Raw genomic sequence first — 284,570 nt, forward strand, 5'->3', positions numbered from 1 at the left:
CCTTTCGGGCAAGGGGAAGAAATCTTGCAATTTCAGTGAAGATTAATTGGGCAAGCTTCGTGCCCCCTCCCTGCACTTCTGCTCACCCCATTCGCTTTTGGTATTTTTGCATGCTTGTGAATTTTTTTCCTTTTCCATTTCAAGCTTGCATGTCTTACCATTCTTTTCCTCTCCTTTCTTCACTGACATTTCTGGCCTGATTGTAGCATTCAATTGCACTACTTTGGGCAAGTCTTGCTCCTTTTCACTGCCCCTCATTTCATCTCACTCCATTTGCTTGCTTCGCTTCCAATTTTTCTTGTTTTTTTTTCAATTGCACTGTTTTTCCTCATATCTCCTCTCCAGAGCCTCTGTTAGACTTTGTTCTCTGATTCCAAGATTTTGTTCCCTTACACGAAGGGAAGATTTTCACAGTGGAAGTCCTGCCTCTGTTCCCTTGGAGAGCAGGCAGATTTGATTGGCACATCCATTTTGACCCAAATACTCTAGGAAAAGGAAAGTTTTCCCAGCCCAGGATGAATTGAGGTGGTTTCCTACAGTTGAGAAGAAGGTGTACGTTGTTCCAGCTGTCCCCATAGCAGGGTTTAGTAGGGCTGGGACTCTCCAGCAAGGCTCCTTCTCCCCCACTCCTGCATTTCCCATTGGAAATTGAAGTCCTGGAGCTGCAGTGTGGCTGCAGTGACCTTATTGCATAGCAAAGACATGGCACTACACAGATTGAGGAACCCTGAGGATGGTGGGGACTGTGGGGCTGTGGGAAGGGATACTGCTGCAGAATGAGAGCACAACTTGCCTGGGAATTCAGGGTCATGTGTGCACTTTGCAAAGTCCATAGCATGGGAAGTTTTTGTGACCTCCAGAAGTGATATGTTTTTATTTTATTTGTATTTATATATGTGTGTGTGTGTGTATAATTACAATTTTATTCTATAGATATTTTACATCAAATTCTACATATAATCCTTAAAATTATTCTATATTTAAATCAATATATTTATACATATAAAGTATATGAGTGCATATATACATTAGGAGTGTATTTACATACATGTATCCATATATATACACTTTTTTCCCAAGTATTTTCAGTTCAAACAAACAAAACCATGACTCAGCTGCAGTGACAACAGAGAGCAAAGTCAGATAAAAATCCACCTTTTTCCACCCACCTCTGACTTGTCACTGTCTACTCTCTACCCACCCTTGGTACAGGTTACCTGAGAGGACAGGTTCTCTGGAAGAGGGATGCCTTAGTGCTTGTTTTTACGAAGTGGAGTTTGGTGAAGTATTCCAAAAAGGGCGTTTCCACCTAAAAATGTGGTCCAGGGAGGTGCAGGACAGAAGAGCCATCCCTTGCTTAGCCACACACAGAACACCAACTGCATCACCTTCAGCCAGGATCCAGGCAGCAGAAAAAGTTGGCCTAAATTTATTCCTCATCTGAAAAGGTTTTAGAGGAAAAAGTTGTCATTGCTCTGCCCTGATTGTGCTGAAAGCCTGGCCCAGTTAGAGCCAATTGCATCAGAAGAAGGCTTGATGATCCCATTCTTCATGGATGGGGAAGTTTTTTTGTTGTTTAGAAGTGGAGGCAGAAGGGTTTCCTTGGGCTCAGCATCATGGAAGAGTCGTGGAGAATCTCCCTGCCTTTCCCAGCCATCCTGTCAGAACTACGCAGGAATTCAATTGACGTTTTAATGGAGAGGGCAGCAGAAATTAAAGGATCAAAGCTCTCAGGTTTGTCCCTAAGCTCAGGCAGAGAAGGAAGGTGTCAGGGTGTGACTGAGATGGAATGAGGTGGAGGAGCTGGATGGATGCCACCAGCACAGGGACCAACAGGCGGGACATGGGGTGGTCACCTCAGACATCCTCAAAACAGGAGGCTGGATCTATCCTTACCCTAAAATGTCCAGTTCAGGCTCTGGCTCTGCTGGCAGAGAAAATCAGGTGTCCATGGACCATCTCAGGGGCACATCAACAAATCCACTGCCAAGCCAAGGACCCTGCCTAGACAGTGATCCTTCAGCAGGACAACACTGAGAGCAGAAATCCATGATGAAGCAGAGATTCCAAGGTGAGATGGATTCTCCTGCCCACTGTAAAAAGAAGTGCAAGTTGATGATGAAGTAGGAGGACACCCCAAAACAAGATCCTTGCTCAGGCACTTTTTTCTGACTGCAAATTGCACCAAGACCCGGTGCAGCCCCAGCTCTGCAGAGAGGATAAAATACCCCCTGTGCCATCGTGTGTGACAGCTGGAAAGGCCAACCACCATCCTTCCCATCAGGACTGGGGTGTCCACCCCCAGCAAGGAAGCACAAAGAGGGGGACACAGCCAGCACACATCCCACCACATGTGAGGGAGGTTCAAATATGCTCAGGTTAGCAAGGAAGGGGATGCAATGGTCCAGATGAGACAAGGTGGCAGGAAAGGACTGGATGGGAGTCTAGAGAAGAGGAGAGACTCATTGGGATCTGCAGCTACTCCAGAGGGACAGTGCGGGGGCAGCTCCAATCTCTGCTCCCTGTGACTGTGACAGGACCCAAGGGAGTGGCTGGACCTGTCCCAGGGAAGGTTTATGTTGGATATCAGGAAAAGGTTCTTCCCCCAGAGGGTGCTGGGCGCTGCCCAGGCTCCCCAGGGAATGGGCACGACCCCGAGGCTGCCAGAGGTCTAGGAGGATTTGGACAGCGCTGCCAGCGACAGGGTGGGATTGTTGTGTTGTCTGTGTAGGGCTGGGAATTGGACTGGATGGTTCCCTTCCAGCTCAGAATATTCCATGACTCCTGGCTCTTGCAGGAATCTTTTTGTTCCTACCACACGAGAGCACAGTGGTCGTCATCACCAAGATTCAACCCACTCACCCAGGGGACAGGAGTGTGACCAGGAACAAACAGAGATTGCTGCCAATATTTATGAGCAGAAGCACATCCAGGTGTTACTAAGGTGGTCTAAACATCCTCAGGTCAGGAAGGAAGCATCCACTTGGATTTTGAAGCAGGGAGAAAGCATCCATTGGGACTTTGAAGCAAGTTACCTGTACGCAGGGACATTCAGGGTTTGCAGATGTGTAGCAAATGAAGCGAGGGGAGAGCCAGGAAGGAGGTTTGGTTTGCTGTCCGTGCCGGAGTTTCCTGAGAATTAGAGCCCTCAGCTGGTGACTTGGAGCACAGCTCCGCGGTATTTCTGTGTTCGCATCTCAGCATGGGTGAGTGCCCTCTCTCCTGGCTAAGCCATCATCTGCACCCATCCAGGTCACCCACAGAAAATCCTCCCCTGAGCATTGCAAATCCCCTCCCAGTTCCTGGTATCTATCACCTGAGCCTTCATGCCCTGCCCAGCCAAACATGACATATTTAGCTCAACTGGTTTTTTGGGTTTTTAAAATTTCTCTCCTTATAAATCAACTTTTCCAGCCCCTGAATCCCTGCCTCTGCTGTTGTCTTTTCTCTTGGCAATGCTCAGTTGCCAAACACCTGACAAATGGCCCTCAGGCAGCCACCCTGGCCAGGACCACACTGCCCATGAGAAAAGAGATGCTGTTCCTCCTTCTCCAGGCATAATTCTCCATTTTTTATTTTGTTTTGGTTTTGTTGGTGTTGTTGGTTTGGGGGGTTTTGTTTGTTTGTTTGGGGGTTTGGGGGGGGTGTATAATTTTTACTGTTCTCCCACTCACATCACTCATCTTTCAGTTACGCACAGCAAACCACCTGCTGTGAACCCATCAGGTTTACTGTGGTTGGGAAATCTCTCCCTGTGCCTTACAAAGAGATTTTGGAGGGGGTTTTCATTCGATCAGGTTATAGCTGGTATCAGAGTCCTTTGTTTGGAGAAATTTCACACCAGTTTCTCTCTTACCCCTTGTGGTTTGTCCAGTGGAAGGTGTCCCTGCACATGTCAGGGGGTAGAAGATGAGCCTTAAGGTCCCTCCCAACCCAAAACATTCCATGATTCTACATCCCTGGAACTCACAGAAGTCCTCTATATCCACCACATCATGGCTGGATCTTCACACCAGACCTGATTAATAAGTTATTTCTCTAAATGAACACCCACATTCCCTGGGGGATGGGAGGCTCCTGAGCGACATTCCCGACACCAAACTCTGGGCACAGGGTGTCCCAGTGATGCCTTGAGAAGGCTGACCTGGAAGAGAGACTGGACAGAGCTAGAGAATAAAGTAGATATTTATTAAAAGGCCTTTAAGGACACACCTTGGGCAGCACAAGAGCCTGACCAGAGGTACACCCAAAATGGTCACAAAATGGATGCTCGGTCGTGAGGTCTCACACTTTTATAAGTTTTGGTCCATTCGCATATTGGGCTTTAATTGTCCAGTTACAGCTTCGGATTGTCAAGTCTCATCCTTCTGGTTTTCTCTCTTCAGCCCACCACCGTTTGTGCTTTTGGGCCTGAAAACTTGTACTCACTGTCCTTGGTCTTCAGCAGGAAAAGAATTTGTTTTGTACCTACTCTGTGACAAGTACTTACCAGCACCTAAAATGAGGCTCAGAACTGCACTCCTAGGCAGCACAGAATCTAAAAAACATGAAAGCCACAACTTAAGGCATCAAGGGAGCCTGCAGGGTGGCCAAAACATCACACACGTGGGCTCGGAGAGCCGGGAGATCATCTAGCTTCTTCCATCCACCTTCCACAGCTCCTGCCAACCCTCCAGGGATACCTCAGGCACCCCAGGGCACTCCAGCAGTGGAAACGGAACCCACTGATAAAGGATCAAATCTGTACTCTCCCCTCTGGGCTCCCACTGCTCTTCCTTCACTCACTCGTGTGGCAGTTTGCAGGTATTCCCTGAAAGCGTCAAATTCTTAGTTTCTAGAGAATATTTTAGTGCCACGAGATGGCAGCACAAAATCACGTTCCCGGGATGTGCTCAGCTTGCAGAAAGTGCCCCGGAGCCTGTGCCATGGAGAAGTCAGTGGTCTCACCTCAGGGGCGGCTCCGGGAGGAGAAAATATCCAACCTTTCCAAGTGCAGAGCCAGAACCCACGTTTTCCAAACCTTTAATCACCTGCAGTTTCAGCACTCACTCATTGTTTCACCGAGTTTGTCTCACAATCTCCTAGTAGGTCCTAGTCTCCTTTTCTGCTTCGGGTCTGTGTTTTCAAATAAATCAGCACCAGGGAATTCCCTGGGCCCTATGTCCCATCCTTTTCTGTGTTTTATAATCCCCTGGGACAGCCTGGCTGGTGCCCACTTGCACCAGAGCCCAGTATGGATCCTGGGACACTCCTGTCATGGGGAAAGGAGTAAACTCTGCAAATATCCTCAGCCCTGTGCCAGAAAATCCTGCTGGAGGTCTTAATGTGCTGGTGTGGGGTCCGGATGGTCTCCTCCGTGAGTGGACAACTACGGGTCACTTCATGACACCAACCAAGCTGGATGAGAGCATAGAGCTCTTTTCCAACCTTAATTCCGTGGTGCTGGGATTGGCCACACGGTGACACTAGCAGGGTTCTTTCTCTGCTCACCACGGGTTTGGGCAAGGAGGAGTACGAAGGCAGAAGTCAGGACCTGCCCCGTAATTCCATCACTCTCCTGGTGCAAGAGGGGCTCTGGGCACCCACTTCAGCTCCAAAAAAAAAACCACAAACAAAACAAAACAAAACAAAACAAAAACCAACCAAACAAACAAAACCACAAAACAAACAAACAAAACCCCACAATCAAACAAACAACAACAAAAAACCAAACCCAACCACAAGTCTTTTTAAAAGCATTTCTTGCTACCAAATACCATTCCCCCAGCACTGCCAACGCCACAACTGACCATGTCCTCAAGTGCCACATCCACACAGCTTTTAAATCCCTCCCAGATGTGGGCAGCTTGTGCCAGGGCTGGACAACCCTTTCCATGATGAAATTTTTCCTAATAATTGTCTTAATAAAATTTTGTGAATGATTTTTCCTGGATCACCCAGGAAAGGAGCAGCCAGGGACAGCCATGCCCATTCCTCCATGGCACCTTCACCCAGGGGGCTCCTCAGAGCCCCACCTCTGCCAGCACTCTCCTGTTCCCACCTGCTGCCCTCCCCACACAGCCAGCAAGGAGGAGGAGCAATTCCTAATTAATTCTGAGTAATTAGACACCTCTTACCTTCCCAGCACCCCTATCTGCTTTTCCACCAAGCTTCATCACTGAGCGCTTGGTGGGCACAGCTGGAATGACAATGCCACAGGTCTTGGAGAAGGCAGAGCAGTGTGGAGGGTCACAGAGCCACGTGGTGGCACCACCTCTCCTTGTCACATGCTCAGGGTGGCCTTTGCTGCTACTTTTAAATACCTCTTAGTAAACAGCTGCTAAATTTAGTGTCCCTGGAACATGAGCATCATTTTAAAGGCTGGACTGCTGGTAAGTGATGGCAGCAGAGGAGTGAGGGGGATTGGCCTGACACAGATCCCTGCTCAGCAAAGCCAGACAACATCATCATTCTGTCTGCACAGAGCAGAAAAAGGAGCTCTGAAACTCTGACCACCAGCACAGCAGCTTTCCTTGGATGTCCTGTGATAAAGAAGCCACAGGAATCACAGAATAATTTAGATTGGAAAAGACATCTGAGGTCATGAAGTCCAGCCTTTGACTGATCCCCACATTGTCACCCAAACCAGAGCACTAAGTACCGCATCCATTTGTTCCCTGGACACCTCCAGGGATGGGGACTCCACCACCTCCTGGGCATCCCCTTCCAGTGTCTGACCACCTTTTCAGTGAGAATTTCTTCCTAAATTTCTTCACTGAAAAAGCAACTCCTTGGGTTTTTTTTCCTGTGTCGTAGCCTCATATGCCCAAAGGATTTGGTTTTCTCCTCAGATTCCATTTTGCAACACATATGGCTGCTGGGACATTCAGCTCTGGCTCCTTGAGGCTGAACTCTGAGTGACTGAAGCTGGACAGTTTTTTTCTCTTCTATCAAGTGTGCTGCACTCTTCTCCTGCAGTCCAACTCCCTCTCAACTCAGTAACAGCATGAAAAGAGATAAAATGGGAGAAAAACAGCAATAAATTGAACATAGCACCATCCCTCCCAGCTCTCCAGCAGCCAGGAGGGCATCCCACCTCCACACTACAGCATGCCATCAGCACAGCTCAGCTGAGCTTGGAGAGAACCAGACAAACTTGGTGCCTCCTCTGCAGACATTTATCTTGGGACGCACTGACTCACCCTCTGGAGGGGGATTTTGCCCTCTCTCTCTCCATTTTCCTCCCTCTGTAACTCATTTATCAACACAACTCCCACCCCACACACACAAAGAGAGAAGGGAGGCTTCACATGGGTCAGCAGATGCCAAGGCAGACACATCCCTCACTCCTCACATGAAGCTCTGGCCAGCAGCCAGCCAAATGGAGAAATGGAATGCAGGCAGATAAAGCAGTGGCTAAGTGCCCATGGTCTTCACCCTGAAAACTTTTATTTTTGGAAACTGTTTAGATATCTTTAAACTATGCTGATGTGCTCACATTGTGCTCACTCGACTTTAAAGAACATGATTTATCTCTCCAAGGAAGTAAAAAAAAAAAAAAAAAAAAAATTCTCAGTCCTGATGGCAATTTCCACATGACACAGACAAAACCTAGAGAGTCACTAGCATCAGGACTTAGTGACACACATTTGCACAGTCCAGAGGCTGCTTGGATGGGGACAAGTGCTCCTGTCACACTTGAAGACACACAACTAAAAAATAAGGCAACAAAACAATGTCCTGAGTTGTGAAGAACCCACAAGAATCCTCAAATCCCACTCCTTGTCCTGCACAGGGCATCCCAAGAACCCCACCCTTTGCTGAGAGCACTGTCCAAACACTCCATGAGCTCTGGGAGCCTTGGGGCAGTGACCACACTGACCACAGTACTGTCAGCTCTACCCTAACCAGACCTTTTTGGTCAGGACTGTATGGCTGGCAAAGCAAATCTCCAGTTCTGAGAGATTCTTCCATACAAACACCATTTGTGTAATGTGTTTCTGACCTGTTTTCAACTTGTTTTCCTCCTACTCCAAATTTTATAGGAAGATAGACAATTCAAAATTACAAAAAAATATTTTTGTAATGTTGAATAAAAGTTACCAAGTCACCAAGTGAAGTGTCCAGTAAGTACCACAGCACCCAGTCTTTTTATTACAACATTTATTTTAGTATAGAAGGCACTTACAATACAGAAAGAAAAAAGAAATAAAACAGACATGATAGGCACTGAAAGTGAAATTAGAATTAAAATGACAGAGAAACAGTTTACCAGACCAAAAGGAGCACCCTTCCCTGTTAACAATACAACACATGGAAATGAAGCTATTGATGACTAACATTTTTAACAATTGCGGCTTTTTATTATTTTTTTAATAGAAAAGATAAAAGGCTGTTCTACTGTGAACTGAAATAAAACAGAACCCCTCCAAACACCTGCAGGAGGATTTGGGAGGTGGTGGTGGTCAGGCAGGGCTCCTTCAGGTCGGGCACTGCAGCAGGTCCTGGTACATCTCAATGAGCCGAGCAGCCTCCCTCTGCCCAGAGAGCACAGCACCGTGGGTCGTGGAGTAATACTTCCTGTGAGTGGCCTCTCCTGAAAACATCACCTGCATGGGCTGCAGGGCACAGCAGAAATGGCACAGATCAGCACAACTTACTGGAAAGCAGTGAGGAGGCTAAAAGGAGACAAAATTTCTGTTCCCTCCCACACAAGATGGTTTGGGTTGAAAGGGACCTGAAAGATCATCCAGTTCCACCCTCTGCCACGGGCAGGAAACCTTCCTCTATCCCAGGCTGCTCCAAGCCCCATCCAATCTGGCCTTGGACACTTCCAGGGATCCAGGGACATCCATCTGGTTTGGAGTGCTGGTTCTCAAAACCCACATGAGATACACCACAATGTACCAGTTCCAAAAAATTTAAACAAATCTGTGCAAGGCACAGAGCACCTGCTTCTGTACCATTTCCTCCCTTTGCTCCCCTAAATTACACTTCAGCCTTTTAGGCATTAAGGGAATTTGTCTTCTCGACAGCAACTTCAGAATAGAATAACAGTCATGTCTCAAAACCCAGGTGAGACACATCATTGTATCTCTTATACCAATAGTGAGGTGCTTGCTAGAACTGCAACTTGGATTTGAGGTAGGAATTTCTGGGAGGATTTCTCTGGGAACTATATAGAAAGATTCCTAAAGCCCTTGCTGGGTTTTCTTAAGTAGATTTCTGCACCGAATAAAATTATTTCTGCTGGGGCCAGGTTCTGGTGGAGGAAATGGACTGGGCTGCTGCTTGCTGATTTTCATCAGCCTTTGGATCTGGACACATAATCCTGAGTGATGGGGCGAGTTTGGTTTAATGTGTTCCTGAGCTGTGTAACCACCTCCATGTGTGCTCCAGCTCTCCTTGCTAAATTCAGAAAGTAAAGGCAAGTGTCTGGGGAAGGAATTCATCATCCCCTGCCAAGGACTGGGCCTCCCTCAGCCTGCACTGCCAGCACAGAAAGATTTCCTAATATGCACCCCTGACACATTCAGACTTAGACATTAGCAGGGTCATAATAACAGTAATCTTTAAAACAGATTAGCACATGCTTTCCTGAGGAATTCTGAACTAGACAATAGGGCTGACGGTCATTAAATGCAGATATCACAATTCCAAAAGTCACACACACATGCAGCTCTCAGCTCTTGGGAGATTCATGGAGAGATGAGGGAGTCCCTGAGATGTTGGTATTCCAAATGTTAAAGAGATGAAATCCTACACACATCATTTGTCCATAGAGGCATTATTTGCCAAAAAAAAAAAAAAAAAAAAAAAAAAAAAAAAAAAAAAAAAAAAAAAAGAAAACACAATACTGGAGGCTAAAGCAGGGATTTTCTCTTTCAATCTCCCTCCCCAAAAACCTGCTGCCCAGTGTCCCGTCAATTTTATTACCACAGACCCCATCTGGGCCATACTTACAGGAGTTTTGGAGCTCTCAGCATAAGGCAGTGGTTTCGCCAGTTTCTCCACATCGGCCCCGCTAGACCCAACCTGGGTGTAGGAGTAGGATCCACGGAAGTGGGGATTGCTGCCCCAGGAGGACCGCAGGATCCGGCGAGGTTTCGGAATGTTTGGATTCCCTAGGTAGAAAGCGGAAGGCAAAAAGTCAGACTGTGTCCAAGAGGGAAGAGGACAGTGCCTGAGCAAAGTGTGGGTGACAGGGATTCTGTCTGATTTATGCAACATAAATCTGTCTGATTTATTTCATTGTAACAGAGCCCCCAAACCAGATCGCTATTCCATTATTGAGTTTTACCTATTTATATGACAGATATTGCCTCCCTTTTCATCTCAGCTCTCCATTGTCCAGGAATCTGTCGGAGTCCCCACGCCTAGAGCTGTCCAAGGAACAGCTGGACAAGGCACTGAGTGCCCTGGCCTGCTTGACAAGGTGGGGAATTGGTCACAGGTTGGACTACATGACTTTGGAGGACTTTTCCTACTTAAATGATTCTGTGATTTATCTTGGAAAGGATCATTAAAATGTTTAGGTTCCTAAAAGACTGGGGAGCTTCACATTCTGGCTGGAAATATAAAGCATCTTCTGGTCCCATTTGAAGTGAGAAGCCTGGTGGTAACCAAGGATATGACTGATCTCACCAAAATTTAGGTATTTAATTGAGTGCCCAGTCTAACTTGGATGTTTAGAAGCCTTGTGAGAGATGTGCCTCCAAAGAGGAAAGTAGGCAAATCTTCCTCATGTGGGGGAATTGAAAAATCTATCAGAAAGTTCTCAAAACCTGTATTAACTCATTCCAACAGCTTCCCATACAGCTGCTCCCCAAATCAAGCTACAATCCAGGAGACTCTATTTAATGCATAAGGCATGGAAAGCAGGCTTTTGAGATTGGAAGCAGGATTTCTAGATTGGTGTAGGATTTCCACTAAGAGGATGTAGAACCTGGAGGTGAAGAAGACACCCATAACAGGGTCATCATCACCCATCCCAAAGACCCTGGAGAACATGAGGTCCGGGACTGCAGCCCATCAGCTGGTGGCACAAGAGCCTCAGGTACAAATAGGGAGAGTCACACTTTGGAGACCCTCTTGCTAGGCTGGTTTTGGGCCATCTCAGTGTCACTGCTTTTGTTAGAGTCCTGTGACTATAATCTGGAATGGCAGGAGATGAATAGGGGTCATGGAGAGTTCCAGTGAAGAGAAATTCCCTCTGCAGGAGCCAAGATCCACCCTTGAGGCAACATCACATATCCAGGCAAGGTTCAGCTACTTGGGTTGAGTCAAAATCTTCCATAGCAAGGAGACTGGAACTGGATAATCTCAAAGGTCCCTTCCAACCCAAACCATTCTGTGATTCTTCATGGAAAGGGTTGTCCAGCCCTGGCAAAGCTGCCCAGGGCAGTGATGGAATCACCATCCTTTGAGAGATTTAAAAGCTGTGTCGATGTGGCACCTGTGGACATGGGTCAATGGTGGCAGTGCTGGAGTCCCCATTCTTGGAGGGATTTAAAAGCCATGTGGATGTGGCACTTGGGGACCTGGGTCCAGTGGTGGCCTTGGCAATGCTGGGGAAATGGTTGGGATTGATGATCTTAAAGGGCTTTTCCAACTTAAGTAATTCTGTGATTCCAAAAGATGATCAGCACAAAAAGTAGGAGTTTTGAGATGTTCATATCCTATGCCTGCTTCAGATCCTGACTCCATGACAACTCAAGAAGTTCATCCTGCTATGAGACAACACAAATTCTCCCACCTTCTTCATCCCAGTTTAGAGGGAGACACCCAAAAGTGAACACCAGTTAGGCACTGCATTATTTAGTCCTCATAAACTATTATTTAGCTGTGCCTCCAATGCCTTAAAATCAAGAGCAGGTCCTGGCTCAGCTTCTGTTTTCAGGAGTATCCTGTCAGCCAGAGCTACAGAATAAGGGGCTGGAACAAGGCAGAGGATGGCCTGCCCAGAGTACCCTGTGAACACTGTAAAACCAGGCCACAGATCAAATATGGCATAGACTAGCAAATAAATAAATCCCACAAACGAAATACATCCTACAAAGCAATGTTGTTTCAGGAGCAACAGCTTTGCATAACAAAGGCCTCTAAACTATGCTCCTGCAAGCCTCTTCAAAGCAGAAATGCCTGGAAGCGGAAAGCCCAAAGGAGTCTGAGAGCTGGGAGCTCTCAGATGTGTCAAGGAAGTAAGTTATCATGTTTTATTTTTGAGGCCTGTGGGAAAGCCCAGGAGAATACATCATGGAAGCTGTCAGAGAACACTCCCCAAGCAGGGCCAAGGCAGCCACCCATCCCACTGTACTGCACAAAAAGAGCACACGAGGTGTTTTCAAATAAAAGGAGTCTCTGCAGTCGCCTGGCAGTGCCTGTTCCATAGCTGGTGCATGTTTGCATATCCACATCCATTCCCATGAGCACCTTCCAGGGTCTCCAGCACATCAGGCCATGTTAGCAAGACACAAGTGTCCACTGTGCAGCAACTGTGCCCCTGTACTCCGCATTTCTGCACCTTTTAATGCAAGCAACTGCTTCTAAGAGGAAAATCAGGCGACCCAGAGGGGGGTTTTGGTTGAAGGTCAGACAGGAGCAGGTAGCACAAGCTCTGATTCTGTGCTGTTGTTTGAAGACAGAAACTACAAAGACTGAGAGCCATAGTCCTTCGAGGAACATACTTCACTGGACTTTCTCATTCTGGTTTTAAACAGGGTAAACATGCCTTTTTCTACAGGTGAAAGTAACACAGATGTGGAAACTTCTCCTTTTCCACCATCCAAAGAGAGATTAAATGGCTAAAAAAAGGATGTTTGCCTTCACTAGAACAGGAGGGCACATATCTTCATGCCACAGATTTCCACTTGTGACGCTATGGAAGACAACTCCCTGTGCCTCACACAATCCCATTCTTCTTCACCTCCTGGGAAGTTTACTGGTTATGGGGCTGATTGAATTGTCATAAAATCAATTCACCAGTCCAAATTAAGGACCCAAATTTGTTTGCCTACCTGAGAGCAGGGATCTAAGATTCCACCAAGGGAGATCTGTGGTACTGCCCCCACTCCAGCAACTACAACCACCAGAGTGGCTAACCGAGGCACAAACATGGGACTGGGAGATGTGATGCAGAATCTAAAACAGATCTGTTCCCCTCCGGAGAAATAGCTGGAGGTCAGGGAGGAAAACTCAGGGCGTCTCCAGCTGCAGTCTGACAGGCTCCAGTGATCCCTTCAGCAGGGAGTCTCTGGCTTCTAACTCTGGGAGCTTATCCAACAAAGAAGGCAGACCAAGGCACCTAATTGCTCTGAGGTATTCCATTTAACCCGATTTGGAGGACACTGCTTTTCACCATCCAGTTGTGAAAAGCAGTAATTGCTGATGGTACTTAGGTTAGAGCAATCCTCCGAGCTTTCCACAGCAAAGCCAGATAATCCCCAACACTGATCTGAGAGAAAAATTCAAGGTCAGTTCTCAGAGAAATTCTCAGTGTGAGCCTAAAAGAATGGATTTAACTTAAAACTGGTATAACATACTCTGAAACCAAAGGAAAGGCCACCACGAGCAACAGACTGGGAAAAAACAGTGAAAGATGGGAACCTACCTGGAAATGCATTAATTCTTTCTCAGAAGAATAAGAGCATGGGGCATTTCATACCCAGAAGATGAACGCCTCAGAAGGCAAAGCGAACATTAAAAGGCTCAAAGTATCTGCTTCATTACTGAATATAAGGCTTCCTCTATACTCAGTAGAGAAAAGCTGCTTCAGAAGATGTCACAGAGCACCAAGTGAGGTGTGGAAGTTCTGAGCTGCCTTATGGAAGATCCAGGCTTTCTATGGAGCTCAGGATCCTGGCAGGACTAGTTTTCTAACTTGGTTAACTGACTGTGTGAACCTGAGTGGTGGGAGAGGCTTTCAAGGCTGGGTTGGGCGGTGCTAACTGGACCAGAGGAGTGCAGCTGTGCTCAGAAGTGGCTGTAGGTGTATCACAGGTTGCTGGTCTAATACCCTCTCACACTCCCCCTGGAATAGAGCAGCAGAGAAGGGAAGTGTACGGAGAGCTGAGCACACTTCTGTTATTTCAGCCAGTCTGGCACCTGGCCCAGATCAGCCCTGAGGTACTGCTCCTTCTGGGAACCTCTAGGGAAAACAGGAGCAAGGGAAACAGGATAAACTCAGGTCCCTTGGCCAGCGAATCCTGCAAGAGCTGTGAAAAGGTTTTCTACCAATAAGGAGTTTGGGGGCAGAAAGTGGAACAAGTCATGTTGGATAATGGGTACTCCAAGTACAGGTTTTCCTCTCACAGTTCTGAGCAGCTGGAAGGCCACTTCTCAGCTGATGCACAAAATGCTCATTGCAGGGCAAGGCCCTGGTAAATCCAGTCTGGAATTCTCCAGGGAGAGACAACCTAGGATTAGCTCTGTGGAAGAGCCTGATGGACAGTGACCAGGTGCAGCATCAGCTGGAACAGCAACTGCAGCACAGACCCACGGCCCAGAGCCAACTTATTTCCATTCTGGGAAGAGAGAAACATGCACCACGTCCAAACAGTAACTGTCAAGAAGCCCAAGAAGGAAGAGGGAAAGCAAACTCCCACGTGCCAACTACAAGAGACCCAAAGAGCCAAATTCTCACTGATGAACTGAAGTGGAATTGTTTTGGTTTTGGTTTGTTTTTAACTAGGCCTTAAGCAAGAAAAGCTGCAACAAACAAGGCTGTTTGTACATTCAGCACTGCAACAACTTGGCCTGTGAGAGAAGTCTCCTGCTAAGCCTGTGCAGAGCAGCAGTTCCCTGCTGAGGTCAGGGGAAAGACGGCACATAGGGACTGATGTGACACGGGCAGAACACCAACAGCTCAGGAGGCACAGCTGAAACAGGATGCAGGCTTGGGCACCGAATCAGAGCTTTTGAATCCAGAGTCTCTACCCTACAGCTCCTGTAGGGAGTGGCAAAACCTTTATTGGCTGTAGTCACTTACGCAGGAAGTCCTCAGGTTCCAGGACTCTTTGAGAAAAAGGGTTCTTCACCCAGAGGCACAGGAACAGGCTCCCCAAGGAATGGTCACAGCACCAAGCCTGGCTGAGCTCAAGAAGCATTTGGACAATGCTCTGAGGCACAAAGGGATTGTTGGAGTGTCCTGTGCAGGGCCAGCCGCTGGACATGGTGATCCTGATGGGTCCTTTCCAACTCAGGATATTCTGTGATTCTGTGACTCTCTGGATCTCCATGTTGTTGGTAGCAAATGGTCAGTAAGGGCAGGAGAAAGCTGAAGTTGTGAAGGCAAATTTCTCCAGTTATCTGGAGCTCCATGGGCAAGAGGCAAGGTTGGAAACCTACTGAGTGCTGAGACTGGGCTAACACCAGCTATCAGGAAGATATAAATCCTTTAATCACAGGAGCCATCTCAAAAATAGCATAAATGACATCTAATCTTGGAGGATGCCACTCTTATAACTGCTTGTAATTCTGTATAAATTCAAGACCCTTATTTCAAAACTGCTATTAAGTCCACCACTATTTCTTTCAGTGTTACTACCTTACACCTGCACTTGCACAGTGTCTCCCATCAGAAGATGTCAAAGACTCTCAGCTACAAAAGGCCATTTTCTTGGGAAAGTGTGTGACCTCTAGAGAAGTGACTGTGGGCAAACTAAAGCCCAGCATCCAAGTATTATTGCTTTAAATTATTTTATTTGGATTTTCTCAGTGTAATACACCTAAGATTTGTCTCGGTCCAACTGCTGCCCTTACACTGATGTGTGAACACAGAACGTGAAATCCGTGAAGTCCAGGAAGGTTTCAGTGATGCACCCAGAAAACGAGAACTCTCAGGATCAATTAATTTTTTTAAATTTAGGCCATTGAGATTGATACTCTATTTCCATAGAGTTTATACTGAATGGAAGTCAGGGGTATGATTCAACCACACCTCAGCTGATCTACACAGTTCAACTTCTGAAGGGGCTGTACTGCTCTCCACGGCTGAGATCAGTCCTTAGAGCCCGACAGCTTCAGCTGCTGAAGTGTTATCTGTGATTAAATAAAGCAGAGGATATGGAATCCTCCAGCACTTCTGCCCACCACTTCCTGAGCTGGTTTATCAGCCCCTCTGTAAAAATAGCTCTCAGGCACACCCAAGCAGGAGGTATGCTGGAAGCACATGCACATTCAAAGGGACACAAAATGCCAAAGAACTAAAAATTACTTTAAAGCATTTCCTTCCTCGTGGTTATTCAATCCCCCAGCCCCACGCTCCCTCTCCCACCAGAGCACAGCTGACCTGTAAATTTACGTAGCATTTCGGTGCAAGTTTCTGCCACAGTTTCATCATCACACTTCTCCATAATCAAAGCCTCTTCTCCGCAGATCCAGCCACTGAGGACATGGCCGTACCTCTCAGGTGGGTACAGCACATCAAAGCTGCAGATCTTCTTGTACCACAGCTCCTCAGGATAAGTCAAGCTCTCACTCTCCGCCTCGTCTTCCCAGACAAACTGGATGCTGTTGCATTCAGAGCTCCAGAAAGGCTCTTCAAACTCCAGGAAGATCTTGTCAGTGGTATTGATTCCCAGTTTCTCAATGGCCATCACCTTCTCCTCAGGCAGGCGGGGATGGAACAGGCTCTCGTGGCGCTTCTTCAAGACTCCCAGAGACACAGTCACAATGACGTGGTCAGCTGGGATGAACTCACAGTCCTCGCACTCTACGAAGACATTGGAGCCCTTGTTCTCCTCGGGGAGGTCACTGTTGTGGTCAGCCACCCTCTCAATCTCCTTGCTGACCGACTGGTTCCAGTGGATGCACTTGACCGGCTTGCGGAGCTGAATGACAGACTTGGGAATGGAGCGGGCCAGAATCTCCACAATTTTAATGAAACCACAAGGAATGACGTGATGAGCCCCAGGGATTTCGGTCCACTCGCCAAATTCACTCAGTGAGACTTCATCCATGCTGTGGGAGCTGCTCTCACAACTCTCTACCTAAGGAAAAGCAACACAAAAGCAACATTGCCACAAAGCAACTCCTTTAGCCACAGCACAGCTCTGCAAGGGCACAGAGGAGCTGCATGAGATGAGAGTGCCAAATTCCACTCTGAAACCAGATTAGTTTTGCTAGGAAAGAAGTGTTTTGCCATAGGATCTGACAAAAATCAATACTTCGCCTTTCTTGCAACCAGAGAAATCATTTTGCCATGGTAAAGAGTTTTAGTTGTATCATCCATACTTCACAGACCAGAGGGCTGGAGCCCCTCTGCTCTGGAAACAAGCTGAGAGCTGAAGCCGTTCAGCCTGGAGAAGAGAAAGCTCTGGGAAGACCTCCTGACATCTTTCAGTACCAAAAGGTGCTACAAAAGAGTTGGAGAGGGGCTTTGGACAAAGCCACGGAGTGACAGGAGAAAGAATTACGGCTTTAAATTGAGGGTCAAATTAAATTAGATATGAGGAATAAATTCTTCCTTGTGAGGGTGGTGAGTCCCTGGAAGTGTTTTCAAGGCCAGGCTGGACAGGGTTTGGAGCAACCTTGGACAGTGGAAGGTGTCCCTGCCCACGGCAGGGGATGGAACTGGGTGGTCTTTAAGGTCCTTTCCAACCCTAACCATTCTTTGAATCTGTAATTCCATGATGTCTTTGCTTCTGCATAATTCTGGGTTAAAGTTCTGTTTTCTATCCTTTAAAACCCTCTGCAGTGGCCAGGGACCTGCTGCCTGGTGCTCCTACAGCAGAACGTGGAGTTGCGTTAATCAGATGCTCATTCCAGGGCTAATACATGTTGCCACGAGGAGCCACAAAAAACTTCTGGCAGCTATTTCTGCTGTCTGCAGCTTTCAGCATGCTGTCAAACAGTCAGCAATCAGCCAGCTAGCAATCTGCCAGAGGTGAGAGGACCCCGCACAAGAGGAACTAAAGGAGACGGGAAAGGGAAATGCCAAGATGCGAGCCACGTGTGTTTGATGTGATTACCAAAGCTTTAGATCCATTAACCTGTTGGTTAATGTTTGTAGGAGTATTAAGTATAGCTGTAGCTTCCAACAATCCCTGGAACAAAGGCAGGATGTTTGGCCTGTCTTGTGATAAGCTTCTAATGATAATCCTGATGCACGGGACACAGTGATCTTAAAATCTTCACATCACCAGAGTCACAATCGCTCGCACACTGTAATTCCCTAAGCATTTTAAGGAATATTACAATTCCTTGCCTCACCCTTTGACCTATTTTCCAGGCCTTTCCACACTTTAATGACTGTGCTTGGAAGCCTGAAAGCCTAGACCATCTCCCTGTGGAGCACTCTGGTGCAGGTCAGGAATCTCTGTGCTGGGACAAAGCGAGCAAGTCAGGGTTGTACCAGCAGTTCCCAGGCTGCACCTGTGACCTGGGATAAACAGGTGCCTTCCCTGTCCTAGTCACTGCCTGATGACTCCAGTAGGGACTGAGTGAAGACCCATCTTTGGACTGTCCTGTGGTTCCACCCCACTCAAGTACATCCCAACCCCCCCTCAGGGTCACACAACACAAAACCTGTGGCACACTTGCAGGATCCTCATCCTGCCTGGATGTTCCAGCAGGACACTCATCATTATGAAGTTAAACACTGGTGGCTGTCTGATTCTTTCAACCATGAAGGCAAAATCCCAGGGGAAGAACAAGCAACTACAAAGACTCTAACCCAAGACAGGTTAATCCCCACTGTTGTCATCTGATAGTCTTAAGTATGAGAAGCTTTGTTGTTCTCAGGTATTTGCATGAGAAGGGATTTGCAAGACTTGTAGGAACCACTCTGCCTGTGGCAGCCCGCAGCAAGCACAGGAGAAACCACCAGGAAACTCAGAGCTGTATCCAATGACTTAACCTTGTCTGCATGGGTGCTTTATATGGGTAACACAATCAATAACTGAGCTTTATGTGGCAACTGCGGAGACATCCTGTGATAAAAGGTTTTGTGTGAGGATGCTGAGATATCAGGGTCAGGACACCACATTTCAAAGCTCAGCTTTATCTCAAATCTCCCATGAGATTCTTCAGGTCTTTATTCCTCTGGTTTAGCTTCCCACCTGAAAACAGTGAACACATGACAAAGTGCTGCTTGTCTCCTCTGCCTCGCTTCAGAAGCTTTTAAGTCATTCTAATTGAAATAAAAATGACTGATACACTTTACTGGTGGAGTACTTGATGCAGCCTTAAGTCCTCATCCCACAGAGAATTCATTTAGCCAAGGCACCAAGGAGATAAAAAGAACTATAGAAGCCATGCGGAAAGCTGGTTTTATACAATCTATCTTGGATTTTACTGTTTTACCTTCAAAATGGTTTCTGGGGATTTCTTCAGCACATTACTAGTTTCAAAGTAACATTTCTTCTGGTCTCTGAGAGGTAAAAAACACTCAGGCAGGATCAGAGAGTGTGGGTGTAAGTCACAAGATGATAAGACATTACTAAAAGAACCTAACAACAGAGTAGCTTCAGGTGGTGAAAAAAACTAAATCACATCAAAAAATTTAACAAGGTCTAGGAAAGCCTCTTCTATTAAGAAAACTGAGGGTTGAAGGTAAAAAGAAAAAAAAAATAGTAGAAGTATTATTCTTTGCAGCCCACTGTCTTTGGATCTGCATCAGGAGGGAAAATTGTCAACAGAAACACAAACTGCAAGAAAGCACAGAAAGCAATTTCCGGACCTGGGCAAGGATCAGCTGGGTGCCTGAGGTTCAGGAGTTGTTTGCTCCTAGTTTAAACAAAAAAGCAAACACCCCAATGACGTGCACACATACCTTCAGGTACTGCTGGATCATGGCCAGTTTCAACCTCTTCACGGCCTCCGTGTCATCCGGGTCGGCCTTGACGCGTTTGCGCACGACGTCCCGTGTGAAAACACCCACACTGTTCTGGCTCTCAGCATTGACTGGTTTACCTCGTTGGAAGAACTCCTGAGTCAGGTTATAGACCTGCCAGAGACAGGACATGAGGATGGGCCACGGGATTCCTAGCAGGATGCTCCCCCCCGTCCCAACCCAGCACATTCAGATCACTTCCTCCTCCGAGCAGTACCCATGTCTTTGCTCATTTCTGATAAAAAACATCAGCTCTTCTCCCATCTCCGTGTCCCAGGTGAAATCCCAGGCTGCTCTAATCTGAAACCAGCCTTTCCACCTTCTCCATTATTTAGAAGGAATCCACCAGAATGAGTAAATTCAGTTTCACAGTTGTTTTTCTGCTGTCCCATGAAATCAGGAAGTGACAAACAGAACAGGAATTTTTTTATGCCCACACATTTTACTTGAGCACAGGACAGGTAGAAATCCATGGAAAACACTGACATCTCTAGAGCTCCTCACCGGCATTCACAAGAAAAAATCCCTTGTAACAAATAATTCTTCTTTGAAGGTATTTCTGGTGTTCTTTAACCCCAGTTTTCCATACAAGCCACTTAAAGGAAGGCAACACCATCCACCTCAGCCTTCTGCTTGCAGCTGCCTGGAATAACTTGTATTTCTATCTACAATATTGCCAGAAGAGCCTGCAATAGCATCATGGCTTTTCCTTTCTATGGAAAAAAAAAAACAAACAACCCAGCTCAAGAGGAATCTTTTAACACAGGAAAGATTTCAAAACATGCCTCTCAGAAATCCAGCACATCCCATTAATGACTTGTTTGTCCAGAATGTGCTCGCTTCTCATTCACATCATGTCACAGGGTGCACAATACTCTTAAAGCACAGGGGATATCCCTGCCTGGGGAGTTTTTCCTGTCAGAGATGGTATGATTACAGCTTATGATCATTTTTTGGAGACAGATGATTTGGATACGTCAAGAAATTGAAGTCTACAGTAAATATCTGGTACAGCGCTGGTAAAACTGTGGCAGCCTTGCCTTCAAAAGCTCCTGGAGATTCCAATGCCCTGCTGATAGGTCTAATCCACTATGGTTTATGTTCTTCCCACTCCAATATTCCCTGAGAGTTTGATTTTATCTTGGGTTTTAGGAATAAATTCGAGGAGGCAAAATAGAAGGAAGAAGAGAAAAGGGAGGGGACTAAACACATTTCAGTGGTAGGAGTGAGAGAGAGGAGGTCGATGAGCAAATGGAGGAAGGTGAGTTGACAAGTAAGGGATGAGGAGGAAATTGAAAAAAAGTGAAAGAATGGGGGGAAAAAAGGGTGAAATAAACTATAAAAACAAGAGAAGAAACAATCACAAGGGCAATGAGTGGGACTGGTGAAGACAGAAGAGAATTGCAGACACTTCCTGGGACACAGCCATTCCAAGGAAATTCCCAGATAAGAAAGGTAGGGCCCAGTGCCCTGTATGAAAAAACGGCTTCCAGCAAAGGAAACTTTGGCAGTTCCAGCATCCCCTTGTTCTCAGGTCCATGGATTTCTGAGGCCACAAGCACTTGAAGCAGGTCCGGTCTGCACAGACCTTGCGTCAGCACAACCAGCTCGGCTTTCATAAGCTGATTGAGCTCTGCAAGCAGATAACATACTCACAGGACAAGCAAAGCCCTGCTAAAACACAGCCACCACTTGGCCCGCAGGAGAACTGAGCCTGACTATGTTTTTGTTAACCATTATATTCTTCACTGCACCACAAGGAGGAGGAGAGCAGGAAGGCACAAGTTCTCTGTGCTGTAGCCATCAAGGAAATTCTTTCCTGCACGTGCCATCCCATTGATCAGACAGCAGGTAAGTTTAATCACATCAGGATTTCTTATTTCTCCTATTATTTCCTTGCTTTTCAAGTTGAAGGAGCATTTGGACAACACCCTCAGACACAGGGTGTGATTTGGGGGGTTTTCCTGTGCAGGCCCAGGCGCTGAAGTTGATGATCCTCCTAAGTTACCTCCAACTCAGGATATGATTCTTGGGGGTGCTGAACCATCTGAGGAAGAACAGGAGGCAAAGCTGTTGTAGGCAAGAAGCAAAAGGAGAAACAACAGCAGGTGCTCCGTTGATAGATATATTGTCAGAATAAATGAATGAAAAAGATGCTCAAAATGTGTGTTTTAATGAACATGAGCAGCAAACACATCCTGTATAAGAAGCTATGGAAAAGCTTCACTAGGACACCTTCATTTAAGGGAGATTTCCAACGAAGCAGGAGCAGAATTGTGCTGTCTGGAGTTGGAATTACCCAGGCTTTCCTTCCCCAGATGGGGAAAGCATTGTCATTCTTGTGGGACCACCACTGGGGTCACTGCAACAGGCACTTGTAGTATCTGAAAACCCATACTCCTACAATCATTTCAGCATATCAGCAGCAGGGTTCCTGAGAGAGTATAAACAGGTTTTCCCTCAAAGATCCTGGGGAAAGGTAACAAGAATGACATGAAAGAGTCTGCTGATTTTCTAGTTAACCCTTCAAAATCTCCCTGCATCCAAACCAGAGCTCCACATCTCATATTTGTAAGCTTTTCCTGTCTCATCCTTCCCAACACACATCCAGCAGCAAGGAGAGCTACACCACGAACAGTCCAGACACCCTTTGCTTTTCTATTATCACACACCTCAGACAAGCAGGGAGCAAAACCAAAGGACAGACTGCATAAACTCCCATCTCTTACCACATGCAATCTCACATCCCAGCAGATGACCTAAACATTCCTCACTCTAAAGCTCCCCTGGGTTGGGGCAGAACAAGTGGCCTTGGAAGCTTCTTTGAAAAAACAGAAGTACAAGACAGAGAACATCTCAAGTAACAATTAATTCTAAGAAGTTTTCCTTCCCTCATTCTGAAGGTTTCTACACATTGCTCCAGGGAATTCATAGAATCATAGAATGGTTTGGGTTGGAAGGGACCTCAAAGCCCATCCAGTCAGGGAAACCTTTCACTATTCCAGGGTGCTCCAAGCCAATCCTACATGGCCTTGGACACTTTTGGAGATCCAGCAGCAGCCACAGCTTCTCTAGGCACCCTGTGCCAGGGTCTCACCACCCTCACAGGAAAGAATTTCTTACCAATAACCCATCTCACCCTGCCCTCTGTCAGTGGGAAGCCATTCCCCTTGTCCTGTCACTCCGTCCCTCCCTAGCTCTCCTGGCGCCCCTTCAGGCAGTGGAAGGTCTCCCTGGAGCCTTCCCTTCTCCATGCTGAACAACCCCAACTCCCTGGGTCTGCAAGACAGAAGGAGTTGAAGGCAAGAAATTAAAACTACTTAATTGAATGTCCATAGTCCTAAAACAGCTTCACTTCAGCTTCCATCTTCTGTCTTCTTTCTGACCAGCTTTGGGGCATCCCACAGCCAGGGTCTGTGCAGAGAACATGGATTCCAGCAAGGATGTCCCCTCTGTTACCTACAGACTTCCTCCTCCACATGTTTATTTACTACCTACGTGCTCTTCCACCACAGGAAAAGGCAATTTTGTAGGAAGAACAAAGCTAAATAAAGACGTTTCTCTGCACTGAAGGAGGTCAGGAAAGCACATCCCATACACACTCCTTCCTGTCAGCGCCAGTGACGATGCCCAGTATTGTCTTTTTCTCACTTGGCTTAAAAGTGCTGTGACTTAATCCCTGTCCAGTAAAAAGCCCCGATGGACTGTGCTGTTCCCAGGCCAGACATCTGTCAGTGCAATAGAGGCAGGGAGGGAACGGTGACTCTCGGTGGCCCTTTGGTCCTGCTTTTCATGATAACTGCAAGGCAAGGCACTGGAGCTTAATTGCAAATGGCAGGAATCCCAGCACGGGGTGGGGGTGAGGAGGATAGAAAATGTTGTCATTCTTTGGCTGCATCCCTCCCCCAGAAGCTGTTGGAGTGCACAGGAGAAAGCTGACAGATAACAAGGCCGTTAATTAGCTGATTGTTAAAGGGAGGGTTCCTGGGAAGCAGCTCTTTAGGGACCATAACCTTGCTGAAAAGCTAAAATAAAAGCTGGCACTTCTCCTAAATCAGGCTGGTGGACTGTGATTTTTCACCTGCATTTAACCTGTCTAGCTCACCACTTGCTTCCCACTTGTCACTAATACCTGGGAATCAGCTTTGAATTCCTCTCTGGAAAGGGAAATGAGGACTTAGCAGGGACAGAGCAACAACTCTGAGATAAACTGTCCCTGTTCACATTTTCTGAAAAGTTATATACACACACAGACCATGCAGCTGCAGACATTACCCTCAGAGGCCCCACTCTGGACATTCTCCTGAGAGTCATGCAGAGGTGGCATAAGCAAGAAGAGCCAAAATCCTCTCCCAGCTCCAGGATTCCCCCAGTTATCCTCGAAGGAATGGAGAGCAGGGTGGGAAGATTACAAATACATGATGAGGGCATCACACCCTGGGGAACCTGCCCGTGTTGGTGCCTTTTTCCTTTTGAAGACTGACCAAATGGAGTGACAATGACTCTGAACAGTGCCAGCCCCACACAGCTAAGAAGGACAATCCTAAAAGTCCTGCCTTGTGTCAGGTAGGTTCCCTTGGCAATGAGTGGTTGGGAATCCAGGTGGATGCTGTGCAGGACTGGAGAGATTCCTTGACGGCATGGCTCTCCTTCCACGAGGAGAATTCAGAATTCAAGTACATGACAGATCCTGACTGACCCCGGTGCAGGGCAATGGCCTCTCCTAAGGAACTTCCTGCTGGAGAAATGAAGAGCTGAGCAGTCTTCAAGGTGTCTGACTGCTCTGCTTCCTCATAACCAAATAAAGGCTTCTGTGAGACATCTCTCTACAGCTATTAAAAATTCAGGCTACTGCAAATAAAAATGCAGCAAAACTTAGTATTGAGGTAGAAGAAGCCAGCCAAAAAAGATTGCATAAGTGCCTGGAAAAAGCCTAAGAACTTTCCAGATGAATTAGTGAGGCAAAGCTCTGGAGGTACAGGGGAGCTTTGCCTTTCACTCCAGGAAAATTTAGCACAGAGAGACTTTGCCTTGCTAAAATCCAGTTTCAGAGATTCCACATGCCCCAGTGAAACTCAAGGGAGACCCCAAGTACTTGGAATTCCCTAGAACTTGGTGTCCAGATAACAAGATCACGGAGGCTAGAGAGACCCAGTTGGAGAAGCAGAGCTGAAGCACAGGCTGGAGCCCCAGCAGCAGCTGCAGGGAAAGCCAGGCAGGGCGTGAGTGCGTGGGGAGTGAGCCGGCTGTGCACAGAGGGCAGGCCTTTGGAATGGTGACAAATTTAGCCCTGCTCATTCAGGAATACATTTTCCACTGTTCATGCCAGTCCCACATCCCTGATTAGGCTTTGGGTTGCTGTCTGTTTTGTGGGGGATTCTTTCTTTCCAACTCAGGACAAGGTGTGTCACAGTCTTTGCTATCTCAGCCACCTGTGAAGGGATGAGACAACGTGATAGTGGGATTGTTAATAAAAACTTGAGGAAGGCCTGGGAGCTCCTATGAGACAAAGGAAGACCCTGGTCTAAGGATTTCATGATCTGTAAGATGATTTTTTATCCTGGACAACCTCAAAATGCTTTAACAAAACAAATCATAAAACCTGCCTCCCAAAAGAAAAAAAAAACAGAGATGCAAAACTGAAAATTCCTTCTGCTCCTCCTCAGCATTCATTTCACCACCAGTTTAAAGCAACAAAACTTTGGACAAAAGAAAAGAGATTAAATAAACTCTAATGAACATGCAAAACCCCCACACAGAATCAAAGAATGGCTTGGATTGGAAGGGACATTGAGGATTGTACTGTTCCACCACCCCCCCGCCATGGGCAGGGACATCTTCCATTAGACCAAATGATCCAAGCCACGTCCAACCTGGTCCTGGACCCTTCCAGGGATCCAGGGGCAGCCATGGCTTCTCTGGTCAGCCTGTGCCAGGGTCTCACCCCTCACAGTAATGCTGAGGAAGTGGGGAACACCACAAAACACAAACCAGAAACACCCCTGCGACACTCAGCGTGTGTGGAACACCCTCTGCACTTTATACCATAGGAAAATCTCCCCAGAGTCACATGCCTGCTGCACATGCTCCTGGGCTGCCCTTCCTCCAGAGTACTTGTATCTCCTACAGCCATTTTAACTGGGTATTTTTATGAGATCACACAGTTCGCCTAAATTCCCACTGTTCCTAGGCAGAGCAGGGAATAAACCACAGCCAAATGTCTCAAACCAGTACAGATCCTCCAGGCTGGCACCCTAAAGAGGCTGGGACAAGCAGCTCAACAAAACCATGAGCTGCTCCTGCAAGAAATTCCAACAGGCTTTGGAGGAAGGCAGAGAAAGCCCCTCCCAGCAAGAGCAATTAAGGGGCTGGCTGATGTCCCCTGCTTGGCTCCAGCTGTCCCTTACATATTTTTTATCGCCATGAGTGGCTGCAGACATTTTTACAGGCCGTAAATGTGAAAGCCTTTTCTGTCTCCTAGCGATAAAGATATCCTGTGGCAATGATAAGCTAATTAGGTGTTGTGTAAAGAAGATTAACTTTTAATGTGCTGTTCTCTCATGTCACTGGCTGCCCCTTTCTCTCTCCTTTAAAAGAAAGGGTAGATTTACCAAATTAATCATTTCTAAAAGACTGGTACCTTGTTATGGCCTTTATCTTACTCGGTTTATCTCAAAGCTAAGTGGCTCTCATCTTTGTATTCCCCTCTCATTTTGGAGTCTGCCCTCCCTTTGCTGGAGATTTTCCTATCATCTTCCAGACAGGATGATCACCAAGCCCTGCATGCAGTTTGGCAACGTTCCATTTACATAAATAATGCTGCTCACTGCAGTATTTCATTTACTCTTTCTAGCTCCTCTTGCTGTTAATCTTCCTTCACCCACATCTCACCTGTCTTTTTTCCTGCCTGGAAAAATTTTTAATCAAGCAATAGGAAAAACTGTTCAGATGAATTATATCCACCTGCATTTTTTCAAGACGTTGTCCACAGGTTGATAAATACTTCCCACAACAAGATTTCTTTGAAATTCCAACTACTCCGCTCTAAAACTGAAATGATTTTGTGCCACCCCATCACTGATTCCAGTTCAGAAACACAGGACAGTGCCAGAAATCTTTTCAAATTAAAAAAAAAAATTCCCCTTTTCTGCTCCCCACCCAATTCTTGATAATTCTTTACATGCTACAGTGACTTTTCTAATGCTCCCAGACATATTTTTAAACAAAGTATGCAAGAGTAACCTGAATCTAGTGAGTGTTCAGCCAAGAGTCAAATACTGAACTTTGCTGTCAGATGAAAATCTGAAGGCTTTAGGCACAGTTACAGCCTGATGAAAATACTCAAGTTTTGTTCCATTTTCTACAACCCACTGAGAGATCACATTACCTGGAGGGCCAGACAGTCTGCAGTGATCTATTTAAATGTACTTCACAAGCGACATTAAAAAAATGTGTGGAATAATTATAATTAACTCTGGCAAGCAAAGGAGTTGAAATAACCCTCAACTGAAGTCCATGCTGGTCTGAATCTCCCAGAAAAGATGTTCCTTTCCTTCTGATGCAAAAAAACCTTACAATTCCTAAGACACTGCACTGACTTTGGCACACCACACAGCATTTCACAGTATTTATAACCAATAAAAAGTCACAGGGGTACAATATTTAGCTGGTTGTTGCTAAGGTTTTGCCTTCTACTTTGTTTAACAATTTGATCCCTCCACTACTCTTTTAATTAAGTAGCAACTTTCTCCAGCAAATTACGGATCTCTCCAGAAATAGTTGCTGGAAGTGATGAAACGGATGACAAACGTTGAAAGATTGCTCTCCCTCACCACAGAGAGTTAATCCCACATCAGGGACAAATGGGGTGCAGTGAAGCAGATGAGAGAGAACTTAGCATTGGTGGTTTTTCCAAGAAAATTAAAGACATCAATGTTTTTCTGCCGTTGTCCTGGAATGTTCTAACTGCCCAGGAGTCTCAGTGTTCTCAGGCAAATCTACTACTTGACAAAGCAGCTGGGCACCAACCTCGTTGTATAAATCACTGAATTCTTCAACCACATCTTTCGGGATCCTCTGCCCGTTGTTGGTGAGGTGATAAGCCACCCCATTCTTGGAGTAAAGACTGATCCGCCCAACACTCCTCTCACTGTCAGTGGTCTCTTCAAGCAAACCATTGTCTTCTGCTAGATGATAGACTGGGTTTCCATGTGAACCATGAATCCACGTAGCTCCCAGTTCAAAAGTGGCATGCCTGCAGGAGAGGAAGCCAAGCAAACTGGTTAGGGAAGCCTGTTTTCCTAAAAGCTTCTCAGGCTCAACCCTGAATAAAATGTGCAACGGCAGAATTGCCCAAGGATAACACGTGTTTGAACATCCCTTGAGGGAGTTTTCCCTGGTAGACACAATGCCAACATTCTTCAAACTGGTCCTTTGGGACACAGGTTTGGGTATTGCCAGAAGGATGGCATGTTGCGATAAAGATCCGTCACATGACACACCTCTGATACTTAAGGAGAAACTCAGCCCTTCTCCCTTGCCACTTCTCACCATGGTCGTGGCCAGCAGGGAGAGGCAAAAAGATGTGGACAGCAATATTGGCCCGCATACTGAACCTTGTCCTGTGACTGAAATTGGTTGTTTTTTACAAATACACCTCACATTAGCTGTAATAAAACATGCATTTCCATTCCCCAAATGTGTAAATAGGCTGTATTTTATTATTTATGCCTTTGGAGATTTATATATCAGGTTCTTTAAAAGAAGGCACTTTCTGTCAGGCTAAAGCACTGAAAGCATTTTGTTTTCATCACCTGTACTCTCTGCTTGAAAAACACAAGGAGTTTGGTCAGCCTCACTCTCCCCATCTCTTACAACTATCAGGATTTGCACCAGGGCTTTGTCCCCGCCAAATCCAGCACCACCAGACTGGGCTGAGAGCACAGAGAGATGCTCAGCAGCTGAAAGGAGGTGCTAAAAATAAGCTTGGGTCATGTCTTCCCTCCCATATTTTGACAGATTCTCAGAAGTCCAAAGCTGGTTTAAAGTCTGAGAGAGCTGGGCACCTCCCAGCATCCCCAGAGCAGTGTGGGAATGCCTGATTAAGCAGGGTAGTTAATAGGATCCTGCTTGATGAAGAAAGGATGGTGCAGTTCCCAGCTATCATTTGCTGCTTAACATGTAAATGTATGCTCAGACAGAGGCACTGCAGTACTGAGATGTGCTGCAGTCAGGTTTAAAGGGTGAAAGCTCCAAGGAATGCTGTTCCCTGGCTGAGCTCTGCCTCTGAGAGAAGCTCCATGGATCTCATTTTCCAAGCAGCCCCTTTGTCAGTGAGAACTGTGCTGACTGCCCTTCAAAACCTGCAACAGAGCACGAGGTTTCTGCACCACAGCATCAACACACAAACGTGAATACTTAGGTGCCATCGACTCCTACACATCCCAGAGCCCCCAGCCAGGTGGGAATGACTGAACACTGGCAGCCAAAGGTGGAGAGCTCATCAATATTGCAAATGGCAGTCGCCTTGTTAATGCAATCCTCCTGCAACACAGCCCATGCCAAGCAGCAGCAGGAATGCTGCCTCCTGCTCTAAGGCAGGAGCTTGTTCTCTGCTGCACAGCAATCCTGCTGAGACACCTGATCGTTGAAAGAAAACAATTTGCCAGCAGGTCATGCTGCTGCCTTAGTGCTTGGTAACAGTGATGATGTGTTCCAAGCTCTCCTGTTTAGCTATGTGGAACATAATCAAATACCAACAAATTAAAAACTAGTTCTTGCCTGTAATATTCATGCTCACTATCATCACTACCAAGCAGATAAGCCGGGTCTTACCAGGTGCAAGCTAAATGATAAATTATTTAAAAGTGTAAAACTCAATAAAATTCTTTTAAAACAGAGACAGGACAATTTACTTTCAGGGCCTTATAGGATTTTAGGTTCAATATTAATCTACTTAGAATGAATCATCCTGTACAACAACAACCAAACAAAATAAAACAACCTAAAAAAAAAAAAAAAAAAAAAAGACCTCAGAGGAACACACAGATTGTGCATCAAGCCTCCTGGATAGGGATGGCAATTTTCACATTTTCCTCTGCAGCCCTTGAAGTTTCTTGGATATCCTGTTGTGAAATAGCTGCAGTGGATACAGATGTTATAGGTCATGTGCTGGAAACACACAGTGCACAAACACACAAACCCTCTGCCTCACCCGTGCTAGAATCAAACTTCTGAATACCAAATTACTCCCCTGGGCTGAGAAGCAACAGTCTGTGCACTTGCGGGAAAATACTATTCCCTACAAGACGTGGCTCAGTGAGGGGGGAAGGATTCAGATATAAACCTGAGAAAGTGTCACAATGCCTCAGAATGGTTTGGGGTTTAGAAGGGACCTTAAAGATCATCTCATTCCCACCCCCAGCCATGGGCAGGGACAGCTTCCACTATCCCAGGATGCTCCAATCCCTGTCCAAGCTGGCTTTGGACACTTCTAGGGACCAAGGGCAGCCACAGCTTCTCTGGGCACCCTGTGCCAGGGCTTCCCCACCCTCACGGGAAGAATTTCTTCCTAATTAGCACCGCAGCTGAAATTTAAATCAGATTTTTAGTCAAGTTGCAGACAGGGGAGAGACCAGATCCGTAACGCAGATCTACCTTGGCAGAGAACTGCAGCCCACACCCACACAGGCAACCTTGAGAGCTTGCAGAAGATAAGAAAGCTTGTAGTTTTAAAAAAAAAAAATTAAAAGACTAAGACTCTGAATGCCAGCCTCTGTTCTGCAACGAACACTTACATCTACAAACTCTGAGACTGCCTCCAGACTGAAACACCTGCTCTCATCTCCTGTTAATTAAGAGGTGTTAATGAGGAGGAGGTGGATTCCCAGCAAAGGCAAAGATACGAGTTGCTGGTGAAGGTGGGCAAAGGTAAGAGAATCAGTCTCAGTGCTAAAACACCAAAACTATTTCGCAAGTGTACTGGGAGAATGATCTGTTGCTCCCTAAAGATTTCAGCTCTTCACACTTCCCTCCTCTCACAGGCATGATCCAGGATATTTTAATACAGCGGATTGTGAGTAAAGGACACACTTCCCATCCTAACCTCTATGCCAAGTCTCAGCAGAATGTAAAAGTGCCCTACTCAAAGCCCTCGAGATTAGATTTTCCAACTGCCTTTCCACTGGTTTCCCTTCTGCAAGTTCACAGGACGCTGCTGTTTATTTACTGTGGTGGAGTTTATTGAATAAAACACAGTAAGTGATGTAAGCACCTAAGAAATAAAAAGCAAGCAGGGCAGCAAGAGTGCAAAAGTAATATTCAGAGTGGGATCAGAAACAGAATTGGTTAATTGAAATCAGGAAAGCAATTCAGGAACAGCTGAGAGCTTTGTGTCTCCTGCAGAGAAGAGACAGGCAATGTCCTTCTAGATACCAGGAAAAGTCTCAGTCACTCCTGTGCTGCGAAGGACAATGTTTGCTCCAGGACTTTTGCCTGTAGAGATTTTTAAATTGAGCTGGCATTCAAATTTTTAAATTGAGCTGGCATCCAGAATCTGCACCTTTATTACACACTAAGAAAGGAGACTGCAGAGGTTGAAACCTGAAAATCAGGATAAAGGGATACACTGAAGATGTTTTTCCAGCAGCTTGATTCCCAGTCGGTAGCCGTACACAGTAAATTAGCCCTAGGGAAATGAATGGGGTTGTTTGTGAGGCAGAACAGCTCGGGGTTTCCCCTTTCCAAGGGCTCTAAGCCCTGAGAAACAGCCCTTCAACAGCCTGGAGATTTACTGGCTGCTCCTGGGAAAGAGACAAGCTGGAAAACCTGGGTGGAAACCATCTGTGCGCAGTTACTCAATCACAGACCTGTACACAGAGCTCTTCCTGTGTGAGAGAAACAACCACTCAAATCTTCATGGAGCAGCCCTAGGCCAGAACTGTGGCACAAGACAGTAGAGAACCACTCACCATAACGTGTAATAAGCATAGGCTAGGGTCTAGCTTATTGCGACAGTTTTTTTTTTTTTGTTGTTTTTTTTTGGTTTTGTTTTTGTTTTTTTTTGTTTAGAGTTATTACTGTAGTTTTCTTTAAAGTATATTTTTACAGTAGTTGGATTTTGAATTTTTCATGTAAGCAATAATTTGTGTATAGCTTTACATCTATATTGCATAAGTTAATTTTGAACTTTTAAATTTACGTTATTTACAGCAAAAATATACAAAGCAACGTTAAAAAGTCCCATTTCTATTGAACAGTGGACAGCAGATCCTAGTGGGTGTCTACTTACATCCAGCTTGATACAGAGCTTGCTTTTTTGGACCCTTACTCAGCTGCGCAAGAGCTCTTGAATCTTAACCTCTAGTAGAACACAAGTTCTACTAGAGGTTAAGACTCAAGTCCTACACCCCAAGGATTTCAATATTTACACACCCGACACCACCACACCCCAAACCATTCTGCACACGCACATAACACCCACTTCCAAGGCGAATCTGAGCTCGTGGCTGCACAAATCCCACCACCAGCCCCCTGCAGGCCTGCTCTCACCGAGTTGGACGCTCTGCACGCGGCCCCCGATGCGGTCGGTCGCCTCGAGGACTGTTACATCCGTGAATCCACTTTCCAGGAGCGCCTTGGCTGCCGACAGGCCCGCGAGCCCAGCACCGATCAACACTATTCGAGGCTGTCGCTTTCTCCGTAGGCCACTACTAAGAGGATCATCCGTGCTGTCTGCAGATATTTCACAACTTTGCATGCCGTCCAAGCTCTCTTTCTAAGGAACCTGTGGGAGGAAGCAGACAGGTGTGTTCAGGGAGCTCAGGTCCAGCTTATTCTCTGCAGTTAAAAGGGCGAAAAATGAAGAAGTCTAGTGGAAAAGAAAAACTTATTAAATTGAATTAACCCAGCCTTCACACGGGATGCCAGAGAAAAGGATAACTGAGGTCAAGCTGGGATGCAAAACAACTTAGCCTGGAGCAGCAAGAACTCCAGAAATCTCCACCCTTTCATGCCATGTAGACTATTTCCAAACAAGACAAAAGATTTCAACCTTCCATCTTTTTATATAACCTCTGAAAGTGGTAATTTTGTGGTGAAGAGTTTTAAAAGAAAGAGAACCACGTCCCCAGTGCTGACAAGCTCCACAACCCAGCAACGAAGCTCCACTTTGCCACTGTGGCAACCACAAAGCCTGAATTTCAGATCCTCTAAGTAGGGGAGGAGGTAAGGAGGATTTAGCTCAAAGCAAGGAGATCGGATCTCAACCAGCCATTACAGAAATGGGACAGGCAGGAAAATGTTTCAAGTGATGAAAATCAACAAAGGCCAGTCCAAAACTTCACACAAATGCAGCCAGCACTGGAGCCAACGCTGTCCTGCCACATCAGAGTCAGCCTCAGGCTTAGATGAGGAGAGGTTCAAACCCACACCAGTCCTGACTAGTCCAAATCTACCCAAATCTCCACCTACCAATATATTCAAATCCTTCTCCAAGCAAGACCCTGTTTTCCTCTGCAAACTCCAAGGAGACACTTTTTTTACTGCTATCTACCCTTATTTCTCAGGTCCCATCACAATCATTTTAGTAAGTGGGACAACAGCCTGAGCCCATGGCTAAGGTTCAACCCTGACCAGGGATGACCAGTGAGAGATGTCTTTATTCACAAAAGCCAGTGGGAACTTACCTGGTTCTGGGAGGTTCACACACGCCCTCAGGAGCGACAAAGAACAGGGTGCAGAGATTCCTACCCCTCTACACCTGAGCTGACGTGAGTCCCAACTTGCAAAGGATAAACACACAGCCCAGGATTTATCAGCCCTGGAATCAGCTGATGCCCAGTGATTTGGATAAAGCATCACACAATTCCTTGCCTCTCCCTCCTCCTCCCCAAACAGATACCCAAGGAGCTCATAGTCTGCTGCCTCTACCTGTTGCCAAGCTTCTGGATATCCATTTTGAGTTCTTCCTCAATTCTCCAAACATTAGGCCACTGACAAAGATTCCTACTCCTCTCTTCCATCACCAGAAGGGTCGACCTAAAACACTGCTGGCCTACTGCAGTATACAATCACAGGAACTAATGCACACAAAGCAACAGCAGTTCATTTGGAGAGTCCCTTTTTCTCCAGGATTTTATAGAATTTATGTACGTTGACCAAGCAATATCCATTCTCTGTAAGGGAGCTGACACACCAGACTGCAGTCAGCAGGGACTTTGGACAGTGATATGAAGAGGAGAGTGGTCCCACTGGAGCTCTGACAACTCTTTTGAAAACTGTTTGGTTTCAACTGAAACAGCTTCAGCTCAATCCACCCTTCTGTGGACTCACCTGCAAGAGGGATTTGCACTGTGTGTGCAAACTCTGATTCTGCCACTGCAGCTTGTCCCCACGGCCCTGCATCAGTTCCAACTGCCACTGCAGCAGCTTCCAACGGCCACAGCCCAACAGAAGGTACATCAGAGAATTCTGATGGATGGGATCTTAAAGATCATCCCATTCCCATCCCCTGTCATGGGCAGGGACACCTTCCACACCCAGGCTGCTCCAAGCTCATCCAGCCTGACCTTGACACTTCCAGGGACCCAGGAGCAGCCACAGCTCTCTGGAAAATTTGTGTCAGGGCCTCACCACCCTGACAGGTAAGACTTCATCCTAATGCCCAATCTAAGCTCTCTCTAGTTTAAAACTGCTGGCTCCTTGTCCTGTCCCTTGTGTAAAAAGTTGCTATCCACCTTTTTTTGTAAGCCCCCCTTGAGGCACTGGAGGGGCTCTGAGCTCTCCCTGGAGCCTTCTCTCTCCAGGTGACAACCCCCAGCTCTCCCAGCCAGGATCAGAACACAGAAGCTCCAGCCCTGGGAGCATCTCAGTGGCCTCTTCTGGACTGGCTCCAGCAGCTCCACATCCCTCTTATGTTGGGGGTCCCAGCACTGCAGGTGGGGTCTCACTAGGGCAAAACAGAAGGGGAGAATTCTCTCCCACAGACACTGTACAACCCTCTCCCGTTCTCATTCTCCTGGTAACACTTTGACCCATGTATTTTCATTGCCACAATAAAGGAACATTTCTGCCATCTATATCCAGTAGAAACTGAAGGGGTTTAGCTCAGTTCTTTAAGCACAGCTTTCTGAATCCCGGCTTTGGTGAGCTCCTGTGAATTCTTCATGTGAAAGCTCCAAGAAAATGTTTTCCCTCCTGTTTCAGCATTTTAATACTGGATTAGGTGACCTGTCTAGACAGGTGAGAAAACAACAGGGTATTTTGTGCATACAGAACCCTAATTTGGAAACCACCCTTAATTAGCCAACAACCTGTACCATATGATCAGCAGGGAAGGGCAATTAAAATTTAGAAAAAGCTTGAGATTTCCAACCAGGATCCATATTCCACAGTGGAATGAATGGGTGATACAAATAGAGGAAGCCCCCATTACACTTGATTTCAGTATCAATTAGTCCTTCTAACTGATAGGTAGGTAGGTGGGCTAATTAGGTAGGCTCATGAGTGAGACAAGCACATAAACACAGCCCAACATGCGCAGTGCTTTACCATTTCCCAAGCCACCAGTGAGGGCCTTCAAGCCAGTGAATATTACCAGGTCCTCTGACACAAAAACAGTTTGGCTTTTTAATTCTTGACTACCAAAAAGGATTGTTTCTTTTTTATTTTGGGTTTGTTGGGGTTTTTTTCTCTTTTAATCACAGGGTAAGAAGTGTGTTGGCTGTTGCACTGTGAATCTCTCAGACTGTAATTTTACTTTGTGTCCACCTAAGAGCAAACGTAGCACTCAACCACAGCTTCACTGAAACGAAAATTCCCTGCTTTGTCTTGCTTACAGCCTTCCTGTGAGACAGTCAACAGGCACTGGTTACCCACAATAAGAAAATATCCAAATACACATCTTCCTTTGTCTAAAACATACAGCTTTGATCCTCTTAGCTCGTATGCTTGTGTCTCACCGAGGATATTTTAATTGCTTCTACTTCCAGACTTGCCCCCTTTTCTCAGTTTCTATCACCATCCTGTCCCTGACTCCTTAGAAGAAAAATACCCTCCATTCATCCCCTCTCACTCCTGTCCATTTCCTTCACTCACTCACTCACTCACAAAAACAAAACAAAACAAAAAAAAAAAAAACAAAAAAAAAAACACCCCAAAACACCAGAAAAACAGCCACAAAGCAAACAACACAAACAAAAAACCCCAAAACAAAACAAAAACCAAACACCTTTAAAAAAATCTTTAAACCCAACCCCTCTCAAACTAAAAAAAAATCCTGAACATAACTGCTGTTTTCCAGCAGACAAATATTTGCAAAAATACATCTTCTAAGATGGGCAGCATTCTATCAACCCAGAATCATGGGTTTCCATTCCTGGCATTTGTACCCACTACAAGTTTAGTGGGGTGACAACCTCATGATTTTTTTTCCCCCCATTATTTTGCAACTAAAACCTTGCAGGTCACAAGGAAGAAGCCAGAGAATTAAGGCAGTTCACAATCTCCCTCCTTATTACAACAATACTCTCTGACCAGGCAATTCTTCCAGGACACTTCAGAAAAAGGTCGCTAAGGCTCCAACTATTTAAAAACAGAAAATCAAAATAAACAAAAGCATTTCTCAAGGAAATCTGCTATTCTTAGCTCACCCAACTACTCCTGCGGTAGTATTGTTGTAGCCCTGGTGACACAAAGGGCAATGCAATGCTCTGGAAACAAGGCCTGTGTGCTTGAAGGCTTGGCTGAAGTTTGGTTGGGATTTTGGGGATTGTTTGGGGTTTTCCACCAGGATTAATCTTTAAAAAGTGACCTTCCTTCAGGCTCTGTATCACACAGAAGGTTGTCTTTTACCCATGAGCTGGGACTGCTGGCATCCCCAGACCAAATTCATGGTCATCCCAAGCGGGACCCATCTCCCTGTCATTATTTCAGGTGTCCAGCTTGCATTTGCTGCCCACAGCCTTTCTGGGCGTGGAGAGGAGGAGTGATCCATCCTGCTGAGCTCTGGCCATTCCTGTCTCAGGATGGCCAAACTGAAAGGGAGCTTACAGACACTTGAAAACAGTCACCTGACCCTTTCTGAGTGCTCTTAAATTGTGTTGAATCGACAGCCTTCACATTAACAAGTGTAACAGCCAGTCTGGAAGGTGAGAATGCATCATCAACACAAATAAATTTCCTGCTGACTGCACAGACCAGCAGAAAAATTTACCAGAATCACTTTATTCCTGTAGGTTTTTTTATTGGTGAGAATTGAGCATCATCCCTAATCAGAAAGCTAAGCAATGATATTGCATGTGTTTGAAAGGAACTTGGATGAAAGCAACAAGAGTCAGCTGAAAGACTAAATGGAAGCATAAGAAATAACACACCTACTATTTTCTCATTATTTTAAGTGCAGCTATTCAAAATACTATCAACACATGAAGGGGCACTGCACACACATGTGTTTATAATGCAGGTTTGTCATCACAGCCTGAAAGTGTTTACAGAGAAATCTGACACCAAATTAATTCAATCTAAGCAGAGACAAAGCAAGATTGAGAAACCAAGAGCAGAAGCTAGAAAAAATCACAACAAAAATAAAATATCTGATTTTAACAATGACACTAATCAGCTGTTGAAATACTTTTCTCTAAAGACAGAGAGGATATTTGTTGAAGCTTTCAACTCAGGATCCAATCTGTCATAAACATTTACACTCCAGTCCAGCAGAAGACCAGGCTGTGGAGCTGGGAATTATCCTGCCGATTCACTGGAGATGGCCAGGTCTTGAACTGAAAAACAAAATTTTGGGACCTTTACAACCTCAGGAATCTACCATGATGAAAACAGAAAAAAAAAAAAAAAAAAAAAAAAAAAAAAAAAAAAAAAAAAAAAAAAAAAAAAAAAAAAAGCAAACTTTTTGATCCAGAGTTCGAAAGCCTTTTTTTCAATAGATGTAATAACCTCTATTATTTCATCAGCTGCATAAGGAAAAGTGCTTATCTGAAAGCACTGTTACCTGAGCCCAAAGGCAAAAGCTCCATGACAGAAACAAAAGGTGACTTATTCAGCAGCTGTAAAGACACTGCAGTTGTTAGGCTATTAACTCATTACACAGCCCAGCACTACTATTAGTGACCATGGTTGTAGGGAGTAACCCTCACCTAAGTTACTGCAATAACAAGATTTCCAATCATCATCTCTAATGCACCTTCTTTCCCTAAGCTGAGGGAGAAGTGCTTGGAAGGATTATTCTGGTTGGAGCAATTTATCTCCACTAACACCTTTGCAGGTTCAGACTCAGGCAGTTCCCTGAGCACAGGTCAGGACAGATCAGGTCTCTGTGCACATACAGAATTGCAGTGGAAGGGATTTCTGGGCTGGCTCCAGCACTGCCTGTCAGTGCTTCCCGACGCTGTGAGCTATCGCTCTGCACGGCTCCTGGCACACAAACAAGCATTTTGTAACCTCTCCCTCCTTCTCCCTTTCATCAGCCTTCTCAGGCACAAGCACACTGATCCTTACTGGCCTGTTATTTCAAGATGCTCTTTCCATGCAGCAAACAGTCAGACTGGGAGATGTGTCTCTTTTTCCCTTCTCCCTCCTTTTTAACCCAGCAGGCTGTACGCCACACTCACAAACCTTTTCAAAATCACCATTTACACCCTTTCAGAGTCTTACTAATTGATCTCAAGTTCGCTATGTCAATCAGACACAAGGGTGACCAAATCCCTGCTTTTTCTACCAGCAATATTTATTCCCCCCATCACCTCTTCTTGTCTGACCAAGCAAAAGAGCCTGCACAGGCTGCACAGGGACAATGAGCCTGAGTAACCAATCCTGCCTGGTCTAAGGAGGTTTGAGTGAACCCTCCATCAATCTCTGCAGCACCCTCTCTACTTCATCCTACACCATTTATCCTGCTTGCCTCATCTCTACCCACCAGCCCTCATGATAAAGATGACCACGCTCATCTTTCTCACCATGGTGGTACAAGGAACCCAGACTCACAAAAACAAGCCAGCACTCCTGTGCCAACAAACAGCTAGTGTCCTGCCTTGTATTTCCACAGGCAGAACCTGAAATCAAGTGGTTTGATTTCCAGAGAGCTGCTGGAATTTATAGGGGTGGCTGTGAGAGAAAAACAAGCTGGAACTGAAGATAAATGCAACCATCCACTACAATTTATCCCTGTAAAAGCCCAAGCCATCAAGCATGGCTCGAGGCACTGAAAACGCTGATCTTACATCAACATCTACCAGCTCCACTTACAAATTACTGACCCACCCCAGTGACTGACACACAGGGAGTGCAGGCTGGATCCGACATCAAGGAAGGAAAGGCATTAATGACACACCAAGTGTACTCCTGGACAGCAGTGTGCCAAAATGCTTCTTGTTTTCCCACACACCAAAGCTGCAGCTCGCTCCCAAACCTCCTCAGCACTGGTTTTTCAAAGGCGACAGCGCTTTTCAGGCTGGCTCTCTACTCTTCTTCTGGACACATTTCAAAAGAGATAGGGAAATACAGCATTAGCCTTTGCCTGTCCAAAGTCAGGTGTCCTTTACTCTGGGAAGCTGACCTTACCAAGCCTTAACTTCATTTCCCCCTCACTTCCAGGAATATCCCCTCACCTCATCTCAGGAGAGACAGGGAAGGGGCCATACTAAATTGTTTTCCTCCTCTCAAGCAGGAAGAAGCTGTGCTTCTTCACTGCACACAATACAAATAACAAACTCAAATAAACTACTTCAAAAGTTATGAAAGAGAAGAAGCCCAAGCTGGTGGATACTAAAGCTGAGGCCATCAGACCTCATGCAGAATACAGGCACCACTCTGTGGTCCTGTACTGCTGGCTCAGAAAGCAAGCAGAAATGTTTGAGTTCTTCAACAAGAACCAAAAACTTGTTCTGAGATATGGGATTTTTTTCAAGTATGATCCAGGACAGCCATCCCCTTTGCCTCCTTCCACAACACCATCATCCAAGGAAAAATGCAGCGGGGAGGCAGAGAATAAACCACAGCACTCAGAGAACCACTTAGGCTAGAAAAGACCCTTAACCATGACATTTGACATTTTATAACTAACTCTGAATCAACAAGATGGTGAAACAAGTTCCAGAACAAGATTCGTGCTACTTTGGAGGCACCAGACACCTCCTTTGCCACTTGATTTTCCAGCAATGCAATGAGTGGTCCCCAGAAACACTCACCCCAATAAACCTCCTCCACCCTTCAAAATCACCAACTGGGAAAGCCTCCAAGTTTTGGAGGTCTGAAGGAGATTAAAATAAAACAAAACAAAAGAAAAATGGGTCACTGGATGGTGCTTTTGATCAGGAAACAACTGCACATTTTTACCACTGTGATCCAACTTGTTTTAATGCCTGCAAATATCCCTTGAGTCAAATGAAGTTGTTCAAAGCTGATTCACACCAAGGCTACTTTTTAAATTGGGTAGTTGTTGACAAGCAGAATATATTTAACAAGCCCCAAGCGTCTTGGCATGCAGTATAAAGACTTCCTATTATGAGCTGGATTTTTTTTTTTTTTTTTTTAGAGGGAACATATGGGCAGAGCAGGTTGTCTGCCACAGGGCACTTCCATACAGTGCTTGGCACTGACAGAACAGCAGATACCCAAAAAAATAAACCAAGGCACGTCACGCCAAGAACACAGGGGATGAATCACACCATTTAAAACTCGCTGATAAAATGCACTATTATGTGTTTTTCAAATCCTCCTCATCTGAGGGAAAAGAAATGAAAATAATTGTGTTCCTCTAGCTGAAGGGTACGAGAACGTGGCGGGCTCTGCCAGCTCCAAGGGACTGGGATGGGAGCTGCTACCAGAACACACCTTGGTGAGTGGGCAGCATCTCTATTTACGTGTGGAGATAAATGAAAGACTGGAGGATTCTCTCCACCATCACAAATTCCCACTGGAGGCAGTCATCATCCCCAAGTGATTCTCAGAAAAATGGGCTGAGAATGTAGTCTGGGCTATGGAGCTTCTCCTGCCCCTACAACCAGCAAGATCAGAACTCTAATGCTGTGGTTCATGTGCCTGAGGCTACAGTATTACACAGCTAAAAGGAGTTCCACAGCAGCGACAAAAAGAACAGCTTTGGCATGTTTCTTGAAGAGGAGCAATCCAGTAATCTGCTGCTCGGCAAATCCCCTGCAGACAGAACAGCACGTGCTGTAGCTGGCACATCAGCATCCCCTTGTTTTGGAAGGTTGCACATAGGTAGAAACCTCCACCCACCCAAAAGGCATCCCACAATATCTACCTATCACAGAGACAGCTGTTACTGCCACAACACTCCCCTGCTGTCTCAGGAGAAGCGGCAGAGTATGGGACAACCAGTTGCATTCGACCTGCCGCAGCGAACAGGATATTCCCATCTTAACCCTGGTGACAGAAATTGTGATCTAGCCAAGAATTCCAGTGCCTTTGCTTTCCAAATGCTACTGACCACCAGGGATCTATCAACAGCTGGCCAGAACCTAAACCAGTGCAGCAAGCTGCAGTTTGGCTCTGTCAGCCTCTGACAGGACAAAGGCTTGACAGCTCAAGAACAATTCAAAGTTGTTGAACTAAACAGGGCAAGCAGCAACCAGTCCCAAACTGGCCTGCTTTTTCGTGTGTCTGAGAGCTTGCCAGGCTCTGGTGGACCCTCGGTGGGAATTCTTCCCTATTTCCAGCTCTGCCGACCCCTATTTCCAGCTCCTCAATCCTACTGAGCATTGGGAGGTATCTGCCACTCCTAACTCCTGGCAGAAGCATAGCTTGGTGTTTCAGGGCTGTAAAAGGACGGAAAGACAGACAGTAAACTACAGGGGAAAAAAAGAAAGGTTATAAGCTAAAAACACTGGTATAATTGATAGAACAATGCTGCAAACAAATGTCTGCAGAAGTCATATTCTAGCTGCCAAAAAGAGCTGTACCCTATCCCGTCTGCACAGCCTTGAGATCTTATCTCTTCCACCCTCCTTCTCTCTCCAATTGTTTGGAAATTTTAATTCATAAAACCAGCCTTAATTAAATAGGAAATAAGCCTGTGTTTGCACAACTCAGAACACAATTGTGTCTCAGTCAAATACACCTGGTGTCCATATTACACTTGGGAATTTGCTGTGGTTTGGGGTTTTAAATTCGTTGCAGCAAGCTTGGGAGCAAAGTTTCAACAGGAATCTTTTCTTCTCCTCCCATCCTCTGTATCAGAGGGTGAGACGGAGAACAAATCCTCACGCAGAGAGGCTCAGTACTGATTCCAGCTCTGTGTGTACATGAGGATCATTTCAGGACACGCCATATGAGACACGATAGCCAAAAGCAATTATTTTTCTTCACCACTCTCAGAACCCAGACCTACCAACTGCCCTGAAATAGCAGCACAGCTCTCAAAATAGCATTATTTCTTCTCGTTTTGAGAAGCAACACCCACACTAATCTTTGATTTTAAGCCATCCCCAAGCAACTACGACATCTTACCATTGAAGCCGTAGAGAAAATCATTAAATCCAACAGCAACACTATGGGAAGAGAACCAGAATTAGAAAAGCCAAACACCACATGGATTTACTCCACAGTAACTGGATCGACTTCAGCCTGGAACAGACTAGACATAACTCCAGGAAAAAATATGTCTCTCCAGGTGCAGCTGTATCAAAGAGACTTTCCCTGGGCTCGTGCTTTGCTGGAGCATTAAACAAACCACATGTTCCAGCTTTGAGGCAGCAGACACATATCCAGGGCTGGCCTCGGCATGCTGCGATTTATGCAGTCTTCTCCATCCTGCTGTCTGCACAAACATGCCCCTGGAGCAGCACAGAGCCCAGGGCAGGGGAATTCAGGTTGGGAAGCAAGTCCTTAGTTCCTGAAGGTTGGGTTATGGCTGGCAGACTGGCTGTCTGGTCCCACCAAAAGCTTCCCTTGAAGAAGATGGAATTTTTCCCATGAATCTGATTTCAGCACAAAAGCAAAGAAGAGATTCTCCTCACTACAGACTGTCCGCATTCAGGTCACTCGGAGATATCCAAAGGAAATCAGCACTGCTATGGAAAATCTCTTATACAGGACCACATCCTTGCTGTAAGCAACAGGTGCAATTCCCCCTGCTGAGTGATTTTCCTCAAGTGCGGAATGGAGCAGAGAGCAGAAACAGCTCGTGAATCACGGAAAACCAGAATAGCTTGGGCTGCAAGGGACCTTTAAAGGTCAAGACAAGAGACAGAATGGTGGGTGAGGGAAGAGATGAAAACACAACAGTGACACCTTCACCTTTGTTCCCATCTTGTCACAAACTTCAAAACAAAGCCCAGGATGAAATTTTACCTGGAGATTCCAACAGAAAGCCTCCTCCAGTCGACTTCTTGTGCTCTGAGGTTTTAAGTGCCTTGCAGGCAAAGTAGAGCCTTGAGTGCCATGAGATGCACTCCAGTGATGGATTACCACTGCTGCAGTGCCTTTCATTTCCTCCCAACACACCTGAACTCAAACATTTATTCTCTGCAAGAATCAAAACATTTTACCAAAACAAAGGTAAGTTTACTTTAGTATTGATCCTCTGCATGAAACTGTGCCTCAAACAGCTTCACAGAATTGAGATAAAATGGTGCTCATGAAGAGAATAATTAAATACCACAGGCTGAGGAAAGAAAAAAATATGTATTTTAGATCTAAGACATTTTTCACAAAGCAGGAAGATCTGTCATATGGTAAACAGCAGAATCTGTGAATTGGGACACTTGTGATTATCTTGGCTTCCACAGCCTTCCCATGTGACTGGGGTAAAGAACACAGTCTTACCTATAACTTGCTCAAATAAAGCACAATTTCAATGTGTTTAGGTGGGAGCTCATTTTATTCAGCACACCACGCTTGATCCTTTCAGTACCTCAGCTTAACTGAATGTAAAACAGCACAGCACCTGGCTGGGCCAGAAAGACATGTCCATTAATGCCCTCAAATGAAAAGGCATCAGTGTAAGATATTAAATCCCTACCAGGACAGAGCTATGTGCAAGTCAGATGAGATAACAAGCCAGTAAATTTGAAATCACCACTTGCATCCACCCCATACTATATGCTGAAATCCTCCAGCTAGGCTGGTGTGTTGGCAGAAAAAAAATTGTCATCGCTAATTTAGCAGACACCTCAATCATTGTGTGATGCTTCAAAAGCAATGGAGATGTAAAGTGGAATTTGTAGGACACCATTTAAACTGAAATGAGAGCTCTGCTCACTAGCAAAGGCTTTTCTTAATTCCCTTCCTGTTTGGACAATTTGATCCACTTCTTTTTATTTTTTTCCACTACAACAACAAAGGTCTGTCCTGCAGTGAATGGATAGGCTTTTCTGGGATAACTTCCAGGTTAAAGAGAAAGGATTTACACTTGAATGAAACATAGGCACTGTATTTGGAAAATTTGTTTTTGAAAACTTGGGAGGAAGCAAAAGCCTCCTTCATTTAAAAAGGGACTCAATTAACATTCTCCAACAAGTCTTCCTATCGAAGGACAGTATTTGCTAGAAACATGTGATCTGAAACGTGTTCTCCTCGCTCACAATGTTCCTTTCTGAAATACAGGGCATTGCTTTGGAGAGACATGAGGATCTTTGCACAGCTTTCCAAAGGACTGCCTGTCACAGGCCAGGCGTTGACTCCGACATCAGATCTTCTGTGACTTAAGCTCAGGAAACTTAAAATAGTGCTTAAAGACCCTAACGAAGACCTAGAGTGACACAATCCTACTGTGGCTCCTCTACAAGGACAGCTCATCCATGCTCAGCCACAAGGGCAAGATGATCCACATCACAGATGTGCATCCAGCATCACAGATGTCACCTCCTCATTGTGCTGAAAAAACACATTTTTAAAACTTCTGGAAAGAACATGCTAGAGACCAACCAAGCAGGTGTTCTGCTTTTGATTCCTGCCTGTCTGGGTGTGGGTTTGATCTGCAGCAGGCAGGGGCCAGACAGGATCACCTAGGATCACCTTATCTTGAGTTGGAAAAACAATCCTGCGACTGCTGGGCATGTCTAGAAACTGCCCATGCAGGAGGAAGAAAACAACCCATGCCATTATTTTTTTCCAGATAAAGAGGGAAAAAAATGCTACTGACAGTTTAATGGGCACTTTTATTTCTAAAATCCCTTATCAACTGCATAAGACAGAGCATTCTTCACTCTTTAATAAGAACAGGTTGAAGTCGAGCCTGACTCGAAGTCAATGACGGATTGAGTCCATATCAATACCCGCAGATTTGGATGGGAGATAAAGGCATATTGGTGTGTAAAGCTACAGAAAACATGCTATCAACACATCCAACACTCTGTGGACACCATCTGTAGCAGCCCACTCTCGTTCATTTCTTCTGGATGCCTCCACTTGCAGCATGACCCAAGCACAAGCAACAGAAGGGAAGAGTTACCTGCAGCTACCCACCAACGAGCGGCTCAGAGGGACTACGTAAGCAAAACAAGGACACAGGCTCTATCCAGAGCCTTCTCCAGAATTTGCTGCTGAGATGTGAGCTACCCTTTGGAAAAAAATACTATTTTTCCCCCGTTGGTCATACTTTTAGTGCAGGCACTGTATCAGGTGTGGATAACCACAAAAATTCTTCTGCATTCTATCACTATTCTTTAGTTCCTCCATCTGGGAGTTTGTCCACACCAAAACAGACCAAACACCCCACAGTGTCTTCCTTCCTTCCAAATAAAAGCAATTTAAGGGTTCTGTTTTCTAAATAACATTTTCCAGGGGAAAGTCAGCATGCTTTAAATTCCTAGTACAGTGGAATAGTGTCCTCACAGAGACAAGTGCCTCGCTCTTAAACCACTGCTGAACACAAACCCAGATGTCAAGACAAAGCAGCAGAGAATACCCCTATACATCCCACACAAACTAACCACGAGGTGCTTTGCAGAGCTGGGAATGAGCTGCTTGGTGATAAACACACTTAAAGGAGTTTACATTTGTTAAGACACTTACAGATTAAGAGGTTGGTTCCTGTCTTTCCTGACAGCTACAGGCATGCTGAACAGCACAAAGGGAAGACACTTTACCTACAAGGTTAAGCAAGAAATAAATGAAAAGCCATAGGCATCTCACACAAAATACAGGGCCAAAAGCTGGGCTCAATTGAGGTTTCTGTGAAAACCCTCCATTAGCCCCAAGGGAATCCCGAAAATACATGGAGAGGACACAGTTCACACAATCACTCTCCCATTACCTTGAGCTAAAGAATTCCCTTGGAAGATGCATCTTTTGCACCCAGAAATGTCCCTTGCAGATCCCTTCTCCTGAGAACAGAACAGGTGGTGACAACTCATGAAATGTGCTCATACCCACATGTTCTACAAAAATCTACTTAGGTTTCACTGCACCTTGGAAAGAGGCAGCCCACTCCAGAAGTTTAAAACTGGCTAACTGCAGTAACTGCATTTTTTCAGGAAAGAAAGAGTATTAATAATCAAATAGATTCTTCTCTCCACGTGCAGAACTGTGGAAACTTCCTGATCCTGCCCACTGTGCATCTGCATGTCCTGGAAACAAGCTTTAGGACCATGAACATGCTGCAAAGTCCATATCACACAACACACAAGATGCTTCTCTCTGTTCTCCATCACGTTGGAGTTTAGAAACACGTATTAAGTTATACCACACATTTTATTAAAAAGAAATTAGAAAGGGATCTACCTACTAGAAAATCTGTGCTTTTCAAGGTGAAGTTGCCTGGCCAACGTTGGTAAAGTGCTGTAACTCTCTGCTCTGGGACTCCAGCATTGATGAATGCTGCAACGCACAGAGCCTCTGTCTCAGAAGGTTACTGGGACTCAAGTGATGGGGACACCAGCCCCCTGTTTATATACCCCTGCCCCACAGTGCATCCTCTTGTGTCCATTTGTCCACCAAGCGCATCTCCCCCTCCCTGCTCCAGAGCAGATTAAACTTAATATACTTATGCAGTTGTGAAGTGTCCTGCCTATTATCCAATTAGGCAGCTAACGAGATCTGAGTAACAGCACGTAGGCACTGATAACTGCTGCCTGATATCAGTACAGATTAGACACGTTCTTATGTTCCCAGCCCTTGCAGAAAATGGGTTGGGATTCGTTCAAAGGCTGCTCCGAAGACTGGATTCAGATAATTGTTTAATTTTGTTTGGGATCCATAAACACTCGCATTTGTTTCCTCTTGATCTCCTGGAACTGTCATGTCCACAACTGTCCCATTACAAAACTCCTGATCAATCTGGTGTCACTTGCTCAGCTGAACTTTCAGTGTGGACAGAGGCAGGACTCATCGCCTCTATGTCTCTTCTAGCATCAGAAATCCATGGAGCAATAAAGGATCTGTGCATCATCAGGAAAAAATGTACAGGATTGATAAAGATATTCAGAAATGCAATTGCTATAGCTCTGATGCTGTTCCACACAACATTCCCATAGATCCACCTAAGAAAACATTAATTAGATGTAATCACAATAAAATGCTGCATGTCAACATCCTTCTCGGAGCATAATTATCAAGGGTTTGTTATCTAATTGGGAGGGCACTGGAAAGTCGGATCAGCCAGGCACAAGATCTGTGCAATATTTTCATTACCAGTCGGGATGACAGACTGGAATGTATGGCCAAAAACCAACGATGATCAGCTGGGAGGATTTGCCAAGCACCATGGCGTACAGATTTCAATTTCTAAATTATCTCATGCATTGGTCCAGTATCACATCAGGAAATAATTAAGAAAGAGAAGCCACAGGTACAAGTACAAAAACAGGAGCAGCAAGACTCCAGAAAAGGCTCTTAGAGGTCAAGGCAAAATGGTGATATTCAATGCGATATTCATGTCCCACAGGTGAGTGAAGTGAAGCCCAAGGGAGGAGCCCTGAAAGCACTCCGCTATGCTTGCAGTGTCCTGCCCTGAGCTGCTCACTGCCATGCTTTTTGGAACAGGAGGCCTGAGAGTACCTTGTGGAGAAGAACAAATTAAAACACACCAAGTGTGAGATTTACTGGATCCATATAGCCAGAGGTGTTCCTAAGAACAGACTAATGCAGGCAAGTAAGCAGGACACAGCCTGAGGGGAGACCTCTCCTTCCACATCCAGCAGGAAAATTCAGAGTTTGGTTCTCTTGAATTGAACACTCTGGCTTTAATCCTCTTGAAAACAAGATAACAGCCATCAATGTGAGTGGAAAGAACAAGAGTCCAGGCCTTATCAACATAGAAAAATGGGGAGATACCAATTGAAATGGATGAAACACACAGCTTTAAACTGACAGAGGGCAGGATAGATGGGATATGGTGAAGAAATTCTTCCCTGTGAGGGTGGGGAGACCCTGGCACAGGGTGCCCAGAGAAGCTGTGGCTGCCCTTGATCATAGAAGTGTCCAAAGCCAGCTTGGACAGGGATTGGAGCATCCTGGGATAGTGGAAGCTGTCCCTTGCCCATGGCTGGGGGTGGGGAATGAGATGATCTTTAAGGTCCCTTCTAAACCCCAAACCATTCTGAGGCATTGTGACACTTTCTCAGGTTTATATCTGAATCCTTCCCCCCTCACTGAGCCACGTCTTGTAGGGACCAACCCAAACCATTGCTGTGATTCCATGACTCTGTGGCCTCAAATTTGCTTGGATCACTGAGCTGGAAAGGCAGCAGCCAACAGGACTGGAACACCTGATGTGAGAAGGGAATGAGGAATGGGTATAGTTGAACTTGGAGAAGAAATGGTGTTTGGTGAGGGATCCAGTTACTGTCTTCAACTACTTACTTGAGATTTACTGAGCAGATGGAGCCAGACTGGATGGCAGAAACAAAAGACAAGATACAATGGGAATCACTGACAGCGAGGAAAATACTGATCAGAAGGAAGGAAAACAATTCCACCAGAAGAGCACTAAGCATGACATCAACTGCTATTCTTGACTAAAAAAGGTCCAAGAAAGTTCACAAGAAACCTACCTTTGATTTTGTCCCTGTCTGAAGCAGGAGGTCAGATGAGAGAGCTTCAAATCTCCTGAGCCACTTCACTCACTCTTCACTTCTAAGAAATCTTTATCAAGGAACACTGGAAAAGGGATTTTGCTCAAGAGTCTACACCACTCTACACCTCTTCAGTGCTAGCAGACTCTAAAGCTGTGAATAAAATACCTTCCTGACTAAAGATCCCAGTGTCTGCAACTGACAGAGAAAAAAAGCAAGGAAGTAAACACCAGAGCTTTCACTGCAATTTTTAAGAGAACAAGAGAAACTGGGGACTCACAATTACACAAGTTATCATACAAAAACTCTGCAAGAACACTGAGGCATTCAAAGATACATACTGATAGTTCAAACAAAAAAAGCGAGATTGCTCCTCCCTACCTGCTCTTCCCACAGTAATAAACACATGTTGATGCCAAAAGATGTTTCAGACCTGTCCAGACCAGCCTTCATTTTGGTGAGAGCTTCTTCAGTTGTCTCAGGACAAAGGCTCTCTTGTGTACAGACAAACCTTTCACACACACGTCCTACTCTCTCCCAAAGACAGAGTAAAGGTATAACAGAGGTGTTAATAGATTCAGAAAAAATGCCTGGAACAATACACACAGGCAAGTTTTGGGGTTTTTTTCCCCCCAAAAAAATAAAGCGAAGGAGTTTACCTTAGCAAGTAATGTTTTTAAGTGCTGGCTGATCTGTTTTCTGTCATGTTTATATTTGAGTGCTACCTCTCAGAATAATCTTCACAACCACTTTTTACCAGTTTTAGAAATACATAAATAGCTGAATCCTTCAGGGGAACAAAGGGACAGCAGGTACAAAATCAGATCCACAGAGTGTAATCACGGCAGGAGGGAGAAGGGAAGGTCACTCCTAAGCTACAGCTGGCAGGTCAGAGCAGGAAAGCACAATGGCTGAGCTGTAATCGAGCTAATCATGGGGAAAGCCTTGGTCAGGGCAGCTGGCAAGGACTTCCTTTACCTTACGACAGGGAGAAATTATTCTGGAACAGTCAGAGATCCAGAACACATCCCTATGGAAAGCACAGTGCTTGAGCAAGAAAAGCACGTGCTCTGTTTTTATAGCTGGTAAAGAGACAAAGCCGTAATAAAACCTTCCATGACAAAACACTTCACCAGTGCTCTCTCTGTCCAAAACTAAAATGCATTCATCACACCCCAATGTCTACTTGAGAGTCGCAAAATGCCGTTTGCTGGCTAAGTACAGACAGGTATCGGACACAGCACTCCAGGCAAGTTTTGGGCCCTGAAGCTCAAGGAAGACACAGCCCAGAGATTCCCAAAGGCAGCTCCAGAGGACTGAACAGCTCGCTCTGTACAGTAACAAAGGGCAAGAGGGCAGCAATTCTCAACTGCTGCACAGAAATCAAGTCAGAGACTAGGAAAATCTCGGTAATGGCAAGAAACATGACCGAGTTTCAAGGATCACCCAGGGAGGATGAGGAAAGTCCATTAATGGAGGCTTTCAACTGCTTTGGACAAACATCTGCTGGGAAAGTTTAGATAGATCTGACCCAGCCTTGGAGCAGGAGGTCAGATTAGACAACTTAAGGTTCCCTCCGACACTGCAGCTCTTTGCTTGTAACAGAAATATGACAACAGAACACGTCAGCAGCAGCCCCAAAGCACGCAAGCCTCCCTGCTATTTCCATCATACATTGGAGAAGCAGCTGTCTGTTCCAACATGGCATGTTCTCTCTTCATTCCTGGAGGAGCAATACAGGGAGAACACAAAGAGCTGAACTCACAGAACAGGCACAGGAAGAGGAGCTCCCCAGCACAGCCTTCCCAACAACACAATCCCTCTCACATCCCACAGCATGGGGACAGTTATTAACAGGAGCCCATCCCCACTGTCCCTCCCATTTGCCCCTTTCCCATCTCACCCTGCAGTCTGAACAGTTTTCTCTTTTTTCTCTTCAGGCCTTTCTTCTGTTACTCCCTGGAATATTTTCATGTGTTAAGATCTTCAGGACTGGATCCCTGCCCACCACACAGCCCTGGATCTCACCCCAAGAGAATCAGGGGACAAAAAGAGTAATGACCCAGTGCTGCACTCCAAAGCTCGTGGTCACACTCAGCCCTTTGTCAACTTCTCTCAAAGCCCAAGCAGAGACACCAGAGCGATGGTGTGAGCTCCTCACGACTAGAAAAGGACATTTAATTTAGTCTGCTGGGAGAACTTTATGCTTCTGCAAGCATTAATGAACGGCACCAAGTGTCCCGTGGGGTCAGAGCATCCAAGCAGCAGAGTGTAAACTGCAAACTCTGAAGTACCAATCTTTATCTCAGGGTTAAAGCTCAAGCTATCAAAGCGGTTTTTAAGATTTTTTGCTTCCTTGTGTGTCCCCACACAATCCTCTTGGCTCATTCTTGAAAATCCAAAGTCAACCTCCAAGCTCTGTCTACAGAACAAGGGAGGAAGGTGACAGAAGTGGTCTCAGGGAGAAATACTCACCCATGTGAGTGTTTTTGTGAGCACATCCCAGCTATAACCACACCTGTATCTGTCCATACACTCTGGCACATCTGAGGGCACAGTTATGCAATCCCAGAAAACTTAGATCCCAGTTTGTACTGTCCTTAAAGGACAGCCCTGACTGTACGTGTAGTGCTGACAGCAGCAGCCATGGGACAGGCCACGGACTGGATCCAACTAAAAAAATAACCCCATAAAAATAATCATCTTCTGCCAGGTGTGTGGGCTCCCTGACCGAGATCTCACACCCACAGTTATAACAGGAACAGGATGACCCCTTTTCCTAGAAGTAGCATCTTAAATCTGCGTTAAGTCACCCGCCAGCCTGTGCTCTGACGGCTGCAAAAGAGTTATGCAAGAGAGGAAACAAGCATTTGGAGACAGGACAGCTCAGAGAAATCGTCTCAGGGCAGTTCCTCTCCTAAAGCCAGGCTCTTGCAAAACAACCCTCGTGCCAGCTTGCCAGGCTTTCCCAAAGGGTCTCTGAGCTTCAGGACTTCAAACAAAGGATTACCAGGCACATTTTCCTGGCAGATTCCTCTGGGATCACAACAGTGACTAATCTCAAAAAAAAAAAATCCTGTTAGAAGAAGACTGGAGACCAAAGCAGGAGGTTACATCTATATCCTGGAACATGCATCCCATGGGACAGGAGAATTTTTAATTCAGTTTCAAACTAAATACTCGTCCAAGAGAAACATCAGGTGAGCATGCTTGAATGTGCAACCTCTTTGGGAGAAAATCCATTCTCCACCGGCCTTGAAAAATTATGTTAACTGAACCAACTCTTATAAAGGAAAAGAAACTCCTCTTCTATGCAATTCCCTGTTTAGGGATACGCTAGGACTATCTGCTTCACTTACACAAGGCATTTTCTGCCTACATCAGCTACAAGGGAGCTTGAGTAAGTACTTCACAACACACATGATCTAAAAACAACATGCTTTTTTTCCCTCCCCTTCTCTAAGTGTGCAAACATCACCATATCCTGTCGGGTATTTCAGTCATTCCAAGTCTGCCAGCAACCTACACTATTCCATGCCACTCAGCTCAAACTAGAGGATACACTTAGGGAAAATCTGGCATTATGAAGAATAATGAGCAGTGAAGAAATGAACAACTAGGTATCCATTCTTCAAAAGTTATCTACATCCATTTAGTTTTCTACCTCATCAGGCAGGAAAACAAATATTTTGTTATTTCTTAAAAGGTAGTTCCTGCCTTTGAACTCAGTAAGTACACACACACACTAGAAGTGGAATTAAATGAACTTTTCAAGCCATTATAAAGGCTTTGCAGCCCTTAAAAGACCTACTGGATAAAGAAATGTAAGTTTCAAAACCAAAAATTCCCCACAAGCAGAAATTGTCTGGGTTTATATCAGTTCAGCTCCTTAGGGCCCTCCACAGCTGAGATCTCTTCACTCCCTTTCTGGCACTGATCTGTTCTGCGGCCCCCAGTGCTCCCTCCATCCTTCTACTCCAGGAAGTGGGAGAAACGTGGTCTCAGAGCATGATGTGTTAAACTGCCCCAAAGAGGGAATATCCAACAACAACCCTGTGTAAATCTCTACTCTGGGACTGCACAATCTGTCTCCCTCAGACCCAGCAAGCTGCCAGCTACCACCATTTGGAATTAGAGAGCACCAACAATAAGTGCCTTGTTTAACTGAGACTTTAAAGTAGGGCCTGGTGGCAGAGAACTACCCGAGAATAGCTCAGGGATCAAACTCCAGCAGGAAAAGAAGGGAGGGGCTTTCTGACCCCTTTTGCACTACATTCCTGCTGCAGAGCTCATCACCTTCAGAGTAACCCAGGCCTTTCTCAAAGTCAAGACACTCCCTGCTGCATCCTTACAACTTCCCCTCCATCCCATCCTTGCAACCTCAGAGCCCTGGCCCCAACATGTCCCAAAACAAAAACTTCAAGTCGCCATGAAAAGTAACACCAAAACTGCACTTACAACCATTATTAAAATTCACTAAACACCACCACATTCACTGCATTTAAAGATCTCCAGAGGAAAAGGTCACCGTTATATAGAGCACATCTCCCAAAGCTAACATCCTTGTCATGCTGCTGTCGGGTTCAGACAGCAAATACATTGTTATAAAATCCCTGTGTGCTGTGTTATCCACAGCTGCTGGCTGAATCATGGAGTGGTCTGGGTTGGAAGAGACGTTAAAGATCATCTCATTCTCACTCCCTGCCACGGGCAGGGACATCTTCCATATCCCAGGTTGCTCCAAGCCCTGTCCAACCTGGCCTTGGGCACCTTCAGTGATGGGGCAACAACAGCTTCTGTGCCAGGGCTTCATCACTGTCTGAGTGAAGAACTCCTTTCTAATATCTAATCTAAAAGTCCCCTGGCAGTGGGAAGCCATTCCCTCTCATCCTGTCACTCCGGGTTCTTATCCAAAATCCCTCTCCAGCTCTCTTGGAGCCCCTCTAGGCACTGGAAGGTGGTGAAAGGTATGGGAGCTTTCTGTTCTCCAGGTGGACACCCCTGGCTCTCTCAGCCACCCACCTGCACTGCTCCTCCAGCCTCCAGCCCAAGCCTATGCCAGGGGCCCTCAAGGGCACCGGCTCTCATGGAAAAACAACAACAGGACCTCATAATAAGGTTCCTCTAAAGCCACTCTCCAGAGCAGAGCCACACACCATATGAAAAACCTGCACTGCATCAATGTGCTCCTCAGGTGCTACCCACACTCATGGTGGTAACTAGAGTTGCCATGAAGATTTATTTTCCAAGTGGTTCATATTCCTAACCATGGTATTTCTGGAATCTTTGGTTAAACAAGAAGCAATCACTGAAATGTTAGCTTATTTAAAATTTTTTAAAAAGGAAAAAATTTTCAACCAATTTCCACAGACTCCTATGAACTCAAGATTTATTACACCGCACACACCCACAGTGCCCTCAAGAAAGAGCACAGAATGCCTGGACACAGCAAAGCCAACACAGCAACAGAGCCGATGAAAATGGGACACAAAATCAAGGTAGCTGAAAATTTTTGTGTTCCCTCAAGAGGAAGACAACAAAGATGATAACACAGCCTGGGAACACCATAAAGGTGATTTTCAAGTGTCACTTGTAAACTATTTGTATCTTAGGATTCCATAATTTGATTAATCGGTTGCATTTGGGATTTTTATGCTTCTATTCCCTATTCTCATGGTGGGTTACCATCTCTCTCCCACATTACTGCTGTGCTTAGATCAGTTTTTGCATGCAAGCAAAGCAGGACGGATCCCTCAGCCACATCTTAAAGCCAGAGGTTTAGACTCTTCAGAGAAAGAAGAGTTCAAATCCATTCTTCACCCACATCAATTCCAAGAGCAGATCTCTACAGCTCTTTCATTTATTATTTACAACTCTGACAATGTTTTAGCTCACCAACAGAACTAAAAAAAAATATCAGTTATTTAATTTCCATAGACTTGACTTCATTAACTTCTGGAGAGGAGTAATGTTTGTGGCCAGTGGGAAAGAGTATTTCTACATTTTTCCATTTTCTGGTCTGTTAATTACAATTACTGAGAAAAGGAGACAGCAGTGAGATTTGTGAAACACAGCAGGCTGCATTTTAATACTTGTGAAAAAAACAGAGAAAAATACTTCTCTTTTTTTGTATAACCCAATCATACAAAGCAATTCCACATACTTCAGAAGTCAGCATCACAGTTTTCCTTAGACACTCACCTGGGTCAGCAGGAATTTAGTTGGAGAACCTCGAATTTGATTAGAAGGAATTACTTTTCAATGAGATGACAGGAACAGAAAATATGAAATTATGGAAGTGGGGTTGAGAGTCAGGTAGATATGCTCCTGAGGCTGGCAGCAGGAATAGCCCTCCATGCCTCTGAGGCAGAGATGGGCAGGGGTCCCATAGCTTTTGAGGATGGATGAGTGAGAAAAACCCAAATTAGACTACATGGCTAAGGTGGAGGTCAGTAAAAGCACCATCACACCTCTTAGATACTGCAGGGAGTCCAGAAACGATCACATCTGCTGTTTGTAAGGAATGTCAACAATTTGACAGAGTTCTCCAAACTCTACCTCAACCCCTGGAGTGCCATCAGGTGAAATGAGATTTCTCCATCCCAGTAAAACACTGAGTTTCAGATACACCACAGCTACCTCCTGACACTTTGGTGGGAGAGACAGAATGGGGAGGAAGCGCTTCCAGCTCAAACCAGAGAGAGATAACCACAAGTGCCTGCAGCAGCAGGGCTGAGGACACGGGACCCCAGGACACGTGTAGTGTATTTGTGGTGCTCCAGCGGCACACTTCAGAGTTTCAGGGAGGCATGGCACAAAGTGGAACAGCTCCAGAGCCTCTGTTCCATGGAGCCAAAGGATGGAGAAGGATGAACGATCACAGCACCCAGTATCAGCCAGCGTTTTTAGCATCTAAAGCCTCAGACCTCTACACCCCTTTCCACATACAGCTTAGCCAAAATACCAGCTGGATGCTGCTCCAGACCCCAAAGGAGTCCAGGTAAACATTTGATCACTCACACAATGATTTGGATCCAGACACTGAGTCAGACCAAGCCTGTTGCATTTTTGCCAGCTCAGTAGTCATCCACAGGCTTCTTAGTCCAGCTACCCACTCCACAACAGCGGCACGAGGGAAAGGCAGTGCTGGTTTTTTTTTAGAGGCAAAGCCAGCTGAAACCACAGAGCGTGCTACTCCCTAAAAAACACAGTACATCTGTTCCACAGCAGCGCCACAAAGGATTAGTAAGTGCTGGCCTAACAATCTGGAAAGGGAAAAGGACCTAGGAGAGCAAAATGTTATCACTAAGTCAATAAAACAACATCTGTAAAGGACTGAGAACATAACAGCATTCTTGCACAATACACAGAAATGCTCCTGGGCTGATTTCTTGTTCTCCACTAAACCTGTCTGGTAACTCTGGGAACAGGACTGCGTTGTACAGGCTACAGGAAAGTGGATCAACAGGGTGAGCTAAGGACAGGGCTCTGGACTCGACTTTGTTTGTGCAGGATCACAGAGTGGACATGCATTAGACGATACATATGGTTTCACTTTTATGTAAAGCTTGTGTTTACATCTAATAGATCAGGCAATTACAGCTGGTCCCGGCACCAGGTTTGAGACAGCGTGTCTATAATCCACAAAAAGCATTTTTGGGATGAGTAAAGCAAGGATGCAGCAGAGCAGCTCTGTGTATGGGGCTGAGAATGTAAATAAAAGCTTTGTTTTGAGGTCAGTTTCAGTAACTGACAATTGGCTTCGTGCATTTTACCACCTGGCATTCAGGACTAATCCCTCATCTACCACACCGATCTCAAAGCCGGAGCAATTCCGCAGAAGTCGATGGATTCGACTGAAAACGCCAGATCGGTGCGAACCGCCAAGCCCCCGGTATTGTAACAGCTTTGTGTAAACACGAAAAACGCAGCAGAAACACAAACAAGCCGGGAGCGAGCCTTCGCCGCTCGTCATTCACATGGCCAGCACGGTGCCTTCCCCACTCAGCCTCTCCTCCCGGTGTCATCACCGGCAACGCCGAGGCGGGGAATGCGCGGGCAGGCGCGGGCTCGTGTCACATGCGGGAGACACACTGACATCAACACACCGGAGGGGAAAAATAACACCCAAACCACCCCAAAATCCCAACACAACCACGCCGGTTCTGCCCCTAGCCGAGAGAGCGATCCTTTCTCCCACAGTCCCCATAAAAAGCGGTCGGGATGACACACCTAACTCCGCACCTGCGTTGGGGTGTCGAGGGGCAGAGGAAAGAGGGTCAGCAAATTCCTGCGGTGGTTCGGGGCGCCTGGAACGAGGACACACCGAACGTGCCCTGGAATAGTTTGGGGAAGTGGGACCGTGGGATGGGGCACGGGGAACGGCCCCTCAGGGCGGTGTGTGGGATGGGGCACAGGGCCGGTTCTTCCGGGATCATGTGTGGGATGGAGCACAGGGCTGAACCCTCAGGTAGTGTTTGGGAGGGGGCGCCGGGCTGAAGCCTCAGGGTGGCGTTTGGGACGGGGCACAGGGAATGACCCCTCGGGCAGGTGTGTGGGACGGGGCACAGGGAACGGCCCTGGAGCGGCTTGGCGAGGCGGGCGTGTGGGACGGCTCCCGGCTCTGCGCCCCCAGACAAAGCCCCCCGCCCTGTCCCCGGGCGCTCTGTGCGGGGACAGAGCCGGGCAGCCCCTCCGAGGCGGCACCGGCCCTCCCGCCGCAGGTGCCGGCTGAGGGGGCCGAGGGGACCCTGCCGAGGGGACGCTCCGAGGGGACCGGGGCCGCCGCCCGCCGCGTACCTCTCTGTGCGGTGCGGTGCCGGAGGGGACTGTCGGGGTCGGGGCGCCCGCCCGGCTCTCGCCTCGCTGCCTCCCGCGGCTGAGCGGCTCCCGGCGCGGCTGAGCGGCGGCTGCGGGCACTGCGGGCCGAGAACCAGCGCCGGCCTGTTTTCCAGCCGCCTCCCCCGCGGCCCGCCCCGGCTCCGCCTCGAGCATCCCCCGCCTCCGCCTCCTCCTCTTTCCCCTTCTCCGCCTCCGCCTCCTGCGCCGCCTCCTCCGCCCCTCCTGATCTTGAGCGGCTTGAACGTGAAACTCTAAGGATGTTAGCGCCTGTTTGGTGAAACAGGCATTTAAAGCTAATTTTCTTCCTAAGCGGGACGGATCTTTTTCACCTTCTGCGGTTGCCGCTGTACTTCAAGGCTGCTTTGATACTCCTGCTCCGGGGCGTTCACCAAACTACAGAGCACATCCAGTGTGGAAAATAACTTAATTCCTGCACAATTTTTTTTTCCTGTTCCTGTCCAGACAATGAAATTAATCTCATCGGAGTCCACCTCACAATTAAAGCTCAACCTGTGGACCAGAAAAACACAGCCCACCGCAATCCTACCCAAACACCGTCACACTTTCTTATCTCTCACCATCTGGTTTCTGCCACTTACCGATATCAGTTGCACGCAGTTGCACGAGGCAGTGTGATAAACTGAAAAAAAAAAAAAAAAAAAAAAAAAAAAAAAAGTTATAGAAAATCAAAAATAGGCTAGCTTTAAACTTTTTTCGGCTTGAAGCTAGGAAAGGACCTTCTCCAGCATGTATATACAAACTATAATGTATATGCAATGTAAATATATGTATACAGAATACATATTTTATATATATACTGTATACATATATATACTGTATATATACTATAATACACATTTATATGTATATATATTTATAACAAACTTATATAGATATATATATATATATATACACACACAAAATGTTATTGGATACCCCATCCCTGGAAGTAGTCAAGACCAGTTTGGACCAAGCCCGAGCAACTAGTCTAGTGGAAGATGTCCCTGCCCATGGCAGGAGGTTGGAACTGAGTGATCTTTTAATGTTCCCTTCCAACCCAAACCACTCTGCACTCTGTATATAATAAGAACACTCCTAAGTGGCTCTGGGCACAGAGGCTGTGCCACGGAGACTTCTTCCAAATGGAGAGGAAAGCCAAAAAAATCTAGTCCCAGTGTCACAATTTGGAAGATGGCATTCAGAGCCCTAAAGCAAACGGAAGACATCTCTGTTCCTTCTGAATTTGATGCCTTTCATGCAGCTGCATGGTAAAAGTCTCCTCTCCAAGCAGCAGCCCCATAAACACAGGTTTTATTAAATTACAGCTTCTTTCCAAAAAAACTTTGTGACCAGAATTGAGCAATGTGTAACTCATGTGATGTGAGTCTGCCATGGAGCTGGAACACTCAGACATCCTGCAGCCTTCCCATTAAACACTGGCTGGAATTACTTTTGGATGCCTGGAGGGAAAGTCTGGAGGAAAGACTGCGCCTTGGATGTAAATCACTCATGTCTGCACGCTGTCTTCAAGCATTTTAAGGTTTTACAAAACACACCTCAGCCACCTGCCAGAGGTTTGCACCTGCACGGCTGAGCTGAGGTTGCTGAGCCAGCCAAAACATCTGGGGAAAACAGCAAGAATAACATGGATTTGGGGTCCCTAGCTTCCATCAGATATCAGACAACTGTGCAAACTTTTCAATTCCATATCTGCAGTGCTTGCAGGCTGTTTTCCTCCAGGCCCTGAGCTTCCTGGACTGCCCTTCAATGCTGCCATCACCACTGGACTTAAAACCCTTCAAAGCTCCTTGAGGCATCCAGTGCTGAAGCCACTGTAATGTTTGACAATCAGTGTAGGATAAGGGACAATGCAAGAAGTATATAAAGCTATTAGAGACGATCCAAAGGAGCAGCATGAAACTGGGGAAGGGTTTAGAGGGAAAGCTTTACAAGATTGGGCTGAGGTCCTTTAGTTTGTTCAGCTGGAGACTGAAGAGAGGCCTCACCATGATCTGCAGCTTCCTTAGGAAGGGAAGTAGAGAGGCAGCTCTGATCTTTGCTCTCTGCTGACCACTGACAGGAACCAAGAAAATGACATGAAGCTGTTCCAGATGGAGTTTAGTTGGATATTAGGAAAAGGTTCTTCCCCCAGAGGGTGCTGGGCTCTGCGTAGGCTCCCCAGGGAAAGGTATGGCCCCAAGGCTGCTAGAGCTCCACGAGCATTTGGACAACACTCTCAGGGACAGGGTGGGATTGTTGGGGTTGTCATGTGCCAGAGGGCCAGAAATTGGACTGGTTAGTCCTTGTGTGTCCCTTCCAGCTCAGAATATTCTATGATTGTATGGCCACATGCTGTTCGGGATGTGGTTTGTGAGCCTGCCAGCCATCGGGGTGGCTGTGCCCATCCAGCCCAGGAGCCAGCCTGTGCCTAGTGGTGGGCTCTGCCCTCCCATATGTGCCTCACAGCCTCAGCACTGGGCCTCCACCAAGCCTACAGATGGGAGCAGAGTTTGCAAATTAAAGGACATCAGGGAAATGAGCCATATCCCTGCTCTAACCAGCTATATCTGGAAAAAGAGGAATTGGCAACGAGGCTGGAAAGAGCAGCCCTTCCCACCAGACTGGACAACATAGGAGGTGATAAGGAAATAGGGACAGTTTGATGGTCCAGCTTGGAGATACTTATCTGCAGAGGATGGAGGGGAAGTCAGGATTTCCTGCCTGGAATTCTCAGTATCTGACAGAGCAACACCTGCCCCTCAGGGCTGCCTCAAATCCAGGCCGTGTTTGTTCGTAGCCAGAGAGGAGCCACGAAGGACAGACTGGTGCCCCCTGTACCCGCGGGGAAACTGAAACCGTGAGGGATGCTTGTCATCCAGCAGCTGGGAAAGCTGGTGAGCCAATTCCTACTGAATGGCACTTCTATTCCTCCACAGCAAATAAACAACCATGCTGCAGGGCCTGCACCAGCTCTGAGCTCGCCTGGCTGCAACGTGAAGGATTTGAACTAAATCTAGAAGCTCTGGGTATTTGGAGTCCCCTGGGCTCTACCTTCTGTCTGCAGTTTAGATTTGGCAACAGAGCCAGCCCTAAACCCTAGGAATGCTGTGAGACGTTTTTAGGGTACACAGAAATGCAATTACCTGTTGGAAAATGAAGCTAAAATACCTTGCCAGCCCATGTTTAATACAGTGTTCGATGCATTAAGGAAGAGTAATTGACAGATACGGCTGAGGATGGTGCCTTGAGCAGACAGTAGTCCAAGGAAATTTGATGAAATCCTAAAATCAGCACTTTTTGTGCCTTTGACACTTGTTTTTTATGGGCAGATCTCACAGTGAATAAAGTATCTTTCCTGGAAAGCACTAGTGAAGGACAGGTTTATGACTGAAATGTAAAGCAAATGGTAAAAGTCTGGAGAGCCTAACCCAAAGCTAGGGAGGAGAAGACCTTGTGCAACTCACCTGAAAAGATTGCCCAGAGCTGCAATCCAGAGACATAATCGATGTGAAGAAAGAAAAGCATATGATTGCCTGGGATATCTCTTTCTGGAAGGGTTTTTTACACCACAGAATGGACAGAAATAGCTCAGGTCTTGTGTCCTTCAACACAGAGCTTCAGATGGGGAAAGAATCTAGCAAACAAATCAGGAGAGCTCATGGTGGGCACATGGAGTTGGGAGGGTACCTGGGCACTCTGTGAAGCTGTATGTCTGGGTTTGGGGTATGTTTGAAGTCTGGCCAAGGAGATCTATCAGATTGACTGATGCTGCTTTTTGATTTTTCCTATTTTCTGCCAAGCAAAATAATAACTTACAGCCATTAAATGATTGTTCTTGAGATTTCTATTGACCAAAATAATGTCCCATTCCTAGAACTGTCAAGTGAGATGAGCATTAAGCCTGCATGAAGCTTTTTTAGGAAGATAAGGATCCAGCTGGCTGAAAAGAGAGCAGGAGTGGCAAATAAAAACAGACAGTACAGAGTACCCCTCTGTGCTCCAAAACACTACATTCTTGATGTTTGGCATAAAAGGGTTTTGCCTTTATGTTGTTGCACAGCATTTTTCATCCTCAGATTTTAAAGTGTTGGGAAAAGTGCTGTTATCTACTTGAAGTCAGGAATCTCCATACAAAGACCCCTGATATGAGCCTCAGGGTGTGCTGTGCTTCAGAGGTTGACCACCCTTGCCAAGATTTGGCTTTGGCATTAGGATTGTGTCTGCAGTGAAAAGGCCTCATGAGTTTGACTTAAGTTTTGGGTGATCCACTCACACACTGACATCTGGCAGGATCCTAATGAAGCTATATTTTAACTTGAACAGAAAATATATAAGTCAGAAGAGGAGTTTCCAGTTTTTTAACCCAGGAATTATTATCCTAAGGGTGCCTGGTACTGATTTTGCCTCCTGCCCTGGACAGGGTGACATACAGTGACAAAGCTGCTTGTGTTTCCCAAAGCAGGACACCATGTACAGTCTGGAAAAAATACCTGTTTTAAAAAACTACAGCAACTCCAAACAAGCCCAGCTGGCTTTTCCATCCTCTACACTGTTTGCTTACTAGAGAAAGACTAATCCCTTTTACCTGCAAAGCAAACTTACCATGAGGGCCCACATATAATGCTTTATTATCTTTCCATCCATCCATAATACAGAATTTCCATGATTCATTCACCCACTTGAGGAACACTTGAGCACTCAAACAAAAACATACATTCCCAGGAGAAAAACCAAACCCACGTCCGGTGCAGGAGACAGAAGCATTCTAACATAAATACAAAATCCCACCAGAAAATTTTATCTGAATCAAGGCACAAGCCCAACAAGGAAGAACAGAGATCAACAGTATCACCTCTTGTGGGTATTTTCCCCTTTTACCTCACAATCCCCTGACAACCAGTCAATAAAAGATTTACCAAGACTACAAAGGGAATCTGAAAGGCCAGCAGCTTCCCTTTGAAAGCAAATTCAGGCTACAGGCAGATTCAAAACTTCAGAGTCTGCCCTTTGCTAAAAAAGCCCCTGTGACCTTCCCGTCATCCCAGTGTAGCTGCAGCAGTTCATGGGAATGAGTAACAATGACCTTGCTATTCAGTCATCATTTGACAGGCTGTCCAAGTAACAGGGAACTCTCTCATAAATATTTCCCCATAATGATGAACAATCTGGACACAGAACAACCACCCAACTCACCTTTGTGGTTAGAAATAAAACTGGTCCAGGTGAGGAGAAACTCCCCTCCCATGTTGTCCTTCCTTATTCCCTTCTAGAAAGGTGATTTCCGGAATGAGACTGCTGAAGCAGTAATTTCTTCTAATATCCTGAGAGCTTTGAAACTTTCCTACGTGGATTGCTGGAAGGATATAGCTGCTGAGAAAAGTATCCAATCTCAACAATGGGAAAAAAAAAATCCATGTGTGGAAGATCTTTTGCAATCCCTCAATAAACTGGGGTAACAAGTACACACCCAAAAAGCTTGAAATGTGCTTCTCTTACTGGATTATATCTGTCAAGTTTCAAGTCCCAATTACTTATCCTACCACACATTTCTCTCTGCTAAACTTAAAAATCCTTTGTGATTCCATTTCTTTGAGTTCTTGTACCTAAAGTGCCTTTTGGTTTCATTGGGATGAGGAAAATTGAAATGCTTTCCCTGGAGCACAGGCAGGAAAGCAGATTAAAAGGTGGCACTATCTTCTCCACATATCTGTGTGCTGGCCAGGGAACAACCTGAGTCTCCACAAGTGGGAGAACAGGACTCATCACTGATTATTTTCTGTCACAGACTTTGTGGGGTAGACATGGTTCCTGTGTATTTAATAACCTTCTTTGTATTTTGTTTCCATGAGCTGGTCTGCTCTCTCGGGTAAATATTGACAATGAGTCAAGGAATAATATCAGTGGCACATCCTTTGATTTGCATGTATCTGGCTATTTCCACTCATCAGAGAATCATAGATTCAGGGAGTGGTTTAGATTGGAAGGGACCTGAAAGATCATCCAGTTTCAATCCACTGCCATGGGCAGGGACATCTTCCACTAGACCAGGTCACTCCAAGCACCTTCCAACCTGGCCTTAGACATTTCGAGGGATCCAGGGGCAGCCACAGCTTCTCTGGGCCCCCTGTGCCAGGGCCTCAGCACTCTCACATGGAAGAATTCCTTACCAATATCCCATCCAGCCCTGCCCTCTGGTAGTGGGAAGCTATTTCTCTTGTCCTGTCTTTCCATGCCCTTGTCCAAAGTCCCTCTCCAGCTCTCCTGGAGTCCCTTAGGCACCAGAAGGGGCTCTAAGTTCCACTTAGATTTCTCCAGGCTGAACACCCCCAGCTCTCTCAGCCTTTCCTGGTAGGAAAGGTGCTACAGCCCTCAATGCTTTCATGTCTTTATATTGTGTGACACAGTGAACAGCTGGATTCTCAGCAACTTATCACTATTTTGTGCACCTCTAGCACATCCTTCATGAGTTATTCCCCGGAGATCCAGTCTTATCTCATCCAACTTGCCTTCTTGTGAAAGCAGCTATGAACATTTACATCCATTTGTCACCAATTCAGCACAGTTTGCATGAAACCACAATCACTTCAACTATTCCAAACACAAAAAGAATCCAGGAAATGAAAATCTGGCAGGTGCAAAGGAACAGCGTTGAATGTGGAAATCTGGGAGGAGGCTTTGCGGCTGACAGCAGCGCAGCTCCTGCCTTTATCTCCCAGCAGGTAGAGGAAACCACGGTGGAAAAAATGCAAACTAGTCTCGTTTTGGATCTCCAGCACTCCAGGTGTTTCAGATAACATATCTCTCTTCCAGGCATTATGTTACTGGTTTGGATATTTCCCTTCAAAAGCCGAGGGCTGATACTTGCAAAAGCCAGAGAGTGATGCTGTGAACCTCCCGTTTCCATCCCAGTCCTTGCAGCCCCTCCTCTGCCTGGGCACCGCGGTGCCCACAGCAGCCTCCTCGCCGCTCTCAGCCCTTCTCCCTGCCCAGAGCAGCTCCGTTTTCGTGCTGTGCCCTGTTCCCTGCCCGTGCCTGGCTCCCAGCTCCTGACAGTGCCGAGTTGTGCAGGCCTCAGCACAGAGCTGCCTTTGTGCTCCGCACGTGTTGGCTGCCAAGAGCTGTGAGCCATCCTGGCACTGCACTCCCTAAAAATAGCCTTGCCCCACGGATAACCTGCCGCCTCTCCCCGTGGCAGGTCTTAAAGGCAAACCCTGCTGTAAACCCGCACGAGGTGAGGCCAGAAACACTCCTGGGGTGGAGAGGAAAGCTCCGAAGGAACGGCCTAGGAGGTGTAATAAAGAACCCAGGCAGCCAGGAAAGCAGTGCCAGGGGGCCTGGGGAGCAAGTGTTGTGTATAACCTGCACACAGACATGATAAGACAACTGCTGAGCTACAGGGGGCTCTTTTACGGTCAGCTCCAAGCTCTGTGTGCGGAGACTCAACACTGACGGGAAAAGTGATCTGAAAGAACAGCCATCCATCTAAAAAAAAGCTGAAAAAAACACTTCTTCTTTACATACAGATGCGTATTTTGGATCCAAATACACCCAAATAGCGTTTTTGCCCTTCCACAGCGTGCAATATATCCATTTATTCTTTCACATTTCATTTTAATAACAGGGGAGTCAAGTGAGCTCGATTGATGGGCTGGTTCCCAGGGAAACATGAGCAACTTATTTCTCTTAAATAGCAGGCACAAACGTTTCCTGTGTTAAACTGCACAGCCTGCTGTGACATTCAGATCCCCAGGATATAATCCCAAAAGAACAGAACATTTTTGCCTGGCTCTGAGGTGGGGAAGGAGAGAGGTAGCAGCACACTAAAGCTGGTTATGGGTGCTAGCTGGATGGTGCTAGAGATCTGGCAACCAAATAATTTTTGAGGAGCTATGTCCTTTGTCCCAGTCCCCAAAGGAAGGGCAAACAAGCTTTTTACAACAACAACAACAAAAAAGGTAAAATTAACCAGTGTTGCTGGGAGAGAAATGGAAAAAGAGAAATCAGTAATAGCAAGCCTTTAAAATCTCAGTCAAAATGCCAGGCTGGCTGCCCAGTGTTGCTGGGACACATTAAGAAAATAAAAAGAGCCACAGTGCTCTGGCCCAGGCTCCATCCAGCTTGGGAAGCTGCTTTGGCTGGTGCAGATGAAGGTAGGAAGTGACCTGGGAAAGAAAATGTAAGACAAAGCTGAGCATCCTCATAAGGTGCTCTCTGGTATCATTTGAGGCACCTCAAACACCTGGGATTACCTACATGAGGGACACTTTCCTGCCTTTCGTGCCCAGGGATGCTGTTCCCAGCTCTGATCACATGGTGCAAAGTACCATGGCTTTATTGGCCAAGGTCATTTTTCTTCTTCCTGCTTCAGGTTTAATTGATGGAAAAAAAAAAAATAACACCAGTGGCCATGAGCAGTTGTTCGAAGTTGGGTCAAACACAAAAAAATACATCTCCCCCGAGCTGTCCTTGCCTTCTTTATATTCACCTCAAGGGATGTCCTGAGGCTAATGGGATTTGTCTACTTAGTAAATCCCAGAAGATGTCTCTCAATAAATTCCATCATCTCTCAGTTGCCAATTTTCCTCCTGAACCTTTTTGGATCTGCAATATCCTTCAGAAAGATTTTTCCAGCTCAGCTACCCATTGCATGAGGACCCACTTTTATGGATGTATCCCACTAATTTCATTTGCTGGCCACTAGTTTCTGTAGAGCCAAGACACTGGCTGTTCCCTCACTACTCTGTCCCTTGAACACAGGATTTTTCCAGACCTCCTTTGTGTGCTTTTTCAGTTCTTCTTTTATTTGTCTGAGCCAATATTAAAGTGAGCAGGTGATAATTTGCCTTAGAACAACTTTTCCCCCCTCCTTGCACTATTGAATTTTTGGTTGAAAATTAAAGAAAAAAAATAATGAAATACAAGTTTTGCTTGCCAAAGTTTCCAGGTGCCCAAAGTCTTGTTACTGGGACGCTGAACAAACAGCCTTCAAACACAATCCCTGCCTTTGTTCTCCCAGCTGGAAACACAGGTCACTCTGCACCCAGACACCACCTCGGAGCAGAGATATTCCACTGAGAAAAATTCTCCTTTCATCAGGAAAAGGATGCCAAAAAGGAACTTGGATTTTTTTTTTTTTTTTTTTTTTTTTTTTTTTTTTAATACTGAGTTCCTGGAGTAGTTTTGTTCACCAAGGAATATTTTCTGTGAGGTCCCTGTCCACGCAAGTGACTCAGCTCAGCAAACAGCACCAGTGATTCACTGCTCCGGAGTGTGCCAGCAGTGGCTGGAGACCCGTGTGGTGCTGAGTCTTTTCCTCAGCAGGAAACAGCCCTAATAAATGACATCAGCAGCATGATTCAGTCACTAGGACCACGGACTGCAAGGCTCCCCTCAGATTCCCCTTCCCCAGACAGCTTTTTCTCTCCTGTGCCCCTCAGCTGCTGGCTCCCATGCAAGGACGGATTCTTGCTGCACAACTAAGTAGTTGGGCTGTAATGCAAATCCCAAGTGACTGAAAGAAGGAAGATTTAGATGATATTGGGAAGAAATTCTTCCCTGTGAGGGTGGAGAGACCTGTTTCCCAGAGAAGCTGTGGCTGCTCCATGCCTGAAAGTCTCCAAGGCCAGGTTGGACAGGGCTTGGAGCACCCTGGGATAGTGGAAGGTGTCCCTACCCATGGCAGAGAGTGGAACAAGATAGGCTTTAAGGTCCTTTCCAACCCAAACCATTCCATGATTCTGCAATTCCATGACTCCATGGTGAATTCACCCAAACAGAATTCAAACCACTTTCCCTGAACTTTTATGAAAAGTTTCTACACAGTGGAAAAATAAAGTTACCAGAAGGAAATGAAGTGGATGGGCCACCAAAGGGAGCAGACAATCCTCCATGGAATTACTTGTTCACAGATGCACCTCCCCCAGTCCACCTCCAGCTGGAAACATCTTATGAGGTCATTGAAACAAATCAAAATAGGAGACGAGGCAGAGTTTAGTACAGTCTGAGAAATTGTGAAAGCGCATTTAAAAGTCACTCCTTTTCACTGCGTTCAGGACAAACACCCAAATACCCAGCTACTCTCCACGTTCTGATACTTCAGGTTTGTCTGAATCTTGCAGATATTTTCCAGAGAAATGGAAAAAAGTTGTCTCGAATAAATAACCACAATCTTATGCAACTTAACTCTTCAGAACTAAGAATGCCTGATGGATGAAACAAGCAGCTTATGCCCAACTTTCTTCTTCATATAAAGAGTATTTCACATCTTTTTGCAATTGCCCCTGTACACCTGCTACCAACACATTTTACAAACCACAGAGCAGACCCAAAATGGCAAAACACTTAATTCTTGTACTATTTTTTCCTTGTCCCGTCCAGATAATGAAATTTGTCTCATCAGAGTCCATCTCACAACTAAATCCAAGCCTGGAGAGCAGAAGACCACAGCCCACCACAATCCTACCCAAACACCATCAAGTTTTCTTATCTCCCAGCAATTGTTTCCACTCAGACACATCAGTGTTTATGCAGTTTCACAAGACACTGGGATATACAGAAGAAAAAAAGCTATAAAAAAATCAACAGGCATAGGTTTAAACGTTTTTCAGCTTGAAGACCCCTAAAAGCCAGCAGAGAATCAGCTCCCACTTATGCATAGTTCAACCTACAGCCCATAGTCCTGCTCATCTTTGTTACCTTTCGCTGAATCTTGCTGGTGGTGGAGGTGGCTCAAAGCAGGTCCCTTTAAATCCTTTGTTGTGTTTGCACAAGTGGAAAACAGCTCCCATGAAAAAAAAAAAATCCCGTGTGTGCCAAGCTGTGTGTAGAGATTATGAATCACTAAATGGCAGCCACGTGTCAGCAAAAGTAGCAGGAAGTGTCTTGCCTTTGACCTTTATTTATTGTAGCAAGAGCACTTCATAGCATATAGTTATAGATATCTAATCATCTCTGCTAGCCAAGAAACATCAGATCTATTGCCTGCACAGTATGTTTTGGCTATTCAAATTAAATTAAAAGAAGAATATTCAGCTTATCTGGCTAATAGTTTTCAGTCAGAGAGAGACTTGGAGAGACGCCTTTCAGTTTGTTGTTCTTGTGTGTTTGGAAGGCAGAGAATGCCTTTGGAGATTCCCTGGGCTTGTAAGGGAACAGAGGGATTTGAAATCCAGGTGAGCCTTGTGGCCTATCCTTTGGCCGACCTCTCTCATTCCATCACACATCCTTGTTCCACAGAACTGAGCTGTCAGCTTGGGAACCAGGAACGTGCTGACCCCTCTCCTTGTTGCACTCAGGGAATTTTATATATGTCCTTATTTTTTTAAATATCACACATCAGAGAGCATTACTAAATCCAGACAAAGCACCTCTGGGCTGCAGTCCAGAGCAGAGTCTGGAGATCTTGAATTATGCAGCTTTGTAAGTGCTGTGCCTGGTTCATTCTCAGGTGCAAAAAAAGAATTTTGACATCTTTCCACATTAAGGCCTAGCAGGGTGCTTTTCTCACAGGAGAGGGGGGTGCAGTGGGGTCCTGAAGCATTAAGATTCATCCCTTAGGATCCTCAAACCTTTCTGCAGACCTGTCACTGACATAATCCATCAAGGAGATCACAGAATCATGTATTCTTAGAATCAAGAATGGTTTAAGTTAGAAGGGACCTTAAGGCCACCTAGTTCCAACCCCCTGCCATGGACAGGGACACTTTCCACTATCCCAGGTGGCTCCAAGCTCTGGCCTTGGACACTTCCAGGGATGGCACAGACACAATAATCCATAATAATGGCATCCATCCATAATCATGCTATCAATCACCATGTGCTGACTGCCCTGTGCCCACCACACTCTGCGCTTGGAAGTTCAAACCTGTCAGGACAAAAGAGCCCCAGTCTGTGCTGCTTCATTGTCTTTCTCTGCCTTCCAGTGGGATCCTCTCCATGAATCCCCAGACAGAGACCAGGGTGCCTCATCTGTATTTTTTAAAATTAAAGCTCTTCTAATAACATAGAGGTTTCTATTCTACTTTCGACATAGGTCAGGGTTGCAAGAGCAGCTTGTGGCCTTCCCTCCTTCATTGGAGTCTCCCTGCTTGGTCAAACCAACTCAGCAAGAAACTGAGTGCTTGCTGGTCAAACCTGAGGTCAGTTGGTGGCCATTCCCAGAGGTGGCACACAGCAGCAGGATCAGGCCTTTAATCATACTGGTTTTATTGTACCCCTCAATTCCTTTTGTGGCTCATTCCTATACTTCTCCTCCCCCTGCTTTTTCCGGTTTAATGTTGAGCTGATCCCTGTGTTCTGTCCATCCTCTCTGAGGCTTCAGCTGTGACTCCACAGCCACATTCTTGGAAAGGGTGCACACACCCTGATGTTGGGGTTGCTGCAGCAACCACCCTTGACATCATCACCTTCCCCACGTCTACCACTGTCACACGGGAGGTTGTGAAAAGCCTCTTTGGCACTGCAGCTGCATATTTGGGTGGCTAGGGAGGAGACTCCTATTCCAAACCAGGAGTGGAAGGAGATGTGTCTCCAGAAGAGCAGGAGCAGTGGGTGGCTTGGCAGCACCTGGATTCTCCAAGGAAGCCCTGGCTGGCAGCATGGAGCTTGCGGCTCCATTACAAAGTGCCTCTTTCCTGCAAGATGCAGCTGGGACAGGAGTCATTCAGCCCAAACACTCCTGGCAGAGTGGACTCCATCCTCAAATGGCTCTGGCATCCCTGTAGGATGTGACTCCTGGAGGTTATTCCAGACATCCTGTGTAGGTGTGGACAATGCATGACTCTTGCTTTTGGTGGTGGCTGTGGCCATTTTACAATCAGGGCAGAGTCTGGATGCCAGAGCTCACAGGTTTTGTCAGATGCCAGAAAACATCTCATTTCTGTGTTGATACATTTTGTTCACCCGAGATGTTTCTAGGACAAGGGACATTGCCGCTCACACCTTGTCATCAGGAGTGTCCAAATCTTCATCAGCTTCCTAAACCCCACCGTGCAGTTGCTCAATTAGTGGAGAAACCCAGATTTTATCAAGTCACATGCACACCAAAATCCATTGAATTTTCCAGCCTTCAGCTGAAGGGCTGACTTATGACTTCCAAACATGTGAGAGTTTGCTCCTGGAGCCTCCCTGTGATCCCTTGAGGAGCACATAAATTTTACAGCAGGAATGTTTGTTGTTTTCACATTGTAGATTTCTGGACAGCAAAGTCAAAAGTGCTACATTAACATGAAAAATTCTCCTCCTTTTATAAAGCAGCTGAATCTCAGAGGCTTTTGGAGGCCAATGCAGGATCTGGAAAGCAGCTTCATGGCTTCTGCTCTGCAGAGCAACATCCAGAAGGGAAAGCAAAGGCACCCAGCCTGACTTGGGGCTAGGAAGATCTACTACAGAGCCCAAATCAAAGTCAAAAGGGAGATAACCCTGCAAAATCCTTTTGCCAGCCATCTGCACCTTCCTTGGCCCTTCAATCTCACCCTGCAGGGACAAAAAGAGAAGTGGAGAAAGAGCAATAGTTCAACATGCAACAAAGCTGCCAATGCCTAATAATTCCATGTGGATTCGTGCCTTGTGATCCCACTCTAGTGCAAGTCAACCACCACCTTGTAAAACCTTTATATTTGTGACTCTTGCCATGAAATCTGGTGGAAGTTGGTCAAATGCTTCAAGGGAAGGTAAAGAACAAAGGTCACAGATGAAGCCAGGCCTCTTCCATACTTGAGCAAAGTATGCTCATGAAAGTTATGTTTCCTTAGGAGACCAAGATAAAGACATGTTCATGGCAGAAAATCTGTGGAAACAAGTTCAGTGGGGACAGGGGAACCAGGGCAGAGAGCCAGAGCCTTTATCCAAGAGTGACAGGTTATTCAGGTCTTGGATGAGGTTACACCCAAGGGATGGGATGGACAGCATGATGCTGTCACATTTCTTAATACAGAGCCAGCCAGGATGCTTGGGAATTTTCCAGGCAAGCATTTTTTTTTCCCCATCAGAATGTGTAGATTTGTGGACTGCTGAAAAACATTCACAGAAACACATTGCATTTGTTGAACTTCTGATACAGCACAGCCAGGGACATGTTTCCACTGGACAGGACAAATTTCCTTCAGGAACCTGACTGCCAGTTCATGGGATGCTGTGAAGAGCTCCTCACAAACCAATTCCTCCATATTCCCAGGGAGCCAGGCTTGTTGATTTGCAGTCAGGATCCAGGCTGATGACTTGATGAGCTCAAGACTTCTACAAAAGTCTCTTCTGCAGCTCCTGGTCAAGTATTGGGATCATTTTGCTCCTTGTTTTACCCCTAAAAATCTCTGCCCTGCCCCTGTTCTCATTGCTCCCATGACAAGACAGCATACAGAAACCCCCAAACCAAATCAGGCCAGGCCAGTCCATTACCCTGGTCCAGCCTCTCTCTGCAACCAGGTCCTTACAGCCACCTGTCCATATGTCCAGTCACATTTCCTGCCTGTAACTACTTTCTCCAGGGCTTAGACCTTCCCATTCACTGTGTAAAACAAGGCCATGGACTTTTTCCATATAAAAAGGTCAAGCAGGTTCTTCACACCTTTTGAAACAGCTACAAATGATCTCATTAACCAGGACTATGGTCTCACTTCCTGAGTCACCCTCCCCAGGAACCAGTTCCTGGTTAAGTGCTGTGGGCTCTTGTCTGTACTGCTTGCCTGGAATAGATTAACCATGTCCACTCTGAACTTGGATTGCTGAATGTCTCTTCTGGGTCACCTGCTCCTTTTGGACACAAAATGAAATTATTGTATTCGTTCAGCGCAAAGACTTTGTGAGGGCTGTCCACACACACACACACACACACACACACACACCCACACACCCAGAATGGTGTCCGGGGAATGTGCAGAGTGCCTTTGGATAAAACCTTGGGCATATGGACATGGCAGATGGTGCAGGACATGCTGGGGTTGTCCTGGAGGTTGGCAAGAGCCAGGCTTCAACTCAAATGCTTTAAGCCAAGATGCCCTGATGAGGAAGGAATGAAATGAAGACAGGCTCTGTGCAGCCCCCAGCACAGTTTCCTCAGCCCCAGCATGAGCTCAGAGCTGACAAACATGGGGCAGGACATGTCCCCATGATGAGGGATTGTGTCAGTGCCCATTATAAGCTGCAGCTCACAGCTGTCACCACGCTCAGTGGGTTGCTGGTCTCAACCCAGGGACCCATTCCCTATCCTCAGAACAGATCCAGTAGCTACATCCACTACTGGGTGCTCAGCCCCCACCCAGCCTGGCTGGGCCAGAGGTCCTGGCAATGCCCACATGAGGTGCAGGGCACATACATGCCTTTCCTTGTGCTGTCAGCATGTGGAGCATCACCACAGAATCGCAGGATCACTGAGGTTGGAAAAACCCTTTAAGTTCATCAAGTCCAACCCTTAACCCAGCACTGCCAGGGCCAGCACTAACCCATGTCCCAGGTGCCTCACCAACATGTTTTTGAGCACTCTCAGGAACTCCACCACTTTCCTGGGAAGCCTGTTTCAATGACTGACCACTCTTAGAGTGAAGAAATTTTCGCTAAGATCCAGAGAGATTTGCCCTTCTGGAAGCCAGATCTCCCACTGTTGCCTTCCCACCCCAAATCACTCATTTACCTTTCTCTACAAGCTGGGAGGCCTGTGTTACTCAAGGTCAGGCTGCTTAAACCTCAGCTGCAGCTTGGTCTTGCTGTTTTTGTCGAGGAGACAGTTTCAGCATGTACAGCACTTCCTCTTCTGGGACATTTGAGGACTGAGGCTGTGACCTTTGGCTGCTGTTTGGGTTCAGCAGCAGAGGCAGTAGTCCCAGGGGTGAGTGGGTTGAAAGAGAAAAGTCCTTTTCCTCCCTCTCCATCTCCTTAGGGACAAACTCAGACCAAAGCAAGCAGCCAGCCAGAGGTGGGACAGATACTTGCGACACTGCAGAGACCTGCTCAACACAGACCACAGCTGGAGCAGGGAATTGATTCATCAGTGTCTCAAGCACAGGAGTAAACCTCAGCCCATCCTTTGAGCCTGGGCAACATTTAGATCCCATTCCTGACTTTCATATGGCCAGAAGTATGGTCCCATCCCTGGAAGTGTTCAAAGCTAGGTTGGATGAGGCTTGGAGCAACCTGTTCTAGCAGAAGGTATCCCTGCTCATGGCAAGAGGTGAAACTGGATTGTCTTTAAGGTCCTTCCAGCCTAAACCATTTTAGGATCAAAGTAAGGGAAATTAATCCTAATGGAAAGTCTTTGCATGTAAATATTAAATACTACTTACCACACGGTACCTTTTTTACCCAAGCTTTTTTGTATATTCACCTGTAGTTGAAGCCTTTTCGTTGCCTTATAAAGTAGGAGTTATTCAGTTTACATCACAGTAGGATAAGCCCAAAGGAAAAGGCTGGGGAGGTCAGGAGCCCCACGTTTGGAGTGACTTTGTCTGGTTATATCAGTAGCTGAAGAGGCTGAATGCTCCCCAGGAAGAACAAGGATGCGCAACCTGACAGACTCATCCCATTCCTCAGGCAGAGCCCAGCATGGACAAGGGAGCAGGCATGTAATGTGGGGCTGTCTCCAGGAGGATTTTCCTGGCAGGTATCATAGAAGAAGATTATGTCTCTTTGCCCAGAAACATTTACAAAGCTGCTGATGAAAACGGAAGTGACTGCAGAAGGTCAAATAGTACCATTTGCCTTGGCAGGGCCTGGCAGGACTTGGGGTGCTGCAGTCTGGCTTCTGGCTAAGGTGTGAAAACAAATCCTTCTCTGGGCTTTTGAAAGAAAACAAGAGGAAATCACCATCTTGAGAGGCATTACCATCCTTCATCTCCACCTCAGTCCAGTCACATTTTTGAGGAATCAACATTTTTGCAACCCTGTGCATATGCACCCTTATCACACACCGACATCTGGGTCTGAGTCTTGCTTAGGCACCAAGGCAGAGCAGATTGTGAGCACAGTGTGTAGCAAAGGTCAGAACTACAAACAATGGCAGCCTGTGGATCACAATTTCAGAGCAATTCAGAGTCCCTCCTGCCTATATAAACCTCACTTGTCAATCTGGTGACTTGGTTTGATCCAAAACTAAACTGTCGCCTCAGAAAGGAAGTGGATTTTTTTGAGACATTCAGCCTAAGATGTCCTGCCCGGGCAATGGACTGAGCAGCACACTTAAACTGGGGTGGACTCGAGGGATAGTTTAACTTGCTATAAGAAAATTCATTAAACCAATCTCTGCTTCCTTAGTGACATTTGGCAAAACATGTTGTACAAGTTGAAGAGAAGAAAAGCCGAGGTCTGATCAAAGTGCAGAATCCTGGACTACTGAGTCTTCAGTTCACCGTGTCCACATCCTGATAAAGCAGAAAAACCTACAGTGTTTTTCAACCTGCCAGATGAAATGGGTCTGGAGCACATAGAAATTCACAGCTTTGCGCACTGGATCACCTCTCCTTCTACAAAGGCTTCTGATATCTCAACTTTAAAATCAACATGCAGTAATAGATTATAAATAAATACATCATTTTCTGCAGTGTGCAGCTATTCAGAATTTACATCTGTTATGAAAATGGCCTATGAATCTCATGCCTCTGAATCCAAATAAGGTCCTTCAGCTCCTAACAGGCTGATTGCTGGATTTGCAGTTCCCACACCCTGGATTTGCAGCCCTGTCCCAAAGTTTAATGGGCTGGGAACTTGCAGGCATTTCAGATCCATGCAGCACAGAGAGTTTTGAGCAGAAATACTTCCTTTTAGCTCTTGAGAAGGTAAACATGAAGTAAACTGCTGAATCAAAGTGTGTTTTTGTCAGCCTAAGGGGCAGAAGGACCTGAAGCTGGGGTGTCCCAGTGGAATCCTTGGGATGTAAGAAATGCCACCTTCAGCTCTGCTCAGTTGTGGCTTCACTGATGATGCCCAGAGGCATCAGAGAGATTCAGGCTCCCAATGTGATGATGGACACCAAGTACTGTAAAAAATTCTTCCTGTCCTCCAAATTTCAGCCTGTGTTTTGTCCCTTCAGCTCCAGCCTTCAGACCTTCCAGCTCCAGATCTGCAAGACAGTCACAGGATACCTAAACAACCTCATGTTCCAGCTTGGGGACAAAATCACCTCTCACATTTGGCTCTGAACAGAGCAGGGAGTTGTCAGCAAGATGCACATTTTGGCTTGTTCCAGGCTTGCTGGAAATGCCCTCCTTTGCCCTGTGGGGGGAAGCCAGATGGGGAAGCTGATGTGAATTTGCAGCTGCAGCACGGCCGAGAATTGGAGCTGTCAAAAGCAAGTGCCAGCATTGTGACTTCCCCCTTGCCTTGTGATCCATGGGAAATGGGAGCACCAGGCTCTGCATAGGGAAACTCAGCAGCTTGGAGCTTCCCAGGCACAGGATCCTCTTTCTTTGCTCAAAAGGTCATCCCCTGGGGATGTGCTGTGTCTCTCAATGTCGCTGAGCCAAACTGTGCTAGCAAGGACCACAGACAGCATCCAGCACAGGGCAGGGCCCAGCGTGCTTTGGTCACCTCCTGAAATTGGGGTGGGGATTTCCATCCCTGCTGGTTCCTTTGTATTTGCCTCGAGAGGCCAGTTTTACAAGGAAATTAAAACCTACCTCAAGACCTTCTTGACCAAGGCACAGACAGGTCCTGTTTCAAGACACGTGAAGCCAGAGGTCACAAAACCAGCACCTCTGATGATGGCATTGTGCAAACCCCAATGTGCCTGGAATCTGAGGCTTCCCAGCACAGAGTCTTTGCAGAAAAACCTGCCAAAAGTACTGGTGCTTCCTCTTTCCCCACCCATAAAATCAACACATGGATGGTGTTGATGTTTAGACATTTTTCAGGTGGATCAATTGCCATAATTGCATCTCTGTATGGTCAATAAACAGAGATGCGATGGCAGGGATGAAAATGAGGATGGGCACTTGGGAAGGGGGAGCATATTTGTGTTTTACTGGTACTGAGGAATGCTATTCAAATCCAAAACACAGCACTGCACCAGTTATTAAGGAGAAAATTAACTCTGTCCTAACTGAAACCAAGACATGAGGCACCCAGGTTAAGCAGACACAAGGGCAGGGAAGTGCCTTCAGGTCCCAAAGGTGCTGCGTGACCTGATCAATGTCCACACAAGGCTGGGGAAAAGGCAGCAAAAGCTTCTCTGATGTGCCTTGGCTAGAAAACAAATATTTGCTCAAAATGTCAAGTGGAGAAATACATAGAATTAACAAAGTTTAGTCTAAGCCTTGATTAGAAATTTTTTGAGATTATTCCTATGAATTAGGATGGGGAAAATGATGATATATTCCTCACAGCCATCCTTGTTGCAGGTGGCCAAACTCCAGCAGAGGTGCAGTTACACTGCATGAGAAGACAGGAGATACTCCACAGCAAGACACCAAAACTCCTTCAGCATCCTCACAAGTCCTGGGACCTAAAAAATAAATAGGGAGACCTAATCTACTGCCAGGTAGACAGGCACAAAAATGTGGGACCTGCAGAACAGTTGTCAACAGTTCCCATCAGGTTCCATTCACCCCAGTGACTTTTTTTTGGCCACAGCCAGAATTGGATATCTAGGCAAGAGTGTCATGTTACGCAAATAATTTGAGATAATTCTCCAAAATATCCAGTCAGCTTCTAATTTGTGGGTTCCTGTGCCGTAGAGATCAATTTCATATTTAATTACCCACAATGATTTTTTTTCTTCCATCAATTTATCTTGTTGCTTTATGAACTCCCATTGATTTTCAACATCCACAATATCCTGTTGCAAGGAGTTCCACAGCTTAATTACACACTGGAGGAAGAGCCACCTCCTCTTGTTTGTTTTGGATTTACAATTTCTGGTTTCATCTGATGTCCTGTAATTCTTGCAGAGATAGAGACAGGGAACATTCTATTCTTGTCCGCCCTTCCCACACCACCCAGTGATTTACAGTCCTCTGTCACAATCCTTCTGATACATCTCCCTCCCAGCCTGATGAGCTTTGAACATCTTGATGTCCTGGGTCTTTTCCAGGTTTCCTTTGTGTTCTCCTGCCTTTTGAGGCCTGGAGACCATCTTTCAGATGCCCCCTCAAAGGGAGCATGAGAACTTGAAGCCTCTTTCCATGAGGGTTTGCTTATCCTATGCTGGCTCTAAACAAAGGGGTTGCCCAACATGGGACCATGGAATTACAGAATCGTAGAATGGTTTGTGTTGGAAGGGACCTTAAAAACCATCCAATTCCACCCCCTGAAATGAACAGGGACACCTTCCACTGTCCCAGGTTGCTCCAAGCCCTTGGACACTTCCAGGGATGGGGCAGCCACAGCTTCTCTGGGCAGCCTGTGCAGGGCCTCATCACCCACACAGGGAACAATTTCTTCCTAATATCTGATCTAAATCAGTTTAAAACCTGATCAAATCAGGACCTGCTGTATTGAAAGTCCCTCTCCCTCTTTTACATAATCACCCTTTAGGCACTGGGAGGTGTTGCAAGGCCTCCCTGGAGCTTTCTTTTCTCGAGGCTGAGCAACCCCAGCTTTCCTTGTCCAGAACACGCAACATGGAAACCATCAGGCCAAAGCAGCTCTACCAGCTCTAGTAAAACATTTCTTCCTGCTCGCCTGAGGACTTTGGAGCCAGATATTCCAAATGCTCTTGGAAAGCTGCATTTTCCTAAGCGCCTCCAGTCCCCACACTGCTGAGGAAGTGACATCTCCATGGCACAGAGCAGGACAGGGCAGATCCCACACGTGTTTCACTGGGCAAACACTCGTGTCTCCCCGATGTTTGCAAAGTCAGCAGGGACTCCAGCCCTGGAGGGACAGGTTGGTTTTGCAAACATGAACACACCAGGAACCTTTAACAGCCAAGGCAGGAGGTGCCTTGATCTCAATCAACAGCCTGGGAAGATGGGAAGTGTAAGAAAGCTTGTTGAGTATGTTCTGCCCCAATCACAGAAATCACAAACTTGCAGAGCTGGTGTGAGATCATTTCACCCCTCTCCCTGCTTCTCTGTTAAAATCAGATTATCTAGAGAGTGCTGCAGCACTGCATGGTGATCAGGGGAGCACAAACACAACCAGCCTCTTCCAGGAATGCAGAAAAGCCTTTAAGAAGCTGTAACTGAACTACAAAATCACCAGCAGATCCTGTCTGGGACCAGCTGGTGCTGGCAGGCAATAACAGCCTGCCTGCCTTTTGGGCAGCATCCCACACCTTTGCCTGTCAGGAGCTGAGCTTCATTGATCCTTGCAGGTCCCTTCCAACATGGAATATTCTATGATTCTCTATTCTATGATTTGCCTGCCTGGGACACCCCAGGAAATGAAACTTACTGCTGTTGATATCACAATTCCACCAAAAGAGATGTCTGAATTAAATTCACTTTGTCATTCCAGGCTCATTCAAATTCCTGTTCACTCAAAACGATACCTTAAGTTCTAGCTTTCATATTTTCCCTATTCTGTACTGTGTTGTTATATAAGTCTGAACTTCATATAAAGTGTTAGCGCATTCTCTTCACAGTGTAGTTAGACAAAACAATCCTTTTGCAGCTGGATAACCAAGGACACCATTGCAGCTTCAGGCCCAAAAAGTATAAACAACAGCAAACTGAGGAGAGCAAACTGTGAGGGTGGGACTTCATAACCTGAAGCTGCAATTGGACAATTAACCCCAATATATAAATGGACCAAAATATATAAAAGTGTGAAAACATGTGACCCATCATCCATCTTGGATAGAGCCACAGCTAGGCTCTTGTACTGGCCAAGGTGTATCCTTTGAAGGCCTTTTAAATAAATACCTACTTTATTCCTTTAACACTGTTTAGCATCTATTCCTGGTGGCTTCTCTAGGCATCAAAACCCCCACAAGTCCACAACTGAACTACATATGGTCAGAGACCATCAGCAGGCACCAATAAGAATAAAACCAATTATAAAGAAGTAAAGGAGACAATGCTGGGTCTTCCCAAACCTTCCAGTTGATTGCCATCCCAGTGTTGTACTGCTTTAAGAAGATACTTAAGGAGAATAAGGATGATTAAAAGAAATTCTCCCCACCTGGGCTGCAAGAAGGCTGCAGACACCATGGGCTGAACAGAAATTGGGATCAGCCATTCCACAGGGAAAGGCAGTGGCCATCCACAGAGAATCCATTTTGTGAGGAAGGTTCCAGATGCCCAGGGCTGTGGGTGTGCAGAGGGGTGGGAGGGACACAGCACAGCAAACACTGTGAGGGTTTGGACCCAGCAGGATTTCAGGAGCTGGGGTAAGACCTGTGTAAGCAGGAGGGGACAAATTCACTGTGTCAGCAGACCCAGTGGTGTCCTCAGGCTTCAAGAAAGCACAGGAGGAACAAATTAACCATGCTGGGCACAACCCAGAATCATTGAGGTCGTGTCAGACACGGGCCAAGTCTTTAGTGAAGACACGAGCTGGGTCTTGGCATGGTGTGTGCACAGAAGTGGCAACCAGGGAGGAAATCAGAGCCGAGGCAGTGTTGTTTCAGATGGGAAAGATTAAAATGTGCCTGGGCTGCAAGGAGCAGAACCAGAAGCCAGTGGAAGGGTAAGCAAAAAGAGAGCCAAAGCAAAAGGGAGCATCAGGTGACGGAGTGAGGAGGATGGTAGGGACAGTTCTGGGGCAGGAAAGGGCTGTTGGAGGGAAAGGAAGAAATGTGCTCATCTGCCAAAGTCTCCTTGGAACAGAGAGCTCCTGTTGAGAGCCAAAACGGGGGGAGGATGAATGAGGAAATCAGCTCCATCATGAGATATCCCACAGCAGGAGAGCAGAGGAGGGGAACTGGAGGCTGGAAAGTGGCCAGGGCTTGTGGGATGGCCTGGGGGACCTGCAGAGAGCCAGCCGCTGAGGAGAGAAGTTATTTTGTCCCTTTCCAGCAATGGCCTTAGCCTATGGCTGCTTCCAGCCAAGGGACAATGTCCTTCAGGTGATGCAATGTATTGACAGGCAGCAGTACAAATCCTACCTAGAGACCTGCGATAACTGAGGGGTGGAGGCTCATTACATTCCCTAACAGCATCATGGCTTTCAAGCAATAACCCAGAAGGCAGAGTTTTGCATTGGCCTGGGTGTGAAGCCAGGTTGTGATGCAAGCAAATGAAAGTTGGAGCTTAGGAAACTGGCATCTCAGCTCTGAGCTGGTGGAAATGTCACCTTGGTGCTCCTGACTGAAGAAGTTCAGGAGAATCATGGCCCTGCCTGGACAACCACCCAATTCTCACTTTTCCTCTTCTTCCTTCCCAGATATCCAGACACCTCTTCACCTCCTCTGAAACATGATAGGAAAAGCACTTGCCTGTCCATCAGCCATCAGGGTGTACAAAGCCTTGCTCAGATCAGAAATGTGGTACCTGGTCAGGTGACACTCCCAAAGCCAGAAGCCAGCTCATCCTGATGAGGTTCTTGATGCATGGAGCTGCCCCAGGAAGTCACTGTCCCTAAGGGCAATGCTGCCTATGGCATGGCCACCCTCTAGTGGCCACCACTCCTTCACAGAGACACCTCCTACAAGAACATCCGTGGGTTATTCCTCCATGGTAAGAGGTTGACTCAGGAGCACAAAGAAACCTCTGTGGAAAATCTTGCTCCCTCCTGTCAACCATTTTGTGCAAGAGCTCACTGACTATGTGTTCGAAATGTAGGAAAAATTACAAAAATTAAGGTTCTCACAATGATCACATGAGTTTGTCCTGATTTGTGGCCCAGCAGAACATTTGTCAGCAATATGGCTCCAGCATGACAAAGAGACCAGGTACAGATCAAATGCTTTTAGTAGGGAAAAAAACCCACAAGATCTGTTTGGGTGCAGTTTCTTTCATGTTTTTGGGTTTGTTTTTTTAATGGAATATTCTGATGCTCAAACATTTTTGTGGAATCCAGTGACATTTACCTGTTGAGTGCCCCATGCCTGGAAATGTTCAGGGCCAGGTTGGACAGGGCTTGGAGCAACCTGTTCTAGGGGAAATGTCCCTGCCCATTGGACTTGATGGTCTTTAAGGTCCTTTCCAGCCCAAACCATTCCATGATTTTTGCCTGTTCTCTTGGAGAATATAGATAACCCGTACACACCTATACAGTCACCTGTCAAATTAGGCAGGCATGAACATCCAGGGGAGAGTTTGCTGGGCTGGAAGGCAGAGTGCAGCTCCTCAGGGATCAGCTCCCATGTCCTGCACTCCCTCAGAATGATAAAACATTACACCACTGAGAACAACATTCCTCTCCCCAGGATCTGTGAGGGCACCCCATGGAACCAGGGCTTGGTTTCCCCTTAACTTTGGTGTCCATTCAGCAGCTTCCACCCATGATGTGTTGGTCCCCAGGACAATGTGAAGGTTGCCCAGTGAGGTGCTGGGTTGGGGGGAGAACTAAAGCTGTACCAAATCAGCCACGGAAAGGAGTGTAAATGTTTTCAGACAAAATACCTTGCAGTGCTGCTGGAAAACAAACATACGCTGCTCCTGTGTGAGCAGGCAAAGCAGAGCAGGAATAAAACTGGAAGGCAAAAAGGAAGTCAGCAGCCCAGGAGTGACAAAGAACTCGGATGTCTTGCATGACTCAGGATCAAGTAGAACCCTGTGGGGTTGATTCCTCCCTCATAGCAGCTTCAGCATTCAGGAGTCACTGCAGACAGCGAGGAGAAGCTTCAGAGCCCCACTGCAAACTGTGACAGAGGAGGAGTGACACAGGGCAATGTGCACAATGACAGTGAAGTCTTCTGCAGCCATCCCCAAAGGGTTTCCCACAGGGAAGAGTGCTTCCAAGCCAGGTGGATGCTGTAAGGGATGCCTGTCAACCATCAGGCTCATTCTAATAGCTAACAAGTAATCAAAACACAACAAGGTAGGGGAATCATCTCTGGGATTTCCTGAAATTTAAAGTGTTTGTCCAGTCGGCTTCATGTGATCACCTCTAATTCTTGAGCTGTATGAGGCAGAGTCTTCATCCACACTCTTCAGACTATCCATGAGGTTCTAAGCTGCTCTTGAGTCCTCCCACAGCCATCTTTCACAGACAAGAAGTACTTATCTGGCTATTCCTCATGGCAATAGAACTCCCTGCTTCCACCTTCCTCACTGTCCTTCTCCAGATCTTTCCCAGCTCCAAATTGTCTGGCACACAACACCAATCCATGGCACAGCAAAGGCTGTTCTGATGCTTCCCCTGTGTTCTTAATTCCATCATGAGATTTCCTGGCACCTCAGAGACAGCTTGACTGGAGAGTGAACCTATCCCAGCAGGAAAGGCATGGAGAAAGAGACTCAGCAGCAGGGAATGTGCCTCGAATGGGGATGCCTGAACCATCCTTGCCCCTGTCCTCATAACCTGCACAGGAAGGAGCCAGTGAGCGCAAATGTGTCTTTGTCACAGCTAAACAAGCCTCCAGCAAGATCTCTGGGCCATAAGTTGGGAGTTTGGAGGGTTCTGGCAGTGCAGAAGAGTACAGGAAAGCATTTGTGCCCTCACAGAGCTCTCAAGGACATGCATGTGACCCCCAGTGCCCTCCCTGCCCCACGAGGTGGGAGCATCCAGTGTGAGTTCATGGCAGTGGGAAGAGCTGGCCAGCTTGTCCGAGAGGAGCGGAAAAGCAGGAGAGGTCAATTCCTGTGTTGTTCCTCCTTGGGAAAACCCCTCTGGATCTCCGCTAGCTCTGTGCTGGAGTTGTTTGACCTCTGCCTTTTGCAGGATCTCTGTCCCCTCGTCCATGAAGGGTCATGGGTCCACACGGCATCCTTGGAGTAATACCAGAGCTCGATCCCCTGAGGAGGACAGGGGCTGGCACTGCCCATGGCAGGGGATCACTCAGGACTGGTCAGCATGGACTGGTCACCCTGCACTTCTCCATGGTGCTGTGACTGTCACTGGGACTAACACAACCACAGCCCACCTGGGCTCTGCCCTCACTCTCCCAACACGGCCATGGGGCCATGGGGACATGAGCTGTTTGTGTCTTCCATCCCCTTACCAGGTGTTTTCTGCTGCTCTTCCCTGCTCAGATCCCTTTTCCTCCCCACAGGGCTGAGCTGATAAAGCTGATTCGGAATCACTTATTGCTTAGCAACATTTATTATCCTTATTATCCCTGACAAGCTTACTCTGGCTGCCAAAGGGAACCAGAATGAAACAAGCTTCACCCAACATTTTAAGTGAATTTTCACCTCTGTACATGCAGATATCACAAGGGAACACAGTGCTGCTTATCTTTCCCCTCCACTGTCCAAAGACCTCTGCCAGGACAGGGATCGGCATCTCCTGGGATAACAGAAGTTTCTAAAGGGATGCACCTTGTGAATGAGCTGAAGATCGTCCACAAGGCAATGGCAGTAGGGATAGGTCACCTGCACTGTGACAGGTAGGAAAAGCCCCTTGAGATGTGTCAGCAGCCCCATGAAATGCTCCCTCTCTCTCAGGGCTTGGAATGGGCAAAGTCCTTTGGAGTCTGCAGGAATGGGGTTCAGTTCACAGGTGAAAACCTCACTACCTGGAATCTAGAGGTAGGACTCAGCTACATAAATATCAGCATCCACTTCCATGCATTGGGCTTTGGCCCAGGAGAACTCTGGGATTCAGGATGCAAATTCAGCAGGTTTCTAAAAATGCCAGCTCTCCTTCCAAAACAATGAATTTCGCCCACAGAGGAGAGGAACCATGATTGCTCTGTTCTCCAGCAGCTGCAGCAAACAAAAGCTGTGTCAGAGCCCTTTCCATTAAGGAGGCACAGAGGAGCAAACTGTCCAAGAAAATGCAAGGAATTTCCTGGCATGATCAGCCCTCCTAGCATGATCCATGCTCACAAGCTAGAAATTCAAATCCCTGTGTTGTTAGCTAAGATGAGATTTAAAATCACATGTAAGCAGCACTGGCATGAGTGCTATAAGGTGGTGATGCCTGGCAGAGAAAGGGATCGAAAGAAAATGCATTTGGGGGACAGGAGGAGTTTTCTGAGGGAATTCCTTGAGATGAGCCAGGACAATGCAGAAGTGAAGATACCTGGAACTTGTTTTGTAGTAGGAAACAGAGCAAATTCCTCAGTGCTGGGAGAAACACAACTGTGGATGATTCCACCCCTCCATAGCAATACACCTCTCAGAAGATCACAGATTTTCAGGAAAGCAAAAGGAGTGTTGTAACCCCTGTTTCATAACAAAAGGGAAAGCACAGAGACTCCAGGAACAAGCAAAAGGAGGAGCACAGATAACAACACTTTCTCCTTGACCCAGCCATGAGGACAAGTTGTATCCTTGGGCTAAAAACCAAGGCATCCAGGAAGGGTTTCTGGAACTGCATCCAGGAGTTCCTGAAGGTGGCCACAAAACATGGCCATGAGCCAAAATCTTCTCCTTCTGAGCAGAATAGAAAACACAGACAATGCATAAAATCTCATTTCTTTTTCTGCCGGGGCCCCAGACGATCCAGGGGACACCGGTCCATAACTTCATCCCTGTGGGGAGCCCAGGCAGCACAACCTCTCCAGGGCACGCAGGGGATCTGAAAAGCTCACCTGATTTTTGGACCGTATCAGCGCTAATTTCAGGGTTTCCTCCACTAGATCAGTTCATGAAATGTGCAGCAGCCCAGTGAGGCAGCAATTGAGGCTGAAAGGAAACTGAGGCACAGCCAAGCTGTGCATCCCAAGGAGAGGATGCCAGTGCCATGCCTTCCTCCTAAGAAGCCATGTTCCCTGGCAGATGAAGACAGCATGTACAGCAGTGGGCAATTTCCAAACAGGTGAGCTCTGGAGCTGCTTTGGCCAAGCCCCCAGCCCGTGTCTGATGGCCCAGGTGAAAGGTTTCAGTGCTGGCCCTGCTCCTGCTGGAACAGAACAAGGATGAACAGCTTGGCTTTGCCTTGCAAACCAAGCCAAAGCCCTAACAGCAATGACAGAAGGAAACCAAGCAGCCTCCGGGATGTCCTCCCAACCGCTTTTCCCCATTTTCCACAGCAAGAAACGGGATGAGAGTGTTGGGATATGCCCTGATTACCCTGCTCTGGAAAATGCTTTGCTGCACTGCTGATGTTTCCTGCCCACCTACAGCCAGTGGCCTCAGTGTTTGTGCTCTTGGCACAGCCTGAGGAACCCGGGAGCTGAGGGAACATTCAGAGGGCTCAGATGAGTAGCAGCCCTGTGTTTGGGCTGAATAGCAAAAGGAGCTTGTGTGGGTTTCCTTTTCAAAGCCGGCTGAGAAAAGGTTTTGTTGCAAATCCCAGGCCAGAAGCGCTGAAGAGCCTTGAATTCTGATCTCTGTGCTTGTTTGTGCCTATTTCATTTCATTGTTTACTCTCCAGCTGCTCGAAGGGCTGAAGCAGCTCAGAGTTCTTGCAGAGAGAGCTCCTGCCGGTCCTGGCCAGGCCTGTTGTTCAGCTTGGAGACCCAAGGAAGCCCCTCCAGGACCCAAACACCTTCCCGTGCAGGACATCATCACTATGGGAATGGCCCCGTGATGCAGCTGCAGTCCTGGTCCAGACCCTCCCCAATCTTGGAGGGTGCTGAGAGGGCCCTCTGGCACTCAAGGGTTTTTTCCACCCCAAACACAGCAAGAGGAAGAGAGGCAGAGACAGTGTGGGTGGAGCTGTAGCCACTGGAGATTTTCCCCTCCTCCAGGACCTCTGCCCTCAGAGCATCCTGTCATCCCACAGCTTCTGTGTCCTCTTCAATTCCCCCAGGCATCTCAGCAGCCGTGGTGGGAAAGAAGCAGCTAGCCCTGACCTCAGTCTGACACCTCATCAACTCATCCTTGGACCTACTGCCATTTCCCAAAGATCACAGCTCTCCAGGCTTGTCGGATCTGCCTTGGAAGGAAGACATGGCCTGGAAACACTGTCATGCCATCAAAAATCATCTCCTTGGTGGACCAGCACCAGGGGAAGCCATAGATGGCTCTGCCAGATATCCCCCTGTGTCTTCTGAGTGCATCCATTGCCACCACTCGATGGCACAAGGCACACACAAAATGGGGACAGCCCTCAGCCATGCACAGCTTTCTACAACCTTGAGGTTCAGTGGTGGCCTCCTGGCTTGGAGCTCTCTGGTGACCAGTGACAGGACCCAAGGAACAGCTGGAGACATGTCAGGGAAGGGTTAGGGGGGTATTAGGAAAAGGTTTCCCACCAGAAGGTGCTGGGTACTGAATAAGCTTCCCAGGGAATGGTCATGGCCCCAAGCCTGACAGATTTTAAAAGCGTTTGGACAACACTCTCAGGCACAGGGTGGGATTGCTGGGATTCACCTGTGCAGGGCTAGGAGCTGGACTCAATGATCCTGGTGGGTCCCTTCCAGCTCAGGAAATTCCATGATCCCATTATTCCATTCATGGTCTCTGTGGAGAGTGTGTGCTTTTCGCTGAGCCCCTCTGCTCCCATTCTTTGTGCATGTGCTCCAGACCATCCTTTCCTCCTTCCAGTCAGAAACCAGCTGGGACAGCACCTTCATTTCTACAGTAAAGCTCATCAGGTGCTTAGAAACACAGAAAACAACTTATTCCAGCTAAGCTTCAAAGAAGGGCGCCCCAGGAAGGTTTTCAGTGATGCTGATTGATGGTCTCATCTTGATTTACTGAAGAAGCATAAAGGAAGGAAAGGATAGAGTGGAAGAGGATAAAGATAAATATTACTTTAGGAGTATTAATATTTAGTAGCCACAGCCTCAGTCCTTGAATAGTCTTTGAATTCAGAAATTAAGTTCTTGAAAGGGCTTGGAGGGATTTTTGTGCCTCATATTCTCATAGGTGTCAATTAATTAGATGAGCCAGCCTGAGGTGAAGCAGGATAACCAAAACCAGTCTGTATGAAGAAAAATAATTCTTCATTAATAATTCAGAAGGAACATAGAAACCCTAATTAAGGCCAAACCTCACAGAGGGAAATGTGCATCTAAAGTTTGAGGGGTGGAGTGGGGGGGGCTGGTTCCCACTGAATTTGAAGTTTGAGTTCAATTTTGGAGCTGCAAAGACGTGAGTTGTGGCTGCTGGGCATCCTCCCTCAGTGCCACGTGCCTGTGTTGCATGTGCTGTGTTTATCATCCCTCTGAGGCTGTCAGTGCACTGCAGTGCATCAGATGTCTCCAGGGACATTATCCTTCCTGGAAACCTGACCTCAGCCAGGCCAGGCTCCAGCGAGGGAACATCCTGGCCCTGGCTCCGCAGTCGCCCCAGTTGACACCAGGATAACCCTGTCCCTTTCCAGGGAGTGCCTCCCTCTCTGCACGTGAGGGAATAACCCTGCCGTGCTCCTGGCTCTGGAATTCTCCCGGGAGAGGGCTCAGTGTCCTGCAGTGCCTGCTGACAGGAGCTCCCTGCAGTGCCTCACATCACATCCCGCTGAGCCATAAACCCCCCAAAGAGGACATGGAGGGAGATGTTCCTGCCTTGGCAGTGAGAGGGGACCTTTCCTGCCCTCAGACCCTTGGCATTTCATCACCTGCTGAGCCACATTTGACACCTGCAGGCCCAGGTGTGCTCCCAAGGCATTTCTCTGCAGCACAAGCAGCTCCTTCCCTTGCTGCCTCTTGCAGACCATTCTTCCAGCTAGAGGCACTGGAGTATTTCCCACCCATCAGAAAAGCTCTTCCCCACCTCTTCAGCCAAGGTTTGGTGTTATCCTGAGGGATGTCTCTGGCTGCCTCTGGAGCTCCCTGGTGAAGCACAGATGCTTCAGACATCATGGATGAACCCCACCAAGCTCCCAGGCCATCCCTTCTCTGGTGGTGCAGGTTTCCTCTCTTCAGGATTCTGAGCACTCAATTTTTCCAAGGAAAAATCAACTTAGCACCACCATGGAAGGCTCAGCGACCTCATGGATGAAGCCCAGACTGGGGAAGCTCTCATGGTGATTCAAAGATGTCCCCTTCCCATCCATCCTAAAATCTCAATTTGCAGTGATAACCAGAGGCCAATGCCAAAAGAGCCATCATGACAGTGAGGAGGAGGATGGATGCTCCTGCCTCCATTTTCCCTCTCCAACTTCCTACTCACTATATTAAGAAAGGAGGAGAAAGGGGAAGGGAAGCAGCTGTCCCCCCCAGGCTCCTGCATTTTCACCCATCAGAAAGCAATTTTCCATGATTACAGAGTTTGCTATTCTGGGCTGCAGTTAAAGGTTTATTAGGTAAGAGCACACCAGTAGCTCTGGATTGTGCCTGCATTAGGAGAAGCACTCAAACCTTATCAAGCTCTGAATGAGACACTTCAGGAAACATCCACAGCAGTTACAGCCTTTGATGGATCTCTGCCTGTGGCATGACTTAATGAGCCATTCCCACTGTAGTGGGAATAAGGAGAGGAGAGGGGGAAGACGGTGATACAGCCCCCAGCAAATCACACTCATCTTCACCGAGGAGGTTCGTGAGATGTTGATCTGCTCTCAATATTTAAAACCCAAAAAGGGAGTCAAGTTTAAGCAAGCAAGAAGTTCTCCCTGAGAGTGCAGAAAAATGTGAAAACTGTGCAGGAAATACAGAGCAGGCAGGAGCTCATCAGAGATTTCCATCAGCCTCCACAGCCAAGAAAATTCCACTCTGGGAACCTCTTTTCCAGATCACAGGGAGATGGGGCAGCTGGGGAACATCACAGGACAGGGTGTGACACCACATCAGGGGATGTGACCAAGGGGATGCCCTTCACACATGGCCTTGCTGCCCAGACCCCTGAGCATCTCCAGCAGACAAATCCTCCCAAGAGCCCACTGGGAGATGGAGCAGTTCTCATTTCACAGCCACAAGCTAAGGCAGGGCAAGAACAGATTTAAAACCAAGCCCTAAAGTACCCAAAAGTCCCTTGACCAAATGGTTATTCATTTAAGGACATAAAGTTTAATGGACTATCAATGATTGATGTGTTACAAAGTTACCAAGATCACTCCGATTTACAGCAGAACCAGGGGACTGATTTTTTTCCTCTGAATGAACAAACATTTTTCTAAATTGTGGAGCCACCCTTCCACCCTGTAATTTAAAATAAGTGATTATTTAAAAACAAAACAAAACAAAAACAATAAATAAATAAATAAATAAATAAAAATAAAAACACAAACAAACCAAAAAAAAAACAACCCCACCCAGAATGGAAATAAAATCAAAGAAAGCTACAGTGACATGAAAATTTCAGCCAAAATTTGCTTCCTGAGGGGATAATCTGAAAAGATTTTATTTGAAAAGTAAAATATATTTTATTTATTTATTAACATCTTTAACTTAAAAACTTTTTCAAATTAAGTAGCAAAAGGTTCACTCTAGAGGAGTTCAGGTAGCCCTCTCTTGCAGCAGAGACAAACTCCCGCTTTCTGGGCAGCGCAGCCAGTTTGGATTTATCCCTAAGCCCGGCAGCGCTGCTCCAGGGCTGCCCTTCGGGAGGACCCACGCGGGACGGGGTTACTGACCCAGCAGGGGCTGTGCTGACGCATTTCGCGTTCTCGTGGAGCTCAGCCCGGCATCTGCCGGCTTCCAGCAGCTCCGGCCCCGGCTCCGCATCCCGCCCCCGCCTCCCGGGCTGGTTGGCGAGGACAGAAGGTCATTTTCCCGGTCACCGCGGCGGCAGGGTGCAGTGTCGGCAGGCCAGCTCCTGCCCAGCCCCTGAAGCGCTCTCAGTGAAACGAGAGCACCTTCTGAGCGTCGATTTTCCAGCATCCACCGGCCGGCCAGCTCCCTCTGCTGCTGCTGCTGCTGCTTCCAGCCTGACCCAAACTGCTTTTCCAGCTCTGAGGAGGCAGTGGGATGGGTTTCGGACAGAGCACAGTGTCTGGGATGGAGTGAGCAGCTGGCTGCCCGTGACACACAGAATGCACAGTGACGCCTGAAACATCTGCAGAGGTCCCAGGTCCTGGAGGAGACCCACCACATCTGGAGGCCAGCAGATGCCAGGACACTTTCACAACCCGTGTGAACAGACTCCAGAACAAGATTTTTGGTTTATTTTCCATACTTTGGGGGTATTTTTAGAGAAAAAAATTGTCAGGCTTACCCAAGACCAAACAAAAGCCTTGACTGCATCACTGAGCGCAGGAGGATCCTCTGGCTTGTCCCTCACTCTCTGTGTTCACATCACTCATTGGGACCATTCCCAGATCAGGTGAGCAGAATTCCTGGTCAGAGGGTATCAAAAGAGCCTTTTCCCGGTTTACTTGGGAGGTGTTGCATTAACCACCGCTCACTCTTCCTTCAGACTCAGTTGGAGTGCAAATCTCTATGGCATCTCCTGAACCAAGGCATTTATCAACCTGGCATTTGCATTCCTGGCCCTTGGATACTGGGAGATGCCAGACACCTTCTGAGCTGGCAAACACAGGGATTGGCAGGGGAAAGGTGAGAAAAATGAGCTGCTGTCTTATTGTCCATCCCAGGAGGAGCTACCATTGTCCTAGTGGTGACAATTCTCCAGCCATTTGTCCCCAGGGAAACCCAAGCCCCTTGATGTCCTTGGCAGGGTGTGTGGCACAGCAGGAAGGAGGCAGCGTGTCTGGGGCTGAGGATCAGAGGGGTGACAACCTCCACCTCCAAATCACACGTGGAGAAACTGAGGCATAAGGTGGCTGGAATGGATCAGTGGAAAATTAAAAAATGTGTCCCTCGGGCTCTGGCATGAGGATGGAACTGCACAGAGGCACGGCTGGTTCAAGATGTGTTTGAGGAGTGAGGTGATGCCAGGAGGGTCCAGCTGTGGCAGGAACAGACTGAAGAGAAGGCAGGGGGACATGCAAGCTGTCACCCAGTCACCCATTAATTCTTCCTCAGGCACTGGCAGCAATGCCAGCAGCTTTCTGGCAGCCCTGAGGATGGAGTGGAGGTGCAAGAGAAGTGTCCACCCACCAGGCACATGGAAGAGCCATCACCTGGCAGCTGCTGGACACGCCCATGTTGGGGTCATCTCCCACCCACGGCCAGGATGGTAACCTCGGGCTGTGTGAAGCAGTGATCCAGGGTTTGTCTCAGAAGGTTTGTTTTGACAAGGGTATCCACCCTAAAAAGAAAATAACTGGCATCCTGTTATAGGGCTGGGCTGTGCTGCCACAGCTGAGCAGCTCCAGGTGCCAGTGGGACAGCAAAGGTCTGGGTTTGTAGAGCGGAGTTGTACTCAACATGACCTTGAATCTTCCCGAGATTCGGCATAGCCCTCAACATACTTTTCTAGCATCTTCTCCTGCCTGCAGACTGTGGCCACTAAGGAACAGGGAGGAAGTAGGACTTGCCCCTCAGAAGAGGAGGAATGGTCGATCTGGAAGTACAGGAGCTGCTCAGAGCAGAGATGCCAGCTCAGAAGAAGAGCTGCAATGATGGGAGAGGGATGTGTCCCATGGCTGCAGGTTAGAAATGTGCCTAAGGAAAGATTCATGATCCTGGACAGGGCAGAAGACACAGAGGAACAGAGATTTGGAATGATAAATGAAAAGCAAGTTCTGCTTTTCACAACAACTACAGAGCCCCTTACCAGGAGTGTGAGGAAGAATCAATTTTAGGATGCTTCGCTTTTCTCTCATAGCCTGAGGGCTGTCAGCTCCTGGAGGCATCTAAAATTATTGGAGCACAGGCTCATGCTCCACCAGCATGGGTGAGAAAACTCAGCCTCTGCATTTCACAGCATTTACATCCCAGCAAACCCTGCCTGGAACAGTAGCAGCTCCTCAGGATTGCTTCTCTGCTGGCTCTGCCTGCTCTTAAGTGGAGCAATTTGATGATGTCAGTCCAATAACCCTGGGAAATATCTTAAGAGGAGTCATAAATCACTGACAATAAGTTAGCTAATAGCTAAGGCAAAGAATACTTTGTTCTAAAATGGAGAAAAAAATTGCCAGGCTCAAAAAAACCCCCATATTTCTCCTCAGTTCTTTCTGCTGTTGCTGTTGACAGGAAAGTGATCATAAAAGAGATTTCCTGTGGAATTGCTGTCTCCCTCCCCATGGAGCAAAGGGAAGACAAGAGCAGCTCTTAAGATAATTCCAAATTTAAGATCTTATGTCACAAGATCATTCAGGGGGAGGACTTTGCAAAAGAACAAGCAGGACAAAAATCCTCATCTTCAATCACATCACAGGGCAGCTTTGTGTCAACTTTCACCTGAGGATGTAAAAATGGTGTAAATGCAGCAGGATGCTGCCCCTGTGCTCCTGGAGCAACACAGAGTTACCCCTCTTCCAAAGGAACACAATAGGATACTTCTTGTCCAAGTGCACAGTTGGTCAAAAAAATTTCATTGCATCAGCTGTGTCTTCCTCTTTCTTTGAAGTTTGACTGGGCTGACAAAGAGGTTGCTGCCTGGAAATGTTTATGAGGGCACTTTTGGGAAATCACCATTTTTTCATGATGGAAAGCTGAGCCAGAGGATTCCTTTGCTATTCCACCAGCACATGGAATCCTCCCCAGCAATGCAAAATGCACAGACACAGTGCTGGCATAGGAAGAATCCTCCCTAAACTTGAGCCAGAAACTCCTGTGAGAAATCACTTTGAGATGAACAAGTTCATCCCTCCCACCCCTCCATGTCACATTGGATTGATGGACCTACTGTGTTTCCCCTTTCCTTTCCCAGTTAAGAAGTCCTGCCGGACCTTTTCCATCTTCATGGGCATCTGAGACACCTGACTGAGCGCCTACAGAGTATCCTCCTGAGCCAGCAACCAGGGAACAGCCAGGACATCTCAGGTGACATCAAACAGGCCTTGACACTCACCCTTCAGCAGCTGGAATGAGCTGGCTGGGATGGGGATCATGGAGAGAAGCCAGAGGGATGGCGGAAGAATTGGTGAGGCACCTGCTGTCTTGCAGATGGTGTGATTTTCCTCCACTGGAGCACAGAGGATTATTTCCTAATGGATTTGTTCCAAAAAACTTAATTCCTGACCATAGTTCTGACCCTCTCCTCCAAATAATGGTTTTTTAAAGGGTCCCAAACAAATCAAGGACCATCCACCTTGGCATGTCAGGACAACTCTACCCCTCTGCAACCAGCAAGCTTGGACAGAGGACACCAGAAAGGAGGCAGGCTGAGGAGGCCTGGTCATTCCCACCCAACTCCAAATTTTTGGGCAGTGACAAAACACCAGGCTCCATAAACCCAAAGAAACACCATCAGTGAGGGGGATGGGAGGATGTTTCTCCTCACCCTGACCTGTCTGTGAGGTTTTTCCATATTTTTTCACTGGGGATCCCTAATTACTGACAGATGCACAGGCCTCCCAGGCTAAGTCAGCACAGGAGAGGGACCAGCCCTCCCTGTCCCAGCTCTCTGGCAGAACCACAGTCAAGGGGGCCAGTCTAAAATAAAAGGTTTCAACTTTCCTGAGGAAGCAAGTTTTCTCCTGGAAAGAACAGAGTGTGTGTGACAGGAGCAAAAACTCCTTGGGAGCTGCCTGAGCAGGAAGGAAGATACTTGGATTTATACTAGGTGTGAAACTTGGCCAGGGAACCTTGCCAGGTGTTTGTGTTGGCTGCCCTTGGTCACCAGGCTGTGCTTCCAGCAGGAAGCTTTGCTTTTCAAAGCAGGGCTCTTAATATCCATAATCAGGAGATGAAGAGTAGGACAGTCAGCAACAAGGTCTGGCTTACTCAGAGACAGGGCTGGTGAAAGATCTCACATAAGAATCATAGAATGAGGATGGTTTGCGTTGGAAGGGACCTTAAAACTCAACCCATTCCCACCCCTGCCATGGGCAGGGACATCTCTCACTATCCCAGGGTGCTCCAAGCCCAACCTAGCCTTGGACACTTCCAGGAATCCAGGGGCAGCCACAGCTTCTCTGGGAAACCTGTGCCAGGGCTTAGTACCCTCACAGGGAAGGATTCTTTCACAAGAGGCAACTCAGGCAGAGCAAACTGGTCTTGATTCTGCTCCAGGCCACCCACAGCCCTTTCCTTTGGATGAAACTGAGTGTACACAAGACATCCTGTACTTCCCTGACACCTGCAGCCAGAGAGGTCCTTGAGACGCAACTTAGGGACAGTCTTCAGCTACAAATATTCTTGGTTTCATTGCTCAATGTCAGACCTTTATTGTAATGAAAAGGATATTGTGGTGAGCACTATCACTTCCAGTCACTGTTGAGAAGTGAGTCTTGCCTCCAACCAGCTCTCACATTCCCTGGAGCATCAACCTATATTTGCTTTCAGGACATTTATGAGCATCCCTGCCCATAAATCACCACCTAATGGAGTAAGAGAGACCTGCTGTAACAGAGACCTGGGCCACCAAACCCACCTGCTCAGGCCCTGAGGCCTCCCCCCAAGGCATACACAAAAATTGCTTGAGCAAAATAAACTCCGTGGTCAAGATCCACCTGCAGCTGAGCCAGCAGAGCTGCAGAGGGAAGAGCTCAACTGTTCATACCTACCTCCTGTTTTTCTAGGGGAAGAAAAAAATCATTCTCATTTCTAACTCAATTAATGGACCCTCCTGAGTCTGTGGTGGCTTCAACATATTTAAATGGGACTTAGAGGCTGGGTCAGGGGGCTCCCAGCAGTGCAGGGTGAACCACAGGGGAAAAGAGCTGTGAAGAATGATCCCAAGGGGCTCAGCCTTGGGACAGGCAGCAACAAAGTTCCAGCTCCACAGGAAAGCAGCTGGCAGCCCTTCCCTGGAGAGCAGGAGATCAAACACCCAGGTGCACAGGTCCCAGAGCCCCTCCTCACAGGTGTTTCCAGAGTGGGATCGGGGAAGTGTGACCCACTCCGAAAACAGCCAGGTTTGGATCACCAGCTGGATCATCTCTTGTGAATCCTCACCTCTCTGACCTGTAGAGGTATCTACACTGAGAAAGGGAGAGAGGAGCTGGCTTTGAAAAGCCCCCAGGTGGCAAACATCCTATGTTTAAATGGAGTTTTCAGACTGGTTTGGGTAGGAATGAACCCCCAGTGCAGGACAGATGCCATATGCAGAAATCTTGGATCATGCCAGAGCTCAAACAGTTGGAGGGACCTCAATATGGGAACCATTTCCATCCATGCTCCCTTTAGACTTTGCTATGGCATGGTCCATATTTCCTTTGCAAAGAGCAGTTCCCATCCCAAACAAGCCTGTGGAGGCAGCGGCTGTTTATCCCACAGGGTGGTTTGTGTTGAACTGGTTTGTGCTACTTGAAACAGACAGCCCAGTTCAGTCCCCTGCTACCACAAGTGCCTGAAAAAACAGCCACATCCCTTGGAAAAGGGAACAAAACATTGAAATAAGAAAAACAGAGATGGAACATGCACAGATTGAGGACACTGAGATTTTCTTCCTGGGATCCCTTCCTGGGATCCCTGGACAAAGGGACAGATCAAGACCCAAAATCTACTGTGGCCTCCATGGCTAAGAATCCCATAAGCAGGAAAAAAAAACCTGCTAAAACTGCTAAATGCCTCAACTTACCTCTAAAAGGAAAGAAAGTATGCTGGTTTAGTATTCCCTGTCTTTCTACCCCCTTACAGTCCAGGAAAGGTGCCCATCCAGAGCGCAGCAGTTAAATCCCAATCTGAATCCCTGAGAAAAGTGATTTTAGCAATGTCTGCTCAGGGCAGAAGGACACTCTGGAATTAGAGACCTACATGCAGGTGTGGGCACTGTTGGGGACAGTCTTGCTCAGTACAAAACCTGTGTAAAAGTGCTGCCAGCGCCCCTCATCCAGAGGAAATAACGTGGGGATTAAACAGGCACGTGTGAAGCAGCAGGACACGATTGATCAAGTGTGGGATAAGACACTGCCAGCAAGGAGGGCCCTGTGCCTCCTGCAGACTGGCAAGGAAATACAAAGCTCACACAAAGGGAATCAATAAGGAAAAAGAAAAATCAATAGTATTTTATAGGACTCCTAAGGTAAAAACCCCAGAAGGCACATTCCAGACCCCAGCACTGTTTTTCCTGGCCTGCAGGAGCAGGGAGCCTGCTTCTCTCCCAGGGGAAGGGAGCAGAGCCTCCATGAGCAATTTGATAGCCCCTGGCTTCCACCTGGTGATGTTTTACAGTACAGGGAATTTCCAGAGATTAGAAGATCTCTATGCTTTGTTTGCTAATTATCCTCTGCAAGCCGCTTCCCTTCAACTCTGGTTTTGTTTTGACACATTTATTGTCTTCCTTTGATCTCCACCTTCACAATGACACCACAGATGATCATTTCCAACACAGGATTAAATATTTTGATGTCTCCACAAGCAGCATCTGCTGTCACTCCAGCTCTGAGGCAGCTGCAGCATCTAACAGCCCTCCTGCTCCAGGGCACAGAAAGAAGATCATCAGCTGAGAACATGAAGATCACATTGAATGGCTGGAGCGTGTCCAGGAAAGGGAATGGAGCTGGGGAAGGGTCTGGAGCACCAGGAGCAGCTGAGGGAGCTGGGAAGGGGCTCAGCCTGGAGAAAATGAGGTTCAGGGGGACCCTGTGGCTCTGCACAACTCCCTGACAGGAGGGGACAGCCGGGGGGGGTCAGGCTCTGCTCCCAGGGAACAGGGACAGGAGGAGAGGGAACGGCCTCAGCCTGGGCCAGGGGAGGCTCAGGTTGGATATGAGGGAAAACTGGCTGCCAGCAAGCCAAGAGGTTCCAAAATGGTTTCACACACAGAATGACAAGGTTGGAAGAGACCTTCAAGATCATTGAGTTCAACCAATGCCCTAACACCTCAACTAAACCATAGCACTGAATGCCACATCCAATCTTTATTTAAACACAACCAGAGATGGTGACTCCATCACCTGCCAAAGCAGACCATTCCAGTACTTTATCACTCTTTCCATAAACTTTTTTCCTAATATCCAACCTTTATTTCCCTTTGTGCAGCCTGTGTCCTCTTGTTCTGCCAGTTGCTGCCTGGAGAAAAAGACCAACCCCCACCTGACTACCATCACCTTTCAGGGAGCTGTAGAGTGATAAGGTCACCTCTGACCCTTCTTTTCTCCATGACAAACAACCCCAGCTCCTTAAGTTGTTCCTCACAGGGTTTGTGTTCCAAGTCCTTCACCAGCCTTGTTGACACCTCTGGATGCGCTCAGGCATCTCAATGTCCCTCCCAAACTGAGAGCCCAGAACTTAAGGACATAGCACTTAAGGTGTGGCCTCACCAGTGCCAAGTACAGGGCAAGAATGACCTCCTTGCTCCTGCTGGCCAGGGAGCAGCCAGCTTCTCCAGACCAGTAAGAAAAGGAAGACAGACACATGAGATGTCTCTTCAAATTGTCCTGGTAGACAACTGGGGGAAAAAAACCCCCTTCAATTTAGAAAATAAAGAAATGGTTTTACTTACAACCTATTGCTAATCTGTGGAACTCACTGCTGAAGGTATTTCTGAAGATTTCGAGATTTCCATAATAAATCAAGGCCAGGTTGGACAGGGCTTTGAGCAACCTGGTTTAGTGGAAGGTGACCCTGCCATGGCAGAGGGGGTGGAACAAAATGGCCTTTCAGGTTTCTTCCGACCGAAACCATTCTGTGATTCTATGAAATACATTCTCTCCTGTAGGTTTATTTCAGCTTTGTCAGAGTAATCACACAGGGGATAAAAAAGATCTACATTGAGACAAAACAAAGCTGCTGACTTTAAAATTGTGGGAGATGCCTTGATTTGGTGATATTGCCCTCCTCACCCTGGGTGCTCAGGCACACAAGTTCACACATTTGTCCCTGCAACACCTTGCTGGGACAAATAAGCTCTAGGTCTAAATCTGAACTGTGTCATAGGAAATCAGGGTCTATAGGTTTCCGAGGAGTTTGAGGGACAGTGTCACACGTGAAGGATAGGACATTAAAGATAAGGACAGCTGCTTTCCCTCTTTAGAGAAACACTGCATGCTGGATGCAAGTTCTGCAGCCACCTCTCCTACTGTGACACTAAGTCACCTGAAATAGGAGTGGAGGTGTGTGTGAAGGACAACACCCTCAGTGGTCTTTGAAGGGTGAGAGGGGGGGATCAGGGAAGGCTTATGAAGGCTTGAAAGGCAGGACATGAATATAGAAATATATAAAGTTATACAGGCATTGGAGAGCATCCAAATGAGGGCCATAAAAACACTGAAGGGTATGGAAGGGTGACACGAGGAGTGGCTGAGGGCACTTGGCTTACCCAGCCTGAAGAAAAGGAGATTGAGGTGAAATCTCATTGTGGTTTTCAGCATCCTCAAAAGGAGAAGCAGCAGGGCAGGCACTGAGCTCTGCTCTCTGTGACTAGGGACAGGACCTGAGGGAATAGTGTGAAGCTGTGTCAGGGAAATTCAGCTGGCTATCAGGAAAATATTCTTCACCCAGAGGCTGGTTGAGCACTGGAACAGGTTCCACAGGGAAGCAGCCACAGTCCCAAGCCTGACAAAACTCAAGGAGTATTTGGACAAGGCTGTCAGACATCCTAAGAGACACCAATCCCATTACCCTCAATCTCTGGAACTTGCTGACTGCCCCATTGCAAAGCTCTGACGACTCAGTGCTCATATCCAGCAGCTCCAGGCTGAGCTACGTGCCCTTCTCAGGAACTCAACCTGAGAGCAGGAAAAAATTTAGCTGTGCTGGCTCACATTACAAACCCTGAACAAAACCCACCAGCCTGGGAAAGCCCAGGGGCACCTGCCAGCTGTGTCAGGGCCAGCTAGTGACAGGAGCATGGCTGTGTTTCAGCTCTGGGTGGCACTTTGCCAAGTTACAGTGCTTGTGATCCCACCCTGCAGAGCACAGAGACAGTTTTCTGGCCAGCCTCCCTTGGCTCCTCTCTCATTTTGGGACATGGGCCCACGCAGCTGTCACTCACAGAGCACAGCAAGCAGCTGGATGTTACAACACTTGAGATGCTGGAGAGGAAAACACCTTACCAGGATCTTGATGCAAGATGTTGGCACAACCAGGGCAGAGGAGTTGGGAGCCTGAGGCTCAGCCCCAGGAACAGCACAGAACCATTGGAATGCTTTGGGTTAGAAGGGACCTTAAAGATCATCTAGTTCCAAACCCTGAAGGCAGTGGATCCATCTCCCACTGTATCCTCACCTACCTTGGGACAGGCAAAGCCAGAGTGCTGGTGTCCCTGGGCAAAGGCACCTCAGCCCACAGGCCAAACCCCACACCTGGTTCCCACACACAGCTTCTTGGAGATGCTGGCACAGACCTGGCTGTGACCAGCAAACAAGGACCAAGGGGTCATGCAGGCTCTTGTACTTCAGTCAAGGCTGGAAGACATCCAAGAGACCTGAAAACAAAGTCAAAAAAAACACAAAAAAAACCCCAACCAAAACCAACAAACAAAACAACACACCAAAAAAAAAAAAAAAAAAAAAAAAAAAAACACAAAAAAACCCCCACCCAACCACACAACAGCTAATGGAAAAACCCAAGACCAATATTCATCCTGAGCAATCCTGACTGCCCCAGGCTGAGCTTAAATAGAGCTCCAGGACCCATGGGTGCTGTGGAGGCTGCAGGTGAAGCTGCTCCTGGCCATTTAGGCTAATTCATGCCCTCAGAGCCCTGACACTGAGGATGTCTCTGAAGGCAGAGATGCCTGCAGGTGGGCATCTTGTGGAGCTCTTTCCTGGTGGATTACAGCTGGAATTACAGCTAGGATTACATCTTTCCATCCAGCCACATGAGCAGAACACCTCAGCAAAGGTAATTTAGCCATAAATGTGACACAAGCTACAAAAAGCCCATCAGGAGCCCTTAGAAGTGCTCAAATACCTTGTTTTCACATATTACAAACACTCTCCTTGACCTCTCTTGCTAAGATCAGATATTTTAAGGGTATTTCCCTTCAACATCACCCCCTTCCAACTCTGAGGCTTCCACAGTGCTCAGTGATGGTTTCATGACCCTCAAGCAAATGGTGTCACCTCAGGCCAGAAGAACAGCCCACACACCTGTGTCATCTCCCTGGAAATCATCTAATCAGTAGGGAATGTGACCAGAAGTTAAGGAATTTGGAAATCCTGGCATTTTACCTTCTGAAGTGCCTGTTTTTACTGCAGGCCAGCAGGGAAATTTTGCAGCTCTGACGCCAGCCGATGGCTTTGGGGATATTATCTCTTGTGAACATTAATACCCACGGGCACACAAAGGCATGTGGCTGGAAAGGAAAGAGTCCCACCCAAGGAAGGAAGGAAGGCCATCTCCTTTTTATGCCTTGACACTAAAAACAGATTCTAAATTCAGCTTTAGGAAAGGTCGGTTCCCAGGCAAGCATCCCTGTGAAACTTCCGTGTCCACAGGATGGGTCATGGGCTGTGACATTGCTGCAAGGGGCTGCTCAGTCCTTCAGAACACCTCGGTTTGTGTGAGAGCAGTGGAGACTTTACAGAGAGCAAAACCCTCTTGCTGACTCACAAAGCCAATGCTGTGACAGTGTGAGCTGTCCCAGGAGTGTTCATGGTACTGAAATGAGTTGTGACTTCCCATTCCAGCACTGGGATGGGGCAGAGCTAAGATGGGGCAGAGCTTGGGTTAGCCCAAGCCCTCTTTTGAGCTGTAAGGTGGACGCCCCATCCCTGGAGGTGTCCAAGGCCAGGTTGGATGGAGTTTGGAAGAGTCTAATCTAGTAGAAGGTGTCCCTGCCCATGGCAGGGGGTTGGAATTGGATGGTCTTTTAAGTGCCTTCCAAACCAAGCCATTCTGGGATTGTATGAAGCAAATATCTCAGGGATCTTGTGTGGCTTTGAAAACCAGAAAGAGACTTTGTAAGGAAAAAAAACCAGCATGTGAGTTCAGGGCCAAGGTGACCCCTGGCCAGAAAAACTCCTGTCCTCCTCTGATCAGAGAAGGTAGTTCAGGAGCCAGCATGACACCAGCAATGGGCTGCTCCCCTTGTCTGGATCCACAGTTTTTCTTTTCACCCTTATCCACATGGAGTCATCCCCAGATGTGCAGACCTGGCCTGAATCCCAGGGGTGCCCATGGTGCCTCTGGTTTCCATAGCCAGTGGATGGGATGCAGGGGGGAAGGAGGAACTGGGTTATTTTGAGGAAATTTGAGTTAATCTTCCATGGCCCTGGCACCACATGGAATTAACCTCTGGATCGGGATGTTCTGGAGATGGTGCACCCAGAGCTCTTCAAGGCAGCTCCTGGTGGGATGAGGGGAAATGTCTTCCAGACCAGCACATCACCACTTTATTTGGAAGAAAACCAAACTAAGTGAGGTAATAATGAGTACCTCTTGGTATGAAGTGCTGCAGGTCCTGCTGACAGCTGCAGCTTGGCCAGCAGCAATGTCCTGTCTTTTCAGCAGGGTCTCCACAGCAGACAGACTCTGGATTTGTCCTCCTACTGCAGAAGACCCACAGACTCCTCTGCTTGTCTGGCTTGAGTTGCAAACCCAGGGTGAAAGCCAGGTTAGGGTCACCACCCCACTAAGACCTGCTGAACTATCCCAGGCTTTGCACCTTGTTACAATCACAAGATTCCTTCCCCCTGCCTCCCCTTTTTCACAGGTATCATTTCCAGCTGAGATGGCTGTCCCTCCTCTCTGGTTGCAGCCAGTGGTGATGTGGGCCTTAGCAAATCTTTCCTCCCTTAGGGAGCACTGCAAGATGCTTGGCCAGCAAATGGATAAGGAATTTGGCCTTCAGGTGATAGTTCCAAAGCCCAGGAGCAGCTCTCCTGTTTTCAGAAGGACACACTGATGGTGGTAAGGTCAGGTTTTACCTGAAGTCACTCAAGAGATGCTTCTAGCTGGTGTGTTCCCAGGAGATTTTCACCTCTAGGAAAGATGGAAGACCCACTAGGACACAAACTTCTGCTGGCAATGTAGGAGTGGGACCATGAGGTTTGCCCAGAGCTGGATCACTCACTGCTGTGCTTTAAAGCCTCTGCAGACACCCTGGTCACTCCAGAGACCTTCTGGCCACCCCAGCCTGAACATCCAAAAATTTGTCTGCTGCTTCTGCCCCGCAGCTCCTGAGCCCAGCTCAAGTGTCTTGGCTGGCTGGGAGCCCATGGATGGCTGCTGGGTCCTGGAGGGATTTTTTGTGCCAGTGGCTCCAGCTGGTCTGACAGTGCTGGGGGGAGTTGGTAGGACAGGGAGTAGGAAAATAGCACAGGAGAAAGATGCGGCTGTGGTGCTGTTTTGTAATCCAAGGGCTCTCTGGTTTTATTCTAGCTTGGGAAAACCCTGAGGGATGTCTCTTCGAGGAAAATAAAGAAGGAGAGCACTGAGTTGTCAGGGTCAACCAGCTCCTCGTGTTTCAAGAGCTGGCAGGGCTGAGCCCTGGGCAGGATCCTGCAGAGCAGCAGCACAACCCACGCTGTTTCCATCGTGCTGGGGTGAGGTGAGGCCAGGACAGCCCCTGCAGTCCTTCAGCCTGGCTCCAGCCTCTGCCCCACGGCAGGGATGAGCCAGACCTTGGATACTGGGAGTGCCCCGATGGAGGCAGCTTGACTCCACGGCACTTTCCATCAGCAATGGGGAAGGAGGCACAGCAGGGGCTTGAGCAAGACCCTCAGCCCAGGTAGGCTGAGAATTGCACCAATTTAGCCCCGTGGCTCCTCTCGTGAAGGTGTTGCTGCCCAGGAAGGAACAAGTTAATCCCAGTGCCACAAAATCCCTACCTAGGCAAGATGCTGTCCTGCTTGTCCCAACAGGGTAAGGAGCAGGTCTGAGGGCAGTGAATCCTTTAAAACCCAATGTCTGTACTGAAACTGAAGGACCCCAGAGGCCACCCAAGTCCCACCCTCCTCACACCACATCCAGGTGAGCTCCTGGCTCACAAAAACTCCTTCTCCACCATGCCATGATTGCCATGACCATAAAACCCTACAGGGCTTAAATCCAACCAGCCTCCACTCAGTCTCATGTCAAGGGTTGGGATGCTTCTTCCTGGCCCAAAGAGAGTTTTGGGGCCACCCAGAAGCTTTCATTCCACTTGGTTTTGTCCCTTTCCTGCCCAAGTGTAGCTACAAGCCAAGGGCATAATTTGGAAGGTATGGGCATGTACCCACTCTTCTGTAAACCTTACAAGCTTCAGGCAGTCAGGAATATTTGGACAGACTTGTATTCCTTTCCCCCCCAAAATTACACAGTTTATAGATACATATCTCAGGAGGGTTTGTTGCTTTCCCAGCTCAGGGAGTTGGAGAAGGGCTGAGGTTCTGCATCCACCCCATTTTGCATCCTCCTGAAATGCAACATTTTAGGTGAAAGGAGTTTTTTTGGTTCTCTTTTGCTGGTCTATTTCATATTTCAATGATTATTGTTGCATTTGCAGTTGTCATCACACCAAAAGTTGGAGGTGGTTTACATCCCATCTGCCTGGGGGGAAAGATTCAAAGCTCAGCCTTTCCTTCAGGACACACAGACTGTTTCTTTTCCAGATCAGGGCTATTTGCAGGGCCCTTTGCTCCCACCATCCCCATATAAATCCATAGCAATGGGAGTGTAGGTTTGCTCTGTCCCACATGCACCCACCTTGTCTCCAGCAGCAGCAGGAGAGGCTGGAGGCAGCTCCTCACATGGCAGAGCTGCTCTCCACACACAGCCCGAACCTACCCCCTCAGAAATCATCATCCAAGCCAACTTTTTTTCCTTATGCCAAGCTCCAAGCATCTTTTCTCCCACCTCTCAGGCTCAAACAGGGACAGGGAGGAAGGCAAAGTGCTAAAGGGATGAAGCAGGAGACCTCTGGGATGTCCCACCTGCAGCTTGGATGGAGAAGGAAGGAGGGAGCTTAAATCAGACACTGGATCTTTCCATAGCAAAACGGCCAAACACTGCCAGGAGGGTTTTTTCCACTGTACAGCTACTATAGGCTTGATGACAGGAAAGCTAATTATATCAACATCCTGTTTACCCAGAAGCGTGGAACAGGAGCCCAGAAACACTTGGGCTGTGAGGGCACACTCTGATCCAGTTTCATGACAGAAAAATCTCATCCATGCATCTGGGTCATTTTCTTCTGCTACCTGCTCCCACTGCCCTAAAATTTGTTGGTTTTTCCAGACAAAGAGCCTGGAAAGCAAATCATGTAAGTGTCTCCCTCGTGCAGTTCCTCCCAGAGCTGGGGAACTGCTCACCTTGTTCTTGCTGGAGCACACGGGGTTTATTGGGATCCCTGTCTGTTCCTGCTAACCTCGCAGAAAGCCCCAGCTCTTCCTGGAAGGGAGCTTCCCCCACAAACATCCTGACCAAGCAGGACTTGCAATACCCAGCAAAAGCCACCCAGCAAGTCAGGGCACCTTGTCTCAGTTTCTTTCTCTGTCAGAGTTGTATTAAAAAAAAAAAAAAAATCCTGGTGCCTTTTTCCCATCTCTCCCATCTCTCCTTGCCTCACACTTCACATTCCTGGCTGTGAGGCAGCTGGGTGCACTGCAGGGTCCTCTCCAGATGTGGTTTCATTTTGGTTTCTGCTTTTTTCACCAAATTGCCTCACACCAGCCATGGTCCCTGTGCTTATCCATGCTGTCCTACTCCAGGGCTGTTTGGTCTGGAGAAGGGAAAGCTCCAGGGAGATCTTCTAGCACCTTCTTCTACTTAAAGAGGGCTTATGGAAAAAAGGGAGAGTGACTTTTTGCATGGACAGGTGAGGATGGGACAAGGGGAAGAGTTTTAAACTAAAAAAGAAGATATTTAAATTGGACATTAGGATGAAGATATTTCCTGTGAGGGTGGGGAGGCCCTGGCACAGGATGCCCAGAGAAGCTGTGGCTGCCCCTGGATCCCTGGAAGTGTCCAAGGCCAGATTTGACAGGGAGCAACCTGAGCTAGTGGAAGGTGTCCCTGCCCATGGCAGGGGGGTGGAACAAGAGATCTCTGAGGTCTCTTCCAAGCCAAACCACTCTCTGATTCTCTGATTTTATGATTCTACTCTTTTCCAAATTTCTCATTATTTCCCTTCTCTTGAAGCAGCATGGACAATCCAGGGATAGCAGGGCTGGAGGAAGGAGGATGATTTGTTCCTTTTGCCAAAGGAAAGCCCAGTCCTAATTAATGTCAGGCCAAATGCCATGGCCAGGGCTTCAGGAACTCACTCTTGGTGCCAAATCCTCTTCCTTCCTTCCTTCCTTCAGGTCAGCTTCAAAACTGAAATGACTGCTGTGTGTCCCAGACTTTACTACACATCAGCAAGGCCCAGCTGTATTTATTCTCCTGCACCACAGAAATGTGTCTGAAAAACACCCTGACCCACCCTTCCCCACTTCTCTCCAGTCTTCTTTCATCAAGAGCATCAAAAGAGGATGGAGAGGTCAGTCCCTGGGCTTTGTGACCTATGCCACCTCATGAAGCACCAAAATAGGTTGAATCCAGAACAGGAATGACAAATTCTGGCAGTGCCAGCAGGATCTGGGTTGGAATGATCCATCAGGGATACCTGCTGGATTCACTGAGGATCTCAGGTCACCATCTGCAGGGGGCTGGCTGATAGGACAGAAGGACAAAGGGACATGCACACCCTTCCAGAGCAGAATCTGGAGGACAAAGCTGAGACAGGACTGCAGTCTGGGTCCTACGTGAGCCACTGCACCTTCGTCTAATGGGGTCTGGCTCATTCTGCCTTTTACACTGAAAAAAAGTGGATTTAAGTGGCCAGAAGAACACATGAATTTGGCAAATCTCTCCAGCCAGATGAAAATAAAAGAAGAAAAATACACAACAGATAAAAAGAAGACAACATCTGCCACAGCTTATTCACACCTGCAGTACTAAATCAAAACAGGGTTAGGGCTAGAAACAAAAGCAAAATAACTCTTTTGGTTTGGGTCATATTTCCTTTTTTATTTTTTGCAGTCTGTGCTTTCAGTGGAGGGGGTTCTTCTGTTTATTTACTTTGTTTGACTCAGCCCCAAAACTCCCTTTGATTTTTCAGTGTAAGCTGAGGGCCAGATGGGGTTGTTTGCACAGCTGCCTGCGTGCCCTGCAGAGTATGAGCACCTCGTGATGGAGGGTGTAGGGGCAGACACTTGGGGACAACCTAGAAGTGCCACATGAGATGTTCTAGGACAGGAGGGATGGACACAGTGTGTCCCAGCCTTTCCCTTGCCCTCCAGAGTCCCTGTGTAGCCCGCAGCACCCTGCAAGGACAGGAGTGTGGTGGAGTCAGACCATCAGGGTTTGGGTTGGAAGGACCTTTAACACCCATATTGTTCCAAGGCCCTGCCACAGTCAAGGACAGCTTCCAGTAGATCAAGTTGCCCCATCCAACCTGACCTTGGACACTTCCAGGGATCCAGGGGCAGCCACAGCTTCTGTGGGCACCATGTGCCAGGGCCTCCCCACACACACAGAGGGAAAATTTTCTTTTTAATATCCCATCGAACCCTGCCCTTTGGCAATTCAAATCCATTCCCTGTGTCCTGTCCCTCCACCCCTTGTTCCCAGTCCCTCTCCAGCTCTCCTGGATCCCCTTTAGGCCCTGGAAGGGGCTCTGAGCTCTCCCTGGAGCCTTCCCTTTTCCAGGTGAACAACCCCAGCTTTCCCAGCCTGGCTCCACAGCAGAGGGCCTCCAGCCTTGGAGCATCTCCATGCCTTCCTCTAGACTCTCTCCTTTTTTATTTTTTGCAGTCTGTGCTTTCAGTGGAGGGGGTTCCATGTCCCTCTGATGTTGGCCACAGAGCTGGAAGCAGCTCTGCAGCTCCGCAGCTCTGCAGGTGGGGTCTCACCTGAGTGGAGCAGAGAGACAGAATCCTCCCTTTCCTGCTGCCCACAGTGCGGGATGAGCCCAGGGCATGGAAGGTTCTGGGCTGGGAGTGCACATGGCTGGGTCATGGCAAGTTTCTCATCCATCAACATTCCCTTTGCACGAGGAACAAGATGTAAAAAGTGAGACAAAATGAAGACCCCCAAGGCTCCAGTGAGGGTCACAGACTCTGTACTCATCCTGGCACAGCATTTCAGTTCCATCCTACCACAGCAGGACATGGATTAGGACACCAGGACTTGGCTGAAATGTGTAGTGGGGCAGAGCTGTTGGGCTGGGATATCCCACCTGCTGTTCCAGAGGAGCTTCAGCACCTTGAAGGTCCTCTGCTAAATCTACCAGCTCCACAGGGTGCCCCACAGCATCTCCCTGGGGGAATTTTGCCTCAGCTGGATTGATCTTTAGGGAGGAAGGAATCGCTGGGCCCGTGGAATGCACATAATACAAACTTCTCTGGGACTGATAAGGGATTTCAGGAAGAGGTAAAGAGCTCCAGGGCAGTCTCCAACAGCCCTTTCTCCCTTTTCCCTGATTGAGCAGTGCAGGAAGGAGCAGCCTTGCTCTACCAGGAGCAGTCACAGCAGGCTCATGGCCAGCAAAGGCAAGTGGCTGCCAGACAAGGATGGGATCTGCTCAAGGACAGTCCCACCCTTGGCAGGCTCAGCTGGTTCAGTGAATCCAAGTATCTTCCCTGCCCCCAGCTTTCAGGGCCCCCTCGGATGCACACCAGGGATGAAATGGCTGCAGAAAACAGCTGGAAACTTCCCACTCAACTGGAGCAAAACAGTTGGGTTGCTTTTTTTTTTTTTTTTTCCTCCTAATCTAATTCTTGCAAAATGCTGAACTATTTTAGCTGAAATTTTCCAAAAGCATTTCAGCCTGAAGGCAGCCAGCGAGCCTGGGGAAAAAGGAGTAGAGTCTGGCAGAGTCATCAGTAATTAAAGGCAAAGTCTTAGAAAAACAAGGAGTGTGTTAATGATAGACCCCAGCTCTCCCATTAGACAAGCAGCACCACTGAAATAGAGCTGCTCTGGGGCACCAGAAAGGAGGGATGGATGGATGGAGGGATGGGTGGAATTATCAAAATGAGAAAATAAATAAAAGCAGAAGACCCCATTTTCCACTCAGACAAAGGGCATGGTACCCTTCATACACTCCAGACAAGTCCTACAAGCACAACCTCAGTCAAAGTAGGTTCTCTCAGCCCTTTCTCTGTGGACATCACTATGCCATCAATTGTCATCTCACGGGGAGAAAAAATAGAGATGTAAAGTGTAGGAGAAGGGAATATAGGTGACCTTGCCCCTGATAAGTAATAGCCATGTTAATTACCCAATACATCCTCACCCCTGATGAGTCACAGCTATAACCAATAAAGATAAGTGTGGTGAAAGGGACTGGGTCAGCTGGTGAGGGGAAAAAGATCATGAAGAAGAAGGATCCTGCAGAGAGAGAATCACTGCTGTGAGGTTAGTCTGGGTCTGAAGTTAGAACCTGTTGTTGGAACCTGCAGTCACAGTCTAGCCAGGTAAAAACCTACATTCAGAGTCTGCAAACTAATACCTGCAGTCAGAAGGGAAACCTACAGCAGGAGCTTGCTGCAGCCAGAGTCAGTGAATGGTTGGAATCAGGATGGCTGAGCTGTAAAGAGGAATAAACCAGAACCCTTTTCATGCTGTGATAAACAAGAAGTCTGTGTCTTGGCTCATTTCTATCCTCTTCAAGAGGACTGCTGCAACACAAACTAGCCCAGTTCAGAGTCTTCTGGTATCTACAGGAGCCTTTGGTGTTCTCCAGACCATCAGCAGTTCCTAGGGCACCAGAATTCCCAGAGGTAATGCTCTCTCTGAGCTGTGAATAAAGCCACAGGGAAATCACATGGAGCCTTGGACCATGGAAAATGTCATCCTCAGCAGAAAACAGGTCTGTTCCTGAAATAAGAGGGATGTTTTGGGACATAGCAAGGGTAGAGCACAAACAAATTAATTCCACAAACAAAGCTCTGCCTGGGTAGCCTGCTCCAAGTTAACAAAGCAGCCCACTTTACTCTGTGAAAAGCAGGATCATGACCCATAAGCCCCTAGCTAGACCACGAAAAGCCTTACTAGGACGCACATCCCAAATGTCATGGACTGACCTGAGGTTTCCAGCCAGCTCAGCCACTGACCACATGTGAGAACATCACTGCAGAGCTCTGGTCTTGCTCAGGGCAGTGGGAAATGCAGCTGGAGCTGTAATCCAACGACAGGCAGCTGGAGGGAAGCAGATTTCCATCAAAACCACGGAACATCAGAATTGCAGAGGCAGCAAAAGCTGTGAGCAACCTGAAACCCTGCTTTGGCCAAGAATATTTACATCTCATTTGGGATCAGCAGCATGGACAGGCCAGCACGTTCAGGCCTCTGGAACACTGACTCAGGAATTTTTGGCATGTTAAACTATCTCTTCTGGGGGTTTTTTTTTGGTCTGTTTTCTTGCTTTTGAACCATCTTTTCAGGCTCCTCTGTGCAGCTGAAGGGACCAAGTTTTTTGTGGGTTTTTTTGTTGTTGTTGTTGTTTGTTTGTTTTGGTTTTGTTTTGGTTTTGTTTTTTGTTTTTTTAGGAAGATCCATTTCTGCAGTATTTCTGTGAACACTCACACAAGTCAGGGTGGTAAGAAAGAGCACCAGGGATGTCAGCTAACAGCCCACATCATCTGAATCCCTGGCATATAGTTCTGAATTAGTTGCTATGATAATTTCTTTATTAATTTATGTTATTATTTTGGCCCCTAAGCTCTCCTTTCATGGACCAGAATCATGTTGTGCAAGATGCAATGCAGTAAAAATGCATTTTATTCTGCAAAGAAATGGATTTCCACCACATTTTGAACCTGTATTTCAAGTTTGCAACCAAACTTGAAGAATTGAGTGAGGTTTCAAAGCTTTGTACTCTTGGACCGCGGAGTGATGCAGAAGTAGGGTCAGGATCCAAAAGATATTTGGCAACATTTCCATGCAAGGACAGGTTGGATGGGGCTTGGAGCAACCTGGTTTAGTTGAAGGTGTCTCTGCCTATGGCAGGGGTGTGGAGACCAGATTATCCATAAGATCCCTGCCAACCTAAACCATTCGGGAATTCTGTGATCAATCCCCATCCATTCTTCTCCCAACTCCTGTAACCCTTTCCATCAGTAGGTGAACAGAGGGGAGGTCAGTTGTAGCTGGGACAGCTGTGTCTGTCACAGCAGGAACTCCTGCTGGGAGAGGAAGGCAGGGAAAATGAGACTCTCAGGATTCAAAGCAAATATCCTGTGCCAGTCTCATCACAGGCCCTGTGATGCTCATGTCCTCACCAGGGTTCTGAGATTTGGCTCAGGGCCCCATTTCAGGTCTTGTTTTAAATACATATATAAATTTGCTTTAGAGCTCCCTTCTGTGGTTATCTTTTTTCTGTCCCCTTTCTCCTGCCACTCTCCCTTCCATCCCTGCCCTGAGCTGCTGGTGTCCTCTGCTGAACCCCAACAGCCACGCAAGCCATGACCCTCCAGAGAGGCTTCCCCAGGGAATGGTCACAGCCTCAAGGCTGCCAGAGCTCAAGGACAATTTGGACAACACTCTCAGGCACAGGGTGGAATTTTTAGGGTTTCCCTGTGCGGGGCCAGGAGCTGGACTCAATGATCCTTGTGGGTCCTGTCCAGCTCAGGGTATTCTATGATTTGGAACTCACCACTTTTACCTCCTTGTCTCTCACACAAACCATCCTGGGACCTCTTCCTGGTCCGGTATCCCTCACTGAGGAGGAAAGGTCTTTTCTGACCTCCCCAACACTAAACAACCACCACACAGTTGCAGTGGTTTCAACTCAAGAGCACTTTGATGATGGGGCAGAAGTAAGAGGCAGAGATGGCAAGACCACAACCTACAGAAATTTCCCAAAGATGGGCTCTTGCATTCACATCTACCAGAACCCTTCATTCCAGACGTTCCCAACGAATTTATCTGGACGAATGGACTTAGCAGGCTGCCCCCAAATCCACCCATCCTTGGAGGGCCAGACCCAAGACAGGAAGCCCATGGAGGAACTTTGTGTCACTGACAAGAAAATACAAGTTTACAAAGCTCACTGGGAGTGGACACCAAGCCCTTTTCCAGCAAGAAAAGCTGCCCCCTACCCTTGCTGGGGAAGGTGGAAAGGGGAACATCCATGAATATCCTCCCCACTCCACAGTCCAGCCCCCCAGGGATAAGACTCTCCGGCGCTCGTGGCTCCGGAGATTTCTCCACACCAGCACTGTTGTGCTTCTGGATACAGCCACTAGAGGATGGCAGTGTCCCAGGCCACGCTGGGAATCACCAAATCTTGCTCTGGAAACCGAAAGGGAGATCCCATCAGTGCTAGGGCCCCAAAAATATCCACCACGAGTCACTCCGGTCCAAATCGCAAGCTGGAAGTTCGCAGGTCTCAGCTCTGCTCCGCATGCCAGGTAAAGGCAGGCCCTTTGGAGACTGGAAATTGGGATTTTACAGGGGATCAGCCGCCATGTGCTCCCTGGTCCCCTTGGGACACAGTTGAGTGTGTGCTGATGAGTTACCTGATGTATTTCCAGACCTCACTGGGTCTCCTCTCCAGTTTCTGTGACCACAAGATGATCAGAGCCCTGTTATCAGGCAGTCCCTGCCACCTCCATGGTTTTCCTGCATCCACCATCAAATGTTCTGGCCTCTGGGGTCTCCATGGGATCATGATTTCCGGCAAAAAGCAGAGCCTGGTGAGCCAAGCAGATGGAGGCAGCTCAGCAGCTCAACCCCACTATCCCCTCAGGACACCTTCGAGGGGATTTTCAAGGCAAATATCTGAAAATTATTAATGCCAAGTAGAAGCCAAATTATGCCAAAAATATCCTGTCTGAGCCACAGCTTGAAGGAATATTCTCTCTCCTGAAGAAGCATAACAGCCAAGCTGAGCTGCAAAACGATATGAGGTTTGAAAAAGAGCTCATTGGGGAATAAAACATCATTAGTTGTATCAAAACAAGATCACGGATATGAGCGTGGCGAGACTTGAGGCTGCCTCGTTCATGGGTGTCCATCACCCTGCTGCAGCCAGAGATCCTCAACAATCCACTGGGAATCTCCCTCTCTGCCTCTCTGGGGCTGAATTCTGCCCAGTGGGGTGAGTGTTTTGCTCCAGGCATAGAAGAAAATTTCCATTTCTTCATGGGTTTGAGCAAAGCAACCAGGACATCAGGAAGAATTCATTATCTCAGTATGCAAATGACTCTCAATATGCAAATAGATTGGATTTGCTCATGTCTCCTTTGAGTGAATGGTGACATCTTCTCAAAGGTCGCCTGTGGCTTTCCCATTCCTTCCCACAAAGATTCCAAGTGCATCCCACCCTACCTGGTGGATCTGCTGGGCTGGCCTCAGCACACCAAGGGTTCTCTTGGACTGAGGAGCCAAAAATGGAACATGGCCTCCAGGCTGGTCTTGCAGTGATCCCAGATCCCGCTCTGCAAGTGTCAGCTTGTTCCAGGATGTGACATCAGCCTCTGCTGGACTTCAGTAGGGTCCTGTGGGCCTTATCCTCCATCCTGCTGAATGGCCTCCCTACTCCTCAGTTTGGTGTTATCCACAAAATGCAAAGACCCACTGTTGGCTCTGGGAAATACCAAGAAAATCTCAAATGGGGAAAGAAGGAATAAAGCTCCTTGAGTGCCCCATACAGGTTGGGGACCATCTTCACAAACCATTGGCTGCTTTTGGGGTCTGGAGGGTGTGGGTGGCACCTCTCCCTTCCCAAGACATATTCCAGTCTTGGGGAGGTGAACATGGTGGCACAGAATCCTTCCACAGCATCCCTGAAACACTTTACTGCTGCCAATTAAAGTCTCTGACATCAGTGTTTTGATTCCAAGCAGTTGAATAACACCTGGAGGTGTCCAGGGCTCCATGCTGCATCGAGGGCAGGGATGGAAATAGATCCAGCAAATTCCAGCTCCCTGTTCCCCACTTCCCTCCTTTGCAGCCATGGCTCCACCCTGGCATGGGCACAGGTGGGATGGATGGCCCTTGGGAAAAGGTTGTTCCTCCCATAGCAAGGGAGGAACAGAAGCAGAAGCACTGATGTCCCACCCTGTGGTGGCTTCAGAGGGGTCCCCAGCCTGGTGTCCCCTGCCATCCTCCCATGGACCATCCAGATGAGCATCCAGACCCCTTTTCTCCCCAGTGGGAATTTCCAGGTAGTGGCTCAGCTTTCCCCACCCAAACAGAGCTATAAAAAGGCACTGCAAGACCTGAGGTCTGTCCAGCAAATTCCTCCAGCACCGAGGGTAGGCTTTCACGAGGGACTGGGCTGAAGTCTCAGAGCTGGAGCCAAGTCCAGCTGAGTCAAAGCTCCCTACTAGCTTGCCAGCTGGATGCAGTGTGCCCCAGTTTTATGGGAAAGGCATCCAGCCAGAGGCAGATGAAGCACAGCCCAGGTCGAGTGCTCCTCTCCCGTGCACAAAACAAGGCATGGGATATGTGAATGGAGTCAGGAGCCTCCTCCCCAGACCAGCCTCCTCTGTAGAGCATAAATAACCTCAGGGATGCTCAGCTCAAAAATTCCTGCTGCTACATGGAAAAGGTGGTGGCTGGAAGGGCATGATGAGCTCTCCTGGCTCTGCCTGGGACAGCTGGTAAAGTGCATCTTCTGCACCCAGGTTCAGGGTGAGTTTTGGCCAACAGCTGACCGAGGTCAGCTGGTGCCACTGACCAACACCAGCCTCAAAACTGTAAGGACGCATCCCAAGTTTTCTGGGTCAAGCCCACTCTCATGGCTTTGGGACAGTCTTGTGTTGAGTGCAGGCCTCCCAGCCCTGCTCTGCAGAGGCAATAATCCTCTTCAGCTTAAGCCAAAGCTCTGACCTTAAGTTATCCAGATTTTGGGGAGCTGCAATGTTTTCCAGAGCTTCCTGCTCTCTCCCCTCCATGTGATGGTGTCCTATACATTTCCCATGGGAACTGCTGATCTCTCCCCCTCTGTTCCCAAGGGCAATGTGAAAAAGCATCACTCATTGCCCTGAAAAGGACAACATGGAAAAGGCAGGTGGCCCCAGGGAGAACAGGTCACCCCAGTGGGCTGTGCCTCAGTTTCCCCAGCTCTCAAAAAAGGATTAGTTCACTTCCAGGATGTCATGAGGCTCAGAAATAAACACTCATAGGACAGGATCAAGCCTCACAAAGGCAGCAGCTTATCTAGACTGCTAAAAGCTCTCCCCAGGAAGAGATGTGGTGGAGCATCACCTCCCCAATTACAGCCTGACAGCCAGGGACACCACGGGTGTGGACACATGAGGAGCTGGCTTTCTCTGTGCCAAGAAATGACTCCAAGTGCTGAGCCCTGGTTGTTCCAGTCTCCTCATTTATCCAGAGAGTAAACACAAAGAGGATTTATGGGGAGAGAGCTGATGCCACACCTGCCCTTTGAGACCTGCCACCTGCTTCTCTCCTGTCAGGGTGGGAGAGGAGGTGAAGCCCTTTCCTAGCACAGTGTCCATTTTGGGAAGGTGCTTCTGGGCTGGGATTTCTCCTGATGGAGAGATGTTTGATTTTGTAGCAAAATGGAGAAAATACCATAAGCATCATTATGCTTATGTAGCCCCAAGCCCAGTCAAGAGCAAAGAAACCCCCCCTCAAGGGTGTTAATCCATATGTTACACCTGGGGAAACTGAGGCATGGGGATGCAGCTGGGCCAGAGGGCTCCCAGCCATTGTTCTTCTGCAAGCACTGGAGGATTTTAGGGTGCAGGTGGGATCTTGCATCTTCCATCACTTTATCACCCAGCTCATCTCAGACACCAGTCTCCCCATCCACTCTCTCCTTGTACAACTGCCTTAATTACAGCTCCAACAGAGGATCCCACCCTTCCCTCCTCACCCACTGCTTCCTCTACCTGCTTTAAGTCCAATAAGGAGCCAACCTTCTTCCATTAGAGCCTTGGGATCGCTTCCCACAGCATGGGGTGACATCTGGGTTACTCTGCCCAGGCTCATATTGCAAACCCAAGGCCACTTACCACCTGCTCAGCCTCAAAAATATCTGGGTGACACCGATGCCAACTTCCCAAAAAAACCACCTGCTCCTCTCCATGACTCCCAGGGCTGGGGCAGCTTTGCAGGAGCACCACAGCTGTTGTCTGCACACAGGAAGTCTCTTCTCACCTCACTTCAGTGCCAGAGGTGGTGGTGGTGTGGGGAGCTCCAAACTCTCATTTGGGGGATAAAGACAGACCCAGATGGTCGGGGTGAGCATCTCATCATCCTGCTGAGAGCACAGCACTGTGTTTTCCAGGCGTTTGGTGGGCCAATGTGGAAACTGAGGAAGAGAAACAAACTCTTAGAAATGACCCATGGACAGGATTCACTGACTCAGCAAGTTCGTGTAACCACAAGGCAGAGAACTCCAAGAAAGGCCAAGACCTTGGCCAAAAAAAATAAAAAGCCTTTGGAGGAAGGCTTAGAGAAGAATCCTTTCAGGTGACTGCTGGTGCATTCAGCATTTCCTTCTCCCTGCTCTCCCAACCAGGTTCATCCAGCTCCGCAGGAAGGCTTGGCTGGCTCCCTGTGTTTACATCCCGGGAGATGCTATCAGGAGTCAAGGCTCTGCCTGTACTTGCAGGAGGTAAATCCACATTCAGTGCAAAGGGTGGGGACTTTCCTCTCTCCCAAGTTAAAGACAACTTCAGAAGAGTTGGCTCAGTGTCTGCTCTCCTCAATGCACAAGCGCTTGATGACCACTTCCATGGATTTTCAGATGTGGGAGAGAGAGGTTAATCAGCCCCTCTGGCTTGTGCCCAGCAGTAGCCAAGAGAACAGGGCTGGGGATAAGATTTTTGGCAGGGGCTCCAGAGGATTTAATTTTCATTCGGTTGCTTTTGTATTATTATCTGTTTGTCTTAGATAGAAGTTATTTGCTTCACAAGCATTTGCCATCATGTAGGACCCACTCTTCCCATGAGGCAGGAGGGCCTGGTGGGCCCCAGATTCAATGTCCTCAGCTCCAAAAGCATTCAGCCATCAGACCTCTGGTCATATCATTTGCTGGATGGTGGCCCCTTATACCCAAAGACCTTGTCCATCCCATGAGCTCCCCTCTAATCCTCCAAAATTACAGATCCAGGGAATCATGGAACAGTTTGGGATGGAAGGGACATTAAATACCATCTACTTCCTCCAATTTTCACCTCCTGGGAAATTTTCCCCATTTAGAAGTTGTCCATGGCCTTATCCAGAAGCCCTCTGGACGCTCCTGCAAGGTTTTTCCCAGCCTAATCTTAAATCAAGCCTGGCTTATCAAGCGTGGTCCCAGCCAAAAGCAATCTGTGGAACAAATCTGAGGAAGGGACACTGTTCAATAAAGTTGATCTGGACTCTCTTGCTCCCCTCCTCCTGCTTTGTTTCCTAGACCCTATTTCTGGAAAAAAAAAAAAAAAAAAAAAAAAAAAAAAAAAAAAAAAAAAAAAAAAAAAAAGTTATTCCAAAAAGCAAATCACCTTCAACCCCAAATTTTTTGTCCATCACTCTACCCTACAACTAAATCCATGTGTTAGAGGGAAGTGGCTGCTCCTGGTGAGGAGCAGCTTTGTATTTGTATTGCTTTGTATTCCCAACACAGCTGCCCAGAGGGGGGTAAAATCCCTGAAACTGTTGAGTCTTGGGAGGATGCCAGTGGCAGATCACTGGAGCTGTCAGCTCCTGCACAGTCTCATGACCAAGCACACCTCAGAAATGTGCCTGGGATGGATCCCACCTGCAAACTCCAAGTGCTCCTGGACAGCATGTTCCTAGCAAAAACCCAACCCAAGGGCTGGCAGAGCTCTGGGACGAGGCAGTGAGTGTGTGTGTGTGTGACTGTCTGAGCCTGCAAGGGACAGCTTGGACCCATTCCCAGTTTGAAGCATTCCTGTCTCTTTATGGCTGATGTTCTCCAGATGTTTTGTATTGCAGCCTCATGTGGAAACCTTCTGGCCCCAGGGCTGAATCCTGCTCAGCCCTCCGCATTACACTCGGCAGAGAGGAGGAGGAGGGGGTTTTACATCGCTCTATCCACATCATTTATTATATTTAAAGCATGAATCAACCCTGGGATGCACCACAGCTGCCCTGAAAGTGCCTATTCTCATGCCTGCTTATCCTTTTGAACTCTTTTTTCCCAAGGAAACGCCACACGTGTGATCACCCCCTCTCCACAAGCCCAATCAAGTGCTGTAAAGCAGAAAGATACGGATGCAACCTCTGGCTTAGGAAGTCCCGAAGCAGCAAATTGCCGGAAACTCAGAGAATATAATGTGGAAAGCATTCCCCTGGCTTGGCCCTTGTCTCGCATTCCTGCAGAGCAGCTCCCCCCAGTCCCAGCCAGGGGATGGATACCAGCAGAGTTGGACTGAGGCTCTGAGCCAGGAGGAGCTGCCATGCCACTGCGCATGCATGTTTCTTGTCTGTGTTGTCCATTCCTGGTGGATTTTGTTGAACCCAAGGACCCAGCTGGTTTAACTTCCTGCCTGTGTCTCTGTTGGGTGGAATGGAGTGTTGGTACACTCCTAAGTGATAAGGTGGAATCTGGTTACCCTCCCTCAGGTCTTGGCTCTAGTTTGGACCCTGAAGTGACATTCTAAGGCAGCATCCCCAGCAGAGACATGGGTTTGGCAGCATGGATACAGTGGGACATCCCATTCCCATGCACCAGTCACTGCACAGCTGATGGACACAGTGTCGCCAACAAGCTGGTTTGACTTCCCATTAGGAAACTTCCTCACTATTAATAGATATTTTAAGACACCCCTCCTTTATTCATCTCTGTCCTCATTCCTCCACACTCCATACATCGCTGAGGGTGAGAGCAATCCTGCCCTCTACCCTCTGCAATCTTCCTGAGCTTCCACCCAAGCCTACTTTTCCATTTGCCACCCAGCCTCTGCCCTTCCCTGCAAGCCCATCCTTGAGCCAGTGCTGGCTCCTGCCAGGACAAGGGCACTCAGCCTCAGTGAGGGTCTTTTTCCCAGAGCAGGAGGGTGCAGGCAGAGCCCAGTGGTGTTAATGGGGTGAGGGAGGGTCTATCTGCCTGACGGGAATTCCTGGCTGCTTCCTTGCCTCTCAGGAACCACCTGCATCCTCCAGCAAATGCTCCCTGCTACAGAAAAAGGCATTTGAAAAGTTTTCCTGACCTCAGTGGTAGGAAAACGCTCATGGCAATCAGCTCTCCATCCCGACAGTGCTGAGCCCAGCTTCGGGCTGTGCCAAACACTCCAAACTGCCAGGGACATTCCCAGCAGGATCAGTCACAGCCTGTGGCTCTGAGCCCCACAGCCATATCTCCTCTAAATGAGGCTTTCAGTATTGCCTGGTGATATCCAGGTTTGTCATTTTTCCCTGGCCTATCTTTGGTCCAGAGCGGGAGCAGGAGGAAGAGGATGGACCCACATGGATACAGGTTGTGCTATTTCATGTCCAAGCACCTGTTTGCAGGTGCTTGGAGATGCAATTTAAAACCCGATTTACTTCCCAGTTTGGATGCAAGTAAGTGACTGCCTAAAATTCCCTTTGCTATTGGGGCTGGCAGGATCCTGTGTTGCAGCCAAGCCCCTCAGAGCGTGATGAGGAGGAAGAGCTGCAGGGTTTTGGTTGCCACCCAGGAGCAACACCTGCTCCACTTGCTCAGCAGGGCACGATCTGCAGGGCAGGATGCGGGTGGATGCAAAGGCCAAGGACAGAGGTGGGAGGTGGGTCAACCTCGGGCAAGCCCTGCCAAAGCAATGTCATTGCTTGACTCACAGAGTCATTAATGATTCAAAGCTCCCGGGTAATTGCTGTTATGAGGAAGAGGAAGAGTCTGTGCTGCTCCACCCTGCTCTGCATTGGGCCAGCCAGAGGTAGAACCACCGTGGAAGGGGCGGAGAAGAGCCGTGAGACAGCAGGGCTGCAGCCTGAGCGTGGCGCAGCGCCCGTGGTACCGGCTGAGCAACGCCACCGCAGCAGGGAGGGAGCAAGGGAGGCTCCCCACATCCCTTCAGAGGCAGGGATGGGATGGGCACACGCTGATATTTATAGAATCATAAAATCATTAAGGTTGGGAAAGCGCTCCAAGATCATCCAGCACAACCATTAACCAGGTGTCCTTGGCTGAGACGGGACAGGGTCCCTTCTTCAGATCAGCTGGCAAAGCCGCCCCGGAGACCTCAAGTGAAAGGAAGGGAGAAGGGGAGGCAAGGAATGGGGAGAGCAAGCTGTCAGGATGGATGAAGAAGGGAAGAAAGAGAAAAGTGAAAAAAACAGAAGAGTGAAGTGGCTATTTTGCCAGTGAGGGACTGTCCAGGAGCTGGCAGTGCTATGGCAGTGCCGTGGGCACTGGGACCAAGGAAGGCGATGATCTGCAGGAACCCAACCCTTCCTCTGCCCACCAGGTCTCCCATCCATCCACAACACCTCTATGATTGGCTTGGCCAGGCTGGTGATGCTGAAGGTCCCCTTGACCACAAAAGAAAAGATGTGGGGGTAGATCAGGGAATCACGGAATCACTGAGGTTAGAAAAGCCCTCTAAGATCATCAAGTACAATCATTCCCCCAACACTGCCAATCCCACTACTAACCATGTCCCCAAGTGCCACATCCACATGGCTTTTAAATCCCTCCAGGGATGGGGATTCCACCACTGCCCTGGGGACCTTCCAGGGCTTGACTATCCTTTCAGAGAAGTAATTTCAGAGGAGCAGGAGATCCTGACAGGCTGTGGGAGGCAGTGACAGGGCTGCTGCCACCACTCCAGCCCCCACCTACTTTCCAGGGACACTCCAGCCTCATCCCTGCACTTGTCACCCCATTTGAATTGGGGTGACAACAGATCTGCTATGGCATTCATAGTCCAGCACTGCCAGAGAGGAATGAGAGGAAAAAGGAAACATCTTCCACCTTTTCATGGGACAGACCCACCCTCCCTTATCACCCCATCTCCATAAGGTCCAGGCACGCAGCCGGCCTGGATTGCAAGCACCTTCACTCATGGAGTAGGAAAAACAAGATTTTCTCATACATACAGCAAGGTGTTGTTAGCAGAAACACATGGAGCAGGAAGAAAGTGAGCAGTGTAGTTGCCTCTGTGGCTAGGGAGGGAATCAGAGCTTGGAGATCCATCCCCATAGCTCCAGTTTGCTGAATTTGGGTGCTCACATCCCTTATCCCTCCTCTGGCTGCACACAGGCAGGAAGGACTCTGCTCATCCAGCCTTCTGCTTCCACTGAGGGGAACTTCCTTGACCATGTCCCCATGCAGGCAGCAGTGCTTCCCAAAGGGAAACTGGGGCAGGGAGGGTGGTGCACTACAGGAGCTGCTCTCTGTAACTGGCAGTAGATCCTGGGCATAAGGCAATGTCCAGGAGCCCTGGGGCAGCTCTGGAGTCACAATGGACACTCTGCCTTGCCTATGTCCAGAGGACCGTGGGGCCATTTTTGGGTGGTTTTTATTTTCTCTCATCCAGGGGAAGAGGCTGGACATGCCCCAGCTGTGTGTGCTGGCAGCCCAGAAGGCCCCCATGTGCCTTGGGCTGATCCTCGAGCATGGACAGCAGAGGAGGGAGTGGAATTTTGCTTCTCTGTCCTGCTCAGGTGCGACCCCATCTGCAGAGCTGCCTCCAGCCCTGGGACTCCCAAGATCAGAAGGATGTGGAGCTGCTGGAGTCAGTTCAGGGGAGGCCTTGGAGACACTCCAAAGGCTGGAGCCCCTCTGCTCTGGAGCCAGGCTGGGAGAGCTGGGAGTGCTCACTTGGAGAAGAGAGGGCTCCAGGGAGAGCTCAGAGCCCCTTCCAGGACCTAAAGAGGCTCCAGGAGAGCTGGAGAGGGACTTGGGACAAGAGCCTGCCCTTTTCTCATCAGGAAAAAGGGGAATGGTTTCACAATGACTGAGCGCAGTGTTAGATCGATATTAGGAAGAAATTCTTCCCTGTGGGTGGGGAGGCCCTGGCATAGGGCGCCCAGAGAGACTGCAGCTGCCCCATGATCTCTGCAAGTGTCCAAGGCCAGGTTGGGAACAACTTGATCTAGTGGAAGCTGTCCCTGACCATGGCAGGGGAGTTGGAACAAGATGAGCTTCAAGGTTCCTTCCCACCCAAACAATTCCATGACTCCGTGCCAAGGACAAGGCTCGCAGCACTCCCTCCCCTCCAGCTGCAGCTCCAGGCTTTGCCCCGGAGTGCCCAGGGCCGGCCCGCGTGGGAGGAAAGGGAGAACTGGATTTCCGAGTGCATTTGCTTCCCAAATCCGTCCCGTCAGCTGCCGGCAGCGGCTCCCCGCGGGGCTCCGCAGCCTCTTCCCAACACCAGGACTCCCAGCTCCAGCGTGCCCAGGCGAATCCCTCCCATGCCGAGCGGGGATTCCCACAGCGGGAATGAGGCTTCACCCAGTGAAAACATCCAGCGGATCGGCTTCCTGCCTCATCGCTCAGGAATCCCGAGGTCAGGGCCGGCCAGTCCTCCCAGGGCAGCGCGTCAGGCCGGGAGCACGGGATGGGCATCCCAGTACCCCTGCTGTCACAGCGCCCGGGATGCTCATCCCAATGTCCCTGCTGTCACAGTTCTTGGGATGCTCATCCCAATGTCCCTGCTGTCACAGTTCTTGGGATGCTCATCCCAGTGTCCTGCTGTCGCAGCACCCGGGACCGCCGCGTCCGGCCCTCCGCGCAGCCTGGAGAGGGAAGGAAGGGGACAAAGAGGATCAGCTTCCCTTGCACGTCCAGAACGTCCTCGGGCCAGCGCGTGACGCTGCCTCTGGGTGACATCCCAGCTCCAGGGTGATGTCATTTCCCCCACAAGTGACGTCATGTCCATGGGAAAGGGACAGGCATAGGGACAAGGGGAGGGGTGCGGGCAGCGATGAGCAGAGCGGAACAGTGCCCTCACACCAACCTCCCGTTCCCGCCGCGTCATCGTTCCTGCCACCCCGTCCCCGCTGCCACCAATCCCTGTCAGGCACCTTCAGCCCGTCCCTCTTGTCATGCTCTATCCCCATCTGCACTCGATGCCACCCCGTCCTGTCCCCACTGCCACTGCACGTCCCCAAAGTAATTTCTTGTCTCCGTAGCCCTTGTTCCAAGTCACCCCGCATCCTCACTACATCAATCCCTTTCTCCAGTGCCACCCTGTCCCCAGTATCACCCTCTGTCACCCTGTCACTTTAAGTCCTCACTACACCATCCCCGTCTCCAGTGCCACCCTCAGCCTAGTGTCACTGCACGTCTCCAATGTCTCCTTATGCCCCCACAGTCACTCCCTGCCCCTTGTTGACCCTCCGTCACCTCTGTCCGTCCCATCACCGTGTCATCCCCCGTCACCTCCTTTCCCTGTCACCCCGTCAGCCCGTCCCCCGTGTCACGCCCCATCACCTCTGTCAGACCTCTCCCCGTCACCTTCCCCTGTCCCATTCCTTCTCGCCTGCTTTCCTTTCTACTTCCCCGTGTCCCATCCTGTCCCCGCATCACCCCCTCTGCCCCCTTTCGCTGTCCCCTCCCGTCCTCTCGCCCCGCCCACCCTCGTTCTCGCCCCGCCCACCCGCGCTCTCCGCCCCGCCCCATCAATGCTGTCACCCGGTGTGCGCATGCGCGGTGCTGGCGGGGAAGCCGTGCCCGGCTCCGGGTGGGGCGGGGCGGCTCCATCCGGGTCCTGCCCGGGCCGGGCGGTGCGGGCGGCGCGAGCCCCGGCGGGACAGCGCGGCGGCGGGTGAGTGCGGGGGGCGGGAGCCCCCTGGGGGGCCGGAGGACCGGAACCCCCCCGAGGGCCCATATGGGGGGCGGAGACCCCCGCCAGGGACCCCCATGTGGGGAGGGACCCCTCTCTGCGCCTTGTTCTCCGGGGAAGGGACCCCTTTCCATCCCCTCTGTGTGCCTGGGATCCCTCCCTGTGCACCGCTTTGTGGGGCAGGGTCCCTCTTGCAGCTCCGCTTTTGGGCAGGACCCTCCCTCTGTGCCTTGTTCTGTAGGGAAGGGACCCTCTTCAAGCCCCCCTGTGGGGTGGGACCTTTCCCTTTGCCTTGTTCTGTGTGGCAGGGACCCTCTTCCAGGCTTTCTGTGCGGTGGGACCTCTCCCTGTGCCTTGTTCTGTAGAGAAGGGTCTCTCCTCCATCCCCTCTTCGGGCCGTACCCTCTCTCTGTGCCTTGTTCTGTGGGACGCGGTCTGTTTGCCAGCCGTCTGTGGGGCAGGACCTTCTCCCTGTGGCTTGTTCTATGGGACAGAGGTCCCACTCCATCCTCGCTGTGGGGCAGGGGCACCCCCTCCTTAGCAGCTCCCATGGGGGGACAGGGTCCCTCCCTCTCTGCTCCACAGTCCCCTCTGGGGCAGGGACCTCTACAGGGCAATGGAGCAGCCCCCGTGTCCCTGCAGACCCCTAAGGGGACACTCTCAGGGGGTCAGGGCCGTGCTTTTGGGGTGTCTGGCAGCACAATAGGGCTGCCATAAGGTCCTGCGCTGGGCGGAGGAGACAGCCCAGAGCAGGGCACAGCAGAGGCTGGAGCCGTGGGCTGGGACTGCATCAGCCCAGAGGGATGGAGGAGTGGGCTGGGGCGGCACAAAGGGACAGGGGGCATGTCCCCACCCAGCGCCCATCCTGCCTGCACCCCCCTGATGAGGGGGAGCTCCTGGGGGTCCCACCCCACGCTCGGCTCAGGGTCCCCAGGTCACCTCTGTTCCCGGTAGCCGCTGGCTTGGAATCAGACACGTCCCCTGGCTTTCCTGGGGCCGAGACAGGACGCTGCGGGTTTCTTCTGTTTTAAATGAAAACCAAAAAAAAAAAAAAAAAAAAAAAAAAGAAACCCACAACAAGCCAAAACCACCCAGAAATGGGACAAGCTGCTTTTTTTGAGTTACACTGGGCTGCTGTTCCTGCCATGCCGGCACGTCCGTGCCCTCCCTGCATCCGCCGCTTTGGCAGGGGACGCGCGTGGGACCCTGGGGACTGAAAACCAGCGGGTAAAAATGCCCCTCCTGCGGTTTGGGGTTTTGGTTTTTTTCGTTTGCTCAGTTCAGCCTGTCTTTGTCTTCGCCGGGATGCACGGAGGGAGAACACGCGTGGGTCTCGGTCACCCCACGAGCGGCGCCGGCTCTGTGGGATGTGCCAGCGTGTGTGTCTGGGGGTTGCTTCCCCCCTCCCGTGCGCACCTTTGGCAGGAGGCTTGGATGACATCTTGCTCTGGCACGCTCCTCTCCTTTGATCTCGAGTTTCCTGCCATGGATAACGTGTTCAGCAACACGCGAGCCCAGCTCCGCAGCTGCCGGGGAGGGCGATGCGGGTGCCTCCTCCTCGTCCCGGTTTTCCCCAGCTGGCTCCTGCCTACAGCTCCCGGCTTTCCTTTGTTTCGGGTGTCGCCGGGACGGGCTCTCACAGCCCAAGGATGCTCTGAACAGAGCAGAGCTAAGCACAAAAAGACACCCCCCCCCCAGTCCCTTTGTTTCCAGGCGTTTGCGGGCTCAGCTGGTTTTTACACGGTGCCGTTTCGTGTGCCCAGGCACATAAACCGACTACTCAATGTCGCTTTTTTTTTTTTTTTTTTTTTTTTTTTTTTTTTTTTTTGTAATCGTATTCTGAGTTATTTTGGGTGCTTTAGTTTGCAGGGAGCACATCCCGGCTGCAGGCTGTGCCGGAGGGATGCGGCAGCTTCCTGGGAACGGGGTGAATTTGCCAGAAGCTTAACTGGAACATCTCGTGGTTGTCCTCTGGTGTCCTCCTCGCGTCTCCTCGGGTGAGCAGAGCCATAAGCTCTCGGCACCACACTGAAATCTGGGATCACCAGCCCTTCTCCTGGGAGAACTCTGACCCTGGTTTGCAAGACCCGTTGCCAGCAGCAGCTTTGGGGACAGAGGAAGGTGGACAAAACCCAGGCCCATGCTTAGCAGTGGTGGCTGAAATCACCCTTTTATTTTTAAATATATCCTTGACTTTATAGAAAGCAAAACATAAGTTCTAATTTTATTATCGTCATTATTTTTTAGATCCCTACTGCTGTTTTATTTCCTTCAGGTGTTGTATTTAATAGCGAAACCATCACCTGAATTCATTTGAATGCTATTTTTTTTTTGCACAACAGATGTACACAAAGCACGTTAAGCATGTCAAACAGCCCCTGAGTAAATCATGTTGTTTGCTCTATTACTTCATTCATACAGGTTCGATGTTCCAGCTGATGCATCTGGAGTGCTGTGCCATCTGGAGCAAAAATTAAATACAAATTTGGCCCCTGGCCTGGAAAAATAACAACCTTGTGCCCCACTAATAATCAGCAGTGGAAGGATAGGGCCCCTGACAGAAGAACTGCCTGGGGGCAATGTGGAAGGAACCCAAAATGCACTAATTGAGATATTTAAAACATATTAAAAGAGGGAAAGCAAATGCTTCCAGCCCCATGTGCCGGAAGCAGGCAGGAGCATTGATGTGATCCCATTACCAAGTCATGGGGCTGATACTGGCAGATGATGGTCCTGATTCCTGAGTGGGTGGAGGTGCATGTAGTGGTGATTTCCCACATCTCCCAGCCTTACTGCTGAAGGAAATCCCCTCCACAACCTCCTACCACCTCTGTTCCAGCACTGCTTGGCTCAGGTTTGCTGATTTTGTCCCTGTTCACCAAGTCTGGCTTGGACACTCCAAGTCTGCTGCTTGGGTTGCTGGCATTGCTGTTTGGTTCAAGGCTGTCTCAGATTTGGGGAGAACAAGGTGTGGAGGTGGGTCAGCTCTGCTGGAACTTACTGCTTGTGCATCCCAGGCTCAGATCCAGTCGCCTCCAGGCGTGAGTGGAGATAACTGTGATGGACCAGCCATGAAGGGCACCTTGGGATCAGCGTGCTCTGAATGTTGTGGGATCCACTGGACCTTCAGATGAGGAGTACTGTGTGCCACATGGGAAATAACCAGTGCTGCTGGTTGCTGCCACTGTTCTTGGCTGGAGAGTGGTCTTGGCCCTTTCCTGGGGGAGGGGCAGGTGATGGGGTGAGGAGGAGGATTCCATGGTGAGGAAGCAGCAGAGCTGCACAGGACTATGAAGCTGAACCAAGCCTGGAGGTTCTACCCAAGGAGAGCCAGCTTTCCTGGACTAAATGATGTGTGGGATTATAGGAGAACACCTGGCTTTACTAGGAGGGCTTTTGTGCTTCTGGACCATCTCTCCAGGTGTTCCCCCTTGGGTCACCCCTCTGAGTGACCTGCTGTCACCTCCACTTGGGCTGTGTGGCAGAAGACAGGTTGTGAGTGATTCACTCATACCCATAGAACAACACTTCGATGTGGAAAAGGTGGAGAGAGGCATAGCTGGTGCTCATCTCCTGTTCCCGCCACCTGCACCTGGAGCCTTCTGCCTTGGGAAAACATGGCTGAGACATGGTCCTCCCCCACCTTGCCAAGCTCCTGCTGCACAGCAAACCCAAATAAGTCCATCCTTTGGGCCGTGGCAGGAGGTGCAGATCCTTCTGGTGGTCCTCAGACAATTTGGATCATTACTGTGGAAGCCTGGAGGGCATTTTTTGGGGTTGAAGCACCCCCAGTCACAGCAGTGGTTGGTTTGGCTGAGCTGGGTTTGTTTGTTTTTGCTCCTGCAATCATTCCTCTTAAAGCTGAGTGTTGTTGACAGAAGATCGGCTGTCACAGCCATCCCCTCCCCTGTCACTGTTGCCCTGGAACTGCTCAGACTCAGGTGAAGAGTGGCCATCCTGGTGTGCTGGTGTCCCCACCCCGAGTCGCTGACAGGGCTCTAGAGCGGGATCAGTGATGATGTGATATGGGGCTTAATTGCGAGTGAGCCCAGTCATCGCCTGAGCCCGGCGGGTGCTGCTCACTGGGTTGAGAAATGCCAGCGATCCCATGGAAAACACGCTTCAGGAGACGATCTGAACCCGCGTGGTTTTGCTACAGCCACAGGCAGTGGTGATTTTCTTCCTGACCTGAGGGATGGGAAAGCCTTGACATTGGCAGTGGGCTGGAGCAGGGCCTGTTCCTCATCCCTGGATGCTGCGGTCCCCGCTGGAGATAGAGCTGCATCATTTCTGGATGCTGCTCCCTCTAGAACAGTAACAACGGGCGATATGTCATTTTTCTACCTGTCTGGCTTGTTTAAATCAAAGAACAAAAAAAAAAATCCTAAAGGGTTCCAACCACATGTGGAGGGCTCCTGTGTCCTGCTCACAAATGGTTGTGGTGCTAAGGGGATGGTGAGAGGACACAAGGCCAGCCCTAATGCCAATGCATGGATGGGCAGCGGGAGCTCATGGGCCAAATTAGCTGGAAGCAGCTGGCTCAGCATAGCCAAAGGCTGTGAGGTCTCATGTTGCTCCAATGCCAGAGCTGCAGCTGGATCAGGCTGTGGAAAAAGCAAAGACGCTAAGAAACAGGAGGAGAGAGAAGACAGGGTGGCAGGAAGCCTGGGCAGGGATGTCCTGCTTTTCATCTTCAGGACTGTGAGTGTGAGAAACAAGCAGGAATGACTTCTCCAGGCTTATTTTGCCTTTTTTTTGTTTGTTTTATTGTTTGTTTGTGGGTGGGTTTGCAGGACACGAGGACTGCTGACAACTAAGGTTCTCCTGGCCCCGAAGGGGAAAAGGATCTTTGCATGCCATAATCCTGGAGGCCCACCCCAGTGTTTGAGGGACAGTGTGCTAACCAGATCCTTCAGTGTGCTGCCTCCTTGGAGGCAGGGGATGGGGATCCATGTGGCTGCACGGCCACAAAAGGGTTACTGTTGTGTTGGAAACCATGGAAGTCCCTGAGAACGGTCATGTAGGAATTGGGACTTCTCCAAAAAGGCAGTGGGATTGATAACCCAAATGAAGTGCACCTGCACCAATGCCCACAGCTTTGTCACCAAAAGAACGATCTGAAAACCACTGTGCAGGAGTAAAGCTGTGACATTATTGCCAGCACAGAGTCATGTGGGATGACTCAAACAAATGGATTGCTGCAATGGATGGGGATAACTTTCCATGACTACCAGCAGTCCTGGCTAACTGGGAGGTCCCAGCTGACTGGAAGTGAGCAGATGTGATTGACACACAACTACAAGAAGAGCAGGAAGGAGGATTTTGGGAACTACAAGGCTGTCAATCAAGTGACCTGAGCAGATCACCCTCACTCATCACCAACAGGGCAATCAGAGGATCTGGGCCAGCTAGTATGAGCTTGTGGCAGGCAGGTCTTGCCTGACCAACCAGATCTTCTTCTATGACAAGGTGATCTGGTTAGGTGGATGAGGGAGAGGCTCTGGGTGTGTCTATCCGGACTTTGGCAAGGCCTTTGACACCACTTTTTCGTGGAAGGGGCTGGAGTCCCCGTCCCTGGAGGTATTTAAAAGCTGTGTAGAAGTGGCACTTGGGGACATGGGTTAGTGCAGTCCTTGGCAGTGCTGGGTTAGCAGTTGCACTCGATGGCCTTAGAGGGCTTTTCCAACCTAAACGATTCCATGATTCTGTGATTCTATTATCCCTTCAGAGGATTAATCCCGCCGCTAATGCAGCTTTTCATTCGCAAAGCGCTTTAGAGGAAGTCGCGCCAGGAGAGCGCTTGGAGAGAGAAACTGAAAGTGCTGAGCAGGAGGCAGCTGCCCTCCTGATTCCAGCCTTCCCGCTGTTGTTCTCCCAGCCTGTGCAGTAGGAGTGGGTCTCCAGCTTCTTGGTTCACGGGAGTATTTTGGGGAAAATACGAGAGCTCTGTAGCTGTGCAGCTTCCCAGATGTGAAACCAGGGCATGTCAGCTCTCCCACTGGTCCATTGAAATCCAGGAGGAGCAGCCCAGCAGGTAAGAAAGTTGGTGAAGCCAAATTACCTATCTTAACTGGATGAGAGGGATCAGAGTCTCCTGCCCACCAACTTCAACTATACCAAATCCAACTGAGTGAATTGTGCCTCCCCACTGAGCAGGGCTCTCGGAATTAAATCGTCAGGGTGTTGTAAGGATCGAGTGATACTTGCCTGCTCTCTCCCGAAGAGCTTTGTCCCAAGCAGGCAAATATTTTCTCGGCGCTTTAATGACGCCCATTTTCCAATTGTTCCCTGTAAAAACCCGTTGCCAGCCTGGGCTTCCCCTGAGGCAATTTCTCGGCTCTGCTCTTCGGGGAAACGCAGCTTTTCTGGGAAATGCAGCAGACGCAGCTTCCGGGTTGGAGTTTTTGTTTCGCTTTTTAGTTGGGAAGTGTTGGATGAGGACCTTTGTTTCGCTCATTTGACGCGTGAGATAAAAGATAAGGCTTTTGGAGGCTGTGTTGGCCATCTGAAGTGGGATGGGATTGTGTGGTTTGAGGGCTGAATAAATTGGGATGAGCTGGATGGAGCCTGTCTGATGGTGCTCGTGTGAGTTGGATGTCTGTCAGCTGAGCCCTGCACCCCAGTTTTGTTTGGCATTTATACCAAACACCCTCACAGTTGTGCTGAGCGTTGTTTGGAGGAGGCACTTTGGGAGTAAAAGAAGGAAAAATGCATCATTTTCTGAGCTGTGGCTTTGCCTGAGGGATGCTGAGTTGTCCTGTGCTTCTGACTGTTCTTGAGGCTTCCTCCTTCTCCATTCTGACCTTTCATCCTCCTCCTGAAGCATCTTCCCTGTGCAGCTGCCAGTGATGCAGCAGGAGGAACAGGTCAAGGAGGTGGTGGGAAAGGCCTGGGGTGTGTTGCAGGCAAATGAGAAGGATGGAGCTGGAGACAGGCCTGACATCAGGTGTTCTATTTCAGCCTTGGACATTAAAGCTGGGGGCAGGCGTGTTGCAGGGAGTTAGAAGATGGGGACAGTGGGTGTTTTGCCAAAGCCAAGCAAGTATTTGTGCCTAAAGACTAAAAACGATATTGTCCTGCAGAAAAATTGGCTGGAGAAGAGGGATTCTACTGCTGTCCAATCAGGCACCTCCAAAAGGAGGAGTTTTAAGACAAGCGGATGGAATCGAGGCCTTGTTTACACTGAGGTTGGAACTTGAGCCTTTTTGGATTTGTTTTTTGGATGCAATTTAAAAGGGGAAAGAAGTAAGCATTGGCAAAAGTTTTGTATCTTTCTTAGAAAACCTGTTTTCTAACAGAAGTTGCTTTTCCTCTCCAAAGGATCCCCTGAATCCTTTCTGCTTCCTTTAGGTTGGATTTATCTTGGCTATTAATGTTCTGTGCTAGAACACCCGACTTAATAGCAAACTGCTTGATATCAAAACCCAGATTGCACATTGCCTGCTTCATCTTCTAAATCAAATAATTTACTCTTCAATATTATGAATCACTCATTGTGAAGGTAGCAGCAGATCCCGGTCTGTTTCCATGTGGGTGCCATGTTACATTTTCCTTATTAACTGAGATCCTTTGTGCAAAGCCATGTGGATGAAGGCTGCTGCTGATCTGGGCACAACTTTGGTTTTGTTGCTCAGAGATTTTTATCTTTTTTCTTATTATTAAAATGATGTTTTCCCAGGCCAATGCAGAATAAGTCAGGTGCTTGGGATGGATTTTTTTAGCTGAAGCATCAATTTCACTAAGAGTTGGAGCCCAAAGATGAATTGTGAAGCCCTGGCAGGTGGCTTGCCCAGGATGGGATCTTGACTTGAGCCTACCATGGATGGACTGATCAGACTTGCCTCGGATACCCACATCATTCCAGACAACCCTGTGCAGCACTGGGCTGGGAATCCCCGTTTTCCACCCCAAAACCAGCCCCGATGCAGATTTCTCTGCGAGGACTCACTGTGTGGCAGCCATCTCTGCAGGCTGCTTTGTGTTTTTGTTTACATCTGGTAGAAAACTTCTTAAATTTCCTGGCAAGGGAGTAATTCTAATCCCTTTCAATGAGATCAACGGATTAGTGTCTCAGATGCTTATAAAATTGTGAGGATTAGCCAAGCCTCCCCCCCTATTCTTTCTATGCCACGTAACGTCATCACCACGTTTTAAAAGGGGATCTCTGTGCTGTTACCAGGAGCTGAAGCAATTTCTGGGAGCCTCTGCAAATCCAAGCATTTAAAAACTATGTCTTCATCCTGTCCCTTGCTCCCTCTGGATTTTTGTGCAATTTTTAGGGTGTTTTTCTCTTTTCTTCCAGCATCCCTGGCACCAAACTGTGGTAGCTGTTCAAGCACATACCTTGGGTTTGCGTGGCTTGGCTGCATTGCGGCACCCGTGCAGGTAAGTAGGGAGCTGAGCCCAAAGTTTTCCTTTGCACAGAGACTTTCAAATTCCCATCTTGAGAGGACCAGATCCCCATAAGAAAAAGTTATGTCACAAGTTTGCTCCTCATTTCAAAGGATTTGGGCTTTTGTGGCCCATCCCCAGAGGGGAAAGGCTCTTCTGGGCTGACAAGATGCTCTCACCCCAGCTGTTGAGAGCAGGATGAAACTCCACACACCCACATTCCTGCATCCTCCTAATTACAACCTGCACTTTCATTAGGACTTGCTCCCTAACCAGCTCTGAGGGAGCTGACAGGGAGGAGGGTTTAGTTCAAACCCTGTTGCCTCTCCCTGCAGGGCAGTTTTTAAATGCCTTTTTTCCCGGGTCGATGGCTGTGTGGTTGCTTGACCTGTGTGAGCAAAGTGATCCCGAGCTGCCGAGTGGTAGGAACTCAGAGCCAGGAATTCCTGGCCCCGACCCAGTAGAGTTTCAGAGGCGAGCTTTTAAATATATACAAAGACAAGCTCATAATTTCCACTCTACTAATGAGGCCACGGCGTTTTCATTGAAATGTGCCAATAGGCACTGCGGTGGTATTTTAGCAGCCTTGTACTGTGAATCCAAATGTGATTTAACATGGCAGCCCCCGCGGAGCCGAGGAAAACCGGCTTCTCCCGCTGAATTTCAATGATGCTGCTAAGCAGCACTTCCCAAAAAATCCCCTCAGTGGTGGGACCTCTCCTTGTGTTTCATCCCAACAAAGTTTTCCCCCCCTCACACTTCGGTGAAGGTGGGGAATGGGTTGAAAGGGGATATTTAGGAGGGGAAAATCTTAATTTAAAGCCTGGGTTTAACAGATGTGTGGCTGGCTGGTGCGAGGCGGCGATTTAATAACCGGGCTGGCCAGAAATATCATTAAATTGTAGTAAAAAAATGGAACGTGAGGGCTCCAGACATCGTGTTCTCTCTTGACCTTTAAAAAGCCACTCGAAGCTGCCAGCCTGCTTGTTGCTAAGCCACCTCCTTAGTGCCACTCATATATTTTCCCTTCTAGTAGGCGATTCAGCACCCGGGAATTCATGGAGATCCAACAGTAAACTGTTACACGCCTGAAATTCCCACTGGTGGATTTTATCTTTGTAGCCTTGAAGCATTCAGAAAATATTTACCAGGTTTTGTTCAGTCAGCTGCAAGAAAAATGTCAATTTTAAGTAACTCTCACAGAAAGTGTTTGGTTTGCTTTCTTTCTAAAAAAAAAAAAAAAAAAAAAAAAAAAGTCATGCATCAGCAGCACAGCTGTAAACTGGGGTTTTTCTTATTTAGGGCTCAATTTATGAGGAACCCCTGTAGGAAGCAGCATCCCTGGGCAAAGGAGGGCTGTACGTGGGTGATTTTGAAAGTTTACACCTGCTTGTCCATCACCTCCTGGTTACAGGCCCCTGGGGTATGGGTACACTTAGACTTTAGAATCACAGAATCATGGAATGGTTTAGGTTGGAGGGACTCTTCAAGACCATCTCATTCCACCACCCGGCCATGAGCAGGGATACCTTCCACTGGACCAGGTTGCTCCAAACCTGGCTTTGAGTATTTCCAGGGATAAGGAGTCCGCAACTTCTCTGAACAACCTGTGCCAGTGCTTCACTAAAGTCCCTTCATTTTCTGCATCCTGCTAAGGTCAGGCCACGATTCCAGGAGAACAGGGGAGAAGGATAATAACCCATGGCATCAGCTTTGCTGAGACTCTGTGACAGAGGAGGATATGCATTTGTTGGTTGGTGAAGGTTTCTCTCCAAGCACCTCACTTGACCATGCAAGTCTGGCTGTGGAGAAGTTCCATTTTCTATTTCCACCTAAATTTTGAGGGGTTTTCCATCCTTGCAGCCATCTTTCTTGTCCCAATCCCATAGAGGTGAAGCTGTTTTTGTCCTGTTTCCATATGATTCCCAGGAGGTTTTTTTGCTGGACTCTATAAAGTTTTGCAAAACCATCCCAGTCTCTGTTAGCAAGGGAGAAGGAACGATAAAAAAAATTCTTCCCTAAATCCCTGTACTTGGGTCAACACCAGAAAAGGGTGGACTGACTGTGCAGCTCATTTTTTGGAAGTATTAGGAAAAACTGGAAACTGCAGTGACGTGGCATTGGTGTGAATTCCCAGCAGGCAGGGGTTTGGGATTGTCTGGGTTTTCCCGAAGCCTTTTTCAGGCTGTCAGGATTGTAAAATACAAACCTGGCCAGATCAAAGTGGGCTTGGGGAAATGGCTGCTCCGTGAGATTTGTTTATGGACTTTTTTCCCCCGTATCCAGTCACCAGCTTTTTCACTCTTTTCCATCCAGCTACCTCTTCTTCTTAATTTTTACCTCAAATATAAATTAAAAAGGTCCACGGAGTGCGTTCCCAAGGACTGAAACCCAGGCTCTGGGAGCAGACAGCAGCAGCATAAAGAGAAATTCTTCCCTCCCTGGCCTCATGCTGCTTTTCCACCAAAAGGCTTTACAGCCATCTGGATCCCCTTTCAGATTATGCCGCCCCCCTTCCCAAAAATCCATAACCTAGCAACCTTATTTAGTGTAAACGAGATCATTCTGCTTTCCTGTTTCCAAATTGTGCTTGGCTCCTCTGACTGCCTTTATAGGAAGGCTGCTTACAGCTGTGATCCCATCACTGGTCCAGGGTGCTCGTCTCCAGAAGGATTTTGTAGAATTATTGATTGCTGTGTGTTGCACTGATAATTATTTTTTTCCCTCATTAAAGGAGCTTAGGAAATGGGAGAAAAAAGGGTTTCAGGAAGTTGTTTAATCCATCTGCTTCTCAGTATTAGAGTGGAGAGGGCAAGTTACTCTTTGGGTCCATGGAAAGTGATTTGTTTTGGTTCAGCCTGAAGAGGACTTGATCCAAGTGTTTTTTTGGTTTTTTTTTTCCTTCCAGATGTGATATTTTGGGAGTCCCCATTGCTTCCCACAGCTCTGTGTCATCACCCAGGAATTTTCAAATTCCCTGGAGTGTTTAACACCAATTTCTCTGCTGTGACCCTTCAGCTGCGTAGGCTGTGTGTTTCTCATAGAGTTTCCAATTTGCATTCCCCAAGGAACCTGTTCATTGGGGAGCACTGCAAACGAGGAAAAACAACCACAAATGAAGGTGGAAGATTATTCCCACTTGCCTGTGTTCTCATTCCTCTTTTTGGGCTAAAATACACCCAAATTTATTGTGTATCCCACCAGCATCAGCCTATAAAGGGGAAGTGGTGACTCCTGCCTTCTCTTTTCACCTCAGGAATACAAAGAGGCTGGGGGCAGGAGGAGGCAGCAGAACATCCTTTCCCACCACACTTTTGGGAGGAAGAGTGAGCTCACTGGGTCATGACGTTGCAGCTGCATGCCAGGAGAAGGGGGGAAAAAAATAATTACAAATCCCCAAGGCCAAAGGGGAAAAATTCCTCAAGTGTTATTTCATCTCCGAGCAGTGAGTTGAGCTGTCCTTGGGCAGCTCATGTGAGTCTTTCCGAGAGAGGCACTGCCAGCTCTGCTTCAAGCCCTCCTGGGAAGTGATTTCCAGCTCTCATTCTTGATAGGAGCTCAAGCAGGGCTCTCCTCCAAACTCTGCTCCCCCCTCCTCCAGACTGTATTAAATAGCGCTATTGATTTTTTTTTTCTCTATTTATTTTTGCCTATTTTCCAGGAACTTGCAAAATCAGCCCTGAGCAAACCTCTAGTTTGCTTTTCCAACAGCGCAGGGAGAAAGAACTTGACTTTACAGTGGGTGATGGGAGCTGCAGCTGACCCATTTCTGCATATTTCTCTTCCAGTGGTAGCAAAAACATTTCCTCACTTAAAGGTTCTCTTCAGTTTTAAAGTTCTGGGATTAATTGTTTCTTAAACAATTGTCTGGAATCAGAACGGCTTGCTGGAAATTGCAGCAGTACAGTTGTGCTGCTGGATGTTGCTTTCCTTAGACTTTCCTATTTTTTTCCAATTGCTTTGTTGTGTTGTCACATCACTTTCTGTGTCCCCTGCCCAGAGGCAGTGGAGAGGGTTAAGGTTTTGTGTTTGGTGTCAGCCAGCTGGGGAACACAGCCAGGAAGTTTCCTGATTCCAGTTCAAAAAAAGCATCGGATCTGCTCTCAGGGAGGAGGGATCAAAGGTCTCAAGTGCTTCGTGCTTCGAGGTCACTTTGGTTTCTTGGATGTCCAGGCACACAACAAAAACATACCAGCACCCCCAAGCCTGCATGTAGATAAAATGGGTGAAACATGGGGTTTTGTATTGTTTGACACCCAGAAGTTCTTTCTGTTGCTGTGATGGTGCCACATCACCCCAGCAAAGCTTTGCTGGGTCCTGATACAACTCTGTCTGTGGTGTGAGGGACCTGTTGGGATGTTCCTTTCTCCCAGCACATTAATCCCACTAGTCAATAACCCTGCCAAGCCTTGCACCATCCCTCATGCTCCTCCATTCCCTGCCAGGTTTGTGGAGTGAAGGATCTGGGCCAGGTTGGACGCTTGGAGCTGGCACTGGATGTGGCATCCCTATGGTAGCATTGTAGCCCTTTGAAATTGCATCCTGCCAAGAGGTTTTTTCCCCCCCCATGCTCAGTCCTGTTGTTCCTTGGTTTTGGACACCAAAGGCCATCACTCCTGGCTGGAGCAGCACTGACTTTCTCCCCCACTCCATGCTAGGCAAAGGTGGTGCAGCTGTGTGGCATCTCTAGGGCAACAGTGATGCTGGTTAAGGGTTGGCTCTGCAGCTGCCTGTGATTTTCCCATCGCCACGCTGCAGATCCTGGCGCTGGAACAGCTCCAGAGACGGAGCTGAAGGAAATTCCTTCCAGCTGCTTGAGGTCAGGGCTTCGCTTTTCTTTTGGGGTCCATGAGGGGGATTTTTTTTGCCTGCAAGTAAAACGAGGGCGTCTCTGGCTGCTGCTTCTTAACACCTGGAAGAATCTTTTTCTTTTAAATATTATCCCATTAGTCATAGCCATTAAATAACCTTCCTCTTGTAGAATCAGTGCATGGAAGAATACCCTGCTCTGCAATACAACTTGAGCTGTTTCAGAAAGGTCTTTGTCAGCTGCTCCCAGTTTAACTTTCAACCGAGTTAATAATGCTTTTGGTTAAACCTGTCTGAAACACGTTGCGAAACGCCTTTGAAACTCGAGACGCCGTTCACGCCCGCTTGAAACCTTTCCCATCGATAAAATATTTCAGCTTGGAGTTTGGCCATGGCTTAGCATTCACTTTTCCCTGAGATTCGTGATTTCAGGCCTGCCTGTGTCTGGCTCCGCTGAGTGTTTGAAGCTCAGTGTTTCCTGGAGATTGGTTGGCTTTGCCAGGCTGGCCAGTGGGATGCCCAGGACCACCAGCTCCTTTCAGTTTTCCCAGTTAATGGCTGAGGAGATTCAGTCTGAGTTTGCTTTGAACCCCTGTGGTGAAAGTTGTTTGCCTTGAAAACATAAAGTAAATCCCTCTAAAAACAGGAGTTTATTTACAACAGCAGAGACAGGAGCCACCGCTCCACCCAGCATGTGGGCTGTATTTAGGGGTGAGAATGCACAGCACATGGATGGCCCCTTTATTCACTGATGTTATAAATAAATAATAATAATTTTTTTAAAGGGCAAACAGCTCCTTTTAATAAGTTAAACCCGAAGAAGGAGCACACAGTTCAAATCCATGTGGCAAAGCAGCAGGAAAGCAAAAATCTGCAGCTTTCAGCCCATGGCATTACTTAAAGTGGCATCCCTGGTGTCACCCCCTGGCTTCAGGACCCTCCTCCTCCTTCCTGCCTCAGTTTCTCTACCTATAAGAAGACAATTGCATCCTTTATTAATCCCTGTAAGATCTCCTGAGGAACGCTCTGGATACCATGTTGGCCCCACTATTAAGGCCTTGCTGTGGCTCTAATGAGAATTAATTTGGGACGTGGCTTTGTGAGGTTTACCTTTCACAGCCCAACTGTAATCAAGGCCATGCAGGAGCTCATGCTGACCTGTAACACTCCTTTTCTGGCTGCTCGATGGGCCATTAACCAGCACTTGGCTTTTAATTAAAGCTGGGTTTTGTCCTCCTTGGAGAAAGGTGGATTTGCTTGGCCCCACGTAGCTTAATCACTGGAGGGTGTAAGGAGGGAGATGTGGAGCTCAGGTTGTTCTGCCATTTGTACCTCACTGCATCCCAGGACACCATTGTTATTTGTTACTTTTCATAGAATCACAGAAATGGTTTGGGTTGGAAGGGACCTTAAACACCATCCAGTTCCACCCACCTGCCATGGGCAAGGACACCTTCCACTAGCCCAGGTTGCTCTAAGTCCCATCCAAGCTGGTCTTGAACACTTCCAGGGATGGGACAGCCACAGCTTCTCTGGGAAACCTATGCCAGTGCCCCCTTTTCTACGTGCAGCCTGTGTCCCCCATTCCAGGGGTTTCAGGGACCTGCTGGGGGCCATGGATGCCTCACAAGCATCATTTTCCTGCTCTGAGATGCCTTCACCATGAGAGAGCAACAGGGAGGCTTTTGTTCTGCACCAGAAACTTTTCATCCTTTTTTATGACTCCTTTTTATTTCTTTTGGCTGCACCCTTGCAAATCTGAAGCCGCTTAAAATACAGTTCCTCCCCCCATTCCCCTTAAAAAAAAAAAACACCAACCCAAAGTTTGGCTGCTTGAAATAATCGTCAGATTTCACTGGAGTCTTTTAAAGTTAACAGTTTCCTGGATCCTGGGCAGACTAGCTGATATTTCCCTGTTAACCTCCGTGTTTTTTGCTGTAACATTTCTCAGCTGTTGCAGCAGGAGGGAGGGAGAACCAGGGCAGCTCCAATGTGGAGAAGGCTATTTCACACAGGGGTTGGATGAATCTGGTGTAGGATTCCCTGGATTTGCACCACAGGGGACAGAAGGGTTGTCCCCAGGAGGCTGAGCCCTCACGACATGGCTGGCAGGTAGGTCATGGCTGCGTTTGTGACACCCTTTTGGGGCAAAATATTAGGGACATGGTTCCACTGGAAGTGGATAGTGAGATGCTTGGGGTTGGTCTGAGCTCTGTTTCAGCTGAGTGTTTATTTGCTGAGGGCTGTGATGGTTTCTGGCTGTGCTCATGGACGTGGGGACTGGTGCAAGAGTGGCACAGCTCAGGTGCATACAAGCAGCATGAGGAATTTTCCTGGCTTGATGGGATTTGCTGCCCCAAATGCAGCCTTGGATGTTCCTTACTCACAGAATCTCTTAGCGGGATTGCTGAGAAGAGCATCACAAGTTAAAAGAGTTGTAAAGGAAAGAAAAGCAACAATCCAGTGCTGGTTGGTTTTGTTGCCTGTCCTCCAAGAGTTGTCTCTCTTTCCTTGCAAAAAGCCACCTGGAGCTTTCCCAGAAGGAGGATGTTTCTCTTGGGCGGTTGAGGAGCTGGAGGCAGCCAGCCTTGGCCAAAGGCAGTGATTATCAGCACAACCCAAGGGCGAGGTGGGGCAGCTGAAACATCCTCATGCCACGAGTGTGACCGAGGGGAGCCCCTGAACCGTCCCAAATCCCTCTGACCCAGTGGGACTGAAACCCAAACCGGGCCCTGCAACGCCAAGCTGCGCATTAACTCCGCCGGAGCTGGGAACAAAGGTTTGGGGGCTGGATTGGGCTTTTTTTAATTTATTTGCAAAGCAAACCAGCTCAGCTGAGCGGAACAGGCGTCGGTGGAGGAGCGTGAGCTGCCGGGTGGTTGCTGGGCTATAAAATCCCATCCCCACCAGCACTGGCAGGAGGATGTGCCGGCTCCCCGAGCTCTCGTAGCGTTTCCACGTTGGCCGGGAGAGGTTCTGAACATGCGTGTTGGTCTCTGGAGGCTTTAATCAAATCCAGGCTTTACCAGAAATCGCCTCGAAACTTCCAGCGAGCTGAGGAAACTGAAAGCAGCCGGAGCAAGGAGGCTCCCGGGCGGGTGTTTTGGGGCTGGCAGGGATGTTACCTTCAGCAAGGGGATAGTCCCGGTGAGACAGCCGGGATGAGAGGTGAGTCTGCTCCCCGTGGGAAGTCAGAGGAAAGCCCACAGGGGTTCAGCAAAAAAGGGGCTTCAAAGGGGGAAAGGAGATTTGAGAGTGAGGATGCTGCTTGGAGGGAACACTCAGAGTGTTTGGATTTTGGAGCATCGCTCCCTGGCGTGTGTGGATTCAGATCCTGTGGTTTCCCCACTGTCTTCCCACCCTGTGCAAAATGAGGAGCTGTGCAATTACTGCGCCGTGGAAAACTCCCCGCTCCAGGGAAGAGTTTTGTTATCCCTCGGTGATTTTATTTAGGAAACAGGGCTCAGACTGCAGGTACTTTCCTTGCTTGTAAAACTTCATCACACGTTGCTCTCCTGTGGGCAGAAGGGAAAACAAAGCGTATTTTTAACTTCCTTTTCTAAGCTGGGGGCAGGGGAACTTTATGCCTGGCCAACAACGGTTGTGATCATCCGAGAGCAAACGGTTCAGAGAATGATAGGAAGATAAGAGATAATAAATAAGTGCAATTAAAATCCTGGGGGAAAGGATTTGCTGAAGTCGTTATCTCAGGCAGCTGCTCAGGGTTTAATTGGGGCTCTCCAAAGGGAGGGAGGTTTTGGTCACGGGTCCCTGACATGGGACATGACAGCCAATATTGCTGCCTCTTCCTCTTGGCCTGCCGCTCGCTGGTGCCTCGGGGCTTTCCTGGGGGGAAGGAGCCTGGGGCTGTGCTGAGGAGTAAAGCTGAAACCTGCAGAAGTGCTCTTAAGTCACCAAACCTGCATCTCAGATGGGAAAAACAAGCAAAGCCTCCTTTACAGAGTCCATAGTCTCCCTATAATTTCTCTTGGTGGTGCCACTGTGTGTCCTGGGAATGTCCTTGTCCTCTTCATCTTTGATGATTTTGGTGGGGGCCTTCTGTGGATTGAGGATTCAGTCTTGGAAACCACTGGAGGGGAAGAGAAGACAAACCTCCTGGCTGCTTTCAGTATTTTTTACCAAGTTACTGCAGGGTTTGAGGGACACTGGCTGCAGCTGGGACTGCTTGGATGCAATTCCCACTCTCTGTTTCATCCAGTGTTTAACTTGAAGGATGATGTGTGAAAGGAAGAGTGCTGGAGGAGAAGCTCACAGTGGGAGAAGGAAAATTCCAGCCCCAGCTGATCCAGCCCTGCTTTGTTTTCAGGGTTGCCAAGATGGGAACTTGGTTTTGGGCAAGGAGAGAGGGATGAGTGAGAAGTCATCTCCAGCCTCCTCCACATCCATTCAAGGGACCACTGGTCTGCAAAGTGCATCCATAAGGAATGTCACATCCATGTGTTTTCTCCCTGTCTCCACAGCCTACCCATGAGCTCAGACTTCCAGCATTACAGTTTCAGGATGCCGAACATCGGGTTCCAGAACCTTCCTCTCAACATATACATTGTGGTTTTTGGCACGGCCATCTTCGTCTTCATCCTCAGTTTGCTCTTCTGTTGCTACTTGATCAGGTAAGGGAATGTTGTAAGGGAATGTTCCCCAAGAGCTTCCTTGCTTCCAGGCCCATCACTGATCCCTCCATCCCAAAAAGAGGATGGCAGCACCTTATTTCCTTGGCAGCACCATTTTCCTTGACACATCTTATGTCCACCTGATGTCCCACAAAGGAGTCACATTATCCAGTTAAAACCAGGAGATTAACATTTGCTAAAATAGGTATGGAATTGTGGTCAGCTTCTCAAAAAACCTGGAAAAGGGATGTTTTATGCTCCCTGCTTTCTGCTTAATGTTTCAACACATTAACCTCTGTAATGAGTAACCCGTATGCTGCGTGCTTAAGGAATGTTTAATACCTGCTCCGTTGGTTATTGAACACAAATTGCTCCTTCAACAGCACAGTTTGGAGATTAATGATGCAGAGTTGATGTGTTAATCTGAGCAAAGGGGGAGCAGGACAGCAGGGTTAAAGGTTGTTCCGATTCGGGGCTTGTTTTAATTACTTTATGGGCCACTGAGGAGATTGTTGGGCTGCCAATTGAGAGGTGAAACTCTTCCTGAGAGAGGGAAGATGAGGCAAGTGCCTGAGAATTGAGGTGGTGATGGAGATGAGTTGTGCTGATAACCCAAGATGGGGGGCTGGCTGTGCTTCAACCTGGGCCTGGGAGCAGAGGTCATCACTCTGCCAGCAGTGGCAGCCAAAATTCTGCATTATCAGAACTCTCCTCTCCAGCTTTTCTATCCCCTTTCCTTCCCCTCTGTCTTTCTAGCTGTCCCCAGCTCCCTGCAAGCTGTGCATCCATCACATCCCTTCCCTGTCTTCCTGTAGAACAGGTACCCAGTCTCTTCTTGCACCACAGCAGCCAGTCCCACCAGGTTATCTGTCCAGAGGGTGTTAAAAATATTTTATCCTGCTCTTGTAGACCAGAGACATGAGATTTCAATGTCAACCTTCTCAATACTAGATAATTTTCACCCATTTTCAGTTCTGTATGAGGCAAAACCTCATAAACTATGCAGACAAACCCAAACCCAGGTTTACCAAGCGTTGATTTGGGCATCATATCCTAATTTTTTTCCCCACAATTATGAAAATTGTGTTTTGAAGGTGTATGAAAATAGACCAGAGGTGTTCAGAGGACTCAAGGACTTGTTTTGCTCAGGTGGAGCTTGAGTCTATATGGCTCACTTAGAAAATTGAAGAGGTGTTTGAACTTTGAGAGTATTTTCCTGGGCACTCGCTGGGTGTGTTATGCCCCCAAGAAGGAATAACAAGGAGTAATGTCTGGAAGGTCAAGCCAGAAAATCTTTAAATTTAGAAGCTGGAGGCGTGTTGTAAGAGAGAGAGGGTGAGTAACCGGTGAGAGAAGCCAGCAAGGAAGTGGCAAGTGCTCCGTCTCTTCACGTCTTTAAATCAAGACCGAGGACCTTTCTGGACGAGACATTTTGGCTCCTGTTCCCGAGGTGCTATTTAGCAACCCATGATAGATGAGGAGTTGGATTAGGTCATCCAGTGATCCCTTTATAGCCCAAAACCCTAGAGAGACTCTACAAATGGCTCTTCAGACCTCCTCCCTCCGCTCTTTTATTGGCAGGGCAGAACCAAAACAGGATCCTCCAGCCCCCACTGGGGAGAGCTTTGCCATGCCATGGGTTTTAGCTGTGCCAGTGTCCCAGGAGCATCCACCTCCACAGAAGCAGCTCTGTAATCTCAGCTCGTCTGGGATATAAAAGTCTGAGTTTTGGTGGGGTTTGGGCAGCGTTGTAGGTGGACAACAGGATGAGGACCACCCACCTGCAAGGGCAGAGAGACCAACAGAAGGACAGAGTGGTCTCCTCCAGAGCTCTAGGGCTCTGCTTCCATTTGTAGGGGTTCTTTGCAGGTGACAGCAGCTCCTGGCTTTCCCATAGGTGCGGCATCAACATTCCTCTCCCTCCTTTCCCATAACTCCACATCTCCAAATATTTGGCAAACACCAAACAAGGCTCATGACACCACCCTCAGACCCTGGTTCTCATCTCCTGCTCTGAATCAGAGCAGCCCCTGCTTCTCTCTCCACATCCCCAGCTGGGGAAGTATCCAGCGTGTGGAAGAGTCAATATCAGGTATATTCACCTCAAATCACAGAGCTGATGGCATTAAATAAAAGATATGCTGGGGAAGGAGAGGACATGGGCTGTGCATTGCAGCTGTGTCAATACAGGCTGTGCTCACCGCTCCAAGTACAACAAAAGTGACATTTTTAATTGGATTGGCTCAAAACAAGAGTCCAGTAGGAATTTCACAACAAAAATCATCATTGCCTGTGCAGTCTTCAGGTGAACCTCGGGCTGCTCTGGTGCTGCAGACCACTCAGATCAGAGCTCAGGTCCCTCAGGGTTGCTGCCTCTGCTTGGCAAAATTACAGATGAAAAAGAAAGAACAAGGAAATGAGATTTTGCAGGCAGCTGGTTGTGTCTGATCTCTGGTGAATTAATGAAAGTGATAAACTCGTGTTACTTTTGGTCCCATAAAACCCAGTCCGGAAGGATGCTGAGCTAAGCAGTGCCACCCTTGCTGTGGGTCATGTCTGCAGCATCCTCTCTCTGTGCTTTGCTGTGGGTCATCCAGGGCTCATCCCTGCTCAGCCTGGAGCTGCTCAAAGTCTCTGGAAGGTGCAGAGTTCACAGCCCCTAAAAAGCCTTTTTTTTTAGGGCTGTTTCCTTCTGCATTCAGACTTGCCAGGATCCAACACAGTGGTTGGGTTTTGTATTCAGAGAAAGGAATGGAGCTGGGGAAGGGTCTGGAGCCCCAAGAGCAGTTGAGGGAGCTAGGAAAGGGGCTGAGCCTGGAGAAAAGGAGGCTCAGGGGGGACCCTGTGGCTCTGCACAACTCCCTGACAGGAGGGGACAGGCAGGGAAGTCGGGCTCTGCTTCCAGTGAACAGGGACAAGAGGAGCAGGAATGGGCTCAAATTGTGCCAGGGGAGGTTCAGGTTGGATGTGAGGGAAAATTTATTCACCCCACTGGCACAGCTGCCCAGGGCAGTGTTTAGGTCCCCAACCCTGGAGGGATTTAAAAGCCGTGTGGATGTGGCAGTTGAGGACAGCATTAATGGTGGCCTTGGATGTGCTGGGGGTACAGTTGGACTGGATGATCTTAGAGTGCTTTTCCAACTTAAATGATTCTGTGATTCCATGAAGAGAGCCCAGGGAACTCGGCTGAGCCGGGACAGCAACACAATAATGGGATAAAAAGCCAGTGCCCAGGACCTTTCTACTCCTTCTACTATAAAGCATCTAATATGGAAATCTCAGAGGTAAACCTGCAAAAAAGTTTTTTATCTGCGTTTTATATCCATAGTTGTTCACTGGCTGTAGGCAGTTCAGTCACCCGGAGAAGCAGGGAGCTCCCACTCCTGCAGGAAGGGATCCCAAAGCCCAGGAGAGGTGGTGGTTCCTTCAGGGAGGGTGACAGCACACAGGATCAGCAGCCAGGCACTGTGTGGTCCCTTATCTCGGTCAGACATCTGCCAGGAATTCCTCAGGAGTCACAGCACTTGACATGACAGGGATGGAGCCAGTTCCGACAGGGAATAGCACTTGCCAGGATCTGGGGTCTCCTCACGACAGCTGCACCAGGCCCCACCAGGATCCATCTGGCCCAGGATCCTGGCTCAGAGACGAGGAGCAGGCTGAGCTCGCACGCTTCGGCACCAGATGTGCTCGTGCTGCTCCCCAGAACCTCCAGGGAGGAGATTTTTTGGGAAAATCTCCCTGTCTGGCTCAGCACCAGTCCAGGGCATTGGAGATCTGTGCTTGCAGCACGGAGCTGTGCAGATCCAAGGCCAGGTGGTTGCTTCTTCCCCACCACTGGTCCAAGGTGCTCCAGTGGCTTTGGCTCAGGGGGGCCAAACCCTTGGTGGCCACTCAGTGCTCCACACAGAGGGATGCTGCTTCCCATTCTGGGCGAGTTTTCCCTTGTCTGTGGTCTCCAGCTGCACGCCTCCCTTCTCCCCATCTGTGTTTCATAACCGCCTTCTCAGCCACCGGATCCCTGCGGATTGGGCCGGTTTCATCCTGTTTTCTCTATTGTTCCTGCATCTTGTGCTCATGTTTCTGTTCAGGGTCACTGCCAGAGGGATGAGACCCTAGTCTCCTCCTTCTCTTCCTCCTCCTCCTCTTCTTCTCCTCCTCCTCTTCTTCTCCTCCTCCCTGCCTGCCGCAGTGTTTTCCATGGATCTGCAGGCAGGTTCCTGCCAGGCAGCATTGTTGGAGCAGGAGGGATGGCTCCCTGTGAAATTTGGGACACAGGAGCTGATTTTCTGCATCTCTCCCTGCAGCATAAAAGTGCATTTTTACCCATCCCTCAACTTCAAAGGCCCACGACATTCTGGGGGAAGGTGTCAGACATAAGGAAATATTTTTCCATCCCATTTTTATAACTTCCCCACTGCAGTGTGGCTGGGTTGGAAAATCCCCAGGAGCTCAGGTTGAAACAGCCAGGGATTTCAGACAGCCCTCAGAATATTTTTGGAGAAGAGAAATTCCAGGCAAGGGGGTTTCCCATCTGAAATCACACTTGGGGCTGGCTGGGGAAAATATTCCTACAGCTCTCCAAGCCCTCCAGCCACACACTGACTCCGTGTTGAAAGTCCTTGGCCAACTCTTCAGCCCTGGGAACTTCCCTCCTGAGTTTTCCAAGCACTTTATTAAATGCCATGTCTGGTAATGAGAGGTAATATTGATTTTTTAAATTTTAAATGTATTTATTTTAGGAGCATAATGGGTTTCTCCAGCCAGCAGATGACTGTGGAGTGCTCTGCCGGCTCTGACTCTGGAGAGGGGAGACTGGAGAGGGAGGGGATGGAACCAGCACTTTGCTTGTGGCCTAAAATTCCGGCTGAACTTCCTGCTGCAGCAGGTGTTCCTGGAATAAGTTCATCCCATTCATCTCCATCCCTCAGTTTGCTCCAGGAGTGGATGTGGTTTCATTGATTGCAGAATTGAGGATAAGGCTGAGTTTGAGGAACCCCAGTGTTGGTGAGGGCTTCGGTGGGAAACCTCTGGGCAGGGAGTTTCCTTTCCTGTACCTGCTGGAGTAGGAGCAGGGTTTTCCTCAGGTCTGAACACTCATCACTTGAAAAATGATGCTGCATTCAGTGTTGGAGTTGTTGTCAGCAAAAGTGGTTGGAAACTGAGGGGATTTATGGCAGATTGTGATTTCCTCACACGCTTTTTCTGGTGTTAACCGTGTGGGTAATGTCTGCTTGGAAAATCAGGGAGGTCAAAAGAGGGATAAGGGAGAAGTTGTGTGGTTTGGGATGGAGAAGTTGCCCTCCCAGCAACAGGGAAAGCTGGATGTTGCCTAAACATGTCATTTCCTGTGGCCATTCTCATTTCTGGAATCCAAAAATTTAAAATGTGACATGTTAAAGCTGGAAAGGAGGGAAGTGGAATGTTTGAGGTATTACAATAATCCTGATTTTTTTGCCTGACCTCACATTTCTCCCTGATTTCATTGCAGGCTCAGGCATCAGGCACACAAAGAGCTTTACGCCTACAAACAGGTGAGATGATCCTCCAACTTTTTTTTCCCCTTCCCTTCTCCCTAGTGCCAAATCCATCAGTTTACCTCGAGCTGTTCCTCTCCTTGGGAGGTTTCTGGCCCTCAGAGGGCAGTTGTAACACCTAGGCCAATCTGTCCCTGCTGATTTTATTGTCCCCTAACAACTGGGCCCCCCAGCACCATCCCTCACCTGCTCATGCACAGGTCTCCCAGTTTTCCACCGAGGTCCTGAGCAGTGGGAACAACTCCACCTTTGGAGTACCCCAAGCTCTCCAGCCTCACCCACTGCAGAGCAGTGATGCCATCAGTCCCAAACTTAGATTTTTGTGGGGTCTGGATCTACTCCCTGGGTTGGACCTGGCTGTTCCAAATCTCTGAAGCCAGGGAACAGCTCCATGGCAAGCCCAGCTCTTCCCTGCACCCACCTGCACTTAGCAGACACAGTCCCAGAGGTGGGTGTCAAGGCTGCTGCTTCCACGTCCTGTTTTTTCCAGGATTTGTGGGATTTTCTGCCTCTGATCCCTTGATCCATGCAGGAAGCTGAGTGGAGTTGGGCTGCAAACACACAGTTGTCCTGGATTTATAGCCCTCTCCAGGTGTTCAGCTTGGATGGAGGGAAAATGAAGTGGTAGCTCAGGAGGGTTAAATTTGGGAGGAAACCTCCTGGAGTTGGTCCTTGTGGTTTTATCTTTGCCAGCGCTGCCTTCCTCCTGTCCCTGCACAGGGCCCTTCGTGCTCCCTGGCTGTGCTCGGTTTACTGGGGGGTTTCCAGTTCCACTGGGACACTCAATGAGATCCCTTTGTGGAGATTTTTCCAGGGAATGCTCACAGCAGAAACTCTCTCCTGACCCCAGCTCTTTGCCTTGCAGGTCATACTCAAGGAGAAGGTGAAGGAGCTGAACCTCCATGAGGTGAGCACATCCTGGGGCAACAAAAGCTCCCTCACCCTCCTCTTCCTCACCCCGGGGAGGGGGCAAACCCTCAAATTCAACGCCACTGGGAGCAGAGCATGCAGCCAGCTGTGCTTTGGAAATGGGGAAAGATCCTCTGCAAAAGTCTGGATTAAACCCTCCCTCCTCCGCTTGGGTTTTCTTGCATCGTTGTTGTTATTTATTATGTTCCTCTTATCACACTGATAAGAAGCTGTGGATAAGGGGCAGCCAAGGCAGGCTGGGCCTTGCATAAACAGTGTTCCTGGGCGGGGACGTCCCCTGGTCCCCTGTGGCCCCGTCACCGTCGGGGTGTGCCAATATCCAGCACAGCTCTGGGCAGGGAAAACTGAAATCCAGGATAAACACTCTCCTCCGGCTCCTGGAAAAGGCAGATCCGCTCCTCCCTCCCCACCCCCTGAGTGCTGAAACACCTTAGTTTATCTCCGTGGCCTTCCAGGCTTTGTGACTTGAGCATTTCTAGTCACAGCCCATTTTTCCTGATGAATTTGAGCAGGAATCTGCTCAAATCCCACGTCAAAGCATGGCCTGGATTTATTTATTCTGCTAGAGATAACAAAAATGCCCACCCACATCCGGGCTCGAGGCTGTTCATTTGCCCAGCACCAGCTCAAACTGTTTATAAGCCACTATTTATTTTATTTTAATCCCCCGAGCAGAGCCCATCCCATGTTTTATCCTTACCCTCCACTCCCCACAGCCCCCAGGGTAAATCCCAAGGGCCCCAGGGTTTCAAACAGTCCCTGCTGCAGGCCCCTATTTCTGATCCACTCCCATTACATCGACCTGCAGTGGGGTTTTTGTCAGCACACAGGCTTCAAAGCACTTCCTGGGGTGAGAAATGGGTTGGAGGAGGGATTTGGGAATGTGCTAGAGCCAGGAATGGCCTTGATAACGCTCAGCCCTCCTCCTCCACCCCTGTTCACAGCTGTCTGCAGCTCTCCCAGCCTTTGGGGAGGATGAGGCCTCTGTGGGAAAGAGGACAGAGCTGTTCAAGCTCTTCCCTGGGATTTGGAAAAGCCTGAAAGGGCTTAGCTCAAAAATATCCCAGTTTGGGCATTTGTATTTTGACATTTGCAGTCAGTGTTTCTGGAAAGCAGAGGTTGGGGTGGGAGTTTTCCAACATGACGGGACAGCTGCCCAGAGCCCTGCAGAGGGAAAGCGCCCACCCAGCTCTTCCCTCCCTGTCTCTGGGTCTGGTTTTCCCCTTTTTCCATTACTCTGCCTCTCCCAGGCCCTGGGGGAGCTTGGGATGTGTATGTTCCTCAGGGGGTGACCCCAACAGTTGCACCTGGCCCTGGTGCACTGAGAAGTCCCAGTCCAGGGAAGACCACCCAGGAATATCCAAAACCCCCTGGAATATCCAAAATGAGTCAGGAGGAATTGCCTGCGAGGGCAAAGGAGGTTTTGGCTGAGAAAACATCCACCAGCTTTCCCAGCCCTGGGATAGGCATGGCAACAACCCACTGCCTTTTCCTCTTCCCAGAGGTGTCCCTGCCGATGCAGCTCAGTCTCAGGGACCAAGGAGCAGTGTGGATCCTTCCCCCTGCACCCTAAAACCTCAAACACATCCCAGCTTTGGGGCTGTTCTGTGGAGCCTCCATGGTCGCTTTCAGCAGGAAAGGGAGACCCAAGCCTCAGCCTGTGATCCTGAAGCTTGGGCAGCAAAATTTGGGGAGGCTTTAGGGGAAATTTCATCCCTCTGAGGGTGGTGAGGCCCTGGCACAAGTTTCCCAGAGAAGCTGTGGATCCCTGGAAGTGTCCAATTCCAGGCTGCATGGGGTTTGGAGCAACCCGGGATAGTGGGAGGTATTCCTCCCCATGGCAGGGGATGGACTGGATGATCTTTAAAGTCCTTTCCAACCCAAACATTTCCATGATTTTAGCCATTTAGTAGTTTTTACTTGCAAATGTTGCTCCTGACCAGTGACATTCCCTGTGTCTCCCACCGCCTGCAGATCTGTGCCGTGTGCCTGGAGGAGTTCAAGCCCAAGGACGAGCTGGGGATCTGTCCCTGCAAACATGCCTTCCACAGGAAGTAAGTGTGGCAGGGCACTGGGGCCAGGGGCTCTTCCCATGCCAGGGTGGGAATGGCAGGAAAAGCTCCTGTTGGATGGATTGGGGCAGGTGGAGCTGCAGTTTGGGAGCTGGAAAACTGATTGACAGCTTGGGGATATGGGGTTTAACTTGCAGGATGTGCTGAGTCAGGAGTTGGCCTTGGTGATCCTCATGGATCCCTTCCAACTCAGTCTAAAATTCCATGAAAAATGTAAATATATAAATTTTATATAGGTGTGGTTTATATCAAGCAAACTGACTAAAATTTATGTTACTGTATAATAATAATAATAATATTTTATATTACAATACTATACATGGCGTCCTATGTATTACAGATATTTTATATTCTCTGTATATTTATATATACATTATATATATTTAATTTATATATTCTATATTATATATGTTTATACATTTATATACTATACTATATATACTGTATACACTATATATAACTATATGATTTATAGTATATACATAGCTATTATATATATACATATATATGCATAATATATAATATAATATATATAATACATAATATATATAATAGTCTGATTATATCAGAATTATTTACATAATTTTTAAAATTTATACACATATATGTGGTTGTGTATTATTACTATATTGTTTACAGATTCTATGTTTATATTTTCACATACACCTTTTATGTATATATTTTGTTTATTTTTGGTAGGTGTATGCATTTTCATATCCCTATTATATAAATACAAATACAAATACAAACCCAAATTATATATAGAACATATTTATATAAAATCCCTGTATATATACACAGAGAATGCTTCCCCAGAAACCCAATAAAACATGAAGGCACCCAAATGGTGAATTAAAAGCTGGGCAGCAGCAAAGCTCCAGGGTGGGGTAAAGGGGCTCTGGGGGAGATCTTTGCAGCTCCCCATCAATGTCAGGTGTGTCCCCAGTGATGTCAGGTGTGTCCCCAGTGATGTCAGGCGTATCCTCACTGACGTCCCGTGTCCCTGGTGTCCGCAGGTGCCTCATCAAGTGGCTGGAGGTGCGGAAGGTGTGTCCCCTGTGTAACATGCCGGTGCTGCAGCTGGCGCAGCTGCACGGGAAGCCGGACCCGGGCCCGCCGCAGGGGCCGCTGCCCGGCTCCCAGAACATCGTATAGTCCCTCCCGGGCCCGGCCCGGCCCGCGCCCGCCCGCGGCGCTCGGACACAACCAAAGCACTTCGGCCGCAGCTGAGCAGCCCCGAATCCTGCTGGGATGAAGCCTGGACTCAGATCCTCCTGGCCAGGGCCAGGAGGGGACTCGGCGTCCTCGGCACGACATCCTTCTTCCAGCACCTCCCTTCTGCAGCCCCGCGGCCGCCGGGAAGCGGCCGGTGGCACCCAGCGACCTCCGGGAACATCGCCACGGCCCCTGAGCTCCGGCACCTCCTGCTCCCACAACGCGGGGCAGACCCTGGAGCGTCGCGGCCGGTTCCTGGTCCCTCCTCTCCGCCTTCGGTTCCTTTGCCTTTGCGGTTCCCACCTGGAAGTGGGGTCTCGCCTCTGGAGTCGTGCTACGGTTCGGTGTCCCCTCGGCACCTGGTGTCACCCCCGGTGGTGGCTGTGTGGGGTCTCCCGGGTTTGGATTCCCCCCGACCTTCCCGAGGGTGGCTGCCGCTCCCCCTCGGCTACCTCAGGGGCCTGGAGTCCCTGTAAGGGGCACCATCCCGGCCTCAGCAGCAGCGAGAGCCATGGCAGAAATCCCGCCCTTTGGGATCGTCCCATCGCTTCCAGCCTGGCCCCGGGGCTCTCTGGGCAGCGGTTTCCCTTGCCAAAACACCCCAAAACCCTCATCAGCGCCTGGGGGGGAGCTGGGCCACCCTCTCGCCTCTCCGACCACAAGTTTTGGGCGTCGCCTGCCATCCTCTCCAGTCGCATTCCCGGGGTTTGGGGAAGGGGGATGTCAGTATTACACGGCAGCGGCTTGCCCGGGGGCAGGGCTGGGAGGGCTCCTGGTGCCGCCCCCCTCCCAAAACACCCGGGACTGTTTATGGAGCGTGGAGCCTCATAGACGTGTTTGTACACTACAAATTCTGCAGCAGAATATTTTTTAAAACATTCGCTGGTTTTGGTTTTTGTTTTTTGTTTTGTTTTGTTTTTTTTCCCTCTGTTTGTTTGGGTTTTTTGTAAGCTCTATTTTTGTATATTTAATTGCTATTTGAAAATTCTAATAATGCGTCTTTTTTGCTAATCACACTCTTCTTAAGGAAAAAAACAGGAAAGAAAAAAAAAAAACAAACAAGAGTTTGCATGTGATTTGACTTGAAATGTAAATAAAAGCAGGTTTTGGAAGCGGGGTGTATTTGCAGGGGGTCTGTCCCCCCGTCCCTTGTTCCCTGTCACCCTGGGGATGTCCCCAGCAGGGGAGGGACCATAGGGCTGGAAGAGAGGCGGGTTTGGGGTCACCTTATCCCTGCCCCAGAGCAGAGCCGATGGGGACAGCAGTCCCATGAGGGCTGGCTGGCTGCAGAGCAGCCCAAACCCCCCCAGCTCAGAGAGATTTTGCAGGCTCCAGGCACGGGTGAGCTTCCCTGCTTAAGGAGAGGATATTCCTCCAACCAACCTTCCCAGCCCGAATCCCGGCCCAAACCCCTAATGACCTCCCGCGGGGTTGGGAGGGGTTCAGCTCCCAGCTCAGCGTTTTGGGATCCAACCCTGTCTCCTGCTCACTTTGTTCCACTCCTCCTCCTCTTCCTCAAGGCTTGGCCAAGCGGGTGAGAAATCCCCCTGGATTGTGCCCATGGGGTGCCTGAGCTGGGGTCACCCCAGCTGGGGATCCCCGCAGGACCCTGGCGTGGAGGAGGCGGGACTCCCACGGGTCCTGTCCCGCTGTCCCTGTCCCTCTGTCCCCCGATCCTGCCTGCGGGGCTGCTGCCCTCTAGTGCCGGGTCCCACCAGGGAACCCTTTGGATGAGGAACTTTAAAACCCATCCTATTTCACCCCCTGCCATGGGCAGGGACGCCTTCCACTGTCCCAGGTTGCTCCAAGCCCCGTCCAGCCTGGCCTTGGACACTTCCAGGGATCCAGGGGCAGCCACAGCTCCTCTGAGAAATCCATTCCAGGGCCTTCACGCCCTCACAGGGAACAATTCCTTCCCAATATCCCATGTAAATCTGCCCTCTGGCAGTGGGAAGCCATTCTCTCAATGTTCTGTTCACCTCCTCCAGAAGGATCCACAGGGACTGAGCGCCTGGCTGCCCTCACAGCCATTTTTGGGATGATGAGCTCGCTGGGTGACTTCCCCCTGCTGGGACAAAGTCTGGATCTCCCACGGAGCTGCACAGAACAGTTATTTTTGGTGTTTCCACCCCACAGCTCCTGCTCTAGATTGATGCTGTACCCTCCCCACCAATCCCACTACTATCAATGATTAGCAATGAAGTTTTTCATCAAAGCCAAAAACGCTGCCATTTCCCCCATGATAACTAATGCTCTTCAAAAAACAAAAATTCCCCTCCTTTAAAATGTTTTTAAGTACAACTGATTCCCAGAGCCTGAAATGTGCAGGGAGGGAGAAACAATCAAGGATTGCCAACAATTATTTTCAATAAGCTAAAAACCAAGTGGGGTCAACCCCAATTTCCCCAGCACATTCCTGCTCATTCCCACCAATGTCTGCTGTGCTGGAGCTCCAAGAACGAGACAAAGCAAACAAACGGTTTGAAGCATATAAAAAATAACTGTAATATTTTATAACAAGAAGAAAAAAATTAAGCAGTTAAAAAAAAAAAAAAAAAAGACAATAAGCCAGAAACTTTGGTGCTGAGATCAGACCATGCTGGATCTACTCGAAAATCCAGAGAAAAAGGATTACAGGGGCTCATGTCAAAGTGAGGAAGTGGAAAACTTGCAGGATGCTGTGCCCAGGGACACCAGTGCCTCAGGGCAGGGACTGTAGAATTGCTGCTGAGAACGCCCAGCCCTGCAAAGATTTCCCAGCTCTCCACAGCAGAACCATGGCAAGGTAGCTTCTGGTCGCAAGGCTGCTGTGTTTAATAAAAACCAGGCTTTTTCCTGTGTATTCCAAAGATCTCCACAGCCTCCCCAGCCCAGCCTATCACTGACCCATTACATCAAGGAGCCACACAGGTCCCAGGCACACAGACATTTCAAAAAGCCGAAGTTTCTGTGCCTTTTCCGAGTTTTGGCCATGAGGGTGGGTGAAAGGCTAGCCAGGTACACGTGTCTTAAATTTTAGGTGGTACAGCAGCAGCTGAGTCTAGAAACCCTTCAGTCAGCACTCTGGAAATGGAGATGTTTTTAATGGAGAGTTTAGGAACCTTAGTGTGATTTCATGAGGAACAAATAAAGGAGAATTTGGCTGATGCCGAACAATCTCTGCCCAGAGAAGCTGTGGCTGCCTCTGGATCTCTGCAAGTGTTCAAGGCCAGGTTTGTAGCACCCTGGGATAGTCGGAGGTGTCCCAGCCCATGGCAGAGGTGGAACGAGAGGGGCTTTGAGGTCCCTTCCAACCCAAACCATTCCCTGAGCTCTATGATCTTGCTCCCAGCACTCACCTCTCCAGTACCACAGAGCAGGACACAATTGCAACTTGTGTTAGGCTGCAGGGAAAACAAACATTTTCCTCCTCTGCCAGTACAGATCACCTTCCACGTGAGTCCTATGTTCTTTTCCCTGATTTTACTGTGATTAAATCCTTGGCTGTGTCCAGAATCCCAGCCCACAGCTGAGGTTTAGAGACAAACAGACGTGCCCAGCAGAGCAGACTCAGACCCTCTGAGTTCGTGGTTTCCTCCCTTTTCAGAGGGAGGTGCCACACAAGGAACCCACCTTGGAGTGCTCACGTCTCGGGATTCAGCAAAGGGCAGAGCCAGGCAGGATTCACAGGGCAGGGAAGAGCTCAGTGCTGTCCAGCACTTCCAGCCAGGCTCACAAGGGGATCAGAGAGCTGGAAATTGGTTTCTCTGCGAAGAAACCAGGACTGGAAGAGTGTGTTGGGGTCAGGGTGATGGTCATTCTGATATCCTGAGATAAACCCTGACACTATTACATGATCTAAAAGATCTCAAGAGCTTTCCCTGTGCTCCACGGAGCTGCTAACTGGGAAGCCAAAGCACTTCCAGAGCTGGGTCTCAATGAGCTCATGTCCTGAAGGAAGCTGCAGATAGATACCTCGTTGCTTTTAGAGAGAATTTATTGAGTGCAGGATCCATTCCAATCTCCCCATCCCGAGGGTGCAACTTCCACAGGGGCTCCACACCACAGTATCCTGCTTGCAGGCTGTGTGGCAGTATGCACAAGGGAAAGAGGGAGTACAGCATGCATGGAAAGGGGAGAATTCCCCCAAAATGACAGGAGTGTAGCCATTTTAAAATGGAGTAACATGGAATATTACAGAGATACAAGTGTGACTGAAGGAAGTGTCTCTTTGGTGGACAAGCGTGACTGAAGGAAGTGTCTCTTTGGTGGAGTTTGGTAACAGAGAGAAAAGCCCAGACAAACAACAAATAGCCCTATTCCATCTCAAATTTAGATCTCAAGGCTGGAGGCTGACTGACAGCCCTGACACCACCCCAAAGGGTGCTGAGGGCTGTGCAGGAGTGCTGGAGGCTGAAATGGGACCCACCCTGAGGCACAGATCCGTGCTGTGCTGTACCTGCCGTCCCCAGGACTGAGATAAGGACATGTGGAGCAGGGGTGAAGCCTGGCTGACAGCACAGCTGTGTCCCAGTGTGGATCCAGTGGGTCATATGCAGCTAGTTACACACACCAGGGCTATGCTGATGCTGTTCCCAGACCATTTTCCAGCACATGGAGAAGCTCTGACTGCAAACATAGAACTGACCTGGGCACCCAGCACTCCAAGGGATCCCAGTGGAAGGAGCAGTGTCCCTGCTCTGCTTTGTCACCATCATTAAACATGGAATAAAACTACCGAAAATGGGCAATTCCATGTGACTGAAATGCCCCACAGACCTTCCCATACACCCCCACATCCAGCCAGTGTATTCCAATGACATCCTTTGCAGCAAACCTGCGTTGTAATCTCAGATGGATTTCAACTCTTACAGACACCCATCCCCACAGGCCACCCCAATGGAACAGTCTCAATGGGGGCTGCGACACAGAACATGGGCTCAGTGACCCCTAAACCATGGGCTCAGTGGCCCAGGGAATGCCCTGAATCCAAGGTCCACCACAGATCCCGCAAGGAGTCAGGCTGAGTCCAGGAGTCCCAGGAGAGCACCAACAGCGCCGAAGTAACCCTGAGGAGCAGATGGGAACACTCAGTGAAAATCCACGGACACACACTTGACACAGGAACACAATGCCCACAGAATCAGGGAATAGCTGGGGCTCGAAAGGACCTTAAAGATAATCCAGTGCCATCCCCCTGCCATGGATAGGGACTCCTCCCACTAGCCCAGGTTGCTCCAAGTCCCATCCAGGCTGGCCTTGGGTACTTCCAGGCATGCAGGGACAGCCACAGCTTCTCTGAGAAATCCATGCCAGGACCTCACTACCCTCAAAGGGAAAAATTCCTTTCCAATATCCCATCTAACCCTGTCCTCCGGCATTGTCCCTTGTCCCATCACTCCAGACCTTTGCCCAAGACCCTCTCCAGCTCTACTGGAGCTCCTCTAGGCCCTGCAAAGTCTCCCTGGAGCCTTCTCCTCTCCAGACTATTACACACACAGTGTAATTTTAACAACATATAAAGGAGAGTGGAAAGATACAACTACAGAGAGGTACATTACAAAATAGAAAATAAAATAAAATATAGCTGTGGCTATAGCAGCAAAACCCTGAGCACCTCCTGCACTGTGTGCACCCAACAGCTCCACGTGACTGTTTCCAGAGCGCTCTGAGGATTTGCATTTTGCCATGAGACAAATTTTAAAAAGGGATTTTACCTCATGTTCCAAGAAAAGTGCTTTTAACTGTCCCTTTGACCAGTAGTCCAGGGCATAGGCCAGGAGCCTCATGGAGATGGTGTTGATCCGAAGGAAGTTGCCCACAAACACCACACGGTTTATGTTCTTAAGAGTGTTAAGAGGAAAAAAAAAAAAAAAAAAGTATATTAAAGCTAAATTCTAGTTTTTGCTTGGAATAATGAAAACTCCATGTGGAGCACCAGGAGCAGCTGCAGGGGCTCAGCCAGGAGAAAAGGAGGTTCAGAGGGGACCTTGTGGCTCTGCACAACTCCCTGACAGGAGGAAACAGCCAGGGGGGTCGGGCTCTGCTCCCAGGGAACAGGGACACGAGGAGAGGGAACGGCCTCAGCCTGGGCCAGGGAAGGTTTCAGTTGGATACTGGGAAAATTTCTTCATAGAAAGGATTGCCCAGCCCTGGCACAGTTGCCCAGGGTAAATCCCCACCCCTGGAGGGATTTAAAAGCCGTGTGGAGGTGGCATTTGAGGACATGGGTCAGTGGTGGCCTTGGCAGTGCTGGGGCATGGTTGGGATCAATGATCTTAAAAGATTTTTCCAACCTCGGTGGCTCTGAAATTCTGTGAATTAAGTTCCTGCTGAAAGTGTCTGGCAGAATGTGCAGAACACCACACACAATTTCATCAGAAAGCAGGACCAGGCCATTTTAAGCCACCCTCTTCCTCAGATTCCCCCAGGAATTCCCAGGCCAAACTTCAGCATTTCTAACTCAAGAATCTGGGTAGAATAGCTGATTTTCCTGATAAATCCTTATACTGCCTGGGAACACTGATATCAAGTGCCACCTCCCCCTCCTCCTCCCACTCTGGCCTTTGATTCATCATGAAATAGCCGAGTGACTCTACTGTTAAACTGGGGCGGGGGGGGGACAAATTAGGAGCCCATAACCAACACAATTTTTAAAGAAAGAAAAAGACCAACCAAGTAGTGATTATTTTGGATTTAAACCGGTCTTACTTTTCCACACCAATAGTTCTGATCCAAGGTCTGACACTTTCTTGCTCTCCAACACAAAAACAGCTGAGTTCTTCCTCTTTCTGACCAATCAGGATCAAGTCTTACCTGCTCCTGCACTCATATCTTTTTATGGGTCTTCCTTCCCTCCCCACACTGATTAACACTTCCCCTGAACTATTCAGGATCCTTTTCATTCAGAGTTCCAGAATAAGGAATTAGCAGATATATTATGAGCCAAGGCTGTTTAGGACATGTCTTTCCTCATTTTGGCTGCAACAAAGACAGAGCTAGAGGAGTCAGGAGGATACTGGATTCCATGGCAGGAGGCTCAGGATGGAGTGCAGAGGATGTCTCTGCTCTTTCATAGCCCTGTACAATGCTGCTTGACATGAATGCAACAAGGCAGCACTGTAAAGAAGCTGAAAGCACAAAGATGCAGCAAACTGCTGTGGCAGTGGTGGGGCTTGGCCAAGAAATCCAGAGCAACTCGTAAAAACAACACAGGAGAAGATATCCAGCCTCTACACCCTCCTTTCCTCCTCTCCCACTGGTTCCCAGAGCTGTTCCCAAAGAGAGGCACATTCCTCAAGCAGGCAGCAGCCCACAGGTAATGTTTCAGGCAGGGAGAAAGGGAAGAGATTCCCAAAATACCTCGTTAAGGGCACACATCCGCGCTATGGAGCCAATGTTGTTGGTGATGGTGATTAAAGTGGCCTTGGCCAGGTCCTCCTTGCTGACAGATTCCCTCTTCTCCTTGCTCATCATGTTTCCAAAGCTGTAAAGACAGTTTTGCGGTTAAAGGTCCCATCAGAATTACAGGAAAAAATGGGAACTGCTAATTTAATTAAAGTGATTCATCCTAAAGGACTGATTTCCAACTTTAAAAAGCGTTGCTATCCATAACTTAGATCTCTTAGGAACAGTTGCTCTCCTAAGGCACCTAAAATCCAGTTTCTCATCCTTGCAGGATCACCAGGGGAAACAATACCAAAATGAGACCCAGGCAGGGCATTACCTGGATGCCACAGCCCAGCCTGGCAGCCCGAAGCGCTCGTAGTCTCCTCCGTAGATGTCCCTCACCAGTTTGTCCACCTTGGTGCTGTCCCCATGGGATGCCATCTCCAGGGCCTCCTCGAACGTGGAGCAGCCCGTCAGAAGGCAGCAGAGGCCAAAGAAGGTTCCTCCTCCAAGGCTGCAAGCAAAGCAAAATGAAAATGAAAGCTTGGACTGTTCAGCTCTGCATCCCAGTTAGCTCAGGTCACACCATTCCTGACCTCCTTTCTATAGAGAGAACTGTCTTGGAAAGGCAGCATTTTCCTCGAAGGCTGTTCCTGTCATGTAACCTACAGCCTGTAAGGAATCCCTCACACCCTTCTGCACAGGCCATGTTGTGAAATGAGACCTCGATTTTTTGATGTTACACTGTCCACTTTCTTCCCAGCATCCAGAGGTGTTAATCCTAAAATAAAGGTTAGTCCTGAGGCATAACTGGAGTGTCAGGGCAGAGATATCTAAAAGTTTGGAGAAAAACCTTGTCTTGTTCATTTTACAGCACATAGATGCCACTAATAATGTCTAGTAAGAAAGCAAACTGTACTGAGGGAATTAAAAATTATTATTATTATTATTATTATTATTACTACCATTACTTTTCAGGGAATCCAGGAAAGCTTAATGCCACAGAACTCTATGCTCTTGCCAGGGCACAAAAGCCACATCTTTCAAGATGGGCAGCAATTGGGGAATTACTGCTATGCCATTATCTCTTCCACCAAAATCTGGCAACTTTTGGAACTCAGAATGAAAATCTCAACTTCTTGGATCAAAATTAAGAGTTATTAACAATCCCAAAGTACGTGATCCCATAAAATAAATAAAGGAAGCCCTTAAATTCCTGCAGCAGAGCAACTGAAAAATCAGCTTTGATGGAAACTGGCTGCAGTAAAGACACCAAATCATGAAACCCAGATCCTCTATTCCAGGAAAGATCTTTGTTGGCAGGGAGTAACTGCAGTAAGAGCAGGAGCCTGGTCATTCCCCTCACCACCTTTATTGCAGCTTGTCCCTGAAAATGCCATTTACAAAGCAGGAATGTGCTCCAGACCCTAAAATCAAAGCCTCTTCACCCCCCAGCACACTCACCTGGTGCCTGTTACCCGTTTATAGTTGTCTTTGGAATAGACAGCCAAAATGCTGACCCCTGAGCCAATGTTCACCAGGAGGAGAGGATAGGGATTCTCCAGGTTGAACGGGAGCTTCTGGCACCTCTCAGCATCCGTTGGGTTCTCAAAATAGTAACACTCCGAGTGTCCATTGAAGCTCACGGAATCGATGTACAGCACTCCTTTAACAAGGCAATCCAGCTCATCAAGCTTACAAAGCTCAAGGTCACCCATCTGGTGGGAAGGAAAACAAGAGGAATATTGAAGAAGTGGCCAGGCATTTGAAGTGTTTATGCTCAGGGCTGGAAAAATGCATTGACTGCCAGCTCAATCCAGCTATGTCCATGCTCCCTGTGGAGGCTGGGGAAGAATGGATCACAGGAGAGCACAGGGGCTCCTAAGTAATGCAGCCCTCAGGTGTGGAACAGGGGAAAACAATCTGGACCCACAGATGGACACAGAGAGAATTACAGCAACCCCTGCAGGCCCTGACGCTGAGGCACTAGTGTGAAAAGCCCGGAGGAGGGACTTGCAGTGTTTGACCAAAATACCCCACAAAATCCATCCAAAGCAACATCAAAAAACAGTGAGGTAGTTATAAAATCCTTTTCCCCTCATGTCACTGCCTTGACCACACAAAATTGGATATTAGGAAAAACCTAAGAGAAAGGGTTGTGTTGCCCAGGACGAGGGACTTAAAAGTCATGTGGATGTGGCTGGCACTTGGGGACATGGATCAGCGGTGGCCTGGGACATGCTGGAGGAATGGTTGCATTTGATGATCTTAGAGGGCTTTTCACCCTTAATGATTCTTTCAAAGCCTCTTTATTTGCATTTTTCCAAGCCCTGACTAAACAAATATTTATCACACGTTTTTCACCAGGAGCAACAATCCTACTGAGAATGAAGTTCCATGATGATGTCCAACCCCAACTATGAACTTCCTTTACCACCAAATCTGCCTGAACCTCAACCAGCTCATTCACACAGGTGTTAGAAATGAAACCAGGTGAGCAAAGGAAGAAAATAAAGCAGGAGAAAGACAGCAATGAGTAAAAAAAAAGACCCAAAGAGACTGAGATTAGCACAAGAAGAGATTAAAAACAGAGCGGAAGATTTTTAGGAAAGACCATTAGTGAATAATTTTAGAGCTATGTTCAGGCCACAACGTGTTTTAATTTGAGATGCCAACTTGACTCCACATGCCAAGTTTAACTGGAGTTAGGGACAGCGTCGAAACAGAGATTTAGAGAAGTTTTAGAGTGTGTAGAGAAAGTTTTCTAGTTTGAAGCTTTCAAAGAAACTACCAGATCCTAATGGTATAGAAGCCAAAAATGCCTACTGTGCGAAAGTCCTGCTCAAATTTGTACGCTCCACCTCCCGTGGCACATAAGGTAGTATGGAGGCTCGAGAAGTGCTTTTCGCTTCCCATTTGGATAAAAGCAGGCATGTCATGAGTAGGAAAGCGTATAAAGTGCAGATTGCCTTTACGTCCACACAGGGTAAGGTCCTTGAGCTCAAGGTGCACATCCCGAATGCCTGTGGAGCCATAGGCTATGTTTGATGTCAGGTATTTGCGGATGCTTTTGAGGTTTTCCACTTCTTCCTCTTCCTCTTCGGCCGTGATGTCCTTGGGTTCAAAATAAACCAGTTTTACCAAGGTGCCTCCAATGTCCAAGCCAAACCAGGGAAAGACTAGAGAGAGAAGACAAAGAGGAAATGAGACAGGGTATGGCACAGCCATAGCATGAGCACCTTTCTAGTGGAAGGTGCCCTTACCCGTGGGAGGAGGTTGGAACTTGAAGGGTTTTATGGTCCCCTCCTACCCAAACCATCCTGTGATTCCATAACAACAGTTTTCCTTGAATTAATTAATGCAGCTCTCTAAGGACCCAATTTCATTAATGATGAAATTATTTCCATTTCCATTATTTCCATTTTCATTAATAATGTCTTTGACAAGATGCTCCTCCAACATGAGCACAGCTCCTATTTAGAGACCCCTCATGGTCAAAAGCTCCGAATATTTGGTGTACAACACTCAAACACTCCCCACAGGTCTGACAGCTTCCATAACCCTGCCAGATCCTGTTGAAGGTTTAATCCCCAGCTATTCCTTTTCCTAAGTTCTGAACCAGAGCCAGAGCCACGGATAACACTAGTGCTTTTACATCAAAGGGATGTACAAACGTTCCCTAATTACAACACAGAGCTGAGGTAGACAAGTAATCTAAGATGCCGCAGGGAGACAAAAACAAATGTCTAATTGGATTACTTTATTAGTCAAATTCCCCCATGGTACAAAATATGCATCAGTGTCAGGCCCAGCAACATTTACAGCTGTGTTAGATAATGAGCTTCTTGGAAAAGATCAAGAGAAACCCCCTGATCTGATGGAATCTGCGATTAGAGCTGGGAACTGGAACAGATTAATATCACTATTAATGAGCTAAAGGAGAGGCTGGAGCTAACGAGATGCACAGGCTGCAGAGCAAAGGGAAAAATGTAGCCACATGTTAGGGCTTATGGGAACAGAATTCCATCCTTATGGTAGATACCAGAAGGAAAAAAGGAAGTTTTAGAAAATAAACTTGAATAATGGAATCATAAATGTTGGAAAAGACCTCCACATTCCCAACCACTAACCCAGCACTGCCAAGGCCACCGCTGACCCATGTCCCCAAGTGCCACATCCACATAGCTTCTAAATCCCTCCAGGGATGGGGACTCCACCACTGCCCTGGGCAGCCTGTTCCAATGCTTAACCACTCTTTTGGGGAAGAAACTTTTCCTAATATCCAATATAAACTTCCCCCGGCCCAGGCTGAGGCCGTTCCCTCTCCTCCTGTCCCTGTTCCCTGGGAGCAGAGCCCGACCCCCCCAGCTGTCCCCTCCTGTCAGGGAGTTGTGCAGAGTCACAGGGTCCCTCCTGAGCCTCCTTTTCTCCAGGCTGAGCCCCTTTCCCATCTCCCTCAGTTGCTCCTGGTGCTCCACACCCTTGCCTAGCTCTGTTCCCTTCCCTGGACATCCTCCAGTGTAGATGCTACCAACGTTCCTTTGGAAAACAGGATTTTGGGTTTTAGTAAAACTCCTTATCTGCAAACAGATAAGATTAGAACATGGAGAAACCCTCATTCCTCTCCCTTTAGAGCAAGAATCCCTTGTGTCAGGCTCTTCAGGGAACAATCTTTGCATAGGCAGCAGCCTGACAAGTTGAAGGACACATTCTCTCCTAGGCAGATTTATCTCGTGGCTGTCCAGGCCCTTCCAGAGCTTTCCAGCTCCCAGGAGCTGCTGGCACTGGCAGCTCACAACAGTATTTTTAATCCACCAAGTTATTTTTATGTATTTCCATAGAGGACACCCCCAACCATCACCAAAGGGAATCTTAAAAGAAGATGCAAGCTCTATTTTCAGAGACACATCCAAATCCCAATCACTCTCCATTTCGGAAGCATTTACTTCAAACAAGAGCAGGCACAAAAATAACTTTTCATGAATGAAAGGGAAAGGAATCTGAATGGCAGCCCAACACAGGGAGGGAGCAGGAGCAGTCCAAGGACTTTGACACTGGCAGATAATGGTAAGACAAAGGGAAAAGGTTTTAAATTCAAAAGAGACATTTATATATTAGGAAGAAATTCTTCCCTGTGAGGGTGGTGAGGCCCTGGCACAGGGTGCCCAGAGAAGCTGTGGCAGCCCCTGGATCCCTGGAAGTGTCCAAGGCCAGGCTGGATGGGGCTTGGAGCACCCTGGGATACTGGGAGGTGTTCCTGTGTCCAAGACAGGGGGACTGGAAGCAGATGGTTTTTAAAGTCCCTTCCCACCCAAACCATTCCATGGTTCTATGATTTTTGGAACGTATTTGTTCCTGTCAGATCATACCATTTGATTTCTGCATTCTGAAGTCCACTGGGTTTTCTTTTAAAGCATCCCCACCACTGCATTTAGACAACAATCTCCCCCCAAACTCCCTCTGCCAGGCTACACAGGGGTAAAAATGGGGAGAGAGCAGAGGCTGGGGACTCAGAGATGGCCTCAGTGATGTGCAGCAGGAAGGACAAACATCCAAAAACACCGTGCTCTGAAGCCACATGCCTGAAAATGCCACAGGGGCTGTTCCATCACAGGCTAACAGCTGGTAGCACATGCACAGCTTCAGTAAAATAACATATTTGTCTAAAGTTGGTAGTGAAGCTCACAAACTCCTACACTCAGCGACACAAACATTCCAGATTTCAGGGCAAACACCAACTGGGTCCATCAGTTTAGGCAGCTTTCCTGGTCACAAAAAAAAAAGAGCAGCTCCTTGGAAATTTCATCCCAAACCCAGTACCGTGAAGACTTTTGATTTTTTTACTACACATAAATTTAGCTTTTATTTGGGCAGAACATTAGGAGTTAAAGCACACCAGTTATCCACTATCTGTCTCACCAGGAACAGGGAAACAGGAATGATGCCAGCAGAGCAGGGATGAACTGCAACCAGGCTGGGCTCAGGGGTCACTATCTCCACTCAGAACTGGCCCTAAAAAGTAAATCCAGCCCTCTGAGGTGGGACACAACTTCCAACCAGGGCTGGCTCACACCTCCCTGCCGCACTGCACGGAGCAGCTGGTGCTCTCCATCTGCCAGCAGCTCGGCTGTACCTTCCCTAAGTCACCAGGGATAAATTCAAAAAGACAGACTATTAAGGTAATTAACTTACCCCAAATGATTGTTAATTATGCATCTCTCATTATATGCATCCGAGCCACAGGTTAAGAATCCAAGGAAGAAGTGTGTGAGCTCAAAATTAAGTACTTCTTTCCCAGGCTGTGAAGGATTCCCTAAGCACTAACACTTGCTGGAGAACTCAATCCATTACAGAGACAAAAATCCCCCAAAAACCCTTTTTTGTAGGAAAGGGGAATAGCATACAAACAAGAGAAGGAAATTATTCCAAGGACATGAAGAACTGGGGATTTTTTTTCCTGACACCTACAGGAAGTTATCCAACAAGAACATGCAGGGCAGCAACAGCTCTTCCACGTCTGAGAACTAGAAAAATCCAAGGGAGGGAGGAGGAAGCTCTCCTGGATCAACGCCATCACCATCTGCCACCAAGATTTCTCCTGAAAAACTGATTTATTTTTTTTCCCAGCAGATGAAAGCCATCCAGAGATCTCCCCCTTTTAAGCCTCTGAAGCATTTTTTCCAAGAGAGCTGCCACAGATCTCTAGGAGCAGAACTGCTGGCACCCAGGAGCCCTCTGGGCATCCCTGAGGCTGATTTTGCTCAGTCAGAAGATTCTGCTGGAATAACCAGACACCAGCATCAAGGGCCAGGGCAGGAAATGCAAACTCTGCCTCTCATCACCTCCTCCCTGCTGCTGCTTGGAGCTCTGTGAGGAAAGAGCCTCATGTGTCTCCTTTCCAAGCGTTCACCAGCCACAGAACAACGGGAAGGATGGCAAATCCCAAGGCTAGCATGGGAAGCACATCACTGTATGGACCACTGGGCTCTCCTCCTGCCCAGCACCTCCCAGGAAGTGTTTATTTGTCCCTTGGGTGTTTGGGCATCTCCAAGAAAGGCAGGAAATCTCTGGTCTCAGCTCCAGCAATCCCCCACCTCTGCCTCAAATCTGTCTCCTTAAAGAAACTCTGTTGCTTTTTTAGAGGATGAGAGCCATGATTCCCATTCTCAGTGAGCTGGGCAGAGAAGCTGTGGCTGCCCCATTCCTGGAAGAGTCCAAGGCCAGGTTGGAGTGCCCCTGCATGGCAGGGGGTGGAATGAAATGGTCTTGAAGGTCCCTCCCAACCCAAACCATTGGCCTGACAAACTTCTGCTTTCCTTGAGCAATTTTAAAAGCAGCTCTCTCTATGTATTTTCATATAAACAGCTCTTTGTCTTAAAAACAAACCTTCTTCTCAAGGGCAGATCTATGGATATGCAGCAACAAACAAAAGGCTGGTCTGCAACAAAGTTAAGGGCTCACAGATCTGACTAAATAATCCCAGAAAAGCTCCAGAATACTTTGTGTGCCCACAGCAAGAGCTGCCACCCTCCCTTCAAATCCCTTTTGCAGTCAGACTGTAAGACCTTCAGGGCAATAAAAAGAAGTTGCCCTTATCTGATATGTAAATTACTTCATAAAATTGGACACTGTAAATAAAAAAGCCTCAACAGACTTATTCTGGAAGCTGCAGAACTGTCAAGATGAAAGAGGTGATACAATTAAAGATCTCCATGGTGGATTTTCAGCACAAAACAAGCAACTTGAGTTGCATTTCAGAGTGATCCTTCACTTCTGAGCTACTTACATCAGCAGCTAAAAAGACTAGTCTAATGATTCAGTTCAGTGTGTGACGGCACCTCTAGGCTTACTCTGAAATAGTCAATATTATATTTTAATAGCGTTACACCATGCTGGAAATTTTACAGCTAAGAAAAAATTACAATTCATTAGCATTTAATATAAAGTGACAGAAAGTCTACATCTCCTCCCATCTCTAAAAGCAGGCTCTGATAGGAATTCATATTTCATACACCATTCCAAAACAGAAAAAGATACTTAAACATCAAAGATTAAATTTTGTACTACCAAAAAGGGGACAAAACAGCATTTTATTTTTACCTTTTCTTGGATACTTTGTAACTGGAAAATTTAAAGTCATTGTCCATTACATTTTTGCATGATTCTGATAAAATACACTAAAAAATAAGTATACTTATATAAAAGGTATCAGTTGAAAGAACTTTTTTTCCTCTGGGAACAAGCAAACAAGCTACAGAATGGAGAAGCATATTTTGCTTCTAAATAATCTAAACTCATCTCTGTTGAATATCCCAAGATTTCAGGATGAGCAGAGAGAGAGTGGAGGAAGGGGGAAAAAGGGAAAGCTGATGAAGTGAAACACTGATCTCTCTTATAAAAAAGATTCATTAAAAGAACATTCCCCTGCTCATTAGGACCGTCATCAGGTTTCTGCCTGGCACTTGTCCACAGCCACAGTTCCCTTATGAACCATGATGGGAATATCCTCTTTACTCATCTGGGGTCTTCCCAGTCCAATTTTTAAGTATGGATTTCAATAATGGCATTGATAATTCAGTACCAGAAATGAATGATCTGGTATTGTTCCGGAAACTGTTCCCAAAACTGATGAAGTTTTTGTATATGATGTGTCTGTCTGCACTGATAACCCTGTGAGACTCCCCTTCCCAACATAACACTCCAAAGCTTCAACAAATATCCACTTCATGTTTTCAGGGACACTTCTCAGTCCCTTCTGAGAGCAAGAGTGTCCTTGACTTCTCCCTCTTCTGCCAGGGGAACAGGGAAATTCCCAGCATCTGCAGTAAAGCCCCTCAAGTACACCAGGAAACATTTCACAGAATCATTCAGGCTGGAAAAGACCTCCAAGATCAATTCCAACTGTTAACACAGCACTGTCATCTTCACCCCTCCCCAATCCATGTCGCCAAGCACCACTTCCACATGACTTTCAAACAGAGAATTTAAATTTCCAGGAAATTTAAAAGCCCAAGGTGCATGAAGGCACACAGCTGGCATACTGGGTGCACTGTTTAATTCACATCTATCCCAAACCCAGCCCTCTTCCCTGCTCTCTGCAGGGATGCAGCCCTGACTGTACATTCAAGGCTCAGAGGGCCGAGGAGGAAGGAGGATCACGAGTCTGCTGAAATCCTTTCATTCCTGGGGAAGCGGGGCTCATCTGCCAGGGCATCTGCCAGCACAGCCAGGCAAGACAAGTCTCAAGGTCACCCAGCTCCTTTGCCACATGCCAGGAGCAGACAAGTGAGAGCTGAAGTAGGACATTTTTGATCCCACACCCATTAAGTGCTTTCCCTTTCATTTCAGCTTGAGTCTTCCTTACGGTGGGATGGAGCATTTTAACTCCAAAACATGACTGATTGTGACATCAGTGTATGCTAAGGGACACACTTGCTCCAGCACACTTCTCTTCCACTTATCACAAGAGTAATTTAGAAAAGTCAGACTACATTGTAATCCCAAATCACACAACCCTGACTTTCCAGACTCGATCCAAACCCTTTCTTGGAAGCTGCCAGAACACCTGTTTTCCTTAAAACATTCCATGCCACTCTCAGCACCCAGCTTTAATCCACCTTTTCCAGAGAAGACAGAAACTGCCCTGAGCAAAGCAGAGGAGAATCATCACCTAATGCAGAGCTCCGAGTCCTCCCTCATTTCCATATCAGAGATCTCCTTCATGTCCCTGCAGCCTTTTAACAGGTCTCCAATTAACAGCCTCATGGACTTCCATTCCTATTTTTCACACTAAGGGCAGAAGAGAAGATGCATTTTTCACCAGCAACCAAAAAAAAGAGCAGGAACACTCTTAAAACTTCCCATAAATACGGTGTCTCGGCACTGCCAGTCACAGCCAAGATGCAGCAGAATCCTGATCTGTTTTCTGCCCAGATTCTTTGCTCACATCTTTTTAATGACTGTGCAGGTATCAAGGAATTACACCGAGGCTGTTTCATTACCAGGGTATAGCAATTTCTTTCAAGGAGGAAGCACTCCAGCAGAAGTCAAGGAATAATCTGTCAGTTATTCCTTAAATATGGCTGAAGTCAGGGACAGCCACGGCACCTGCACAGCAGCTCCTGCGGCTCCCAAAATGAAGGCTGCCATCCATTTTGCTGTTTCCAGTAGGACATTTACAAACGTGGTTTTAGGGATTTTTTTTTCCCATTAGAAAGCCTGGTTTGATCTGTATACAGCTCCTGCCAAACCTGTCGGGTTCTCCCCTCCCGAAATTTAAACTACTCCCTCTGCCCTCCATTACTTTGTTTTCACAGTTACCAGCCCAGCCCCACAACCTCAAACCTTGGCCCCTCCATCTGTCCTGTTGTGCCCTTTACCTCACCCTCTGTCACCAGGTGCCTTCCTTTCCTTCCCATCCAAGGTCCCCCCAATTTGGGAACCTCAGCATCTGCCACAGACCCATTCCACGTCCTGCCCCCCCAGGCAAGTGTGACTTCACCCTAAACTAGAGCTGCCGGAGTTCAGCTTGCCCCATCCTTCAGCTCAACCTGCTGAGCCCATGTCAATGTCCCAGTGTGTCCCCACCATGCTGTACCCAAACTAGCCGTGCTGTGCCATCACCCCACAGTGCTGCTCCCAAGTTGGCCATGGTGCACAATTATCACCCCACCGTGTCCCTCCGTGCTGTCCCCAGACCGGCAATGCTGGACCAGTCACCACTGCCCTGTGCCCCCACCGTGTTTCAGACTGGACATGCTGTGCCCATGTCATCATCCCACTGGGTTGTCCCCACACTGCCCACGCTGTACAAATCCTCACCCCGTCGCGCAGTCCCCACACTGCTCATGCTGTGCCCATCCTCACCCCCCCGCGCTGTCCCAGTGTCCCCGTCCCTCCCTGCTGCTCCCCAATGTCGCCCCCCGGCCCCACCTCCCCAGACCACGCCCCCGAAGCCCCGCCCCTCCCAGCTCCGCCCATTGCGCTCATTACCATAAGCCCCGCCCCTCCCAGCCCATCCTCTGAGCCCCCCCCGCTTCTCTCCCCTCCCCGCTCTCGCTGCCTTTCCCGCTCCCCCGCACTCACGCGGGCGGTTCTTGCGGACCGAGTCCCGCCGCTGCCGGCTCACGGACCCGCCGCGTTCGCGGGGCTGCGGACCCGCCGCGCTGTCCGCGCCCGCCGCGCCGCAGCTGCTCCGCCGCCGCAGCTGGGAGGGCCCGGTGTCCGCACCGCCGCCCTTCCGCCGCGTCTTCTTCTCGTCCTCCGCGCCATCGCCACAGCTGCGCGACGGCTCCATCGGCAGCGCGGCCCGGCCCCATGGGCCGCACGGCCCCGCTCCGGCCCCGCTCAGCCGCCACCGCCGCAGCCACCGCCCCCGGCGCGCCTGCGCCGCACGGCCCCGTTGGGCGGGACACTCCGTGAGGCGGCCACCAATCCGCGGTCCCCGCGGCGTGGAGCGACAGGAGGAAGGGCGAATGGGAGACCGGTATCGCGCGGCAGTCGGGAGCCGGGCCCGCCTCCTACTCTCAGCCGCGTAGAGTGACAAGCCCGGCTGCCCAATCGGAAGCGTGCGCCTGGGTGAGGTGGGTCGATATGCGGCAGCTCTGACCTATGAGCTTCCTTTGAGGCGAGATTGAGAAGGAGGCTGGCCAATGACCGGGAGAGCTGTCCGGGTGGGGCGGGAGAAGTCGCGATGATTGACAGCTGGGTAACTATGGCAACGCGGGGACCGAAGGGAAGAACCGCAGTAGGCTCGGCTGGGCACGGCCGCGCGGAGGGGCTTATTTGAATATGATTTGCATATACAGATAACGGTGCATATAGACGTGGGGCAGGTCTGCCACCCACCATGGCGGGCCTGAACGGACCTTAAAGACCGTGTCGTTCCAACCCCTGTCATGGGCACTGACACCTCCCACTAGACCAGGTCGCTCCAAGCTTCCCCATCCAGCCTAGCCTTGGACACTTCCAGGGATCCAGGGGCAGCCGCAGCTTCTCTGGGCACCCTGTGCCAGGGCCTCACCAACCTCACAGGGGAGATTTTCCTCCTAAAATCTTAAAATTTTCAGCTCTCCTTTAAATCCCAACATAATTCTAGTTGGATACATCCCTGCGCTTAAAACCCTCATCCCGCGTTTATCAACAAGCGCGGCATGAACCTCCAGGTGGCAGAAAAATTGAGGCAACCATTGAAGAGGGGTGTAAGCAACAACCAACAGGATGAAAATTCGAAAGGAAAACACAGATTCCTAGACTACAGGGTGCCATAGCAGCTCCCGTTGTAACGCGATGGAGATTCCTGCGTGGAATGTTGATTGTTGTCTGACACACCCAGAGCACACCAAGCTGGAACTGCACCGCGGTGACCCAGGGTGCTCCTCACCTGCCGGGGGTAATCCCAGCTCACCACAATCCTCAGGCATTAATTCGATACCTGAAGGATCAGCGACCAACATTCCACAAAGGTGTGATAATTTCCATGACAATTTGCTGAATTCTGGTTGCTGGAGTGAAAATGGGACAAAGGGATCGGTCAAATTCAGTTGGTGTATTTTAATATCCTGTTGGGTGAGGAGAGAAGTGGCTAAATGGAGTTGGCAGTGACAGGAGATAAAGGATGCGTTCTCTGAACACAAATAATCTCCTTCAGAGCAGCGCTGCTTTCATTTAGGTAGAAAAGGAACTCGCTAAGCTGCCTGAAGCTCTTGAGTATTTTCAACCCCTGCTTGACTGTGTTTGACACATCTGGGCTGTAACAGCTGGAGCTGGGAAAGCAGAAAGCAAGGGAAGCTTGCACGATGTCTCAGTTGTTGGGATAGAGCAGAGCCCTTGAGGGGACACAGGAAAGGGCTGTTTCCTCCCAAAAGCTTCCTGTGTGTCCCCAAAAGGCACACAGAGGGGTGAGTGGTGGCTGGTGCCTCTGTTCTGCAGGTCAGAGCTATTCAGGGCACAAGAAAAGAAACCTGGGGAGCAGCCACCTCCAGAGCTGAAAGCAGAGTGGCTAAGGTGGCCCAGCATGGAAAAGGTGCCCTTTTTCTGGGCAGGATCCCATGACAGAATTCAACCAGAAAACTTGGATAACAAGTAAAGCAGCATGCTGGCTTTTGTGGGTACCAAGCCCAGCATGCATCTGTGCAGTGTCCACCTGGTTACACCCAGTCCCAAGGGTCCTTCCAGCCATAGCTCTTTGTGGCTCTTTCACCCTTTAAAGTTTGCAACACTTTGCAGATGCTTGGTGCATTTCTCTTCCCAGAATTTGTTCAGTTCCTTTTTGGTGACAACATCCTGACTTGTGCAGCTCAGCTGTTTGCTGCCTCAGGAACCACCTCCCGTTTTCATCCTGGACACCCTACCACCAACAGGAAGACCTGCTATGGTGGGCATCCTCTGGACCAGCTCTTGTGCTTTCTCCAGAATAAAGTCTGGAAGCTGTCCCTGAACCCTGACCTCTCCCTGGCACCAATGGCCTGAGCCTCTCAGTGTCACAGCCAACAGAACCCTTCAGAGCATTCCCTCCAGCCCCAACGTCATCAACCTCCTGAACTTCTTCCCATAAATTGCAACAAGTCAAGTGTGAAGCATCAAACCAATTTATTATAGTTAGTAAAAGGCTTTTTAGCCTGTTAGTAAAAGAGGTGCAGGGACACAGCTCCCTGCTGCACCATCTCCTGCTAATGAGGCTTTAAAGTGCTATGTAACAACTGTGAAAATCCCAGCACTTCACAGCAGCAATCTGAACATGTGCTTTCCCCAGTCTGAGGTGGTGACAAACCAGCTGTTTCACAAAAGAAATCTGACATGAAAAGGCAAAGCGTACAAGCTGTTGCTTAAATGTATGGAAAAACATGGGAAGAATTTCACAGGCAAGTAAAGCATCAGAGAAGAGGGCCTTGGTATAGATGCGGCTGATTTGGGATCTCATGGATCTCCCCTGAATTACAGAAAGTGCGGAGAAGGCAAATCCCTTCCTGTCACTCCTGTTAGGGAGTGATAACCATTTTATCTTTTATGGGAAGAGCAGCCCCACATTCCCTCTCCTGGCAGAGGGGTTTAAAGTGTGTTTTAAAGGACTGTCCCTTCCTCATTCAGCACTGAGCAAGGAATGAACACCTCGAGGTCTTCTGAAAAGCAGCCTTGACACACCAAAATCAACACCTCCCTCTTGCATATACTGATTGTCCTTAGTTTTATGGAGGCACTTCTTGGATTTTTGGGCAGAAGGAAAGTATTGAGATGGAGGAGCAGCCATTCAAGACTGACGGGCCTTCCCCACCACGGGCCAAGCTCTGAGTGCAATGGCTGCACTTGAGGATCACAGAGGGCTGCCAGCAGGAAGAGCGGATTTTGGGAAGCTGATGGCAGGAATTCAGGATGAGCAAGTTACTGGACACAGGGGAATGAGGGAAGTGATTCTCCTCCTCTGCTGTGTTCAGGTGAGACCTCACCTGCAGTCCTGTGTCCAGCCCTGCAGCCCCAGTAAGGATGTGGAGCTGCTGGGGTGAGTCCAGAGGAGGCCACAGAGAAACTCTGAGGGTTGCAGCCCCTCTGCTTTGGAGCCAAGCTGGGAGAGTTGGAGGTGTTCAGCCTGGAGAAGACAAGAGAGTTGGAGAAGGGCTTTGGACAAAGACCTGGAGTGACAGCACAAAGGAGGACTGCTTCCCAGTGTCAGAGGACAGGGATAGATAAGACATTGGGAAGAAATTCTCTGTGAAGGTGGTGAAACCCTGGCACAGGGTGCCCAGAGAAGCTGTGGCTGCCTCATCCCTGGAAGAGTTCAAGGCCAAGTTGAATGGGGCTTGGAGCAACCGGGTGCAACATTACTCCAGGCTGTTGCTTCTTCACTGCTTTACTTTTTTTAGAATCACAGAATAGTTTGGGTTGGACGGGCCATTAACGAGCATCTCATCCTAGCCCTCTGCCATCGGCAGAGACAGCTGCCATAAGACCGGTTTGTTCCAAGCCCTTTAGACATTGGAAGGTGCTAAAAGGTCTCCCCATAGCCCAGAGCATCTCAGACTCTGGTATGGCCTCCCTGCAGTGCACAGTTGATCCTGTTCGTGTGCCAGCCTGGGCAGTAGGCTCCTATACCCCTATCCCATAGCTACAGGTATCAGGAAGGGCAACAACTCCATCTACCCTTCCAACCCAAGCTCCAAAAATCCAGCCTAAAAGTCAAAGACACCTAACAACCTTTTGCAGGACCAAGTCTGCTTAAAGTTGGCATTGCCTGAAACATTCCTCTTAAATCAGAAACCCCTTTCCCTGCCTGGAGGATGTAAAATGAGGCTGATCTTTGATAATGCTGATTAGATGCAGCTCCTTCCTGACCCTCCTGTTTATCCCCAGGGTCAGTACTACATGAAGTAATCCCAGAAGGAGCAGCAGAGCCAGAGATACCAAGTAAGGCAAACTGAACATGAGACGTCCGGTGGAGGCTGCTGCACCCACCCTTGGGCACATTTTAAAGCCAAGATGAGCAGAGCCAAGAAAATCAGCTCTGCTGTTACAGGATATCTGCACAACTTCTCCTGGCTGGACTGCACGGAGGGAGTTGGAGGTCACCCTTCGGATCACCAGTACATGTTTACCTGAGGCCTCCTGGGACCAAACAAGGGAGACATGCAGAATCACCATGAGTCCTTTCCTTTTTGACTCAATGGAACATTTTGGAGCGAGATGCTCTCCTCCAGGCGTGATAAAAGAGAAGGCTACAGCCAAGAAGACGGTTGGGAAATGGGAGGGAACAGACCCTAACCCAACAGCATCATGTACCAAGGCCTCTTCCAGCAGAACCTTCCAGAAGATTTAACAATGCCCCTACTGCTCCCCGCTATTCTTCAGGCTTTAAATGCATTGGCCAAAATCCTGTTGCCAGAGGAATCCCCCCGGCTGCGTCACGGTCGTGGCATCCCACCCACTATTTCCGCAGCCGAGCATACACCGCGAATGCCACGGCAGAAATGACGCCGACAGCCGGAAGGATGTACAGCAAGGACAGCCCATTGCTGCCCCCCTTGGGGACTCTGGCCTGAGGTGAGCTGGTGGCAGCATCACGGCCACTGCCAGAGTTGGAATTCATGGAGCTTCCAATAGGACTGACTCCATCACTGTTGGCTCCAAGCTTGACGCTGGGGTGATGATCCACACACACCTCGTGGGTGCCCACGGAGGTGCTGTCCCAGCTTGGAGCAGGACAGGAGTCTCTGCTTGCTCCAGATGCCTCCTTGTCTCCGGGGCCTGCAGGAACCGAGGAGACTCTGGGAAACGCTCCTCCTGAGCTCAGGCTATCACTGCTCACCAGGATTGGGTCACTGCTGAGGCCAAGGCTACTGGAGATGGTAGAACTGGGTTTGTTGGGCTCCTGAGAGGTTGGGCATCTGCTGGCCGCCTCCGGGCTGCCCCGAGGCATGGACATGAGGGCGCCCGGCTTGCTGTGCTCCTCTTCCCTCTCCTCATCACTGCGAGGTGCCCAGATGCTTGTGGCACAGCTCACCCGGGAAGCTGATCTCCCAGCCATGCCTTTGGAGCCTCCTACCACAGCTGTGCCCAGGACAGGGTTTGCCGAGGCTGGGAGCACCTGTAGGAGACAAGGAGCAGGGCTGGGTGTCAAGGGAAGTACCCAATAGCCTGGTCTTAGGCACACAGGTCCTACACAAATCCACTTTGACACAGTCCCCACATCTGCCACTAACAAAGCTGGGTCACAGGCAGCAAGGAGGTAAAGGAGGGAGGCAAGGAGGGAGCCAGGCAGTGAGGAGAGCAGTGGAAAACAGCAGCTGGAAGCTAGGAGACTGACTGGCAAGGTAAGAGGGGAAATAAGGAGTCAAAGGCCGAGTTTGGCTCCCTCCTCCCATGCTCCATACAGCGTGTGGATAGTAACGTGAACATCACAGTGGGGGAAAAAAAATCCCTGAATAAACTCATCACCAGCTCACAGTGTGACACTGCAATGGAAAATCTCCTAACCAGGAGGAGTGCACAAGGACATTAAGGAAATGCAAGTGGCAAGAGGAAAGGTCACCTACTTTCTCTTTCATTGGCACAGAGAGGGTGCTGATGGCTGTATTCCCAATGGGAAGTTTCTTCTCTTCTGTAACAGACTTCACAGAGATGTCACGGGATGGAAAAGTGTCTCTGGGCACAGGGGTAGCACCCAGATTAGTTTTTTCCATCGAAGCACCTGTCAGGAAGAAAACAAAGCACATTGTGTTAACCAGGGGGCCTAAAAGGTGAGATTTCTTCTTCCTCAAGGAAGCTGTGACAGGACAATCCCCAAGCTGAGCAGGTGCCACAGGGAGCAGGACCAGTGCTCTGGCTCTGCTGTGGCACTTGAGCTTTCACTGCAGAGGTAGGTAACTCATGCAGGGCGGGCTGCAGGGCTGGGCAGCACCAAGGGAAATGCAGACTTTTAAGGCTCCTGAAATTCCATGCCCTCCCAGGCAGGAGGTGCTGACCCAACATGGGAGAGGGGAAAGGGATGGGAGGGATGGGTGTCTCTTTCCCCACCCCAAGACCCTGGAGTGGAGGACAGGGCTATATCCTGATTCTATGATGCCCATAGTTGAGAGATGTAGGAAATACTAAAATTCCCACATGTGCAGGATACAAATATCTCTGTAAACTAGGGGAAGGGGAGAAGTTTCACACCCCAAAGCTGACAAAACAAAATTGAAATGCAGATGGATGACTGTTGTGGTCTCCTCCCAAACAAAATATTCTATTCTATTCTATTCTATTCTATTCTATTCTATTCTATTCTATTCTATTCTATTCTATTCTATTCTATTCTATTCTATTCTTAGCACTGCTAAGGCTACCATTAACCCATGTCCCCCAAGTGCCACATCCAAATGGCTTCTAAATCCCTCCAGGGATGGTGACAACCACTACTGGCCTGAAGAGCTTGTTCCAGTACTTGACAAACTCTTCCAAAAATAATTTTTCTCTATTATCCAATCTAAACCTTCCACGACACAATTTTCCTCTCATCCTGTTGCTTATTCCCTGGAGCAGAGCCAAATCCCCACCTTGCTCCACCCTCCTGTCAGGGAGTTGTAGAGAGCAAGAAGGTCTCTCCTGAACTTCCTCTGCTCCAGACTGAGCTCTCTCAGCTTCCTGAGCTGCTCCTCATCAGACTTATGCTCTAGAGTCCTCCCAGCTCCATTCCCTTCTCTGGACACCCTCCAGCATCCCAGTTTCTTTCTTGCAGTAAGGGGCTCTCAGCAGCACTTCTTCTTCCCTAGTGGCTACCTGGTTCTGCCAGGAGGGAAACCCACCTCCACTCCCTTGGTGCTCCTGCAGCATCCCGACCCGCTTCTTCTCCGCATCAAACTGCTGCTGTATGAGGAGGGGGCTGCGCACATCCACCAAGCTGCCTGTGGGCTCACCATGCCCAGAGCTTGGCACAGGCTGCTTTTTTGGCACTGAGTTTGGGGGCTGCTGCCCCACACCACGAGTGGTGCCCTCCAGCCTTGGGGGTGACTCTGTGGAGATATCTGAGTTCTCTTCAGGCTCATTCCTGGGCTGCTCGGGGCTTTGAGTGGCACCTGCATCTCTCGATGGAACAGACCTGCCCAGGGGCAGGCCCGGCGTGCCACGGTGCAAGTGGTTGGCATTCCCAAAAAACCCGTTGTCCACACACACCGGCCGGCGGCTCAGCCAGTCCCGGCCCTGCTCTGGGGACTCAGCCGATGGCACAGCCACCTCTGGTGTCCCCACTGGCACGGCCCCGGTGGGCTGTGAGAGAGTCCCCTCTCCACTGTGGCCACCGCTCACTCCGCCGTGGACTTTGCTCACAGGTGGAACTGGCCAGGGACTCTCTTGCTCCAGAAGATTTTTGGGGAGCTGGAAGGAAATGAGCTGTGTTAAATCACTGGGATCAGGGCATCTGGGACCATAGGGTGTCCCAAACCCTGAGGGAGACCCTAACCCTGAGCAGTGAGCCCCACAAGGCTGGTTACGAAGCGGGTATGGGGTCTCTTCTGGGGACCCACCCAGGTCTTGGGGGTTGCAGACAGAAGCCTGGACTGGCAAAGCAAACCCAGCACCTTCCTTATGGAGGGAGACAGGAGAGGGAGCACTTAAGGGCCATATATAAGCTCTAAGCTACCAGATGCAGCAAAGATCAGCAGCCTGCTTGGGGTTGCCCTGAAGGAGCCTGGCCCTACTGCAGGCTCCCCATACCCAACCAAAAGGTCCTAAAAGGACCTTTGTGTCCCCATCCAACATCCTGCTCACCGATTCCTGCACTGGGAGTCTGGCCTCCAGGTCCATGCTCATGGTGGTGGCAGCACTGGGTAGGACAGGTGGATGGTCACCAAGGGGCAGGTCCTGGCGTGGCTGCCCAGCCAACAGGGCAGGATTTGGCCCCCGGGATGGTGTTTGGGCACTGATGGAGGAGGCAGTGGGGTGGGCATCACTGGGAAGGGAGGAGCTATCAGCAGGAGCTGAGGAACCTGGAAGAGACAAACAGATCACTGCAGGAAAAGCTGAGGAAGCAGAGGATAAGTGTGGGGCTGAGGCAGCCCTGTGTGTGTCCCTTTTCTGTCCCCACATCAGCCAAACTCACAGCATCCCTTTGTTCATTTTCCCTCAGGTGAGAACCACAGCCCCCCCACCAGCCCAAGCACCTTCAAACATGGACCCGTCATCTTCAGACATGTCACCACAGTGAAAGACATCCCTGGGACAGTCACAGACACTGCCAGCACCTTGGGAAACCAAGGCAGGGACAGAGACAACTGCATGTCCCCACCTCCAGCACCCTGCGGAGAACACCCGGGGACGATGAGGCTACATACGAGGCCGAGGTTGCCAAGTGTTATAGACTTCCTGCAGCTCATCAGCCAGGTCCCCCGCGTTGTTATGGTGCAGCGCCTGGATGAGATCCTGCACCCAGCCCTTCCGGCACCTCAGGTGCTGATAAAACCTAAAGACAGCTGCCTGGTTGCCCCGTGTCTCCTCCCGGGCGAGGAGTTCTTCCTAGGAAAAACACACAGGGCATCTAAGAGAGGGTCTGGCTTAGAGGTAAGACAGCTCTATGTTGCTATTGGGGAAGGAGCCTGGTAGAGCTCAGCAAAATAGTCAATTACTCTGTCAGCATCAACAAGGCAGGTCAGGGAATTGGCCAGCGACGCCACTCGGATAGCCCCGAACTTCTTGAGGTTTCTCGTAATATGGGTGTACACTTTGTCTTCAGCCAAACCCATCCTGGCTCAGCAACTGCAGAAAGACAGAGACTTATGGTGAGCCGAGGCTGCTGGTGAAGCTCAGACTGTCTCCATAAGCTCGGGCTGTTCCACAGGCACCCATGCCCTGGCACAGACACTGAGGTAAGATGGGAAATCCCAGGAGGAAAACACGCACAGAGAAGACGCTCGGGTTAAAGTTCAACGCTCAGCTTCACTTCCAAAAACACCGCTTCTTTCTACCATCACCCACCCCGTGCTTATTCCCACTCTACTTGTTGGGATTCAGGCGGCTGGTTGGGGGCTGGCCTGGCGGCAGGGTCACGACAGCCGACAGGAAGAGCAGGCCACAGGGCCAAGACAAGCACCAGAGGTCATGGCTGGAATCCCGCATAAGCAATGGAAAAACCAAAGGGGAAGGCATAGGACTGCTGCCCACAGGGAATGGCAGCCCGCAGGCCGCGACGTGGCTCTGAGCGCCCTCACGACGGGGGCCCCCTCGCCCTCAGCGCGACCTTCAGCCCCCGGGGGAGCTCGGGGAGGCCCTCCGCTCGCAGATTCCCCTGGCACGGCGGCCGGGGGTGGCGGCCGGGGCTGTGGCGGCCGCGGGGGTGCGTGCCGCCCCGCTGCCCCGGCCCCGCTGCCCTCACGGCCCCTCAGGGCCCCTCACCTGCGCCCGCCGCCGCGCGCCCGGCACCGCTCTGACCCGCCCCCTCGTGTCGCGCCCGTCGCTGATTGGCTGTGGCTCACGCCCGTCACGAGGATTGACATGTAGTGATTGACAGGGGGTGTGTCCGGTTCCGGGTTCCTCAGGACAGCGGGGGCAGGACGCGGAGATCCTGGAGCGCGTCCAGTGGTATGAAGGGACAGGAGCGTCTCTCCTGCGAGGAGACACTGCGGGAGCGAGGCCTATTTAGTCTGGAGATGGCATCTCATCAATCCATATAAGTATCTTCCAAGCAGCGTGTCACAGGGTGATGTCAGGCTCCTTCCAATGGCGCCCAGCGACAGGAGAAGGACTAATGGCCATAAACTACACCACAAGAAGTTTCACCTCAACATTAATTAATAAGTACCTCAGCAATATTTATATTAGGGGTGGCAGAGCACTGAAACAGCTGCTCAGGGAGTCTCCCTCTCTGGAGACATTCCAAAGCCGCCTGGACACATTCCTGTGTCACGTGCTCCAGGTGACACTGCCTCGACAGAGGGTTGGGCTGGATGATCTCCAGACGTCTCTTTGAACCTCAGTATTCTGTCATTTTGGGAGCTGGACCTGGTCATCCTCGAGAACAACGTCTGAGGGGGAACCTCATTAATGTGGATAAATACGTAAAGAGGGCGTGCCAACAGGATGGACCGGGCTCTGCTGTGTGGTGCCTAGCAATGGGACCGGAGACAAAAGGCAGAAACTGATGGAAGTTCCACCTGCATATGAGGAAGTTCCACCTGCATATGAGGAACATGCTCTTTCATGTAAGCACCTGCACAGTTTGTCCAGAAAAGCTGTGGCTGCCTCATCCCTGGAAGTGTCTAAGGCCACAGGTGATGGGGCTTGGAGCAACCTGGGATTGCGGAAAGGTGTCCCTGCCCATGGCAGGGAGTGGAACGAGATGGTCTTTAAGGTCCCTTCCAACCCAGACCATTCTGTGATTATAATTAATTGAAGCCAGATTTTCTCATTCTAAATTGTATTTTAAAAATGTAGTTCTGTGTTGTTTCTAATTAAGAAGAAATATTTGTGATGATAAAAACTTACCTCAGAAAAAAAAAAAAAAAAAAAAAAAAGGCACTCAGTTGCACCCAGTAATTTCTGTTCTCAGAATCAATCACAGAGTCATACAATCATAATCATAGAATGACAGAAAAATGGAATCACAGAATCATAGAATCACAGAAGGTTAAAGGTTTGGAAGGGACTTTAAAGATCGCCCCAAGCCGCACTACCACGGGCAGGGTCAACCCCCATTAGACCCGGTTGCCTAAGGCCTTATCCATCTTGGCTTTGAAAACTTCCAACGTTGTTCCCTGGGCATCCTGTTTCTGTTGTCACCATCACCGCCGTAAAAAATTTACTCCTAATACCCAGTATAAATTCCCCCTCTTTCAACTTTTACACGTCACTGCTTTTCCTGTCTCTGCAGCTCCCTCGTAAGAGCCCCTCTCCGGCTTTCCCGTAGCATCCCACCAAAACATTTTGTTTGTAATTGATTTCCCACTCCGGAATTTTGGGAAGCGGGCTCGGGGAGCGCAGTGCCGCCTCCGCGCCACCAGGGGGCAGCACCGCCACGCGCCGGAGGCCGGCGTGACCACGCCCATCGGCCACGCCCACGGGCACGCCCCGGGCACGCCCCCGGCCCGGAGCCGCACGATGGCGGCGGCAGCGGGCGGGCGGCGGCGGCGGCGCCGCTGAGCGCCGGGAGAGCCCCGAGGGGCGGCGGGGGCTTCCCGCACCCCTTCCCCTTCCCTCACGTCCCCTTCCCCTCTTCCCCCGACCCCCCCGCGCCCTCCCCCGCTGCGCCGTCCATGGTTACGAGCGGCCGCCGCGGCCTCGCAGCGGAGCCGTTTGGGCGGGAGCCGGCGAGGGAGCAGCGGCCGCAGGTGAGCGGGGAGGGGGTCGCAGGTGACCCCCGGGGATAGGCACGGGGTTGTTGCCGTGGCGTGGGAGTCTCGGAGGGGGCGGGGGGCGCGACCCACGCGTGTCCGTGGAGTTGGGTCATCCCCACCCTGCCCACGCTGAACTTGTGGTTTAGTATTTGCGTATTTGTAGGTGTATTTGTCGGTGATAGTCATGATTTCTAGAAGTGATCGCGGGCTGTGGCTCTTGGACTTGCTCCATTGGAGCGAGTCCAGAGGAGGCCACCAAGTTGATCGGAGGGATGCAGCACCTCTCCTGCGAGGAAAGGAGGAAAGGCTGAGAGAATTAGGATTGTCAAGCCTGGAGAAGAGAAGAATCCGGGGAGACCTAATGGGGTCTAATCTCAGTACTTTAGGGCAGCTCGCAAGAAAAATAGAGAGACTTTTCACAAGGGCCTGGAGTGACAAGATATGGGGGAACAGCCTCACACTGAAAGAGAATAGGGTCAGATTAGATGTTAGGAAGAAATTCTTCCTTGTGTGGTTAGTGAGGCCCTGACACAGGTTGCCCAGAGAAGCTGTGGCTGTCCCTGGATCCCTGCAAGTGTCCAAGACCAGGTTGGATAGGGCTCTGAACAACTTGGGATAGTGGAAGGTGTCCCTGCCCATGGCAGGGGAATGGAACAAGATAGACTTTAAGGTCCCTTTCAACCCAAACCATTCTATGATTCTATGAATTTCCACCTGTGGGTTTGCAGTGACCCACGAGGGTCCAAGCTGGGGACACCCCTCCAAGACCCCAAAAACAGCTGCAGGGCAGGGCCACCATGGCCACAGTCTCCTGCCACCACCTACCACCGCCCTGCTGCAGGATGGCTGAGCTTCTTGGACACCTCCACTCAGGACTCTGGTGCTTCTGGTCAGTGAGGAGCCCTCCTTACCCATGGTCTGACCACGCACCCCTTGGCAGATCCAGGCCATGCTGGTGGCCAAAGGCTTCTTTTGGGACCGATATTCCAGCCTGGGGGCTTGTGGCCTGGCTGCTCCCTGTGCCATCCCTCTGGGAGATGCTCTGTGTTGGAGCATTGGAAGGGACACCCTCCTGGCTGTGAGGTCCGAGGGTTCTGTCCCTTCCTTCAAGGTTCTGTCCCCTTCTCACTGGCTCTTTCTGCTCCTCAAAGGGTGTGTCCCCTTCTTGCCACTGCCTCTGCGCATCCCAAACGGGAATCCCAGATGGGAATGTCTGTGCTGCCCCTCTCCAAGCTCTCCCACGCTTGGGTAGTTGCATCCTCCCTCCTCGGCCAGCACTTGCTTGTTTCTGATCTTGGATGTCATCGAGGGTGGAAAATGTGACAGGAAGGAAGGGAGGCTTTTTTTCCCTCCTGCTAAATATGGACTGACATTAAAAATCCAAATAGTGTCGCGAAAGGAATCCCAGCCTCTGTTTGTCGAGGGAGAGAAAGCAATGTTTTCTGGCTTTTGGGTTCCAGCTGGGAAGTTTCGCAAGGAGTGGTGGAGTCCTTGCCGGGAGCCTCAGGAATTTACTGAGCTTGTTCACAGGACGCTCTCTGCAGCGTCTTACGCTAAAAAAAAATTAGTCATCCCTTCTCTGCCTGCCCGTGGCTTGGGGGGAGCTTGCTGCGAGCATGCAGGATGCTTGGAAATATTTAAGGATTTTTTTTCCTGATGTACAAGGAGTTCTAGAAACGACAGGAAATAAAACTGCGGCCCCAACAGGAGTTTTTCATCTTTATTTTAATTCCTGTCGGTGCAGCGGCCAGTGGGAGGGAGGGGAAGGATGTGCTCGGGGGGGCTGCAGCCAGGTTTGCAGAGAGGATTTGTCTGTCTCTGTCAAGCATCAGACGCAAACTCATGCTGTTATTCCCAGAGAGATTGGGAAATGGGCTTCATGTGGAGCTCTGGGAGGAGAAATGGGATCACAGGGATGGTCATGGCACTTCCAACTCCCTGATGGCTTCTGCTGTGGCCAGGGTGAAGAGCCGGGATGCTTTTTGGGGAACAGGGATCACAGCTCTCCTAGGACATGGGGGTGCTGGGGAGACAGAGACTCAGTGTTGGTGCTGGGCAAAAAGTGGGCACTGCCACCTTCCCATTCCATGTGTTTCTTTCCATCCCTGTTGGAGAGCTTTCTGGGGGAGTGCCTGCAGGTAGCTCCAGGGGTTTTGCCTGTCCTTTATTAAAACAGCTGGTTAAAGCAACTGGTTGGTTACAGTTGGCTGAAGGTGGTGGAGTCATCATCCCTGGAGGTGTCCAAGGAGCTACTGAATGTGGCGCTCAGTGCTCTGCTCTGGTGACAAGGTGGGGATTGGTCACGGGTTGGAGTTGTGAGGTGATGATCTTGGAGGTCTTTTCCAACCTAAATGACTCTGAGATTCTGTGAAAGCAGTGAGGGATCCTGGGAGGTGCTGGAATAGATGTTTCCCGTTTCCGGGGCACTGGTGCTGGGTTTTGTTCCCAGACTAAGAAGACACAGCTCTGCCTTCCTGAAACATCCCTCACAAATAACTGCATCTCTGTGCTGCTCCATGATACTGGTCCGTGTCCAGCATCAACATCCTTGTGCACGAGTGGTTTGAATTCCCTCTCTCCCTGTCTCCTCCTGCTGCCAGCCTACATCTGTTCTGCTCCGACCCTCCGTGTTTCCAGTAGGGTGGTCCATCCCAATCCAGTGGGGAGGGCACAGGTTGTGTGTGACCTCTGCTTTGTTTGGACGAGCCAGTGTCACTGTCATGGTCTCTGTGATGCTTCAAAACACTGGGGAAGCAGTGGGGTGGGATATTTTTTGTGGAACAGGGCACCTGTAGTGCTTCCATAGGGTCAGGAGTGGCACCAGCTGCTGCCTGGTCCCCCCCTCCTGGTGTGACACGGGCAAGAGGTCAGCCATCTCTGGCAGCTGCTCTCTGGGCTCATTCACAAATCGCATTTTCCTCTGGAAATAAAACAAATCCCCGGGCTTTCCTCTCACAGTGGAAGTCATTTGAAGGCAACCAGGTCCGTAAGCATCCCCAAAGCCTGCAGACAGGAAGAGACACTTGAGTGGAGAGGTAGGAAATGTCCGCATTTAGAGCAGTGGCTGATTCATCTCCTGCCCTTAACTCTTTCCCCTCCGACTTTAGTGGGATCCAGTTGGTTTGCTTCAAGGCTCAGAGCCCAAGGAGGCTCTGGCTGGATCAGAGAATGCTGCTGGGCTTTGTACATCGTGTTTACGTGGCTTGGGGTGGAAAAGGAACGGGGTGTGCGGTTATCTGAATTGGGTAACTGGAACGTCAGCAGTCACATTAGGGAGGATTAATATTTAATATATAGGGTATGAACCATTGTGCTTAATCACTATCTGAAGGGCTTAGGAAGAGATTTAGTGATAAGCAAGTGATTCCTGAGCTGTCCAGAATGATTTCTTGCATCTTCCTCTGGAGCAGCTGGTCTTGCATATCGCTGGAGGCTGGTGTGATCCTGTTCTTCCTGATGGCTCCAGTTTTTGTAAGTGGGTAGAGTGGCTTTCATCACGAGTGTTCATTTCTCATTAAACTCACAAATACTCTGGAAGCCCTTTTTCTCTGATGCAGCTCACGTGGCTGGACTGTCAGCTGTGGTACCTGTCAGCACTTGAAACTTTTGTGTGTGGCCAAAGCTCATGGGAAACATGTCGTGGGATCCATGGACATTGTCACTGTCACATACATCTGCCCAGGCACTAGTGCAGAGACAGCTCATTCATTTTTTTGTCTGTCCAACCTGTTTAGGGAGCCTTTCATGTCATCTCCAGGTTCCCACCATGGTCCTGGAACTCCCCATGAGAGCAGTGCTGCTTTCCACAGCTGCTCCATGCTGCTTTACATGGGTTTTTTCTGCAGCGTGAGGTGTCTGGTAGTACAGCAAGGTGGGGGCTGCCCCTTCTCAGCGGGGAATTGCTGTTTGTGCAGGGAGGAGGTGATGGTGGGTAGTGCTGTGTCCAGGGCTGGGCTCCTCAGCACAATAAAGGACTGAGAGCAACTCCAGAAGAAGCAATAAAGATCCTCCAAGGGCTGGAGCCAGGCTGAGAGAGCTGTGGGTGTTCAGCTGGCAAAGAAAAGGCTCCAGGGAGACCTCAGAGCCCCTAAAGGGGCTTCAGGTGAGTTGAAGAGGGACTTGGGACAGGACAAGGGGAATGGCTTCCCACTGCCAGAGGGTGGGTTAGACTGGATGTTAGAAAGAAATTTTTGCCTGTGAGGGGGGTGAGGCCCTGGCACAGGTTGCCCAGAGAAGCTGTGGTTGCTCCATCCCTGGGAGTATTAAAGGCCAGGCTGGAAAGGGCTTGGAGCAGCCTGGTTTAGTGGAAGGTACCCCTTTACCATCGCTGGAGGCTGAAGCTGGATGCTCTTTCAGGTCCCTTCCAACCCAAACCATGCTGTGATTCCACGATTCTATGCCGGGACATTCAAATGATGCATCTCCACAGCCACATGTGCTGCAGGTTTGGGGGCTGTGTCTCCATGGAGGGAAACCCTCCTTTAGGCTGCAGGAGGATGTGTGCCTGCACCTCCTTCCATCCCTGCCCCACATCAGAGCTCTCCTGGCTGAAAGCATCAGCCACAGCTGTCAAACCCGCCGTGCTGTGGTTGTTCATGTGGTACCTCTGTGTTTATGGCTGCTGCAGTTTTGATGGTGGCAGTTAAAACACCTGAGTGTGGGTTGGGTTTTGGCATACCGGTCGTGCAGAAAATCCTGGTGTCTACTGTAACAGGCATGGAGGTTGGAAATCTTTTTAAAATTGGGACTGCTTTTTTCCCCGAAAGACCTGTGGAAGAATTAGAGAATCAGGGAATGGTTTGGGTTGGAAGGGACCTTGAAGCTCATCTCCTTCCACCCCCCTGCCATGGCCAGGGACACCACTCAGTAGCCCAGGTTGCTCCAAGCCCCATCCAACCTGGCCTTGAGAATGCTCCTTTTATTCTCTGTGCAAACAGATCACTTGCTTAGGCAGCAGCAACTCTTTATTCCAGAATAATTTGTTGTCCTAATTCCTTCCTGTTGAAGCAACTCCATTTTGCATGGAATAATTAGCACTAATTTGGGCCTGGGATGGAAAACAAGAGTTCTCTGATTTCAGAGGAGCAGACAAGAGCGTAACCTCTGCCTTTCCCGTGTGAGTCAGGTCATGCCGTGCCATCTCTCCTCTGAAGCAAAATTAAAACCTGTCCATGAGACCAAACGGTCCAGGTTGGTAGGAGGGAGCAAGAGGTGGAGGAGTCACCAATTTTAAGCCTTTTGCTGTTGCAGGGACCTGAGGACAAGCATAGTGAGGGGGGAATGGAGCAGCACCTCCTTCCTTCTTGGCTGACACTGAGGAACAAATAAACAGAAATGTTCTCACCACGCTGATGTGAAAAGCTGCTTCTGAGCCAGCCTGGCCTATTGGTGGATTCCTGGTGCCCCAGCCAAGTACTTGAGACCTTTTTATTGCAGTAACGAGGACTTCCTCATCCTGCCCCGCAGTCTGACTCCATCCACGGCTATTTTCTGGTCCTTCCAGGAAGACATCCCTGCTCTGCCTTCCTTTGTGTAGGGAAGGGAAACCAGCCAAATCCCTTCTCTGCCCCAAATCCCTGCGTGTCTGAAGAAGGGGGGGTGCAGAGCATCCTTGCTGGTTTACCCGGGAAGCATGAGATGAGAATTCCGGTGCAAAGCTGTTGCAGGCAGGATCTCCCCTGCCTGTCTCCCAGCTTCCTTTCTTGATTCTGGTAGGTTCAGTGTTTGCTGGTGGGGTTGTGAGCCCTGAGGCCATGAGCATTTCTTCAGGATGAGTCCTGGAGGCAGTGGAAATGGGAGATGGCCAGCCTGGAAATCCCAGCTGGCAGAAAACAGGCTTTCATTGGTTTGATACCAGACACCTTGACTGATTGATGCTGCTTAGACAGAGAGTTTTAAGACCTGAATTAATAACTTGAGGGTCCAAGACACTTCTTGGGAATCCAAACTCCATCAGTAAAGGTGTATTATAGGCTCATTGTGGAGGTGCTGCAGCAACATACCTCTGAAAAACAGGGTTTGGCCTGTTGGAACTTGTAGGTTTTGTGTATCCAAGTTAAGTAATAGGTGACAGGAAGGCTGGATCCAGGTATGAGCAGTGAATCAATCAGCACTGGATTGCTCTGGGGTTGAACCAGCCCCCCCTGGGATGACTGTCCTCCCATATCATGCCTGATGTTTTGAAATAGTTTCTGATTGTTCTGATGATCTAAACCCCAGGGGTTTAGCAGACTTTAGGCTCCACCCCATCAGCAGTGACCTTGCTCCAGAGCTGAGGAGAGCAGCAATTCCTGGTGTGACTGCTGAGGGCAGGATATCTCCCTGGGTCTGAGTGTGCTCACATGCTCTTCCCCAGGGAGTTGGGGATCATCTGCCAAAAATGACTTCTAGAGAATCTCCCCAAAACTGACACCCAACCATCCTCACTTGTCCTCTGGGAACACTGATAATGGAATCACAGAATCACAGGATGGTTTGGTTAGAAGGGGTGTTGAAGAACATCTCATTCCACCCTCCTGCCCTGAACAGGGACAACTTCCACTAGCCCAGGTTGCTCCAAGCCCTGTCCAACCTGGCCTTGGACACTTCCAGGGATCTAGGGGCAGCCACAGCTTTTCTGGACACCCTGTGCCAGGACCTCACCACCCTCACAGGGAAGAATTTCTTCCTAATGTCTAATCTAAACCTACTCTCTTTCAGTATGAGGCCATTCCCCCTTCTCCTGCTGCTCCAGTCTCTCTTCATCTTTCCTACAAGCTCCTTTCAGGTCCTGGAAGGCCCCAATTAGGTCATCCCAAAGCCGCCTCTTCTCCAGGCTGAGCAATCCCAGTTCTCTCTCTTTCCTCATAGCCGAGCTGCTCCATCTGTCACACCATCTTGGTGGCCTCCTCTGGACTCATTCCAACAGGCCACAGTGGTGAACTTGCCAGTTAAACAGCAGATCCTCCTGGAATCCCTGGGAATGTGTGGGCTCCATCCCTTGCTTTCCACCTGTATTTCTAGAGGTAGTGTGTCAGTTCCTCCTCTAGGGATTCCAAATACATCAGTCACACACTCAGGGCTGGTAGTACTAATTTGTGTTAGTAAATGCCATCATGGTCCTTGTCAGAGAGGGTTCTGCAGCCAGGAAATCTGTTCCTGGCCCCAGTGTGATTGCAACCAGCTCAAAGTACTGCTTGCTTCCAGTCAGGCATCTCATACTCCATCCCCAAAAGCTCTAATACACCCATGCAGACCCAGCCCTGCACCAGGGACAGGAGCAACAGGGCTGGAGGAGGAAATGACCAACCAAGGCAGGGAAATAGGTGGCAAAAAAAGCCAAGAAGGAACTCAGGTCTGGCTGTTCAGCCAAACCAGGAGCAAAAGGGACAGATCTCCCAGTCCTGATGCTGTTAGAGCTTTCTAGAAGGCTGGAACCCTCAAAGAAGAAAATCCCGCTGCGTAAGAGGAGAAATATGAAGAACAGGATTTGCTTTTTTGTGTGTGTGGGTTTGGGTTTTTTTAAAAAAAGCATTTTAGTGGTTTAGAAAAATTCCAGCAGCGCTCTGGGAAAGCGCAGCCTCCCGTTCCAGGCACCATGTTCAGCACAGGAATATCCTGGCTCTCGACCTGCAGGTCTTGAGGTACCATAAATTTTTCTGGTGATAGTGTGTGGCAGACCAGCATGCAAAACTTTTCCTGCTGCTTAACAATTTGAATCATGTTTTATCACGCCAGCAGATAATCATCTCACTCATGTTCCAGAAGCGAAGCTCTTGTGGATGTGTTTGAGAAGCCTGGAAATAAATATATTCACATGTGTTTGCCAGTGTTGTTGAACACATGGTGTGTCTCAGAGCCTCTGGATTTCCCTCTCTTGCAAACTGGCCACTCATGAAAGCTCAGAAGTACAGTTTTAGTCCAAATTCTGCAGTTTCATACCCCTTCCATATCAGACAATAATGCCATGCTCTAAATGATGAATTAGAGATGAACGGAGATGAGATAGAAATTAATAATAAATTGGAAAGCATGGATAATCCTCAAGATTTTCTCTTGAGGAGACTTTAAACCTATTTGGCTACAGGCAAATAGATGTTTTTAATCCCAGTTGCCATGTAGAATTTACATCCTCGTTCCAATGGCAGGCTGGGATCTTTGGGTGACTTGGTGGCAAGCAGCTTGTCTTTAGATACTGAGACTGGGATTAGAGAGGTTCAGTTATTTTCTAATCTTATCTAGGAGTGTGCTGACAACCCTTTCCATGAAGAAATTTTCCCAAATATCCAATCTAAGTCTCCCTTGATGCAACCCAAGGCCGTTTCCTTCTGTTCTGTCTCTTGTTCCCTGGGAGGAGAGTCTTACCCCCACCTGGCTCCAACCTTCTGTCAGGGAGCTGTATTCAGCCAACTCATTTATCATCTTTCTATACCTGTCTTGGCCTTCGGTGGTTGTGTGGGAGTTATTTTTTGACTCCAGCAGGTACTTGGAGGTGAAATCTGTGTCCCAGCAGTGCTTAAATTTGGGCTGTGCTTCAGGTCTGGCTGTGCAGGTCTGGCCTCCCAGAATCCAACATCCAAACAAATAAAAACAGGAATAATAAAATAAGAAAAGGCTTGCTGAGAAAGAAAAGCAGCTTTGGAAGGGCTAAGGTGAATCTCTGCCCTCCTGAGAGGTAAATAAAATGTACAATCATGTTTTCTCATTTCTCATCCCCATCTCAGCCAAGGCTCCAGAAGGGATGACAAACCTGATGGCTGCCTGAGCATTTTCCACTTTGGATCCATCAGCATTTAGGATGGTTTGGAGGGTCTCCCAAGTGTCCTCATCCCTATTGGTGGCTGTTTTGAGGGTCCTTGTGGGAGTTCATGTCCCTCTGCCAGGGCTGCAGGGGAACTCTTGGTGATACATGGGCAAAATCAGTGCTGCAGGTGCAGGTTCCACAAAGGTGACACTTTTCCTGATCCAGGAGAGGCTGTGGACTCACCTAAGTATCTGATACTGCTTCTTGTGTCCAGGTTTTATCCATGGCATAATGAAGGATTTACTCCTCACTTTCCTCAAAATCTTTTAGAGCAACTTCTGTGCCTGTGCAGAGGTATTTGCTTTTTTTTTCCAGGATATTCTGTGGGGGTTGTTCGAGTTTATGTAACTTCCCATATGTTGCCCTCCTCTTGTAGAAACTTGAAGATAAATTGTGAAATGCAGGGAGCTGCTTTAAACGAGATATATCCTCAGCTGGAGCTCAGCCTGTTTGTGGCCAGAAAAGGGGAACCTGGGAGCCCTCTGTCCCTGTTTCCTCTCTGGCACTGCTGAGCGAGCAGCGTGGGATGGAGCATCTGATGCTGCCCCATTGCCCAGTGCTGGGATGCTGCTGCAGGAGGAGGCTGTGGTGAGCTGGCAGCAGGCTCCAGAGCAGGCACGTGCTGTGAGGGTGGTGGTTTCTCCATGGAGGGGCTGCAGCCCCACCATCATTCGCTGCAAGCTCTTTTCTCCTTTCCAAAGCTGCTGCATTCCCTGTAGTGCCCCTCTGCCCAGCACAGAGGGTGTTTCAGGTGGAGCTTTATGTTCAGTGTTTATTGAACCACTTTGCTGGGCCTGAGCTTGCCAGGTGCTGCTTAGTCTGCATTCCCATGTATATCGTAGAATCATGGAATTGTTTGGGGTTGAAAAGGCCCTCTAAGATCATTCAAACCAACCATTCTCCCAGCACGTCCCAGGCCACCATTGACAATCTGCCCAAGTGCCACATCCACATGGCTTTTAAATCCCTTCAGGGATGGGGACTCCAACACTGTCCTGAGCAGCCTGTTCTAATGCCTGACTACCCTTTCCATGAAGAAACTTTCCCAAATATCCAATCTAAACCTCCCCTGGCCCAGCCTGAGGCCGTTCCCTCTCCTCCTGTCCCTGTTCCCTGGGAGCAGAGCCCGACCTCCCGGCTGTCCCCTCCTGGCAGGGAGTTATGCAGCACCACGAGGTCCCCCCTGAGACTCCTTTTCTCCAGGCTGAGCCCTTTTTCCAGCTCCCTCAGCTGCTCCTGGTGCTCCAGACCCTTCCCCAGCTCCACTGCCCATATCAAGGAGGTCTGAGGGCGCTTGGTGTCTTGCAGATCTGCATTTATTGGCTCCTATGGGACACAAGCTCAGCAGCTGGCAGAAGATTCATGCCTGTTGCTCTCTGCAAATTTGAACAAAGCCCTTCAGTCATCACCCAGGTCATTTCTGGTTATCATTTTTGAAAATGGTTCAGTCGCAAGTGCAAGAGGAATTGTAGGCGGGATGCTGGCAGAGCTTGGAGTCTGCCTTCCACTGGAGAATTATACTGTGTGTAATTAGGGTCTCCAAAAACATCCCTTTCCATTCCCTCTCCAACCCCCCCCCCCCCCCCAGAGCAAAGCCAGGAAGTCCAGCCACTGAACAAACCCCTCTTTTGAACTTCAAGGCTGAGAAACCGAATTTGTCCTTTGACAATTGCACTTGTTTGACCGGTGGACAAAGAATGAGGAACTCTGTGCCACAAGTGGATGGGAGAGGTGGAGAGTCCTGAGGGGAAAAAGTGCTTCGGGGATGAGCCACGCCAGCTCTGATGGTAACTGGCTGGAAATTTCAGCCAGGGCTCCTGGGCAGCCAGGCAGCCTCAGCAGTGCTGGGAAAACTGAGCTCCTCCACATCCAAACCCAGGAATTGACCTATTCTGTGGGTTTTTTGAAGTTACTGCAAGATCATGAGTGTCTTTAGGAAGCCAGGAACTTTGCAGTTGCTCAATACTTGCTCAGCTGCTTTGGCATGGGTTATTTGGAATGATTTTACTTTTGTAGAATGGATTCAGAGTTCCCAGCATGGGATCTTTGGAGATGAGTGTGTTTAACTGCTGTGGAAAGGAGGTCCTTGCAAGGTGGGGCCTGGCTTGGTGACTGTGGCTTCACTAGAGGTGACCTGACAGCAGCCTCTGGGCAGCACAACAGACTAGAACACCAGTCTTGTAGTTTAATCAGTTTAAACTGTCTCTGCTGCACAAAACAAGTTCCTGCCTTTTGCTGCCCAGAATGCCAGATTTTCACAGAGTCACTGAATCATGGCATGATTTGGGCTGGAAAGGATCCTAAAGACCATCTGGTTCCATCTCCTGCCATGGGCAGGGACACCTTCCACTAGCCCAGGTTGCTCCAAGCCCCGTCCAGCCTGGCCTTGGACACTTCCAGGGATCCAGGGGCAGGCACAGCCTCTCTTGTGTTTGAAGGGTGCAAATCTCACTGGCTACAATTTGGCTCAGTTTGGGAGAGAATCTTCAAAATTATGTTTTGAAGCTTTTAAAGATTCATCCTCTTAGGGAACTTGTGATGCTGTGTGTGTGCAGGGGGATTTCATTTTGGGCTATTCAGTGCCCCACAGGCCAAGAAAAATGGCATGGATTTAAGGGAATTTTAAGTTCCTGAAGTCCTGGAATTCCACCCATCTGCGCCAGAGAAGGTACTGCTGCCCAGCTGAGACTGCTGCTTTATATTTGATATTGAACTCCCCCTCCCCTGCTGCTTCATTAAGGCAGTGGAGTTGAAGAAATGTCAGTAATTAACTAATGAAGGACACGGGTGGTAGCGCAGTAACAGCTTCCACAGGTGCATGGCTGTTATTCCAGGGGTTTCAATCCTACATGGAAAGGCCATCTCTGCCACACTCATCACAGCTGTGACTGGTCCCATCCTACATCCAACACTTTCTGTGACACTTCAGCTGTTTCCTGGATGGTCATGGCAAGGCATTCCATGTCCCCCCTTCAAAATGGAACTTCAGGCAGGCTCCCAGCCCTGCCATCAGATCCCAAGCCCAGGTGTAGGAACAGGATTGCCACTTCTACTTTTTTTTTTTTTTTTTTCTATTTTGCCTGTTACAGGAATTGTTGCTGATCTCTTCAAGCATTCCTTGAGCTTTGTCTTCACTGGAGGACTGGGCTGTTGACACAGGGCATTTCCAGGCGGATTGTTTTGCTGGGGAGGTGACAAATGGCAGCTCAACTGCTTTGAGATGCTGTGACCACTTCCCAAGGGAGCACCTGGAATGCAGAGCTCAGGCCTCTGTGTCTCTCCCTGTCATTGAATTCCTTATTCAAGGTTCCTTATTCCTTATCCTGCAGGCTCTGCTCTGGGGAGATTCAGAGTTCAGCCACTGGATTAATGAATTTTGCTGGGTTTTTTGGAGAACCAATCCTGTGTCAAGCCTTGGGAGGCTGCATGGCCTCTGACAGGTGCTGTGGCACAAACCCTTTGCCTTTGGGCTACCGAGTTCCATCCATGGGCCAGCTCTCAGATAACAGTGGCTTTTGCCAAAGGCAGGGTAGTATTTTGTGTCCTTCCTGTAGGAAGCTCTTGCAGTGACCCTCTTGTGGCTCTTCAGCCAGTTCTGAAGCATCTCTGGCTACCCCAATTTGCCTGTGGTCACTTGATATGCAGTTCCAAATGACCCTGTCAAACTGTGGTGTTGGATGCTACATTAGAATCAATTTTTCTTCATTGCTGATGGTTTTACTTGATATATTTTTAGAAGCTGGCTCCTGATTTTGCTTTGAAACAGTCAAAACATTGACTAAAACACTCCAAAGCTTTCAAAGCATTTGAGCTACATTCTCCCCTCAGACATTCTCAGTCAATTCCATCCTAGATCTGACCCCAAATATCTGCTCTGAGCTATGCCCAGGTTGCAGAGCTCCTTGGATCTACCTCCAGGGAGAAATGAAAGGCTTGGGGAACATTGGGAGTGATGCTTTGGGGGAGAGGAACTGAAAATGAATGTGGTAGTTAAATCTGTTCTTGCTAGTAAGAGCCACTTGAATTTATTTTTGGGCACAATTTTGGTCCATCCTATTCTGGAGCTAAATTCATGTCTTGCTTTTTGGATTGTCTCCTCCTTCCCTCTTAGCCTCCAGCTGCCAAACCCTCCCTTCTCCCCCCATGCCCCAGCACACAGAATTGCAGCATCCTGAGCTCCAGCACTGCAGATGTGCCAGATGAAGACACTGAGTTCACGCAGGTCTCAGTTTTGGAAGCAACAAAAAAACGATGACTTGAGAAAAACCTTCATGTTGGTACTGAATTTTATCAGAGCCCAGCAATGTGGAACAGGCACCTCGGAAGCTTCATGCCAGAGAGCTCCCAAGTGTTGCTGCTGTTCATGGAATGGTTTAGGTTGGGAAGACCTTAAAGACAATATATTCCCACCAGCAGGGACACCTTCCACTAGACCAGGTTGCTCCAAGGCCATCCAACCTGGCCTTAAAGCCACAAACATCCTCTACTTTTGAAAATCTGTCCCCTACATGGTCTTTGTAGACAAAATCACACACTGAACACTTGCCCACTTAATTCTCACATCTGTTATTTTTCTTTCCTCTGGGTAGGGCTGTTTCTCAGCAGCTTTGAGCCCAAAGATGCCTATTTGTTAAGTGTTTCCTGGCTGCAGAGTTGAAACTCTTTAATATTTCTGTCTTCTGCAAGCTCTCTTCCATGAACTTTCCTTCACTCGCCACCCTTCTCCCATTTAACAAAGCCTGCCTTGCTCACAGATTTGGTACCTGATTGTGGCTCTTCACAATCAGGGACTGGGGTTACTGCCATTGTGCCACACCAGGCTGCTTGCTGTCCCCCGGGAAAAGGGGATAGATGTGAAATAAAAGGAGCAGTCAGTGCTTCCACACTTGTTGAGAAATGCTGGCTTTTGATATGCCCAAAGCCTGAAGTGTCTTGCTTGGAGAACAGGTCTGATGTGCCTAATGGTGCTGGCCACTCCCCACTCCAGTTCCCTATCGCCTGGTCCAAAAAGGATATATTCCCTCAGAAGCAGGGGCTCATTCAGCCCACTTTAGGTAATGGGCAGCTGAGGAAGCAATACTTGATTTTTTTCCTAGAATAAAACATCCTGCAGGGGCTTCCATGTTTAATAATAATCCACAAAACCTTGTGGTCTTTGATTTCAAGTGCTGTGAGCTGAACTGAGTGATTTAGTCACAGAATCACGGAATGTTTTGGGTTGGAAGGGACCTTTAAAGACCATCCCATTCCAACATCCTGCCATGAGCAGGGACATCTTCCACTACACCAGATTGCTCCAAGCCCCATTCAGCCTGGCCTTGGACACTTCCAGCGATGGGACAGCCTGAACAATCTGTGCCAGTGCCTCACCACCCTCACAGGGAATAATTTCTCCCTAATATCCAATCCACACCTACTCTCTTTCAGTCCTGTTCTCCAACCTCCCTTTCACCTCAATGTCAGCTGTGCCTCTTTCACCATTAACATCTGCACTTAATATTCCCACTTCCTGCTTAATAACTGGGGGGGTCAAGCCCTGTCTTGTCCAAATTGGGTGTTCTCTGGGGCCAGCAGCAGCACTGGCCCCTCCATTAGTCCCTGGCTGAGCAGGGAGCGCCGCCGCCCCAGTGCCAAAAGGAAACAAAGGTGCAAAGACCTTTGTTTCATGGCAGGGGTGAGCTGATGTAAGATGGAGCTGGTGTTGTTTTGGAGAGTTTATTTTTCTGTTTCCTCCTTTCTGCACGTGTTGGACCACATCTGGTGGTGAGTGAGGCAGCTCAGCTTGCTTACCTTGGTGTGAACACGGTGCTCCGGCACCGCACCCTGTCTGGCCAGAGTTTTGGCAGGCTGGCAAACAAGCTGTCCCACTGTGACTGGCACAGAGCCTGGCACAGGTAGCTCTGGGAGTGTTTGGGGTGGGGGGTGAGGAAAAGGGAGTTCTAACCTGGTGGCAGTGTCCTGTGTGATCATCACCACAGAATTCCCAGCTCTGGTGCCCTGCATGCCTGACTCCTGCCTCTGGTTCGGCTGAAGTGAAAATGTGGGAACCAGATGTGACCTGCCAACACTATCTTGTTTAACACCCTATCTCCAGATGTTTCTAGCTTGTAGTGCTAATTTCCCCTTGCAGTTATCCAAGGGGCAAATCCAAGATGCTTGGTGCTTTTAGAAAGAGGAGTCCCAACTGACCTTAATGTTATCTCTTGCTTTGCTCAATCCCACATCTCTTGCGTCCACGTAGGACAAGCCTGTCTATCTCCAAACTGTCCCTTCCATCTCAAAAGCATCTTACAGTGAAATTTTTTCTTCATTATCCGGGTGAGAGGATTGAAAAGCAAGAAGAATCAGATTTTTGCCCAGGAAATTTTGTACTTTGCAAGGGCCAAGTACATCCTTTTTATCACCGCATCATTTTTAGAAGGCTGTAAGAACAGCTTTCTCCAAGGGATGCTCTTCCCTTGGGACTGCACATGTTTTTCTTAAATTTCACCAGCACGTGACCACAGGGCAAGGAAGGACTCTCAGGGCTGTTCCTAACTCCCTTTGAAAGGCAAGCTGTTCTTTCAGCCTCTTGCAGAATCACTCTTGACAGGAGACACTGCAATCAGGCTGCAGAGGTAATTGCATTTGTAATGTGAAAGACAGAACAGGGTCTACAATTCTCATCCTTGACAGGCTCTGTGGGGACTCGAGGTAGTCCAAAAAAAAAAACAACCCCAAACCAACAGACCCAACCATTGCTTCTGACATTTGTGATTGGTCTGGGCAAAACATTAGGAAACAACATACTCGAGGGGACAAGATGATCTCATACAGCTGACTTTAAAGCAACATACTCCCCTGGAAACTTGTTTCCGTGCCTATTCCAGAGCACTGGCTGCTGCCTGGATCTCCCCTGGCCCAGCTCAGCTTAGTCAGCAAGTTCAGTTCAACTTCTGCCTTTTATTTTGTGCCTGTACCTGAGTTAGCTCCATTCCTCAGTAACCAGCTCTTTGTCAGAGGAAAGGCTTCCAGGATGCTGCCAGCAACTCATTGTCCATTTCCTGAGGAGAACTGCTTGCTTTTAAGTAGTTTGCCTGAAATCTTGGCTATTCCAGTGCAGCTAAGGCTTCCTGTGTTGGTTGGCTTTCTTGGGATGAAGTTCCAGCCACCCACACGCACTGTCTGCACTAGTTAGTTCTGAGTCTGGAGAACAAATCTCTGCTGTAGGGTTTCACCATCGCCGTGTTGTTGTTCCTCTGACATTGCGATATGTGACCATCCTCGATGTGGCAACTGATCTACAAGCAGTAGCTCCCCGTTGTTTATTGCTGTTGGATTTTGAGGGGTGTGGACGCAGGAGCCTGGGCTGGAGCAAGCTACAGGGGTTGGATGTAGCAGTGTTGAAGAAAAGTCACATTTGAGCCTAGTGACTTTGAGCGAGGATGCTTCTGCCATGGCACATCCTCCCTGGTCCTTCCTCAAGTGCAGATCAGACCTTTATGATGTTCACAGCTCTTGAAGGCAGTGGAAGGGTCTTGGCATCCCAAATGGAAATGAGCTTGTTTGCATCCAAGTTCCTCAAGGTTTTCCTCTAATAAAGCCTTGGCGTTCCCTATTTGGCTGGCTGGAGCACCAGGCTGGTTTCGTTCTTTTGTGTCACCAGAGGTGTGGTGTGGACTTTCCCAACAGAACATTGTTCATTCAATCCCATTTTTTGAAAAAGAATAGAACAGATTATCTTCTCAAGGCCTGACTCTTGCTGGTTTTTCAGGAGCAGGTGCCAGCAGCTGGTGTGGCCATGAATGAAGTGATACAGCAGAAGCTTGTCCAGAACTGACTGTAACTTTCTCTCTGCCTCTGAAGGATTTACCCTCCCTGAAAGGTTTCCATATTCATTAAATCCACCTGTAGCAATGAAACCTGAAAAAAACATGAACTCCCACCTCTAGCAGACTGGCTGGTGTTGGTGTTGTTTGGTTTTTTAACTGGGGAGAATGAGTCAGCCTGTCCTCAGAAAGCACCAGGACTATTGGCACCGTTTGACCACCAGTTTCCTGTTGCTCCCTTTTGTTCCTCTCTTCTTCCTTTTGTAAAAGCTTTTAGGGCCTGGGTGCACATTTGGGAGAGTGTCTGGATGCTTCCCACTACTGGAACTCTACTGTGTGTGTCTTCTCTGCTTATTTTTTTCAAAAGGGGGACCAGAAAGATGCAGAGATCAAGACCTTGTCCAAACCTCAACTTCTAGAATCATAACTCTAGCTGCTGACCTTAGGGAGCTGTCAAGTCCTCAAATAAATCTTTATAAAATCAGCATTTACACTGTAGAAATTTGCACAGTTTGATTGCAGAGTTGCTTAAAGAACAGAATAAAACATATTAACTGTTTTGGGGTAGAGCTTTAATGGTAGGTGTCCTGGTTTAGCTTAGGTCACAGAGGACTGGTGATTATGAAGTTATGGCAAACTCATACCAAACTCTTGTGTTTGGTCTCTGGGATGTGGCCTTGGTGTCCCAGACCATGCTTTGTGTGCTGGGCGCTCAAATTTTTTTTATTGTCCATCTGTTTTTTCCTAAAGAAAGGAACACAGGGATGTGCAGGAATGCCAGAGCAGAGCATGTGTGCTGGGGTGCTGAAGGCACATCTTTGTCTTGTCAGCATGTGGGAATATCTGCATGGAAACCAGTGTTTTTGGGGATGGGAACCATCCTGACTGAAGCCGGAGCAGATGGGACGCGCAGCCTGAACCAGCCTGTCTCGTTTATGCTTTATTAATTAGACATGTTATCAGAGTCATCTGTGTTTTCTTTCCTTTTCTCCTTTCCAAACCAGTTCTGCTGCTTCGCTGCCCGCAGAGGCTCTGATGAGGAGCCCAGTTTGGATCCTTGAGAGTTGCATGGCAGCACTTGTTCGTTTTGGCCTGTGTTAGCACCGTAAAAACTTTGGGGAGAGGACTCACGGGAATTTTGTGAGCTCTGGGGATCAGAATTTTGGTACTGTCCTGGTAGCACATCCTCGCCCTATGTACTGTCAGTGTTTGTAATAATTTCCACCCCATGTGTTAATCACAGAACCACAGAATGGTTTGAGTTGGAAGGACCTTAAAGATCAACTTGTTCCAAACCCTGCCATGGACAGGGACACCTTTCAGCATCCCTGATTGCTCCAAGCCCCATCCAGCCTGGCCTTGGACACTTCCAGGGATCCAGGCGCTGTCTGGGCAAGCTATGCTGCTGCTTTTAGTAGAATACTTAAAAACTGACGTGGATCAGGAAGGTGACTGGATAAACTTGTGGAAGGAAAGTGTAAAGATCTCTGGGTAGAAGCAGTCCATGTTGAAGACTGGGGTGTGTTCTGTAGAAAAAATGGTACAGACTGGTGTGGGTCTGACCTTGCTTCCTAAACCTGCTGCTGATTGCTGTTGGAGGTATTGAATTAAGCAGATCTCAGATGTAGTCTGTCGTGCCCATTGGGACAGTGTCAGGGTGCCCCTGTGCACACTCAGTTTTAAGATTTTACTGAAAGAGAGAAAACCCTTTTCAAGTGCTGGGGTAGCAGCCAGGAGTAGGGATTTTTTCAGATTTCCCTTTGAACTTTTATCTCCCAGCAGGTTAACATCTGAATCCTCAGTGTCAGTGCCCTTTATCTGTATGTAAGGGTGAAGTGGGTCATAAAACCCTTTGAGTGAACCCCTTATGGTCTCAAGCTGCTCCAGTGGAGGTTCATGTTGGTCATTAGGAGGAAATTCTTCCTAGAAAAGACAATAAAACACTGGGCTGGGCTGCCTAGGGCGGTGGTGGAGTCCCTATCCATGGAGGTGCTTAAGGAAAGACTGGACGTGGCACTCAGTGCTCTGGTCTGGTTGACAGGGTGGTGATGGGTCACAGATTGGACTCAGTTATCTCGGAGGTCATTTAGAACCTGGGTGATTTCTGTGTATGCTCATCTCTGAGGTGTGAGACGGTGAAATAGGAGCTGGACTCCATGGTCCCTGGGTGACTCCCTTTGAACTCAGGGTATTCTGTGATTCTCTGAAACCCCATGAAGCCAACCTGAGTCTCCCTTCTGACACCTGGGTCTGTTTTATAGCCACCATTTGGTGAGGTGAAGGGAACATCTATGGATTTGCTTTGTCTGATGCCCTTCCAGGGAAAATTCCCACTCGCTGAAGGAGCAGCACACAGCAGGGAAATCACTTTTAATGATGGGCTGGCTTGGATACTGCCCAGAGCCCTTCTCTTACAGCAGGACAAGATGATGACCATGTCCAGGCTCTTCCCTGGCACACACACTGAGAATATGTTATCCTTGAAGTCCTTTTCCCAGGCGTGGCATGCCTTTGTGCAGGCACAGCGTCTACCCTGCTAATAGGATGCTGGTGTCTTCTATCAGCCAGTTAATTGGGTCCCTCGGTGCTGGGATATTTCCTGCTGCTGCATCCTCTTCCCGGAGCTACGCCTCCACCTCGGGAACTTCCCTGCTGATGAAGAAGTGATGCTGAGCTCTCTGCCGTGCCTGGAGCCAGCGGAGGTTAAATCCCAGATAAAGCTTTGGGATTGCTCACAGCCTGGGGTGGGGGATGCACACACTGAGAGGTTGCTGGAGGGATTTTAATTGTGTTGTGTTTATCGAGCTGGCTGTAAACACAGCAGGAGGTTGCTGCTCCTCCAGAGCCTGGGAGCCAAAGGTGTATCGATCCCGGGGAGCTGTGGGACACAGGTACACGCTGGTGGAGATCTCAGCTGGGTCGTTTCCAGCCGAGGATGAAATTTCTCTCTGTCTTGTGCTTCTTCCTCAACTCATGTCAAGCTTTAACAATTTTATAACCCAGTTTTGTCAGCTGATTCCTCCCCAAAGCAAGAAGCCCTGTTGCTAGGAGTGGAGTGGGGAGGGGGAAAAAAAACAAACCTCAGGAATACTCATCTTCATCGGTCCAACACTGCAGATAACATTGAGTCACTGCTGAAAGCCTCAAAGCAAAACAGATGTTCAGTTTCTAGTGACTAACTAAGTATTAAAGGTACCAGATGAGCAAAGTTTTAACCGAAGTATTTAATTTGTGGTTGGCAGCTGAGACAAAGCATGAGCAAACAAGGTGCCATGCAGAAATGGTCTCTCTTCTGTCTTACACATGCCAGTGTGTTTTCATAAAACCTTTTTTGTTTCATTTTTTCCCATTTTTTAAATATGTCTTTCCGGGTTGACTCATTCTCTCTGTAGTTGTAACCTTTAGTTCTGGGTGGGAAGGCAATTATTTTGTGAGACATGAGACCAGTGACAGGGTGAGTGGGCCCTTGTTGCTGCCTCTGTCATGTCGTCGTTTGACAAGTCACTTCTCCAGGAGTAGTTTGTGTCTCTGAAGTTGGGGATAATTACATGTGTTCTCAAAAATAAGGAAACTGGACTTAATGGTGCATCTGCTCAGGCCTGACTTGAATTCATGAATGAGTAGAAAACTTGGAATGTGGCTGTCATGCAGCTGTTAGCCTTCAAGCAAGAGACAATTTTTGATGACTATATTCTTAAAAAAAAAAATTAGGATGAAGACTGTGATCCCAGGATTCTGGGCCTGTTGGGCAGCCAACACTGGGAGCTTCTTGAGCTGCTGCTGGTTGGAGGTGTTAGGTTCCCACTGCTTTGATCCCCGGTGAGAAACCTGCAGCACTGTCTAGCTGTGTGGAACAGAGATGCTGGATCCCTCCTTGCCACTCAAACCTGAGCAGGTGATAACATAAAAGGGAAGGAATTGTGTCCTGGTCGCTCTTCTCAGCATTGTGTGCAGCAGGAGTGCTTGTGGATTCCTCAGGTCCAATGAATACCTAATGTAAAGCGCATGAAAACCCTGAGAAAGAGGACCCTGATCAGAACTTCCCTCCTTGGTAAGTCCATAAATCAGCTCACTCTGTACTTTCTAGAGGAGTGACTCTCATTTTGGCTGCTCAGCACTGCAGGAAGGACAGAATAGACTTTGGGTTGCTCTCCCTGGGGTGTGGGAAGTGGATTTGTACTGCTAAGCCCACATGGGAGCTGAAGCCAAGGCTCTATCCCACCAATCCTGCAGGATTTAGAGTTTTCTGGCAAGTTCTAGATGGTTTCTATTAAGAAAAAGGCTTTTTGGATCTCTTCTGAGGGTGCCTCCCTTTAGAGACTTTCTCAGGAGCCCATGTGCTGAGCACTTTAATCTCCACCCCACTTAAGGGAAGAGGGGCAGACACCAAACCCTTTTGGCACCTTATTTCACTTAATTCTCGCATTTAATTGTTCTTCCTTCAGCTTTTAAGAGAATCTCTGCCAAAATCAAGGAGCTAAAAATTAAAGTAATTATTGTGGTGATGGAAGCAATCAAAGAGGCCACCAGGCTTCTGGTCTGTGTGCTGTGGAGAAAGGAGCAGACTGGGCTTGAGCTCATCTCCTGGGACACACTGAGCTCCAAGAGTTAATTTTGTTCCCGACTTCTCTGTCCATGAGTAATCCATTTGTGCTGGGAGGAAATGGCAAGTTCTTACAGCGAGGACAGGCTTCACTGCTGGAGAAAATGATGCCTATTTATCATATGATGCTCTCTGTGTCTTTTTTTATTTGTCCTTCATCTGAACTAAGCTCTTTGGTGATGAGCTTCCCTGTCTGACAGCAGATTTTGTAGAGGCCTACAAGTGTTTTTCTTTCCTGCAATTGCTTTTTCCCTGCAATTCCTCACACAGCCCCAGGCACCCAGTTTGTGCTGGGCCCACCCAGCGGGGAAGGAGCTGGACAGGAAAGGACTTGGAGATCCTGCTGGACATCAAATTTACTCTGAGGCAGCAATGTGCCCAAAAAGGACAGTGGTGGCCTGGGCTGGGTGAGACAAAACACTTCCCAGTAGGTCCAGGGAAGGGATCCTGCCCCTCTGCTCAGCACTGGTGAGGCCACACCTGGAGCACTGGGTCCAGTCCTGCCTCCCCAGGACAAGAAGAACATGGCCAGACTGGGGAGAGCCCAGTGAGGGAACTGGAGCATCTCTGCTCTGAGGAAAGGCTGGGACAGCTGGGACTGCTCAGCCTGGAGAAGGGAAGGCTTCAGGGATCTCATTCCTGTCCATCAACACCTACAAGGAGGGTGCAGAGAGGACAGAGCCAGGCTCTTGCCCGTGGTGGCCAGGGACAGGACAAGGGGCCATGGGCACACACTAACCACAGGAGGGTCCCTCTGAACACCAGGGAACACGTTTTGGCTGTGAGGGTGACTGAGCACAGGCACAGGTTGTCTAGGGAAGTTGTGGAGTCTCCATCTTTGGGGATATTCAGCATTTATCTGTCTACAGTCATGGGCAGCTGGCCCTGTGTAACTCTGCTGAGCAGGGAGTTGGACCAGACAATCTCCAGAAGTTTCTTCTCACCTCCACCACTTCGTGATTCTGAGACCCGGATGTCAAGGTCCTCAAGAGGTGCAGGGCTGGGCTGAGCCCTCTGCAGGGCTGAGCCCTCTGCAGGGGTGTGACTTGTGCACAAACACAGCTACATTTGGCATCGAACAGCACTGTGTGATCACATCTCCTTTGCTGTAAGAATCTAAAATGGCTTAATAATTCTTCTCCTGCTGTTTTGGATTAATGTCTATCTTTATGCTATGTGTTTTCTTTGCTTGCTTCCTCCTTTCACCTTCCCAGCTGTCTCCTTAGAGCAAGCTTCCGTGACTCTTATTGTTCTGCTTGTTTTCATTCTCCTTCTTGGGTAAATGTTTTTTTGGTGGGTTTTTTTTAAGTGTGGTTTCCTAAAGCTCTGCAAAATGCTCTTTCCCTGCTGCGTTTTAAAGTATTAGTTGGAAAAGAAAGGGCAAGGAGCCTTAATTCAGGTGGATGTCTTCCTTTATCTGCTTTTCTTTTAAAAAGTGACTGAAACCACTCATAAATAATGCTAATTTGTGCTGCCATCTGTGAATGCAGGACCAGGCTGTTTCAGAGCAGCATTTTTAGTGCTTTATCTGTTCTAGGGGGGAAGGAAAAAGGCTCTTTGCTTTAGCAGCAATAACCTATCTCCCACAAGTTGTAGTCTGTGCTCCCATCTACCACTAAAACCCAAAGCAAACAAAGATTCGTGCAGAGACAGGAAACCTTTTGGGTGTAATTGCTGGGAGGTCTTTGCTTTCATGATTTTTGGGTTCACCCAGCAAGGCAGCCGAGCAGGGCTGCGGTTCACTGGGGTGGATTTACGATGAGCTCTCACTGGGCTTTAACTGGACGGTTTTGGCAGCTGTGGGAGTTTCAGGCACCCTCGGCAAGAGTCGCCTGGCCACGCTGAGGGAAAACGTCCCGGGGAGGGCGGGAAGGGGCCGGTGTGTGGAGGCACAGCTGAGCTACGCCCTGACGACAGCCCTGCCTCCAGGCTCCTTTATTTTGGCCTCGAGCCTTAGTTTACATAATCCTACCCTGATCCCTCCACTTCTGCATGGATCAGCCTTAGAAGACCCTCCAGTTGGACCAGATGGAACTGGGAAGCAGGTCCCTGCCATCATCCGAGCTAAGAAGTGCTGGTGTTGGTGGAATCAGGTGGCTTTCGCTATATCAGACGACCTCACCAGTGCCAGGACTTGATTTTGGGGCTCCTTTGGAGGCTGAAAAAAAGAAATCAAACCTTGAACGTGGTCTGGAGAATTACGGAACAGGTCTGGCTCTTGGAGCCTTGTACTGAATAGGTGCAACCCTGCATGGGGGAGGTCTCACCTGCAGGGTCCGTGTGGTTTTTTTCTCGTGTTTATTTTTGGGTCGTGTGAGTTTTCCAAACCAGAACTGGATTGTGATTTAGGATCGGGTTCCCAAACCAGAATTGGACTGTGATTTAGGATCGGGTTCCCAAACCAGAACTGGACTGTGATTTAGGATCAGTTTCCCAAACTAGATTTGAACTGTGATTTAGGATCAGGTTTTTAGGGAGGCATGTCACAGCAATGTGTAATAGCATAATAAAACCCTAACTGCTTCACTTTAATGTGTCAAATGACTCATTTACAGTGTCATCTGGGAGAGATGAAGCTCTGTGAGATAAGTAAGACTTGCATGGGGAGGGAATATTGAGTAATGGACCCACAGCTATAATTGGAGGAGGAATAGATCTTCCATTTCACATCTGAGGAAGTGGTTTATCTGCCCAGTCTGTAAGTGAATGATTCTTCTCTCAACTTCCTCCACATATTCCCCACTTCCTCTGTGTAATATTCCTGTTATTTATAACTGCTGCATTGAATCCTAGAGGCAGATGCTGCCTGCGTTTCTGTATTATATAGAAGTTGAGGTCCAACAGGTGGGTGGGTAGCCTTGACCTTCTGGGAGTAAAGAATTGATATGGAAGCAGGGCAAACATTTATATCCCTATAACTAACTCCCTTTTCTCTATCTTTTTCATGTCTGAATATAGAGCAGCCCTGTCCATCTCTTCCCATCCCACAGGAAGCCAGGGAAGTGGCAGACAGACATACAAAGGATTATTATATTTGATCAGGCTTGGAAATGGGCTGGAGATAAAGCCCTTGGTGTTTACTGGACCATTAAACATTTATTATCATCTCTCCAGCGTGCTGGTGGTGCTGTAAATAACAGCTGTGACAAAAGACTGGGGTCAGCAGTTGCCTTTTGCTCCGATGTTTGTAAATGCAGAAGCAAGTCCTGTGATTTTGAAGAGCTTGGTTGGGGGGAGCATCTGCTCAGATGCTGTGGAGAAAAGGGGCAGATGAGCCAGCAAGCCAGAGCTCCTCTTTATCACAAGGAAACGCTGAAATCTTAGGAAGTGGGAGAATTTAAACAACAGTGAAAAAAAGATTAGGGCCAGAGTTAGGAGTTGATTTATTCCTGCCCTTCCTAACAAAAATACTTAATGCACTTGGATCAGAACAGCTTTTGCAACTGGATTTAATTAGGTAGAAGGAGGGTTCGGGCCTCTCTTCCCAGCTCAGCCACGCTCCACAAGGCATTTCCATCATCAGATTTTTATTTCCTTTTCCTCCCCTTCCCAGGTTTTTGCAGGGAGAGGAGAAGCGTGGCCACAGGTCTGGAACTCGGCTCATGAGGCCTGAGCTGCAGCACCTGGTCGGATGATGGGGCGTTTGAAAGGGGGAATATGAAGGGATTACTCTGTTGCTGGGAGGCCACAGCCTGGTGATTCCTACCACAGGCAATCCTTCTGAACTCAGTGAGATTGGAAAGCGTGTACATCAGTATGGAATTCAGCGTTTTCCTGGAAGTTGTGGGGGGGGGGGGTGGTGGTATTTGTTTTACTTGCATATAAATTACTTCTAATAAGGCTCCATAGACACGACTGATCCTTCTCATCACACTGTTGCTCCTTCCAGTCCCAGAGTTGCTCTCGCTGCCCTCTCATTTTTAAATAATTTTGCAAAAAAAAGCCTCTTGCGTGGGAATTCTCTGTGGTTGTGAAGCGTTGCTGGGAATGACTCAGGCGGGAGCGAGTCCTCGTGCGCTTGGGACCTGCGGTGTGAATGGAGAAAGGAGACAGGCTTGTTTTCACACTCTCTCATTTTGTGTCTCCGACATGTTTCTGTTCCACCATTCAGATGTCATCAGGCTGAGGGATAATTAGAGGGAGCCTGTTTTGCTGCAGAGCCAGATTTGGAATCCACATTGCTGTGAGCAGGCTGGGTTATTTGTTGGGGAATGCAGAGCAGTGGAGTGGGTGTCCAGGGAGCCCTTCTGCACCACCAGGGAGAAGATGTTCTGCTGCTCCTTCCCTGTGCCTGTAAAAAGAGTCTGCTTTCTACAACTTAAAATAAATCCATAGAAACACAGAATGGTTGGGTTGGAAGGGACCTTCAAGACGGTTTAGTTCCAAGACAGGTGGTAGGGACATCTTCCACAGGTTGCTGCAATCCCCATCCAGCGTGGCCTCGGACACTTCCAGGGATTTTGGATGTGAGAATGTTGGTTCTTGCAGTGATGCTCTCTAGCCTGGCAGTCTCCATCACCTTCACCAAAATGTTTAAGGAATTCCTGGAAGCTGCTGTTGGAGCTCTCGGGTATCAGTTCTGCAGCTGCATTTGCTGCGGGTGGTCTGGGTGCTCACTCTGTGTGAGGCTTTAATGACCTAATAAAGCCCTGAAACAAAGAGCATCAGCTTTTCTCTTGCTCCATTGAGGAGGGCATTGAATTTTGCCAGGTGTTCCTACAGCACAGGTGCTTTCAGCTGTTTTAAACTTACCTTACCTTTAAAAATGCACCTTGCCTGCTTGTGCTTTGCACAGCACATGGAAGATGTGGCCAACTTGAGTTGAAAATGAGATCTAAAACTGGAGGAGTCCTACAGTCCTCAGTTACAGAAAGTAACTGAAGAGCCAAATATATACAACTGAATAACTGAGGAGAGAACCAGGTCCCGTGAAGCTGGTTGCCAAGGGAATAATTCACTTGTCTCTCCCCCAGCCTGCTGGAATATTGTTTTCCTGTCCTCCTTGCCAGCATACCCACAGCTCCAGAGGAGCCACTCTCACCCTTCTAGATGCTTTAACTGATACATTCCTAATTCCACCTTGGGGCCATTTTCATGAGCAGAACAGCCTTTGAAGGCACCTTCCCTTCCTCCAGGCCTCCAGAGGGCTTTGTGCTGTCCAGAGGTTTGTCCTCTCTTCCCACTGGTGCTGGCTGGCCTGATGAGTACCTGGCTCCTGCCCACAAACTTTCACTTTCCTCCCCAAAAATAAGGGTGTTTTTAGGGCAGCAGTCTAGATTTGGATGTAAAATCCAGCACAGAAGATCTTTCCAGATTCAAGTCGAGTGATATTTGATCTTTGTCATCCTCTCTGCAGAACAGAACAATTTAAGACTAATTTTTTGTTGTTGTTGTTGTACATAAGCTGCTGGTGTCTTAACAGGCTGTGTAAACTTGGGTTATTCCCTGAAATATGAGCTGTGCTCTTCATATGACCGTCTCTATATCTTCTGCAAGCTGTTTTTCCTCCATCTGAGCTTGGAATTCTTGGATAAACTTATTTTATATGGAGACTCCATTAGTGGCTGGGACAATCTCAGTTTAGTGTGACAATCCCAGTCTTCCCCAACAGAACCCAAACATTCAGGGCAGAAAAAGGCTGATCCATGTGAAAGGACTCATTCATCTTGGCACAAGCCACTCACTGGGTGTTCCTCTCTTTCAGGGTGCATCGAGAATAATCATCAGCCTTAACAAGGATTGATTGTGTGCTCCTCATCCTCCTAGTTTGGTATTAATCAGAAAAAGCTTTGGCCATTGCATTGGGGAGGTGAAGAGGTGGATGAACGTCCCTTTCAAGGTACAGTAGAGGCATGGATGAGGTCTTTGGGGCGTGGAGCTGGTGCTGGTGTAGCTTTTGGAGATTCCACGGTGTAGGGCTTCCTCATGGATTCACATCCTTCAATCCTGCATGGAGAAATCTGCATTCCATCATTCCCTTGTTCAATCCTTATGGGCGCAGTCTTCTTAGACCAGGGATGTTGGCTTTGTTTTTGGTGCAAACTTGGATAAATCCAGCATTTTCTCTTCATTTACTTTAAAGAATCTTTCATTTTTGAAACTTCTGGGTTGTGTCATGAGTAGTGCTTGGGCATTAATATTTCCACTATTTTGAAGAGACTTTTTCTTAAGTTTCTTTTTCTTGTCTAGGCAAGCCAGTATTAGACTAAAGTATACTGAATTAGTATTAGACTGAAATATATTCTTACCTTGGTGCAGATGGGCACGGAGTTCTTGCACGAGTGGTTTATAAAGGAGAAGGAAAGAAAAAGCTCAGAGTCTTTTTGAGGAAAGGAAGGCCGTGGAGTAAGAAGAAAAGTTCCAGAGTAAGAAGCGTTACTCAGGACATTGGTGAATTAAAACCCAACATCCGTCAGGGAGTTTGTGGGAAGTTTTTCTGGTCAAAGTTCTTCCCGTAGTCTGACCTGTGGAAAAGATTGAGGAATGCTTTTAAAAATTAAAAATAAAAACCCTACTGTAAGATTTCTTGCTGGGTGTTTCGAAGGACTCATTCCAACCCAAGTGGATTCAGTGCTGGGCTGGTGCTGCTGGAGTAGCAAAGGGAGATGTGCTTGTGAAACCTGGGGATTTGTATAAACAAGGTCTTTTCCTAAAGCATTTCTTGTTGCTGTGGCTTTCACAGGTTCACCCTGTCTGGAGAAGTAGTTTGTGTTTGTGGTTTGATATTTCCTTAAAGCCTCCACACAAGGTCCTGCCGACACTGCCTGCTTCACAAACATAACCAATTTACGGTTTCATATAAAAATTCTTTGAACTCATTGCAAATCTGATTTGATACCTCAGTACCAAACTGAAGCCAATCCTTGCTTTTAGGGTTGACTGAATACTTCCTTGGAATCTCTGTGATATTTAGCAGTGAGTTTAATATCTGTTCGTGTGTGTTCCACTCTCTACTTCACTGAATGTCATGTTGTGTTTTGCTACTTGTATTTTTAAGTTGATGGTGGGGGTTTTTTTCTCACTTTTTGATTTGGGGAAAGCTCCTGTTGAGATCAACAGCTGAATGAATCCCAGTAATTAGGGTTGTCCTATGCAGGGCCAGGAGCTGGACTTGGATGATCCTTGTGGGTCCTTTCCAACTCAGGGTATTCTATGATTATAATTTACTGAGAAGTGGCCAACTATCCTAGGAGGAGGACTGTCTTTGGTGCCGGCTTTCTCCATAGCTGATCCCAGAAAAATATTAAATTCAATGAGACCGAAGTCTCAGAAGTAATTAATTTATGATGCTCAGCATAAACATTAATAGACTAAACTCCGTTTATTTTTAAGTTTTTGCTAGTATAAGAAAAGGATTTTTTAGAGAAGCAAGGGCTTGGATGTGTATATGAAGGCTTCTGAGCTGTTTGGGGTTGGAATTCAGTGGCCAGCTGGCATCCTGAAGCTGCTGGGATTGGCAGGATGTGCCTGGAGCCACATGAAGAGGAGTGGGCTGATGACTGTGGCCACTGCTGTGAATGGCCAGGTGAAATGGCCCCAACAAAATTGCTTGTTGTGAGTGATTTGTCTTGCATGATGAAGCCCCATGTGGATGTGACACTGTTGGCTGAAGTGAAATAGTCCCACAGCACCTTCCTTTTGAAATTTTGGATGAAAACAGCAGCTTCTTCAACAGAGTCCTTTTGGAATAACACAGCAAAGCACATACTGAGGTCATGGGACTTGTTCAGCTGCCTCAGGTAGTGTGGGATTCTAGGTGGGATTCAGAGATGGAATGTCAGAGGTGTCCATCATATCCAAACCCTTTTGACTCCTGTGAGCTACTTGAAAGACATTTTGGGCTGAGTGTTTTTTCTCTCCCTGAAACGGGGGTTATGAAAGAGCTGATGGGAGGTGGAAGGGCTTGTGCACCCATTTCTGCTTGTGTTTCATTATCCATCACTTCCTGATTGATGTCACAGGGCCAGATTTTCCCAAACAAAACTATTTTTTGGTTTTTTTGCTATTTTTGCCAGAGCATTCAGATTTGGATTATGAGTGGGGAAAAGTGATGTATGAAGCCTGTACAAAGCTGCCCACTCAGATTTCTGGGCTTTGTTGCACGGGTCACATTCACTTGTCACAGGTTACTGTCTTCTTTTTGTCTGCTATTTCAGCAATGTCACACATTTATCCCAGCTCAGGCATAGCAGTAGTAATGCTGGCAGAGCAGGGAGCCTGTGTTTGCAGAGCACAGGTGAGAAGTTTTCTGAATTTAGATCTGAAATGTTGATTATATCCTAAAAGGTTCTTCGTGTGTGATTGGAAACCTTGGAATCCTGGACATTGTAGTGCTCCCAGGTCTGGTGGCACCTCTGAGTAGAGGTCATGGTGGTTTCAAATCAAAATTGGCTTAAAATGCATTACTGGAGGAGGAGAAGGAGGGTGGGAGTACGAACAGACCCACTACCCAACAGGTGCTACCTGTCTCAGAGGGTATGAGTGGGAATTGCAAAATATTTGGTTGGAAAGATTCTTTAAAGGTCATCTCATTCCACCCCCTGCCGTGGGCAGGGACACTTTCCACCATCCCAGGTGGCTCCAAGCCCCATCCAACCTGGCCTTGGACACTTCCAGGGATCCAGGGGCAGCCACAGCTTCTCTGGGCAACCTGTGGCAGGGCCTCACAACTCTCATAGTCAAGAAATTCCTTCAAAAATCTGCGTACACCTGTTTTTTTCCGTCATAATTCACGATCCCAGCAAGTTTACAGGAAGGGTAGGGAGGAAGCCTTCCTGATGCTGGGCAAAACCTGGAATGGGAACGTGTGCAGGATCATCTTCTCCAGGTCCTTAGACCACCAGCCTTTCCACAGGCTGACAGAAATAGTTTTGTTTGGGAAAATCAAGGGCCTTGTTCAGAAATGCTGGAATTTATTTGAAAATTCAGCTTTCAAAATCCACAGAGAAGCCACCTCTGCTCCCAGCAGCGGGTCGGAAGCTGGGTTTTTTGGGATTGCTGCCAAGAAACATTTCTTAGAAACCCTTCCATGTGCAGTGCAAACAGTAGGACAGGAGGTCTAGGTTTGAACTCTGGATGATAAAACCAGGGAGGTTTTGGCAGGGCTGTGTTCAGATGCCTCACTCCATCTGGCTTTGTCGCAAAGCTGAATTTTCCACTGACTAGGAAAGTTTTTCGGATTGAAACAGCTCTCTAATTTTTTGGATGGATTTCTCCAACCCATTGACTACACCAAATCTGTATTTTTGAATGAAACTAGTGGTGACTCTTCCCTGCAGGGGCAAGAATTTTCATAAAATCATGAAATGGCTTGGATTGGAAGGGGCCTTAGAGACCATCTGCTTCCAACACAGGGACATCCTCCACTAGACCAGGTTGCTCCATCCAGCCTGGGGATTCTCTGAAACCATCCCCTGATTTTATAATTCTTTGAAAATGGATGAAGCTGTAGCCTGGAATATCAATTACTCCTTAATCCAGGTCAAACTTTCCCCCTTTTTTTTCTGTATCAGTTCCCTATTGCTCTCTCTGAATCCCTTCTTTCTATTTTTTTGGGAAACTATAAAATTTATGTGGAGAAGGAAGGAAAATCTCTTTCTTACTGCAAGGGCCAGGTCAGCATCTTTTTTTAAAATCCCTGGGAGAGCAATTTTCAGAAAACCTTGTGGGAAGCACGGAGCTTGAGCCTAGTGGAGCCAAGCTGAGCTTGAACACTCCCTTGATTTGAGCTCGTATCACCAGAAGGAAATCTTTTTATCAGTGACTTTACAGGATAAGGAGAATTTCCCAAAGGATAGGCTTCTTCACTGAGTTTCATTCTTCAAGGAGGCCCTGAGAAAAGCAGATCCACTGGGAAGTTGGTAGCTCCAGACAAGTAGGTGCATGCACTGGTGTGCATTCTCACCTGTAGGTACACAGAGAGCTTTCCTAAATTGCCCAGAACCTGAGAAAATTGAGATAAAATCAAAAAGGCAATTGCAGTTAATTAAGCTTTCAAGGCAGCTGGAGATTGGTTGGAATCCTGTGGGATTTCTGAGGCCTCCATTGTAATTTCAGGTGCAGTGTGGGCAGGAAGGTTTGATGTCTGTGGTTGGAGATGTCTCAGTTGTGACTGTCACCTCTGGCTGTTGGGCTGTGCATGGCACAGATGTCACCACCAAAACACAGCTATTGTCTCATGGCAAATTCTTCATAGAAATTTTGAGTTTCAATTAAAAAAAAAAAAAAAACAAAAAAAAAAAAAAAAACACCATTTTGTGCATGACTGAACTTTGTTGTTCTTTTTCCACCTACATACTTCCCCATTTCTTCCCATCCTCAGCAAAACTTGGCCTGAATTTTGTGCTTTGGATGATGGGGAAAAGCCACATACCAAGAAATCTTGGCTATCTCTTTGGTTTGTAGAGGAATTGGGATGTGACCAAAGAAGTGCCAGATGTGGGATGCTCAGGGTGAGCTGGTGTGGAGTAACAGGTGTAGAAATCCATTGTGACAGTTAAGTGTCTTATTTTCCGTGATGTGAGCTTGGAAAATTAAAGGAGGAGCCTAACTTTTTAGCTCCAGAAGAGCCCAAGTCTTGAGAGATTCAGCAGTGGGAGTCACAAAATACATAAAGGTGTATGGGACAGTATTGCTGCGCCCTTCTGCTCCTATGGAAATTTAGGTTAAAAAATGCTCTGCTAACTTCAGAATTTTGCTTGAGCCAGCTTTTGGGTCTCCAAACACATTGGAACCATGTCCCATCAAACGCATTATTACCTGAAATTGCAGTTTTTGGGAGATGCATGTGAGTATTTGTTCAGAGCTAGACTTCACCAGTAGCAAAAACACATGATGTTTAAAAAAAAATAACACAGACTTGTTTTTATTCCCTTAAGATGGCAAATCTTTCTTCAAAGAATCATGAATTAAACAAGACAGTGCCTCACAGCGGGTATTAAGGAAAAAATAATAATTAAAAAAAAAGCCTTTGGAATGATCTTTCCCTCTGGCATCATCACTCAGGTTCTGCAATCAGTAATTCAAAGGAGGTTTTGTGGGAAGGGGAGGCGAGATGCAGGAGTTGATATGACTTCCCCAAGGGTGAGAACTTTGAGAGCTGGGACCTGAGCATTAATCTCTCTAATTCCAGCTCAGCACTTCACTGTGAGATCATTACTTTGTGTGATTAATCTGTGCAATGCCTCCAAAGCCTCTAAAACCCTAATGCTACACAAGTATTAAGGAATGTTGCTGCCAGTTGGAGTATTTGGGAGTCTCTTGCCATCCCTGACACCTTTTTGCTTCAATTTTGAATACAGGGAAGCATTCCCTGGCCTTGGATGGTCTTACTCTGTTCTAATCATCAGGGCTGATGTAGTCTTCTTTAAGGAATACTGTTTTCAGTAGGGGCAAAGATTTCTCAGTGCAAAAGTCAACTGAAATGCGTTTGATAAGTACAGGTACAACTGCAGCCATGACAACATCATTCATAGTTTTCTTGCAATGATGAGTAACGTGCTGTGTTCTTAAAACTCATTTCCTAAAGACAGGAGAGCAGTAACAGGACACAGTGTGTGTTTATAGGCCTCTCCATCCCAAATAACCTTCAGAACCTCTGAGCATTTCCAGCAGTATTTGAGAAACTTCAAAGTCTTCAAATCTTTGAAATTCTGTGGAAACTGAGTAGCAGTGGTGGGGGGGTGTTGAATGGAGAGACCTTGAGACTTTCCAGACTTGATGCAAAGTCTGCAGTGTAATTTTACTTCTTAGGTAATCCATGTCTGATTTTTAGGATGTTGCCAGCTCCTCGGTTGAGGTCATGGTATTACCAAAGCCTGGAGTGTGATGCTGGGTAGTCACTTCGCCCTTCCGCTGCATTAACCCCAATTTTATGTAGGATGACTTCATCCTCCTTCTCTCAGAGGCACGTGCTGCCTCTTTCACATTAGCAGATTTACCAGCAGCACCTCACACATCTCAAACTCTTTGTGAATCCCATCGGCGCCCAGAGCCCTGGGAGTATCTGATGCATCACGTTGCAAACTGTGAAATCAAAGATTCAGCCCCGCTTTGATGCTTTGGCTCTGTGAGCAGCAGAACTAATGTGGCTCAGCATACTAATGAGGGGAGGTATTTATTGTTCAGGGCCTGGCTGGTGTTGAGCTTCACCCTTGAAAAATTCCTAGGAGGTTGGTCATCCTCTCGGGATGGGCCTTGTGGAGTCCTTGGCAAACAACTGGAATGGCAGTGGCAGGGGAAAAAGCCCAACTTTCAAGGAAATAGCCCCAAAATTAAATCCTCTAAGTAGTTTATAAAAGACTTCAAGGAAGGAAGGAGGAGGGTTTGAAGTGGAAATCGTTGCTTTTCATGGAGAGAAAGTGAGGATGAAACTAAGGAGATGACCAAGTCCACAGGTCACCCCAAGGATAAAACTAAGATGCCAACAGCTTTTAGCATTGCTGGGGGCATCAAAAATGTTGTTTTCATTTTGGAGAAGCCCTTCTCCAGTACTGTATGTTTGGATCACTGACATATGTTCATTTTAATTGGAAAGTAACCAAAATGATTGAAAGTGTCACTTTTAACCTTGTCTGGGCGTGGTAGAAAAGCACTTAGAACTAAAAGCTGGCAGTGGTGGTACCTGGAAATACTGACTGGAGAAGGCTTCGTTGAGATAAAACCTCTTTATGAAGACAGGACTTGAGAATTCTGTATATCTGTCAGGTGCCACATCCTTTGGTGTTTGCTGGGAGAGAGGAATCCTTTACACTCCTCAAATTTGTCATCTGGGCAGTTTAAATTCCCTTACTTGGGAAAATTTTGCTTGCAAGGATGGCTTTTACCAAGAGGAGAGAATGCCATGGACTAAGGGTTTGTGCATGAAGGCATGGTGGTTTCTGGGAATTTGAGAGATTTCCCTGGAGGCTGGCCAGGTTGTAGACCCAAACCTTTGAATTATGTGTAGTGTAATAGCCGAATTAATGAAAAACCACAGAATCATTTGGGTTGGAAAAGATCTCCAAGATCATTGTGTCCAACCTGTGACCCATTCCCACCTTGTCACCCAGACCAGAGCACTGGGTGTCATTTCCAGTGATTCCTTGAACACTTCCAGGGATGGGGACTCCAGCACCTTGCTGGGCAGCCACCTACAGTGCTTAACAACCATTTCCATGAAGAAATTCCTTAAAATGAGATGGTCTCCCGAATATCTGTCCTCTTGACTCAGCTGGAGGGCCTTGAAAAGCTGAGATGATTTTGGTTTAGATTCCCTTTGGTTTAGATTCCCTTAGCAATGAAATGCGCATCAAAAATCACAAACACACAAATTCTACTTGATTTTCTTGTCTCCTCCACATCCAGCTTTTATATCCCTGGGATGGTCTTGATTTATTTCCCCCAAGAAAATTAAATTCCTTCTGAACCACACAGTCCAGAACTCAGAGCAGCGCCTTGACACGGTGTTGCTTGGGGAACCCAAAGAGTTTTAGGAGTCTGATTGGAAATTCCAGCAAACCAGAAGTGTTGGCAACCAACTTCCAACTCGAAATCCTCCAGGAGCACAATGCACTACAATTATAGCAGCATTCCCGGGTCAGGAAACAAGCACAGGCACTGCTGTATTCCTGTGTGTGATATTTCTGACACACAATGTTATCTTGGGGATTGTTACGTCGGCTTTTATGTGGCGCAGGGAGGGTGGGGCAGAGGTTAATTGGTCATGTTAATGGTTTTCATGTTCCTGATTTAGGCTCTCAGTGCTGTCCTTGGGTTCGGAGTGAGTTACGAGAATTATTCATTCTATTGTGGTGCTGTCACATCTGCGGTGTGGGGAGATGGCTCCAGCTACAGCCCAGATCACTGAAAAAAAGCTCATTCAGTCAAGTTTTGGGGTTTTCTCCTGCTTATACCACATTGGAAAGTCCTGAGAATCCTAATGGGTGGACTTGCTCTAAAACTAGACCTGTCTGTACAGATCTGTACCCAGCTGGGCTTCATCTGAGGGACAGGAACTATTCACTGTGTATTTGTTCAAATCCATCTCTGGCAAAATGTCTTTAATTCACCCTAAACATGTCTCTTTGGACATGTGTCCTGGAAATGTGGAAACTAGTGCAGAGTTCATGGCTTTGTGGTTACAGGTTTTTTTTTTTTTCCCTTCATAGAATTACAGAATTATATAATTGTTTGGGTTGGAAAATGCCTTTAAGATCATTGAATCCAACCCTTAGCCCAGCACTGCCAAGGCCACCACTAACCCATGTCCCCAAGTGCCACATCCACTTGGCTTTTAAATCCCTCTAAGAGTGGTGAATTCATCACTGCCCTGGGTAGCTGGACCAGGGCTGGACAACCCTTTCCATTGAGACATTTTCCCTCATATCCAATTTAAACCTCCCCTGGTGCAATTTGAGGTCATTTCCACTTGTCCTCAAAATACAAAAAAGCCCCAGAAATTAAAACCCCAAACCACTGCAACACCCAAACCCTCAACTTGTTTTGTTTAGTGACTATTCCTAAAATACTTCTGCTCCACCAAAGCTATGAAAATAGGCACCTAATATATTGGTTGAGGGGTACAGTTCAATAAAAAATGAAAAAATATTGGCTTTTTTTATTATTATTATTCAGTGTCTGGTGAGAGGAGAAGAATCAGCAAGGGAGTTAAAATTTTGGAGTCTTCAGCTTCCTAATGGCTCAAAATGTATTTTTTTGCATGAATTTAAAGTTAAAAAGTGTTCCAAGCCAGGTTGGACAGGGCATGGAGCAAGCTGAGATAGTGGAAGGTGTCCCTGCCCATAGCAGGGGGTGGAACCAGAGGATCTTTAGGTTTCTTCCAACTCAAACCACTTTGTGATTCACAAAAGATACTAAATGCCTGTCTCTTCTTCTAGAAGCTGAGATGTCACAGCCATCATGGGGTGGTTACAGAAGAAACACACACGCCATTCTGCTGGGGATCAAACTTCCTTTTTATTTATGATGTGCTCCTCTCACACATAAAAAGCTTATTTGCTAAAGACCATTTGCTTTTCTCCAGCCAGACCAACAAGGCTGCACTCAGGAAGCAACAGAGGGATGGCTTCATTTTATAAGAATAATAAAAAAAACAAAACTTCTGAGAGAGCTCATCATGTCATACTTCCTCTATTCAGGACTCCAAGTCTTTCACAAAGCTGAGCAGAATCCCATGGGGCCACAGCCATGCCGGGGTGGTGGATTGAATGACTTAAGTATCTTTTTCTGGTCTGATTTGTGACTGTAGCTTTAATTTATTGCCTCTTCTGTAAACCACAGATATGTTTGTTATTCACAATTACATGGTAAAAAAAAAAAAAAAAAAAAAAAAAGAGCTTTATTTGGATTTTTAAGTCATTCTTGTTCTTTGCAGTGGTATTTGTTGCAGTGAAATCCTTTTATGAGACTTGTGGGGAGAGTTGGGTTGAAATAGCTTCTCAAAGGCACAAGTGACAGGCAGCGGCTCAAGGAAGGGATAAGATTGGATATTAGGAAAATTCCTTCATGGAAGGGGTGGTCCAGCCCTGGGGATCTAAAAGCCCTGGGGATGTGGCACTGCTGGGGGAGCAGTGGTCTCAGTGACCTCAGAGGGCTTTTCCAACCTTAATAGTTCTCTGATTCTAAGCATAAAAAAGAAGTTTTTTATCGCTTTGTGGGGCCAGAGTAGTGCAGTGTTCACCCAAGTCAATTTCGTACATGGAATATTCTTTTTTTACTGTGTAAAACATCCTGCCTGAAATTTAAACATCTACAGGAGCTGAACTTAAGTTTCTCTTTCAAATATTGTCCCCATGATGGGCACCTCATGGTCTGATGTTTATGGTCACCATATTCATGTGCCTTGAGTCAGCAAACTCCTCCTTGTCACTTAACACAACTTTAAATTGTTCATGGTGGAATTTCCCGTGTGTATAATAGTTTCTCTGGTTTGCTTGAGTGAATCTGAAAATTTTGCATTTTTAGAGTAGGGAAAAACTTGTGGTCCAGGTCCAGGGATTAGTGAAAAAATATTTTGGGAAAAAAAAAAATTAACTTTCATGTTGGTTTCAAATCCATCAGTCCCTTAAAAAAGCAGAAAGAGAGGATGCCCAGAGAAGCTGCAGCTGCCCCTGGATCCCTGGAAGTGTCCAAGGCCAGGTTGGATGCGGCTTGGAGCAGCCTGGGACAGTGGAAGGTGTCCTTGCCCATAGCAGGGGGTTGGACAGGATGAGCTTTAGGGTCCTTCCCACCCAAAACATTTTGAGATTCTCAAAGGATTCTGTTCCAAAGGATGCAGTTACCAACCGCACTGTTCAGCAGTGCTGATTTGGGGAGGCTCTGCTGTCTGGATTCCAATCTGTTGTGAAAAGGCATCTCATCCACAATGTGGTGGAGTTGTAGGCTCAGTGCATGGAGCAACCAGGCGTGAAAAAAATTAAATTGCTCATAAATATTTTACTATATTTTTGAAAACGTTGCCCAGTAATTGCTTCCCTATCATTGCTTTCTGCATGGAAATAACATATGCCAGCATGAACCCCAGTGGCAATGGGGAAGGATTGAGTGGGAGAAAATGAGGTTATCTCTTTATCAGTATTTTATCAGCTCAATAATAATATTTTGATTAGGAAAACTAGTGCCCTGTCCCTCAAAGAGGCACAGGCTTCTTGTGATTTCTGTGTCGCCGGAGTTGTTTGAGGAGGGTTGAATCCCACACAGCTTAAAAACACCAAACCACTAAAACCAAAGGATCATCTTCTAACAACTCTGTCATCTGCTTTAAATCCTTTTCATTTCTCCAGTCTGAGTGCCTGGAAGGAAACTGGAGCTCTTCCCTAAGTGGTATGGCTGCCTCTGGCTTGCTCTGGATACCTTTCATATAGGAGAGGAGAACTTGTGCGCAAGGGCAAATCAGGTGGCTTTGAGTTTAAGGGATTATCAGCCCCCGAGGTCAGGGGTGGTCTCAGGGCTGCAGACACTGCTGCTCCTGTTTCCATTTGTCCTGGGCATGCGGTGGCTCCAGTTACAGAATCACAGAATGGCTTGTATGGGAAAGAACCTTAAAGAACATCCAGTTCCAAACCCCCATCAAGGTCAGGGACACCTTCCACTAGCCCAGGTTGCTGACAATGATACAGTAGAGTTCAGCCTTTCCTTGAGGACATGAAAATAGAGGATGAATTGTGAATAACATGGGAGGGCCAAAAGTCAGTCGTCCCAGGATGTTGGTTAATCACTTTAAAGATAAGAAGCTGCATTATAATTATGTATTTTTCAGAACTACTGAACATTAGGTTTTGTATTGGTCTCAGCAGGGGCTTGTACTCACCATGGTGTTTAGGAGTAGTTCTTAGAATCTTGAGTCAGCAGGAAATATGTTTATTGCAGTGATATTGGATTTGTGGTAAGTTTGTAGCAAAATCTATATATAATTTGTAGTAGCTATATTATGTGTATAACAGGTTTATAGATACATAAATCTCAGAAGCAAACAATCACAGGACAGTTTGAGTTGGAGGGAAACTTAAAGATCATCCAGTTCCAACCCCTGCCATGGGCAGGGACACCTTCCACTGTCCCAGGTTGCTCCAAGCCGCATCCAGCCTGGCCTTGGACACTTCCAGGGATCCAGGGGCAGCCACAGCTTCTCTGGGCACCCTGTGCCAGGGCCTTCCCACCCTCATACAGAACAATTCCTTCCCAATATCCCGTTTAGCCCTGCCCCCTGGCAGTGGGAAGCATTCCGTGTCCTATCCATCCATGCCTTGTCCCCAGTCCCTCTCCAGCTCTCCTGGAGCCCCTCAGGCACTGGAAGGGCCTCTGAGTTCTCACTGGAGCCTTTTCCAGGTGAACATTCTCAGCTCTCCCAGCCTGGCTCCAGAGCAGAGGGGCTCCAGCCCTTGGAGCATCTCCATGGCCTTCTCTGGACCTGCTTTAACAGATCTATGTCTTTCTTCTGCTGGGGAGCCCAGAAAATGCCACTGATCAATGCCTTGGCACAACCCTGTAATTCTTGGCATTGGGATCTGGCTGGAATTACTGAGCTCAGCCCAGGCTCCCTTTCCTCTCTCTGCTGGGAAATGAGGAATAACCCAGCTGCATCCCAGGAATTCTGCAGGTGCGGAAGCTGTTCAGTGATAGCTGCAGGGTGCAGGTCCTTTGTACCTCCCTGCCCTTCCCTGAGCACACTCCCCACGCTCCCTTGCCTGCTGCAGATCACTCCCTTCTGGTGTTGAGAGCCTCTCTCTCCATCCCTGAACCCTTGGCTCAGGAGGCAGTGGTGCCTGATGGATACAGCACGGCGGAGGATCATGGCACTGTGCCACCAGCCTCGCCAGTGACCTCAGCAAAGCCCCTCTCCCTGCTCCTGCTGCTTAAAATCGAGGATAAAAGGCATTATCTCATAAAAAGGAAGGTCTGAAGGTGATGCTTGCATGCAGCTCTCTTTGTCGTAGGTGTCTGCACTCCCGAGGTTCTTCTCATCCTCAGAAATCTAAAGGCTCTGTGGCGGCATTCAGCAAAGGACTGCAGTGCACGGGGCTTGTGGCAGTGTGCAGTTAATCACCAGGCTGCATCCAAAGGATAAGAGAAACCCTTTGCACATAAAAAGGGTGGAAAAGGGATCAAGGTTTTGCATAAATCAGGAGATCTTTGCAGCAGGACAGTGCTATTGCTGGGAAAATTCACGGGGACCTCAAAGATAAGGGCAGCAGGAGTGCTGAGCACCATAGGGTTGTATTTTAAAAGCCCCACAGTTCATCCCTTTTTTAGATGTTAGAGAAAATTGTGTGGGCAGAAGCAGTGGTAAAGTCTCTGCACTTGTATCAGGGAAGCTGCTGATGGGTTTTACCAAATATTTTCATGGTGAGTTGAGACACTTGTGGAGGAGATAAATGATAGAGCTCTCCAAAATGCCTGGAGGCTCCTTGTGAAGGGTGGCAAACTGGATTTCTCGGCTTTGAGGGTGCAGCCATGGGGGAGTTATCAGAAAGACAAAGAGATAAATCCAGGATTACTGCCGGGATGTTTGCTGACAGTAAATATACCCGTGAGATGTGCAACAGCCGCTGGAAAAACCGTGAGCGCCGATGCTGGGTACAGTGCAAATATCCACGAATTGGTTAAAAAAACCCCCAAACCCTCAGTGTTCAAAACGAGTTCTGCAGGGAGAAGAGGTGGAGATGCCAAAACTGGGAGGAGCTTTGATAGCCAGCGTTGAAAAGCCGTTTCCTGAGTGGGAGGCTGAAAGGATGGATCCTGCAGGTTGGAGTAACACGGGAACGCTGCCTTTCCTATTGCCCCCCCATTCCCTTTTTTGCCAGGCCATATTTATTATTTCACATGGGTTATAACTTCCTCGTCGGCACAGGGGGGTGTGGGACAGGGAAGGAAATGACACTTGCTTTCTTTGCAAGACTTTGGGAAGAGCTGCAGAGTAAAGGTTGGCTCTAAGAGCTCGGTAGAAACGCCGCACTTCCGAGCGAATTCATGCAGGTACATCAGGTGAAGTAACCTGAAACCTGGCATTTGGGGTGGGGCAGAGGAAGATTGCAACCTGTCCAGTTTTGCCTTGTAACGTAACACACCGTGGAAAAGGGCCTGACTGAGGTTTTTTAACACTTTTTTGCCTATTAGGCTTGTAATGGCTCAATGGTTTTGGGGCGCTCCCCAGCCTAATGTGGCTGGACTTTGTTTACCTCCAGAGCCCTGGTTCCCTTCAAACAGTCACAATCAGGCAGGAAATGGGTTTCTTGTCCAGCCAGCCTGGTTTTCTCCACAGCAAAAGCTCCCTGGGTCCTGCTGGGAAGCTCTCCAGCTCTGCTCAGTCCCGCACTTCTCCATGCAATTCCTGCAGAGCAGCATCCAGCCCAAGCTCGGACTCACCTGGCTCTGCACAGTGCTCCTTGGAGTTTTTCTACCTTTTACCTCAAAAAAGAAAACACGCAAGCAGCTTTGCTTGTTCCTTTTTATGTCATTGTACAAAACGTGGCTGTCACACCCACCGGCTTCCTTTTAGGTTTTACCCAGCTCTGGGCTCCGGGTGCTTTGAATAAAGGGATTTATGCTTGGACATGGCAGTGGCAGGCTTTTCTCCTGGCATGACCAGACTCTCAATGTGACATTCAGAGCTGTAAAACACTCCCTGACAATAGCTCATGTTGTTCAAAGAGCAGCATAAATAATCGAGGGGGGGGTTCTCCTGGGCTTTTTTTTTTTTTTTTTTTTTTTTGGTGTGGGGGGGGTGGTGTTCTTTTTGTGAGAAGAATAACATCTCTCCAGGCTGGCTGAAGAGGCAAAGGGCAGGCACTGTTGGAATGTGGAGGGGGAAACTTATGAAGGGGTGACATGGCAAAGGGGACTTGATGTTGTTTTCTAGAAGGTTTTTAAAATCGTGGTGTTGGACTATCTCTCAAACAAGGTGTTGGGTCGTCTATTCCTTTTTACACACATTTTTATACAGAATAAAATAATTCCATGATCCAGGTTTCTGTGTGTTTGCAGGGACCCTCTGGCTCTGCACAACTGTCTGACAGGAGGGGACAGCCAAGGGGGATCAGACTCTGCTTCCAGGCAGCAGGGACAGGACAAGAGGAAGCAACCTCAACTTGTGCCAGGGGAGGCTTAGATTGGATATTTCTTCATGGAAAGTGTTGTCCAGCCATGGCACAACCGTCCAGGGCAGTGTTGGAGTCCCCATCCCTGGAGGGATTTAAAAGCAATGTGGATGTGGCACCTGGGGCCATGGGCCTTGGCAGTGTTGGGGAATGGTTGGATTCAGTGGTCTTGGAGGGATTTTCCAACCTTTTTGATTCTATGATTGTGCCCAGGGCTTTATCCATCTTGAAAACCTCCAGGGATGGAAATTGCCCAACCTCTGGGCACCCAGCTTGGCTGACCTCATGGTGGAAAAGCTTCTCCCTGCACCTTGAACATCTCAAATAATGTCTCATCACCTCCTTTCCCCTGGGAGAGCTGGGCTCTCCCTTCTCCCCAGAGTCCTTGAAGATGCTGGAAAGCTGCTCAAAGTCCCCTTCCTCACTTGGTGCTGGTAGCTAAATATGCCCAAAGAGAGAAAGAGACAAATATTTGTGTTTGTGCACCTACCACATACCTCAAATTAAACTTAGAAAAGGAAATCTTTTGAAGAAGTTACCAAAAAGATGCATTAGCAATTCAGTGACATTTCTTCCTGGTTCGTTAGCCCATGGCTCTGGTGACTTGCCTCTTATGAAACTTCATAGAAAAATATTTCTTTTTTATTTTGCATCAGTCTTTACATTCCTTGCTGTCAGTACCCAAGAGGTGACATGATCCCAGCATTATTTTGTCAATTAGGCATCTTTTTGGTGCTGTGCCCTGAATACAGGGTAGAGCAACTGCTGATTTAATCCTCTTCAATACGATTTTTATCTTCTTTCTTATAATTCTTTTTAAAAAAATCAAATTCACCACCAGACCAGCTGCTTTCTTGTTGATTTTTCCAATACTGTGAAAATAAAGCACTGAATAAATGTATTTTGTACTATGAACATGCAGAGGGAAAAGCTTTTGTGCACTCTTTAGACATAACCCGATCCCAACCTCATCTATTAAAATTTTGTATTTAAAAAAAAAAAAAAAACTTACTTGAATATGCTTATTTTCTTTAAAAAATGTTTTTTAAATGAGCTTAAACTGGGGGAAAAAACAAACCCCATGCAGTAGTTGTGGCCATGCCTAGAGTCTGCCCAGCACGTGCTGTGGGTATGAATGAGCACTGGCAGTTTTGTCTCGGGGCTGGATTAGGCACAGTTGCTACTGGAAACTGCACAGCCTGGCTCAGGGAGGCTGTTCCTCTCCAAAACAGAGTCCCTATCCGTGGCAGGGGGTTGGAACTGGAGGATCTTTGAGGTCTCTTCCCACCCAAACCATTCTGTGATGCTGTGAACGCACCACTGAGGTTGGGGACCTCACTGGAGTGATGAGGACATGCCCCATCCAGCATCACTAAATGTCACTTACTGGATTTTGACCTCCAACAACATCCAGGGCAGGCTTTTCCTGCTGGGATTTGCTTTGAGCTGCAATGTTCTTACCTTCATTTCTTTTAAAAAAGTGTCTTTCCAGGACTCAAACCCCACAAAGTCTGGGTTTTTGCACGGTTTGTGTTTCAGCTTGCACAGGCAGTTGTCAGTCTTGGAGCAGCAATGGTGGCTTGGTTTTGAGATGTAAAACAAAAGCTTTTGTGTAGCATGGCTGGTGTGTACTGCTTTCTGCTGTCAGAAGGGAAGCTGAGCCTTGTGCTCTGCCCGTTCCTCCCCTGGCCTTCCTGTGAGTCCATTGAGCAGGCCCCTGTCAATCAGCAGTGCTTTCAGAACGAGTGTGTGGGATAAAGCTCCAAAATCTGTCTGTGTCAGCTCGGGAGTGGTGCCTGCACTGCTGGGTTTGGGGGTGTGCAGAGCTGCCCACGTGCAGTCAGTTTTGCACAGTCATTTTTGCCTGTCGGAGGAGTTGGACTCAGTAATCCTTGTGGGTCCCTTCTAACTCCGGACATTCTGTGCTTCTAATCTGGGATCTCTGATCTGTGGCAGAACTCAGGAATTTTCTTATCCACAGCTTCTGGATCCCACTCATTCTTTCTAGACTCAGTCTAATAAGGCCAGCTTTAAACTGCAACCTTGCTCTGTGGGGAAGGAACAGGGTGCTGTATCATCCCCTCCAGAGTCACTAGGAGCTCCATGTATTGTCTGTGAGGATGTGGCATTTTACTACTTAAAGGGACTTAGAGAGGAAGAGTGACTTTTTATACAGACAGATAGTGATAGGACAAAGGGAGCGGGTGGTTTTAGAATAGAAGAGGAGAGATTTCGATTAGATTTTAAATGGAAATTCTCTCCTATGAGGCTCTGGCACAGGGAAGCTGTGGCTGCTCCATCCCTGGGAATGTTCAAGGCCAGGTTGGATGAGGCTTGGAGCAACCTGGGATAGTGGAAGGTGTCCCTGCCCATGGCAGGGGGTTGAAATGAGATGATCTTTCAGGTGCCTTCCATCCCAAACCATTCCATGATTCTCTAACACCTTTTGCTGCAGGGAGATCTCCTCTCCCCGTGCTGACCTGCCCTTTGCAGGCTGAGAAAAGCAGTCAGGTTTTATTTCACCCTGGCAGCATGTTTTAATGCCAGGCTGACAGAACAGTGGACCTAAGAACAGAAAAGATGTTGGGGCAGTGGTAATTATTGGGAATGTTAGAGCAGCATGGGGAATGCAACGATGGAGAAATAGTAAGAATCCTATTGGGTTGGGTTGTTTGGATCAGAAAAACTACTTGCTTTTAGTTTTGGGTTTGTTTTTTTTTTTTTCAGATATTTGCTGGTATTTTTTGTCATTGACTGCTGTGCTTGAGTGAAACCCCCCCTGCCCTTGCCATGGGAGGTGCTGCTATTGTCAGTACCTCTCAAGGTAGTTTTGCCATCAGGACCAGCCTGTCCTCTTCTCTGTTGCCAGAGAAGGCCTTAGCTCTTGCAGAGCAATGACCTCCAGTTTGTACTTATATACCTGGAATTCTCCTTGGAGCTGTATTGTGCAATAGGGAGCGTGATTCCACATGTGTTTTATGTAAGCCAGAGAGGATTCCGGGTGTTGTGTTGGAGAATCAAAGCCCTGTTCAGGGGAACCTGCAGTCTGACTATCCAGTCGGACAAGCTGAACTTTCCCTGCAATTTAAATAGACTCTGCCAGAATGTTAATTGTGCCAGGCTCCAGAACTACCTTTTAACTCCTTGGGAGCATGGAGGGTTTCTAAGCCATCCTTGCTCTCCTGTTTAAATAACAGCTTTGGATGTCTGTGTCCATCACCCACTCATTCCCATGCAAGCTTTGATGGCTGAACTGTGTCATTTGGGACAATCCAGGACATTTCTGCACAGCTCAAGAAGGTCCTTTCCTCCTCGTCTGCTTCCCCATTTTGAGGAAGTGGGGATCTCCCTCAGAGCACAGTTTATACCTTTATTCATCCCAGAAATTCCTCCTCTTTGAGGGTGACTATTTGATACCCATAATGTCTTGGCACTTCAATTCTGTTTTACTTGCTCTCAGTTTATGACACTTTCCTAACTAAATTTAACCAGAATAAACAGCATCCAGAGAGAGAAATTCCAGTTTATTGTGAATATCAGCAATACTGGAGAAACAGCTGTTCAAATCAGGGGCAAACTCACTCAAAAATCATTATCCCATTTATTAGAAGGCAAGAAAGAGCTTCAGGTGTCAGAGATAGAGAAGGGATTATCTCCAATTTGGTTTGTTGTGATATTGTGGGAACACAGGTGCGCTTAGTCCCAGCTGGAGCTGTGGCAAAACCTGTCCCTTGGAAATGCTGGAAGCTTTGCTGTTGATTTACATGGATGCAGAGTGCAACCCTGCCTGCTAACAGATTGTTATTATTTTACCATCTGCAAAAGTTTCTGCAGCAAAACCTTCTTTTGAATAGAGGTTTAGGATAGTAAGGAAAACAGGCATAAATTAGGGCAAAACCATTTGGGTTTGTTCTTGCTTCAGGGCAATAGTGGGAAAAGAAAAAGAAAATTAACCTCCTTTTGCCCAGGATACTGCCTTACCTGGAGCATGTACCTTCCCTAAGAGGTGGCAGATGGATTTCTTTGTTTTTCTTCAGGCTTGTGAAGCATCCAGGATTTTTGGAGGAGCAGCTGTGTACCTCAAGAGTTAGATTTAGATGTCTCCTTGTAGCCTGGCATATTCCAGCTGTTGCTCCTGGTACAGTGGACCTGTCACACACAGGATCTTCTGACGCCATCCCAGACTCTGTGGCAGCTGGGATGGTCTTTTAAGCGCCCTTCCAACCCAAACCATTCTGTGATCCTTTGTTACTGGCGGTCTGAGTACTTGGCATCTTCACTGTTAATGATTTTTTTTAAAGTTTAGGTAATTAATCATCTCAAACTAGTCTGGTAGCTAAGGTAGGACAGAATATCTGTGTGGGAAGGCAGAGTCCTGAGTGGACACTTGGCATTCACTTAAGGGAAGGACCTGAGTGAATTTGAACCAAAAACGTTTAAATTTAATTTAAAACCCCCAAACTTTTTAAAGCAGCATTTTGTATTTTAAACAAAGAATACAGAGCTATGGGCAGACTTCCAGAGATGCAAAAAACTTATTTTATTGTTCAAGTAGGGTCTTTACTGGTGAAACAAAACTGAAACCCCCAAAAGGACCTGACACCTGTGTCACCTGAAGCCTGCAGGAGATCCCTGTAGTGGATTAAAGAGAAGCTCCACAGCTGCACACAGCACCTGCCACCACAGCTCAGTCAGAGCTTTTCCATCCATGTGGAGGTCTCATCCATGACTTTTGGCTCCACTTTCCATCTCCAGTTTGTCCAAAGGTTGCAGAATTCCCATGGTAGGACTCCCCGTGCTGAATTGGATGGATCCCACTGCCAATGTGATGAGTCCTGCAGGCTTAGTCCTGCTGTCCACTGTATCCCTTCAAAAGAAACATCAAAACCTCTAGCAGGAAAGAAATCAAGTTCTTGATCTTTTGCTGGTTTTGGGAATCTGGGTGGAGTAGATGTGGCTTCTCCTGGGCTGCACCCCCAGAAATTTGCACTGTAGCCCCTTTGTTTTGTAACAACACCTTTAATGCTTCCAGACCTGATACCACGTGAGGGTTTGTGCCACAATTCTCCTGATCGTTATGTCTGCCAAGTCCCCACGGACTTCAGTGGTGTTGGTGGGGCAGGGAGATTGTCAAAACTCTGAATTTCATCCAGCCTAAAATCTACAACAGAGGCAATGTTACTGTTTGGTGCAAAGTGCTGAGCAATGCACAGCAGAGAACAGCCTGGTTCTGCAGCGTGTCCATCCCTTCCCTCTTTGCAGTTACACACCCCTGTTGTGGAGAGTTGTGTCCAGATTTAGGTTGGATTTTAGGAAAAAGTTCTTCACAGAAAAGGTTGTCCAGCCCTGGCACAGCTGTCCATGGCCCTGGTGGAGTCCCTGTTCCTGGAGGGATTTAAAAGCCATGTGGATGTGGCACTTGGGGGCATAGGTTAGTGGTAGCCTTGCAGTGCTGGGGAATGGTTGAATTTGATGTTCTTAGAGGCCTTTTCCAACCTAAATAATTCTATGATTCTATAAAATTGAGTGGATTTATTTACAAACTTTACTTTGACAGTGAACTTATAGCCTGATGGTCAGACCTGGAGATGAAGCTCTTCCATGAACAGACTTAAGTAGTGCAGTGACAGTGGCAGAAGTGAAACCCATTTTCCTTTGGTCTCTGCTGCTCGGGTTTTGTTTTTTTGTTGTTTTTCTTTGCTCATATTTAGCTTTGTTAAAAGCGTTACTCTGCACTTGTCATCAGCTGAAGGTTTGTTTGAGGTTCAGCTGGAGCAAGATGGGGTTGAGGTGTCACAGGGGTGTGTAAGGTGTGTTATGGGGTGTCCTGATCAGCACTGATAAGAGATCTGGTGATGCAAATACCCAGCTCTCAGAAAGAAGCCACCAGAAAGGGTTCTGAGGAACCCAAGTGTCAGTGACAGGCAGAAAGGAGATGTTGCCTTTTGAGATGCTATAACTCTGATCTTGTGTCTCGAAGGAGAAAGGCACAATATCCTGGCTACAGCAATGTTGTATTTATATCCACGGCTCAGAAATCCATCTGTGGGAGGAATGAAGAATATCCTGTTGCTGTCCAGTGCTAGAACTTGCTGGAGCTTGATCTTTGGGTTGCTTCCTGAACAGTCACTCCGCGTCCCTATTCCTGTCCCAGCTCCTTCAGGCACAAAAATGCCAGCCAAAGCCACCACTTGACTCCTACCTACATCATGTGGATCTGCCTTAAAACCAGATCCTGCTTGCCTTCAAGTGGATAAATCTCTGCCTGGGATTTGGCAGGCTGTGGGCAGGGATCTGGTGGAACAACGGGCAGGAAAACCCAAGTGAAACCTCTCTCTGCAGGAACAAGGATGTTTCCATCACAGTGATTTGCACTGGTGAGCAGAAGAGGGAGTGGCAGTACAGGTGGGATGTGGGTTAAGACAGCCCATGTGTCCCTTGGTCAAATGTGGAAATACTTGAATTTGACACTTGGCAATCAAAAAGCATGATGGGGTATGGAATTTATTTCCCAGAACTTTTAGGGAAGCACAAATCATAGAATCCTGGAATGGTTTGGGTTGGAGGGGACCTTAGAGACCAGTTCCACCCCCTGCCATGGGCAGGGACACCTTCCACTAGCCCTGGTTGCTCCAAGCCCCAGTGTCCAACCTGGCCTTGGACACTTCCAGGGATCCAGGGGCAGCCACAGCTTCTCTGGGCAACCTGTTCCACTGCATTCATTCAGTCCCAAAATGTACAGGATACGGCACAGCCTCTTGCAAACTCTTGGTGTGTGTCCCACCTGCTCTGTTCACGAGATGGGTCAGATTAAGATGCCTTCCTAAAAATGAAACCAGTCCTGAACCACCAGCAGAAGTTGCCCTTTGAAGCATTTTATGAGGTTTTGCCCCACCTCTGCCCCATGGCCACTCATGTCCCCAGCGCCCTGCTCAAAACTTCACGTCCATTCCCCCTTCCCAGCTGCTCCCAGCAAACCTGGGCTGTGCAGAGGATGACTGGTGGTGCGAGTGGGTTTTTTCCCCCCTTCATACGTTTGTTTATTCATTAAGGAAGTCAAAAGAGGAAGAGGAATAGAAAGGTTGCAAATGTTTTGCTTAGAAATGAGACCTCAGTGACTGGGCTGCACGTTGCCCTGTGTGGGCAGCTCCAGTGTCCCCCGGTGAGAGCTCAGGAAGATCAAGGTGCCCTCCCAAGGTGTGCTCAGGTAGGGTCACAGCTTGTTTGTGTATCTGCTTGCATCCATATGGCCCAGAGTTCCTATGGAAACAGGCTGGGAGAGCTGGGGTTGTTCAGCCTGGAGAAATGAAGGCTCAGGGAAGATCTTCCAGCACTTACCAGTCCCTGAAGAGGCTCCAGGAGAGCTGGAGGGTGACTTCGGGCAAGGGCCCAGAGTGACAGGACAGGGGGAATGATCTTTACACTGACAGAGAGTAGGTTTAGACTGGATATTGGGGAAAAGTACTCTGAGGGTGCTGAGGCCCTGGCAGCGGTTGCCCAGAGAAACTGTGGCTGCCCCTGGATCCCTGGAAGTGTCCTAGGCCTGGTAGGACAGGGCTTGGAGCAGCTTGGGATAGTGGAAGGTGCCGCTGCCCATGGTAGGGGGTGGAGCTGGATGATCTTTCAGGTCCCTTCTAATCCAAACCATTCTGTGATTCTGTAATGCCAGTGTTTCACTGTCAGATCTTCACTAATGAAATCCTCTCATTTACAGTTGTGCATCTACTAGCTTCTCGGCATGTGGCTCTTAAATCAGTGGCCACCTCTGAATGCCGAGATTTCTTCCCAGCTGTATCACTTTAATTTGTAAAGGGATCCCTCTTTTCAAACAGCTTCGCCCCGTCTCTTTGCACATTCCAATCTAAAAACCAGCAGGGTCTAAATTCCACAGGCACCAGGAGATCGTGGGGTGCTCCTGCTCCGGGATCAGGCATCAGCCCTGCATCCCATCCATGGGAGTAGGCCTAGACTGTAGCTTGGAAAATGCCATGGAATGGTTTCTCTGTGCACACCGAGAGGGCGAGGAAAGGAAAGCAGAGAGGTTTGCCAAGGGAAATGGTTCTGTTACACACAGAGTGTTTTCTTTGGGTGTTTGTTTCCCACCCCTCGCCCGGGATGCAGAGCTGGGTTTGGGAGACCGAGCCTGCCGGGTTTATCTCGGGGTGTGGCGTTGCTGCAGGCTCTTATCAGGTGTGTCCTGGGGAGCAAAACCACTCAAACAAAAGCCTTTCACCTCCATTTGTGCACAGTTCCTGCGCTTGGCCAAGGGTTGGTGTCTGCACCAGGGAGGGATTGGTCCACAATTAACGCGTGTGCAAGAAAACTGATGGGTTTCTTGGTGTTTAATTCTTCTTTTTTTCGGGATGGAAATCCTAGGGTGGATTGTTACAGATGAATGAGATTAGAAACATCAGTGAGGCTGTGTGGAAAGACCAGAACCAAAATTAATTAGATTAAAGTTACAGAATATTAGAATTACAGAATCATTAAGGTTGGAAAAGACTTCTAAGATCAGCTCTGGAAGGAGCTGCCGTGGTTTAGAAGCGTAGGAAAGCTTTTCCTCCTAAAAACTGCCAGCTTGCTCATCTGTCAGGAGAGAGCCGGATGCTTTCCTTGCTCTCAGCTGCTCCTTTAGCTCTGACAGGCTGTTTGCTGGGATGAAAGGAGAGACATCAACAGGCAAAACTGCGAGAGTTGCCGGCGTTTGTTGCTGTCACACCTGTGTGGTGGCACTGCCAGCACAGCAAACAGGCAGGTAGAGTGAATAATGCTGGAATTTTTTTTATTTTTTTTTTTTAGCTCTTTTCTACAAGAAAGGAGATAACGACTGGATGCTGTCCCATTTTCAGCCTAGGAATTGTTTGCCAGACTTGAATTACAGGAATTGCTGTGGTGAGGCAGAGCAGCTCCATTAACTGGGAGCTGGCAGGGGCTTGGGGGAGGCTTCGCACGCCGGGGCCCCATGTTGTGCTCCTGTCAGGAACGATTAAAGGAGCTGTTTGTGATGGAAACAAACCCAAATTGGGCTGATGCTTTAAGGGGAAATAAAACAGGGAAGAATAACTTTATTGAGCTTGTTTATTAAATCTTGCTGTGTTCCCTTCTGAGCAGCAGAAACTGTTGGAGCTGCTGGTGCAGCCAGTTTGTGTTTTGTCTTTCCCTTTTTTGAACTGATTTGGTGTGGAGAGGCTTTGGACAAAACCTTTTCATATCCTTTTGGCTTAGTTGCAATCCTAAACTGATCTGCTGGTGACAGACTAAAACTAATTATGGCCAAAGAGTGCAGAGAAGAAGTTTTAAAGCTGTTGTTTTGATAGGATGGTGGGTGTTCAGAGAGGCTTGGGAATTACTGGGTGTTAAAACGCTGATGTTGGCCCATGCCAGTATCCATATTCTGTCATAGGGAGGGAGAGATGAGTATGGTTTCACTGCTAAACTACTTAAAGAAGGTTCTGCTTAAAGATGCTGGGGGTGGGGGAAGTCACCATGCAGCCACTCATACTGAAGGAGAGCAGCAGATGAACAGAAGGAAGCTGGCTGCAGATCTTTCCCTTTGTATCTCACTAATTCCTTTGACCCTGCAGCTGAAACAGCTCAGTACTGCTCCCTGCTCCTGCTGGTTATGGAGCATCTCCCAGTTGCTGTGTGCCCCTGCCCTTTTAGTGTTTCATCCTTCCTACCTTTATTGAAGACAGTTCAGTTCCACCCCATGCCATGGGCAGGGACACCTTCCACTATCCCAGGCTGCTCCAAGCCCTGTCCAGCCTGGCCTTGGATACTTCCAGGGATCCAGGGGCAGCCTCAGCTTTTTTGGGCAGCTTGTTCCAGGTTGCCGCTGTGCTGGTTTGCTGTTTCACACCCTTGTTCTCTAAGCAGTGATGATTTTTGGTGCTGTACAGAGCGTATTGTGTTTGCTCTCACCTGTGGCGCAGTGAGTGTTACCAGATGGTTTGCTCGAAGTTGATTTTTTTTTAGCACTTCTAGTAGTAGTAGCTTAGTGCTTGCTGCTCTTTACTGTATGTTTTTTAGCCAGGCAAAGTGCCAGCATGTCTGTTAGAGGAAAAACTCCTGGCTGGATCCTGGAGAATAAGCCAAGCTCGAATTCCCTCTGAAGAGAAAGAAGTCCCACAGGGAGTATTTTTCATTGTGATGGTCCCATTTGGTAAATTAGTGACCATTTTTGGAAGGAAATCTGGATGACTTTGGGGGCATCCCCTGGTATCCATAAGGAGGACGGAGATGTGGTGCAATACCTGGAGCTGGAGCTGAGCATCACCAGCAGCAGCAGAACTGTTCTCTGGACAGGGACACCAACTACAGCCCTACAAGCTGCAGGATACCTGTGGGGTAGCTAAAGAAATCCATATTTTGGTAAAAGCCCCTGAAGGTCTTAACAAAAATCCCTTTATAGTTACCTACTCCAGGCAGACCTACCTGTGTATGGTGATTTAATTATTTAAGCAAGTCTCTGCTGTGGCCCTTGGGGTGTCCTGTGCAGGGCCAGGAGTTCGACTCAATGATCCTTTTGGGTCCCCCCGCCTCTGCTCTGGATATTCTACCATTCCAGAAGGAGAAGCAGTCGCTTTGCAGTTTATTTGTTCCTCCCTTATCCTTACTCATTAGATTGGAAAGATTTAGTGGTTTTTCTTTTAGGACAGGGATCATCAGGTCACTTTTATGATAACCTCCCTGATCCCAGCAACAATTCCTACCTCTGTTCCAATTCAGGTGGAATTGGAAGAGGTGCAGTGGAGTAGCTCTGCGTTTTGTGAGGATGACTTGTTTTTTCACATAAATTTGATACGGCAAAGTGCAGGGGATTTGGGTCTGCTGCTCTTTATTTGGTTTACACACACCTCAGGGGGTTGCTTTTCTAGCAGCCTCTCTCTGCAGCCACCTATAACTTGACCTGTTTCTTGCATGCATATGGGGATGTTAGGATGTGATATTTAGGAACCAGAGAACACAAACCAGCATTCCAGAGGAAGCAGGTCACACCAGCTCTCCTCACCCCTTCTCCTCAGTTATTTAGGCTTGTTTTGGGTCACCGTGGGGCTGTGCCTGCCCCAGCAGGATCCCAGAGGAGCTCCAGCCTTTTCAGAGGCAGCAGCTCCCTCACGGCGCTGTCCCAGAGGACTGTGGCAGATTGCAAACACTCTCAGCACAATCATGCCAGCCCAATTAGCATAATGATGCTGCCTAATTTATGCACAAATTGCCCTAATTTATGTGTGTCGATACATATGATTAAACCAAGCACAGGTGAAACAGGGTTTGGTCTCACCCAGCCGATGAAGCACAAAGCTGCATCTGTCCCAAAATGTGTGAATGACCCAAAATTCCTTCTTTCTGTTACTAGAATGTGGAGCTCTGTGTTGTTTTGCTCTGGCAGCATGAATGGGGTGCAGGGCAGGGCTAACTCGTGGCAGGAGGTAAGAGAATAAAGGATTCCAAGGCTGAGATTTGCATGGATTAAAGGCAGCTTTAATTTGCCTTGATACACTTGGGTTTCAGGTGGATTAACAGGCGGCAGGATTTGGGGCTGTCTAGCCAACTAATACCTGCCTTCCTTTATTTTAATAAGGGATGGAGGACTCCTGGAACTGTGGGCCACCTTTGCCAACCCCTGATCTTGAGCATTTTTGTGTGTAATGTTCTATACCATTAATATTGCTGATTAACAAAATTGCTGTTGTCATCTGAATTCCCAGAGCACTTTCTCAGCAGGGTTCTTCCAAAAAACCCCTCTCAGATTGTAACCTTATATTCCTCATTTTAATAAAAGAAATAGGTAATTTTTTCCCATAGAATCACAAACTGGTTTGGGTTGGAAGGGACCTTAAAGATCATCTTTGTCCAACTTAATCTGACATGGTCTCCATCACCTGTAAATTCTGTGATTTTCCTGCACTTAGCACCATCCAAAGCTGTGTTGGGAATCTGTTAGCCTTGTGAATGAAGGAACAAATTGACCATGAAAATATTGACAGCACATTTGCTTACGCCAACTTCCTGATTCAATCTGGTAAAATTTACCACTTTGTTTAAGTGCACAGAGCTAACCATATACTCCCAGCCTAAATCCAAAACACTGTACCAGCTACTGGGAAGAAAATAAACTCTATCCCAAAAATTAACTCTTTCCCAGCCAAAACCAGGACAAGCTGGTCACAGCACCAGGCCTGTCTGAGTTTGAGAAGTTTTTGGACAATGCTCTCAGGTACAGGGTGGGATCCTTGGGGTCTTCTGCACAGGAGTTGGACTCAATGATTCTGATGGGGCCCTTCCAGCTCAGGATATTCTGTGATTCAAACCATCCTAGAAGACACTTGACTCTGAGTCCAGTGGTCTCTTTCATAACTGGAATCCCTCTCTGAAGCTACTTTGTGTAACAGCATTATCAGAAATACCTGGATCAGGTCAGTGTTAGATTTCCCAGTGCTGCCAGGCTTAAAAAAACGGAATTTTCATGGTAGAGAATTGAAGTTCCTTCCTATATCCGGCATGCCTTCCTTACCATTGAGGTGCTGTAACAGTAGGTTAAATTGCTTTCATCCAAATATATCCAAATGGTATACAAATAATAATTATTAATTATTATGATATTCCTGAAGCCAGTGGGTTGCAGGGATGACTTTCCACACTCAGCTGATGGCACCAGATCCTCCGGATGCAGCTTTTTGGGAGGATTATCTGGCAAGAGGATTACACTGCTGGCACCTCGGGGCACAGTGGGGTCAGGAAAAGGCAGAGGAGTGGAAAGGATTGTGTGGGGCTACCGGAACTGAATGTGGGACACTCTCAGCTCCGTGCCACACTTGTCAGTCCTGCTTTCCCTCTGCACAGAAACTGACTTCTAAGGCCAGTGAGTAATTTCTAAGAACAGATGTGGATGTAAGACACTCCTGTGAGGGTGCACAACATGAGATATTTCTGCTGTGACATACTTGAGTGCCCGCCTGCGCGGTGCTCCGTACCTGTCACAGGGAATGAGGGCTGTGAGTCACTGCAAGTCACGCATCCCCAGTTCCCCTCTGCTCCTGCCACTGATCCGTGTTTACAGCCATCTGAAGGCACAGCCGGCTCTGCACCCCATTCACACACGTGCCACTGACATTTATAAGCTCTCTTGTGTTCATTCTGCCTTTGCATTTGCTGTTTTTTGTTATCTCCCAGTGTACACTCGTCTTTCAGGAGCTGTTGTCCTTGTCTTGCGAGGAGCCGTGAGCGTGCACTGCATGAGCTTCACTCTGAGCTTTGGAAAAACTCAGCTTCATTGCTGATTCCCTTTGAACTCTCAGACTGTGGTAGCAGCAGAGGAGCTGGAGAAGAGGAGGCTTTGGGGAGACCTTCCAGCACCTAGAGAGGCTAAAACAGAGCTGGAGAGGGACTTGGGACAAGAGCAGGGAGGGATGGAAGAGGGGGAATGAGCTTAAGCAGAAAGAGAGTAGATTTAGATGGGATATTGGGAAGAAATTCTTGGCTATGAGGGTGATGAGGCCCTGGCGCAGGTTACCCAGAAAATTGTGGACTTCGATCCCTGGCAATGTCCAAGGCCAGGTTGGGCAGGTTTGGAGCAACCTGGGGTAGTGGTAGGTGTTCCTGCCTATGGCAGTGACACTGGACTTGATCATCTCCAGAAGTCCCTTTTGTCCCATTCCATAATTCTGTGATTCTCTTGCACTTAGCACCATCCAAAGCTATGTTTAGGACTCTCTCAGCCTTGTGAATGAAGGAATAAATTGACCATGAAAATATTGACAGCACATTTGCTTATGCCAACTTCCTGACTCAGTCCCATAAAACTGATTGCTTTGTTTGAATGCACAGAGCTAACCAAAGGATGACAAGGCTTCACTCCTGCTGCACAGGGAGGAGAGGACAGGCTGAAGGCTGGACTGAATTCTTGTAGCCCTCAGTCCCCTCTGCCCCAGGACAGCAGCATTCCTGGGAGGTGTTGGGGAACGCTGGATCATAAGGAAGAAAATACAAGCGGTATGTGAGAATATCAGCAAGTCTGGCACATCTGGGGTCACTCATTTAGAGCCAGAGACAAGAGAAAGCAGATGCCTCAGCTGTTCTCCAGTTCCCTTAAAAAAGAAAGAAAATAACCCAGCTCTCCTCCTCCCTGGCAGATCCAGTGTCTTTTAATCTACTGTGTCTCACAGCTTCTCTTACAGTGGAAGTTGCTGGTGGTCTGCTCGAGTTAAGCAGCAATTCTGACAGACTTCAGAGCAGACATGATCTCCAGGTCTTGTTGCTTTGAAGCTCCCGGTTCTATCACACTCAACTAAATCAGATTTTTTTCTTCTCCGTGGAGGTAGAAAATCAGCCCCGTGCGCCCATCTGATTGCAGTGCTGAGACTTGTCTAATTGAACAAGTGCTCGAGTCAACACTTGAGCAGGATGGAAAACAATGAGGAGATCACCCAGGGATTATGTCTGAGCTCCACAGCTCCTGGCACTGACAGAGCAGATGGCTGGGTCGCATCCTGCCCAAGGCTGGGCAGGAAAGATGTCGATAGGAAAAAAATATACATTAATTTGGTTTAAATGTATTCAGCTTGAAATCTAGAAGTGCCTCAGGTCTCTAATTCTGTACTTCATAGTAGCAGCCCAGAAGATGGGATTAGTTGAGGGCTGGCTCTGCAGGCTCCTGCAAGGAGCCCCGCTGCTGTCTCAAAGCTGATGTGGGTAAAAAAGTATTTTGGGAAGGGGAACTGGCATGCAGGGAGTGGAGACAACTTGGCTGGTCATGTAGAACTGGGGAACTGCCAGGAACAGTGTGGACATGTCAGGTGAACTGTGAGCCCCTGTGCTGTGGCTGTGCTGATGGAGCCAGGAGTCCAAACCTGAGAGCTGGTGGGGAGGGAAGTGGTTTGTGCAAGAGTGCAAGAACATCGCAAACATCCCTGCTGGTCTCCAGCCTCCAGCTTGTTCCTTGTAGGATCACACTTGATCCTACAGCCAGAGTCTGCATCCAGAGATATTTGGGCTTGGGGAAGTTGCTGGTGGTTGTCCCACGGGTATGTGGCCGCCAGAAATCCTGGTGACCTCCATGTGGTTTTCTGTCCCCTTCCCTGTGAGTAGGTGAACACACAGAACTGCTTTTCCCAATGCCCAAAGTACTTCTGTTTGGGGAAATACACCCTCAGAAGAGCCCAAAGTGATTGTGGTGCCCTCACTGCAATAGAAATTATCTGTTTCCTCTAGCTCTGGACCCTCCTAAAATTTATTTGCTTTTACCCAAACAGCCATGCATATATCAGGCCAAGCTGGGAATACCTGAGTCGCTTCATCTGTAACTGCTGCTGCTGCTGCCCTGTAATTCCTCCTGCCATCTCTTCCCAAAAGCACTTTTAACCCTGGAAACTCCCAATTTTGCTTTCTGTATTTAAAAATTATTTTCTTTTTTTCCAGTGTGTCTGTAGCTTGAGCAATAATGAAAAACTGTGTTTTGCATCTGGTAAAATGAAGCAGAATTGCCTCGCTGGCAGCAGTTAAGATGCTGTTTCCTTAAGATGTTGCTGTATTTTAACTCTTTGGTTCTAAAAGCTTTGTTTGTTTGTTTCCAGGGGGCAGCACTGGAAGAACCTTTATGGGCTCCTCATGAGGTGCAGGTCGACGATTGACCAATGATAATTAAGGTAGGAAGAGCTGCTGTTAATTTTGGCATCTTCTCATTTGTCCTGTCCTTGAAATAAAACGGTGCTGGCCAGTGGCCCGACGGTCATCGCTCTATTTTGGGGTTCAGTACACAATGACGGCACTATGGCCAAGCAGTAACTTGTGCTAAAGTGTCCCTTTAAACACAGAGGGAAGGGAAATCTTATTTAAGAACTACCTGGGAACGTAACTAAGTGGAAAAAATCTGACTTCCTCCCCTAAAGGATAATAAGGTCTCTGTTGGTGCTGAGTTGGAAGGGACATGACTCTTATTTGAGAGCACTCAGCACAGGGATTTTTTTGTTCTGCTGAAACCCAGTGGTTGGGTTGGAATTCAGGTTCTAACTTGCCATCTCAAAAAAAAAAAAAAAAAAAAAAGAAGGAAAGAAAAAAAAAAAACAAAACTTGAACTAAAAATATATTTTGTTAGTTTATTTTCATCTTCTCAAGCCTCTGTGGAAAGCTGGTGTATCTCCAAATGTGGCAAGAGAGTGCTCAGTTCTTGATTGATGAAACAGAGGAAAATCCCTGATTTAAAGCAGTAAATTGTTGTACAAACTTGGAGAAGAAAATACAAATGTGAGCAGAGTTAAATGGATTTAGAAGTAGTTTTTGTGCTGCTTTAATATCTGGATTCTTGCCTTGCTGGGTTGTTTCTGCCGTGGTGGTTGTGCTTGGAGGCATCACTAGGAGAGTGATACTCACTGCTGGGCTCTGCCTTCTCTCCCTGAAGCAAAGAGGGTCATTACCCCTTCAGGAGTGACCACAGAGACTCCCAAATATCTATTGTAACAGAGGCTCTCACAATTTGGGTTTTCACTTCTGATTAAGGGGTTCAGTTAATGGCTGCTTGGTTTTTGGTGTCGACAGAGAGCTGTTGGAAGGAGAAGGGGAAATTCAAGCTGCAACAAGAGCAAATTCTTTGAACGCAGGTTTTACTGTTCTCCAGTGTATTCATACTGTTTGTTTGGCTTGTGATAAGATGCACTGCTGTGGAATTTGCTTGGAGCAGGGATTTGCATGAATTATTTTTTCTTGCAACATGCACATCCATGCAAACCCTCTCTCCGTGCTCCATGGTGCCCGAGCACCCCTTTGTAGAAGGATTTGTGTGCTGGGGTGCAGCAGTCAGCACAAACCAAGTGCTTGGGGGAAAGGAAGGCTGCAGTGATGAAAACAAAGTGCTGAAATAAGGGGATAACTCCTTCAGGGCTGTGCAGCAGCGTCGGGATTTGTGTGTTTGTTCTGTGCGCTGACTTCTCATCCCAGCGCAATTTTGTAAAAGCAACATCCTCCTGTTAGGAAAAACTCGGGGCAGTTGTGCTTGACCTCTTGCAGAGTTCACTTTTATATTTAAGAAGTGTAATGGCATCAGTCACAGCTGCTGATTGATATAGCGTGGCCCAAAATTATGTATAAAATTGGAGTAAACAGCCATTTGGGATGGTCTCTTGATTCTGCACTTGGAGCTTTTCATTTGAAGGGTCCCCCCCTTCTCCTAGAGAGATCTTTCTGTAAATCACTAATTAGGCAAATGAGCTACAGTGACATCAGTCTGTCTCCAAAATGAGCTGGTGTTTTGGAGAAACCTTCAAGCTGCAGACTCAAATTATCCAATATTTAAAATGATGGTGTCTCATACGAATAGAAAGAGCAAGGAAAGAATTACTGGAATTTTGAGTGATTCAGGTTTCATGTACAAAATCAAGTTTTTTGTTTAATTCTAAAGTCTAATCTCTTGATGCTAAGTCTGGTGTCCTCACTAAATTTGACTAAATCTGATGGCATCAAAAAATTTGCTTGTAATTCTCTCACTTCCTTATTTGTAGAGAATAGAATAGGTTAAGGCAAATACATTGGGATGTTCATCTACAATACTTTGTGTGATGTATTTTTTTTCGGAAAAATTTGCTTTGTTGCGGAAAATTGGGGGAACTTCTGCCCCCAGAGCATCAGGGGCAGGTGTGAGCAACGGGATAGGTATAACATCAGTGGTCCCACCGTTGTGAGGTCCTGGGTTGGGAAGAGCACCAGTGTGTGTTGAAAGCAATCAGAGCAAGGTGCTCAGTGTGATGGAGACGTGGCATTGTGTGGAGCTGCATTTTAGTGTGCAAAATACTGCCAGAGCTGCTCAAAAGGGCAGATGCCATCGGGGTGTGGAGGGGACAGTGCCATGACGCCACTGTGGTGCCGAGTGCTGTGTTTTTGAGAGGGGGAGCGCTAAAACCACAGATCTTGTTTCAACAAAGCCCATCCAAAGCCATCCACAACCTGTGCACTATCCATGTCCTCCTCCAGTTGTGTTGCCAGCAGTTTTTGGGAGGTGGGAGTCATGCTGACGTGCCCTGTGGATTTGCAGAAGAGCTCAACATGTGTGGTTTCCTTCACCGGTTCCAGCAGCGCCCGTCACCAAGCTGTTGTTTTCGGTGCTACCCACAATAACTGAAATGTCTTTCCTGCGAGATAAGTCAGTAATTGTGGTTGGCTCCTTCCTCTGGTGTTTGTTTTCTTAGTAACTTGAAATTTCATTTATCACTTGGGTGCTGCTGCTCCCCTCCAGGGGTACCCTCCAGCACTGCCTGGCCACGATCCCACAGACTCCCTCAAGGATTGCCCCCCAAAAAAGTGCCACAGTTTCATCTTCTCCCCAAGCACATGCAGTTGTGACCAAACTTCATGAGATGAGACAGGAAGCGGTGGGTCAGGAGTCATCCCAGCCCTGCACTGCTTCATCCTGGTGGAATATGGTTTGGTTGGCCAAGGCATAAAGTGGTTTTTCCCCCACTCAGATTTGCAGTTTCAGTCAAAGCCAACACCAACTGCAGTGCTTCTGAACCCTTTAAAGATTGCTGTCACATTTTGGGACCTGCTTATGTGCAGGCTGATCCTTGGAGTACGTTTTGGAAACACAGAGTTTTCCCAGAGACCAGAGATCCCAAGGGAGTGGTGCTTCTAAATCCCGCTGGCACTTCTCCCCGCCTCTTTCCTGTGAAGCTTCAAATTTCTACATGAAATTTGATACCGCTGAGGTGAGCTGACCTCACCTGCTGCATCCTAAAAAATACCCTGGGATTTGCAGGGACTCCTGCACAGAGTGCAAACTATCATTCCCAGCACACACCTCCAGTGCTGGGCGGTTGGAGCTGAGCATGGAATGGGGACAGGAAAGAGAAAACTCCTCACAGAAACCACACCAGGCAGCATGTCAGGACCTGTAGCCCCTACCTGGAGCTGCTGGATATAAATAAACACATCCACCCTCCGCCTTATTTCTGACAACTGCCTCCCTGAGGAGTAATTTATTTTTTTTTCCCAGTAGCTTGTTCTGCAAGCAGGTTTCCTCTTGCAGGTGATTAGGAAAACCTCATTTTTATGTTAATTAGGCATAACGATCAGTGCACAGACATCAACTGCTCTCACATCCTTCTGAGACGTGCGATTTTTATTGAAATTCAGTCCTGAAAAACCGATACCAGCAGATGATGTACCTGTTGCCTGAACAGATGGGAAACTGCACCAAAGGGGTGGTTGCCTCAGAAATACGTTGCCAAGGGTGTAGCAACCACAGGTTCAGCTTTCAGGAGGGTTGCAGCTGCAGTCAGTTTAGGTTTTTAGTGCTGTTTGCCTGCTAAGTTTACAGGCTTCCTCAACAACTTGTCTCCACTGAGATCAAGCCATGCTAATTTATGTAATTGCAGCTAAGCACAGCTACTGCTGTCTCTGGTGGGCCTGCACCTATAAGAGCATATCTTTTTCCTGTTGATGTTTCCAAACACATCCCTGCTTTGATTATGTTTGGTCCAGTGGGAGGGTTGAGTTGATCAACATTTTCAATAAAACAGATCCTTCATTTTGGGCAGATTGGCTGCCCCATCCCTGGAAGTGCTCAGGGTTGGATGGGGTTTGGAGCAACCTGGTTTAGTGAAAAGTCTCTGCCCAAGGCAGCAGCATGTAACTAAATTATCTTTAAGATCCCTTCCAACAGAAAAGAAGAGGGAATTCAGTCAGATGTGTTTTGGGTTTGTTGGTAAAACACAAGTGCAGTTGCTTTGGTGACAGATTCTTTTACAGTACCAAGCACAGAGGACACTGGAGGTGGAGGGGACAGAGGAGAACGTCTGGTCCCAGCTGATACACCAAAATCCATGAAATTCTAGAGTTGCACCCAACAGTGGTGCAATTGGAATTGCACTGTCTTGCCCCAAAACCATGTGCTATGAATCACATCCACGTTTCAGGAACACATTTGCCCAGCCAGACACAGGTCAGCAATAGGATTAGCCAGGTCAGTGGTTGCTAACACCATTAACTTCTCCTATCTCCTTTTCCAGAACTCTGTTCTTATAATGTTATTTAAGGATTTTGTAGTCCAAATCACTGAGGTTCCTTGCTGAAAGCTAAAACAAATATATCCATCTTATCAGGCCTTTCCAAGAGCAAAGCATGGAAATCCCCTGTCAGGCTGGCACCATCACCGGTGTTTTCCTCTCTCTGCACCAGCGACTGTTCCTTTAATATTGCTATTCAGATCTTCCCTGGATTATGCAATGATTAAGAAGAAAGAATGGAAAATTACACAGGAATTTGGCAAGGGACACGTGGACCCCTCATAGCTCCAGTTGGTGGTTGGTTGGATTTGTGATGCATTAAACACATGGACGATCTCCTTGTGGTGCAGAGCCACCAGTGCTTGGTCAGGGACCTGTTCCCTTTTCACACGGAGTCATTCTGAGGGCGGGCAGATATTTGGCTTGGGGATTTTTGTATGTGGATGTCCACAGGGAGATAAGGCAGGCTGGAAAAACCAATTGTTTTGTGTATTTCCAAGGGCTGTGATCCTTTACCTGTGGTGGGCTGAGGTGGGTGTGCATTTCAGGGGAAGTGATACCTGGCTGCAGGTAAACGGCTGCAGCTGGGGAGAAGCCAGACAAGCTTTTGATGCGTAAATCCTCCAGTTCTGACACAAAATGTGGTGTTTGTCTTAGAAACTCCACCAGTTGCTCTGAGCTTTGTGGAAATATAACAACACTCGGGGTGAGAGAGGGCACAGTTGGTACCTGTGGAGCCAAGGGATGAGCTCACTGGGGAAGGAGGTAACTTGCTTGGGGAAACTGGAAGGGTAATCTGGGGAGATCCAAGAAGGAAGAAAGCTGTAGAGAGAAACTAATTATGCTTGACCATTGCTGAGGGTATTTAATTCCCAAACTTGATTTTTAATGCATTTTATAAGTGCCCATCCATACGCAAGACATTTTCCCTTCCTCTCCCATCCTCTCTTACCTGGGTGCTTCTGCCCGGCATATGACTTGTAGTGCAGGAAGTGGGTGGTGTACCAGGTGAAATGTACAATATTTGGGGAAGGAAATACTGTAATCCATAGCTTTGCTGCTGCAGAGAGAATTTGGGGGATGGGGGCTATGTCTGAGCTGCTTGGCCAGGTTCTGCTTCCATTGGATGTGATTTGTGTGCCTTGGTGAGCAGTTTTCTCTTTGCAGAGCTGGAGGGAGGGGAGAAGCTCTTTAAAGTGAAACACTTCAAGTATTGATGGAGTTTTGAGTTTATACTACAATAAAGCTGTGTTTCACCTCTTCATGGCTCTTTTTCCCCCATGGTAGGTGCCCAACTTGGCTGCACCTCACTCAGCCGATTCTTGGCAACCTCAGGTCTTACCTTGGGCTGAGCTTTGAGGAAGCACAAGGTCAAACTGCTGTTGCTCTAGAGGAAGTTTGTAGGTTCAAAATTCAACTAGACCTGGTCCTTATTTGGGGAAAAAAAAAAACAAAAAACAAAAAACAAAACAAAACAAACAAACAAAAAAAAACCACACAACAACTAAAAAGCAAGCAAACAAAAAATATTAGTATGGGCTGCTTCCAGTCTTGTACAAGGGGCTGGAGAAGTCATAGAATCACAGAACTATAAAAGGTACTGGGTTGAAAGAGACCTTAAAGACCACCTAATGCAATCCTCTGCCATGTGTAGGGACACCTTCCACTAGACCAGCTTGCTAAATTGACAAGATCATGTGAACAAGGCCATGATTTTGCAAAAACATTTGTATTTGAGACAAACTACTTTCAAGGATGAAGTGTTGCTCTTTATCCCCAAAAATGAGTGGATGTTATGGTATCAAAACTGACATCTGAGTTTCTGAGGTACAGGTGGGATTGTGCAGGGAGGTCTCTGCAGCTGCAGTTCAGTTAAGGTTTTGTCTTGCAGAGAAAACTTGTGAGGAGGTGAGAGCTCTGCAGGAGGGGGAAATGGTGCAAGGGATTAAGCTGCAGAAAGGTGGTGGAGTAACATGGAAGCTGAGTTGGGTTTTTTCTGGAGAGAATTTGGTCAGGATTCATGTTGTGTTGGTGTTTTAATCTGTGTTAGAAGACACAGGTGTGTGGAAGTGATGGGAGTTCAGCAGGCACTTGCTGGGATGTTTGGGATGTTCCATGTCCCCCTGCCTTCATCCCAAAGATGAACTCAAAATTACAGGTGGTGACCAAGAAGAGTGTGAAGGGTCTGGAGGGAAAGAGTTAAATCTGAGTGAAAATAAAATTATTTGGAGGGGCTGGAGCTCTGCCCTTCAATGCTTCCCCAAACTGGAATGTGCAGGGAGCCCCAGGAATGGCTGAAACACCTGGGGGGTCCCCATGAAGGGGGGTGTTGTTGGATTTTTTTCTTCCCAGTCTGTCTTGGAACAAACACTCAGTGGAGAGGACAAGGATTCTGCTTTTGCACACTGCCAGAGCAGGTGTCCCTTACAGACATCATTTACTGTCAAAAAACCAACCTCAAACTCCAGCTGCGGTGGATCAGTGCCTCCAGCTGCCTCAGGCCACACTGCTGCCAGGTCACCACATCCTCCAAGGCTGCGGGGGAAGGAAAGAAGAGCCATGGTCCTGCTGCACCCTGCAAGTACTGGGGGGCAAAAAGACCTCAACACCCACATTGTGGTGCAGCTCCACTTCCTCCCAGAGCTGCCAGAGGCTCAGTTTGGCGGTCCTGGAGCTTAGACACACCTTGGGCAGGATGGAGACTTGTTTCCTCAAATGACATGTCACAGGAAATGAATTTTCTGCTCCTCAGCTGCTGCTGTGGTCCACCCAGCTCAGGTGCCATGAGCAGCATTGAAACCACCCTCAAATATTTCACCAGGGATGTTAACAAGTGTCGACAGCATGAAAACTAATTGGGAAGCCCAGTATGGGACTGGGTTTGACCTAGCTGATCAGTGGGAGCTCAGCTTTGCTGGGGGATGCTTCCCAGCTACTATTTTGCTTTGGATGTGAATCTGTTAAAAGTCCTTTTGCCAAGCAGCCAGAAGCTTGATCAAAATCTATTTAATATCTATTTCTTTATTTTTATGTGCTTTGAATCCTGAAATGTACCATTTGGGAAGATGTTTTAGTGAGATGTTGGCTGGCAACCCAGCTCTGCATTAACTGCTTTAAAACATCTCCTCCCTGCTTCAATTTTATTTGCCCTTAAATAAAAAAAGAGATAATATCTGCTAGACACTGTTTGTTCATCCCTCAGGCAGGTGTTCAGGAGTTTTTATTGTTTTTAAAGTGGCTGTTTCTGGGCTTTTGGAAGGGCTGTCAGCTTGCTGAAGTCCATGATGAATCTGTAAGAGGTGCTTCATTGGAAATGCTGGTTAAGTGATGGGATGCAGATGATCAGCAGGATGCTCAGCCTCACCTTTGGTCCACACACTGTGCTCTGGGCAGTCCTGGTTTGTAATCTTATGGGGGCAGCCCTGGGGCTTGAGCCTTAGCAGGGGAAGAAATTCTTCCTCAGTGCTTCATGTGTTGCGATTTTTCCTTATGCAGCAATCATAATTTTCATAAATTTTCCCTGTCACAAAAAGAAAGAAATGTCATGAACTGATTTGCACCTTCTCTTCACTGTGAGGCAGATTTTTCCTTTCCAAAGGAAAATAGTTTTTAAAACATTTGCTCTTCCTTTCAGCTTGAATGATTTCATCCATACTCTGATTTCTATTAACAAAGGTTCACCGTGAGATGACTTTCAGACCTTTCAGCTGTTGATTTATCCCAGTCTTTATTCTTGGGAAGAAAAATATGGAAAAATTCTCTGTTGCACAGTTTTTAATATACATTTCCAGAGTTTCATACCACAGGGCATTGTAGGGGTTTTTTTTCCCAGTGATGCTTTACCATCTGAATTTGGTACAATTCGCTGCTTTTGAAGCATTTGGTGACTTTTGCTCTGTGCCTGATCCTGTTTTGATGTGAATTGTCCCAACTTCTGTTTCGGGGGAGGAGCAAAGTTATTTTTTTTCTCACCAGCCTACATGGCATTTAATCCATCTGCAGCACGTGTCTGCTGTAATACAGAAACCACACTTTTTTTCTTCTTCTTCTTTTTTTCCCCCACGAATTCTTCCCTGTGTGACTTCAGTAGTTAAAGCTGGTTCAGCCTCCTGCCCCGGGACTGCCATGCTGGAAGCTGAAATCTGTTTATATTTAAGATGCTGCTTCTATTTTGGAAGGAAAATGCATCATCGAGAAGTCTTTCTTCCCACTAGCTGCACACTCAGCCTGGAATAAGGTTTCCAGGGGCGCATCCTAATGAAATAACCCATTGGGACACAAAAAAACCCACCCCTGATAGTGGGATCAAGCTGGATGCTTCCCAAAAGGAATAAGTCAAAGTTTTGTGTAGCAGAAGTTGGGCACAATTGAGGTTAGTGATTGATGAGATGGTGTTAAGGGAAAGTGTTGGCTTTTAAACAAAGTCTGATGTGTTACAGGATAGGAATTTTTATATGGGATGCTGTATTTCATCAGCAAAAAATAGCAGGGATATGGCAGCCCTGAAAGCTTTGTGGATGTTGGTGGATGAAAGGCTGGACATGCCCTGGCTGTTCCCTGGGCTGATCCCACATTGTGGACAGCAAGGAAGGGGGGATTCAGTGCCCGAAGAGGCTTCAAGAGAGCTGGAGAGGGACTTTGGGCAAAGGGTGGAGTGAGAGTACAAGGGGGAATGGCTTCCTGCTGACAGAGGGCAGGGTTAGGTGGGATATTGGGAAGAAATCCTTCCCTGTGAGGGTGAGGAGGCCCTGGAATGGATTTCCCAGAGGAACTGTGGCTGCCCCTGGATCCCTGGAAGTGTCCAAGGTCAAGTTGGACAGGGCTTCTTGGAGCACCCAGGGATTGTGGAAGATGTCACTGCCCATGGCAGACGGTGGAACTGGATGGGCTTTAACGTCCCTTCCAACCCAAACCATTCTGTGATGCTGGTTCTAGGATGATACTTTCATTCAATTCAGATAGTCTGGGATGCAGTGAGGGTCATTTACAGGGGCAGGGGGGCTAATTAACCCGTGGAACCCATGCAGGGGGTTTCTGGACACAGCCATTCCACCTGGGAACATGGGATGCACACAGGAACAGGAATGGTTGGGCCCTTGAACCAAACTTCAGAGGTTGACAGTGTGGTGAAGAATGAAGGAATTTCTCCACTAAAAACTGTGCAGGGACTGAAGAAACCCCCCTACAGTCACTTCCATCATTGTCATTGCTTTCCTCACATGAATCAAGATGAATCAAGTGGGAAGGACACAACACTGAAGAGGTTGGGTGTCCCTTTCTGAAAGCCACCACCCCCACCAGCTGATGGTCCTGATGGTCCTGCTGCTCTTATCACATCACACACCCCATCCTTACCCTTATTCCTAGAGGGATTTAGAGCCTCTGAAGTGATTGAAGTGCTCACAAGTATTTGAATATCCCAGTAAGTATTTATCTGCAATTAAGGCCTTGGAAAAACATTGTGAAACACGAGCTATCATACTAGTCCTGCTTCCCTTTGTGTCAAACTGGCAAATGTTGGCTTTGATCCTCTCTTATCCTCATGGATTGGAGCCATCTCCTTTCTTCTTTGCGCAGAGGACCCGCAAAAGCATCTGGGACTGTGCATGGGCCCCAACAAGCAGCAGCCAGGCTCATCTCTCCAATTTTCAGGCTCACCAGCGCCTTTTGTGAGACGGTAGCAGCTTTGGTTCTTCAAAAGAAAGGTGTCAGAAATGCAAAAATGAGCAATTAAGGATTAATCTGCTTGTGGGGATGGGTATCTGCCTCCCCCTCCTGATTGCAGTGTAAATTAGTGGTTGACTCGAGCCCTGTAGTGGAGCTATTTATACCTCGAAGGTTTGAATTATAGCTGGATAGATTATATCATCCCTTTGTTTAATCCTTTTTCCTTTCTTCTGTCGGGCTTTTGACCTCAGTGATTTTCAAAGCAGTCAGATTCGCTTCCTACGGTTTTCTTGTGATGGTATTTGTATCCAGGAAAGGGGAGGAGAATTTAGATGGCTTTTTCTGTACCATTTTATTTTCTCTTGCTCTCCCTTACTCATTTCCTCATTCAACATCCCAGTCCTTTTTTTTTTTCCTTTTTAACCTTTTCAGGTGTTTTCATTCCACAACCATCATTGCCTTTCTAAGGCTTTTTATTTTCTAGGGCTTCGAAACAGCAGAGGTAAGGGGAAGCCTGGATGAATATTCCACTTTATAGGCTTGAACTCTTCCCAGAAAGCTTTGAAGTGAAGATCTCCTGCCATTCACCTGCCTGCTGGTCAGACCTACAGCTCTCCTTCATTTCCCTCCCACCCAAAGACCAAGCAGTGTGAGGGAGGGTGTTGTTGCTCTTGGATTTACTGGCTGTGATTTTGCAAATAAATGCTTCATAATCACTTCCTTGCTGCTCCTTGCAGCCAAGAAAGGGAGACATGCAGCCAGGGAAGGGCAGGCTGCCTCCCTGTGCTCCGGCTTTCCCTTTGGATATGCACTTCCTATTTCCAAGACTGCTTTCTTTTAGACCTCTAATAAGTTTTAGAGAGTTTAGAATATATATTTATTCTTACAGCTCTGTAAAAGCTGTGTTTTAAACAAAAACACCCCCAAAGTTGGCCCCGAGTCAGTGGCTGCAGTGGTTCCTGGCTTTTGCTGCAGTTTGGATTTTCCCGTACTTCCCATCCAGGAGAAACAGTCAGAAAAATAAAGGGCACAGGAGATCTGGAAGTTCACCGAATATTTTTAAATATCAGAACATGCTGTGCAAGGGTGGGAATTAAACTTTGCTGCTGAAGCAAGCAGAGAGTTCCTCTGAAGCAAGCAGAGAGTTCCTCTGCAATGTGAGCTTCCCTCACATCTTCCTCGATGGGTTTTCCTACCTGGAGCAACCTTCCCATCTAAAAAATTCCCACTGGCCTTCAGATCCTTGTGAGGCTAGGATTTACACACATGGTTGAATGTTTCTGAACAAGAGGGGGTGAAGATCTCCAGCAAAACTCCTGACAGGAGTGGAAACCTTTAAAGAAAGACTGTGAGCTGGGCCACCTGTGGGGTGGGAGCAGCCTTTAATGACTTGTAATTCCCCATCTCTGTATTTCCCCATCCCTGGAACTGTTCAAGGCCAGGCTGGATGGGGCTTGGAGTAACCTGGGCTGGTCAAAGGTGTCCCTGTCCCAGAGGGAGGACCTTGAAGTAGCAGCAGGCTCTTGGATCCAAAGGGTCATTTTTTGCTGAGGTGATGATCAAGCCCAAAATAACAATTTTTTTCTAATAAATTAGAATAGGTTTTATCACCAAACATGGGTATAAAGTCCTTTGGGGAAATAGGATGGTGGTTGGAGTAAAGTTTTCCCATCTAGTGCTTTTTTTAGGAAATTTTCAGTCAAAGCCATTGTGTTTTGACACCCTTTATCAATATGTGCTAAACCTCCAGCCTGGTGGATATTTGGGGCCTTTTTTGTCTCTTGCAGCCCTTCCAATTTTTGTGGACAAATATTTCTTTGGAGCAGTGTTTGAGCCCTTAGTCCTTTTTCCTCCAAGCTGCTGCCCACAATTTGGCCACATCTCAGCCTTTATCCTCAGGATTCCTGGGAAGTGGAAACTGTTTCCTGCGACCGAAAACTGAATTGTTGGATAAACTCAGATCCTGCATCTGGAATGAAGTTGGGAATATTCATCGGGCAACACCAGTATCATAACCTTCATTTTCAGACACTTGGGGAGTGTTGGAAGCAATTAAGGCCAGTCAGATGGGATGAGTCCCTCTCTTCTCTCCCTGTATCCCACCCTTTCTTACTCTTTTCTCTGCCTTCTTTCCCTCCTCCCTAAAAAAGGAGAAGGGGAAAGAAAAGCAAAATAACTTGTATGGATAGAGGGGAGGTGTAATTATGAGCTGTGGGACCAATTTAAAAAGGAAGATTTCAGAGAGACTCAGACTTCCTTTGACATGCTGAGGGGTTTTGGTAGAGGATAAAAGGAAAATAAACTAATTTATTCCTAAATTGTAATTCCTTTTTAGTATTAATCTGTTTCATTAGTGTAGTTCACAAATGCACACAGGCAGGGGAGAGAGGGGGGCTGCAAATTGAAATGAAGATATTTTCAAAAGGAAACTCTTGCTAGGAAGGGCTTCCTGCAGGGAGAAATCAGATCCCAGGAGAAGAGCTGGAAACTCCATTGCTTTGGACTTTTATAAGTGAGACTGGATAGAGCAATTTGGGAAATTTCTTGTAGGGAGCAGGTTTTGCTGCATGGTGGGTAGGACCAGATGAGCTAATCAATCCCTTCCCTGGCCAGTCCATGTGGTTTTCATTTCCTCCTGCTGAGAGGTGGGGAAGGGCACTGGACTGGGGAGTGTGGTGGCCTTAGGGATTCATCACTCCGTACAGGGTTGCTGTTGTCCTGGGCTGTGACTCTGCTACTCTGAAATATGTTCAATTAAAAAAAGTTTGTAAATTTTTTTTATCCCCTGCTGTGACTCTTTCTAGGCTTAGGAGGGTGTAATCATCTTTGCAGGGAGTGTTCTTCAGCTTCCCTGAAGCTGCAGCTGGGGCATCTCCCAAAACTGCCTGGTGTCCGTGGGCATCAGCTCTGTGGGTTGTGGGTTTCACTGAGATCTGAACAGCTTTGTCTTGGATTTCACCCACAAAAAATCCTCTTTCCTATTTGCTCCATGGGTCAGAGCTCTGAGAATGGGGAAGAAAGTGAGGCAGAATGTATCATCATAATGTCACAGAATGGGCCTTAAAGTTCAGCTCATTCCACCCCCTGCCATAGGCAGGAACACTTTCCACCATCTGAAATTGCCCCATCCAACCTGGCCAGGAGTCCAGGGGCAGCCACAACTTCTCTGGGCACTCTGTGGCTGGCCATGAACTTTTTATTTCCCTTCTCTTTCCCCCTTGGTCATCATGCAGGTTGCTGATGAAAGAACCTTGTGAAGCAGGTTAGGATTTGACCCAGTTGTCACATTAAATTAGGTGGCTGCTGCCTGTTGGCATGTCGTGGCTGAATCATGGCTTGATGCTCATGAGTGCTTTGCCACCAGCCTTGTTTATCTACCAAGGCGAGTGCTGTGCCTGTTGATGGGAAGAAAAGCAAAGATCTATGACTTGGTATGGATTTCCAAGGAGGAACGGGGAGATCTGAGAATCATTTCTTACCTAGGAAGGATGGTTGATGGAGGAAACAGCTATAGGATGTGGGAGGAGGGAGAAGGTGCGAAAGTGGACTGTGTGTATTAGCATTTAGGAAGGAGATGGACTGAGTTTAGTGCTGAATGTGAATTCTTGGGATAGAGGGAGCTGCAGCTGGGAAGATGAGGATTATAGAGCATTGTATAAAGAAACAACTTGTGTGGTGCAGTTGAGCAGTGGGATGCTGAGCAAACACAACTCCATGGCTGTGTTTGTTCTGGAGATATGGAAGTGCATGTGAACACAGTCCACACGTGCCTGGTTTTGAGGCCGTGGGGACTGCAGTGCCCGTCTTTACTTGGTTCTGTACCTCAGGGCTCATATTTTCTTATCTCATGTGCAAGAATTGAACCTCAGCTCTGTTGTCCTCTCCTAAGGAAAAGCCTGTGGAGATGTCCCCTGCATCTGTGCTCAGAGCACGTTCACTCCCTTACACAAGTTCAAGGTCAGGTTTCTGAAGGATCTGGTTTACCCTCAGAAGAAGAGATGACTTTTCAAAGGAAAAGTCTGTCTCCTTGACACTGACTTTATCCCCTTGACAACTCTTAATTCCTTCTCAATTCTCCCAGTGGTCAGTGACAGCAGAAGTTGGATGCTGCATAATCTCTGATCCCCTGCCGATTCTGCATCCCTCCTCTCAGCAGTGATTTGTAAATATTATTTTCCCCCCAGTATTTTAAAGCACATTTTCATCTCCCTTGGCAGAAGGAGGAGGATATTTCTGGCACTGCTGTTGTATCAATTTTGCTCCTTGTTTTAAATTAATATTAAAAATAATAACAGCACCAAAGGAAATGCAATTTTGGTGTTTTCCTCTTAATTCACCCATTCACCCAAAGTCCAGGAACTGCAGCTTTGCTACCACTTGAGACCCAAAATGCAAATTAAACTGAAGATCATATGGCAATCAACTCATCTGTTTTCTGTGTGATGAGCAAAGGTGCATAAAGGGAAAACCATACTGGAATTTAAACCTTGGCAGAAAATAAGGAAGAGCTGTGGGCTGCTGTCACATTGATGGTTTGGGCAAGGCAATTTTGATTTTGGTGTGTTGTTTCCATTTAGCTAATTCTTAGCAGCATAGTGGCAATTTTAGAAAAGTTATTTCAGTCAGCAGTGAAACTGCAACACAATAAAGATAGATTTGTTCCCCTGATAACAGTTTTGATCAAGGTTTCCTTTTATCCTGCAGTTTTTAAATAATTGGCTGCTTGCTCTTGGCTTTTATTGTACTGGGGATATTATAAACTCAGATTGTTTTGTAAACCTCTAATTTTAGACACATCTTAGTGCTTATTGTTCCCTTCATCCCCTTTTTTTAATACCATGGAACAACCCCTGCAAAGAGGCGGAAATCATCTGCATCCTGAGACTTTCATGTCTAGACTGGATGAAGGGCACGAAAATGCAACCAGCGCAATCCCCCCACAGACTTTTTATAAAGATGCTTCTCCACCCAACAACTAATTCCCTTTACCATAACACCAGGCACAAAATAAGTGGATGAAAATGGTAAATGGAGCTTTATGGAGTGAGTGTGTGAAATGAGAAGCAGCTTTCCAAACCAGTAGCTGTGTATAAAAGCCAGCGCAGGCATCAGGGATACAATTGAGTTGCTAAGGCAGAGTTTTCCAATCGTGCCCCGTAGAGCCCCGCATCGTCTCATTATTCCGCTCCAGCGTCAGCCGACAATGGGGGGAAGATAAAAGCCTGGCAACCCGTTTGCTTAGAGGGGTCAATTTATCCCAGCTCTTTGTAGGGCAGTGTAATTTTAGGCTTTTACACGGCGGATCACGCAGAAATCCTCGCTGCGGCACTTCCGTAAATAGGTCAGGAGGGGACTCACCGTCGGGAGAGCGAGGCCGGGATCACACCTCGCTTAGAGGGAATTACGTTTTCTCAATGAAAATAAGATGGGTTTTGTCATTATTCACCCAGTTTGTAAAGGAGAAGAAAAAAAAAAAAAAAATGGGTCAGTTGGGCACCGGCTCGCGCCAGCGGCATGGTTCGGTGTGCTGCATTTGGGATGGAAAGCTCATGGAGCCTGGGATTAATGCTTTCTCCAGCAGCAGCAGCAAGGAGTGGTGGGTTTTTTTGGTTCCTCAGCAGGAGCTTTGGAAATGATACATAGCAGGTGTTTCACCTTTCTGTACCTTTTTCTGATATACTGGACTTGTTTGGCAGAGATTATGAAGTAGTCCTGGGGCTGTTTATCAGCTCCAGCACTTCTGGGTGACCTTGCGCCTCATCTCTGGAAGCAGCTTAATCCCTGTAACATCCCAAAAGAAGGATCTCAATGTTTTTATTGGTAGCTTCTGTAATTTGCAATACTGTGACAAACTGCAGGTGTTGGGTGTAGTCAAGGGTTTGGCCACAGTGGCAAAAGACATGGGGAAAAATGGGGTGAAGTTCTTTATTCCTCTTCTCTTCTCACTGACAAGCTATTAATTACTCAGGGAGGAGATAGGAGGACTGTAGAAGGCAATCAGGTGCCAAGGCAAATACAGTCTGGCCTTTCCTTTAACTGACTTTCACAAGGGGTTGTCCTTGAAAAGAATTAGGATAACACAGCCCAAGGTGAATTGAAGGCTTTGAAGGTCCCTGAGCAGATGATACAGATCCCTGAGAGGCTTCCTCTCTCCCTCGGTATGGGAACAAGCATCAAGCTGGAAACTGTGCTCCCAGAGCTGCTAAGAGCACTTAGGATCAGAGCACTGCAAAGGATCCATTAAAAAAATAAATTTAAAAAAACCCTTTTCTCTGCCTTAACATGGATTTTGCTCTCAGACCACACCAGACATAGATGGTTGTGTGGGGAGACTGAGGAGTTGCATGGAAACCTTTAGTTGTGCTTCCACCCAAACTACAGACATCCTGGTAGGCATGGGATAGCCAAATGTTGGAAATGCTTCTCATTTTGCTGGGGTAAAGGAAGGAAAAATACCACTTCTGCTAATCCGTTCTGTGGGAATGTCAGGGCTTGGTTCAGCAGGGAGTTAAGACCTCGTTGTGTTTTCTTCACTTCCCAACAGAGCTGCTTCCATCTAGTACAACCAGAGGACTTGCAGGGTAAGGCTTGAAATCAAGTTTTCCTCTCCCAGTAAAACCTGGGGTCGTTTGAGGATGACCCAGAGCAGTGACTCTCAGGAGAAGGAGAAGCAGGAGCTCTCCCTTTCCTGCAGTCACCCAGTATTTTCATCAACCCAAACACAGGTGTTTTTCTCTCTCCTTCCTCTGCTACTCAGCATCATCTGTGCTGCCACTCAGGTTACATGGCCAGAGGCTGGAGCACAAAGAACAACCCCTCATTTTTCTCAGTCCTCATCTCCTTCTCACTGTCACCTCTCCAGTTCCTCTCCTTTCCCATCAGCCTCTCACTCAGGAGCCTCCTTTGATCCTGTCACTGGTTTCCCCTCTAAAAAGGGTGGTAAGAGCCCGAGTGGCAGCTCTCTTGGGCTGGGAGAGGGGAGGTGAGTGCACAGTGAGGCACGCAAAAACCTGATGCTGTTATTCTGTCATGCTGAAACAATATCTGGCTCCCTGACAGCGAAGCTTCTGCGGAGTGAGTAAAGGTGGAGGTGATGGCAAAGATTTGGGGCACCTCACTGTCCTTGGCTGCCCAGCTTGTCACCTGCTTCCAGGCTGGCTCCCTGGCTCATGGCAGGTGAGCAGATCCTTGTAGGTGTGGTTCTGGGAATACTTTGCTCCAGGGATCTGTGCAGTGTGAACAAGAGGTGCCAGATTTTCCTCCTCTCACCCCACCGAGTCCTCAGGTTACTGCAGGCTTGTGCAATTTGTTGTCCCTGAGTGCTCCTGTGCTTTGTGACTCATGGTTTTTACCTGCCAGGCTGTTAAACCCCCAATTTTGGTGTTCCACATCCCAGCTCTTGTAATATTTCGGGCCTTTTGAAATGGGAAATGAGCAAAAGCCCCACACAAAAATGCTGTTGGGCCATAAGGATCTTGTGAGGCACAGGGAAAAGCCTGGAGTGGTGCTGGGCAACAGGGTCAGATTTAGATGGACATTGAGAAGCAATTCTTCCCTGTGAGGGAGGTGGAGAGAACAAAAATGCTGAGGCACAAGGTGATGCTGATGGTGGGACACTGAGTGCCCCTCTAATGGGAGATCAGACCAGAAGCACAGATCATGTTCCCCACAGTCGACCACAAATCAGAGCCAGCTGTCAGCACAGAAATATTTAGCTCTTGTCTTCAGGTGAAGGTGGGGATGGGTGTCAGCAGGGACCAAAGGCTGCTCCAGCAGTGAGGGCTGATGGAGAACTGGGAGGGTGGAAAAGTGTAGCACATGGAGATCTATGGAGCCCCTGAAGCCAAACTGGAGGGATCCTGTCATTGCTTCCAGTGAGTTCCCTGTAAGATCAGGAGTGGTGCACACACCCATGGGGTAAATCAGTGCCTTTTCCCAGTTCATAAAGGGCTACTCAGCTGGTCCTCAAACCCCAGATCCCAAGTTGTGATCCCTGAAGCAGTGAGACAGGAGGGGAAGATGCCAACTTGCAGGCTGTGTTTCTGGTATCTCCTCTCTGACTTAACAGGAGAAGACTGACCACAGAAAATGTAGAATATTGTTTTTCTCTGCATTTTCCTGAAATCTGTTGAACTGCTTTGTCTGTGGAGGGAGGAGGGGTCATGTGGGGCATGGGGAGGAAGAAAGAATGGTGGCTCTGTTTCAATGGAACTCCCCTAACAGACAGTTTGTGTTGTTATTTTGCCCCTCCAAACACATAGATCTGATCTGGAAATCCCGGGCTTTAAAAGCACAGATGTTAGTCTGACACACAAACGTGGCATCGTTCCAGCAAGTGGCACAGCTGGAAAGTTCCTGGTGAGTTCTGAGGAGCTAATCTGGGATGAGAGGAGTTAAAGCTGCTCAGCAACAGCTACATCCTTCAGCCAAATCACCTGAAACTTCCCTTCCCTCCAGGTCTTTCCCTTTGTACTAAAGCAGCTTTCAGAGATGTGTTACAGCTTCTCCTGTCCCTCAAAGTGTCCTCTTTGAGAAGCAAGGGGAGAATCCGTGGTGGGGATAAAAAACAGCCCACGGCAGTGCCACCAGGCTGGATATTGTGAGGTGTCTTGGGGGAGATCTTATCTCTGTGCCCAAATAGGTCAGGGGGAAGATGGTGTTGGATTGATTCTTTCTCCACATGAATGTCACAGCCAGAGATATATTTTGGGGTGTGAGTTGGGATGGGTGGCCATTCATTTCAAACTCATTAATTTTAATTCCAGTCCACGCCAGCTAGGATTAAAAGTCGCCCCACCAATGATATTCCTTCAGACTCTTAATAACTGTCTCAGCATCTGCCATGAATGACTGGTTTCTCCAGGTGGTTTAAGAGTATCCCACACCTGAAATGTCCTTCTGCTGCCAGGAAAGGCCACCTGGAGAGAGCAGGGGTTGCCCTGCTCAGAATTCCACTGAGGACTCCTCTGTCTTCAATGCCATCCTCTGCAAAGTGCTGGTGGAGATAAGGGGCTTTCCTTCAGCAAAGTTAATCCTTTTCTTGCACTGCTCATGGGTTAATTCATTAACTGAGAATGAAGATGGCACTATGTTTTCCAAAGACTCCAGGTCTGCCTTTCCTACAGCTTTCAGAGGGGAAGTGGGGAGCAGTCAGCATCCAAATGTGTAATTGTGCAAGCATTTGTACATCAAAGCATCAGGGATGTACAGAGGGCATAAAGAGATCCCATAACATCTGGTGAACTTGGGTTTTAAAAGCAGGCAAATCATACCCAGAACCCACGGGATGCATGTAAAGCTGTGAGGGAGAGGAGTAGAGAAGAGTACTCCACAGAGGAGCAGAGGCTGGTTGATTCATATTTAAGTTAAGGCACTTCTGGAAATCACATCTAGATCTCTGAAGTTATATGGAGATGGTTCCTTTGAGAACAGTGCCCTAACATGAGGGTATTGTTAAGGGAGAAATAGAACCATAGACTCATTTAGGTTGGAAAAGACCTCTCAGATCATTGAGTCCAACCATTAACCCAGCACTGCTGTGTCCAAAAATAACCTTCTAATGAACTGACTGTGACATCCCTGTCTGTCTGTGTATTAGACATTGCCCCTTTTCCATCTGTAGGATTTTAGTTTTAAGCCTTTGCACCTCCCAAAATGACATCTTCTCCTTTTCTCCCTCCTCTTTGGAACATCCCTGCATTTGGTTATTGCAGGAGGCCTTCCCCCGCTGCTGTACAAGCATAGGACGGCTTGGGGTACAACATCACCCATTTAGGATGAACTAATCCTGAATAAATAATCCAGGAATGTGTCTGGTTTGGGACAGGGCATAGCTTGGAGATGGATGTGTGTCACTGAAGGATAGGACTGGATTTGGTTTGGGCAACAAGGGCGGATTTGAGCCAGGATGGCCTCAGGGTGCATGGCGTGGAGTCAGAAGTGATGGCACCAAGCTGAGAGCTGCAGGTAACTCACTGAGGGACAGGATGCCATGCTGAGGGACCTTGGCAGGCTGGGGAAGAGGGGCCTTGTGACCCCCCCATGAGGTTAAACAAGGCCAAGTGTAAGGTCCTGTGCCTGGGTTGGAGAATTCCCAGGAGCAGAACAGACTGAGGGATGAATGGATTTGGAGCAGCCCTGCCCAGAAGGATTTGGGGGTGGTGGTGGATGAAAAATGAGGTAGCTCACAGCCCAGAAATAGAATCTTACCTTGGGCTGTGTCCAAAGAAGGTCAAGGGAGGGGATTCTGTTCTCTACTCTGCTCTCAGGGTGCTCCCCCTCCGGTGCTGTGTCCAGGTCTGGGATCCTCAGTTACAGGAAAGATGTGGAGCTGCTGGAGCAAATCCAGAGGAGCCCAGGAGATGCTCCAAGGGCTGGAGCCCCTCTGCTGTGGAGCCAGGCTGGGAGAGCTGGGGTTGTTCACCTGGAGAAGAGAAGGCTCCAGGGAGAGCTCAGAGCCCCTTCCAGTGCCAAAAGGGGCTCCAGGAGAGCTGGAGAGGGACTGGGGACAAGGGGTGGAGGGACAGGACACAGGGAATGGCTTCCCACTGCCAAAGGGCAGGGATGGATGGGGTGTTGGGAGGAAATCCTTCCCTGTGAGGGTGGTGAGGCCCTGACACAGGATGTCCAGAGAAGCTGTGGCTGCCGCATCCCTGGAAGTGTTAAAGGCCAGATTGGATCAGCTTGGTCTAGTGGAAGATGTCCCTGTCTATGTCAGGGAGGTGAAACTGAATGGTCTTTAAGGTCCATTCCAACCCAAACCATGCCATGACTCTGTAAAAACGAGATGAGTTTGTCAGGCTGGGCCCTCGCGCCGCCAAACACTGTCCTGGTCTGGAGCAACAGACTTTGCGTTGTGTCGCTGCAGGCACAGAAAGCCCTCTCTGTTGTGTCGGAGCTCCTGTACCATTTAATGCCTGGTTTGGGGGGTCTCTTATTTAACAGCAACACTGAGGAGCCTTCTGTGTATTATGTTCCTATCCAGGGCGTGATGGGAATGGGTGTTTTTGTAGGAAGGCTGCTTTTCAAAGCCTTTTGAAAGGAACAGCAAGGACTTTCAAGGATGGAGATATCTCGGGTGCTGTCGTCTTCACTGCTGTTGGAATGATTTAACCTGGGTGGAGGGCTCTGTCCTTCTGGATGGGATGGAAATGAATTTAATTCAGCATAATTTTGTTTGGCTTAGGTGCCTAATGCAGGGGGATTTGAGCTCTGTCATAGCCTCTTAATGTTTATTTTCATATCACTAAAATCTAAGTGACAAATGCTGATGTTTAATGGCTGCTCAGGGAGACTTTGTTTATTGGGAAAAAAAGCAAAATGGGTCATAAAAAATGAATTTCAGCATTACCGTGACTCTGTTGTCTCTTTGATATGAGTCCATGCTCTGCTGTCATCAAGGAAACTTAAAAATCCCTCTCTGAGTTTTGGGGTGTATTTTTTGGTTTTTTATTTGTTTGTTTTTTTGCTTTTTGTTTTTTTTTTGGGGGGGGGTTGTTTGTTTGTTCTTGGGTTTTTTTGGGTTTTTTGGTTTTTGGTTTTTGGTTTTTTTTACATGAAATGGGTTCATCTCTTCACCACTCCCTACATATGTCCAAAATATTTGTGGTCCCAGTGCAAATACAATCTCCAAACACTTCAGAGGAGCTGTTCCTTCCGGCAGCTGCTGCCGCTGGGGTGCTCCTGAGCACAGCAGCTCTTCCAGATTTGGAGCAGGTTTTCAGCACAAAATTGCCTCACCAAAGGATGGGAGCATTATTTTGGGGGGCTCTATATTTTTTGTATTATATTTGCTGATAATTTGCTGGCTTTCATGAAATTGCCTCAGGAACTTGTTCTCTTTTCTAGCACTGAGCTGCAGGTGACAGGACAAAGGGGAATGGCTGCAAATCTGCAAAGGGCAGGGTTGGATATTTGGAAGAAGTTCTCCTCTGTGAGGATGGAGAAGCCCTGGCACAGAGTGCCCTGAGAAGCTGTGGCTGCTCCTGGATCCCTGGAAGTCTCCAAGGCCAGGCTGGACAGGGCTTGGAGCAACCTGGGCTAATAGAAGGTGTCCCTGCCCATGGCAGGGAGTGGATCTGGCTGGTCTCTAAGGTCCCTTCCTACCCAAACCATTCCATGATTCTATGATTGTACTTGGAGATCATGGAGTGCATCCACCTTCGCTTTTGGGAGGGATCTCAGGCTTTTCCTGCAGCTCCATCTAGAGGGGAGGAAGATGGGCTGGTCGTGGAGGCTGGTGGCCTCTGTGTACCACCATGGCTCTGCTGTCCTCTCACCCAATATCCCACCCTGCAGCACCTTGCCAGGGCTGTGAGTCATGCTTTTCCTGACCGTGGGGTCACTCCTGACTTCGTAGCCACATTGCTGCTGGAAACCCTTGTGTTTAGTGGGGAGGACACCACAGCCAGACCCAGTTCCTTGCTGCTGGGGAGGAACATCTCTCCATTCAACCCCAAAAACAGAAGCAGGTGCTGCTCCCTTGGCTGAGGATGTGGAAACCACGCACAGCTGCCATGTGGTTGCTTTTGGGGTAGATTTCACAAGAGAAATCGTTGTGGTTTGGTCTGGGGCTTTCCTGGAGAGGAGGTCTGATGTGGACCTCCCCAACATCTGTGCTGTGGTTGTGTGGGTCAACATCTGCATGGACCTCTGGGCTTGCTCCTTCAGCTTCACCTTTTCTTCCAACCATGAGCTTTGGTTTTATGTGATACTCTTATTTTAAATGCTGTCCTGGAGGGAAGAAAACAGCAGTGCTGAATGTCAAGTTACTTTCCCTATCCAAGTCCTGATTCTCCCTTTTTTTTATATATATATATATAGGGTGCTCTGGAATTCCCAGCTACCCGGCTGTGCCCAGAAGAAGGCTGGTTTAGACCTTAGCAACAGGGTATTTTTGTTCAGATTGTATTTGTTCTCTTGTGAGAGCCATTGTTCTGTCCCATGCCTTGACCGCTCCAAAGGCTGGAGATAAAAGCCCTGGCTGACAATAATACAGTTGAGTTCAGCCTTTTGTTGGGGAGATGAAAATAGAGGATGAATTGTGAATAACATGGGAGGGCTAAAAGTCAGTCGTCCCAGGATGTTGGTTAATCACTTCAAAGATAAGAAGCTGCATTTTAATTATATATTTTTCAGAACTACTGAACATTAGGTTTTGTGTTGGTCTCAGCAGGGGCTTGTACTCACCATGGTGTTTAGGAGTAGTTCTTACAATCTTGAGTCAGCAGGAAATAAGTTTATTGAGGTGATATTGTGTTTATAGTAGGTTTATAGCAGTCTGTATATGATTTGTAGTAGCTGTATTATACTAGGTTTACAGATATATAAATTGCAGAAACACAGAATCACAGGATGGCTTGAGTTGGAGGGAAGCTTAAAGATCATCCAGTTCCACCCCCCTGCTATGGGCAGGGACACCTTCCACTGTCCCAGGTTCCTCCAATCTGGCCTGGGACACTTCCAGGGATCCAGGAGCAGCCACAGCTTCTTTGGGCACCCTGTGCCAGGGCCTCACCACCCTCACAGGGAAGGATTTCTTCCCAATATGCCATCCATCCCTGCCCTCTGGCAATGGGAAGCCATTCCCCCTTGTCCTCTCCCTCCATCCCTTGTCCTGCTCTCCTGCTCTCCTGGAGCCCCTTTAGGCACTGGAAGCTCTGAGCTCTTCCTGGAGCCTTCTCTTCTCCAAGTGAACAGCCCCTGGGCTCCTCTGGATTTGCTCCAGCAGCTCCACATCCCCTTAATGTTGGGGATCCCAGAGCTGGACACAGCACTGGAGGCAGAATTCCCTTCCTTGACGTTCTGGTCACATCCATAAATATATTTTACATAATGTGTTTATAGCAGTAGCAGTGATAGGTGTCCAGCTTTCTTTGGCTCCGTCACCTGTGCCACAGCATCACTTTGCTTTAAATAAGGACATCTCTCTTGGCCATGGAAGATGGAAAGGTGAAGAAAAGACAGATTAGAAAAACTGATAGAAAAGAAATGGGGAAAAAAAAAAAGAAAGATAAAGGTGGAAACAGAGCTGCTGGAGGCAAGCAGGGTGTGATCATTTTTCAGGAGCATGGTCTGATGAGAAGAAGTGTTTGGGAGACTGACCTGCTCAAAATGCTGACAGTGTGAATGATAACAGAGATCACTCCTAAACTTTGCAGGCCTGTGAAATCCTTTCCTTGCTGAGGGTGTTTTGGTGCCACTCTGGGCAACAGCTCCTTTTTGCTGAGGTATTTATGTTCCAAGGGCACTTCCTGCTCCCATCAGCTTCCAGCAAGGCTCCTCATCTCTCCTGGCAGACCCTCCCTCCCCAGCTGCCCTCACCTGCCGTCCATGTAATTGGCAATAATTTCCCTAAATGCTCACAAAAGCAGATGTTCTCTCTGTGGTCGCATCCAGCCGGCTTATACTGCACTGGATACAGGATCACACAGCATTAAAGGACTCATTCCTGTAAATAAGCCTATTAAAAGGTTGGAAATAATGCCTCCAGCTAAACCATCAAATGCAGCTGAATCCCACTGGTTGTATTAATTTGTTATCTGTGACGTGCCAATCCCAGTCCACCCAGGAACAGGTGCCCTCGTACTTGGCCAGTTGCTCATATGTGGTGGTTGGTGGGTGTCTTGTATTGTTTCCAGCTAATAAATCACATTTATAGGTAATTAACACTCCATCTAACACTTCCTCAGTATTGCTGATGAGTGGGAGAAGAAATTGCTTCGTGCAGTTGTGAGTGGGGGACTCTGTGCTTTCAAAGCTTTAGGTGATGCTGCCAGAGAAAAAATTATTCGCACTTACTTTCCTGCCTCAAAGTGGGGGATAAAAAGGTGGGTCCCCAGTTGTCCTCCAAGTTCTCATTGTAAGGAACATGTTTATTAGAATGCGAGTGAGTGGTAAAACACGTGGCACAGGGTGCCCAGAGAAGCTGTGGCTGCCCTTGCTGTCCTGGAAGTGCTCAAGGCCAGATTGGACAGGACCTTTGAGACCATCTTGTTCATGCCCTGTCGTGGGCAGGGACACTTTCCACTATCCCAGGTTGCTCCAAGCCCCGTCCAGCTTGGCCTTGGACACTTTCAGGACAGGAAGCTCTTGTAAATTCTCTGAAATCCATGAACTCACTTTTCCCTGGCCCCACATGTTCAGCAGCATTTCATCCACTCATTGGGCTGGTCATCTGAGAAAATGGAAAAATCTTGGCATTTTGTTGAGCTGACTTTTTCAGGCAGCATCTCTCTGGGCTTTTGCAGCTCCAGAAATACCTGTCAGGCAATTTTCCTTTCACCTGGAAACACACTCCGATGTCTTATTTGTGGATTGTGCTGAAAAAATAGTTGTGTCTGGCAGCACAACTGCTCCAGTCAGACTTTTCAGCTTGAAGCCTTCAGCAGAAGACGTGCCTCACAATGCTTTTGGCACTCACATAAGTCAGGGAGGAATACGCTTCAAATCCAGTTCCCCTCGTTTGCAAACGTTGTTTATAAACCCTCGCAGCCACTGGTAAAATAATGATTTTGGTTTATCTGGAAAACAGAGAAACACAATTAATGAGAGATGCAGTGGATGCATCTCTAGCCCCGCTCTGGCTCTCACCATTTGTACCTCATCCTCAACCCTTTTGGGTTTTCTTCCCCCAGTTTAATACATGCAAATATATGTAAAGAGTAAAGACTGTTCCACGGAGTCTTGCACGTTTGTTCAAGGAGGAGGAAAACAAGTCGTTCTTACAGGGAATTTACAGGCTGAATTTTTAAGACCTGTCTATAAAAAAAAAAAAAAGACTCCGAAAAAAAAAGCAGCTGTTGGCCACGGGTGCTGACCGAGGTGATTCTTCCTGGCATCTGTTTTCCCTGTGCTCGCAGTCGTAATGTCATTAATATGGAGCTTTTGGAGAACTGGAGTATATCCTAATTAGCAGCCTCTGATTTTTTTCCTAGTTTCATAATCAGTGATCTCGGCTACACCACAAGTGTTACTGTGGCAACAGGGCTGAACTGAGCAGCGGTGCAGAATTACCGCAGGTAAAGCGGTGATTTCACGGCTCCGCGGCACTTTCTTAGCCCCGGGGGCTGCTCCGTGGGACGGGCTGGCTGCTCCCGCACCTACAGGTGTCCCGGGTGGATTTCAGGGTAAGCACAACCACGGAGATTAAGCTGCATGACCGAACGCATGCGTTTTAATTGGGGCTGAGCTTCTGGAATGAGATTTTAAGGCTGTCATGCGAGTGATCCCCTCCGACACCTTTGTTTTAAGTAGGATGCTCCAAGCCCTCACTGCCTGAATGCTCCCGGCTCAATCTTGGCATGCAGCTGGGACTTCATCCCAGTCCTGCTGCAGAAAGGGCTGAGCCCAAACGCTGGGCTTTTTTTTTTTTTTTTTTTTTGGTGGGGGTTTCTTTTATTTTAAGCCTCGTTTCTCCTCCCCACGCACTGTTCGCCTCTTCTCCGAAAGGCATTTTGTTAGTAGGGATGCTGTCATGCTGAATAATGGCCATCCTTCATCCTGACTCCTCCATCAAAAGCAACCGGTCCTTTTCATAGCTGGAATGTGAACTGTGCTCGTGTTTCCTTTGTACACACCTGGGACTTAGGAGGGGACACCCTAGAATGGGATATTTAAGGAAATACGTTCCTGCGTGCCTTGACTTTTTTTGTTTTGATTTTTAATTAATGGTTTTGGATAGTGAGTTGAGCCAGCTTGTCCCGTGCCTCTCCGGTGGTTGTTCACCGCTTCCCGGTGCCGTGTTGCAGCTGCAGTGCTGATCCTGTGGGGAATGCACACCAGGAGAGTGGTCTTGTACTAGCCAGGGGTTTTTACAAGCTCTGAGGGCGTTTCTTTGGCAGATCTGTGTTAATCATCCCAGAGAAGGTCTTACCTCCCTCTCCCCTTGGCAGCACAGCTCCTGCTGCCCCCTCATCCCTCACCTTCATCCCAGCACCTTCCTCCTGGTCAAGGCCTGGACTCGGTCCTTCACCTTCCTCCTCCCTGGCCTGACAGCTCCCTCAGACCCAGCTCTCTGCACTCCTCCTCAAAACTTCCCCTTCTCTTGGCTCTCACCTGCCCCACCTGGAGTCTATGTCCTTTAGGAAACCCTCTCCAACTGGTCATTCTCCATTGCTCCAGGCCCAGGAAGCTTTTCATCCCCTCTGTCTCTTCCATAATTTGTTCCCCAAGCCATCCCCATTTATTCTGCAGTAGCAACTGGCATATTATTCCCATGATCACACATCTGTGGTGCCAGGCGAAAAGAGCGTCTGAGGGCGAATTAAACCTGTCCTAATTATGAGAGTTATTAGGAAAACTATTATTAGGAAAATAATTTGTATTTGTAGTTCTTCCCCTCTTCCCCTCTGAGGCACCTTGGTTTCCAGGCGGTGGCTGTGGCAGGGGTGCCCTTCCATGGACAAGGCTCTTGGAGAGCCTCAGTCTTAGATGTGCCTCTGCTCTTGGCTTCATGCAGCCTCATCCTCTGGCTTTTACTTCCATATTATTAGCTTAAGACCATCAAGTCTGTAGGTTCTTTGTTAGTATTTGCTTGTTTTTAAACATACAGGGACATAATTCTTTCCTAAAAGCAAGATATTACAGAAGAGTAAGGTCTGATGTGCCAGTTACAGGGGACTAATTGTGGGGGTTGGAACTGAGTGATCCTTAGGGTCCCTTCCAACCCAAACCATTCTCTGGTTCAGTGACTGGTACCCACTGCCACTATTTCTGCATCTTTGTAGGAAGTTGAACTACATCATGTCCCAAAAACATCCACAGTTATTGTTTTTCTCTGTTTTGTTTTTGTTTTGTTTTGGGGTTTTGTTTGTTTATTAGTTTTTGGTTTGGTTTTCTGTTGGTTTTTGTTGTTGTTGTTTTTCTGAAAACTTCATCAGTTTATTTTTCAGTTCCAGAGGTGTTTGGACAATGCTCTCAGGCACATGGTGTGATTTTTGGGGTGGTCGTGTTCAGGATCAGGAGTTGGACTTGGTGATTCTTGTGAATCCCTTCCAATATCCTGCATGGTGTAGGGATCTCCTACTCAGTGCTGGATGCTTTCCTGCTCCACTGTGAGCTTCAAATCCCAGCAGCTTTGCTTTTTGAAAAGTTTGCAGGACAGGCAGTTACAGAATCACAGCGATTGATTTTGGAAGGGATCTTTGGAAGTCATCTGATCCAACCTCCTGCACCAGCAGAGCTGCCAGACCCAGTTGCACGGGACAGTGTCCAGACAAATTTTGAATATTTCCAAGGAAGGAGAATCCACAACATTCCTGGACATCCTGTGTCAGCACCTGGTCCCCCTCACAGCCAAAACGTGTTCCCTGGTGTTCAGAGGGACCCTCCTGTGGTCAGTGTGTGCCCATGGCCCCTTGTCCTGTCCCTGGCCACCACAGGCAAGAGCCTGGCTCTGTCCTCTCTGCACCCTCCCTGCAGGTGTTGATGGACAGGAATGAGATCCCTGAAGCCTTCTCCAGGCTGAGCAGTCCCAGCTGTCCCAGCCTTTCCTCAGAGCAGAGATGCTCCAGTCCCCTCACTGGGCTCTCTGCAGTCTGGCCATGTCCCACTTCTCCTGGGGAGGCAGGACTGGACCCAGTGCTCCAGGTGTGGCCTCACCAGTGCTGAGCAGAGGGGCAGGATCTCCTCCCTGGAACTGCTTGGGGAATCTCCTTCCAAGTTCTGCCTGGTGAACATCTGATCCTCTCCATCCTCCCATGTTGCTGCTGCTGGGTGGACTTTGAGAGAGGATCTCCATAGGATGGGTTAGTATCTCACTGAAGTTCATAGGAGTTTTTCCATGGGAAAGACTGATCCTGGTTCAGACCAGCAGATTTTAACATTGTCCCAACAGTGACAGATATTTCTAGGTGCCCAAAAATCCAGATGGGAATAGGGTTGGGTTCCCTCCTTGCACATATCATGTTTGAAAGATGAGTGTTTGTTCACCTGTTGAAATGAAGGACATGAAAATGCTCCAAGAATTGGAGTCCCTGTGCTCTGCGGACAGATGGGAGAGCTGGGGGTGGTCACCTGGAGAAGAGAAGGTTCCAGGGAGGCCTTCAGAACTTTCCAGTGCCTAAAGAGGCTCTGGGAGAGCTGGAGAGGGACTTTGAACAAGGGCCTGGAGGGATGGGACAGGGTGAACTAGCTTCACATGGCCAGAAAGCAGAATTAGGTGGAGAAATTCGTTAATGTGAGGGTGTTAAAGGCCTAGCACAGGTTGCCCAGAGAAGCTGTGGCTGCCTCTGGATCCCTGTTAAGTGTCCAAGGCCAGGTGGGACAGGGCTTGGAGTAACCTGGGACAGCAGAAGGTGTCCCTGCCCAAACCAGGAGGTTGGAACTGGATTGTTTTTAAGGTGCCTTCCAAACCATGCCATCATCAAATCCTTATGTGCAGTAAAGCAGTGATTTGTTGAAAGTTGAGCAGGTGGAGAATGCCAAGCTCGAGGCCCTTCCTACAGGCTCATCCTCCTCCTTCTCGTCCTGCCCCGCTCTGTACAGGAGCTGTCACTCATAGGGAAGTTGTCTGTTTATTTAAAAGAGGACAAAAAATAAAGAAGAAAACTAAATGGATTTTCAGAAAGGGTGAATGGCTGCTGTGATTCATCTTTTCTGGTGAAGAGTGGAACAGCAGAGGGTGGGGGATAATGTTCAGTGACACATCAAAGGCCTCACTTCAGCTTCAGAGACACATGCAAGGAATTAATCACTGCGTTTTAGTGCAACAAAACCCTTTTTCCTCTCTAAATCCAATTCTTCTCTCCCTGTGATGGCCAACTCGCCAAAGCCCTCGGCTATTCCATGTGTGTTTTTACATCCTTTGCCTCTCATCGAGAGGTTTGGGGTGATGATGAAGTTGCCCTGCTGTCAGACAAACTCCTCTGCTGTGGATCACAGCTCCAGTGAGAGGCTGGAAATCCACAAACAGGATTTAAAAGGAGCAGGGAGGGGAGAGGGAATGGCAGGTTTGTTTTCTAGGGTGGCTGAGCCATGCTGATGGCTTGCTGCCACCAAAAAGAATAAAAAAATGTCTTTTTTCCCCTTTCTTTATGTTTGTACTTGTTCTCGCCCTACTGTGAGCTGCCTCAAAGAGCCAACCTTGCTTCCAGTTCTGCACCCTCTCCTCCTCACCAACAAATAAATAGGAAAACTGAACATTTATTTTTATTTTTCGCTGCAGTTGGAAGCAGCACAAGGCAATCAGGCAGAATCAGTTGAGCCACTGCCTTTCAGCATCCTCCTGATGACAGCAGGGATTTCTGGGGTCCTGGAAAAGCTGGTTAGAATTCAGGTTGTGTCTCCTCAGTGCACACAGAAAAAGATTGCCTCATTTTCCAGGAATTAGGAATATGTCAGAGGTGGGGGTAAATCCTGCCTTTGATTGTGGACGGCTGTATCCGGGTTGGATCTGGGCAGTTTCTGCAGCAATAAACTCTAATTCTTTGCATTCTGGAAGCGCGGCAGGGTGATCCTGCAGCCTGACCCCCCTGTAGCACCAGCGCAGGCATTTTGAAGCCACTTATTGCTTTATAAAGAGATTATTTCCTTTATTTTTTTCACCCCCTCCAGCATCAATCATCTTGACAAGATCTGCTTCTTTTAAAACATACATCCTGCAGCCTAAAATCCAGCTTTTCCTATAAGGAAGATCCCAAGCAGTTTATCAAAGAATGCAATGCGCATACACTATATATCTATAAAAAAATACACACACATATATATATATATATTTATGGGCACACCAGTGGCAATTATCGAGGTTTCCAAGCCTGATCTTTGAAAAAAGAAGGTCTCAGACAGAGCCACGATGCCGGGCATCCCGACCCTCCGGAGCCGCGGTGCCAGAGCCGGCTCCTTTCTCCTGGGCAGAGCCGGCGCCCTGACGTCAGGGTGTTTTTCTGCAGAGCTCGCAGGATGTTGCAGCCGGCCAAGAGCTGTGTTTATGTTGATAACATTACAAGTATTTCCTCTCCGTTTCCGAAACCAGCAGGGAGGGAGCCGAGGGGGAAGGGAGACTCGGGTTTCTCCAGCTTTGGGGTAGGACTCTGGAGGCCTTTTATGTTAAGGAGCGGGGAACGAGGAACCGCTGGCGTTTATTTATGCTGCTTTTGGGAATAGGGAGTGTTTAAGAGCAGGGGCTGGGAACTGGGAGCTGGGCTGGCACAGCCCTTCCCCGGCGCAGGGCTCTTCGCCTGCTCCCTGCTCCGGATCCAGTTTTAAGGTGATAAAGCAGCTCTGGCAGCTGATTGCCGGTCACAGGAGCAGTTCCAGGGACTTGGATTTTTGGGTAATGATGTGCATGGCAAGCTGGGATGCTCCCAGCATCTCATTCCTTCTGACAGTCAAAGTAATAAAGTCATAAAAATTCAGGTTCTGCACGGATTGCCCGCATCCAGCTTTCTTCACTAAAGCAGGGAAAGGCTCGGGGAAATCCAGCATTATCTCCCCTTGCCAAGCCCTTCCTCCTCCTGCAATCCATTCATGGATCAATGAACTGATTAAATGTAGAATCAAGAGGGGTTTAGTGCTCCCTGCCTGCTGATGTAATCCCAAAGCATTGGAGCTGTGCTGCCGCCTCAGAAAAGGAGGGACCCTCATCGATGGCTGCACTTGATGAGCTTAAAGGTCTTTTCCAACCTAAACGATTCTGTGATCATCCCAAAGGGGCTTTGCAGCCAGTCCAGGAATCTCCTGTAGTTCTCATCCATGTAGCAATCACGGTTTATGGAAATAAGCCCAAACTCATTTATCCTTGGTGGGCTATTTCCTGGTAATGGAGAGCAGAGAGGGGATTCACGGTTTTTCCTTCTTTCTTCCCACCCTTCCTGTCCTGCCTTAATTCCAAGGGAAAGTGTGGTGAGGATGTAGGGAGGCTCTGGCACAGCTTGCTCAAAACAGGACCAGAAATGGGATGAGTGGGATCCCAGATGAATGGGGACCCTAAATGAATGGGATCCCAAATGAATGAGAACCCAATGTGAATAAGGACCCTAAATTAATGGGATACTAAATGAATGGGAATGCCAAACAAATGGGATTCCAAATGAGTGGGATCATGAATGAGCAGAACCACAAATGAATGGGAATTATAAATGATTATGGATCCCAAGTGAACGGGATCCCAAATAAACAGAACTCAAAATGAATGGGGATCCCAAATGAACGGGATCCCATATGAGGGGGAATTCTTATTTTGACAAACAAGTTGAGGGAAGAGAAAAGAGCCATATCCACCTCTGTGAATGGTGTTTCTGTGCAAGTATACATCAAATCACAGCAAGTGGTCACTTTTTTTCCCTAGCAGTGCTTCCAGAAGAGCCCAATCTTTCCCTTGCCATTGTGTCCTTGCTGTGTTAGTGATGGGCTCCCAGTGAGGGAAGTGGTTGCAATGACGAGATCTTGGTGCTTTCATCAGCCCTTGTGAGGTTTTTAGAGCATTTCTGTCCCATCATTTCCATTCTCTGGAGTTTCAGTGTGTGTTTAACTTCCTCCTGCTTTTGCACATTGGTTTTGTCAGGATGAGCACCTTATTTCTGTGGATTCCACTGTGGAATGCTTGGACAATCCCAGTCGTGCAGCACATTACCAAGATCATAGAATTGTGGAATGGTTTGGGAAGGAAGGGACCTTAAAAACCATCCAGGTCCAACCTCTGCCATGGGCAGGGACACCTCTCACTAGCCCAGGTTGCTCCAAGCCCCAGTGTCCAGCCTGGTCTTGGACACTTCCAGGGATCCAAGGGCAGCCACAGCTTCTCTGGGCACCCTGTGCCAGGGCCTCCCCACCCTCACAGGGAAGAATTTATTCCTTACAAATATTGGATTTTCTCCCCAAACCTGTGTAGACCAGGCTCATCTCAGACTCTGGCAGGCAGCTGACCAGGCTGAGTGTGGTGTGTTAATCACCATGAGTGGAACATGTCATCAAACCATCAAACTACTGGTTGTGGGTTTTTCCCGACATCCCAGCCTGGAGCACAGCCTGGGGGAGGCATTGCAGGACCAGTGCTGCTCTCATCAGTGACAGGAGGACTGAATCAGTTCAAATTCATGCAGATAGATATTTTAACTGCTGATGAAACCCTCTGGAATGTTGACTGCTCGCACCAGTGGGACCCTTGGAGAAGGCCCTGCCCTGCTTGCAGCAGCAGGGCTGGCCATGGACAGAGCCTACGGAAAGCTCTTATCTCCAGAGCTTGGTTTCCTTCTGGTTCAGGGTTTGTCTGACCTTTTGGTCACTGAGTAAGGTCGATTTTTGCCAGGTTTTCTTATGAAGGGGGAGGAAAAACATGTAAGTAGGTGGTGCTGGTGGGAGGATACTCTCGGGTGGGGTGGGAGGATCTTGTATTGCTGATACCATTTCCAGTGCGTGGATGACTTCAGTGTTGTCCTTCTGCCCGGAGTTTGGGATGGGTCTAGATGAAGCAGATTTAAATAAATAGAAGAAGCACAAACAACACAAGATCTATTAGAAGGGGAGGGAATAAAACCCGTTCTTGGCAGCGCCTCAGGTTGACTTGGCAGCGAGATCTCGCAGCTCTGTCCTGGGAGATCCTGGAAATGCAACTGGACACAGGACAAAAGCCTGAAGGACAGGAGTCGTGCAGCAGCTGCCATCCCATGGCACAGAGCAGAGCTGTGTCCAAGCCCTCTTGGGGCTCAGAGCAGAGGAGAGGTGTTAGTCCATCCTTGGAAGGCCCCATGGCCACGTGCTGGTCTGAACTTGGCAGCTCTGAGCTCTGCCCTGTCCAGCACGATGACGTCTCACATCCCTGGGCCTCTGGATCCGTAGGTGTTTGGGAGGAGATAATGATACCCATTTCTCAGGAGCTTTCTGAGGTCTCCAGAGGAAAGAAATCACCATAAAAATCTTATATTAAAACAGGCTGGGGGAAATGATTTTACTGATGTCATCGTCCTGTAATTTTGCTGGACATTTCCTAGGAAGCACGTACAGTATGGGCATGCAGCCTGAGCTTGCTGATCTTCTTGGATTACTTGTGAGTGTTTGTTCTGCCCACATGCACAGGGAATCCAACGGGGTTTGAATGGAGCTGAGTGTTCTGCCCCTGCCCAGTAACATTTCAGGTGTGAGTGAGCCAGGGGGAGCTGACCTCTCCTTCATTCCTGTCTCCACTTTTGGAGCATTTGGGATTAAGGCTCTTTACCATGGTCTTCACCTAAATTTCCTTTGAGTTTGCTCAGAGTACAGTCATTTGCAGACAACTATATGAACAATTTATTTATCTCCTTTAAGATCAGATACTTGAGTTTAGTGCTGAGCTTGTTCTTCTCATGCTCTCCCACAGTTCACCCATTCTCTGCTTCATCCATGGACACTTTTGCTGCTCCAGCAGAGTGGGATTTCTCTGTGTTCTGTCTCCTTGGGGTTGTATGAACTCACCCATAATTCCTTCCCATCCAGGTGCCTGCAGGCACTGCAGCCACACTTCTGCTCCTCTCTCTGAGTTTTACAAGATGCACAGCAATCCACCTTGGATTATTTTGGGATTATATTGCATGAGGGTTTAAATAAGTGTTCTGTGCTTTCCTCCCCAGGTCAACATGGATTTGTGGTTCTTTCTCCTTTTGCTTGGAAGTGGCCTGATAAGTGTAGGTGCTAACAACATTACAACAGGTAAACTGTGCTCCTCATCTCTCTTTTATGTGCTCAGTGTCTCATTCCTTCTGCTCTCCATGTAACTGTAACATAAAATGTTGGAAATAGGGTGATGAGCTTCAGGTGCTCATAAACGGGGCCCACAGGTTTAGTTCTGAGGGATATTGATCCTCACCTCCAGGGGCTCGTACCTCCCCATAAATAGCACCTCAGGTTATACTTTTATGACATTTGCATCACCTGCTGTGCAGAGCATTTCATGTCCTGTGCTCAGGATTTGTTGAGATTGCTCAGGGTTTATCCTTATAGTTACACTCAGGTGAATCTTCAGCATCTAAACCCCTCAGCATCACAAGAAAGAATCTCACAGAAGTTCCTCTGTGCTTTTACCTTCTCAGAGCCACCCACAACAGCGTCCACCTCCCCCAGGAGCCCCACCAAAGCTCCTACAGCAGGTCCTGAGGATGGGACCACACCCAACCCAAACAGACTCAACATGAGCACTCCAGGGACTGTTTCTACAACAGCACCAAAACCTCCTCCAACCACAGCTGCCAGGATCTCCCCCAATGCCACTGCTGGCAGCCTCAACATCTCCTCCACCCTGGGGACAACCGTGCCTGTGCCTCCAGTCCCATCCCTGCTCCCCAGTGTGACGCCGCCGGCTCCGCACACCGCTGTCCCCAGCACGGAGGCGGAGGCGACGGAGAGGAATTTCAGCTTGGTGGTGACAACACAGGAGACCTCTTCTGCTTCCCACAATGGTAGGCACCTCCTCCACCTCGTCTTCTCCAAGCCATAGTGCCTCTGGGTTTGTTTCTTGGCTCTTCTTTGCTGAGCAGAATGGAGCAAAAAGCTACTTAGGGGCCAATTCTGTGGTGATACAAAACAAGAGAACTCCCTGAATGGCCCACATCAGAAGAGATTTATCTGACCAAAGGTTTGGGCCAAGATCATCTAGTGAAAGATATCCACAGCTGCACTAGATAATCTTTGCTTCCAAGCCAGTCTGTGATATTATCAATTTTCCCCATTACTTGGGCAACTTCAATATTTGAAAGGTCCAGATGAGCGAGAATTGTCTCTGTTGTCATCCTGATCACATTCCCCTCTAGGCATATCAGGAAAGTGACCCCATAAAACATAGTTTGGTTGCTCAGTCCAGGTTAAGAACAAAAAATCAGGCAAAAAGAGGCTGAGGTAACCAGAAGTCTTTGCTGAGCTGTGGCTCTTCAGCCATGGTTTGCTCATTGTAGTGTTTGAGACCCAGTTTGGGTACTGTGTGTCTCCAGCTTGCAACAGGAAGATGGCAGTGCCTGCTAGACCTTGGGATTTAGTGGAAAAACAAGACTGGTAACTTGGTTGTGGATTAGAAAACCCTGAAACAAGATAAGGGTGGAGTTAATGCAAGAAGGTGTGAAGTGTGTATTCCTTAAGAACCAATTTCCAAGGGATGTTGGGTGTCTTTGTACCTCAGTGAGATGTGTGTGCCCTCTTCCTCTGGGAATCTTTGGAAGCCACAGCCCGTGAAGCTGCAGTGAAGTTGTCTTTGCCACCAGCATAGGAAGGGGTGTGGCTGAAGGAAGTTCACAACCCAGCTTTTGTAGTGATCTGCCACCCCTGAGCTCATCCAGCTTCCTTCCCAATACAAATACCTTTTTGCAGAGTGGAGGAGTCTGACATAGCCTTAGATACACACATGGGACAAGTTTGGCATAAATGTAGCCTACATACAGGAGAGATGGAGGCAAAAGCCTTAAAGGCTGCTAATATCTGGATTTTGTAATATGATGGCTGCTCCTGGTGGGGGCTGAATTTATCATTTTTGTGTCTCCACTGCCTTTTTTGTGATTTAGGTTACTGGTTTTGGTGAACTCTCCTGGGGTATGCCATGAGACATTGGTCATTGCGCCATCAGATGTGGCTTCTCCCTTGATGTCAGCCCAGAGAACAAATGATCAAACCTAATTCTTTCTTTATCTCAAGTGATTTGTCAAGGAGCAAAATCAGTTTTAGGGCTGCCCTTGGCCATTAGATTTAACAGGAAATGTTGGTGTTAGTCATGGAAGAATTAAGTGATGCTTGAGAAGGGGACTGGGGCAGGAGGTCATAGGTTATATGGGCAGTTCCTCCTTGTCCAAACCCACCAGGATTGTCCTCAGCCCTGTGCTGCAGCTCTTCACACACAGCTCATGGCCACGGGGTGCCTGTGCCAGCAGCACTGCCCCAGGAGAGCCAGCCTCTGCTCTCCCTGGCACAGGTTTGTTCCAGTGTCCTCTGGATGAGACATCCAACCCAGCAGGTAGAAACTTTTCTTGGATGCTCCTCGCCCCCATCCCTGAGCCCAGCTGCTCTTAATAGAACTTCTGGCTCAGCCACTCTCTTAAAATTATGCCCCAGTGTTATCTTGTGATATTTAAGTGCTAATGAATTGTACCAGTGACTTGCTGGTTATGGGCTTAAACAGTAAGTTGTGTTTATTGATGTTAAAGCTTGGCTTCAGCTCCTTGTTCTTCTGATAAAACCTCAGGATTTGTTCCATTTTCCTTACTCAGAAATTCATTTTAACATCCTGGGTTTATAGCTAGTGTTTTAAAGGAAAGATTTACAGGCAGATGATGAGAGTTACTAAATTTGTTCCTGTCTTGGTCTTTGATCCTTCCTGACTTACTAAAGTGTCTTGTTCCTTTGTTGCTAAGAGACTTTTGTTTTCTTTTTCTGCAGGTAACTCTGACAGAAGAGGTAAGAATGTTATATTTCATTGCTCTTTACTGAGTAAAAACATTTCCAGAAGTGTTCTGCTATTAGAGAGCTCTCCTTAGGACTTCCAAATGTGCTTTTATGAAGCATCTCAAGCTCTTTAGAAGAGGTGATGAGATGCTGATATCTTAATTTCTGTTGAGCTTTTCTTTTTAGAATGAAACAATCCCATTCCAATTTGTACATGTCCTATTAGATACAAATTGTTCCTGCGCTGAGAATGTCAGCACGTCCCCAGAGCTGGATGACCAAAGTCTAAGAAGCCATTCAGGCAATTTGCTTTTGGGTTGTTTTTTTCTTTGCTGCTGAATTGTCTTTATTTACTGTGACTTACACGATTTGATCCAAACCCATCCTGCAGATGATGGGAATAATTATTGTTCTCCTTCATCGTGTTGGCAAGCAGTAACATAAATCCATTTCTTGTAAGAGAACAGCACTTTAGGGACATTTTTCCATCTCTCAGCTCTGAGAACTGGCATCTCTACCAGAATATTTGCAATTACTCATGGCTTTAGCACTCCAGGAGCGGGCAGAGCCGGACTGGCTCCCACCTGGAGGAATCGTCTGCCTCTGCGTGTTCTCATCCTGCCTCTGATGGGTGTTGCAGCTCTGCAAACTCTGCCTTGTGCTGCTTGCTGTGCCTCGCTCACCCAGCCCACTGATGGTCCAGGGAACAGACAGATGCTCTGCAGCACTGGCTGGCAGCACACATTTAGCAGAGGGAATAAAAGGGATGCAGGACTGAGGGAACTCGTTTGAAATTGTGGCTAAGCCTCTGCAGAAATGCTCAGTGTAATTCCCTCAGATCTGGCCTGGCTTAGGCCTGATTTTTTTTCTCTCTCTGCCGTTGTTCATCCCTGCTCCCGAGGGCAGAGAAAAAAAAAATGAGAGTACATCTGACTTCCTAAAAAGATTTATATTAATATTGCTAATATTAATGTAAATATAGTTAGGAAATCAGATGAAATAAGGGACTTTTTGCAGGAGCATCGAGTGATGGGACAAGGGGAAATGGCTTCAAACTGGGAGTAGGTTTAGATTAGATATTGGGGATAAAATCTTGACTGGGAGAGTGGTGAGGCCCTGGCACAGAATGCCCAGAGATTTGTGGCAGCCCCATCACTGGAAGTGTTCAAAGCCAGCTTGGATGGGGCTTGGAGAACCTGGGATGGTGGAAAGTGTTCCTGCCTGTGGCAGGGAGTGGAATGGCATGATCTTTCAGGTCCCTTCCAACCCAAACCATTCTGTGACTGGTTTTGTGGGCAGATGTTGCCAGCTGTGAGTAGGGATGGACTCCTCAGCCCTGTCCCTCTGCCACAGCTGCACCCAGGTCTGGGGGATGTGCAGGGAACAGCCTATAGAGCACCTCTGCCTGCAGCTGGGACATGATCCCAAGCACCAGAGGAGAGTTTGGTGTCTCCTCAGAGAGGCCAGGACAAGATTTAACCCTCCTGATGCCTTCCCAGCTCTGGACTGCAGTAGGGGCTCCAACGGGAGCAGAAGGTTGAGTCCTTGTCCTTTTTCCACATGGATTGCCAGCATGAAACCCTCAGGCTGGAGTGGAGCAGGAAAGGAGCTGTGAGGGTGTTGGCACAGCTCAGCAGGGCTGGCAGGGCACGGAGGGAGCAGCTGGGGACCCTCCAGCTCGTTTCCTGCCTGGGCTTTGCTGGGTGGGAAAGCTCCAACTCCTCATCCCACTAGATGTGTGGAAAGAAGGGCTGTAAAAAAAACCCCAAAACCTCCAAGTTCCCTGCATCCTGCTGCCAGAGCCAGCCCTGCCCACAAATCACACCTCGCTCACAGATCACCAGCCACCGCTGCCCCGCAGCTCCAGCCCGGCTCAGCACTGGTTAGGCTGAGCTTAACTCCAGCCAATGCAGGAAAAAATGGTCCAACAGAGACTTAACAGCACAGGTTTTGGCAAAGCAGCTCTCCTTCCTCTGCTGCAGCCAGGGTGGAGGTGGTGGCTGTGCTCAGAAGTCTCAGTGAGAGGCCAGGGCTGGCTGTGGTTGGGCCAAGACCAACCTGGTCTTGCTTTTGGGAAGCGTGGGGATGGGGAATGCCAAGGCTCATCACCTACTGAGGTGTGCAGGAGGCAGAATTCCCAACAAATTCCTTTTGGGCTGTGGGAGCTGCTGCTGCATTAGGGCAGTAGATGAGAAGGACAAAGACATGCAAAAACCAGGATAATTCAATTTTCCTATTTGCCACACTGGGTCATTGCCTTGAAATCATGACACATATGTTTTAATAGAAATAACATTCCCAGACCTCACACCACAGAGGGACAAACACAGAAATATGATCAAAGTGCCCTTGAGTAGCTGAGAAATGGACAAAATAAACCCCACCTAAGGAAATCTCCTGGCTGAAATTGCTGAGACACATGGAGTGGGAATCTGCAGAGAAATGGATGCACAGAAGGTGGGAAAAGGGGTTGTGCCCTGCAGCCTCTTGGGGCTGTGTAGACATGGTGTGGTGGTCCCCTCAGATGGAGGGAGCTGATGAAAAATGGAAATAACCCCAGCTGGCATGGCTGGCATCCACATTTATCTAAAAAACTGCCCTTCAGGGCCATTCTCCTCCCTGGCTGGAGCTGTTTAGCTTCCAGCCCATCTGGGTGGATTTGCCAGCACCGACCACTGATTCACTGACCTTCAGCACAAGATAGAAATGGCTCATTTAAAAGAAAAAAAAATCTGTTGTGGTTGTGGAGGATGGGAATGTTTCAAATTAATCTAAGTGTTTTGCAGGAGGGTTGTGAAGTACCTGCCCTTGAGGAGCTTCTGCAAGAGAGCTAAACTGGGTCACACTTGGTAGCCTGGTGGTGTCTGACCTCTCCTGCTCTCTAAACTCTGTATTTCCAGGGAGGAAAGAGTAGGGCGTGGGACTAGATGGTCTTTGGAGGTCACTTCCAACCCAAATTATTCTGTAATTACAGAATCACAGAATGGTTGGGTTGGAAGGGACCTCAAAGATCATCCAGTCCCACCCCCTGCCATGGCAGGGATACCTTCCACTGTCCCAAGGCTGTTCCAGGCCCCATCCAACCTGGCCTTGGACACTTCCAGGGATCCAGGGGCAGCAACAGCTTCTCTGGGCACCCTGCTCCACACCAAATCTCACCCTGGAGGTGTTCAGCTCCCAGGTGCAGCAGGAAGCTTTGTCCTTTTTTCCTGTTTGAAAAAGAACTGGAAGCAAAATCGTGGCAGTGTTATAAATGTATCTGTGGCATCTTAGAGAGGCCACAGTTTCCACCCATTTTAATACAAAGTTCTTTATCATATTACACCAAATTCATGGGCCTGTTAGGAACTTCTCTGGACCCTTAAGTCTCAGGCAGAAAATTTTGTAGATCACCTGACAGGTGATCAGCTGACAGGAAATTTCTACTGGTGGCTGCTGGGCCACCATGTGCACATTCAATTGTGGTGAACCCCCAAAGCAGCCCATCCCCAACTTTCTCCATCACTGTTTTCATCTGCAAGGTCACAATTTCACAGTGACCAGCTCCTAGAGAGAAGATTGAGGTGCTCTGAGTGGTGGTTTCAGGTTTTCATCTGACCTGGGAGTGTCTGAGGCACATGGTGCTCACTCATCCTTTTCTGTCTTCACTCTCAGACTGAAAAAAACGCAACATCACTTAATATTATTTATTATTTATTATGGTTTTATTACTAATATCATCATCAGAATAGTTCTTCAAGCAGAACTTGTAGAACTCTGCCCTGTTAAATGATGACTCTGGATGTTTTCCAATGTCCATAACCACACCTTTCTCTTCCTCTTGCAGATGAGACTCCCATTATAGCTGTGATGGTGGCCCTGTCCTCCCTCCTAGTCATAGTATTTATTATTATTGTTCTGTACATGTTGAGGTAAGAGCTGCTTTAATGCTGGATTCTCTTGTTTGACAGAAACAATTCCTGAATGAACAGGAATGAGCCTTTTATGCTGTCTCCCAAGCTAAAGGCTGACACAGCTGGTGCTTTGAAAAGAAACCTGTAAGGACAATGAATGAAAATGATGTTTGGGGTTATCTGGTGAATGATGCTTATTCTTTTCTCTGCAAAGCAGCTCCTCGTTTGGGGAATTCCCATTCTGCCTCTCAAAATGTCACATTTAGCAGGGTAGATTGAACTGAAGCCCTGTCAGTGTGGGGAAAAGCAGGTGAGGTATCATTGTGAGGCTGAAATGATAGATTGAGTAATCTAAGGAGGCTGAACACAGCCACCAAGTCCTTTCAGTGTGTCATTCCTTGATTCCCATCTTGATATCCAAACTCTGTTTTGGGTATCAAACCTTACGTGGTCTCTGTGCACCTTTCCCTGTGAGCGGCATGAGCTTGTGATGCTGTAGGTGATGCTGCAATTGAAATTACAGCATAATAAAGCCTTCTTAGGTCCATTTTTTAGAATCCAAGCATCTGCCCTGCTCAAAATGAAGCATTCCCAGCTCCTGAAAGTATAACTAAGAATGTCTTTGTTCACCTGCAGTAAACATTTTAATTTACTCACCAGTTTGGTGATTAAGTAAGTTTTAAAGAAAGAAAGAAAAGAAACATTTTCTTAGCAGTGGAAAACTTCCCTGTCTCCTGGCTCCAGGCCTGCCCTCACAGCAGTGAACCTGAGGAGAGCTTTGCCTCAGGAGTTCAGCAGCAGCAGAGTCTGAGTCCTTCCCACCTGGCTTCCAGCCCTGAAAAAAAGGGTTTGTGTTCACTGCCCAGTGATTCAGCAAAATTCCAAATTTCAGGCAAAGGGAGCATGAGCAGCTGCTCCAAGTTAAAAGCACACGGAGCAGGGATTTGCTGCAGGACAGATCGACCTGGGCTTTGTGTGCTCTGCTGGACCTGCCCAGGGAGCAGGCACTCCTTGGGGTGTCCTCTGTAAAGAGCACCCTTAAAGCTTCTCCTGGTTCCCACCTGGCTCTGGGCTTCTGCAGCTGTTCCAGATGTGCTCAGTGAAAAGCTCTGCTCACAGGCAGGTCCTGCAGCCTCCTGGACCCACCAGCTAATTCATGAAGCCATGAGAAAGTGTGGCATCTCTCATCTGGGAGGGGGCCTGGGATTCCTGGTGGATATTTGCTGCCTTTAACACCCCAATTCTCTTTGGCAGGTTCAAGAAATACAAGCAGGCAGGGAGCCACTCCAACTCCTTCCGGCTCTCCAATGGCCGGACGGATGACACAGGTGAGTCCACCTGGTGCCATACAGGCTCTCTCCCACCTCCTATTTTTGTAGGCAGATATTTTTTTTAATTTCTACTTTTTTGTTATTGTTGTTTCCTGATCTCCTTTGTTCCATGTTTTGCATGGTTTTGGCAGACTTTCATAGAATGAAGGTTTATTTCCCAGCTTTCGTTCCACGGACTAAATGTTTGCCCTCAAGTGGTTGATATTAAAATCACTTCCAAAATCACTATTCACATTCCTCCTGAGTTTTCACAGTGTTCCTTTGACTCAAATGAGAACTCTTTTTAACGAACACATCTTTGGGGGAGTAATTAAACATTCTTCTGCTCTTTCAGATTAGGATAGTCTCTGATTAAAACTCAGATCTTCACGCTGACTGTGGACACCAAACTAACATATCCAGGAGAAAAGAGGAAATACACTTATTTTAATTATTAAAACATTTTTGTACCTCCTAAACATGCACAGATGCAATTTTAAAGCCTTGTGTAATGTGTAAATTCTTCTGCCCCCGAGTTGTGAGCCAGAGCTGACACTGAGGGTCTCAACTTGGGCATCTCCATCCATGTGTAGGCACTGACTGAGATCTGAGGAGACGTCCTAAACTCAGTTCAGATGCTTTTTCAGCACTCCTTTCACATAATGCAAACACCTTCTGAGAAGCACTAACTAGAATTCAGCACCTTTTTTTATGTTGGCTGCTAAGATTTTTTCTTGCCCGTCTTACATCACTGTAAACGGAGGTGTGAACTTTATAAACACTCAGCTGTGTTGGTGTAACCCTCACATGGCCTTTCTGGGCTTTGCTCAGCAACACAAGCAGTAGCTGCCTTTGCTGTGCCCTCCTGGGAATTGTGTCAAAGTGGTGGTGCCAGACTTTTCATGTGAGACAGGGAGAAGTTAGAATTCAAAGCTAAGTGGTCTCCAACCCCAGTATTGACTTGGTCCTTAGTGCCCTGTCCAGCCTCTGTGAGACTGTAGATCCCAGAGTGTTAATCAGAATAGGATCACTGATTTTTTGGGGTTGGAAAAGCCCTTTAAGATCATCCAATCCAACCATTCTCCCAGCACTGCCAAGGCCACCACTGACCCATGTCCCCAAGTGCCACATCGACACAGCTTTTAAATTCCTCCAGGGATGGGGACTCCAGCACTGCTCTGGGCAGCTGTGCCAGGACTGGACAACCCTTTCCATGAAGAAATTTTTCCAAATATCCAATCTAAACTTCCCCTGGCCCAGCCTGAGGCCGTTCCCTCTCCTCCTGTCCCTGTTCCCTGGGAGCAGAGCCCAAATTCCCTGGCTGTCCCCTCCTGTCAGGGAGTTGTGCAGAACCACAAGGTCCCCCCTGAGCCTCCTTTTCTCCAGGCTGAGCCCCTTTCCCAACTCCCTGAGCTGTTCCTGGTGCTCCAGACCCTTCCCCATCTCTGTTCCCTTCCCTGGACACTCTCCAGCTCTTTAAGATCTTTTTGTGAGAGGCCCAGAAGTGTCCCCAGCGCTGGAGGTGCCCTGGCAGTGCCAGCACAGGGGACAGGCACTGCCCTGGCCCTGCTGCCACCCCAGTGCTGCCACAAGCCAGGTGTCACTGTGCTCAGAGCAGCCTGGTCTGGTGGAATCTGTTGGAACAAGATGATCCTTTAACATCTCCTCCGCCCCAAACCATTCTGTTGGCAAACACGAGGGTGACCCCTAAAACGGGCAGATTGCGGGGTCCCTGCGCTCAGCTGGGCGTGGGTGGGCAGTGCTGGGCACAGGGGACAGCTGGTGGCCCCTGTGACCCCCGGGTGTCATTGCAGAGCCCCAGAGCATGCCCCTGCTCGCCCGCTCCCCCAGCACCAACCGCAAGTACCCCCCGCTGCCCGTGGACAAGCTGGAGGAGGAGATCAATCGCCGCATGGCCGACGACAACAAGCTCTTCCGGGAGGAGTTCAACGTGAGTGCCTCTGCTGCTGCCCTCAGATCCCACAGGCTGGGGTTTACAGTCCGCTTCTTGGGGGTTTCTCAAAGGGCTGAGCACTGGTAGGGGTGATTCTGTCCCTGAATCTACAGTGAGGGTGGATAAGCTGCTCACCCTCATGTTTGCTACCAAAAACAGAGCGTTTCTAGCAACCAGCTCTTCACAGTTACATTTTCCTGGGTTCAGGAATGATCTTGGATGTCTTGGGGTCTTCCAGAGCTCCTCTGCTCGTTGGCTGCCTTCCAAGCTCTGCCTCCCACCTCCCAGTCCTCATGGCTTGAAATCCACAAACAGCCAAAAAAGCTTTGACAGAGAAACAGGAATGACCCCCATCTTATTTCAGTGAGCTGTTAACCCTGAAACACGATGATGACAATGTATGAGACAAAGGCTGGCCTTCAGCTGTGAGGAGTTCAGGTATTGTGCTTGTCCCACAAGCCCAGAATCTTTCTTCAGGAATGGCTACAACCTCTTCTTGACATTGCTGAGCTTTGCAGCTTTGGACAATAAATCTGTTTTGCCTTGTCAATAGAAAAATAGAATAGAATTGAATAGAGCAGAATAGATTCATTAAGGTTGGAAAAGCCATCTAAGATTATTGAATCCATTAACCCAGCACTGCCAAGACCACCACTAAACCATGTCCCCAAGTGCCACATCTACACTCTTTTTTTTTTTTTTTTAACACTTTCAAGGATGGTGACTCCACTACTGCCTTGGGCAGCCCGTGCTGGGGCTTGACAACTCTTTCTGTGAAAATATTTTCTTAAATATCCAACCTAAACCTCCCCTGGCCTAGCCTGAGGCCGTTCCCTCTCGGGAAGCCGAACCTGACCCTCCCCACCCCCGGCTGTCCCTTCCTGGCAGGGAGTTGTGCAGAGCCACAAGGTCCCCCCTGAGCCTCCTTTTCTCAAGGATGAACCCCCTGAGCTCCCTCAGCTGCTCCTTATCAGATTTGTGCTCCCAGCCCAGGTCCAAGCCATGATATGGCACCATGAGAAGAAGGAGAAGATAAAAAAGAGCCACTCAACTTTGTCCAGCTGCTACAAAATTTGATCCCTTTCCTGGCCGTGCTGCAATGAAACCAAATAGGTGCAATGAATGCCCAGGGAAGGGGATTTTTAGGGTTATAAATACCTGATTGCCCTGGACACTTCCTGCCATCCTGTCAGCTGGAGGAAGGGATGGTGGATACCTCCAGAACATTCTTTGCCGCTCAAAGAGGATGTGGAAAAATGGTGCTGAGGAAGCACCTCCTGTGCTCAAATGGGAAATGCAGGGACAGTGTCCTCTGTCACCCCAGTCCCCTCACAGCAAACGTCCCCTGGTGCTGCTCCTGCCATCAGTGAGTGGGATGAGGCAGTGGAGGCTTAAGCAGGTCACAATTAGCAGCACTGATAATGAGGGAATCTCACAGGAGCCTCCGTGGAGAGGAATCAGGAATGAGCTTGTTGGTGCTGCCGGGTGGGTTCAAAGCTGGAGGCTTTGCTGCCACCTCGTGTCCATGGATCAGGAGATTCCAGACATCTTTCCGAAGGGATTGGGAAGGGCTCTCTCTGGTCCAGCCCAGCTATTTAAATGGTCGCTTTGAGCTCAGTGAGGAGGAGAGTTGCTGGTGGGGTGGAGGTGAGGGGTGTGGGTGGTGGGGACATGTCAGGAGGTGCAGGATGCTCAAATGTGGCATTTGCCAGCACATTGTTCCTGGTGTTCCACAAACATCGTGGAAAACCCTTTTATTTCTGCCATTTCAGGCTCTCCCAGCATGTCCCATACAGGCCACGTGTGAAGCTGCTTCCAAGGAGGAGAACAAGGAGAAGAACAGATATGTGAACATTTTGCCCTGTAAGTGCCATATGTGATTGGATGGGGGAGGGAAACACTCAGGGGCTCCTGCCAGGACTCCCCATTCCTGCTTTTGGGATGGG

At 48.1% G+C, this 284,570-nt stretch overlaps 5 protein-coding genes across 16 annotated transcripts in view; 2 read left to right on the forward strand and 3 right to left on the reverse strand.

The window, feature by feature from the left end:
• Positions 1 to 8,127: 8,127 nt before the first annotated feature.
• On the reverse strand, positions 8,128 to 57,797 carry SMOX (spermine oxidase). Of its 2 annotated transcripts, XM_066317446.1 has the most exons (7): positions 57,598 to 57,797; positions 32,335 to 32,594; positions 27,839 to 28,064; positions 19,751 to 19,924; positions 16,268 to 16,967; positions 9,943 to 10,103; positions 8,128 to 8,597 (listed from the first exon to the last, which is right to left on the reverse strand). In XM_066317446.1, the coding sequence occupies exons 2-7, from the start codon at positions 32,565 to 32,567 to the stop codon at positions 8,460 to 8,462; spliced, it is 1,632 nt and encodes a 543-aa protein (XP_066173543.1). In that variant the 5' UTR covers positions 32,568 to 32,594; positions 57,598 to 57,797; the 3' UTR covers positions 8,128 to 8,459. The 2 variants fall into 2 exon arrangements, with proteins under 2 accessions (XP_066173543.1, XP_066173542.1); XM_066317445.1 differs by lacking the exons at positions 32,335 to 32,594; positions 57,598 to 57,797 and having other exon boundaries at positions 27,839 to 28,378.
• Positions 50,659 to 169,376, reverse strand: PANK2 (pantothenate kinase 2). 3 transcript variants are annotated; one of them, XR_010743444.1, is made up of 8 exons: positions 168,979 to 169,278; positions 160,720 to 161,072; positions 159,358 to 159,611; positions 158,231 to 158,407; positions 157,867 to 157,990; positions 156,222 to 156,347; positions 155,381 to 155,573; positions 50,659 to 50,668 (listed from the first exon to the last, which is right to left on the reverse strand). XR_010743444.1 is itself a non-coding variant. In XM_066317448.1 (7 exons), the coding sequence occupies exons 1-7, from the start codon at positions 169,187 to 169,189 to the stop codon at positions 155,523 to 155,525; spliced, it is 1,296 nt and encodes a 431-aa protein (XP_066173545.1). In that variant the 5' UTR covers positions 169,190 to 169,376; the 3' UTR covers positions 154,484 to 155,522. The 3 variants fall into 3 exon arrangements, 2 of the variants coding, with proteins under 2 accessions (XP_066173545.1, XP_066173546.1); XM_066317448.1 differs by lacking the exon at positions 50,659 to 50,668 and having other exon boundaries at positions 154,484 to 155,573; positions 168,979 to 169,376; XM_066317449.1 differs by lacking the exons at positions 50,659 to 50,668; positions 168,979 to 169,278 and having other exon boundaries at positions 154,484 to 155,573; positions 160,863 to 160,979.
• RNF24 (ring finger protein 24) lies at positions 122,803 to 151,641 on the forward strand. 7 transcript variants are annotated; one of them, XM_066317443.1, is made up of 7 exons: positions 122,822 to 122,922; positions 124,803 to 124,937; positions 140,622 to 140,771; positions 146,263 to 146,305; positions 147,174 to 147,215; positions 149,213 to 149,292; positions 150,327 to 151,641. In XM_066317443.1, exons 3-7 carry the CDS (start codon positions 140,629 to 140,631, stop codon positions 150,463 to 150,465), a joined length of 447 nt encoding a protein of 148 aa, XP_066173540.1. In that variant the 5' UTR covers positions 122,822 to 122,922; positions 124,803 to 124,937; positions 140,622 to 140,628; the 3' UTR covers positions 150,466 to 151,641. The 7 variants fall into 7 exon arrangements, with proteins under 7 accessions (XP_066173539.1, XP_066173540.1, XP_066173541.1 ...); XM_066317444.1 differs by lacking the exon at positions 124,803 to 124,937 and adding an exon at positions 131,243 to 131,325; XM_066317438.1 differs by lacking the exon at positions 122,822 to 122,922 and adding an exon at positions 131,243 to 131,325 and having other exon boundaries at positions 124,861 to 124,937.
• A 2,090-nt stretch (positions 169,377 to 171,466) lies between the features above and the next one.
• Positions 171,467 to 178,765, reverse strand: MAVS (mitochondrial antiviral signaling protein). 2 transcript variants are annotated; one of them, XM_066317451.1, is made up of 7 exons: positions 178,750 to 178,765; positions 177,984 to 178,113; positions 177,693 to 177,873; positions 177,130 to 177,347; positions 176,169 to 176,736; positions 174,918 to 175,072; positions 171,467 to 174,469 (listed from the first exon to the last, which is right to left on the reverse strand). In XM_066317451.1, exons 2-7 carry the CDS (start codon positions 178,098 to 178,100, stop codon positions 173,810 to 173,812), a joined length of 1,899 nt encoding a protein of 632 aa, XP_066173548.1. In that variant the 5' UTR covers positions 178,101 to 178,113; positions 178,750 to 178,765; the 3' UTR covers positions 171,467 to 173,809. The 2 variants fall into 2 exon arrangements, with proteins under 2 accessions (XP_066173548.1, XP_066173547.1); XM_066317450.1 differs by lacking the exon at positions 178,750 to 178,765 and having other exon boundaries at positions 177,984 to 178,545.
• Positions 178,766 to 180,448: 1,683 nt separating this feature from the next.
• The window catches only part of PTPRA (protein tyrosine phosphatase receptor type A), a 115,403-nt gene continuing 11,281 nt past the window's right edge, over positions 180,449 to 284,570 (forward strand). The window contains exons 1-10 of one of the 2 annotated variants that reach the window (XM_066317452.1): positions 180,449 to 180,680; positions 207,584 to 207,718; positions 238,049 to 238,120; positions 272,677 to 272,755; positions 273,136 to 273,501; positions 275,462 to 275,479; positions 279,294 to 279,378; positions 280,615 to 280,688; positions 282,485 to 282,621; positions 284,397 to 284,487. In XM_066317452.1, coding sequence (XP_066173549.1) covers positions 238,109 to 238,120; positions 272,677 to 272,755; positions 273,136 to 273,501; positions 275,462 to 275,479; positions 279,294 to 279,378; positions 280,615 to 280,688; positions 282,485 to 282,621; positions 284,397 to 284,487 — 862 coding nt within the window. In that variant the 5' untranslated portion in view covers positions 180,449 to 180,680; positions 207,584 to 207,718; positions 238,049 to 238,108. Of the gene's footprint in view, positions 180,681 to 207,583; positions 207,719 to 221,202; positions 221,353 to 238,048; positions 238,121 to 272,676; positions 272,756 to 273,135; positions 273,502 to 275,461; positions 275,480 to 279,293; positions 279,379 to 280,614; positions 280,689 to 282,484; positions 282,622 to 284,396; positions 284,488 to 284,570 lie in introns of those variants that run through there. The other variant, XM_066317454.1, reaches the window with a different exon arrangement.

This window comes from Sylvia atricapilla, chromosome 4 (assembly GCF_009819655.1).
Source record: "Sylvia atricapilla isolate bSylAtr1 chromosome 4, bSylAtr1.pri, whole genome shotgun sequence".
NCBI classification, from domain to species: Eukaryota; Metazoa; Chordata; class Aves; order Passeriformes; family Sylviidae; genus Sylvia; species Sylvia atricapilla.

Bases quoted from the DNA above. Each gene is read 5' to 3' on its own strand.
- SMOX (XM_066317445.1), bottom strand. From the start codon at position 28,363: ATGGTGAGAAGTGGCAAGGGAGAAGGGCTGAGTTTCTCCTTAAGTATC. The intron at 19,925-27,838 runs GTTGGTGCCCAG...TGTCTCTGGCAG, and splicing joins TCAGTGATTTATACAACGAG to GTCTATAACCTGACTCAGGA. The intron at 8,598-9,942 runs GTAAGTATGGCC...TGTGCCCTGCAG, and splicing joins CTGAGAGCTCCAAAACTCCT to CCCATGCAGGTGATGTTTTC.
- RNF24 (XM_066317436.1), top strand. The intron at 147,216-149,212 runs GTGAGCACATCC...CACCGCCTGCAG, and splicing joins AGGAGCTGAACCTCCATGAG to ATCTGTGCCGTGTGCCTGGA. The intron at 149,293-150,326 runs GTAAGTGTGGCA...TGGTGTCCGCAG, and splicing joins AAACATGCCTTCCACAGGAA to GTGCCTCATCAAGTGGCTGG.
- PANK2 (XM_066317448.1), bottom strand. From the start codon at position 169,189: ATGGAGCCGTCGCGCAGCTGTGGCGATGGCGCGGAGGACGAGAAGAAG. The intron at 158,408-159,357 runs GTGAGTGTGCTG...CTTTGCTTGCAG, and splicing joins AAACGGGTAACAGGCACCAG to CCTTGGAGGAGGAACCTTCT. The intron at 155,574-156,221 runs GTAAAATCCCTT...TCTGCTCCTCAG, and splicing joins CACTTTTCTTGGAACATGAG to GGTTACTTCGGCGCTGTTGG.
- MAVS (XM_066317451.1), bottom strand. From the start codon at position 178,100: ATGGGTTTGGCTGAAGACAAAGTGTACACCCATATTACGAGAAACCTC. The intron at 177,874-177,983 runs GTAATTGACTAT...TGTTTTTCCTAG, and splicing joins GCCTTGTTGATGCTGACAGA to GAAGAACTCCTCGCCCGGGA. The intron at 175,073-176,168 runs GTGGGTTTCCCT...TCTTCCTGACAG, and splicing joins GGAGCACCAAGGGAGTGGAG to GTGCTTCGATGGAAAAAACT.